The sequence below is a fragment of the Amblyraja radiata genome, chromosome 28, assembly GCF_010909765.2.
Source record: "Amblyraja radiata isolate CabotCenter1 chromosome 28, sAmbRad1.1.pri, whole genome shotgun sequence".
NCBI lineage: Eukaryota > Metazoa > Chordata > Chondrichthyes > Rajiformes > Rajidae > Amblyraja > Amblyraja radiata.
In genome coordinates this window covers 22,709,884-22,953,676 of record NC_045983.1, presented here as the reverse complement: position 1 = coordinate 22,953,676, position 243,793 = coordinate 22,709,884, and the positions used below count along the sequence as shown (strand labels likewise).

Here is a 243,793-nt window from a genome sequence, read left to right as displayed (position 1 = left end):
AAATTTAACATCCACCACAGTGAGTTCACCAACCACCTCCTCACTGTGGTGGAAAGCAAAATCTTAAAGTCTCTGTCTCTTCCCTCTTTGTTCTCCCTCTGCGCCGAGGCGACGGTTCAAACTCCGCGGTCTCACAGTATTCACCGATCTCACTGTTCTCACAGTATTACAACTTACCAGTGTGTCCAACTACATGGTATTATATGGATTTAAAAGCTTTTGAGTAATATATGCCAAATGTGGGTAAATGGGACTAACTTAGATGCGACATCTTGATCGGCATGGATGAGTTAGTCCGAAGTTGTTTCCACGTTGTATGACTCTATTCCAAGCTCATGCTATGAAAACCTGGTGGTGAGAACAACCTCATGACATTGTAACCTTATACCCCAGAGACGCTACCACATAAATTTGAACCATCAGCATGTTAAACAAATAAAATTTATTTTATATTTTGATATCTTCAAGTAATTCTAATCAGGAATGTACAGGTGCACATAAAATAAATAGAAAATAATAGCCAAGGCTTTTAAACTCTCATATTCTTGCCAAAAATTCAATAGCACAACATCCTGTATAATTTATTATAATGTAGATTGTTAATGTCCAATTAATGCCATTGTATGAATAATATTTTGGAAAAGAAATTCAGTTCCGTTCCTCTTTTTCAGCTGTATCATAGGTGATATAGTGTCGCCAAGCATATAACTTAATGCCTGCACATTTGGATGCCTACTTGTTTATGTGACAGAACACATTTTAAATGGTTATAAAAGCCTAGAGGTAATTTTCTGAGGACCATAACTTACAGCAATAAAACTAAGTACTGCCTCTCGCATAACAGATTATGTTTGTCATAAAATTTACTATAAACTATTTCTCACTGGAAAATAATGCAATTTTAGTGCATATGTAGTAATTTGGTGCATAGAAATGTAAATTCTACATTCTTCTGTGGATTAACGCCATCCATTTCCAACATGTGCTTTGTAAGAAAAGTTGCCAGCAATCCCCGTAAGAATGTCCTTCACCTTGGATCTTACACAGCTGTGCAAATTACCTACACTTCTGGGGAAAGAATATATATATGTTTATTAATTTCAGAAGACTTAACAATGTAAACCAGAAAGATGAAAACATAGAGATTATACAGAAACGGTAAATCCATGCTTCCGTTATTCTGACATGAATCCTGACTCTAATTTAGGATTTATCCACTAATCAGGTAACAACCTCAGGAAAATGAAATTTTCTAACCAGTGGCTTCCAATTTAAAAGCACATAAGCCAGCAAAAAATATACAACTTATACTTCTCCAAGGCAACTTTATGTAGCAAAAAACTCCCGGTACTTAACAAGAATCTTTTATGACAAAATATGATATTTAGTCATAAGGAATTGCTCACTGAGGCTTTTCCCTGCTGGTATCAAAGCCATCCACCCAGCAACTGATGCTGTCCTGGACTGGATGTCTACCCTTGACCTACAATTTTAGGCTGTGCACGCCATACGCAAGAAGATAAGGAATTGTTACGCCAGATGACCAAAGGATTGCTCAGTTGTTTAGTGCATGAAAAGAGGAAAGATATAGAAACTGTTTAAGGTGTGAATTCTTGGCTTTAAGGATTATATTAGCTCAAGATGCAGCCACTAACCATAGACAAATTAGAGAGTGATCCAGTGCCCGGAATTAGGAGAATGCAAGTATTATAAAGTGGAACAGATTACAATGGCTACAATGGTGTTAGCTATTTTGAAAAGGATAAAAATGTAAAACTTACCTTAGATCCAATGAAGTTAACGTGAACAGTGAAAAGTTTTCAACCTTGTACCTTTCTTGTGTCAAACTTGATTGCTTTATGGCCTGTCTGCAAGATTTTGTAATGTTGCCCTTTATGTATCGAAAATTGGAACGGAAAGTGAACAAGTTATGCTTAACTTAAAAGGAACCCCTCTAGAAAACTGCATTTGCTTTTGGCCCATGAAGTATGTTAGTTTTGCATACCATAAATTGGATAAAATCCGATTGATGAATATGGGAACACTATTTGCATTACATGGGCCAAATTGAATATAAGATGATTTAGTTCAGGAACTGGAGGAGCAGTTGAAATTAATTTGCCAATTGCCAAGCAGAAAAAATACCTGTCTTGGAATAAAGTCAGGTAGGAGAAAATAAATTAGTTTCAATACAACCTCCCCACCGTAATTAGACACTATTGTCTTTTAATGCAATATGTTTGTTTCACCATTGGTGCCCATTAGAAATGGACAAGCAATAGCTTCTATTGACAGCTTGTTCAATGATACCTCAATAAACAATGTGACCATATAGCTTTAAGTATTTTTTAGCTTGCGGTTAGCAATAAACAAAGCTATTAAAAAGACCTTTGTTTTTGAAAATCTTGCAGGGAAAAAACGTTGTTATTGCAAGTATAAACTTTTCTAGCACCTGACCCCCTTTTCTTCCATTGACACAATTTTTTACTAATGTAATTTTCTATAACACAAGATTTCTTAGATACACAATTGTTGCGTTATAGCAGTACTTGTTGAAAGAAATATAAATCATGGAAAATGTTTACTTGGTTTGTACTTGGGATTCTATTATTAGAAATGATTTCATTAAAATGATGGGAGAACGATTTAAACTGTGCTTCAAAGAGCACAAAAATTTGATAAATAAAATACCGGGAACATTTTTCTTCAGGTGCTGAGTTCAGAAAAGAGGGTACTACTTTAAAAATGAAACTTGGCCATTTAGAAATATTAGGAAAGCAGATGGGATGGTTAATTCTTGTTCCCAGTAAGATTGGGCTTACTGAGACCACTGAAATTCTCCAAAATTAAGGTTGTGTTGGCAAGGTAATAAGGTTTACAGAACAAATGCAGGCAATTATATCTCCGGCACAAATCAGTCATGATTTACAGAATGTTAGAACAGCATCAAAATACTAAATGGCTCATCCAATTGAAGGTTCAATCCGTGCATCACATCATTAACTATACTTGTTATCTGTTTTTATTCCTTCAGCGATGTACATCTCCTAACATTGAAGTTTCAAATGTGACTGCACCAAGAAATATATACTTGCAACCCACCAATTCATGTTTAATGGACAACCTGCACATCGGTAATATCTTTAATGTAGGAAAAGTTTCTAAGGTGTTCAAATAAAATTTGATATCAAATAACACTTTTGGCAGGCAACTAAAAGGTTTGTCAGTGAGGTAGGTTTTAAAGATCAAGAGGTAGAGGAGATTTGAGGGAATCTCAGAGCTTAGAGCACAGAGAACCTAAAGGCAACAGTACCAAAGTGGGATTGTACATGGCTAGGTAAAGTGAAGTGTGTCAAATTAAGTGTAGTCAGGCATAAGTGCAAGACTGAAAGTTTTTGATAAAATAATTAGATATTTTCAACCAGTGGGTTTAAAGGATAAAAGCTCACTGAAACTGCAACTACCTCTGTAAGGTTGTTAGAAGTAATCTGTAACCTGAGACATGTGAAAAGAGAGAGTATAGAAATGATAAAATAATGAATAGCGATACATTGACATTGTAGTTACTGTATAAAATACATGCTAAGCCTTTCCCTTTCAGCAACCAGCTGATGAAAAATAACTGTGTAAAAAGGAACTGCAGATGCTGGTTTACACTGAAAATAGACACAAAGTAACTCAGCGGGTCAGGCAGCATCTCTGGAGAAAAGGATTAGGTGCCATTTCGGGTCGAGACCATCTTCAGACTGAGAGTCAGGGGAGAGGGAAACTAGAGATATGAAACATGAACCTCTTCAAATCTCTAGTATTCCTCTCCCCTAACTCGGTCTGAGGAAGGGTCTCAACCCAAAACGTCACCTAATCCTTTTCTAACATCCAGAGATGCTGCCTGACCCGTTGAGTTACTCCAGCATTTTATGTCTATCTTCGATGTAAAATAACTGTTGCTTTCAAAGTCTATTTTCTGCTGCATCGCAAGCATGGTTATTTTTTTATATATGCAAATGAAATATGAATATAAAAAACTAGCAATATTAAAAGAAACAAGAAAAAATGTTTATAAGGCAAAAGTTGTTAGTTATACACAGGTCAGCCTGAGTATGTAAAGAATAAAAGCACCATTTCAGAACAATTCCTTGCTACTTTACAGACATTACCTGGCCTACTCTATATGCCAGTTTATTTTCATATTTCCAGCATTTGCATTGTTTTATCCCCCTCAAACGTTCACATGATTGCAGCAGTAAAATACCTTGCAGTAATTATAAGAACTCAGTAACTACTGCAACCATGGGTGGATTTATGAGTTGCGGCTAATATGACAGCACCTGCAATCTTGAATTAAAAATTCCTACAGAAACTTAACATTCATTTAATTGCTTCTGAAACTGAACAAGATCACAAATCCTGTAATAGCCATAAGAGTCACTGTCATCTCCATTAGCTTTTGAAGATTCCATCTTCTTTCCATGTTTTCCCTATTTTTGCGATGCTGCTTCCTTCTCAAGCGAAGTAACTGCTCCATCTCCAGTTGTTTTCCATAATGAGCCTTGTAGAACTCATCGAAATTGAACTTTGATTTCCCATCATTTAACGTATCTTCGGAACTTTCAGCCTGTGCTTGTTTTACTGTTGAGACTCGGGGTTTGTTTGAAAGTTTTTTACCAACATGCAAATCTGCAGGAGTCAGAATTCCTCGATCGTACTTTTTCCTGAGGCTCACAGAGCCCAACACTGAATATGCTTCATTGATTTCAGTAAACCTCAATGCTGCCACCTCACTGCCTGCATTTCTATCTGGATGGTAAATGAATGATTGCTTGTAGTAAGCAGACTTGATCTGACTATGTGTAGCATTTGGAGACACTTTCAAAATTTCATAGTATATTGTGCTGTTCCCTCGTGGAAGAGGGACAGCATTATTTTCACCAAAATAACTCTTATCATTCTTATAGTAGCCATACATTCTGCATTGCTGCAATGAATTGATGCTAGAATAACGACGATGAAGATGTTGCCTACCGTCCAGAAGAAACGCACAAGTGTTTGAGCTGAATAACTGCTGAAACATCTGGATCGAAAGACCATTATGGCATTTGTCATTCACCTCCTGAAAAGTCAAAGCATGACAGGACCAACCATTTGCACAATTGGCAAGTCTTATAGTTGTTCGAGTATGACTGAAACTGAGGGTATCAACCAAAGGCCCGCAGTCAGCAGTCATTAGAAATTCCGTTCTTCCACCCATTTCACTTGGCTTCAATGAAGGGCATTCTTTGCTTAGTATCCCAGCTAGGCAAACCGTCGCAGATTTTAGCCGTGTTGGGTAGAAGGGCAACACAGCGAGGATTTCGGAGAGGAATTCCACTTTGCGGCTCCCAGCTTTTGCCGGTCCCCATCTGGCACTGTTTCTGACAGGTAACAGTGGCAGCAACGGCTCCACCTTTGCGGCCATCGCCCTTCTCTGGACACACTGCCCCAGACTCACTGCAAGAGGGCAAGATGAAGGCGCGCCCCCCACACTGCGCGCACCCGAACGGCCAAATGACCTTTGCCGAACAATTGCTGCCGTGGATCCCGGGTTATTCCCCGGACCCCGGCCGCACCTCAGGCTGCTGCTGCCAACGATAACTTTCTTTGTCCGGTCCCCCATGTCCCGGCCACGGTACATCAGTACACTCTGGCCGGCACACACCAGCGCCATCTTGTCCGGCCCACATCAGCGGGGCGGAACCTCATCCCGACTGATACCCGCCTGAATCTACCGCCCATCGAAGACAGCGCCTCATGAACACGTATGTACAGTACTAACAAATGCGCGTGAAAATCTTCACTCAGTTCCGCCCACATTATTCCGATTGACAGCTCAACCGACCAAGAAACAATTGTCAAACTGCACTTAGGCACCAAAATGCTGGAGTAACTCACTCAGCGGGTCAGGCAGCATCTTTGGAGAAAAGGAATAGGTGACGTTTCTTCAGATTGAGTTCCCCGACTAGTTCACTGTCTTTCTGATTAATTTTACTGATTGTATGTCCCGTTGTCACCTTCCCTCAGCTAATAATGAACCATTCTACATCTCCTTAGCATCGTCTGCTTTGATCTGCCGTTTTCACACCTTTCCCGTTCATCTCTCTAGTTTCCCTTTCCCCTGACTCTCACTCTGAAGAAGGGTCTCGACCTGACACGCCACCCATTCCTTCTCTCTGGAGATGCTGCCTGTCCCGCTGAGTTACTTCAGCATTTTGTGTCTATCTTTGGTATAAACCAGCAACTGCAGTTCCTTCCTAAACAATTGTCAAACTGCAGAAACTGGAGCATCTCTGGAGAAAAAGAATAGGCAATGTTTGTGGTCAAGACCCTTCTTCAGACTGAGAGACGGGAAAGGGAAATGAGAGATATAGACGGTGATATAGAGAGATATAGAACCAATGAATGAAAGATAGGCAGAAAAGTAACGATGATCAAGGAAACAGTCCATTGGTGGCTGTGGGCTGGATGTTAACGAGTTAACGCATGCCCAGCAATATCTGCCAGTTTCCAGGGAAATAATCGCAACACCGCATTCCTCCTTATTTCTTTGTATTTCTGCAAAATATTATTTTTACACGGCCATCAGCTCTCCTTTATTTGTTTCTGGCATTGACATACACCAAGGGATAATTCACAGTTGCTAATTAACTTAGTACAGGTACCAGATCTTTGGGATGTCATGCCAACTCCACATAAAACACCCAAGATCAGCAGCAAACTTGCTGGAGCTGTTAAGCAGCAGACATATCTGCTGTACCACTAGACCTTCAGTCCCATCAAGGATATTCTTATTGTCCCACATCGACCTCATTGACAAGGAAGGACATTCTTGCTATTGAGGGAGTGTAGGTTCACAAGGTTAATTCCCAGGATGGCGGGGCTGAGAGAATGGAGCGGCTGGGCTTGTATACTCTGGAATTTAGGATGAGAGGGAATCTTATTGAAACATATAAGATTATTAAGGGCTTGGACACGCTAGAGGCAGGAAACCAAGGGATAATGTTGGGGGAGTCCAGAACCAGAGGCCACAGTTTAAGAATAAGGGATAAGGCACTTAGAACGGAGATGAGGAAAAACTTTTTCACACACAGAGTTGTGAGTCTGTGGAATTTTCTGCCTCAGAGGGCGGTGGAGGCCGGTTCTCTGGATACTTTCAAGAGAGATCTTGATAGGGCTCATAAAGATAGCGGAGTCAGGGGATATGGGGAGAAGGCAGGAATGGAGTACTGATTGTTGATGATTAGCCATGATCACATTGAATGGCCTACTCCTGCACCCATTGTCTATTGTCTCCAGTCAGAACCCAGAGTCTGGATTGAAAGCAAGTCATCTTCGATCCTGAGGGTAGACACAAAAAGCTGGAGTAACTCAGCGGGACAGGCAGCATCTCTGGAGAGAAGGAATGGGTCTGAAGAAGTGTCTCGATCCAAAACGTCACCAATTCCTTTTCTCCAGAGATGCTAGCCTGTCCCGCTGAGTTACTCCAGTTTTTTGTGTCTATCTTTGGTTTAAACCGCCATATGCAGTTTCTTCTTACACATTCGATCCCGGGGAATCACATGTGAACTTTCTCAAACTTACTTGGCAAACTTGTCAGGTTATAAAGATGGAGAATAGACATGCTGATCAATCACCTGATGATTGATTTTGAAGCATCATCATATTTATATTCGTAAATATTTTGCAATACGAAATGTGTTAACATCCCGTATTAAAACATGCGAAATAAAAGCATATTTCCAGCGGTATCTATCATGATAAACATGTTAAAATATTTGGCCAATTGTCTTGTTTAACATTTACTTGATAGATTTTTTTAAATGTGGCTAATCACGTTTTATTAAGTATATGAACAATATTAGCATGATGCTAAGAATTGCAAGAAGTTTCCGACCAACTTTTCCTAATCTCTCCACTATCTGGTTCCCACCTATTTCCATGTTTGTGCAAAGCTTGTGTAAGCCATGTATTAGCGAGCAGTTGTTGCATAAGTATAAACTCGGTGCAAATCAATCAGGCATTTCTTGTAATATGTCAATAACCTTGCGGGAAGGTCGTGATGACGTGTGCCAGCCACGTGCCAGCCCTGCGTCAGGGTGACGCCGAGCGCATGCGCAGAGCGAGGCCGGGAGCGGGACTGGACCGCGCTCGTCAGGAAAGCGAATAAAAAGTTTTTTTTTCGCGAAGAAGATCGCGGATGAAAAAATGTCGGGACGGTCGGTTAGAGCGGAGACTCGCAGCCGGGCCAAAGATGACATCAAAAAGGTTATGGCCGCGATAGAGAAAGTCCGAAAATGGTGAGGAGGTTTCCGATAAATACTTTCTTCTTATTGAAGGGAAAGATGAGGTCGGGCGGGAGCGAGCCAATGTGACAGCGGAAGTGACGGGAGGGCGTGGGTGATTGACGTTTCTCTCGGCCAATTGTAAGGGGTGGCAGGTCTCGGTTCCTCTGGCAACCGCGTCACAGCGCCGACAGGTCAGTGAGGGGGTGGGACTTCCTGTCGCTCTGCAGGGGGTGGGGGGGCGCGTTGGGGATCTACCTGCGGCTCAGTCTGCCCATGTCTACGCGATCTCCCACTTGCTAAACACTTTAACTCCCCCTCCAATTCCCATACTCACCTTTCTGTCCTGGGCCTCCTAAAACTGTCAGGCTGAGGCCCAATGTAAATTGGAGGAGCAGCGCCTCATATTTCGCTTGGGCAGCTTACAACTTCAAGTAGCCCTCTCTCTCCCTGCCTCTCCCATCCTAGTTCTCCGACTAGATTCACTGTCCACCTGATTACATTTTACTGATTGTAAGCCTCGTTTGCATCATCCCCTCAGCTAACAATCAGAAACAGAATCAGAATCACACTTTATACCAAGTCTGTTTTACACCATACGAGGAATTTCATTGGCCAGGTCAGTCATACAATTAAAAGCAACAAATCACTCAAAAACACATTTTAACATGAACATCCACCACAGTGACTCCTACACATTACTCACTGTGATGGAAGGCGAAATAAAGTTCAAGTCCTTCCTTATGTTCTTCCTCGGTCGGGGGCCTCAAGCCCTCCGTTGAAGGGATGGTCTTGACTCCCGTAGCCCTTGGCGTTCAGGCCCTCCGCATCGAGGCGTTCAGCTCCTGCATCGGGGGTATGTCAGCCCCGTGCCGGGCGATCAAACCTCGCGTCAGGGCTGGTCGAGCCTTCCGCAGCGTTGGAGCTCCCGACTAACCTCTCCCGAGACCGCAAGCCCTTGATGGTAAGTCCACAGTGGTCTCGGTGGGAGAGATCCCAGGCAAGGGATCCGCTCCGATGTTAAGTCCGCGCCCTTGGTGGGGCACACGATAGTCCGAGGCGGTTCCCAGCTCCAGCGATGGTAGGCCGCAGAACCCGGAGAATGTGATCCGAAAATTGATCACATCTCCGGGAAGGTAAGAACTTGAAAAAAGTTTCCCCCGATTTCCCCCCATCCCCCATCCTGCCCACATTAAACAAACCGAAGAACATTAAAACCAACTTTTAACAAACTAAAAAATAACAAATAGAAAGAAAAAACGAACAGACTGCCGGCAGGGCTGCCATCTCCCCAGCGCCCCTGGTGGTCAATGAACCATTCTACATTTCCTTGACCATCCTCTGCTTTGCTTGGTCGTTTTCACACCTTACCAGGCACAGAAATCGCTATAAAAACATGGGGGGGGGGGGACACAATTTATCGGCGGCCACGAGCGCATGCGCATGTGCACACACTCACACGCGAGGCTTCGGCCATGGGCCCTGTGGATGGTAATACCGGGAGCTGACCTGGTTGGTGATCGACTCCAAACTCCAGCAACAGCAGCTTTGTCCACCCCGAATCGTGGGGCTTCAATCGTCCCGTTCGCGGGGGCTTCAATATCGGGAGCCTTGACGATCGCCTTGACGCAGCAATCTGGCGGTGGAAGATCCCACGGCCAGCCGAGCCGCGCGGACGGGCCGATTCAAGCTCCTCTTGATGATCTTTGCTCCACCAGGACGTCTCATTCTCCAATCACCGCGCTCTATCCTCAGTCCCCCCCCCCCCCCCCCCCCCCCCCGTGTAATGTGGGCATTCTGTGTAATGGTTGTATTCTGTACAGCGATCAACCTGCAGGAATGTGCTTCTTGACCATTGCATAAGAAGAGATGGTGGTGCATTGCCTCGGCGCACAGTTGAAGTTCTTGGAATGCTTACAAGGTCTTTGGTGGCTGTGAGACATGATGGCATCATAGGATAGAGAATTATAAATTCAAGAGCACCTGATCTTGACTTGTGTTGTTGAGAAGGTTGCCAAACACTTGCAGCGCTGATTTCTCTCCCACATTAACTGCTGAGATGTCTGTGCCAACGTTGTCAGCATTTCATGAGATGTGTTATTCTTGCTTAATCTATGTGGTATCCAGAAAGTGGGCTGTGAGATTATATTGATGGTGACTGCATTCTGTGTTATAGATCATACAACATGGAAACAGGCCCTTTAGCCCACCATCCATGCCAAGCATAAAGCACCTGTTTATCATAAATCCTATGCCAATCCCAGTTTTGTTCTCCATACGTTTTCTTTTTTTTATTTCCGAAAATAAACTTTAGTTAGAATAAAAAATATATACAAAACAAGAACTGTGTAAAAATTCTTCCAACATTCTCAGCCTCTATACATATGTTCATTTGCATTGTATTTGGTAGTGATTACAGAACTATCATTGCACTAGGCACCCTTGCCACACATGTGGCCTCATGGGGTGATATCTCTTCCCACGTTTGAGGGGTGCTTCCACCACACCCTGCCCTCCAATGTGCTGTAGCTGAAGGATCCCAGACTGTGGTCTTCCCCCACAGAGCCGTGGTGTTGCCTGCACCAAGGTTTAGTACATCCCTCAACATATACTCCTGCAGTCTGGAATGGGCCAGTTGGCACCATTCCCTGTTGGACATCTCACTCTGCTGGGAGATCAACAAGTTTTGGGCAGACCAAAGAGCATCTTTCACTGATGATCTTTCAGCAGCCCTTGATATCCAGCTATGAAGGTGGCCCTGGGAACAGTCCCTAATTTAGACTGTTACGGAGCTTTTTGGAATAAACCATGACAAAGACCCTTGCATTTTACTCTAGACTCTCTTTATAAATCCACACTCTGACATTTCGCCAGACAGGCTGGGCAGTCTGCTCAGGGAACCATGCCACAGGATCCATCAAGTCCTTTTCCTGCAGTTTCTGCAGAATGTTCTGTGCTGACCAATGCCTGATAGACTATTTTTAACAATTTCCTTGAGGATCTATCATCAACATGCTCGTAAAAGTTTGCAGTTGTCAATTAAGCTACCAATCTGCATGTCCTTTAGGACATGGAAGGAAACTGGAGCACCTGAGGGATATTCAAATATGTTTTTTCAAATCTTATAGTGATTTTGAATTTTGGGTGGATTATTTTGGATGGTAGTAGGCTTGCAGTGCACGTGGGATTGACCAAGCTTGGGGGCAAATATTTAATTTTCTTTGTATCAGATTGATCATGTTTGATTTTGCAAATAGTAAGTTGGTATAACAGCTTTTTCAATTGTGTTATGTTTGTATTTGGCCCCTTGGTAAAGCAACAGTGTCTAACTACTGTGAATACGTAATGAGCTGAGGTTTACAGGAGCCAGAAATTTACAAGCACTGCTAATTGCTGATCTTCCTTCCGTCACTGATTGATATCAGTACCAAATGGCTGGGGATTTAAAAAAAAATGTTTTACATAGTCATTTAATGTTTTTTATTACATGTGGCAAATTCTATCATTTTGTTTTGGAAATTTATGTTGGGAATTCTGATTTCTTGATGTTATTTTGTATTTATTGTTGCCTAGGTTGGCTTTTTTGCTATTTTGGATTTTTTTCTATGTGGTTTGGAACTTATTGAAATCCAGCATGTATATAAATTGACCACATATACTATAAACTCTAAACTTCCACAGGGAGAAGAAGTGGGTGACAGTCGGTGACACATCACTGCGGATATTTAAATGGGTACCAGTGACTGATCCCAAAGAGGTAGGTGGAGATGAAAAGTCTTCTATTTATATCTCATAGTCATTCATTTAATTGTTGTAAAAATTAAAATATCAAGAGTGTTTAATTGTCATATGTCCAGAAAAATAATAATAATATTCTTACTTGCAGCAGCATAACATATGTAAGAATTGTACTCTGTAAACACCATAATACACATCAAAAAAGTTCAATATGTAAAAACACAAACAATAATAGTGCAAAGATAAGAACAATGTCTCCAAGTCTATGAGGTTGGGAGCTTAGTTGGAGATTGTCGTGTTTAATACCCTTATGGATGTTGGGAAGAAGCCACTCCTGAACCTGAACTTACAGTTTTCTTGCCCCTATACTTTATTCCCAATGGCCGGAGTGAAATGAGAGCGTGGTCAGGGTGGTGTGGGTCTGTGATGATGAGACTTGTGTCTTTCTGAGACAGCGACTCCTGTAGATCCCTTCAATGGTGGGGAAGTCAATACATGTGATGGACTGAGCAGCCAGTGTTCACTATTTTTTGCAATTCTTCGTTCCTGGGCGTTTGAGTTATTGAACCAGACCGTGATCCAACCAGTCAATATGCTCTCTGTATTAAGGCTATGTAATAAACTTTTTTGGACATATCAATTCATTTCCTGCCGGGTTAATTCCACAACACTATTCCTCATACCTTTCTAAAAGTGCCTAGGGGCATCCTTCAGTAAAATCATTGGAAACTTGGCATGAGAGTATCTCTGCTTTCCGACATGGCCTTTTGTTTTTATTCAATTTCCTTCTGCTCTTGGCCTTAATAACTGATCAAAGTCTGATATATTTGCTCTACAGGAATTGAGAAACACTTATCACTATCCTTGACTCCTATTTTTCCATTTCTCTTTTCAAAAGGATGTCCGAGCTCCCCGAATGACTCAGTTGGTAAGTGCACTGGTTAATGTTCATCAGTGTTGTCAATTTGTCTGTACTGTTTTAATTGATATCAGCTTAGATTGCTTAATAGAGTATCTTTCTACATGTCAATAGAAGCGATCACTTGCCAATTTGAATAGGCACCTGCAGTTAAAGTAGCAGCTGTGTTCTCGAGGAACAGTGGTGTCTGATTACTGTACGGAGGCTACATAGACTTTTTTTCCCCCATTAAAAAAATACTGATAAGAAACAACACTGCATCAGTGACCACCCCTTTGTCAACTGTGCATCCTTCCAATCTCTTCGATACTTGTCTTCCACTGCAAGTTCCACTTGTTTCTTTCGGCCACTGGTGATTGTGTCTTCCACCATCCATATCTTGAGATCCTGGAATTCCTTCTCAGGTTCTTGTCTTTTAAAAAGTTTTTACAACCATATTTTAGAAACATGTCTTGGTTTTATATCTCTGTTGAACTTGAAACAATTATTGCTTAAAAATGTTTTTGTTGTGTGATTTGGAAGGGTTTTTTTCTGTATAAAGCCCATACGAATGCAAACTAGAGGAGAAAGTGGTTGTAATTGCTTGAATTTCTTACGTTTTTATTGGGAAGGAATTCTAAAATTTATCTCAACTGTTCCTTTTGTTGAGCTAGTCCAGACACCATTTTTTTGTGCAACATTCGCTGTCTGTATTGCATTTTAACTGAAACAGAATTGTATTCTCACCTCAGAATTCATTCATTTGTGAAGTTAGTTGATAGCACATTAGCAAACAATTTTGGGAACTGATGGCATGTAAAGCTTTGACGCGGTGTGATTGTGGGTGAGGGAGTGCATCAAGACAATGTAAGTATTTGAGTTGGAATCATTTTTATCAACTTTCAAAGCGCCTTCTTTTCACTGAATGCAGTTAAAAAAGCCAAAAAATCATTTGTTGCCAACCTTCCGGGTGAAATGATTGTGATGGGTTTCAATGGAGGGGAAAAGATGAGAGGAATAATAAAGTGCATTGCTCGTGTTTCTTTTCCCTTGTTGCATCCTTTCCGTTTGATTTAGGAGAAACCAAAATCAAAGGGCAATCTTGAATCAAAAGGGACAAAGGGAGATAAAGGCTTCCCATTGCAGCCTGTATCTGACAACAGTTCCTCTCCTATTCTTCTGGAGCTAAATGGTGAGTGCATTTCAAACTTTTTTTTATGGTGCTCTAAGGATTATATGGAGGTAATTTGCTCTACTTGAGGAATGCTAATATTTGAGAAATTGGATTTGTTGTCAGTTGAAGTGGAAATAATATTTTTTTAATAATAATTTGTGCAAAATCATTTTTGATAGCTTTGTATGGACTTGTGTAGTGTGATGCTAGACCTAGTGTAGATATTGGGTATCTTCACCTGAAAGAAACTATTACACCAGTTAAGAATTTTCATGCTCATTCACCCCCACCATATAGTAGCTCAAAAATGTATATTATTAGATGTCCTTTCTTGTCATATGAGATTTGAGCTTTTAATCAGTCTTTGGGTGCTAATGCCAATTGGTGAAGCTATTTCATGTGCTTGCTACGTTGGGGCATTCCCATGTTGTTCTTCCAACATATATAGTACAGGTGCACAACCTTTTATCCGAAAGCCTTGGGACCTGACACTTCTCGGATTTCGGAATTTTTCGGATTTCCGAATGGAAGATTTTTAGCGTAGATTAGGTAGGTAGCGCGGGCGGCTTGAAAAGTCTGGAGCGGCTGCCTCCTCCCCGGAGACCGGGGAATCATTGTAAATCATTACTTAAATGTTAGTCAGTTAGTTTGGAGGGAGAACTGTTGAATTAGCTCGTACAGTGGGACAGCCCCATAACTCAGCAGGACAGGCAGCGTCTCTGGGGAGAAGGAATGGGTGACGTTTTGGGTTGAGACCATTCTTCAGCCTGTGCCGTTCAGATACTCCAGCATTATGTGTTTTCCCTCAATTTAAACCAGCATCTGCAGTTATTTCCAACACATATATAGTAGCTGCAGTGTTACAGGCCTTGTTAAATATGGCGGAATGCAATACACAAGATGCTCTGGTCTCAGTTACTTGAACTTCTTGAGAGTCCACTCTCTTGGAAAGCAAGGCCATGCCATTGCAGTGAAAGATCGAAGCATGAATAACTCTTGCATTGGTAGCACTTTTGCTGCCTGTTTCGGGATCAAAGTGATAGAGACAGAAGCAAGAATTTCATTGTCCTATACAGGGACACATGACAATAAACTCACTTGAACTTGAACTTGAACTTGAGAAGCTTGGAATTAATAGACAATTTGTATAAATAACCAGAAATGTAGGATGAGTGTCTCTGAGCCGGCAGGTGCAATTACCTTTGTTATTAATTTCTAATTAAATTCTCTGTTTTTTGCAACTTTTTGGGACTCAGTAAATCAGTGGAATGACACTGACCTTGGATTGAACCAAAAGGTTTTTTTGTGCCTAACTAGATAATATAAGTGACGTCAAGGCAAACTGCTGTATTTGGTCATGTAGAAGAAACGTTCTGGAGTGCTACAACAGACCAGATTCATCTGCACCATCCTCATTTCCATGACCACCCCTCACAATTAGGAAAAAAATAACTTTGAGTGTCAAATAATGTTGTCTACGTCGCATTAACTTCTGGGCTGCTTACATGTTTACTGCCGATCCATGTTTACGAATGTATCTCTAAATTTTAGTCCCCTTAGTGGAAAGATGAGGTTTCTCACGGTACCATTCAATAAGAACAGAATTCAACAGAGCAAGGCAGGTGCTATTCAACAGAGCAAGGCAGGGTTTTCCCAGTGTCCTGAGATTTCTGTTTTCAGGCTATTGAAGGATATAGTTTGATTGAGAGGAAATAGAATTTGTGTCCCCTCTAAATCCTTACAAAGTTAAATTGTTGGTATTTGCTCTCTAAATCTATGCTGAAATCAGTAGAGCAGCTTGGGCCCATATCCAAGCAGATGTTAGTTCTCCGTGGAGTAGGGTGAGAAACTAGAGAATGATATTGAAGTATTTGTTGTTGAAGCTAATCGGGAAACATTGTATTGTTGGATTGTTTTACTGCCTATGATAATTTCCATTTGATTTTAATGTCTTTCCTTCCTAATTTTTCAGATGAGACTAGTAATCAGAGTTCCCTGTCGGATGCTTACCAGGTAAAAGTGGACAGCAGTACAAATTCGAGCCCAAGCCCAGAGCAAAGTGAGCCTGTCAGCCCAACACTTCTGTCTGATTTTAAAGCAGATGACTCTCAGCCTCCCATGCTTGGGCAGGAAATAATGGAAGGTATGAAGAGCATTAAGAACTATTGTTCTTGTTAATTATAATAAGGATGAACTATCAAACTATTAATTGGGCATTTAGAATGATGAGACACTTTAGAACAGTTGTTTGAGAGTACTAAATTGTGAAGCGCATATATTTGGATAATCCTCTGTTCTAGTACCCTTGGGTGTAAATAGAGCATAAAGATCTCCTGGTGTTCTGATCAATATTGTTCTCTCAGCTGACAAAGGAGTAAATGGGATGTTACTGTTCTTCGTGGCATCTTGCTGTGTGAAAAGAGGCTGCCACAGTTGCCTAATGATTCCCCTCCGCCACCATAGATGAGGCTCACACCAGGGTCTCATCCATACCCCGTAACACTGCTCTCTCTCCCCATCCCCGCACACGCAACAAGGGCAGAGTCCCTCTGGTCCTCACCTTTCACCCCACCAGCCGGCAAATACAACACATAATCCTCCGCCATTTCCGCCACCTCCAACGTGACCCCACCACTCGCCACATCTTCCCATCTCCTCCCATGTCTGCCTTCCGCAAAGACCGCTCCCTCCGCAACTCCCTCGTCAATTCTTCCCTTCCCTCCCGCACCACCCCCTCCCCGGTCACTTTCCGTTGCAACCGCAAGAAATGCAACACCTGTCCCTTCACCTCCCCCTCGACTCCATTCAAGGTCCCAAGCAGTCGTTCCAGGTGCGACAAAGGTTCACCTGTATCTCCTCCAACCTCATCAACTGCATCCGCTGCTCTAGATGTCAGCTGATTTACATCGGTGAGACCAAGCGTAGGTTGGGCGATCGTTTCGCCGAACACCTCCGCTCAGTCCGCAATAACCTACCTGAACTCCCGGTGGCTCAGCACTTCAACTCCCCCCCCCCCCCCAGTCCCAATCCGACCTCTCTGTCCTGGGTCTCCTCCATTGCCAGAGTGAGCAACAGCGGAAATTGGAGGAACAGCACCACATATTCCGTCTGGGGACCTTGCGTCCTTATGGCATTAACATTGAATTCTCCCAATTTGGCTAGCCCTTGCTGTCTCCTCCCCTTCCTTAACCCTCTAGCTGTCTCCTCCCACCCTCCCATCCGCCCGCCCTCGGGCTCCTCCTCCTCCTCCCCTTTTCCTTCTTTCTTCCCCCCCCCACCCCCCATCAGTCTGAAGAAGGGTATCGGCCCGAAACGTCGCCTATTTCCTTCGCTCCATAGATGCTGCTGCACCCGCTGAGTTTCCCCAGCAATTTTGTGTACCTGCCTAATGACTATATTGCCTAATCAATTGTGTGATTTAGTTTAAAGACTGTGCAACCACAAACTGTCGATCTTGTTGTGGAAGGACTGGGTTAGATACTAATAAGATGTATGAACAAGAATGGGGCTCAGTGCAGGTTTAAAAGTACCTTGCCAGAAACAAATGTGTGGGTCACTTATCTCCAGGGTGACCATTTAATCCTGAAAACCATGTAGCTCAGATGAGTTTATTTTATCTTTATAAAATGTCTGGATCAATCATTACCTCAAAAATGAAATGAATCCCATTGAGAGTAACACCAGGAATTGTACTTCACTACCAGTGTATGAACAAAGAAATACAACATTGTGGAGCTCAGTCTTGATTATTCTCGGCAGACTTCACAAAGGAAGCAATGAATTGGTCTGGCCAAATACACAAGTTATGACATGTCCCCGATTCCTCTGTACAGAGTTGAGGTGCACATGGTTTTGGATTGTGCATTCTGCAGACAGATTTTGAGCAGATTGTGGAATGTGCATTTTGCATGCAAAAGTAGAACTCATTGGAATTTACATCCTCTGTCAAAACAAGGATACAGTAATTCTCCAGGCAAGCATAGTTTTTATTTATTAAAATGTTTTCAATTTATTGATGAAATATTAGTAAAAAAGCTACTTTGAAGGCAATTTGCAGTTCTAATTTTGTGTTGTTTTGCTCAAGTTGCACTGTTCCCTTGCTCCTGTTAATGGCTCTACTATTTTATTTTTATGCAGCAAGTGGACAGTGTGGTTAAAACAGTTATAATTTCTTAATTCTCTCTCACAGAACCTTCCCTTCCTTCCTCAGAAGTAGGAGATGATCCCCCAATGCTCACAAAAGAAGAACTGGTTCCATTACAGCCTCAGGTAAGCTAAGAATACACTGTGCATGGGTACACGTGTAGGGAAGGTTCAGCTTGATGCAATTAAAGTGAATATTCATTTGCATTGAGTATCTTTAATTTTGCAGAAAGGCTAAATAATAGTTATGTTTATAATACAAAGTTGTTAATATCATACAGCTGAAGATGAGGTTCATCTTCAGGAACTTCAGGATTATGGAAAGGCAGTACACCCAAGCCTGTTTATGGATGAAGTTTTATTTCCATTTGTGTTTCGATCTGAATTATGATTTTTATATCATATAATTGTAATGTATAAACGATTCCCAAACCCTTTTTGATTTTTTTTCTTCAACTTCTATTTTTGGCAATAGGTTGTGGAAGAGGAGGATGATGAATATTCTGGTGCACCACCACTGAAGAGGGTTTGCACAGGACAGAATGCTGTGACTCAGCCAGTAACTGAGAGCTAACCCAGAATCAAAGCAGGCTTTCCCATGGTACCCTCTGACTTACCATCACTGACTGACTTAAAAGAATGTGATATTTATTTTCTACTTTTAATGAATTGTGATGCATCTGATTTGGGTGTTTGAATTTAAAATGTTTCTTTATTGCAGGATGATGTCCCTTTTGTTATGCAACAGGAATGGCTGTGGTCTGTGGCTCCATTGGGCCTTCCTAGTTGAAGACACTTTTATATTGATAGTGTCAAAAGTAGCACTAATCTAAAGGAAGTGTCCTGCTCACCTCTTAACTGGGTCTAGCACCAGCCTTTTTCTGGGACAAGAGTACCCATTGGAAGAAATAATGGGCCTCTGTATTGACCCTCAACAGGGACTCACTGCAAAGTGGTACAGTACAAAAAGATGGATTGAAGATCCCAGTCTCTGCTCTTCTGGAGTCTCAGCATCAATATGAAAGTGCCTTGACACTGAAGTGCCTCGATATCTTCACCCAATGTTTAAGTGAGCTGACTGAAGAGGAATTTGTGTGCTGTCAATTCTTGATTTTATACATAAATATGCAGTCTTCATCCTCGTTATATCCATGATATAAAGTTAGACTCTCATCTGTATTCAATGAAGTAAAATTGAGTGCAATTTCTAATACAAAAGGGTATTGAAATTGTATATAAACTTTTTTGAAAATCTATATTTCTCATGATTTTACAAAATTTGCTTATGATGCAAAAAGCATTAGAACAAGCTGGTATGGTTACCTTTTGATGTATTAATTTCCATGACATTGAATCAATTTTAAGTACCATTAACCCAGACTTGCATTTTTCTTCAGGGAGAGGCTACAGATGATTTTAGAAAATTATTTTCTTGAAAAGAGAAATTGATCTCCTATATGATCGGGTCAATGTTTATGTCGCTACATATGCTGTGGTGCATGAGATAATGTGTGGCATACTAACGAGAGTTATAACTTTTGCATATGGATCGCTCATGTGGATTAGTATGGCAATTCATTCCCTACATATTTGACCAGCTGTTAGTACTGATTTGCCTACGCTTGCACAGCCAAGGTTGACTCAGTAAGGAGTTGCTACATTAAAGAAGGATTAGAATCCTTAATCACCCATCAACCTTTCCTATCAATACTGATCACATCCTTCAAATCAATTTGTCAGCTATCATTTGCAGCTGATTTTTAAAACAAACTGGTTCCTGATTGAAACAAAATTAGATTGAATCCTTGTTAGGTTTTATAGCAGGCAATACTGCTCCATTAACAAGTTTAGAAAAAAACATGAACAAACTAGCGGATGTGTGGAGATTTCGGAGACATAGCCATGGTTCCAGTGTATTCTACGTAAGCATATCACAGCATTTTGTAATTTTATTTTGAAGATGTCACTGTTTACCATCAGTCATTAGTTGGGTTGTTGCCAATACACAAGTATTTTGCAGAAGCACATTAGGCTCACAATGTAGAATGATAACTTCCGTGTATGTACCAGAGGAATATTTGCATCCATGATCTATCATTGACCCCACAAGAGTCAGTGTCTGAAATTGAGAAAGTTGGTAAAATAAAACTTCAGACTATATTCAATCCTATATGGTTTTCCCTCTATATTTTTTCTAAACAGCTTACTTATTGATTCTTTTAACACCAGAGTGAGAATTTTTTTCCATAAAAACAAAAATGGCTAACAATATTCAATAGGTCGGGCACCATCTGTGGAGAAAGTTACTGAGATACTGAAAGATACATTTTGGATTACTGTCCATCCTGATGAATGCCAATTTTATACCATTATCATGATTCATAGCTCGCCACCTTCCTAATGGAGGCAGCTTCTTTGCATGGTGCTCTTGCCAAACTTTGCTCTTTTCTGACCTTGGGAAATTACATAAAAATAAATGGCCTCATTGGAATTTCCAAAACTTGTGCACGTAAACCTTGACGTGGTGCATGCCGATCACACAGTTAGCAGTGTTTGGTTGTTTATTTTTATTCTGGAATGCTGTTGTACTCATTTTTAATTATTTGTTTTGCATCAACATTCAGTCAACCCATTTGCAAACATCCTTGCATCGTTCCAACTTGGATATGATTTATCATCTTGAGAAAAGTGAATTATTTCCATTTCTGCTGCTAAATTAAACATTGAGTGAGATTATCATTTTATTTTTGGTTAGTCATTGAAAGTTTAAGTAACTCCCTAAGTATCCAGATGTCCATCTATTTTATCTTTTATATTGCTTTAGTACTTTACTTCCCAGTTGCTTCGCTTTGGTGATAAAGTTTCACCTGCCTTTGCATCTTATTCCTAACTTCCCTATTTAAAAAAAAAACTTTATGTCCTCTATTTGTAGTGTGCTTGATTGGTTCATTTTACATTCTTATCTTTTATAAAGTATTAAATATTTTGTGTGAAATGAAAAATATGGATCTTTTAATGTTTTTTTTGTGATTGTCCCATTGGAATCTCAATATTACTTGCTGCTCTAAGTAGCATATCTTTTAACCAATAGGTCATCTTTCAGAATCTATGAAGATGAAAGATTTCCTAATTACAATATAGACACTCATTTTTCATGGAAGTGAAGACAGGACAATGTGAAAAATGTTCATATTTTGTATTTGCTGATAAATGCATAGATATATTTTTGAATACAATGATAAAATAGACAAATCAATTTGTATTGAGTATTTTTCTTTAGTTTGCTTCAGAATGCATGGAAAGTTGCGCAAAGGAGCAGAAACCAGACAGTGTTCCAGAGCATTCAGATTTTGTTCATAAAAATGTTTGAAGGGCAACAATTGATATTGCGTAGAGCATAATGGGTCATTCCTTGTTTGGTGACGCAAATCTCACAATTTGTAACTCAACAATTTAGTTTGAGTAATCTCAGATACCACCTAAAAATGAGGAATTCTAAATGTGTGTATGAATAGCCATGATCATTATTCAAGCAGAGGAACATTGCTTAAAGTCTTTACATGTGCATAACCATGAATTAATTCAGACTCTCCAGATTCTTCAATTGTTTAAATGGGTTTCAAACAAAAAAACATACCATTCTTCAATAGCTTTTCTGCAAATTGTATTTCTGATGTTTTGTACCTCCTAGGTTTACCACACAATGAAGACTCATTTAAATAAGTTCTCACACTTTGTGACATTCCAAAGAAATATGATTTGAATGGCATGTATTAACTCTTGGGTGGATCATGGTATGTAGACAACACTAGTACCATAGAACACGATGCACATGTGAGACATTAGATTCCATTGCACAGCCCAAAATCTAAACAATAGGTTTGCACTTGTTTGGTTTAAGATAATATTTTTCATTGTTTTTTGTTCCTTAAAAAATTTGAAAAGGGTGGCACCATTCTTGGCGATCAATACAGGCACATATGCAGATTTAAAAAAGTATTATTGTATTGAAGCCATTTGCATTGTTCGGGAAAGCACGCATGAAAGTTCAATTCTAATATTTACATGGGCACTCCAGAATGAGTTTTGCTCTTTTACTGCCTTTATTGTGTAAATGATTGTAAAATAAAAATATTGTCAGAAGCATATAACACGAATCACTGGTATGTGCTTATTTGACGAAATGTCATTTGAAAATGCAAACCGTAATGTCAAAAAGTACTTCATACCTCAAAGGTTATGTGTTGCCTTTCAAATTGTAAAACTCAAATTATTAGGGGATTGTTATTCAAAATGCTTGTGAAAATAAAGTGTTGAAATGAATTAAAAGAAACACGTTTTATATATTTTATAGCCATATATTTTATGTTGGCCTTTTTTCATATGGAAAATCACAACAGTGATTTTTTTAAATTTAAATTACAAGTGATTTTTATTTTTTCATGATTTCAATTATTTAATCTAATAATTAAGGTAAAGTTGTGAAACTGGTTACAGCTAATTACAAAACAGAAAAATAGAGGATTTATGTTCTACAGGGATAGGTACTTAATTATCTATTGTAATAGTTTGGTCAGGTGATTGGAGCAGAATTATGCCATTTGGCCCATCAAGTCTACGTCATTCAATCATGGCTGCTCTATTTCTCCCTCTTAACCTCATTCTCCTGCCTTCTCCCCTTAACCCTTGACACCCATACTAATCAAAAACCTATCTATCTGCCTTAAAAATATCCATTGACTTGGCCTCCATAGCCTTCTGCGGCAAAGAATTGTATAGATTCACCATGAAAAAAAATCTTCCTCATTGTGTTTATTCACTTGTCACCTACCCAGAACCAATCTGACATCTGTAGTCATGCCAGTGAGCCATTCTTGGTGATGAGCTTTAAAGTCATCCATCCCAAACTCATTCTGTGCCCTTTATAATTCTGAGTATTTCATCCAATGCTGCTTAACCTGAACGAGCACCAACTCATCAGCTAGTTGAAGACAGAAAGAGGTGTTCTTGCTTGTGTTTAGTTTGAATTCATAGGTTCCATAAGGCTGGGTTTCAATTTTGAGTCAACCACATTGCTCTGTGTTCAGTCACAATATATAAACCACGCAAGGAACAATGTGGTAGTTTTCTTGCTACTGATCATCGTGGTAACATTTGGCTCCACTTCAAGCAATGCTCTAATGAGAAAGTCAGTTGTAGATACTGCATGTTTTATTGGTATTATCAGTCACCTCAAAACCATGTGCCGATGCAAATTTTCCTTGATCCGTGGAACTTCCAAGGATTTGAGAACGGAAAGTTAGTATATTAGTGTATTTAAGACTTTCCACAATTGAAGACCAGTGTTTGATATGGAATCTACTTATAGTTTCTTTTTTTTTTAAATGATTTGGTTGTTCATATTTTGTGATCCCGTTTGCAAAATATTTTTAATGTAGATGAGACTAAGCCAACCCAGTGCCTCCTTGACACTGTTTTTCAAAATGTACTTTCGAATTTTTGATCAATATAATGCAGAATCTTCGTCATTATTTTCCATCAAAAGTCAGATTATTCTGTTTAGTTTAGCAGCCATCAGTTGTGAGTCATTCACAATCTCAAAGCAAAAAAGTTCATTTCGTTCCAGCACCTTTCCCCCCCTAAACTGCAGCCAAAAAATGATTGCAGCAGTTGGAAATGTAAAATTACTAATATTTCCAGCATTTTGTACCCATTCCTAGCGTATGCCCCTCCTCACAGACCCCCTGAAACGGTGAATTACCGAGTAAGTGCAGGAGAGCAAAGATCATAGAGCTCGATGATCTTTGCTGGGGACGGTCTGCTTTTATCTCGGGACGGATCAGGAGTAAACCTCCACAAACACTAGGCAGTTTTGTACAACGCTCAGGAGAGGGACCTCTGCTTGAAGCTACCCAGACACCAGCTGCCCAGCGCCCTCTCGCCCACAGGCCCGGGTTGGGTAGCTGGCGGAGTCGGGCCCGGTCCGTTGCCGGGGGAACCGCTGCATGGCGCCGGACCGGACAGCTGGGCCCCGCCTTCCGTTACCCCGGTAACGGAGCAGCGGGCGGAGCGACGGTCGATGGCGGCCGAATGCAAAAGTGAGGGAGGAGCAGCGATCTACCGCACTCAGGATCCCGTACAAAACCTCCGCATCCGGTAAGAGTACGAGAGGTGCGGTTAAATACTGCGATTGCGTGAGAAAGGAAATGGGATTAATGCAGAGGTTGGGGTGGAGCGGGATTAATGCAGAGGTTGGGGTGGAGCGGGATTAATGCAGAGGTTGGGGTGGAGCGGGATTAATGCAGGGAGTGGGATTAACGCCGGCCGTGAGGAGTTAACTTTGTAAAAAATCTGATGGAGTGGTATTAACGCCGGGAGTGAGGAGTTAAAGAAGGCCATATGATTAATGCAAGAGGTGGGACGGAATGGTATCAACGCCGGCAGTGGGATTAATGCAACGGGGTGGGAGGGAGTTATGCGGGAATGGGGATTAACGAAGGGGGGTGGGGGGGCCTAATGCAAGGAGGGGGATTAATGCAGGGAGTGGGATAATGGTATTAATGCAGAGAGTGGGATTAATGCCAGAAAAGGGACTAACACAAGGGATGAGATTGTGGGGTTAAAGCATAATTAACGCGGGGGGGGGGGGGGGGGGGGGGTGTTGGGACTAGTGGGATTGATGCTGGGAATAGGATTGATGCAAAGAGGTTATCGCAGAGGATAGGATAGAGTGGGATTACACGGGTTATGAGATGAATGCATGCGTTGGAGTGAGGTGGGATTAACCTGGCATTTAGGAATTAACTAGACTAAGTGGGATACGTTGGGTCCCTGTCACACATGAGGCTTGGTCCCCCCATTCAATATTCCACCACTCACCCATAGCCCCCAACTGCACAGGCGCAGCTCATATCCCCTCATCCCTAGCACTCTCTCCCCCTCCTCTTCACCCTCAATCTTCTTTCCCCTCTCCTCCCCTCCCCAAATCAGAATCAATAAGCAATGGCATTTTCCTGAAATGTTGATTCTGTTCTCTCTGAATCTCTCCACAGATTCTGCATTACATCTTTTATGCCTTTTCTGCAATTTAATGTTTTATTTTTGTTTCTAGAATCCACAACATTTGCTTTTATATTGGAGAACAAAATAAATACAGTGTGATGGGGTTGAAATCACTTACCTGGGGTGGGGGGGATTAATAATTGATGCAGTATCTGAGGGAAGAGCAATTTATAATGAGTTTAGCTCTCATTTTACTGGAAAATGTCAGTTCCTTGGCAAACTGCTAGATCTTGCCCATCTGTGAATGCTGACTGATTCCAGCATGTAAACCTCCCAGAATGCTCCGGTGCTTTTCGAGAACATGAACTTGATGATCTGGCAGCACTTGTGCTCTCTAGAATTTGGACTGGAGAATCTGCAATCCAGCTTCAAAAGAGCATCAATAATGCCGGTGCCCAAGAATAGTGACATGACTTGCCTCAATGATTACCGACTGGTGGCACTTGTTGATGAAGTGCCTTGAGATGTTAGTTATGGCCCATATCAACTCCTACCTCAACAAGAACCTGGACCCACTACAATTTGTCTACTGCAACAACAGGTCAACGAAGGATATGATCTCACTGTAAATTACAAAGACCAGATCTGCAGTTTGTGACTTTGGTAGGAAGGTGAAATTTCTAGAATGACGGGAACAAATATCTAAAGGATTTTCCTTCTGCCTCCATTCCCTTTCCATTTTGGCTCCATGATGCCACTTCATAGGGGATGATGGTACGAGATGTATGATTGCTGTTAATTTCTGTTATCAATTTGGATTAATTTGAAGATTAGGTGTTTCATGCATGGAGGCTTTTAAATGTATTTATTTTCTTTCTCTTAAAAAGTATATGGCTTCAGCGGGTCACCCCAACAGCACTCTTCACTCAACATGTTTTGCAACCTGTTCCTTTCTCCAAGCAAAATGCCATCGAAATGTCTACCTTCGATGCCATGACTTCAGAAAACATCACCGGTAAGTTTTATCCTAGCAACATCAGCCCTAAAATGAGTTTCAACATGAGATTATCAATAGGCTACTCCATCCAACATGAAATAAAAACAAAGAATATTGGAAAATTGCTGATTCTACAGAACCTGCACAGAGAAAAAACAGTTAGAGGAAGATAATCAGGTCATGAAAATGGTGTAGATGCAGATAAAGGATAAGTTTGCAGGTGGTTGGCAAGAGGGATTAAACAAAGAGGAATAGTAGGAGGACAAGTAAAGATATAAAAGATAATTTAATGGACATGTAAATCGGAGTAGCAGAAGAAACTGAATTCCGTAAAGGTGTAAATTTCCAATCCAAATATTGCATTATTTGAAATGGCACAAAAGACCACCAGGGGCGCCGGGGAGATGACAGCCCTGCCGGCAGTCTGTTAGTTTTTTCATCTTTTTGTTATATTTAGCGTTTATTAAAAGTTTGTTTTAATGTACTTCGGTTTGTTTTATGTGGGGGAAGGGGATCGGGGGAAACCTTTTTGTCAAGTTCTTACCTTCCCAGAGATGTGATTAATTTTCGGATCACATTCTCCAGGCTCTGCGGCCTACCATCGCTGGAGCTGGAGGCCTCCTCGGACTGTCGTGAGCCCCACCGCGGGGCGTGCACTTAACATCGGAGCGGATCCCTTGCGTGGGATTGCTCCCACCGTGGCCTGCGGACTTACCATCAAGGGCTCGCAGTCTCGGGAGAGGCTAGTCGGGAGCTCCAACGCCGCAGAAGGTTCGACCAACCCCGACGCAAAGTTCGATCGTCCGGCGCTGGGAGCTGACAACCCCCTGATGCAGGAGTCGATTGCCTCAACGCCGCCGGCTACGGGAGTCAAGACCGTCTCGTCAACGGAGGGCTCGAGGCCCCAGACCGAGGAAGAACAAAAGGAAGGACTTGAACTTTATTTCGCCTTCCATCACATTGAGGAATGTGTAGGAGTCACTGTGGTGGATGTTCATGTTAAAATGGGTTTTTGACCTGGCCAGTGAAATTCCTCGTTTGTTGCAAAACATACTTGGCGAATAAAATCTGATTCTAATTCTGAATCTACATTGCTTTTCGTTGGGATGTTGAGGTCAAAGTGACAGTAGGATAGAGAATCCAAATTATAGAAACTCTTGCTGAGGGTTGTGAAAAGAAGGCAAATCTGTATTTGTCTCTTCAGTGAAAACTGCAAGCACAATAGATTAAAAATAAATTCTGCTATCACCAGAAAAGTATACATAGGATCCTTCATTCTGTACATGTATGTGCTGAATTTTTATTCTCCGTGTCTTAAGCAGCTGTATCTTAAATTGTAGTTTATTGTCAATTCTGCAGATGGTTATCGGACAGACGACCAAGAAGAGGTTGAAATAGGCTGGCAAGAGAAGCTATTCAGCCAGGTAACCTCTTTGCCAAACTACCATGAGCCACTGACTAATTTCTGAAGTATCTCCTTAAGGAGAAATAATAATTAAATGCAAAATAACTTTGCAGTACAATCTAATTTTCAAAAACAAATGACCATAACTCTTTTATGGGGAGCAACCAATTCAAATCTTCAGATCCACAAAAATGAGGTGACATAACCCAAATGAACTTAATAACAGTGAAGTAACTTGGCTGGATGAATTGCGCAGTCATGGGACTGCAATGTAGATTTTCCTGTCATTGGTGCCGGTGAAAAGATACTTTATCATTTGCAGATTATTTAGATTTTTGAAGGTAATTATCATGGACTTTTCTGTCCAAAACTGTTTTGTAACCTCCTTGCAATGTACTATGAAAATAGAAATGGATTTGTGTCAGAACCTTTGTATTCTTTATGGCCTTAACATTTGCTTCAACCCCTTTCACTACGAGCACTTTCCCGCCCTCCCCTAAATTTCATCATGTGGTCAGAAAGCAGGATGTGGTAGGATGTCCATAGGAGTGGAATATTGAAGAGGGAGAAGGATTGAAGATCGGAAGAAAACCTAAAATAACTACTGTACTTTTAATTGTAGTTTGAAATTGACCTGTACCAGAATGAACAGTTGTGCCAAAGTCCACTGGACTGTCAATACCGTAATGAGATCCTGCGCCTGGAGGAAACTGAAGAGAAGAAGAATCGCAGAATCTTTACCTACACTGATTTTGACCGCTACACCAGCACTGAAGAGGTACTGAATCGAATTGCTCACTTTGTTTCATTAAAAAAACAAACTAAAAGCTGCTCTTTTAAATGTAGTATTAAGATAACTGGAAAAATAAACTGTATTGGGCCATGTCAAATGCTGCCTGTCCCGCTGAGTTACTCCAGCATTTTGTGTCCTGTCTCTGACTACATTCTACCTCTGTCCAGCCCACTCCCCTGACATCAGTCTGAAGAAGGGTCTCGACCCGAAACGTCACCCATTCCTTCTCCAGAGATGCTGCCTGTCGCTAAATTACTCCAGCATTTTGTGTCTACCTTCAATGATCAATATGCTTATTTTAGCTGTAGGGGAAGATTTAATTGGAGTTTTGAACTTCCTCCACTTAGCAGTCTACATTTGAATACCCACAAATCTGGAGATCTTTAGAGTGAGCTATTTATCTTGTTCAATGATCTTCCTGATGAACTTGCTGCCACATTAATTACTGGAACATGCCATTTATATGGCCTTGAGATTAGATTGTCCTTTCCAATAGTCTTCCATTATGGATCCAGCTAAAAACCAGCATCCCTGAATCGAAGAATAAAACTGACAATATACCATTGACATAGGTAAATGTATCCTTTTTACAGCACTCCAAGATAGTAACCACATCACCAATGGAGATTCCATCCTACCTGACAGAGAGAATGTCACATGTTCGACGCAGGAGGCAGGAACACAGAATTATGTAAGTGGGGTGAGAAGGGAATAAACATATTATATCAACAGGTGTAATCTTGTTATTAAGTTTCATTTGAAAATTCCACCAAACGTGTAGTAGTTTGTCTTGATTTATATTTGCACAACACGTTTCATAAATTGTTTTGAATCTTTACTTGTGTGCTGCTTTATGTTACTGATGAGAATGACAGCTATAGGTGTCCTTTCCATCTCGTTAGAGAAAAGGGATCCCCTAGGCTGGGGCAGAGGCAGCACCTAGTTTTGTATAGTCAGAGTTTCACCCCAAATTTAATGACTTTAAGTTAAATAAAGTGCTTATTAGATCTAGCTACAAAAAACATAGTAAAGTCCAGATCTAGCTAATCAGTGATTAACCTGTTCCTAGCCTGAATCAATATGCAGCCATTACTTACGGATGAGTACCAGAAGGTACAGCTAGAGCGGTGATGGAAATGGGTTTTAGGAACTAGGGGTACTCTAAGGTCCGTGCGGCTGAGGTTGGGAAGGAAGAGGGGGGGAAGAATTTTTTAATGTGCGGTCATACCCATGTAACAGTACAAGAATGCATAACTTGTTTATTGTGTATTTATAATTTAGTTTATTGTGTATTATATGTCATAGCTGCTTTCTTGCATATCCCTCTCTCTCTCTCTCGACGAAAGCAACGATCATAGAGCGGAATAGATAACATTTCGGGTCGAGACCCTTCTTCTGACTGACAGTCAAGGGAAAGAGAAACGGGAGGTATAGGCATATCTTCCATTAATTTGTCCTTAGTACCATCAATATCTATTGTTCCTCTTTCCCCTGACTCAGTCTGAAGAAGGGTCTCGACCCGAAATGTCACCTATTCCACTCTATGATCGTTGCTTTCGTCCGTCTGTCCGCTCATTCGCTCGCCCTTGGATTAAGTAGCGCAGGATAAAGCTGCAAATTCATGCACAGGATGGAAACTGGAAACTGAAAAGTAGGGGAACACCGTCCCCCTGTGTACCCCCCCATTTCCATCACTGAGCTAGAGGTGTCTTATTCGTGATCTTGAGATCCCCAATTTTGAAGAATGAGTTCTCATTCTCAGCACATAAAAGTTTAAAGGGACTTGACAGAGTAGATGTGGAGTTAATTTTTTTTTCCCCTGAAAGACTTGACTAGAACTGGTGATTGGAGTATCAAAATAAGGGGGTGAATATTCAGGACAATGATAGGAAAAAAATGTCTTCATGTAGAGGGCAGTGAATTTTTGAAATTGCTAGGTTTTTCGAGATTAAGAAAATTATCGGAAAGAGCCATCGGAGTAAATGATCAGGATGATCTCGTCAAATGGCCGAGTGGGCAAGACGATTGAATGGCCTGCTCCTGCTTTCATTTCACTATATGCAAACACTCTCAGCCCCAATCCAGGGGATATAATTTATCTAATTAACCCCCCCCCCCCCCCCTCCCCTCTCCTCCCCAACCTATTTCATCAATATACTACAATCCCTATCCTGTAATATAAAAATGAATTTTAAAATTAGTGGCCCGTATTGCACGAAAGGCTATAGTGGAAAGGCTTCATTTACTGTAATTTCCCCCTACAGTCAGTTCAAACCTTGACCCTCCATTTTGAACTGTCCTGCAGCTGAAGGGTCAATTGTCATTTGATTGCATTCCCTGGTTTCTTGGAGAGTGTGCCATCTATTTGGAGCTCATACTCAAGGGCGGCACAGGGGATAGCGGTGGAGTAGCTGACTAACAGCACCAGAGGCCCAGGTTCGATCCTGACTATGGGAGTTGGCTGTACGGAGTTTGTATGTTCTTCCTGTGACCGCGTGGGTTTTCTCCAGGTACTTCGGTTTCCTCCCACACTCTAAAGATGTACAGTTTTGAAGGTGGATTGGCTTCAGTAAACATTGTGCATTGTCCATAGTGTTCAGGATAGTGCTAGTGTACGGGGTGATCACTGGTCAGCGCAGACTCGGTGGGCTGAACAGCCTGTATCCGCGCTGTTAATTCTAAAGTCTAAATCCTAACATAACCCTTCTCTTGTTTCCACCATTGAGATCATGTACGTCAGTGTAGGCCAGGAATTGAACTCGCATAGGATCCAAATCCTTCTTCATATTAAATTTGTAGGGAAGGGAAGATTCCAAGATCACGCCTCATCACCTGGGAGCCGACTGAAGAATTTGTGAGGAGCAACCATGTCCTGAATACACCAGTGCAAACCATGTACATCATGGGAGATCTGGGGCCCTATGGAAAGTAAGTGTGTCCACTCAGAGCTCTGTTGATAAAATTGCTATTTCAATGGTTAATTATGTTCTTTATGTTCAGGCTTGGTCACCGTGGGGATGAGTATATATTGTGTACCATTAAGATGGACAGCAATGGAGTTCTCTCTGTTAAACCAGACTTCAATGATTGTAAAGCAGTCTATAGGCAAGTAACAGATTCAGATCAATGTGTTATATCTCCGATCATCAATGTTGATTTTTCTTACTATTTGGTTTACAACCATCACTGTGATGTATTTTCAACACAATACAATACAATACAATACAATACAATACAATTCAATTTATTGTCATTTGGACCCCTTGAGGTCCAAACGAAATGTCGTTTCTGCAGTCATACATTACAAAACAAAAAGACCCAAGACACAACACAGTTTACACAAACATCCATCACGTCGTTGTGATGGAAGGCAAAAAAAAACTTATCTCTCCACTGCACTCTCCCCCCCATGTCAGAGTCAGAGTCAAAGTCAAAGCCCCCGGCTGGCGATGGCGATTGTCCCGCGGCCATTAAAGCCTCGCCGGGCGATGCAAGGTTAGAGCCCCCGGCGTGCGCCCGCAGAGTCCCGCGGCCACTCCAAGCCGCGCGGGGTGATGGTGTAAGGCCCCGCTCCAGGTGCTCCTCAACCCCGCAACTCGGGCAGGAGAAGTCGCCGTTGCGGAAGCCCCGAAAAGCGGTCACCCAGCAGGGACCCGCGGGCTCCCGGTGCCGCCGTCCGCCAAACCCGCAGTTGCAGCCTCCGAAGCTCCGGAGGTCGGGTGGCAGCAGTGCTCAACCACAGCTCCACCCGCTCCGGACTCGGCCAGCCCCGTGATGGTGAGTAGTCGGCAGCTCCGCAGCTGGAACCCCAGGTCGTTCCTGTTGGAGGCCGCTCCACGTTGCAGCCCCAACGACAACGGAGACCCGACAAAGAAAAGGTCGGGTCTCCCGTGCAGGGGAAAGATTTTAAAGTTACCCCCTCCCCCCCACACCACCCCCACACACACATACCCCAACAAAAATAAATAACAAAAACTACATAAAAACGAGACAAAAAATAATAAAACACAGACGGACTGCAGAGGCCGCTGCTGACGAGAGTCGCGCCGCCCACCGGGACTGTAGGCAATCTCTAGGTCCAGGCCATTTTTGTTCTGTATTTCTCTACCACAGGAAATACAACCTTCTTTGTATCTATCTAGTTGAATCCTGTCAATTTATAATAGTTTTAAATCTGGAATATTAAAGTTTTCTATCCAATCGCTAACCCTGCAGAGCAGCCTACCATGCAGAACCTTGTCAAATTCAATGATCTTTACATTTATCTGGTTATTCCTCTGTAATAGATTGCTTTGGGGTGGAAGATTGCAACCTTCACGTGGTCCTTCCTGTTTCGACGAATGCACAATCAAATAAGATCAAATAGAAAACGTTGTCCTTCAACTTTAGGCTGTGCACGCACTATACGCAACAATAAGATAGATCGCTTTTTACACTCCATAGTACATTTGTCTTCATTGATTGCTAAATCCTAAATTAGCCTATCAACTACCACAATCTGCAAGAGAGCCAGGATATACTCTACAATGGCAGGAATCAAAGTTTATATAGGGTGCACACCAATGAGACTTGAACATAGCAGCACCATTTATCTTTTAGATACTAATTACTATGCTATCCATTTCATGTTTTTATATCACGTTCTTGCTTTCCTCTTCTTTATTTTGCTCTCTGCCCATGCTCGCTCTCCTTCTCTGTCTCCATCTTTCTTCTCTCTCTTTCTCTCTTCTTGTCTCTCTCTCTCTTTGTTCCCTTTCTCCCTTTCCCCCCAAGGTTCATCATATAGGCTGCATTATTTGAAAAGCCCTTTTGATGAAGTTACTCAGTTATACTGAGGATGTGCTTTGTACTGCCATGAACTATAACACTTCATTGGCTTATTTTGCTCTTCTACCTCCTTGCTGTGAGTAGGATTGAGACCGAGGGAGAGAAACGGGATTTATGGTTATACACTGTTCAAAATATATCTTTTGACGTCAAGCCAGAAGAACAGAGCAGGGAGAAAAATCTCTTTAAAGATGTAAGAAAATTTTAATTTTATTACTGTTGATTGTGTTTTCTTCGAACATCTCCCAGACAAGTGGTTTTGGATTGGGATGCTGGGATAGTGTTGAGGGAGTTCCTAGTCAGTACAAAAGATCAGCTGAACAGGTCAGCTGGAAAGCATTATTGTGAACCAAAGCCTTGGCTACACCTATTTGCGTTACTCCAGCGACCACACTTCATTTGTATGCCTAACTTAAAGCAATGGCAGTTGCTTAGTAACAAAAAGTCAGGTACAGCCCTGACCCAGAAAATCATTTTAACAACACATGCACTGTTAACTGTTAAATATCAAGTTGAGAGACCCAAGGAACTGCAGCTGCTGAACTTGAGTAAAATACATAGTGCTGGAGTTACTCAGTGGGTAAGGTGGCATCTCTGGAGGACATGGGTAGGTGACGTTTCGGGTCGTAGCCCTTCTTCAGATTGGTTATAATAAGGGGGAGAAAGTTGGAAGGTAGGTGGGGTAGGACAATATATTTTGGGGCATCTCTGAAATGTGACAAAATGCAATGTCAAGTAAAATTATTTAAATGATCCAGTGATTCATCTTCCTTTAATCCCTCATGAATCCAAAAAAATATATCACCAGAATACATTAGATATATGATAATGTTAAAAAGTTCATATGTTCTAGGAACAGAATTACGCCATTTAGCCCATCAGATCCACTCCGCATTTAATCATGGCAGATCTAACTTTCCCTCTGAATCCCATTCTCCTACCTTCTCCTCATAACCCCTGACATCCTTACTAATCAAGAATCTGTCAATGTTGTAGTAATAATCACCAGCTAGGTTGAACTATTGTACTGCTGCACAACTTAAACAGCAAGTCATATCCCTTGACAGTGAGACAGGTTCTGAGTTACTCCAGCACTTTGTACTCCATGCAAGATTACAGCATCTGCAGCTTCTTGTGTCGACACAATAGATGTAATCCTGATTTAATGCCTTGGTTATGTACAGTGCTCTAATTCATGTTGTATTGGTCACGCAATGAGAACATACCTATGTTATGTAGGCATTGCCTTTTATTTCAATCTGTACAACTCTTGATAATATATTTCATTATCTTTTTCATGAAAGCTCTATAACAGGCACAAAGAGTACCTCACGACTTTGGTTGGAGATGAATTTGCAACTGTAAGTATATATTTTTTCCCTTCCAGATCTCATTGAGAAGGGACAATGTTATATGAAAACATCAGAATCAGATCAGAATCACACTTTATTCGCCAAGTATGTTTTGCAACATAAGAGGAATTTTATTGGCCAGCTCAGTCATACAATTAAAAATAACAGATCACTCAAAAACACATTTTAACATGAACATCCACCACAGTGACTCCTATACATTCCTCACTGTGATGGAAGGTGAAATAAAGTTCAAGTCTCTTCCTTTTGTTCTTCCTCGGTCGGAGGCCTCGAGCCCTCCGTTGATGGGATGATCTTGACTCACGTAGTCGGCGGCGTTTGGGCCCTCCACATCGGGGGGATGTCAGCACCCCCGCACCGAGCGATCGAACCTCGCGTCGGGGCTGGTCGAGCCTTCCGACTAGCGTTGGAGCTCCCGACTAGCCTCACCCAAGACTGCGAGCCCTTGTTGGTAAGTCCATGGTGGTCACGGTGGGAGCGATCCCAGGCAAGGGATCTGCTCCGATGTTAAAGTTCACGCCCCGTGGTAGGGCTCACGACAGTCCTAGGAGGTTTCCAGCTCCATCGATATTAGGCCGCATAGCCCGGAGAATGTGATCCGAAAATTGATCACATCTCCGGGAAAGTAAGAAACTTGAAAAAAAGTTTCCCCCGGTCCCCTCCCCCTCCCCCCACATAAAACATACCAAAGAACATTAAAACAAAACTTTTAGCAAACTAAAAATAACAAAAAGAAGTAAAAAATGAACAGACTGCCGGCAGGGCTGCCATCTCCCCGGCGCCTCTGGTGGTCTTTTATGTTCAATTTGCCTTAATCCAACCAATTGGTTTTGAAAAGGATGCCCATTTTTTTTGCATGTAGCATAAAGTTGACCATTGGACTCGGCTGTGGTATCATCATTTGATGTTGGAGTTAACTCGCATTTCCTGTGAGCATTGTCAGGTTCTTTGCTGCTGTTTCCCTCAACATTTGAATAATAATAATAATAAATACTTTATTGATCCCCTCAGGGAAATTCAGACGTCCAGAAGCCCCCAACCAACAAACCCACAGATTCAAAACGAACGCAGACAGAAAATACATAGAATACAATGTGGACACTACCTGAGAGCAATAAATACTTAAAAAGACCAATAATTAACAATTAAAAATTAAAAATTGCAAAATGCATCCCCCTACAGCCTAGCGGTCCGAATTATAAAATCTAATGGCTGCAGGGGTGAAGGACCAGTTTGACCAGCTTCTTGTTGTTTTTTGCACTAATGCTGTTGCCCCAACAGACAACAGCGTAGAAAATAACACTTGCAACCACAGTGTTAAACATGTGCAGCACATCATTACACACATTGAAGGATTTGAGCCTTCTGAGGAAAAAGAGTCTGCTCTGGCCTTTTTTGTAGAGGGAGTCAGAGTTGACAGACCAGTCCAGTTTGTTATCAAGGTGCACTCCAAGGTATTTATATGTCTGCACCACCTCAATGTCAGCCCCTGCAGCGTTGACCGGCTGAAGGGGAAGCTTGGACCTGCCAAAGTTAACCACCATCTCTTTAGTCTTAGTTGTGTTCAGGATGAGACAGTTCTCTTCACTCCAGGCACAAAAGGCACTGGTCAAGTTCCTGTATTCCTCCTCCTGCCCGTTCCTTACACATGCCACAATCGCTGTATCATCTGAATATTTCTGTACGTGGCATGTGTCAGACTTATAGTTAAAGTCTGCTGTATACAGGGTGAAGAGGAACGGGGCCAGAACCGTTCCCTGTGGGGCTCCAACATTGCACACCACTGTGCCAGAGACACTGTCCCCCAGCTTGACAAACTGTGGTCGACCCGTCAGGTAGTCGTATATCCAGGAGATAAATGTGGAATCCACCCCCATCTTCTTAAGCTTGTCATTCAGAATCAGGGGTTGGATGGTGTTGAACGCACTTGAGAAGTCGAAGAACATAATCCTCACATAGCCACCGGGTTTGTCCTTTTTTCTTCATAATTTAGGTTTCTAATCCTTCAGGGTGGCATTTGCAAATCGGCACAAATCCTTCCAAGCTGATTCTCCCAAGACCCCTGTGTTGTTCCACTTTAACAAAAGACTGGAATATCAAAAAGCTCATGTGACAATTGATCTTTATTTAAAAGATGTTTTTTTTAAAACTATTCAAATGAGCATTTTTCAAGGGGGTCACTGCATGGCAATCATGGCTTGGAGCCATTTTGAGTTTAGTGTCCCTATAGTCTCCCAAGTTGACTTTATAACTGCTGCTCCAGTTAAGATTGGCCAAATTAGCACATCCTAATGTCTATGTATATGGGACTTCCTGGTGTCAATTAATCAGTTTCACAATGGTCATTGATTTCCCCAATGGATCCAGGAGAACTGAGCAGCTGTGGCATAATAATTAAATCATGGCAGATGGAAACGAAGAGTACCCCTGCCTGCGGTAACAAATGTTTAACCTGGAGTTTGAAGTACCCTTTACTTTCTGAAATAATTTATTTAGTACACCAGTCATCTAAAAACATAAAATTTCCATTTAATCTACTTCAAGATAAATTATTAATGATGTTCAGAAAGATGCCATTGACTCTCTGGGGGATTATCCAATCAGAACCACCCCCGTGCTCTCCCTATTTTCTTCAAATTTCCTCCTTTCAAATACTTCTCCAATTCTCACTTAACAATTATTATTAAATCTGCTTCATGTCCATAACTGGATTTTTTTTCAACCTGCTACCTTTTCAATGCTTGCGTCCTCAAGTTACACACATAGAATCATACGGCATGTAAACAGGCCCTTCAACCCGACTTGCCCATTCTGATCAAGATGCCCCATCTACACTCGTCCCACCTGCCTGTGTTTGGGCCATATCCCTCTAAACCTTTCCTATACATGTACCTGCCCAGATGTAGTTTAAATGTTATATATCTCCCGAAAAGTTATTCCTTTTACATCAAACTTCTTTTTAAATACCTTTTCATCAAATCTCCCTTGTCCTTTTCAGCTCTTAACAGGAGTGTTGTCATTTTTTCTCCTTTCTTCACATCAATTCACTTTTATCCATTGATCTTGATGTGACTTCCTTGCTTTTGTAAGTCCCTATGCAAAGCAAAGCATCTTGAATACTTTTTAAAGGTCTCCTCAACTTGTTCTGCCACATATAAAGAAAGATGTATATGAAGTTGAAAGCAGGAACAGGTACTGATTCTGGATGATCAGCCATGATCATATTGAATGGAGGTGCTGGCTCGAAGGGCCGAATGGCCTACTCCAGCACCTATTTTCTATGTTTCTGTTGTTGCAACCCTTTAAACATGCAGTTTTTAATTTTTGTGGTTGGCTTAATTTTTGTATCAGCTGGTAACATATAAATGTCTTATACATAATCACAAATACAAAACACAACACTGGTCGCAAAACCATCCCATAAAGGACATTTATAAAGAACATGATTGAAGTACCCAGTCTGAAGAAGGGTTTCCGCCCGAAACGTCGCCTATTTCCTTCGCTCCATAGATGCTGCTGCACCCGCTGAGTTTCCCCAGCAATTTTGTGTACCTATGATTGAAGTACTCGTCACTTATCTGTGCCCCGCTGCTGTCTACCTTCTTGCCCGTCACCATTTCACGGGCTTCAATTTTGTCAATGTTTTGAGGAAACACTCTTATTGAACAAAGTATAAATGTCAAATTAGTGTTCCTTAGGCTTATATTTTGTGGCATTTCCTGTAACAAAGTATATCATACCATTGCAAGGCCAAATTAGATGTGTTTCCGTATCATTGCCTTGGATACTACTGACCACACAGAAACTATGTAACTTGGTAACAAGGAGCAGAATATACTACCCAACACAGGCTCTACACAATGGACACTTTTGTTTTGTTCACCTGCGCGCGTGATGATGTGCTATGCACTGACCAGACTAGGTTTTTGTTTTAATGCTGGTTAAAGGTGGTATGTGCGGAATGAAAATGCTGCCTGCAGAGCCACCATGTGGTGAACAACCATTTCTGTGCTCTGTGCCTCAAACAAAAAAGATTCCACTCTCACTTGAGAACAGGCACTGGGCATTTCCTCACTGAAATAGAAGTGTTTTTTCTATGCCCCATCTGGGAGTGGCCTTCAGTAGGATGCATCTTGGCTCTCATCAGTACATAGTGGAACTGCGATGGGAGAAATAAGGTTTGCGAGAGGATTTTGGAATGTATTGCAGAAATAAATAAAATAACAGTTATTATTGAATCTTTTTCATGCTCATAATTGGATTTTTCAACCAATTTTATCTTCTCTAATCTCACGGAAAATTGTTCCAAAACAGTGCACAATTGTTCAAATTCTTTGAGGTGTTCCGGTACAACACAGTTACCTCCAAAGAACAAAGTACATTATTGTTGTTGGTCCTAATTGGATATGAGTACCCTCTTGAATCTTCTTCACCATTATTTAGCTGTGGTTGATTTGTGTAATACTTTCACCAATTTGTCAACAATCCATATGTTTTACATTCGTAACCAACACATACGTAACTCATTTGTAAAAGGTCCAATTGTCCCTGGGTTTCAGATACAGATTGTATTACCCATTGTGAGAAGCGATTTCACTATTGAATGAATAATATTTTTTTAGCTTGTGAATCTCGAGCATTTTAAACAGACAGACCACTCCTCAATTTTCATTACAAGTTGCCAGTTTGGGGACTTGAGCTAAACTCTACCTCTATTCTTGTGAAGAACTATCTGAATATAGGAAGCACCTTCCCATCATCTGCCCTCGATGGTCAATGTGGAGATCACTGTCACCACACATTGTATGTTTTTGATCAAATCAACAATAGTTAATAACCGTTGATGTTGGGTGACATGTGATAAATGTATTTATATTGCAAGGAACATTTTCTAAATGCATTTCATCCTTATTTTGCAGCCTCCTCTGGGTTTTCTTCAGCTTTTTGTGAACGGTGAAGTAGGTAAGTCAGATCTGTATCAGATTTGTTTTCTATTTGTTCTCGCTAGCAATAGTTTGATTCTTGAAATGTTCACCCTCACAGGAAAAAGATCAAAGATGATTCTGGTTAGATGTATCAGTTAATTTAATAAAAAATAAGTGTATTATCTGTGATTGGAGAATTTAATGTTCATGAGGTTTTCGTATGCCACCAATTCTGCATTGGAGGAGACCGACAGAAATTCCACTAATTTTAAGGTACACTCCCCTACCCACCATACTCTTTCCCCCCCCCCCCCCCCCCTCCATGTCAGCAGCAGCATGATCTATTGAAAAAGACAGAATAATTACAGACATACAGCACACATACGAGCCCTTCTGCCCAACTTTCCCATGCCGATCAAGATGTCACATCTATACTAGTCCCACCTGCCCACGATTGGCCCACATCGAACTAAACCTTTATCGGACTAAACCTTTCCTATCCATGTATCTGTTGAAATTTATTTTAAATGTTGTTATACTGTAGGTCCTGCCTCAACTACCTCCTCTGCAGTTTGTTTATAATGTATCAAATTAGAGAAAAGCATATCTGAAAATACCTTGCAGTTGAAAAGAATAGTTTGATTGTTGGTGACATTATTCTTCTCATTTTGCTGTGGCCTCCTCCTGGTGTGGAGTCGGACTAATTATTTTTGATATCTGAGAGAATCTGTAACATGCTGCACAACACAGCAATGTGCTCCATCAGCCGCCTGGTCTGGGGGAAAGGAGAAACCCCTGAACCTTGAGCTATTACTGCTCTTGCATGTAGAGAAAGCTGAACCCCTATCTCTTTGAACCCAACTAATTGAGATAGTCTACTTCTGAATACAAACTAGACCTTCAGCATTAAAAAAAACCCAACTGGTTTCTAACTTCACTTTTTCAGGTTTCACTTTTTTCTGAATTAACACACTACAAAATTATACTTTAGAAATTATCCCCCCTTCTCAATTGCACCTACCATTTTTTATGCCATCTGCAAACTTGCAATATATTCCCTGACACTTGTGTCCAGGAATTCCATGGTCTTGACCAAAGCTTTTTCAGACATTGTATATTGTTTGTCTACCAAGCAATCGATCACAGTAGGAAAACAGTTTTTGAATGAATAACACTAATGAATTAATCTGTAAAATGCACCAAGCATGAAGAAAGGTTGTAGTTAATTCCAATATGATGTTAACAACTGGTGTCCTGGAGATCGAGTCTAAAGGATTAGATGACTATAAAAATGTCTGTGTGTGCAACATGACTGTCAACATAGGCTGAATGCCTTGACTATGACTACATTTTTTTAAGTTAAATCAAAACAGCTTACCTAAACAACATGCCAGACCGTTGATCAACATTAATAATCAAAATCTTAGTTTTACAATTTAGGAAGGTGCTCTCATGCACATATTCCGCAAGTTTGATTATTTAGAAAATTCCTCAAATCATAAATTGTTGTAGAATGCACTCCTTCACCTAGTAAGACCCTCTGCCTCCTGTCCTGAGGAGAGGAGGGATAATTACAAGCCAGGATATCCATCCTACCTTTATAATCCCTATAATTAATGCATTTCTTAAAAAGTTCTTGTGTACATTTCTACAAACATACCAGATAGCCACCCAGAACTGGTCTACCTACACTTTGCTATGGGCTAAGTGCAACTCTATACTTATTTTACAAATAATCGTGCTATTCCATTTGAGATGGGTATGCTGAAGTCTGACTACGACGTTTGAAGCGTAGTCACTGATTGCACTTCTCCTATTACCAGGTAATTATAGTTATACAGCACAGAAAAAGGTCCTTAGCCCAGCTTGCATATGCTGACCAACATGTCATGTCCCATATACACTCATGCAACCTGCCCGTGCTTAGCCCATATCCCTCCAAACCTTTCCTATTAATGTACGTGTCCAAATATCTTTTAAATGCCATTATAGTTTCTGTCTCAACTATCTCCTCTGGCAGCTCATTCCATGTACCCATCACACTCTGTGTGAAAGAGTTGCTCCTCACATTCCCATAAAATCTTCCCCCACTCACCTTAAACCTATGTCCTCTGGTTCTTGATTCCCCTACCCAGGGCAAAAGACTCTGTACATTTACCCTAACTATTCCTCTCATGAACTTACATACCTCTATAAGATCCCTCCTCATCCTCCTGTGCTCCTAGGAATAAAGTCCCAGCCTGCTCAGTCTCTCCTTATTGCTCAGGTTCACGAGTCCTGTCAACATCTTGGTAAATCTTCTCTGCACTCTCCAGCATAACAACATCTTTGCTATAGCAGGGTGACCAAAACGGAACACAAAACTCCAAGTGTGGCCTTGCCATCACCTTGTACCACTGTAACATAACATCCCAGCTTCTTTACTCAATACCCTGACTCATGAAGGCCAAGGTGCTGAAAGCCGCCATGACCACATTATCTACCTGCTTTCAAGGAAATGTCTACCTGCATTCCTGGATCCAAGTATTTTCAGACAGAGGGTGGTTTGTGCCCTGTACACACTGCTGGTGGAGGCAATTGCGATAGCAGCATTTAAGAAACCTTTGGATAGGCACGTAGATGTGCAGGGAATGGAGGGATATAGATTGTGTACGGGCAGATAAGCTTGGGCATGTCATCATGTTTGACACATACAGTGTGTGCTGTACTGTTCTATGTACTGATTAACTTTGCCCTGCGTGTGCTCGGTCTATTTGAATACAGTCTATAATCTAGTTTGTCTGTTTCGAGAGATTTGCCTAATGAGTTTGACATGATTTTACTTGTTAATTTTTCAGTGTCGGCTCATGGGTTTGAGTATGACAACCTGTATGTACATTTTCTCCTTGAACTTCCAAACAGTGAGTATGATTGTTGATTGTGAACGTGTTAATGTATATATTTCTAATTTTGACTCAATTATACACGTCTTACTGTACCTTGCTGTTTATCCTTTATTTTAACTCACTCCCTTTCTTCATCTCAGGTAGCATTTGTTAAAACAATGGTTCTTGAGCGGCAGCATGAGTGGAAATTGTCACGGGTCACCAATTTCATGTTGATCCATTAGCATGAGTAAAGGGAGATTCTTGTCAACTACCCTTCTCCTGCCTGTGCACCAACAGATGTAAAGGATAGCCTTTACATGCCTCCTTGATTCTAGTGCAGAAATGAGAGAGCAGTTCAGAAACTGGCAATCTAGTGTTCTGAAGAAGGGTCTCGACTGGAAACGTCACCCATTCCTTTCCACCAGAGATGCTGCCTGTCCCACTGAGTCACTCCAGCTTTTTGTGTCTATCTTCGGTTTAAACCAGCATCTGCTGTTCCTTCTTACAAACTTTATTTCAAGCTCTTTTTTTGCTGCCTGCATTAGCCTTTTAAATTTCCATCATACTCTTAAAATCTTGCATTATCCTTTCTTAACTTTTCTTCAGAATTGTTATTCTGACACATTGTTTCCCTTTGCAGAATTCTGACACTTTGATTTTACCAGTGCACCACCTTGATTTATTTCTCTGTTGTCTTGCTTGGTCTGTTTATATTAACAGATTTACCCTGACATTGTCCATTAAGGAGTGAGATAAATACCAAAGTAATCTATATTTGCTGGTCAGAACACCTTAACTGACAACTGGCACCTTGTAATAATACAGGAAGCCCTTAAAAGAGCTGCCAAGTAGTACGGATTTTCCATATTTTGTACGGAAATGTGATCAGAATACGGATGTACGGATTTGCTTTGTAAAATCAGCCCAACTTCATGTTTCATCTTGCTGCTTAAAAAATGCAAGGACATAAAAAATCATACTGTAACTCTAAAAACTATAGCAGATGAAATCTATTAGTATTTTAAATTTCAAGATCTGGATGATTATTTTTATAAGCTTTGATCTGCCTGTCCCGCTCCAGGGTTAAACAGCACTGTCAGTTTAACGCGTGGGAATTTAAATGAACAGCACTATGGGTTCTAAAAATAGCGCTGCCAGTGCTGTGGGTCACAGACTGTTAGGGGAGGGAGAGAGGGAGAAGGAGGGAGGGAGTGGGAGGGAGGGAATGAGGGAGGGAGAAAAAAAGGAAGGAGAGAGGGAGGAAGAGAGAGGGAGGGTGGGAGGGAAAGAGGGAGGGGGAGGAAGTGAGAGAGAGAGAGAGAGAGGGAGGGAAAGAGGGAGGGAGAAAGGGAGGGTGGGAGGGAGAGGGGGGGAAAGAGAGGAAGGAGGGAAAGAGAGTGAGGGAGGGAGAGGGAGAGGGAGGCTTCCAAAATGGCTTCTACATCATCATCATCATCTGGTGCTAAAAGCAGGAAGCAGCCGTTCAAACAGCAGTATACAAAGAGATGGCACTGAATGCACTGTCAAGTAAGGTGCGTAGAAGACATGTCAATTGGTAGCAAAGTTTTGCATTCTTGTACTCTTATATGGGTATGACCGCTCATAAAAACAACACTTTTTTTCCGCAAAATGGCACCATGTAAAAATTCTGATTTCCTCAGCAAAATACTGATTTTCAGGTACTAGAATACTGAAATGCTCTGACAAAACTTGGCAGCTCTGCCTTAAGCAATGCACTGAACTTGGCCATATATCTTGGAATGGAAAAAACTAGAGATCTTTTGGCTGAGTTCCACCACTGAACTAGGGCTGATTGTTTAGAAGTGGGTTGCTGGGGTGTTTCAGTTGTTTGGATATGTTTGACTTCTCTCCAAGATTAAAATAAACCAATACAAGGTTACATTTTAAAAATGTATAACAACATATATCGATTGAATTGAGAATTCATATCAAAGCATGTAACAGTCTCCAATTAGTGTTAAGTATAGCATCTACTTGGAGGCTGTGCAAACAGTTTACATGGAAACAGGAAGCAAATGTAAGAATGGTAAGGTTTACAAATAATGGAGTGTTGAAAGTTAGGAGTAGGATAAGAAGACATACATAGGATGAGTGGACTTCGTATCTGAGAATAATATAAGAAGTAATCAATCGGAGCAGTAATCAATCTATGGGACCCCAGTGAAGATGGTTTACAGCAATGGTTTCTAGCAATGATTTCTCAACACAAAGATGGGACTGATGGGACTGATGTCTTGGTTGTTTAAAGTTTTGCGTTCTTACAAACATACAGCCTGTGTTTTAAACAATAAACTGTTCCTAGCTATTTGCTGGGGAAGCCTTGGGATGGCAAGGAAGTAAATGGTGGCTAAAGTGCATTTTTTATTTTATCAGCATCGTATATTGTGCCTAGCTATAGATAGAGCATAAAACAATACAGCACACGAACAGGCCCTTCAGCCTCCTATGCCCATGCCAAACATGATATCAATTTAAACTAATCTCCTCAACCTGCACGTGATCCATAGCCCTTCATTCCCTGCATATCCACATGAAATATTTAAATTATTTGGTCTGATATGTACAATATATTACACAACCATATTGCATTTTTTAATATAAAAAAGCAAAATGCTGAAATAAATGATTACGTTTCCTGCTTGAAATAACTGGTGTTTCTACATGTCGGATTGCTTGCCACTTTGTCGGTGCCCTTTATGTGGCGACACTTTGCATACCTTGGGTATGCAAAACAAAGAATCTCACTGTGACATGTCACATGTGATAATAATAACGTTTTCATTCATTCACCACCTTTTGTGGCATGTCATTTGGGGCTAATGTCGATTGAAAGATGTGCATCATCACCATACAGATGCATGGGGCTCGCAGAGTCTAAATAACACCTTCATTTGTTAATGCTTAGATTGGACTTGTCCTCCAAGCCAGCAGTTGTCTGGAGTAACACAGACTTGTGCTACCAAGGTCAATGATCAGGTAAGGAGGCTTTGATAAAGAAAAAATGAAAAAGCTAGAAATACTCAGCAGGTCTTGCTGCATCTGTGGGGAGAGGAACTGAGTTAACAACTTATTGAGGTATTAATGGATGTAACATTCAGTGGTATGGAAAATCTACCAAAGTTTTTCGGGTGCCAGATTATTCGATTTTGTTTTTCCTGTACTGTTAAAAAAAATCAATGAAGATACTTGTATATATTTTATTATCATATAGAGAAGGCAACAACCAATTTTATGCATAATTGGATTGCAATACAATACAATACAAATTTATTGTCATTTGAGCCCCAGTGAGACTCAAACTAAATTTTACTGTATAATCTAGTTTAATGTAATAATTACGCTCTATATATATAGGGTTTGCAGAACCTTCCTGTACTTTCAAATAGTATCTACCATACAACATAGTTTTATATCTCATTCAAAAGATGTTACTGGAATATCATACAAGATTCTGAACTCATGTCTCTGTAGAAGCTTTTGAATTCACAAGGCCAAAGTCAACAATTTAAATGCAGGCACAAGGAACTGCAGATTGTGGTTTGCAAAAAAAGATACAACATTCTGGAGTAACTTAGCTGGTCAGGCAGCATCTCTGGAGGACACGAATACCCTGAAGAAGGGTAATAAACTGAAATGTTCCCCATTCATGTCCTCTAGAAATGTTGAGTTACTCCAACACTTTGTGTCATGTTTTCTAATAACTTAAATGCCTAGGGGGAAAAAAACAACTATCCCTCTACTCCATCAGTCTGAAGTGTCCTGACCCAAAACGTCATCTGTCCGTTTCCCTTCCCAGATGCTGCCTGACCTGCTGAGTTCAGCCTGCAGTAAGTGTTTTGCTGAACCTCTAACACCTGCAGCTCTTGTGTTTGCAACTTAAATGTCTGGTCTGGAAAATGAGTTAATGAAACAAATCAATGCCATCCCTGGAAATTAGAAAATAAGCAAAGTTTCAGATTCCTTTATACTGGTACTTTATATTGGTTACACTGGTACCTTGCTGAGATTGCATTTCCAGGAACAGGAATGCTAAACAGGGCCTGTTTCCACGCTGTATGAGTCAGAGTCATAGGGACTAGTGGAATCAAGGGATATGGGGAGAAGGCAAGCACGGGTTATTGGTTGGGGACGATCAGCCATGATCACTATGAATGGCGGTGCTGGCTCGAAGGGATGAATGGCCTCCTCCTGCACCTATTTTCTATGTTTCTAAATGCTGCCTGATGCACTGCGTTAATCTATAGCATTGGTGTATTTTTTTAAAGTATGATTTTTAGTGTTTTTGCCCAGTTGTAATTGCTGTTATTATTTTAAATAGGAGGATGTAGCCTATTTTTCTCATCCATTCAATTTTGAAATGTCTATAAGAAGTGAAGATCAGCCTGAAGGTGAGTATCCATTTGTAAGCAACAGCATTATCTGCATATTCATAATATAAGCAAGAAGGGGGCATCTTTTTCTTGTTGCATTTTTACTTTGTGTATCTCCCTGGTCACAATCTCTGGGGCAATTACCTTCTGCATGTCTGTGTTCTTCAGTCCCTTGTGAAAAGAAAAGGCTTCCTTTTTTCTCATTGATATGCCAGTGACAATGAGTGTTATTCAAGCATTGTTCTTTGCTTTGGATTTGTAGGTTTTCTGCAATGGCCAATGCTTTATTTTGGGGTGTACTCTTGTGATTTCTGGCAGAGATATCGTATTGAGGGCTATGGCTACATTGACATTCCTGATCGTCCAGGTAAGGAAATGTATTAATCTCCCAAAATTAAAAACTTTGGCAATACTGAAATTAATCAGCAGCTGGTGAGATAACTATGCTGCTAAACGATTAATGCAGAAGTATTAACTGCTAACTATAAGGAAGTTAATTGTCCCCAACATTTTCTGCTTTGTTTCATTAGAAACATTTACTGTTTTATTTACCTATGAGTTATCCCTTCTCGAATAAACTGCTGCCAGAGTACTCCAATCCATGAATACCCAAAGTGCTATTTTATTGTAGGCCTCACAGTCATTCGAAATGTGAATCTGAACAGTGACTCCTATAGGACTACTTGAGGGTTTGGTGAGTGTTATTGCCGAGTTGATTTGGACTTCACATATCATCCATATGCAAAGGGTGTTAAGGCCTTTTTTCTTGCTCCAATTGGGATTGCCACATTGCAAATTAAATCTTGACTTGATTGAAAAATACAGCATGGAAACAGGTCCATCAGCCAACCGAGTCCATATTGACCATCGATCACCTGTCCACTCTAGTTCGATGTTATCATTCCCTGCACACTAAGTGCAAATTACAGAGGCCGCTTAATCGACAAACCTGCACACCTTTGGGATGTGGGAGGAAACTGAAGCACCCAGAGGAAATCCACACAGTCAAAGAGAGAATGTGCAAACTTCACACAGACAGTAGCCGAGGTCAGGATTGAATCCGGCTCACCGGTGCTGTGATGCAGCAGCTCTACCAGCTGTACCACTGTGCTGCTCAAATGACTTCTTCTGGTTAGAATGACCGAGTCGGTACTGGGCATGGATTTTATACCTTTGCTCTCCTCATTACATTGCACTTTCCTATTGTTATCCCCACCTAGAAGATTATATTTCTGTCTGTCTGTCTGCCAGAAATATTTGTAGAGTTATTTCGCAGGCAGGGCTCAAGGAAATCTCAAGTTTCTAAATTTCAACAAGTCCGTGCAGTCACTGGGTCCACATTCTGTGATTCCCACTGTTGAAGACATGATCTTGGAAAGCTACAAGGTATTGTTACAAAATAATAAAGAACAAGACACCAAGTGCTGGAGGAACTAAGTGTCTCTGGAGGGAATGGACAAATGATGCTTTGGGTCGGGACCCTTCTTCAGACTAATGGATTGGGAGGGGAGCGGGGGGGGGGGGGACGCTAGAAAGGAGGTGAAGTTGGGCCACATACTGGCAAATGATAGATAGATGTAAAGCCAGAGTATATGGGTGGAAGGGGACAGGGTGGAGGAAAAAAAGGGGATTGGAGATGAGCGTACAGAGGAGAAGAAACGAGCTAGGTGACTGGGATGGTGGGAGAAATGTGGTTGAACTATGGGTGCGGGGGCTGGAGTGAGGGGGAAGTTGCTGGAGAGGTTATTATAGTCTGATATTTCCCTTTTCATTCCCCCTTCTTTCCCCCCCCCCCCCCCCAACCCTATGCCTCCCTCCGGATTTACATTGTGCTCCTTTTATTTAACACCATTTTGTCTCACTTGACATCTCGAGCCTTTGTCATTTACTCCACCCAACTACCCTTTACCCCTCCCTTACCGTCCTCGACCTATCACTTGCCAGACCTTCCCACATCTCCACCACTCTTTTGCAGCTTTCTACCCTCTACCTCATCAGTTTGAAGAAGGGCCCTGATATCATCAGGACCCCAATACATCATGTTTCTTTTTGTTTAAAAAAAAAATTACTTTATTGTCATTGTAGTGGTGCGTACAACGAAATTCAGATTCACTTGATGTCGGGTTCTCTCATTCCATTTTGCTGTGTTACAATTGAATATAAATTCTAGGTTAGTTCCCAACCTTCTTTCTTCCTGTCCATGTTGCTTTTGTCTAATATACATTTTTGTTTTTGTTTTTTGGTCTAATATAGATTTTAAGGTGTAATATATTCATTGACAGGTAGCTATACGAAAACATGCAAAACATGGAGACCAATCTTGCCTGGAACATTAGCAGAAATGCGGCGATTCTTTGTTGGTGGTGCGCTTGAGCTTGAAGATACGACTTACATCCGGATCCCAAGCACATTCAAGGTAGAAATGTAAATGACTGCAGGGAATGTGAATTTCTCAAGGCATTAAGATACTGGAACTAGATCTGATTCCTAATTCACCAGTTCACCGATTCTCATATTGGTCCTCTATTCCCCAATGTCTAGCTGCTGGTTCTCAGTTTCTCTGCCCAGCAGCTCTACACTCTCATTACTTTCTTTCAAACTGCTTTGCAGTCCACATCTGAGCTTGGTGTGAACTATCCTTGTTTTAGTTTCTGTTTTATTTTGCTTCCAAAAAGGAGACAGTCTGCACAACACTTTGTTTGAAAAGAGTCAACAGAACAATGGGAAGGGAGCAGAATCTTGAAGTAATGGAGAAGTTGAGAATCTTAGTGAGTACAGTGTGGGGGCAGACCCTTCGGACCCCAAATCCATGCCATTGAGATAGCAGTGAACAATTTTTTTATGGATTTTGATTGATAGAAATTGTTCCAATTTGTGAAGGGGTCAAGGACCGGAGAAGACATTTAAAGTGACCTGTGGACCCAAGGTGTTGCAGGAAGAATTGGCTTATGTTTTATAATCTGGAATGTGGTGCCAGAAAGTGTTTGGTGAAAATTTAATTGTGGCATCCACACAGAATTGGGATAGTGAAGGTTTCAAAACAGAACTTAGCAGAGCAATAGGAAGTGGATCCCTCTACAAAGAGCGAGCACCATCTCAATGGCCAAATGGCTGTAACATTCCTGTGTAACCTTTCTGCCGGTGAGATCCACACCTAACACTATTTGTGATTTTTCTTTTTAATTTCCTCTTATCAAATCCTTCTATCAATTAGTGTAAACATGTGCTCTCTGGTTTTTGACAGCTCTGCTTGGAAGTGTGTACTTATTTTTTTCTGATCTGCAAGTGTTAATTAGTACTTCATCCCATTCCTGAATGTTGTGAGATTCTGGATGAGGGCAGTGAATGCCTCAATAATGACTAGGAGCTTGTCTATACAAATATTGCCTGTGTGCTGGAGGATCTTACAGTGATGTTGATTCTGGACTAGAGATAATAGGGGAGAGAGCAATATCCTCAATATGCTAACTTGTGTCACAATTTTTGACTTATCTTTTTTTTGTTGCTTGATACATTTGAAGTGTCTCGTTCTTTCTTTTGCATTAAAATAGCTATATAAAATAAATAGCTTAAGAGGGGAAGGGGAGGAAATGGATTTTAAGATATTGATGTATTGAGAAGATATAGAATGTGAAGGATTGATCTGATTAGGGGGTAGATTGTGATTATGTCCAAAGGATAGGTGAAGTAATTTAATTATTTTCCTTGCAATCAGGGAGAGAGGCTGAGTCGCTTCGGTTTCAGAACGGAAACCATAGGAACTGTGACCTTCAGGCTGCATTGCATGCAACAATGCAGGTGCGTAAACCCATGATTTAACTCTCATATAAGAACTATTAAACAAGGTAAGTGATGTTTATTGCAATGGGAGGTGGTCATAGGAATGACCTGCAAAGCTGCTGACCTAAGTGTACCCAAATGTAGTACACATCAGCTTGGGCAAGTGAATAACCAAGGGGTCATTCAGCAGAATATGGTTAATGAAGCGAGTGGATTGGAGGCAATGGTTATTTGGTGACTGTCGTTGGGAGTGAAGTGGTTCTCCCGTGTCTAAATAAATTAATTATGCAAACTTGATAAAAAAAGGTGGAAGCAAAACGTTTACCTCATCAAAATATTATTTTTTAAGTTTTCTGAACATTTCAGTTAAGTCAGGCACTGAACCTAGCTCATAAGTCAATACAATGGTGCAGCTAGTAAAGTTGATGCCAGAAACCAGGGCTCAAACCTAATCTTGGGTGCTGTCTATGTAGAGTTTGCACGCTCTCAGTGTTGAACATATGAGTTTTCTTGAGGTGCTCCGGTTTCCTCCCCATCACAAAGATGTGTGGTTTTGATTGGTTAATTGGTGACTGTAAATTGCCCTATTGTGCAGTGAATGATAGAATCTGAATAGAGTTGATGACAACGTGGGATGAACATAGGATTGGTATAAATGGATGGTTGAAGGTCGGTGTGGACTCAGTGGGCCAAAGGGCCTGTTTCTGTGCTGTATACTCTATACGGGGGTCATCTGTGTGCTGAGCTATCTCAATTCAGCTGTTACAGACTTTGGGCTTCAGCACACTTGGGTTGATAAAGGTTCAAGTGATCAACTGATGCTTGAGTGTTGAACTGTGCAGAGTAAATCTGTAATTTAAAAAAAACTGCAGATGCTGGAAATCTGAAATAAAAACCTCAACATAGGTAGAAAGAAGAACAGTATTAATGTTTCAGATTAAATACCTTTGCCACCGCCACAAATGTCTTTGACTTGCAACATTAACTCTGTTCCTCTATTGACAGATGCTGCTTACCCTGCTGAGTGTTTTCAAAACCTTTTACCTTCATCCCAGAATTCTATGCATTTATTAAGCAATTCAAGCTGGTGTGATTTAAAATAAAACAACTCACCCACATCAGTGCAGGAGAACTTGTCGTGACAAATGTGAAAGCATGCATGTAGATGCTAATCTTTCATTCTATTCCTGGGTTATTATCAATTACCCTCACCCCCATAGTTTAATGCATCTTGGTAATAACAGGAGATAAAAAAGTAATGTAACAAAGGAATAAATATATAGAGATGCATGTGTATTTAATATTTACTTGTGTAACCATTATTGAAGGTAGTCTGCTGAGGCACCAGATGGTAAACGTGAAACTTGGTTTTTACTTGCCATTTGTGCTGTGGTGTTTCTGTAGGACTTTTCTGGATTCAAGCATGGCAAGAAAGAAATCACAGAACGTTCTGGACCGAATGGGAGGACTTACTCACCAGGCTACCTTTCACTCTGTGCTGGGTAGGTAATAATTCAATTGTAATGTTACTAAAAGATTGCTCATTGACTAGGCTAGAATTGATGGTATTGTTTTATCTGTTTTACTACTTGTACATTGCCAACATTACTAATTTTTCCATTATCTTTGCACGGTGAGCGAATTCTGTGCTCAAAATGCAGAACTTCTGCATGTTACTTATTTTCTTACAGTAAAATACATCAAATATTCTGGGAGTCGAGAGATGGCAATGTGTTGGGAACTGCCTATCCCCTCCTACGTTTTATACTTAAATCCTGGCTCGATTTGATTGAATGTTTAAGAAGGAACTGTAGATGCTGGAAAATCACCCGCTGAGTTTCTCCAGCATTTTTGTCTACCTTCAATTTGATTGAAATTCCTTTCTGTCTATGGACTGTAAGGGGATCTAGTCGAATAGAGTTTGGCCATCCCAAACTCTTATCTGATAATTAATCACCTGAATGATATACTGCATTAATCTGACAATCTTACTGCAAGATTTAAGGATGATCGGTGTGAGAAATGTAATACTTCCTTGAGGCGGACACGTGTGGCAGTTTCCTTCCATTGAACTTATGGGTGCATTATTGTTGCTCCTCAGATGAATGAAAGCAGCTTTTAAGGGTATGTTTTGTCTTTTCTCTGTTCAGCGGCATTTGAGCATTCTCAACATCGCATGCATGAAGCACGAGAGAACCTACCAAAGGATCTGCTGCACACATCTGCTGTTCTGGACGTGTCAAGAATGTAATGAATCAACCCTGGCTGCACTGGCTTGAGGCATCAGAGCCCAGAAATTCAAGTGGTGGAACTTGCTTTGGATATAATTTGATGCTGGAACACCGTTTTGTTTGCTCCCAGTTAAGTCTAAAGTCATTGAGACAGTTTTAGAATCATGACGTCAAGAGTTCTGAACTGGCCAACATCTTTACCATAAAGGGTCATACCTACAAGCTATAGTAAGTAAGGATAAATAGGCTCAGGCTTGATCTTCATTAATCCCTGAAACACTGATATATATATATTGAAGACAATTATTTGTATGGCTTGTCCTGTAACAGACAGACCTGAAGATATTGGGTTGGATTCCCAAACAATGCTGGACGAACTGATGACATTAGCAACATTAATGGCACGACAGGTTATAAAGCAAGTGGGAGAGAAATGAAGTTTGAATGGTTTTCCACCTCCGCCTCGTGCCTCCTGATTGTAGATCCAAGAGCGCTGCATAGAGATGATCCCACGTTTGAATGTTGGAGAAGCACAAGATTAGTTTTGCCTTCTGTCAGTGTCAACCATCAAAGTTCACTCCTGAAGAACAGAAATATGAAAAAGATGACAATTGGCGGATGACACGAGAATAATTTATATTGTCTTTTCCATACAGATTCAATTCTTGCATTATCTTCATTTGGATTGCAGAGAGTTAGAATGGTGGTACAGAATCTTTTTCACACATATGAACTGCAAAAATAGGATTGACTATATAATAAGCAACTGACAGAAATAAACAGCACAATGAAACGTAAATTATTCAGCATAAACTCGGATATTCTGTAACCCGTACAACGCTCAAGTGCTTAATTTGCCAAATGAATCTTTGGACTTTCTGACTCTCCATAGAATAACTGAATTGTAGTTTTCAGGAGAACATAGATTGAATCAGAAATTGGAATCTGTTAAGCATCAGCATAAGTCACCCTCTTTTAATTAAAATAGAGTTTGATTTATTCACACTACATTTTGATGATCCTACTTTTTAATCTGATTGCTTTATGGATTTTTTTCAGTTTAGGTCTGGAGACAGCACTTTGAACTATATAAAAATAAGATGAAGCCACTTGGATTACTTTTCCATCTAGCTTTGCAGATCGGAGAAGTAAGCTACAAAATTAGTTTATTTTGAGTTGGTGACACAAGACATTGCAGATGATGAAATCTTGAGCAAAAAACAAAGTGCTGGAGGAACTCATTTGGTACGGCAGCATCTGTGGAGGAAATGGACCTTTCGGATTGATGCAATAATGGGAAGAAAGCTGGAGAGAGCTGTGAGTGTGGCAAAGCCTATTGAAGGGCCTGTCCCACTTAGGCGATTTTTTAGGCAACTGCTGGCGACTGTCAGCCGCAGCAGGTTGCCGAAAATCCGGCAACTGGACCCCCCCACGACAATGTCTACTACAATCAACAACAATCTACAACAACCTACCACCTAAGTCAGGCTACGGCAAACTACCGACAACCGGCGACCCATTAGGACGTCCACCTACGACCACACAGGCGACAACTGAAGTCAACCTACGTCCACCCGCAACAAGTAACGACCCTGTCGGCGACAACTGAAGACAATTCTGTCGCCAATGGAATTCACCAAAGTCAGCACTGGCGACAACCTGCATCACCTGGTGACAACCTACGACAGCACCTACGTCAGAAGTCAAGCTACGATCATTGGCGTCAACCCACTGTCGCCGACTGTTGCCAAAAATGTTTGAACATGCTGAAAATCCAGCAGCGACCAGAAACACGCTACGACTCTTTGGGCGACTGAGGAGACTATTCACGACCTTACAGGCGACACCCCAGCAACCATGTGGCGACAGCCTAGTCGCCTAAAAAATAGCCTAAGTGGGACAGGCCCTGAAGTGATTAGGAAAATGGTGAAGGGATTGTATGTAGATAATTGCTTGCTAGTTACAAAGACTAGAGGTGAATAAGAGACAAAAAGGTATCTGATAAGAGTGAGGTATAAAAGGCGGAGATATGGATGGGTGGACAGGATGAGAGAAAAGGTGGGTACAAAAGAGAAATACCATAGTCTAAAGAAGGATCCCGACCAAAAATGTTGTCTGTCTATTTCCTCCACAGTTGCTGCCTGACCTACTGAGTTCTCCCAGCACTTTGATTTTTGCTTATTTTGAGTTGACACTTTTGAAAAGCCTAGTCACTTATCCAGAGATGTGTAAAACTGCTATAATTAGTGATTATGCTTTTTATCCGCTCTTCATCTGAAAATGTATCTATATGGTGGTGGCATTGGATGGTGAAATGATTCCTTCACCTTGTTGATAATGAAGTACTCTTGAAAGCCACTTGCAGATCCAAAATGTTTAAGAAAGAACTGCAGATGCTGGAAAAATCAAAGGTAGACATACAGTGGCTTTCAAAAAATTTCATAACCGTTGAACTTTTCCACATTTTGTCACGTTACAACCACAAACGTAAATGTATTTTATTGGGATTTTATGTGATAGACCAACACAAAGTGGTGCATAATTGTGAAGTGGAAGGAAAATTATACATGGTTTTCATAAAATATGACTGAAAAGTCATAAAAAAACTGAAAAGTGTGGCGTGCAAAAGTATTCAGCCCCCCTGAGTCAATACTTTGTAGAACCACCTTTCGCTGCAATTACAGCTGCAAGTCTTTTGGGGTATGTCTCTACCAGCTTTGCACATCTAGAGACTGAAATTTTTGCCCATTCATCTTTGCAAAATAGCTCAAGCTCAGTCAGATTGGATGGAGAGCGTCTGTGAACAGCAATTTTCAAGTCTTGCCAGAGATTCTCAATTGGATTTAGGTCTGGACTTTGACTGGGCCATTCTAACACATGAATATGCTTTGATCTAAACCATTCCATTGTAGCTCTGGCTGTATGTTTAGGGTCGTTGTCCTGCTGGAAGGTGAACCTCCGGCTCAGTCTCAAGTCTTTTGCAGACTCTAACAGGTTTTCTTCCAAGATTGCCCTGTATTTGGCTCCATCCATCTTCCCATCAACTCTGACCAGCTTCCCTGTCCCTGCTGAAGAAAAGCATCCCCACAGCATGATGCTGCCACCACCATGTTTCACAGTGGGGATGGTGTGTTCAGGGTGATGTGCAGTGTTAGTTTTCCGCCACACATAGCGTTTTGCATTTAGGCCAAAAACTTCAATTTTGGTCTCATCTGACCAGAGCACCTTCCTCCACATGTTTGCTGTGTCCCCCACATGGCTTGTGGCAAACTGCAAACGGGACTTCTTATGGCTTTTTTTCAACAATGGCTTTCTTCTTGCCACTCTTCCATAAAGGCCCGATTTGTGGAGTGCACGACTAATAGTTGTCCTGTGGACAGATTCTCCCACCTGAGCTGTGGATCTCTGCAGCTCCTCCAGAGTTACCATGGGCCTCTTGGCTGCTTCTCTGATCAATGCTCTCCTTGCCCGACTTGTCAGTTTAGGTGGACGGCCATGTCTTGGTAGGTTTGCAGTTGTGCCATACTCTTTCCATTTTCGGATGATGGATTGAACAGTGCTCCATGAGATGTTCAAAGCTTGGGATATTTTTTTATAACCTAACCCTGCTTTAAACTTCTCCACAACTTTATCCCTGACCTGTCTGGTGTGTTCCTTGGGCTTCATGATGCTCTTTGTTCACTAATGTTCTTTAACAAACCTCTGAGGCCTTCACAGAACAGCTGTATTTATACTGAGATTAGATTACACACAAGTGGACTCTATTTACTAATTAGGTGACTTCTGAAGGCAATTGGTTGCACTGGATTTTATTTAGGGGTATCAGAGTAAAGGGGGCTGAATACTTTTGACGCCACACTTTTAAGTTTTTATTTGTAAAAAAATTTGAAAACCATGTATCATTTTCCTTCCACCTCACAATTATGCGCCACTTTGTGTTAGTCTATCACATAAAATCCCAATAAAATACATTTACGTTTGTGGTTGTAACGTGACAAAATGTGGAAAAGTTCAAGGGGTATGAATACTTTTGCAAGCCACTGTAAATGCTGGAGAAACTCAGCGGGTGAGGCAGCATCTATGGATTGAAGGAATAGGTGACGTTTTGGATCGAGACCCTTCCTCCCACAGCCTACTGTCTCTGCCTCTTCCTTTCTTCTCCCCCCCCCCCCCCCCCCCACCCCTACATCAGTCTGAGAAAGGGTCTCGAGTCAAAACGTCTCCTATTCCTTCGCTCTATAGATGCTGCCTCACCCGCTGAGTTTCTCCAGCATTTTGGTCTACCTGCACGTCCTAAATAGTAATTCTTATTCCACTGTACCTTAATTGGTACATGTGACAATAAACTGACCTTGAAACCTTGAAAAGATGATGTGTTTATAGAAAGTCAATTGAGAATTGAGAAACAAAAGCAAGTTACAGTGGAATCTAGAAATAAATGGCAGATCAGGCATCATCAGTGGGGAGTAAAACAAAATCAGAATTTTAGTTTTAACTAGACCAAGTGTTGGGTCTGCTCCCCCAACGCAAGATTCCACCACTCACACATAGTCCCCAACTGCGCAGGCGTGGCTTATTTCTCCTCATCCCCCAGCATTCCCTCGTCCTCTTCACCCTCCCTCTTCAATCCCTAGAGAGGGAGGGGGAGCAGAGAGGGAGGGGGAGCAGAGAGGGAGGGGGAGCAGAGAGGGAGGGGGAGCAGAGAGGGATGGGGATAGAGAGGGAGGGTGATAGAGAGGGAGGGGGTAGAGAGGGATGGGGAAGGCTAGAGGGAAAAGGTGGGGAGGAGAGAGGACGGGTAGAGAGAGGGGCAGAGAGGGGGGGGTAGAGGGAGAGTGGGGGGGAGGGAGGGTAGAGAGGGAGAGGGGGTGCTGGAGTGCCCCTCCCTCCTCGGAGTGTTCCATCCTGCCTTGCGAGTCCGAAATGGGTGCGTTTTAGGGGCCGTTTTTTAAATTTAAAGGATTAATATCATCGGAAATGTAGGTGGGAAAGCGACGGGAAGATGTTTATCGCCAGACTGGAAAAATGTGAGTAGGATATTGGAAATTGGGAAGGCTGTGGCCTAGCGTTTGGAAGAAGATAGGAAAAGCAGGTGACACAGATGGCACAAACAATAGGAAGAGTTTTAGTATTATAGAGATGAAAGATAATTGTTCTAAAAACATCTGTTTCTCTCGCCACAGAAATTGCCTGACTTTTTTTTTCTTTTTTAATTTATTAGAAGTACAATCCAGTGGTACCTTTTTTCAGGTGCCAAATATATGTTAACATGATACATTCTCTGTACAACTTCATTTTTTATTTTTTTTAAAGAGAGAAATAAGAAAGAAAGAGATAGTAGAGAGTAGAAAAACCTGTAGTGTGTATAAAAAAAGAGAGAGATAGTGAGGAAGAGAAATAAGAAAGAAGAGAGAGCAAGAGAGAGATTAGCAAATAGACGATAGGAGATGAGTTTTTATATTGTTGATCATCTTTCACCCAGACCTGAAACAATTGATTTTTACGATACTGTTGCACCACATGAATCCAAGAAGTCAATGAATGGAGACCAGCTCGTTAAGAATTGATCTTGTTTATCTATTAGGAGGAGTCTCATTTCTTCAAGGTGTGCTGTGTCCAACATATTTCTAATCCACATTTTGAGCGTTGGTATAGATGTATTTTTCCAAAATTTGAGTATGAGTTTTTTTGCTATTATTAACCCATAATTAAAAAATGAATTTTGGAATATGTTTAATTTGTTCCTGTCTCCCATTACTCCAAATATAATCATTTCAGTATTAGGTTCAGTATAGGAACGATCCTCTTCTCCCCGATAAAATTGAACAACACAATATACAAGAAGAATCCAATTATCCATAATACAATACGAATTTGGAAACAAATAAAATTAACTTTAAAATTAAGAAACCTATCAGTGCAAACACCAGTAGTGAATAATCCGGTATTTAAACCATCTAAAACATACAAACAATGGGAAAGACTGGGAATTAAAAAGGTAGGCGACATGTATGAAATGGGAAATCTGTTATCATTTCAACAATTAAAATTAAAATTTAAACTGAATAAAAACCAATATTTTAAATATCTACAGATATGTGATTTTATGAAGAAATATATACAAAGATTTCAAATTATAATTTTAGATCCACTGGAAGAAGCAATGAATATTAAGGCTGACTCACAAAAATTAATATCATATCTATATAACAGTATTTTAAATAGAAAATTACCATCAACAGAGGCACTTAGAGAAGATTGGGAACAAGAATGAATAATAAAAATCTCTTAAGAAATGTGGGAAAAGTATTTAATATGTATACATAAATGTTCGATTAATGCTAGACACAATTTAATTCAATTCAAAATACTACATAGACTATATTATTCAAAAATTATTCAAAAATTAGGCTGAATAAATTTTACCCAAATATTTCTCCCATCTGTGACAAATGTCTCTCTCAAAATGCCAATATTCTTTTGTTTCTTGTACAAAACGTCACAAATTTTGGTGTGATATTTTTGATATATTCACAAATTTATTGCCTGATTTGCTAAGAATTTCCAAGAATTTATAATTTCCCTCAAATTTTCAGCAACCACAATGTTTTGGTTTTGCATTTCCTGGTTCAGAGGCCGTATGCAGAATTACAGATGTCAGCTCAGCAGAGCCTTTCAAAATATATCTCATACTACAACCCCCTTCAACATCATATGCACCAATATTTAATTACTACTTTTTTACAATTTTTACATCTCAGACTACCATTTACATTATAGTCTGGATATTTAAACTCTGATTCAAAATCTGGGATAGCAGTGTTAAATGGAATAACCTTTTATCAATGTTGTATAAAAGCAATTTATTAGCAGCCAAAAATGCCAATAAATGAATCCAGCAACTCCAGTCCAATTTGATGAATCAATCTTCAGCGTAATCATTTTCACTGGTGATTTTAAGGAACGAATTAAGCAAAGATTTCTTGTTTATACATTTGTTATACACGTCTGGTGAAATGTAAAAGGAATTACAATTATTTTGTAGAAGATGTGGATGGCGAATGCAACAAAAAATTAAAATACAGTTTTGCAAAGAACGATTGCTGCATTGGGTAAGAAATGTTGCCAGAATAAATTATCATGATTAGCAGCTTCACATGGTAGAACGGGATTTCCCAGGAGGAAGAATGCCATGTGAGACGGTAACTAGTCCAAATACAAATTGAGATTTAATTCACCAGAAGGGTACTATTTGATCATATGCTTAATACAATAAGGTTACTAAAGAAGGATCATGCCAGAATAGTAATAGATATATATGATTATAGATTACTAGAGTCGCCATATTCTGGCGCCATTTACAAAAGGACCAGAGTCCAGTCCATGAGCTCAATGAACTGGATGTATTTTAATTTATCGAAAAAATAAAACATAATTTGGTGCATCAGTCAGTAAAACTACTACTGGATAAGAAGAGAAACCAAATGTTTTTTTGCAAAAGGAACTCATTCCTTTAAACCTCATCTCATAAGTTGATTTGACATAGGAAGGATATAAAATTGAATTCCGGTAACGGTATGCTTTACTTACAGATGTTATTAAACTGAATAACTGTATTTGCGGGAATGGGTCCAACAAGACAAAGTGTATAGCCATCTTATCATGACAGCATTAAATGCAAAATGTAAACTTAATGAAATGGAAGAAATTCACTCTTGCCATTTGAATTACTCTTACTGACGAAAAGGTTTTTCATTTTTATGAAATGGGGATGATTATAGTAATAAGAAAAAGAATAGAGGTGAATGACTAAAGAAGCATACAGTGGATTGGATTAAAATATCAATGGACATTCTTCACTGAAATGTGGTCTGTTATTCTTGATGGTAATTGGTACCAGGACTATTAATTAATGATTTGGACGAGTATACAGTTACAAATCTCAAATTGTGGAGTACAGAGGCAAATAGATAAATTATGTGTCTTTGTCCCAAACATTATGGAGGGCACAGTAGTTGGGGAAATATGTACAAAGTTCATTGAAAGACTAAAGCTGGTTGGAAAAAGTAGTGAGGAAATGATGTGGGATCCTGGGTTAACAAGGAAAACAAAGGCAAGGGGGTCATTATATCTTGTTTTAAACTGGTTTGGCCATATATTGTGTATTGTTCAGGGTGCAACAGTTTAGGGAAGATGTGAAAGCTTTGTAGAAAGTTTCGAGGAAAATTACCAACATTATTTCAGGTGTGAGGAACTTTCGTTTTTTGCAGATTGGAGAAATTGAGGTGAAGCTATTTAAAATTGTAAACGATATGGAAAGAAACTGGTTCCGTTAGCAATTGGGTCAAGAAAAAGAATGTGGGTGATTTGGCAAAAGAATAAAGTGACATGAAAACATATTTTGACACAGGACGGTTTGGTCTAGATTGCACTGGTGGGAATAGTAGTGAAGGCAGGGCCAATTGCAATTGTAAAGGAAGTTGGATGAGTATATGAAAAGATAGCATTTGCAGGGCTATCGTGAGAGGGTGGGAAATGGGACACTGGATTGCTCTGGCATCAACCCACTATGGACTTTAGCAGCAAATGGCCTCCAGTGCTGTAACCACTGTATTCTGTTTTCTCAGCAAAGTTTGTTCAGTTGCAAGCTGAACACATAGTAGAAGGGCTTGTGATATATTTCCCCAAGCATATAAAAAAAAGCTCCGGCCATCACCTTTCCTATGAAAGCCTAGTGAATGCCATTTGCTTGTATTATACTTTTTTTCAATGTAATAATCCCATTAATTATAGTACTTTGAGTGGGACATTGCAGTACACTTTAATCTATGATCCTCTTTAGTGCTGCCATGTTTTTTTCCATTTTTTTCCAATGAAGAGTAATTCTGAAACACTCTCAAACATTTCCAATCATTGTAAGATTTGGCACAATTCATGCATTTGCTTCCATTTAACCACAATTTGGAAAGTGTTTTAATTTCATTTCATAAGTAAATTTTACAAAAAGAAATATATATGAGTGATCAATTAAATCACAACAGATTATTTTGTGCTTAACTTCAGAGGTTATGGCATCAGATTAATTATGTAGTTTGGAGATCATGGAAGCTTGATCCATCGTAAACTGTTGGACAATTTATGAATACAGGATTAGTGTTTCTCAAAAGCAAACCTTTCCATTTAAAATTATGCTGCAGTATTTGGATCGAAATATACAGAGCGACCTCCAGGTTAGTAATGCGAGGATCCATCACTCTCTCACTCCATCTGAGAATGAAAATTACACCCATTTCTGGCTCTCCTGTTAACTTCGGCTCTTGCCAATTGCCACAGAAAGTAGAAATTTTGAACTGTCTCCATAATATGTAGGAACATGTTGCAAATATTTCAGTCAAATACATAATTTGCTTGTCGATTTAGATCAATTATGAAAATGTTTGAAGCTGGGATTCTAAGAAGTAATTGCTGTGACATTTTTTATTACAGTTTAAAACTAACTACAGATTTAATATTGAATTGTGCATACATTATTTCAATCTCTCAGATATCCAGATTTATGTGCTGTTTGCTTCTTAATGGTTCTTACATGAAAACCCTCTAATTTTCACAAGATAGTAACAAGTTCCTTCACAAATATGTGAATTTTTCTGGAGGAGGCTTTTGAACTAATTTGATATTCTAGGGTATAGTCAAAGTAATAGATATTCAACTAGCATAGAACATATTGAACCATGGAATACTAGCGATATGGTTCATTAGATGCAAGTATGAAGTTAAAGAGACAAATGGTGTACTGCCCTTTAATGCAATAAGATTGTAGTACAGTAATAAGTCATGATAAGATTATACGTGGCTTTAATGAAATTACATTTGAACTACTGTGTATGGTCAAGAGTCATAGAGTGATGCAGTGTGAAAACAGGCCCATCGGCCCAACTTGCCCACACTGGCCAACATATCCCAGCTACACTAGTCCCACTTGCCTGTGTTTGATCCATATCCCTCCAAACCTGTCGTATCCATGTACCAGTCTAACTGTTTCCTAAATGTTGTGATAGTCTCAGCCTCAACTACCTCTGGCAGCTTATTCCACACACTCACCACCCTTTGTGTGAAAATATTACCCCTCAGATTCCTACTAAATCTTCTCCACTTCACCTTAAACCTATGGTCCTCGATTCACCTACTCTGGGCAAAAGGCTCTGTGCATCTACACGATCTATTCCTCACATGATTTTATACACCTTTATAAGATAACCCCTCATCCTCCTGCACTCCAAGAAATAGAGTCACAGCCTATTTAACCTCTCCTAATAGCTCACACCCTCTAATCATGGCAACATCCTCGTAAATCTTCTCTGTACCCTTTCCAGCATGACAACATCTTTCCTATAACATGGTGCCTAGAACTGAACACAATACTTTAAATGCGGTCTCACCAATGTCTTATACAACTGCAACATGACCTCCCAACTTCTATACTTAATACTCGGACTAATGAAGGCCAAAGTGCCAAAAGCCTTTTTGACCACCTTATCTACCTGAGACTTGACCTTCAAGGCACTCCTAGATTCCTCTGCTCTACAACGTTCCCCAGAGCCCTACCATTCGCAGTGTAGGTCCGGCCCACGTTAGACTTCCCAAAATGCAACACCTCACATTTCTCTGAATTAAATTCCATCAACCATACCTCAGTCCACCGGGCCAATCGATCAAGATCCTGCTGTAATTTTTCACAACCATCTTCACTATCTGCAAAACCACCCACTTTTGTATCATCAGCAAACTTGCTAATCTTGCCATGTATGGTCTCATCCAAATCATTGATGTAGATGACAAACAGTTACGGGCCCAGCACCGAACCCTGAGGTACACCACTAATCACAGGCCTCCAGTCCGAGAAGCAACCTTCCACCATCACCCTCTGCTTCCTTTCCTGAAGCCAATTTTCTATCCATTCAGCTATCTCTCCTTGGATCCGATTCTAACCTTCCAGAGCAGTCTACCATGTGGAACCTTGTTGAATGCCTTACTGAAATCCATGTACACAACATCTACAGCTGCCCTCATCAACCTTTTTGGTCACGTCTTCAGAAAATAATCAGATTTGTGAGACGACCTCTCACGTACAAAACCATGCTGACAATCCATAATCAGCCCTTATTCATCCAAATGCCTGTGTATCTTCTCTCTCTAGTAACTAGATTACTCTCTAGTAACTTTCTGACTACAGATGTTCTCACTGGCCTATAGTTCCCAGCATTTTCCCTGCAGCCCTTCTTGAATAGAGGCACCCTACAGTCTTCCGGCACCTCTCCTATATTTAAAGATGACTCGTAAATTTCAACCAGGGTTCAGGCAATTTCTCTCGTTTCCTACAATGTCCTCTGATATATCTGATCAGGCCCTGGAGATTTGCCTACCTTCATACATGATAGTACCTTCAGCACTTTGACCGTAAAACTAACTGCTCTCAAGACACTTCCATTGACTGCCCCAAGTTCCTCCGTCCTCCTGTCTTTCTCCTCAGTAAATACAAATTAGAAATACTAGTTGAGGATGGTTTAGGCCACCATATCCAGAAAGGATGTATTGTCATTCAGTAAAATTTACTAGATTGATTTGGGGTCTGACAGAATTATCCTATGGAGCTAGGATAATAAGACTAGCCTACACCCAATGGAATTTAAAAGAATGAGATGCAATCACTAATAAATGCATGATTCTGAGAAATAGTTTCCTGGAGCTGGATAATCCTTATTTAAGAATATATGATAACCCCTCCATAATGAAGATCATCCTGATGGCCCATCTTTAAAATAGCCTTCAATTAAATATATTTTCTTAAATAGGACTAAAATTGACGTATCTTAGTATGCATCAGTAAGATTTCTTTATTTTTATACTGTAACTCTGTCCCCCCCCTTCAAACAAGAGCTTGTATTAGTGTCCCCCTATTATGTGTGCATTTTTGTACTGGCTGTCTGTATTTCAAGCCCCCTTCCAAATCCTGTCATGTGGAAGAACTCAAAATGTTTTTCTCAATTTAAATAATGCTCTTCTCTTCTGTTGTACCTTCTAAAACAAACAACTTAAAGTAGTAGAGGTTGAAGGAAAAATATGCCTGAAGGTGTTAAGGGAATGTCTCCAATCACATTTTAAATAGTAACTTATATGAGCACTTGAAGTAACTTGCAGTGCATTCAGAAAGTATTCAGACCCCTTCACTTTTTCCACATTTTGTTGCGTTACAGCCTTATTCTAAAATGGATTATATTCATATTTTTAATCATCAATCTACACACAATACCCATAATAAAAAAAACAAAAACGGGTGTTTAGACATTTTTGCAAAGTAATTAAAAAGAAATAACTGAAATATCAGATTTACATAAGTATTCGGACCCTTTATTCAGTACTTTGTTGAGGAACCTTTGACAGTGAGTACAGCCTCAAGTCTTATTGGGTTTGACGCTGCAACCTTGGCACACCTGTATTTGGTTAATGTCTCCCATTCTTCTCTGCAGATCCTCTCAAGCTCTGTCAGGTTGGATGGGGAGTGTCGATGCACAGCTATTTTCAGGTCCCGCCTGAGAAGTCCGGTCTCTGGCTGGGCCATTCAAGTATAGTCACAGACTTGTCATGAAGCCACTCCTGCGTTGTCTTGGCTGTGTGCTTAGGGTCATTGTCCTGTTGGAAGGTGAAACTCCGGTCCAGTCTGAGGTCCAGAACGCTCTGGAGCAGGTTGTCATCAAGGATCTCTCCGTTCATCTTTCCCTCAATCCTGACTAGTCTCCCAGTTCCTGCCACTGAAAAACATCCCCACAGCATGATGCTGCCACCACCAAGCTTCACCCCAATATTGGCCAGGTGATGAGCGGTGCCTGGTTTCCTCCAGATGTGATGCTTGGCATTCAGGCCAAAGAGTTCAGTATTGGTTTCATCAGACCAGAGAATCTTGTTTCTCATTCCTTTTGACAAACTACAAGCAGGCTGTCATGTGCCTTTTACTGAGGAGTGGCTTCTGTCTGGCCCCTCTACCATAAAGGCCTGATTGGTGTAGTGCTGCAGATATAGTTATCCTTCTGGAAAGTTCTCCCATCACCACAGAGGAACTCTGGAGCTCTGTCAGTGACCATCGAGTTCTTGGTCACCTCCCTGACCAAGGCCCTTCTCCCCCGATTGCTCAATTTGGCCGGGCGGCCAACTGCATGAAGAGTCCTGGTGGTTCCAATGTTCTTCCATTTAAGAACGACAAAGGCCACTGTGCTCTTCGGGACCTGCAATGCTGCAGAAATTGTTTTATACCCTTCCCCAGATCTGTGTCACGACACAATCCTATCGCGGAGGTCTACGGACAATTCCTTCGTCTTCATGGCTTGGTTTTTGTGTTGACATGCACTGTAAATAGACAATAGGTGCAGGAGTAGGCCATTCGGCCCTTTGAGCCAGCACTGCCATACACTGTGATCATGGCTCATCATCCACATTCAGTACCCCGTTCCTGCCTTCTCACCATATATCCTGACCGCTATCAACTGTGGGACCTTATATAGACAGGTGTGTGCCTTTCTAAATCATGTCCAATCAATTTAATTTACCACTGGTGGACCTAAGCTCAATTTTGAGTGTCATAGCAAAGGGTTTGAATACTTATGTGATATTTCAGTTATTTATTTTTAATTACTTTGCAAAAATTTCAAAACACCTGTTTTCGCTTCTTCATTCTGGGGTATTGTGTGGAGATTGATGATTTAAAAAAAAAAAGAATTTTATCCATTTTAAAATAAGGCTGTAAAGTTACAAAATTTACACCCATCCCAAGCATCGGTTTTATTTGTGTTCGACTATTCTATTGTTGAAGAAATTCAGTAAAAGGAGACCATATTTTGGAGAATTGGTCTGATTTATCAGCCAAAACAAGCCTTATTTTTTCTAAATGTAGTGTCTCGGTCATTTCTGTGATCCACATCTTCATTGTGGGAACTGTTATCTTTGCCTGACCTATTATTTGTCGCATCCTTCCATCCTAATAGTATGTTGCATCAGATGCCTGCCACCCTGGCCATTCTACCTTCTGCAGCTCTTTTATCCCTTCTACCTTCCACTGCTTCCCCTTGGTTATCAGACTGGTCAACCAATCACCTCCTGCAGCCACCAGGCTATTAAACACGACAACAAATAAGCTCTGAACTACAATCGACTATTATTATTGCACTATAATTGTCTGTTTATTGAGTATGTGTGTGTATATACACACTGAACTTTTTTTTCTCCCGTTATGTACTGTTTACATATTCTGTTGCGCTGCAAGTAAGAATTTCATTATTCTATTTGGGACGTATGAAATAAAACACACTTGATTCTTCCAGGGGGTGCTGTCATGTACTATTAGCTCCCCCTTATTCACTTATTCTGTTATTGCACTATAGTATGTTGCACCACTTCATTACACCTTTGCATCATTCTGCTATTTTGTATTTGTTGATGTATGTATTGTTTCAATCATCATCATGTATACTTTGTACAGTGACTTTATGTGAACGAGGAATGTCATTGCACCTCATGTATAAACAATAAACAAGTCTGAATCCGAAGATCATTTCAGGGTTTCAAACAATTCACTCGCGCGTTGGTAGTCAACAGAAATGTCGATCTTCCCCAGATCCAGGCAGAAGCTGTAGGATGGAATCTTGAGCAAAACACAAAGTGCTGGAGGAACTCAGCAGGTCAGGCAGCTTCTGTGCGGAGAATGGACAGTCTACGTTTCGTGTCGGGACTCTTCTTCAGACTGGAGCATTGTGAACATCCACTGAAGCGTCCTGCTTTACCCTGAGTCCAACTCCAGGATCCAGTGCGGCCTCGCCGGCCGCTATACATCAAAGATCCTATATCTTTGCTATACATCGCTGTAACCACACTTGCTAATAGGCTAGACGTTGGCCGCTGGCTTCCGAGATCAAAGGAGATGCAGGCATGGCCCATCAAGCCCAGTTCTGGGCACTGATAGACAGACGGAGGAACCAAACAGACCGCAGACTGATGCCATGACTCCCACCCTTCAGTCGCTGCCGTCCAATCCATCCGCCCGCCCTTCGGAATCGCGGAGGCTTCATTCGGTGCGTACATAAACAATCTTTCTTTCTAATTCAAAAAATCAAAACTTGTCGTCCACAGAAGCCACGACATATAATATGCAATATAATGCTATGGTCGATCCAAATCTAAATTGTTTTCTTCCTGTACGTCGCCGCTTAATCGATGGTCCCAACCTTTGACCTTCATCGCAAACCCGCGCTCGAGCCGCAGTTGAGGGTTTGATGGGCAGCGGCTCCACCCAATGAGAGGGCGGGGCGCGTTCATGGTGGGCGACGCGGGTGTCCGGGCGGCCAATGGGAGTGCGGGTGGGCGGGTGCTTCCGGCGGCGGGACGGGCTGCGCGGCGGCGGGAGACGAGCAGCTGCCGGTGTGGAGCGCGGCTGCCGTGGAATCCCGCCATTTTTGAACTCTCCAGTTGAAGCGAGCGACCAGTCTGCGCCCCCCCCCGGGTTGTTTTCATCACCGCAGTCCGGACGGCTGAGATCGGATAGACCCTTGACGCCCGGCCCCCGTCTTCCCCGGAGCCGGTCAGCCAGCCGGCCGGCGCCCACAGAGGACCATGGCGCCGCTGCTGGGCAGGAAGCCATTCCCGCTGGTGAAGCCGCTTACCGACATAACGTCAGAGGAGACCATCTACGTGATCGAGCACAGCGGCGAAGGGTTCAGGAGCAACGAGTATCCTTAAATCTGTTCCTGGCAACACAGGGTGTCGGCGTCGGGGGAAAGACGGCATCCACCTCCCCAGGGACTGTGGGCTCGGGGCAAGCGCCGGCGTTGATGCTTGTCTGCGCCGGGCAGGAGTTCCCACAGCTGTGGCGAAGCGGCCGTGATTGAGGGTCCTGTCATACCGCCTGTCAGTGATGGTGCATCAGCCCCGATCCGTTCTCTGGTCCCGTTCGGTGACAGGACTCTTGTGTTTTTAACTCTGCAATTTCGTCATTGGCGAGAAGCTCGGTCGGGCCAAGCTGGGCCTACTCGCCGATAGCTTTCCACGGAGATCCTAGAGGAGACGGTGTGTCAGGCTTCAATCATGTCGCAAAATTAGTGTGTGGGTGGCATGGAGTTAACTATTGAACTGATTTTAGCGCCGTTCCATTTCTTGCCGTTTGCGAATGTTATCCTTGCTTTTTCTGCTAAGCCAATGATCTTGATCTTTCCAACTTTCTTGCTCCGATATCAAAGATCATTTTGAATTTGTGCTGGAGTAATATACAACACGTAAACTGATAAAATTGCGATTCTGGAAATAAAGAAAATCAAAGCCAATTGCAAGTCATTCAAATCTGAAAACTTGAGGTTTATAATAGCTAATAAGCACAAATGCCTAGAAATATACTGATATGGGATTATTATTTACGTCTCCAGAGAATGCCTAGGAGAGGATTCCTGCTGAGAATTCCTAACACCTGGTGTATCTTTAGGATGTTTGTGGCCTTGTGAAGCAATTTATCTGCAGTATTTTCATATTGGCAACCTTTTCATATATTAAGAGAGTTTCAAAGCAAATGTTCAAGAATGCTATTAAATATTTCTGCAGTTTTTAACTTTGGCAGACTATTCCGAGTCTCTGTCGTTGAACCCTTTGTTGTGAATTTGATAATCTATTTAAATGTCTGCTGGATTTACCAATCCCATTAGTTTCTGAAGTCTTAGTAGCAACATCTCTTTTGTGATTGATCTGCTGGATGTTCAGGCCCTTTCTGATTGTGAAGGCCTTTTCTGATTGTGGACACAGAGTTTTGGAAGAGTAAGTAGAATAGAACTGAAATAAGTTTTTATCTTGTTACCTTACTTAATGTAGACTTTTCCTATTCTTTGTTGTTGAACCCTTTATAGTGAATTTGGTAATTAATTAAGTGAAAAGTTAATTTAGATGCTCTTGCAGCTGGTTACTATGGTTATGCTCAGTTTTTGTCTTCTAAGGGCTTAGGCCATTATAGGCTTTGTGCAATGTGCCCTAGAGAACACATTGTCATTACATAAGTTCAACCATTTATGTAACCTAGTGTAACAAAATCACGGTGACATCTGTTTACATATGCTGTTGTTAAAGATTTTTATGAAGTTTTTTAAATTTGAATACAAGTGTGCCTTCTAGAGATTGAATGGCAATGTGTAAGGACAGCATTGCAATTCTTCTTAAGTTCTGCCTTGTAAAGGCTGAGATAATTCGTATTGATTTCTTGTTCGCAGTTTGAGTTCCAGCATTTCATGTCGGAGATTACGCAGTAATGAATATACTTATGAATAGAATGTTAAGAAAGAACTGCAGATGCTGGTAAAATCAAAGATAGACACAAAATGCTGTAGAAACTCAGCGGGTGAGGCACATCTATGGAGAGAAGGAATTGCCGATGTTTCCAGTTGAGACCCTTCTTCAGACTTTTTAAAAGAGGGTAGAGAACCAATCGGGGGAGTCCAAGAGGTGGGGGTACGTTGGAGACGGGAGAAGGGGTCATCACTGGGTGGCGAGGACTCCTTCCCATTGGAAAAGGCATGGAGATGGAGGCGAAGGAAGAAGAGCTCCACATCGTGGCGGACCCAGAACTCGTTGAGGTGGGGGCGGAGGGGAACATAGGTGAGGCCTCTGCTGAGGACAGACTGTTCCATATCAGAAAGTGGAAGGTCAGGGGGGATGGTGAACACACGACCAGGATCAGGGTTGGGGTCGGAGGAAGGCAGGTGAGTGGAAGGAGGCCGAGGCGATGTCTGTTGGGGGGGATGGTGGGTGTTCAGAGAGGAAGGGGCATGGGGACTATTGTATGGGTGGAGAGTAGCTGGGGGTCTACCTCATGAATAGAATGACAGTTTGACATTTCTGCATTGGAGGAAGGAAATGTTTGCTGTGGTGAACTTATTTTAATTAATCAGTGTTTGTTTACAAATGGTCGTAACATGTTGTTTATCTTTAGATTTCTCACCTGAGATTTTCAGTGGTAGATTTCAGTAAACTATTAGCTCAGTTTGTTTTACAGAACAATAATTATTTTACTTGCGCTTTAATTGAAGCTTGTACCAACTTTGAGACCTCGTCTTTCTGAGCATTGCTATCTATGCTTGTGTGGGTGGCACAGTGGATGGTGCAGGAGGTCTCAAGACAGGAGTGAGGAAACATAGTTTTTTTTTTAAAGGGACATGTTACATGTGATCTTAGAATAAAAGGGAGGTCATTAAACCTGAGGTGAGCAAAAACTTTTTCACCCAGAGAGTTGTGAATTTATGGAATTCCTTGCCACTGAGGGCAGTGGAGGCCAAGTCACTGGATGGATTTAAGAGAGAGTTAGATAAAGCTCTAGGTGGCTAGTGGAGTCAAGGGATATGGGGAGAAGGCAGGCACGTGTTATTGATAGGGGACGATCAGCCATGATCACAATGAATGGCGATCCTGACTCGAAGGGCTGAATGGCCTCCCCCTGCACCTATTTTCTACGTTTCTATGATCAATGAAGGCCCATTCTTGTATTCGTCCAAATTTGAAACTACTAAATGTACAGTTTATTTGCTTCTGGAGATGTGCACAGATGGAATGGGACAGTGGGTTGGATTATATTGAATCTGTTCTGTCACCTGCACTACCTGTTCTGAACAACCATACTGTGCTTCTGTGCTAGGAGGAGTAACTCCATACTTTAAACAGCTTTGGTCATTGGATTCTGAATGCCTGCCCCCCATTAATGCCCTTATGGCTTTTGACACAGTCAGCCTTTAAAGTTGGTTTTAATTATCTTTTGAATGTCAAAGCCAGTTAGAACGTCAAATATATTTAACTAAAGTTAATTCTGCTAATTTATTTTAAAGCTTCATAAAGTAACATATTTAAAAACATTAAATAAAGCTAACCAGTTATTGGCATTTCCCATGTCCTCATAGGGGCTAACAGCTCCATTTAAATAAATGGGGTCCTGTCATCACTGACAATACTGTAAGGCCAGTTTCAACATGGTAATGTTCCACCACCTTGTGTCCAGCAGCAAAATGGGAAGTAATTTGTGCTGGTATTTAACCTCCAGCAAATCACAGACTTGTGTTTCTGTGAAAGCCCGAGACAAGCTGAACAACAATCAAAAGATAGCCGGCACTTCCCTGCAGAACTAGCATGAAGAGTTAAGTGTACACGGACACCTTTTTATCAAAAATGAAATAAACTTTGAAATATCCATGCCTAAAGAATTAGTCCAAACCTTAACAACATAACATATCTTTCAATGGTATTTGAAATAATGTCCTTGAATTTTGGAGAAAGTGACTTTGAATGTTTTGCTTAGTTTATTGTGTCTGGTTCTCCTTCTTGCCATCACTGGTAATGGATAGTACTTGCAGCTTACATGTTGTTTTCCAAATGATCAAAGTGGAATCTGTAGATTCATGTGTTCAGAACTCTAAAATCAATAATTCAATGAAGGACATTTTTATACCTATCTAAAAGCTTTATAAATTAATAGTTGTATTATTTTTTTTATGTGCTGTAGATTATGTCATTGCATCCCTTGCTTCATTGTTGAACTTTACGAAGGTTGATGAAAGTTACGTTGGCACTATCACAGAGCATATTTGGTATATTAACGAGATATATGCCAGTATATCTGGGGAAGTCCAGGACAAGGGGTCACAGCTTAAGGATAAGGGGGAAATCCTTTAAAACCGAGATGAGAAGAACTTTTTTCACACAGAGAGTGGTGAATCTCTGGAACTCCCTGCCACAGAGGGTAGTCGAGGCCAGTTCATTGGCTATATTTAAGAGGGAGTTAGATGTGGCCCTTGTGGCTAAGGGGATCAGAGGGTATGGAGAGAAGGCAGGTACGGGATACTGAGTTGGATGATCAGCCATGATCATATTGAATGGCGGTGCAGGCTCGAAGGGCCGAATGGCCTACTCCTGCACCTAATTTCTATGTTTCTATACTTTAAGAAAAACTATATCTAAAATCACAGCTTTCAAACTTGTATAATTGTTTCAGTATGTCAATTGTTTTGAATAAAATAGTAAAAGTAACCTGGATTTGCGAGTTTAAGGACTACAGCCAACTTGGGTGGGTTGTGCTGCCCAGGTCTCATCTCCCTTTCTTCACACCCAGGCAGATGTTGCAATCTGATGACTGCATGCCTGCAGTTGCTAGGGGTCGAAATGAGCCACAGGAGGTAAGAATCTAAACTATAGGGACATTATTTTTATACTTATTTTTGAAAACAAATAACATTGTGTCATTTCAATGTTGAAGTCAATATTTAAACTCAGTTTAAAAATTAAGTTAACTATAAACTCTCAAACTCTTTGGAGCAAATAAATAAACAAAAAATGAAGATAAAGTAACGCCTTCGCTGTCACTCCCTGTGGTGTATATTTCAGGCCTTTTTGTTCCCCAGCATAGTGCTGGAAATCCTAGCAAGGCTGGCGTGCAATGGGCATAAGAAGTTAGCAGAGCAAACTCAGATTCAGCCTCCTAAATTTTTCTGTATGTCCAAAGTTTCCACATTTGATGTGTTATTATGTATGTTCACTCAGTTTGAAAGCACACAATTCATGGGAAACCTCCAGCCACATCATTCATTCATTGTTGACCGAAACATCATTTGTCATTTATGTGTATTTTATTGTTGCATTTTATTAAATCTCCTATAGCCCTTCAGATTGTCAGAGCATTTCCTAATTTCTAATGTGATTCAATGGGTGGTGATAGTATTAACTAGCTTTTGAGTATCCTCCTCTGTGGGAAGGTTGCTGATGATGCTCATATAATGCCAAACTTTGGTGTTAATGCTACAGCCAACTGTTCAAAAATGTTTTAATGGATGGTGGGGAGCATTTCAAACAACTTCTAGATGTGTGATTTAAGAACATCACAAGTTTGAGTTTGTCACCAGTTCCAGTAAATCTCCTGAAACCCAAATGTCTGCTATTTTGCAAACATCCACATTTTAGGTTTAATTCAAATTTGGATTTGACCGGTTCCAGTTGTTGTCAGTATAATGGGTGCCACTCTTCTGGACACACTTTAATTCTTGTTACAGCACCACTCCACTTGCCTACATTCCTTAATTTTTTTTTGTCATTTCTGCACTGTGTTATTTTGTAAGTTCACCTGAACTACCTGTTCTGAACAGCAAAGTTGCACTGTCGCAGACTTGCTTAAAAACTGCTGTATCTTTATTTTTCCGGTTCTGATAAAAGGTAATTGAATGAAAATGTTTATTACTCACTCCCATATAGTCCAGGATAAGAATATTTAATTTCAGATTTTCAACATTTACTATAGTTAACTTTTGTGTTTGTCTTGTTTCTACCTTTGTGGGTACATATAAACTGGAACACTTTTTTGATTTAATGAGAAGTGAAAGTGACTGGTTAACTTCTAATCTCAAGAGAAGTTTGGATCTTTCATATCCTGTACAATCTTGCCATGTGATTTGATATCTAAGCAGGAAGTGGGAGCAAGGTTAGTTGAGATATTGGTTATTGCACAGATTAGACAAATGTGATGAAAGTGGGATATTTTGCTGTTCCAGTACAATTACTGTTTAAATTCTGCATTTTGGTGATGGTGAAATCTTTATCTGGAGGTCAATTTGCAATTGTCCCGGTAATCTGGTTTATACAGCAAGGGATCTGCTATTTTATATGCCTGGCGGTTGTGAAATAATTGTATTGATTATATTAATGATATAAAAATTGTACATCTGAATGTTTTAATAACAGCAAATTTCAAACCATAAGTTATGTATTTCTTTAGATGTGGTCCTCAGTGTTCTTTGATGCACATTTTGGGACGCACTAAAAGCTTGAATGTTCATGGCTAAGAACCATTTAAGATGATGTTAAGAAACTGGTGAGATTTGTGGTGTACAACTGTCTCAGAATGCACCTATTGTTAATAGTTCAAATCACTGTGCAATGAGCTGTGTTGGAGGCAACTAATTCATAGAATAATGTGGTGTATGTGATCAAGGTTTGTAGTTCGACCCTAAAATCACATCAGTAAAGAACAGCTTTATGTGGGATATTGCCGCAGTGTAAATAAATATGAACAGGAATTTATGTACGGGGTAATTTCCAGTTTTGACACATACAAAATGTTAACCAAATTTGACCTTTTTCCCCCTCTTTTTCTCATTGCTGGATTTTTTTTGATACCCACCTTGCTGCCAAACCAAAATAAATTGTAATTGTTGAAAATTATGTATTGCGTGGTACATCAGCATAATTAAATAGTCCACAGATACCTATGCGCTGATCATGCATAAGATTAGCTGAGGTTCGAAGATGCTTGAAGTGATTGTTTCTTGACTGGAGTCAGTACATTCAAAAATGTAGAAAGAATTGGGAAGATCAAAGGGAGATAAGGGGAAAAAAGCATGTTTATGAATTAAATAGTTTGGTGATGTTACGTAAGGAACAAATTTTCAGAGTGAGAAAGTGCTGTTTGTTAAACATAAATTTACCACTTAATTTTCCTGAGCTCTTAATCAGAGAATATGAAAGTCGTATGTCTAGATACGCTGAGCGAATCTGGACGTGTAAAAGCACAGGCAGCAATCAGCTCACTCACAAGGAGGCCTGGGAGGAGGAGCAAGAAGTAACTGAATTGTAAGTATATCGGAGATGTTTTTACACAAAATACTATTGATGACTGAAATTTGACTCCACCTGTTGCTGCAGTGAGATCTGTTAATCATGGTTACATTAAATAGTGGTTTATTAACTAGTAACATCCTTCTATGAATTGTATATGTTACATTGAAATAATGATAAATGGTAGGCAGGAGTCTATTTTAAATTGGATCAGCGGTCTAAATTGTCTCACAGTTTCTTACATTACCACCATGACTGCACAGGTAAAACGGTAGTTTCTAGATGTGAAGTAACTCTGAATATCCTGAGGTCATGAAACCCATGTAAAACTATTTATGTCGATTATGTGCACCTAATTCATCTATTAGGTGTATTATGGCTAAATCCTAATGTGACAGAGATCCTGTAAAATCAACATTTGGCAATTGGGAGATAAAATTATTGATGATTGAGCATAAGTTTTGACAGCTATTTTGACACAGTGTTGTATGGTACAACTTTTAACATCCTGTCTCCAGTGCCAGACAGGGTAGATGGTTGAAAAACAGAATTTTACCTCTCCTGAACATTCTACTATCATCTGTCATCTTTGTCATTGAAGGGTGAAAGGAAACTGTTTCTGCAGTACAGTATTACTAGGTTTACCTGGAAAAGGCGCTAATTTACAATCCCCTTCACTTAACTTTAGAGTGGTGTCTAATTTTAAGCAGTTTATCCCCTGAAAAGAAGAGATATGGACTCATGCTGTACCTTGGAAACCCCAAATTCTGCAATTCTATACTTTGTTTTACCTGAACTTTTCATGGGTTTTTTAAAACTCAAGTTTGGTGTCAGAAATTTTCAGTTCACCTTATTTCATCTGTTTAAGAAAGAACTGCAGATGCTGGAAAAATCAAAGGTAGCCAAAAGTGCTGGAGAAACTCAGCGGGTGAGGTAGCATCTATGGAGTGAAGGAATAGGTGGCGGTTCGGGTCGAGACCCTTCTTCAGACATTGGGGGAGGGGGGGGGTCGGGAAAAAGAAAAGAAGAGGCGGAGACAGTAGGCTGTGAGAGAGCTGGGAAGGGGAGGGGAAGGAGGGAGAAAGCAAGGGCTACCTGAAATTGGAGGTCAATGTTCATACCGCTGTGGTGTCAACTACCCAACCGAAATATGAGGTGCTGCTCCTCCAATTTACAGCTCGCCTACTGCCTCCGCCTCTTCCTTTCTTTCCCCCGCCCCCCCCCCCCACAAAAGTCTAAAGATGGGTCTCGACCCGAAACTTCGCCTATTCCTTCGGTCCATAGATGCTGCCTCACCCACTGAGTTTCTTATTCCATCTGTTAATTGTTTAGAACCAACTGAATACAAATCATAACACCGTAACACCATAGAAGATAACCCTGCAGATCATTTGAGCCGACATCCATAGCTGCAAGAGCTTTGCTTTAAGGCCCTCTCCCCTATCCTATTCATGCAAACTTACAATTATTTTCCTCTTGGATATTGATCCAATTCCATTTGGAAGCCACAATTGACACTGCATCCACTGCCCAGCCAAGCAATTAATTCTATTAAATATTTACATTTATCCATGCTCCACTTTCTAAAATAGAATGCTATTTGCCTCCTCAAAATAACCCCAAGCCATTCTGTGGGAATGTTGTTATGTTGCTAGATTAACTGCAATATGAGTATCCTTTAATGTATTCATTGCACTAAGATAGAATTGGCTTCTTGAACATTCTTACCATGGGCTGATTTTAAACCAAAAGTTCACAAGGAGGGATCAAAGGCAAAACAATACAATTACTTTTATGAGTAGAAGAAAATCTGGCTGAGGTACTGGAGCTGTGTCCCTAGATTGCCAACTTGAAAGCAATGAGGGAGGAGTTAGCGACGGGTAATGTCAGAGTAGTTAATTCCGGAGGGAAGTAGTTAATTCCGAAAAGTTACTACTTTTTAATCACCAGATACTCTTGCAGTTCCGAAAAGTAAGAATTCTTGCGATCATGGAGAGTAACTAGTTAAGGTGAATAACAATTAATTTAGGAAGGAGAACAATTGACCACATTGTTATTGTCAGTTTAGGAAAGAGTGATGACTGCTTTGGTGAAATGGGATGCAACTTTTTTCAGATTTAAAAAATAAATAAATAGGATACAATATAATAAACAAAATAGAAAATTACATTTGCTACTTTGTCCTAGTAGTGTATAGAGTTTGTACTTTGGGAGCTATAACCAAAGAAGCTTTGGTGAACTTCTGTGATACATTTTATAAATGTTTTTTTGTCCAGGCCATAGTGTGCTGCTTAGGGAAAGAGAAGTTATTATAGATGGTTTGACATTGAAGCTAAATAGCCAGGAGTTGCAGATGTTTAAGCAAGGTGAGGCTTTCTGTCACACCGGCATGCTGGAAAGGCTTGGTATGCGAGTCATTTGGTGCAGTATTCCCAGCTTCTGATCTAATTTTGTGGCTGCGGTATTTGTGTGGCTAGTCTATTTCAAATTCTTGTTAAGTAAACTACCTCGTCCATACTCTCACACTCAGCATATTAAAAGTGGAAAATTTGATAATGTCTTTGAGTTTTAAGGGTTGGAAAATGATTAGAGTCTCTTGTTGAAGATGGTCAATGCTTGGTAATTGGGTGCTAATAATGGTACTTACAGTTTAACGAGCAAACTTTAAAATAAGCTTTGAAGTGATGTTACATATATTAATTAATGTCTCACATGATAATATCTTTAACGTGTTCCATCAATTTGCTGATTGAGAGTAAACTAATAGTAATAGGATGACAATTTTCAATTTTTGTGGGAGAGGTGTTACAGAACCTTGGAGCAGCTTGACAAATGTCAGTCTGGATTGCAGCAATACCTGAAATATTAACTCTCTGTTCCTCTGCACAGATGCTGCCCTATCTGCTGAGTGATTTCAGTCTATTTTAATTTCATGATCAATCCTCTTCTTTACCCCATTAGATGAGCGTGTTTGCAAGCACTTCGGTTGTACCGTTTGCATTGACATTGTTTGCTATTATTTGACAATTATTTCTTGCACATGTTGAACTCTGGAATTAATCCATTCCCCAATCTGCTCAAATTTCTCAAATGTGTTACCTATATTCACAGTCAAAATTTCACAATTCTTTTACCAATGGTCTTTTAACTCTCAGTTTTGTTTAGAGATATAGCGCGGAAACAGGCCCCACGGCCCACCGATTCCGCACCAACCAGCGATCCCCACACATTAACATTATCCTATACACACTAGGGCCAATTTACGCATACACCAAGCCAATTAACCTACATAACTGTACGTCTTTGAAGTGTGGAAGATCTCGGAGAAAATCCACGTGTTCATGGGGAGAAGGTACAAACTCCGTATAGACAGCACCTGTAGTCGGGATCGAATCCGGGTCTCCGGCGCTTCAATCGCTATAAGGCAACAACTCTACCGCCACGTCACCATGGCCGCCTTAATTTGCTCTTGCCTATTATGTTTAATAGTGGCTTTTTGCCGTGTTCTGCTTTGTTACCATAGGCTAAAGGAGGAGTATCCAGTATGGTTTGAAAAACCTGTTTTGGAACTGGTTCATCATAATACGTTGTCCTTGGACAAACTAGTTGACAAAACCTGGATGGAAATTATGACAAAATATGCTATGGGGGAGCAGTGTGAATTTCAGGTTAGTTTTGGAAAACATTTTAGAAATGTGAAAAGTGTTCCCTAAATGACGACGTGTTGCATTTGTATAGTTTAGATTCAATAATCCTAGTGCTTGATATTTGTGCTTTGGTCCTTTAGCTAGAAATGAAAAATCAAAGGAGTAACTAGTAACAAATTGGTTTCTGTGCACAACTGGACATTGGGTGTAACGGAGATACTTCTACATCGGAACTCATGTAGAGCAGCTTCTTGGATGTAAAGCTGTATGTTGCTAGAAATCTATATTTTGGGTAGTTATAGATTTCACAAATCACTATTCAAAATTTTGAGATACTGAATAAGATTTGCTCCCATGGAATTTATGGGCCAGTGGGGGAGTAAATAAATCCAATATGTTTATTTTCAACTCTAATTTATTGATGCAACCTGCAAATCCAGATAACATGGCACAGTGTTGCGGAATATTGGAATGTAAAATATCCCTTCCCTCAGTGGAACTCAGGAGTCACCTGTTGCTCAGGTCTCAGTAGCAATCTTTTCTTTTATGCATAGATGGTATTAATACAGTTTAAAATTGAAAGGTTACCAAAGCTAAATAACTGACCTCTTGCCTGCTAGGTTGGGGAAAGCAAAATCCTTCCAGTCGTGGTGGTAAAGATACATCCTCTGGAGTTGAAACAGGAGTTGTCTTCTGAGAAGAAAACTGAAGGATCCTGCAATTCGCCTTCCAGTGACAAAGAGAACTCCAGTCAAGTGGCACAAGATAACCTTCGTACAGAAGTTTGCGTCAAAGTTGAGAGCAAGAGGGACAACAATATCAGTATGTGCTGCATAATTCTACGATGTATGGCGCAGGGACAGGCACACAGAATTGATGTGAATAATCAGTCTAGCTTTCTGTATTAATGTGAGAATTCCTAGGACATGATTCTGTCTTTCCCGTTGTTTCTTAAATTAACACTTTAAACATGCTCCATTTTATGAGTGATTCAATTCTACGTATGTTCAAGTTGTACGATTTACTCACAACCTGTAATTTTTCTAATGACAACTCAATCTTTGTACCTTATCCTTTCCCCATGCAATGAATATTCTGTTTCAGTTGTTCAAAGCCATAATTTCTCTCTTTTCTTTGCATACAAACATAAGCTGTCACAATGTAATACAAAACTCAAAATGCTGGTGGAATTCAATGGGTCAGTATATGTGGGAGAGAACGGACATAGGACATTTCAGGTTGGCACCCTGCAATCAGTCTGAAGAAGGATCCCAACTTGAAATGTCATCTGTCCATTCCCTCCACAGATACTACCTGCCCCATTTAATTTGTCCAGCGCTTAGTGTTTTGCTTAAGATTCTAGCATCAACTGTCACCACAACTTAATGTTTGGTCATAACATCCTTTATTGGTATAATCCCAAATCAAACTATGACAAATTTTCAAATAGATGCTGGGAAACTTCTTGTGTCAGGCCATTCAATGACTGAGTAGGAGCATTGTAGATCTTGAAAATAGGAAATATGTAAAGTATCTACTATCATGGTCTCTCCATTTTAATAAATATAAATATGGAGTATAAGAGGAGAACTGGTGCTGAATTGCTACGTTGTTAATTGATCGCTCGTTAGATTAAATGTCCAATTTGGGTTACTTGTGGGAATTATGTCATGAAGAGGACACAGAAGGTGTTACTGCATCTACACAAGTGATGTTTATTTTAGAGTTCTCTGGCGGGTCATGGGGGGGAGGAGAGGAGTAAAATATATTTAAGTAAGGATTTGTAATGGGATTTGATCAAAGTGAAACTAGAATGGTAGAGAATTATTACATGAAAAAGTAATGAGATTTGCAGAAGGAAGGTTTATTGTTTTAATTGTAAAATCCAAGGCTTGGGAAAACCACTGAACAGGGAGGTGGGCGAAAGTAAACTCAGATGTTCAAGGACCTTTGCTATTGTAATGGTATTAGTCAATATTATGAGTTAGTGTGGCCTCAACATTTAACGAGTTTCCTCCCAGAAATTGATTTTTTTTAATTTCCCAAAGTCTACCAAATCCATTGAAGGATTAAAAATTAGGTTGTAAGAAGGAATGGTGTTGAGCTTCTTTTAGGCACTTCATGGTGAACTACGGTTTGGTGCTTCTGCTTGATGACATATTTGTTTTTTTGGTCAGTGGAGCAGTTCTATTAGAGCTCTTGGCAGCTGACTGAGCATAGAGAAGAGTTATCATTCCATGTTTATCAACATGGTAGAATTTAACAGATAAGACTGCAATGCCTTTAATGCTTTTGGAGTGTATTTTCTCATTGTGAATCGGCTTATTGCATATAGTAATTGAAGTGTCAGTCTCCTTGTTTGCATTAAGATAGCAGAATTCTAAAATAAATGTGTTTTGCTCATCAGGTGACAGAGCTCGCCGATCACCACGGAAATTACCTACAAGCCTCAAGAAGGAAGAGAGGAAATGGGTTCACCCAAAATTTCTACCGTATAAATATGATGTAAAACTGCTGGAAGAGGACAAAGTAAGAAATAAAACAATCTTTTTAATAGGATTTGTTAGTCTGATCATTCTGTTTATAAAAATAAATGTAGTTATTAAAGATGGTCTCAGAAGATAAAATAGAACTGAGCAAGTAAGTAATCACTGAGCGTTTTGCATAATGCATCTTAGAAATGTGGGGTAAGCTTGCCAATGTTGGGATTATTAATATTAGTGAATGGAATGAATTCCATTCTGACTCCTTGTGCAAACATTGAGCATCTCCTTATCAACTGCAGCAGTTTAAAAACAGCCAAATTACGTGTCTCAAAATTGGATTCTTAGTCTACATTATAAAGGCTCCAATTTTTTTGTCTCAACAAATGGTACGCTATTCAGGAACTTTTCAATAAGAAATACATGTGAACTGTTAATTTATGCCTAAACTGTATTTGAAACTGAACTCATTCTTGTCTCATAGTTTTAAATTTTTTTTTAAATGAAGATTTTAAGGTTTACTGATGTCAAAATATGACTAAGACTATACATAATTGAAGGAGAGGGAAGAAACATAACTGTTTCAAGAAGATATAGATGGCATATGTTGTTGCCAACAGGGACATGAGCATCAATCTGGATAATTTCTGAAAGTACCAAGGGCAAATAGACATCAATAGTTCAATAGTTCTTCATTGTCACGTGTACCCTGAGGTACAGTGAAATTTGATTTTACCATACTGTCGTATCCAAAAAAGCAACAAGATACAAAATTACATAAAAATTAAACATAAACTGCCACCACAGCAGTGTTTAAGAAACCCTGGGCACACAGCAAAAGCGGAGACTCACAGCCATCAGTCCAATGGACGTGCCACACACACGCTCTTTACCGTGATGTGACCAGAGTTGCACCGACCACTTGTCGCTCTCTCTGCAGTCCCTGTCTGCCCGAACTGTCGGAGAGCCGTCCGCACTCGCACCAGACTCCAGGACGCTCATGTGGCGCGACGTTCCCGCAACACAGAGACCACCGCACTAACGTTAATCCCTCCGAGTCCCCGCCAGCGCAGGCAGCATCCATCTTGCTTTTGCAGACCTCGCACTCCTCACCGTGATGGAAGGCGAATAACTTTTACCTTCTTCCTCCTTTTCTCCCGCGGTCGGAGCGATCGAAACATCCGCAGTTGGGGCGATCGAAGCCCCTGCGATCGGGGTGATCGAAGCTCTTGCAGCTGGAGCTCTCGAAGCCGATCTCTAACAATAGGGACTGCCAGTTCCACGATGTTAGGCCGCAGTGCGGATGGAGATAGGACACAGAAAATGTTGCATCTCTGTCAAGGAAAGAGATTAAAACAAGTTTCGCCCCCAACATAATACAAAAACTAAAGATCAACTAAAACATACAAATAAAACAGACTAAAAACTACACAGAAGAAAGGGACAAGACAGGCTGTTGGCGAGGCTGCCTCTCATGGCGCCACCAGGTGGTGAGACATCTTAATTAACAGTAAAGGTTGGTTTGCAAATTGTACCACATCAGGTTGATCCACATGATCCCGTGTTAAACTGCTCCTGGATCCAGAATGCATCAAAAGGTATCATACTATTATTGGGATTGACACAATGCTGGAGTAACTTAGCGGGACAGGCAGCATCTCTGGAGAGAAGGAATGGGTGACGTTGGAATACATCACCCATTCATTCTTTCCAGAGATGCTGCCTGTCCCGCTGAGTTACTCCAGCATTTTGTGTCCACGGTTTAAACGAGCATCTGCAGTTCCTTCTACACATACTATTATTGGGTCCTACTTGTATCTTCCATTTGAACTCGGTGGTATTTGGTTTATAGCCTCTGCAACTTGCGTATTATCCCATCTGTGCTGGGTGTAATTTGTGAAGTCACTCTGTCACTTTTAGTGGCCCTATTCATACATGCTTGGTGGTTGACGGTTCATCTCATTTCGACCACAGATATTTCGTGAGTGTTTGTTTCAGCAGTGCATTTACATACCATTCCTATTTCCCCTTGCACAAGGTGAGCCACTGCCTTGACTGCTGCCGTTCTAATGAAGATATTCGGCAGTGCAAATGGGGAGGTTACGGTGAAGCACTGATGGTCGTGTGCGCCGAGGGGGGGGGGAGACCTGTAGAATGTGATGTTACTGTGTACCTTTACTCATTGATGGTAGTGATCACAGACTAGTGAACTCTGGTCAGTTTAGCCTAGGTAATGACAAGCTAAATATGAAATAAAGAATGTCTATTTGAGTGTTCATTAGGTGTCTTTTCTATTTTAAAATTAAATACGCAATTTTTACTCATGGATTATCTTGGATAAAGGTCAGTGGTTTGTTGCATTTCCCAGTTGACCATCATTGAGATGAGAGCTGGACACTGAGCGTAGAAGTTGCCATGATTGGTACTCAGTCACTTTTTAAATTTGAGAGTCTATGGATTGCTTTCATGAGTTAAGATATTGGTCAGCTGTTATATTCTTCAGCTTATCCCAAGATCGTGAGATTCTGTATCCCACGTGTTTTGACTGAGATGTTTGCTTAGACCCAAGACTCAAAATTCCTCATCTATATAATCTGACTTGGGTTAGTTTACATCCCCAAATTATTTTGAATTTGTCCAAAATGTTTATGCTTCTGTCAATTCTAAGATCTATTCACTCTACTCATCTTTCTGGTGCTCACAATTTGGAAAAAGCAATGTTTAAAATAATGTCCATGTATATTTCTGGCTGGTTGTGTGTCTCTAGTATTTCTTTACTTCATTGTTGGAGTTCAGGTTTTGGGCCCCAAACACTGGAAATCCTTCTCCAAACTGTTTAAATTTCCCCCGCACATCTAAATTTCCCTTAAAGGATTTTGCCAAGCATGTGGTTATCTATGCTAATTCTTCCTTAATGCTTGATGTTAAACTTTATTTGATGTTTTTATGAAGTGTGCCTTAGGTTATTATTACATTAATGATGTCATATAAATGCAAAACAATGCTGTAATAGTGCAACTTAATGCTTAAAATAAACAGTTGAATCTAATAATGCTGAAATGCTTGGTAGCTGAATAAAGCCACATTCTTCATGCTTTACGAATGTGGGAGGAAAACTTGGTCATTGGCACTCAGATACATGCCAATGGAACTAAATATATTGGAATGAATAGAGACAGTGTGCTTGCCCAGCTTTGATAACCAACAGGTGCAATTTTTCACTTTGCATATTCTATAAACCCTCTTGGGTAAACTTTTACAAGTTTTAATAAATTAAATGTTCTTTTTGGCACTCTAGATAATAAGTAATGTTCCAACTGAAAGTCTCATCCGCTCGGAGCGTCCACCAAACAAGGAAATCTTGCGATATTTCATCAGGCATAACTCGATGCGAATGGGGATGGGTGAAAATGCACCCTGGGTGGTCGAAGACAAGCTTGTGGATAAATATTCTCTGCCCAGTAAATTCAGTGACTTCCTGCTCTCTCCATACAAGGTAACAAGCTTTTATTTCTCAGAAACTAAAATGGGTGGGGTTTTTTGCGTGGAATGCTTGTTTATGACAAAAAAATGTTTTTGTTGTGCACATTTTGTTTCGCCCCGCGATTCAGATGTGCAGCAGGCAGATCGAACTAAAGTATGGCTTCTTGTTCTTTCTCAACAAAATACTTGAGCATAGCATATTTCATATCTAATCTTAATTGAGATTTAATATCTACTTTGTGTCTGAATTGTTTTAAGACCCTTCTCCCATCAAAGAAATCAGGTCAGAAAGTTAGCATGCGGGAAGTGTATGTAAGGGGAGTATATGACTAAAATTTTGCCTCAAATTTGGTGTGATCATATGGGATCCTTGTTCTTTAATATGCATAGTTTCCTCCCTTGCTGTCAAAGATGGATCTCTCATCTGTGTCTCCTCTGTGTCTAGTAGTTCTGCTATCAGCATCTGCACTGCCTTCCTATATTCGTTTTTGTGTTCTTTAATTATCCTCTTGGATTTAAAAAAATAGGGTCTTGGACTCTTAAATACTAATTCACTGAATGGACTGAATGCAATGGGTAAGATGTTAAATCAGCCAGATCTCTCTGGACTGTGGTGCTATTAGTGATGAAAATTTGCTAATCACTGCTAACAAAATAAGGAGATATTGTGTGGTTAAAAGACTTTAATTCCTTCATTATGGAAACAGTTTTGTGGTCATTTGACTATAATCTCAGGGGAGATGATGGTGTGACAAATGGCTCAGGAATAGAGCAGTGATTGATTAATGACATTTCCAGTTCCTGTTCGCTGGCACTGGAAAAATGTTACAAGTTGTGATGCGAAACAATACGTGTCTAAGTAAAACAACTTTTGTGTCTTTTTAAATATTGCTACCATTTTGTTGTTTGTTTTGTGAGGAAGACCAGAGAAAAACAGTCCAGGTTTTATGTTGCAAAATCAAATTAGTGTTGCCAGGTTAATATTTGCATAACAAAGCACAAATGTTTGAATTTTATGTTTAAAAACATTAGGCTGGAAATATCTGTGGCCTCCATTGGCTTGGCTGCTTAAAGTGGTTTGTCACTGAATCATACTATGAGTTATCTTCAGTTGGATTGGCAGGAGGGCTGTTGCTATTGGAAACTTCCCCACTTGTTAAGGAGAACAAACTTGTCATGCACAATCTTCTGCATGTTAAAATAACATGTTGAAGCAACATGCATATCCATAATAATTACCTGCTGATCTCGACTTTCACGATGGGTGCTCATTCAGGCGATGGAAGGAATGAAAATTGTGTAAAAAATTAAAATTATAGATTAATTAAAATGGATCTCAACCATAATGCACATTGTGTACATTTATATAAAAAGTATAAATAGCATCCATGCTCCTATTTGCCTTAAACAATTCGGAGTAGAAGTACAGTGCTCTCCATAATGTTTGGGACGAAGACCCATCATTTATTTATTCGTCTCTGTACTCCTCAATTTGAGATTTGTAATACAAAAAAAAATCACATGTGCTTAAAGTGAACATTGTCAGGTTTTAATAAAGGGTATTTTTATACATTTTGGTTTCACCATGTAGAAATTACAGCGGGGTTTATACATAGTCCCCCCCATTTCAGGGCACCATAATGTTTGGGACACAGCAATGTCATGTAAATGAAAGTAGTCATGTTTAGTATTTTGTTGCATATCCTTTGCATGCAATGACTGCTTGAAGTCTGTGATTCATGGACATCACCAGTTGATGGGTGTCTTCTCTGGTGATGCTCTGCCAGGCCTGTATTACAGCCATCTTTAGCTTATGCTTGTTTTGGGTGCTAGTCCCGTTCAGTTTTCTCTTCAGCATATAAAAGGCATGCTCAATTGGGTTCAGATCGGGTGATTGATTTGGCCACTCAAGAACTGACCATTTTTTAGCTTTGAAAAACTCCTTTGTTGCTTTAGCAGTATGTTTGGGATCATTGTCTTGCAGTAGAATGAACCACCGGCCAATGAGTTTTGAGGCATTTGTTTGAATTTGAGCAGATAGGATGTGTCTATACACTTCATATTTCATTATGCTACTACCATCAGCAGTTGTATCATCAATGAAGATAAATGAGCCAGTACCTTCAGCAGCCAAACGTGCCCAGGCCATAACAACCCCACCACCATGTTTCACAGGTCACCAGTGCTCTCTTTCTTCTTAATGATGTTCCAAACAGTTGATTTTGGTAAGCCTAAGGTTTGGCTGATGTCTCTAACAGTTTTATTCTTGTTTCTCAATCTCATAATGGCTTCTTTGACTTTCATTGGCACAACTTTGGTCCTCATGTTGATAAACAACAACAATAATAGTTTCCAAAGGTGATGGAAAGACTGGAGGAAATACTAGCTGTTGAGAGCTCTCTTATACCTGCATTAAGGCAGCATTTAAACACACGTGAGCAATTACAAACACCTGCCAAGCCATATGTCCCAAACATCATGATGCTCTGAAAAGGGGGGGGGGGGGGGGAGGGGGACTATGTATAAACACAGCTGTAATTTCTACATGGTGACACCAAAATGTATAAAAATACCCTTTAATAATATTTGACAACGTGCACTTTAACCACATGTGATTTTTTTCTATTACAAATCTCAAATCGCGGAGTACAGAGGGAAATAAATAAATGACAGGTCTTTGTCCCAAATATTATGGAGGGCACTGTAATAATGTTATCAGTATATATGATGGCGCCATCTTCATCTTATTATGTCGCTAGTTCCGTAATTCACTCCCACACACGTACTTCAGTTGCTGACCTGATAATAAAATATGCGTTTGTTGATGCAATTGTGAAGTCTTTTTTTTCTCTCCTCTAAGCCAGTTCCTCAGAGCTATTAAGAGAACAGAGGTTTTGATTTTATGCTAGTGATTCAAGAGGAGGGTTGCAAAATTATAGGAAATTGAAATGCATGGTTTTAGTTAAGAGCACTTGGGAGTTAATTAAATCTCCAAATTCATCTGCTGAAGGGAATGTTTGTGAGTATGTCTTTCTGTTCTTGAAAATATTTTGAGGTTGGCTTTGTAGTAGTAATAAAATCCCACATCTTTCTTCTGTTGAAAAACTGCTTTGAAGTGCTATGTGTGCCTGGCTGTTTTTTTATGTGCTTCTTGCTTGATTTTTCAATCTCTGCTGACATTTTACCTTCCAGAATGAGCTTAATGAGAATGTTTCTGCGTTTCTGTGTGCGTCAAGTGTTCTGTGTGGGAGGGCTATATTTATCTCCTAACCCAGTCATCTTCATCCCAGCAGTGCTTCTGCTTCATCATTAGTATGGGAGAAAAGGCATTGGAATAGATGGACAGTACATTTTGAAAGTTAAGGATATGGCATATTTTTAGAGTTCCTGCATACGGAGACCAAGATGTTTTTTTGCAAAGGTTGAAGTTGCCTATGCTAAATACGGTATAGAGTTTGAATGGCTCGCATTTGGGGTAAAATTATTGCAAGATTCTCTATGATCAGGAATAACCTTTATGAGTGGCGTGTCAGTTTGTGGAGAAGAAAAGTGTGGGGGGATTTCATTCCTGAATTTAAATAAAATGCTGTCATTGCTTTGGGAAAATGTGGAAATGATGCATAATGATAGTTCTTAAATATCTTAAAAGATTAGAAGCCAGATGATGCACTACAAGGTGTTAACAAAAAAAATATCTAAATTCAGGTCAAGCATTATGGTGACAAGTGGAGGAAGTATTTACATATCATTTTTAATTGTCTGTTAATTTGTAGTGGAATTATACATGAGTCAGGGAATATGTTGTTGTCATGTTTATCTTGCTCTTTTAAAGTTTGAAATAAAGCAGAAAATGCTGACTTGAGTACTACCAGTATTTTCTGTCTTATTTCTCTTTTTCTCTTCTCAGCTTCATAGGCTGCTTTTACATTTTGTGAAAGGTGGAGAGCAAGGCACAAATTATAGGAAATGAAGGCCCGAATAGCTTCAGACCATCTTTGTGGTATGGATTCTAAGAAAGGTAGCCCTTAGCTCTCCTGTCTTCCCTATCTGTTATCTTTTTGCCTTTCATCTGTCTACATTGCTCTTTGCCTTAGTTGTGCTGTCATCCTTAAGGAAAGATGCCAAAATCACTTGGCATAGATTCTGCTTTACTATTGATTTATTGTCCAGCCTCTACTTAATTTCAGGCCATAGAAAGCTAAGTCTAAGAAAATGTCAGATCGTTTAATGCTACCATTCTTCCGTGGGGAAATTAGCCTATTTTTATTGGTAGATGTTTTATTTTGTTCTGAGTTAATTGACCAGACTTGATCCATAACAATGAAGTGATGCATGTTGTCAGTGAATATCAGAAATGTATTACTGGCTATAAATCTCAAATGCTTATTTTTGAACTCTCAAACTTCGGTTCGCATTTGAAAGTATTTGAATTGGATTTGATCAGTGGGGTTAATGATACTTTCATGTCAACTGCTAATTCCCGTGCACAGGGCAGTTTATTATTCCCTAAATATAAGCATTTTGTTGGATTGCAAATAAATTTCTGAAGTAGATTACATTTGGTATTACTCAATCTTGCAGAAGCAGAACATTCATGATCTTTTTAAATTGGTTCTCAAATTCAGGAGGGCCTGACAAAATCTTTGAATATTTAGTTCCGGAAGACATGACCAAATCATGGAACTTTTAGAATTCAGAAGCATTCAAAAACTATTGAAAAACTAACCAAAAATTAAATTGACAAGATAATGAAAGCTTATTTTTCATTTTTCTTGACTTCAAAGAGTTTAGGCTGATTTAATTTGATCTCTTTTTGATAGAATAACCAGCTCATCCTGGAATTGAAACACGTCTTTTTTTTGTTTGGAGACCAAAAAAATAGTCTGGTCTCATTAAAAATAAAATAAGATTGGGGAAAATGTGGGCCAAATTTGGTAAGATTAACCCAAAGCCACAATTGCTTGGCTGGACTTTATGTGGCAAATTCTCAGCAGAATATGCAACACTTGTGAAGAGGGAAATCATTAATGTTTAAAGTCAATGAACTTCCATTAGAGCATTTTCTGTAGATTTTATTAAAGTCCAAGAGGTTCTCTTGTTGAAAGCAAGGGTGGAGGGGAAGAAGAATGGGATTGAAAGAGCATGATTTTAAAAATCCTGGTATAATGGGTGGTTTTAGAGGTAGCCTTGTGACATAATATGGTCCAGCCAATTCTGATAGTATCCAGTGCTCAATTCAGCAATTAAATATCGAACAGTACAGCACAAGAACAAGCCCATTGATCCACAATATAGGTGCCAATCATGATGTTGCATGTAGAGGTAAAGCTGTATCAACAAAAATAGAATACAATGTATATTTTCTGTGATCAGCAAAATGGAAGATATCCGGTTATCTTTTTTAACATGATGTTTTGGGAAAGATGACTTCTTTTTTGATAAATTTTAATGAGTACTGAGCTGATTTGTGTATGATATTGAACCCAGGTTCATGGGAAAAATATGCCTGAGTGATAGTAGTGGTGGTACTCTTGCTGTTCAAATATTCTCACCGTTGACATCTTAAGATAAGTAAGTTTAGCGATACAGCACATAAGCAGGCCCTTTGGTCCACCAAAGCCACATCGGTCACCCATTCACACCATCCCATTTTCTCATCCACTCCCGACACATTAGGAGTAATTTAGAAACCCATTAACCAAATATTCTGCATTTCTTTCGGGATGTGGGAGGAAAACGGAAGAGACTAACGTGGTCACGGGGAATCATGCAAACTGCACGCAGACAGCACTCAAGGTCAGGATTGATCCTGGGTCTCTGGCACTGTGAGGCAGCAACTCTATATCAACTGTGCCACTCTACTGCCCCTGATACGAAAATTGGTGGTGTAGTAGACACTGAAAAAAGTTGTATAAGGATCTAAATTAACTGGGAAAATGGACAAATGAATGTCCGATGGAATTTAAGTACAAAGTGATGTATTTTGAGAAGTTAAACCAGGACATACACAGATAAACCTTGGGGTACAAATACATGGTTCCCTGAAAATGGTGATACAGATAGAGAGGATTGTGAAGAAATTAAATGTCATACTCGTCTTCATTGGTCAGCATTGAATACAAATGTTGGGACATCATGTTACAGTTGTACAAGGCAGTGGTGAGACCACACTTGGATGTATTGTAGGAAGCTCACAATGGTTACCTAAAAAATATGTTGCTAGGACTGGAGTACTTAAGTAGTGAATGGATAGGCTGAGATTGTCTTCCCATGAGAAGTTGAAGGGTGACCTAAAAGATTTATCAAATTTTGAAAGGCTTAGTTAAGGCAAGATGGTCAGTCTTTTCCCCAGAGTATGCAGGTTAGACTAGCTAACATAGATTTAAGTGAGAGAAATATTTAATATGGAGCTGGCAGACAGGTTTCCCACGCACAGGATGGTGGGTGTATGAAATAAGATGCCAGAAGTGGTAGAGACAGCTAAAATTCCAACATTTAAAAAAGAAAGGGACAAACACAGGCAAATGGGTCCAGCTCAAGTAGGCACCGTGGCTGTCCTTGTCAAGTTGGGCCGAAAAGCATGTTTCTGTGCTATATGACTCTCTCAGAGAATGAAGGAATTTGTGGGAGAATTAGATAGTCGTGAAGAGAATATGTTGCCCTGTGTTGAGAATAATGAGATATGTTCTCAATGAACATGATGTTTTCCTTGGCTATGGTGTTTAACAATTATGATAACCGTCTCAAAATTAAGAGCTAGCCATGAAATACATTGATCAGAAGAAACCTTTTGGCAGTGAATTTTGGATCTTGTGATTGTATTGAATAGTGGAGGATGCACAAAGGGAAGAATGGCTGGCTGTTATTTTAACATTGTGCAATTTTCCAGCAATATGTAATTCCACCAATATTTAATTAGCTCACCACACTGAAGTATTTATGACATATTGTGTAATATTTCCAGTTTTGCATCCTTGCTGAAGACTAATGTACTCTTATATCTGTTTCAGTACATGATTCATAACCCTGTTGTGAATTTGGGGAAAAGAAAAAATTCTGGTTTGAATGAGGGAAAACCATCGAAAAAGGCCAGAGGAAATGGGGACCCAAACAAAGAGACAAACAAAAAACGGAAAATTAAAAATAAAGATAAGATTCCCTTAAGTCCACCTTTGAGCCCAACATTATGGGGACATGTACATGTGAAAAAGGCTATGAATGGTACTGAAATGGCATATAGTCCCAAAAGATCTCCAGAACAAGAACTGGAAGAAGTCATGAAGATAGTAACTCCAACCAAGCTGAACACCAATTTCCACATTCCCAAAAAAGGCTCCAATGCTGCCCGAAATTTAAAAAAGCTGCAAATCAAGGATAAAATTAACAAAAAGGAGAGGTCAAAGAATAAGAATAAGTTGGTTAATGGGCAGAAAACCCCAGGGAATAACAAATCTCCAAAAAAGGTTCTGAAAACACCAAAGAGAAAAATGAAGCAGATGACACTTTTTGAGATGGCAAAATCAAGTACTTCCAAGTCAGGAAAGATGCAGAAAGGTGTTGGAGGGGCATCAAGATCTGTGACTAAACCTCAGAAATACTTGCCACTCTTGGCTTTACAATTCCTTCGATATTTCAAAGAAAACAAAGGAAGGGAAGAGAGAAAGGGTGCAGTATCTGCATTTATCACTCGAGTAGCTAAAGTGCTTTCTGCTGAAGATCGTGCACGTTTACCAGACGAAGTCCGAGACCTTGTGCAGAAAAGATATGAGATGTTGGAACATAAGAGAAAGTGGGCATTGATGACCCTGGAAGAGCGAGAAGATTATCACAAGAAAAAACGTGAAGAGCTGAAGGTAAAGATGAAGGAAAAGGCCAAAGAACGGAGAGCAAAGGAAATGAAATTAAAATTGGAGAAACAGAAGAGATTCGAAGATCAGACTCTTACAGGGAAGAGTTTACCTGCGTTAAAGCTAGTTGATACTCCAGAAGGGCTCCCCAACACACTTTTTGGTGATGTTGCTATGGTAGTTGAGTTTCTCAGTTGTTATGCTGGTTTGCTAATGCCTGATGACCAATATCCAATCACAGCAGTTTCCTTGATGGAAGCATTGGCATCTGAAAAGGGAGGATTCCTCTATTTGAACAGAGTACTATTGATCCTCCTTCAAACTTTGCTACAGGATGAAATTGCGGAAGACTACCGAGAACTGGGGATGAAGCTGTCTGAGATCCCCCTCACTTTGCACTCTGCTTCGGAGCTTGTCCGGCTCTGCATGCGAAAGTCTGATGTACAAAATGAAAGTGAGGTGTCAGAAACTAATGAAGACTGTAAAGACTCTGTAGGGTTTGAAGACAATGAAGTTGCAGATGAATTTCTAGATAAGCTGGAAACTGCCGAGTTTTTCGAACTGACTCCAGAAGAGAAAGTGAAGATTTTAACAGCACTCTGCCATCGAATTTTGATGACCTATTCGGTTCAGGATCACATGGAGGATTCACAGCATAAATCTGCAGAGCTTTGGAAAGAGAGGCTAGCCATGCAAAAAGAAGAGAACGACCGGAAAAAGGCTGAAAAGCTGAAGAAAAAGGAAATGGAGGCAAAAAACAGAGAGCCAGAAAATGTAAAAATGAGTGACAAGAAAAAAGAGAAGAGGGAATTTGATAAAAAGCTAGAGGCAGACAAAGGTGTAAATGACTTATTGGTGGATGTCAACGGCAGTGAAGACCTCATTAGTGCCATTAAAAGCAGACGGCAAATGACAATGCAAGCAAAAAAGGAGAAAGAGGAACGGGAAAAGCATGAGAAAGAGAGGATGGAAAAAGAGGTCGAGGGAGAGAAGATTCGCAAACAAAAAGCAGCAGCTGAAAAGGCTTTCCAGGAAGGAATTGCAAAGTCCAAACTTGTCCTACATAGATCACCGATGGGCACAGACCGCAACCATAATAGGTATGTAGTTTCACTGCTGATCAATCATGATCAGAAATCCACACTCCAGTGCTATTTTATTGATACGAAAATACTATATTATTATGTTGATGCAATGTGAGATTTGTCAGTTCAGCAAAATGTTAAATTGGCCATTGATTGGATGGACATTTGCTAAGATGTGCAACCCGACACATTGTATGAGGACCAATTCAACTTCTGGTTTGCAAATTTTTTTGGACGGAAGTCAGTACTGGTGACCTAAAAATATTGTTAAAAAATGTTTTTTTGCAGTTAATTTGAACTTGTTGAACTAGATTGGTTTTCCTCATCATGGACAAATATAGTTTTTCGATCAACTGGGGAAATCTCTTCTGGTTTTTTTCTTCTGTGTATAAAATTGTGCAGTAATTTCTGATGTAATAATGCTTAACTGTGGTGAGATCTTTCTTAATAAATTAAGGACAATTACTTAAAGTTGAAATTTTGCCCGTGAAAATGATTGGATGTGTGATCATGCAGTAACAAAGCCTAACATTCCTTTTGCTGCAGGTTCTGGCTATTTTCTGACCTTGTACCTGGACTGTATGTAGAGAATGGCTGGGTACATGACAGTGTTGATTACAGCTTTACCCTTCCAGAAAAGTATACACGGCATGAAGAAGACCCAGACTCTAAAAGTAAGTCTTCAATCCATACCATTTCATAAGAATCCCACTTTAGCTTAAATACCTATTGTTTATTCAGCAGGCAAAACAATTATTGATAACATGGCAGAATACTTCGTATGGGCAATTCCTGCACTATGGGAGGGATAGGCTCCTAGATTTCCACATCTAGATTTTCTGTAAACCCACAATTTCTCTTTTGAATCCCATGTCCCATAGGCAGGGATTTGTTCCTGTAGATATGCTTTATCTCTCATTAAGCCATTTAAGACAATGACTATGTGATTCACTGCCACTATATAACAGTTGACACCAACAGTAGCCTGTGGTGGACAAGGCTTATGAATTGAGAAAGGGTATAAGAAGTGCCGATATCAGAAAAAGGAATGACATTCGATAATGGGAGTTCATGGTAGAAAGATTGTGTAGAAGTTCAGGTGGGTAAAGGGCTGTGAAAGTGGAGTAAAGTCTAATGGATTGGTTTAAGCGGATGCAGTTTTCCTGCAATGCAGCTGTCAGGGAGAATGCCTCGTGCATGAAGAGCATGGCAGTACTGCCTCTGATGTGTCCATTCACGTGCTCTCGAGATAAGAGGGGGTGTGACAAAGAAAGGACTCAGCTGTGACTGGCATGAATTGGTGGTTTTATAGGCATAGGAGGAAAGAATATTACAAAACTAGTAATTTGAAAAAATGGCATTGGTGGTGTGAACCTCTGGGTGGATTTGGAGTAATGGTATAGGCGAGCAATAGTGAAATTACTGCTTTTATATAGAAGGTAGCAACATCTTCAGCATGTCAATATTCCTGTTGTGTTTAAGAAGGAACTGCAGATGTTGGAAAATCGAAGGATTTTCTGAAATCGAAGCAGTCTGAAGAAGGGTTTCGCCCCGAAAAGTTGCCTATTTCCTTCGCTCCATAGATGCGGTTGCACCCGTTGAGTTTCTCCAGCATTTTTGTGTACCTTCCTGTTGTGTTTGTCTTGTCTGACTTTGTCAGCCCTGTTTATCTGCTTTGAATATTTGTGAAGATTGCTGCGATGAATAGATGGACATTTCCGGTCAAGAGACACAATACATGTTACATTTAAAATTGTTTACCTTTTTGAATTCTATAAATCTATATTTATAGTATTTATTTTTCAGTCTAGTCTCTTATTTCGGAACGGAGATCAAAGTATGATCCTTGTTCTTTGCTTTGGGGAAAGAGAATGAGAGGGAATTGGGGCAAAATGGTGTGTGTGTAATGGTAATCTCATTTTTGACGGTCAAGGGATAGGCAAAGAAAGAAAAGAAAAACATCACACTGTTGTTGTGGGGATGCAAAGACCTTTGTTTTGCATGTTCCAGTGCTGAAGTAACTGACATTGAAATTGCTTTTGGACAGAGGCTTCTATGATTTGTAATAATCGGGGTTAATTATGGATAAACTGGAAATATTTTAGGATGATGCATCTTGTAACGAGTTAATAGTATTAATATTCAAAAATTAAGGTGGATAACGTAATTCATCTTTCAGGCAATGATGACGACAGCATCGCTGAGAGCAGCTATAATGATGGTGGCCACCAGGGGTCCTCCTACGCAGCAGATATTTGCTTTGGAACCACTGTGCCTAAACAAGGACAAAATCTATGGTACATTCAGGTTTTACATTTATTTCGTATTATCAGAAAATTTTAATCTTAAATTCTGTGTTTTCATTTTAAATGAAATGATCACTTTGATCATTTTGAATAAACTTTCCTCTTGTACTCTCCCACACGGATTTATAATTTCTCCGTTGCTGTTAAATTATATCTCATGAGCTGTGCGTTGTTTACTTGCTTAATACATTTTAATTAGCAAACTTTAATTGTATTTTGGTATTCAGTTGCTGCGTTATTTTTCCATCACCTCTGCAATCCTTAAGCCACCCTATCACCTTTCATGAGGTAGGCCTGCATGTCCCAGGCTCTGACTGATTGAGGTGTTTTAAAAATCATATTTGTTGCAGCTTTTTGAGTGCTTTTTTGTTTGATTTTTACAATCTTGTCAGCTTTCTTCTATGGAGTATTCGTCCATTTATTTTAAAGTATTTTTGCACTATTTCTGATGTGTATATGTTTACTCTCCTCCTTTGGAAATAACAGTTAATGGGACTTTGATATATCCATAGGTTTGTGTGTGACACCCAGAAGGAGCTTGATGAACTTATGAACTGCCTTCATCTGCAAGGTGCCAGAGAAAGTGCACTAAAAGAACGACTTGAGAAAAAGTAAGCTGTAGCACATGGAAGTGTAGATGCTGGTTTACAAAAAAACTGTTAGAGTAACTCAGTGGGTCAGAGTCTGTGGAAGGATCCTGACCGAAATGTCGCTTTTCCATGTTCTTCAGAGATGCTTCCTGACCTGCTGAGTTACTCCAGCACATTGTCTTTTTTTGAGAAAAAATGTTCTCTTTAAAGTTCTCAGAAAACAATTTTGTGTTTTTGAAAGAAAGACTTGGTTTCAGCTTAATGATAGAATAAACCTTTGTATTTTATATATTTTACCAGTAAATTGGAAGGTTATTAATTTCCATAAGATGATGGTAATACATTTTTTAATATGATTAGAAGCTAAGGGTCATGCAAATCTGCAAGTTAAAAATGCAGGTGCCTTTAAACAGTTATTTAATATGTTATCCTATTAGAAGCTGTGAACCTTAAAGAACATGGCTGGAGTACTGAGCGAATTATTTGGTCTCTGTCTAAAGGAAGTGGTTGCCTTGGAGGAGATGCATTGTTGACTTACTAGATTGATTCCCAGAACAAGGGAGTTTGAGGAGAGTAAGATTGGCTTTTATAATTGATTTGGACAAAATTCCAAAGGGGATTGATGGGGTATGTATGAAGAAGCTCTTTCTTCTGGCTGGCAAACATAGAGCCAGCCTAGCTTCAGACAGAGAAATGTCTACTCAGAGTTGAAAAACTTTACAATTCTTTACAGTCAAGGTTATCACTAAGGGAATCTGAGGGAATGGGAGCCACACAAGATGGTCTAAGATTAACTAGGAACTCTGAATGGCAGAAGAGACTCGACTGGCTGATGGTCTTCGGTATTCCTTATCATCTGGCAGGTCAATCTGAAACTATCTGAACTATAGCATTTCGGTTAGTTTAGTAACTCCATAGTATGGTAATGGTGTGTTAGCTTGGACTTTTGTGATCAACCCTCTGAAAAGGCATTTGTGACAGACCAGAAGGCAACACGTGCAGGGCAAAAACAGTGAGGAACTATGCCTCAGTTCTGTCGCATTCTTCAAATACAACCTATTTGGTTTTATTGCTTTAATTAAAAATACATGTATATTTTGAAAGATTCTCTGTGATTTCCACGCTCCTGCTGACATCCAGACATCATATGGAGACCGCCGTTGTTTGCTTGAAAGACATGTTATGGTCTAATGATGTAATTGACATTGCAATTTTTAATTATTTTAATTTATAGATATCAAGATATTCTTCATTCACTTCATTTTGCACGGAAACCTAACTTAGGCCTAAAGTCTTGTGATGGCCATCAGGAGCTCCTCAACTATCTCCGAACAGACCTGATTGAGGTGGCAACCCGATTGCAAAAGGGAGGGCTGGGGTACATGGACAAATGTGATGAATTTGAGGAGGGGGTGAGTAACCACATAGACATACGTGTACTCTTCTAGCGGTGTTTGTAGCACCAGCAGCTATTGTATATGGATGTTAGCACACTGTTAAAAATCAATAATTCAACGTCATTTGAAATGTTTCCCAGCAAATTATGACGAATAAAATTGCTGGATCTTTTTCCCGTTTAATGTTGTAACAAATGTTTTCTTTGCTCTACCAAAAAGAAAGAATAAAACTGACTAGTCTCAAGCCATGAATATTCAGGTTTTGAAAACCACAAATGTGTATTTTCATGCCTTGTTAAAAATATTTAATCAGATTTTAAAGTAACTTATTTTTTATTTTTAAATTCAGGTGAATAAGCCCATCAACCTTGTCAAAGTTATTTTTCTTCTCCAAGAATTGTATCTGGAAGAAGTTTCAGCTATTATTCAGGAAGATTGTTGGAATCAAATGCAGAACATTGAATTACTATTAAGACAAATAAACCCTACAAAAAAAGAATGGCTAGCAAAATTTAAATAACCCTGGAACAGATGAAAGTTAATCAATTGACTGGGGCAGGATATTAGCTTCAAAGACAGACAGGGGAATCAATGTGAAGCCAGAAGAGTGGCCAAACTATCAATGGGGTATTTTATCGTACTGAGGATAAGAATGGGATTAACAGAAAACGTAGAAATTCTCAGCAGGTGAGGCAGCTTCTTTAAAGACCGAAACAAGTTAATGTTTCTTGTTAAAGGCATTTGGTAAGTCATAGTCCTGAACCATTAACTCTCTTTTTCTCTTTGCAGATGCTGCCTGACTTGAGAAGTTCAGTAGTTTGAATTTTTATTTTCCGTTTCCAGCATTTGGATTATTTTGCGTTTGTTGGATAAAATGGAGCTTGGATCAAATAACCCCATATTGGAATACTCTGTAGTACCTGTTATAGGGCTTCCCATGAAAATGGTCAAAGGAGATATAGGCAATGGTTAGTCAACTGCCTGTACCTGTTATGATCATTTTCATAAAAAGTTACCTTTGAATTATGCTTTTTGGGTGGGTAGGGAAGGGTGAAGGTGAAGAAAGAAAATGATTGTTTTTATAACGTTTCTGATGTAATAGTAAGGAAGAGCACAGTTAATGCTTATATTTATATCCCCATTGTTTCAAATAACAGTGCCATGTGGATCTATTTCTGAAGCCAGGCAATTGGTAATATTCCTTTGTGGTGGCATCATTTCAGGACCAATTTATTAATCAGAACATTTTCAGAATTTATTAATCAGAACCAGAAAAAAATCTTTATGTCAAGCTATATGGGCAATAATTTCAAATTTGGCTTTGTTGATCTTTTTACACCTCTGGAGAACTACATCACATAATGTTTGTTATCGTGCATTTGAATGATGAGCATTTGAAGTTTGTGCCATTTAAGTAATACTGCTGTTGAGCTAAATTGAGGAGGCAAAAATAATTGCATGTTCCGATTGGTTGCTAATCTTGTATGATTTGCCAGGTGCGCTCGATGGACGATCTGAAGGATTTGGGCGAGTGCGTGATCACACTTCAGGAGTGTGTAATAAAGAAATTTCTGCAAGGATTTATGGCCCCCAAGCAGAAGAAGAAGAAGGCAGGTGAGGAAGCAAAAGTGGAAGAAGTAGATGAGGAAAAGAAGATGGCTGAAGAAGCAAAGGTAAGTTATGAAGTTCAATGGTCCTTTATTGTCACATGTACAATTTAAGGTACAGTGAAATTTGATTTACCATAGTCGTACCAGAAAAAAGCAACAAGACCCACAACTACATAAAAGTTAACATAAACATCCAACACAGCGGCTCCCCCACACTCCTCACTGTGATGCAAGACAATAAACTCTTATCTTCTTTTCTCCTGCGGACGGGGCAGTCAAACTACCCGCAGTCAGGGCGATCGAATCTCCCGCAGTCGGGGTGGTCGAAGCTCCTGCGGCTTGGAGCACCCGGTCGGTCCCTAACCAAAGGACCACGAGCTCCGCGATGTTAAGTCCGCAGGCTCCCGCGGTTGGAGCTCCGAGGTCGATCCCCAGCAAGAGGCTACCAGCTCCTCGATGTTAGGCCACAGCGCGGACGGAGATACGATACGGAAAACAATTGCATCTCTGTCGAGGAAAGAGATTAAAAAAATGTTTTCCCCAACCCCACCCCCCACATAAGACAAAACTAAAGATACATCAAACATACATTTAATAACATATTAAAAACAACAAAGAAAGAAAAGGACGAGACAGACTGATGGCGAGGCTGCCATTGTACAGCTGCCATTGTACGGCGCAAGCTACACTCTTGGTTAAGAAACGGTGGTTGATAGTGTATCAGTCACGCATACTGCTTTGTCGCGGTGGGGTTGAACTTTCTGAGAGTTGTTAAAGTTGTATTTATAGAGGCAAGTGGAGAGTATTTGATCACGCTCCTGACTTCTGCCTATGTAAATGGTAGAAAGGCCCTGGGACTGGGAGTTATACCATTCATCGTAGTATGTCTGGCCTTTCACCTGTTCTTATAGCAGAATATTAATTTAGCTGGTCCAGTTGAGTGTTTGTAATATAGTAAGCCAGTCCCAATCTTGAAATGGCAGAGTGAGAGGTGTGTTTAACGGAGTATTCTCATTAAACTTCTTGTATTTCTCATTTAAATTGCACCAAGAACAATATGCTTGATCTATCTTATTATCTCACATTGTTTCCACTACCACTATTTCATCTTAATTTCAAAATGCTTTCACCACTTCAAGATTAGCCATTGGCGTGTTGTTCAAATAAACAGTTGAAAATATCATATTCTCCACTAAATCACCAAAATTCCAATGAGGCAGAGAGCAGATGAATAGCACAAATAATCTTGACAATTCTGCACACCTATGTTTACTGCAGTTGCACTGCAGCATGCTGAAATGGCCAGCAGGGGTCAATATTAGTTTAACAAAGATAGCATATCATGTCAGTCTCTCCTCTCAGGCAGTCCTTTAGAAAAATAGGTGTAGGAGTAGGCCATCCGGCCCTTCGAGCCAGCACCTCCATTCAATAAGATCATGGCTGATCATCGAAGATCAGTACCCCGTTCCTGCTTTCCCCCCCACATCCCTTGATTCCTTTAGCCCCAAGAACTAAATCTAACTATCGCTTGAAAACATCCAGTAAATTAGCCTCCATTGCCTTCTGTGGCCGATAATTCTACAGATTCAAAACTGGGTGAAAAAATGTTTCCTCATCTCAGTCCTAAATGACCTACCCCTTATTCTTAAACTGTGAGCCCTGGTTCTGGACTCCCCCAACATTGGGAACATTTTTCCTGCATTAGGGCTGTCCAATATAAATAATTTTATATGTTTCTATAAGATCTCCTCTCATCTTTCTAAGTTCCAGAGAATACAAGTCCATTCGACCCATTCTTTCATCATATTGATGATCCCATTCTTTAGGATCAAGTATGACTTGTTTCTACTCTAACCTCAGAATCCACAAAACCAACATGGGAGTCGCAGGCTCTTCCAAAGATGGTCCTGATGTACTGATGGGGTAGTGATGTAGGGTGGGTAAGTGGTTATGCAGGACCTCGTAGTGCACTCCATATGTGGACTGTAGAGTGATCTCAAGATCATCCTAAAGGATATATTTCAATTTTCAGCAGTCATAGGCCAGGTATCGCCAAGATTTTATTTTTTTTTACTCTTTTGCACATCCTTGAATCTCTCTTTCCCTGACACAGCTTGGTGCCTTTTCTGGGAGTCTAGTGTCAGGTATACACAAGACATTGGCTGCTGTTTGTAACCAACTTATAGGGTATCAGTGCTCGGGGCAATACCCTTCTATTAAATTTGGAAGATTTGGCAAAAAGTATGTTGGTGGTATTTATCCAGTGCCTGGTATAACTAAATCAAGCCCCAGGAATTACCACTTTTCATTGAAGTGCATCAGGAAGTTTCTTCCTAAATATCATTGCTAGACAGGGCTACCTTCTCCAATATAAAAGTCTAATACAAGAAAATGTACTTGTGGCAAGAGTATTGTAAACAGAGAGTAATCAGTGGCTAATGTGAACAGTGATATTACATCACTAGTTTTCAATATATCTCCCACAAATATATAGTGCAAGTTACACCATTCACTGACCTGCTAATGCTGCTGCCTTGTGCATTGCATTCACTCTACATGAGTGGGCTAAGCAGGTGAATCTTGAGTCAGTCAAGAGTGCAAAGCACCATCTCCATTTTAAGGAGTCATGAATAATTGACAGGCAATTGCAAATTGCTTCGCAATGTATTTGAGTAAGTTACAGATTTGCCTTTTCAGCTGGAAAGAATCGTTGAATTTGAGTTTCTGGAGGACACTCAGACCTATTTCTCTGGTGACAATTTAATCAGCAGTTCAGTACAACAGGGAGAATGAGAAGGAGGCGTGTAGAGCAGTCAACCTGCCAAATGAGAACGAGGCGCTATTCAGGAAGAGTATTAGGTGAAACATGAGAAAGTAGTCATGCCACTTTTGTTTTGTGCCAGTATGTAGTCTTTAAGCCATCAAGCTAAACCCAGTTTTGTGACGGGAAGACGGCTAATCTTTGTGCAAGTATCCCCTAAACTCAAGCATGAGCAAATGAGTCCACAGCAAGAGTCATGTTGTGTTCTGCAATACCATTAAGCAAATTATTGGCATATTAACACTTCTTCAGCTGTCTTGATTATTCAGACGGTAGAGGCATTTTTGGGATTGGGTGCCTGCAGCTAAAGGTGTTCCACAGGGATTGGTGCAGGGATCTTTTCTGTTTCTATTACATGTGAATAAAGTGGATGTTGGAGGCATGATCAGCAAATTTGCGGATGACACAAAGATTAGCGGCAGTGTGGATGGTAAACTTAGGTTGCTGTGATGTTGGTGAAATGGGCTGAAAAATGGCAGGTAGAGTTTAATCCTGATAAATGTAAACTGATACATTTTGGGAGTACTAATGAGGGAAGGACATACACTATATATGGTAAGATCCTAGAGAGTATTGAGGACGGGGAACTTGGCCTGCAAGACCAAAGATCCTCGAAGGTGATACTGTGCGGGAGGTAATGTGGTTAAGAAGGTATACAGATGCTGGTCTTTGTTAGTTGGGGTATTGAATACAAGAGCAGAAAAGGGGGGGGGGGGATAGAAGGCTGTCAAATGGGATGTAAAACTGGTTGTCTTAGATCAGGCACTTTCAACAATTTCCATTTGGCTCTTGAAGTTCCATCCATGGATTAAAATAGCTTGTTATCTCTTTATTGCATGCTTTTTCTCATTTCAACTTTGATCTTTTGCCCAACCATTTGCCTATCAAAGCTGTGTGTGTCTCCCCCCCCCCCCCCCACCCCCCCCACCTGCATCCACCTATCACTTGCCAGGCATTGTCCTGCCCCCACATCTCTTCCAGCTTTCATCCCCAATTACAATCAGTTAGAAGAAGAGGCTTGACAAAATATTACCCGTCCATGCTCTCCAGTAATGCTTCCTGACTCGCTGAGTCACTCCAGCATTTTGTGTCTTTTTTTTAAACTAGCATTTGTAGTTCCTTGTGTCCACTTGTTAAAGTGACTATTCTCAATGAGTGAACCTGATCACTGAAAGCAGCCTGGTTGCAAAATAATTCCCATTAGACGTGATCCTTGTCGTATTCCTGAAGTCGCCTAAATAATTTACGCAATCTTATTTTCATCCTACACCTTCTCAAAGCCAGGGATGTTAAAGTGATTTGCAATTACCAACTGTTATCGTTATGAGATCAGGTAATACAAAAGAGACTCAAATTGTCCCTGGGAACTTGCAGTCCGGTGTACTTCAGTGGCTATCATTTGAATCCTTTGATGTTACCAACCTACAATCAAACTCCAGTATGTTTTGGTTTAATGTATACCAGGCATTTTTCTGGATAATTATTTTATTTATGGGTAAAACTAGAAGTGATTAATCCACTTGTGTCCAGGTCATTGCACATCAAAAAGCAAATAAAACCTGAACGTAAAATTGATACTGTTTGGCATTACAAAGCTGTAATCTAATTCTAGAATTCTTTAAATCAGACAAATTTCAATACCTTCTGGACCCGTCAATTATTTCTCAGCCTTGTAATCACTTCCATGTCTGCAATTTTTTTTCATGCAATCAAAGCAAAATGTATTACCTTTACACCTAGTTGAGGGAGTGTGTGGGTGCAGTGTTGAGTAGAGTGGGTGCAGCTGTTCAGCTGCTGTTGAATGACAAAATGCCTGTTGAATGGCAGTTCGGTGTGACTGCTCACTGTAATATGAGAAAAATAGACTCTTAAAATGAGTTGTTGCTTTGTTCAAAATTGGCAATAACAATTTTAAAGTTTGCAAAGGATTACTGTGAGCCAGAGAGTGAAGATATTCCTCAGTACTTAACTTAAATTAGATTGCCACTGATTCTTTTGTCTGTTCAGGTTTTGCTTTTATGGTTAATGAGCATAGAAAACATTTGGTTCCTTAGTAACCACATGCACTGAAGTGTGCTCATTTCTGTCTGTATTTGTTAAAACCAAGAGTCTTTGCTTCCGCTCTAATTCATGTTTTCATAGGCTGTCAAAACTTTAAAACGTCTGTCTTATTTGAAGAACGATAAAAAGATTTTTAAGTCATGTTCAACATCTCTTAATTAACTGATGTTTATTACTTTACCCTTTGTTCTTTTTAATCAAACTTAATTGTGTCTATTCATCTTAGATTGTCAGTCAAGGAAAATGATCCTTAATGTTAGTTATCGTGTAATGTTATCAACTAGCATATTGAACTATATATTTCAGTTTGTAAACTGTAATTAACTGAACATTACAGAGCAGATGGGAGATTCAATTCTGCTAACTGACCATTTGGCCTATAAGAAGAGGTACTAAAATTGAACAGTAATTGTTTAGAATATCAGGCTCCTTTGAAATAAGAACAATCCAAACAAGATTAACTGGATTCCAGTTGACTATTGGCTAATTGAGTTTTGTAGAAATGGCTAAGAAGTGAGACATGCTGCTTTGTAAGAGTTGTGTGTTGGCTCTTTTCCAATTCTTTGTTTGCTTCAAGTTAAAGGTGGAAATAATTCCCAGAAGGGATAAGTTTCTACATTGATTATGTCTTCTCTATAGTTTGTAAAAAAGAATATTTTTCAGGCCCAGCACGTTATAAGCATTACAGACACTTGAACTGTGATTTAGCAACCATTCTGTACAAAATAATTACCTTTTGTTGTGCCTAAATGCTTCATTTTCTTTCAAAGTGAACAAAAAATAATGATAAGATGATGGCAGGTGTAAACCATTTATGCTGCTTATTTTCACTTTGGGTGAACATACATAGTAACAGTTAGTACTGGATGCATTTTGTCAGAGCATCCAATCTTTGTATAATGCAAAATAATGAGTGTGAAATATTTCTTTACATTTTAACAAAAGCTTGTCTTTCAATAATTATTGTAAATGTATGTTCTTGAGTGAAAGGCAAGTCAGGTGGGCGTTAGGAAGCTTGGATGATGAGAGAAAGGCTGTGGTCAAGAATAAGAAGGAGGCATAGGGCAGGTATTTGCAGCTGGGATCAAGTCGGAGGATTTTCGGGAAACGAGGGGCACGCTAAAAAAGGGGACAGGAGATTGCTTTGACTAATAATAAGGATAATCCCCAAAAATGTTAAGTACATTAAGGAAAAAAGGGTAACCAAATTGTAATTAATTAATTTACCTACAGGTTGCTTCTGCACTGGAGCTATGGAAAAGTGCTATCAGAGAGGCTCAGACCTTCTCCCGCATGCATGTGTTACTGGGAATGCTGGATGCCTGTATTAAATGGGACATGTCAACTGAAAATGCCAGATGTAAAGTGTGCCGCAAGAAGGGTAAGCACTACAGTCATCAGCTGTCTGATTGTGGGGAAATCTTCAAGTCGTGAATAGTTGTACAAAACAAGTTCGTATTTGAAGAAGGAAACTTAACTTCATGATGCAGTTCAAGACGACCTGCAATTTCTAGTATTTTGACTATTACTCGTTCCTCTCTGGTGTTGATGCTGATATATGGTTTACCATCAGATTTTTATGTGCATGCTGCTCAAAACCCCACTGTTCGTGCACAGTTCAGGACTGCTATTACATTGACTCTACCCATCCCTTCCTACAAAATGTGCTTCAGTATTAAATTCTGCTGCTGCTTGTTTGATTATTTTGTTGGACTATATATGTCCTAATGCACACGATTTACATTATTCTTGCATGTCTGCCAGATCTTCACTTTTGGTATCTATGGAATTTGACTCCTGAGAAATGGCATTACGGTTCATCATTTTCAATTCAGCGTATCTTGCTGCTGGTTGTACCCTAGCTGGCCCTAGCTCCTACTCCATGAGCCTTAATTTTGATAAATAGACATTTATTGCCACTTTGACAAATACTTCCTTAAACAAACTTCTGATGTCTGAATTTTATCTCATTTACTCTGTCCTGGATGTACCTATTTGGTTATTCCCTACCCTTACCTGGTATCAGTATCCCAACCCATAACCACACACATATCTTGTCCAATCTATAACAAACATTTACTGCTCACTGTTCCACCACCCCCACTCAACCCATCCCATACATCAGGGGTCGGCAACCTTGTTCTGCATAGGGACCAGGAGGCATGTCTGAGCGGATGGTGGGCCACATCTATCACCTGTACACATGATCCCACCTTCATCCCGCGCAGGGTGGCAGGCAACAAATCACGTAGATCCCGCCCCTTCGAGGACGCCACCCAGAGCACTGGCGCCTAGTTATGGGCGCTCACGAACATGGCACACCTACGGTCCATTGCATTGGCTCTGTCCTGAAGGTGGTGGTTCATATACTCACACTCACTCGTCCCCGGCGTATTGACAACCACGATCCCGACAGTGATGCCCAGACACAGAAGGTGCGCGACCGAGCCGGCGGCTTTGCGCAGGATGCGGTACAGCCAGAACTCGGCGCTGCTCGGTGGCGCTTGCCGGCTCCGCCATGGCGGCCGCCAGCGCAAGTCTCCTTGCGTCACTGCGCCTGAGCGCCGCGGCCTCGGGCCCGGGGGGGGGAGGGGGTTACCGGAGATGATGGAAGTCTGCGGGCCGGATAATTACTGGGAAATAAATACCCCTGCGGGCCGAATGATTTCGGGTTACGGGCTGCATTCAGCCGGGGGCCGTAAGTTGCTGACCCCTGCCATACATACACATATAAGCACTTGTTCACAAGCATGCTTTTCTCCATAGTTTTAAAGTTGGTTAGTTTGAAGGATGATAATTGTGAAATGTTAACTCTTTCCTTCTATCCATAAATGCTGTCAGCTGCTGAGTGTTCACAATCTTTTTGTATTTTTGTCTTCGATGTTTAGCATCTGCAGTAGTCTGCATTTGTGAACTGGGCCTTTTGTTCTCTGCAAAAATGGACAATCTTTACTTTGTCTACTGTATTTATGTATACCCAGCAAATATATTCTTATTGGAATCCCCAAAATTATGAACAATTATGAAATGTTATTTCAAAATCTTTCATAGTTTTGGGGGATTCCAAGGAGAGTTTATTTAATTATTCTAATGTATCCTAACAGGTTTCAGAAACATTCTATTTAGTCTTTTAAATCTTGCTCAGATTGATCCATCTCCATGACTTAAACTTATATTTGTCATTTTATCTCCCCAGGTGAAGATGACAAGCTGATCCTGTGTGATGAATGTAATAAGGCTTTCCACTTGTTCTGTTTGAGGCCAGCCCTGTATGTAATACCAGATGGAGAGTGGCTCTGTCCGGCCTGCCAACCACCCACAGCTAGGCGAGGAACACGAGATAGGTAAATTCTACAGTCTGCTTACTGTTCCACTTGTCTCATGGAGTCGTACATCACGGAAAGCTCATTCATGTTGTTCACAATGCTGCATCTTAGCTAGTCTCCATTTGGCTCCTCTCCCTTTAAGCTTTTCTATGCATTACCTATCCATGTGTCTCTTATCACCTGTAGTTTTTATTTCATATGAAACCATACATGAAATAGATTCTAGCAGACATAATAGTAGGCTCAGTGAACATAATTGGCCTATTTTCATTGTCTTGAATTTTCTTCAATAATCTGGAGTATTGCGTACACCTGGAGTATTGCGTACAGTTTTGGTCTCCAAATCTGAGGAAGGACATTATTGCCATAGAGGGAGTGCAGAGAAGGTTCACTAGACTGATTCCTGGGATGTCAGGACTGTCTTATGAAGAAAGACTGGATAGACTTGGTTTATACTCTCTAGAATTTAGGAGATTGAGAGGGGATCTTATAGAAACTTATAAAATTCTTAAGGGGTTGGACAGGCTAGATGCAGGAAGATTGCTCCCGATGTTGGGGAAGTCCAGGACAAGGGGTCACAGCTTAAGGATTATGGGGAAATCCTTTAAAACCGAGATGAGAAGAACTTTTTTCACACAGAGTGGTGAATCTCTGGAACTCTCTGTCACAGAGGGTAGTCGAGGCCAGTTCATTGGCTATATTTAAGAGGGAGTTAGATGTGGCTAAGGGGATCAGAGGGTATGGAGAGAAGGCAGGTACGGGATACTGAGTTGGATGATCAGCCATGATCATATTGAATGGCGGTGCAGGCTCGAAGGGCCGAATGGCCTACTCCTGCACCTAATTTCTATGTTTCTAATCAATTGTCACTGGATGTTTTCCTGACAACGAGTCACTTTCATCTAGATCTACTCAAAGGTTGTTCAGCTAAATAAAAGATCTGATGTTCATTGTCTTTCCTCTTCTGCTTGTGCCATTTTCCTTTGTTCTGCCCACATTATAGAGCTACAAAATTGAGTTCCGGAGATCCACATTCAACACGATGTTTGAATCTTAGGCCATTTTGAAAATACAGGTGCCATTGTGCCCAGAATCTATGCTTATCATCAGTCAAACTGAAAATTAAAGGCATTGACACTGAGTGGAACTTGTGTCTTTGTAAAGTTATTTTATTGTATGCCTTTTGACTGCATCTCCACACAGAGTTCAACAATTTCAGATAATATTTTTCAACATTTTTTACTTTGTGTTTTCAGCATTAACTGCAATTTGTCTGTATATTCAAGGAGTGATTCTATTTCTCCCATTGACACCACATACTAAATATAGTTTTCCCTTCTGAATTACACCCTAACATAGAGTACCTCCTTCCCTGTATTCTCTCCACTGTATAATCTATATAACTCCAATCTTTCTTACTCCTAACAGCATGTAATGGACATGAAACTTCTAATTTGATTTCCCTCCACGGATGTTGTTTGATTTGCTGAATGTTTCCAAATTCCATTTTTATTCACCATTTATGAAAGTCACTATAATTTGCATTTGCAATAAAGATTGTAAGCCAAAAGTCATCCTTGCATGTGAATAAAAAAATCTCTCTCAATTACGTCCTTTTAGAAATTATGCTGAAGAGGAAGATGAAGCCAATGAGGAAGAGGAAGAGGAAGTAGAAGAAGAGGAGGAAGAGGAAGAAGAGGAAGAAGACGATGATTATGAGGAGCGAGAAGGGCCTAGACTTAGATGTAAGATGCGTTTCTAAGCAATAATGTTCAACATTTAGTATCTTGTATTATTTTTGATTTATAATTGTCATGTATACAGTGAAAAGCATTGTGTACGCTATTCAGTCAAATGTACTAGGCAATCTCTAGGGCCTAAAGGCTGATAGGTTTCCTGAACTGATAGCTTACATCTTGGGCTCTTCTGGGGAGAAAAAAATGGCTGTTGAATTGGTGCAATTTAACAATGAAGCTTGATTACCACTTTGATTGGATAGAAAATACAATTGGCAGATTTTTATGAAAGGATACAGTTTTTGAAAAAAATTTGTGGGACTCTGGGGATGTAATGAGGGGACTCATGTAATGAGGGGATGCATTTGGATTTCCAAAAACTATTCAATAGGATGTTGCATTCAATGTCAATGCACTAACTAAGAACATACATGGTTATACATTAACATCAATAGAGGTTTGGCTAGCTAACAGAAAGCTGTGGTAAATGGATGATATTCTAACTGGCACACTGAAGCTAGTCAGGTGACACGGGGGTCAGTATTGGAAGTCAATTAGTTACAGTTTATACTAATTCGGGACTGCACTAACCACATTAGCTAGTCAGTTATCGGAACAATCTGGGAAAGAATGGTGATTAAGCAAGTGGATAACATTTGGTCGATGGCATGAGTATAATGTGAAGAAATGTGAGTTTATCCACTTTGGTTGGGAAAGTAGAAAAGCAGAATATTGTTTAAATGGAGAGAGAATACAGAGTAATCTGGTTATTATTAAAGCTAACCATCAAGTAATTAGGAAAGCAAATGGAATGTTCACTTTGTTAGGAAAGGATTGAACATTTCTTGCAACTTCTGAAACTTTAGTGCTTTTGATATATTATTTCTGTGCTTTATTTTTAGAAATATAGAAACATAAAAAAATAGATGCAGCAGTAGGCCTTTCGGCCCTTTGAACCAGCACCGCCATTCAACGTGATCATTCCTGCTTTTTCCCCATACCCCTTGATTCCCTTAGCCCTAAGAGTTAAATCTGACTCTCTTGAAAACATCCAGTGATTTGGCCTCCACTGCCTTCTGCGGCAGAGAATTCCACAGATTCACAACTCTCTGGGTGAAGAAGTTTTTCCTCATCTCAGTCCCAAATGGCCTACCCTTTATTCTTAAACTGTGATGACCCCTGGTTCTGGACTCCCCTACCATCGGGACCATTTTGCCTGCATCTAGCCTGTCCAATCCTTTAAGAATTTGATATGTTTCTATAAGATCCCCTCTCATCCTAAATTTCAGTGAATACAAGCCCAGTCGACCCATTCTTTCATCATATGTCAGTCCCGCCATCCCGGGATTAAACCTGGTGAACCTACGCTGCATTCCCTCAATAGCAATAATGTCCATCCACAAATTAGGAGACCAAAATTGCACACAACTCTCCAGGTGCGGTCTCACCAGGGCCCTGTACAACTGCAGTAGGACCTCCTTGCTCCTAACCTCAAATCTCACAACGAAGGCCAACATGCCATTAGGTTTCTTCACTGCCTGCTGTACCTGCATGCTTACTTTTAGTGACTGATCTACAAGCACACCCAGGTCCCGTTGCACCTCCCCTTTTCCTAATCTGACACCATTCAGATAATAATCTGCCTTCCTGTTCTTGCCACCAAAGTGGATAACCTCACATTTATCCACATTATACTGCAGCTGCCATGCATCTGCCCACTCACCCAACCTATCCAAGTCGCCCTGCAACCTCGTAGCATCCTCATCGCAGTTCACACTGCCGCCCAGCTTTATGTCATCTGCAAACTTGGAGATGTCACATTGAATTCCCTCTTCTAAATCGTTAATATATATTGTAAATAACTGGGGTCCCAGCACCGAGCCTTGCGCACCCCACTAGTCACTGCCGGCCTTTCTGAAAAGGACCCGTTAATTCATACTCTTTGCTTCCTGTCTGCCAACCAGTTCTCGATCCATGTCAATACCCTACCATGTGCTCTACTTTTGCACACTAATCTCTTGTGTGGGACCTTGTCAAAGGCTTGTTGGAAGGCCAGGTACACCCACTGGCTCTCCCTTATCCATTCTACTCGTTACATCCTCAAAAAATTCCAGAAGATTAGTCGAGCATGATTTCCCCTTCATAAATCCATGCTGACTTTGACCGATCCTGTCTCTGCTTTCCATATGCGCTGATATAACATCTTTAACAAATGACTCGAGCATCTTCCCCACTACCGATGTAAGGCTAACTGGTCTATAATTCCCCGTTTTCTGTCTCCCTCCTTTCTTAAAAATTGGCTACCCTCCAGTCCACAGGAACTGATCCAGAGTCGAGAGAACATTGGAAAATGATCACCAATGCATCCATAATTTCTAGGCCACCTCCTTGAGTACTCTGGGATGCAGACCATCATACCCTGGGGATTTATCTGCCTTCAGTCCCAACAGTTTACCTAACACCATTTCCTGACTAATGTGGATTCCCTTCAGTTCCTCCATTCCATTAGATCCTCAGTCCCCTCGTATTTTGGGGGGATTGTTTGTGTCTTCCTTGGTGAAGACAGAACCAAAGTACAGGTTTAACTGTTCTGCCATTTCCTTGTTTCCCATTTGCTCTATGTAAGGTGAGCAGAACAGCTGCCGTGACTTCTGTTCAGAAATGTGGTAGGGGGACTTGAGTTGCATGCCATTCTGTGGGCGCTGTTGCAGCTAATCTTAAACTGTACTAAGATTAATTTTAAATTGTTATTTTACGTATCGGCAAAAATGATAAATGGAGTTGAATAAGAATCATGGAATTAATCAGGAAAGGTTTAGAGATAAAATTAACATTGTGGTATTGAGCTCTTCCAGAATCTTCTGGGTTTAGACCCTATGTTGCACAGCTTCATTCTGAGGCCTTGATAACTCTTGTAACAAGGAAGGGAAAGAACGATCATACTCTCATGTCCTAATTACCTTGTAATCTAAGCGTCGGATTTTGTTCTGTGGAAAGTACTGATTTTCGGTTGTTAGGTTTTCGTAGAAAGACTAACATGAGACCTTGTCGTCAAGAAGAAGGACTAATGTGGGGAGGGTGTCCTTATAAATTGAAACTTGAGGACAGAGCATAATGGGGTGAGAGATGATGGAATGCAGCTTCAAACCAAACAAAAGCTTTGCTGGAATCCACTTGAATGGTGCGCATGAAAGGATCTGTGTGCCAGCAGAGTGATCACACGTGAATCTTGCTCTTTACAGCGAGACCCAAGAAAGTTGCCAAAAAAAAACCAGGCGTTCGGGGCCGTCCTCGGAAACATCCCAAACAGCCGGAGAAGAAACGGTCCCCGCACGGTCAAGGCAGAAATACTCGACGCAAGACATCGCCTGTCAACGGAGTGGACATTGATGAGCTGGTGAGTGCCAAGCTACCAATTTCAGAATTTCAAGTTGTGCAACAAGATAGTTATAAAATGAACAGGTGTTTGTCTGAAAATGCTTTAATGGTGTATTCTGAAATCCAAACTTGAGATAACAGATATTCGATTGCAAGGAGACAGACCATCGTATTTCTAGCTTTCGAGGAATCAATTTGTCAGTCACTGTGACTAATGACTTTCCCATTCTCCATTTGTTGCAATGTTGTTCCAAAACCAACACAAACCATCATTAGGTGTGGCATTTATACAAGTATCATTTAGATATATCATAATTTTATGCAACCAGAAAGCAAGAAATTCACACATTTTTCTTTTCCACATGCATTGTGGAAAAGAAAAATGTGTGAATTTCTTGCTTTCTGGTTGCATAAAATTATGATATATCTAAATGATACTTGTATAAATGCCACACCTAATGATGGTTTGTGTTGGTTTTGGAACAACATTGCAACAAATGGAGAATGGGAAAGTCATTAGTCACAGTGACTGACAAATTGTACAAGCCCCTAAAACATGCCTCCGTAAATCAACACTTCATGTAGTCGTAGCGATTGCCTATTATTATTCCTGGTCATGGATATAACATTTTTAAAACCTAACTTAGGTTTTAGGGTTAGAGATGATAATGCTAAATGCAGCACAGATTTTTTTTTAAAGCATTCCTTCTTTCCCCGTAGCCAAGTAGCTGAGTTGTACAAGCCAGCAAAGACTCCAGCTGATTTTTACTGAGAAATGGTAGAGTTGGCCTGGATTTGGTAGTTATTCCATATTCAGTGGGCAGTTCTCTTTCGGAAGTCTTATGTAAACATAATGTGAGGACAGATGAGGCAGCTGTGGTGACGCTCCTAATCGGATCATGTCCAGTGTAATACAAGCTACATGTTAGCCCAAGAGACACGCAGTGTCATCTGGGCATAAGAGTATCCAATCTCAATACAAATTAAATGGTAAATAACCTGATTTGAGATCAGTAATTTTTTCACAGTCATATAGACCATATTGTCTGTTGGCAGTGATGGCATTTCATATTGAAATTTTTTAAACATAAATAATTGTTGTTGGTAATTCAATCAGAACCAGCTCTGCCTGCATTGCCAAGACTTTGATGCTATATTAATTTCTCAAGCATCAATTGCAATACTTTCTTGAGATGCTTAAAAGCAATGATCAGCAGGAAGACTGCCAAAGATCGAAGATTCCATCAATTTACTATGAAGAGTCCAAATACTGTGAATGAAGGTCTAATGTTCTAATTTATTTGTTTGCTAACTAATGCAAGATCTGGTCGGGAGTGAAATTTTCAAGTAACATTCCTACACATCATTTACTATCCCATCAAAGTGGTAATCAAGCTTCATTATTAAATTGCAGATTTTTATTCAATTGCCGTGACTGCTTGATTATACAGAAAATTGACTTCCTATATTTCGTAGTATTAAAAAATAAAGTGTTAGAATCTGACCTTTTGATTGATAAGAACACTAAATCCTGCCATTTAATATTCTAAATGCCAGTTTAAATCATACCTTTGCAATTGGCTACCAAGAGGCCAATCAGGTCTGGGAAGTAGTTGTTGGGATCTGGAAGTAAGCTTTGGGAGAAGGGAAAATGAAAGTCTAGGAATAGGCCTCAACGCCATCAGGTACGGTGGAAAGTCAAAGATGTTGTACCTTTTCTTGGCCAGACGTACTTAACACACAAATTAAGTGTACTGTATACTTTTTGAGCTTAATCAATAATTAAGTGTTCTTCACAGATCATTCCAATCCCAAACGATTAACATTCAGAGGCAAATAATTTAGAAGTCTCAAGAATTCCTGTCCGTATTCTTCCCTTTAAAAAAAAATATTTCTTCTGATCAGGGTCATGAAATTCTTGTTTTTGAGAAATCATTGCTGGCATTCCAACTATGTTGTCGGGTCTTTTCTTCTCCTACTTTGAGTAGGTCAAGCTGGAGATGCCAGGAAATTATTCTGGTCTCAACTAAGGGAACAAAAAAAAATCAGTGGAAGATTTTTGATAAATATCTCGGCAAAGATGCTCTTGAACCCATACACTTCATGGATTATTGAGAGATGATTCATAGGTCGTTAAGAGGGTTTAAAATAGGACTACATGTATCTGTAGACTGGGGGGTCCAATTAGTATTAGAATCCCAATAATGCAGCCGCAATTCGGGCTGTTTGTACTGCTGACAGTTGTTTCTGGCCTGCTGGGGTTAGAGAGAGTCGTAGCACTCAGTCAGCTGTCCTGTTGTACTCCAGCCAAACAGAAGTGGGGTCGTCTTTCATGGGCAGCAATTATCAGGAGACCAAATAAACAGTATCTACGTACCCGACCTGATAATCCATCCTCATTTGTCACAGACAGATTCAGTAGGATAAACCAATCCAGAGTGTACTAGCATACGTGATCGTGCACACTTGTAAGGGGAAGCATGAGAAAAAAACATGTGGTAAGGATTGCGTGAGATGTGCAAGCTAAATTCTCATACTTTGTTGACTTGAACTATGGTGGAGTATCCAGTATTTTCATAAATGTTCTGTACTGTAGGTTTGGAATAGTACTAATGGTTATAATACTTAGCACTGGTGATGTCAATACAAACATACTGAAGATCAAATATCACTTAAAATACTTTCCTACAACATAGAATCTTTATTGGCTGAAATATCTTCAGTCAGAGGGTGGTGAATTTGTGGAATTCTTTGCCACAGAAGGCTGTGGATGCAAAGTCAGTTGATATATTTAAGGCAGAGACAGATAGATTCTTGATTAGTACGGGTGTCAGAGGTTATGGGGAGAAGGCAGGAGAATGGCATTAGAAGAGAGAGATGATTGAATGGCGCAGTAGACTTGATGGGCCGAATGGGCTAATTCTGGTCATATCACTTATGATCTTATGATCTGTTGTAATACATTTAAGTTTGCATGCTCCTGTGTTTTGATCATTAAGGATTACTTCACAGTCTTGCATTATTCAACCATATAATTTTAAAGTTATGTACTGTCAATGCTGTCAGGTAGAGGGTTGGCAAATATAGAGAATTAATAATATATTGTAAGAGTACGGGAGACTGGTGACTAAAATTGGTATTGGGGGTAGGGTGTTGACATGGATAGAAAATTGGTTTGCAGACCGGAAGCGTGACCGAATGAGTAGGAGTGAACGGGTCCTTTTCAGAATGGCAGGCAGTGGCGAATGGAGTGCCGCAAGGCTCGGTGTTGGGGCCGCAACTGTTTACCATATATATTAATGATTTGGAAGAGGGAATTAGGAGCAACACTAGCAAGTTTGCGTATGACACAAAGCTGGGTGGCAGTGTGAGCTGTGAAGAGGATGTTAGGAGGTTGCAGAGTGACCTGGACAGTTGAGTGAGTGGGCTGATGCGTGGCAGATGCAGTATAATATAGATAAATGTGAAGTTATCCACTTTGGCGGCAGAAATAAGGGGACAGATTATTATCTCAATGGGGTTAGGTTAGGTAAGGGGGAGGTGCAAAGAGACTTGGGCGTCCTTGTACACCGGTCACTGAAAGTTGGCTTACAGGTACAGCAGGCAGTGAAGAAAGCTAATGGAATGTTGGCCTTCATAACAAGAGGATTTCAGTATAGGAGTAAAGAGGTTCTTCTGCATGTGTATAGGGCTCTAGTGAGCCCACATCTGGAGTACTGTGTACAGTTTTGGTCTCCAAATTTGAGGAAGGACATCCTTGTGATTGAGGCAGAGCAGCGTAGGCTCACGAGATTGATCCCTGGGATGGCGGGACTGTCATATGAGGAAAGATCAAAGAGTAGGCTTGTATTCACTGGAGTTTAGAAGGATGAGGGAGGATCTTACAGAAACATATAAAATTTAAAAGGACTGGACAAGCTAGATGCAGGAAAAATGTTCCCAATGTTGGGCGAGTCCAGAACCAGGGGCCACAGTCTTAGAATAAAGGGGAGGTCATTTAAGACTGAGATGAGAAAAAACGTTTTCACCCAGAGAGTCGTGAATTTATGGAATTCCCTGCCATTAGGCAGTGGAGGCCAAGTCACTGGATGGATTTAAGAGCGCGTTAGATCTAGCTCTAGTGGCTAGTGGAGTCAAGGGATATGGGGAGAAGGCAAGCACGGGTTATTGATAGGGGACGATCAGCCATGTTCACAATGAATGGCGGTGCTGGCTCGAAGGGCCGAATGGCCTCCTCCTGCACCTATTTTCTATGTTCTATGTTTCTATGTTATACTACCTCACCTGTGAAACACAGTGGTGGGGGTGTTATTGCCTGGGCATGTATGGCTACTGAAGGAACTGGCTCACTTATCTTCATTGATGATACAACTGCTGAAGGTAGTAGCATAATGAATTCTGAAGTATATAGACACATCCTATCTGCTCAAGTTCAAACAAATGTCTCAAAACTCATTGGCCAGCGGTTCATTCTACAGCAAGCCAATTATCCCAAACATACTGCTAAAGCAACAAAGGAGTTTTTCAAAGCTAAAAAATGGTAAATTCTTGAGTGGCCAAGTCAATCACCAGATCTGAACCTAATTGAGCATGCCTTTATATGCTGAAGAGAAAACTGCAGGGGACTAGCCCCCAAAACAAGCATAAGCTAGAGATGGCTGCATTACAGGCCTGGCAGAGCATCATCAGAGGGAAGACTCCCAGCAACTGGTGATGTCCATGAATCACAGACTTCAAGCAGCCATTGCATGCAAAGGATATGCAACAAAATACTTAACATGACTACTTTCATTTACATGACATTGCTTTGTCCCAAACATGATGGTGCCCTGAAATGGGGAGACTGAGTATAAACACAGCTGTAATTTCCACATGGTGAAACCAAAATTTATTAAAATGTCCTTTATTAGAATCTGACAATGTGTACTTCAACCACATGTAATTTTTTCGATTACAAATCTCAAATTGTGGAGTACAGAGGCAAATAAATAAATGATGGGTCTTTGTCCCAAGCCTTATGGAGGGTACTGTATAGTGAAAAGGTTTGCTATGCACGTAATCCAATCAAGTCAGACAATACTATACATAAATGCAATCAAGTACAACAGGTAGAGCTAGCTAAGTCTAACCAAAAGCTGTCTAATCACCATCATTCACAGCTGGAAATGGCAGGAATGCAAAGCTTTGATTTGATCCATTGGTTGTGGGATCATTCAACTGTTTTATGTGTATTACTTTCATTGTTTGGCATGCAAGCGGTTCTGAGTAGCTTCAACATGTTGGTGCCACATTCTTTGGACATCTAGTATTTTTGTTGGATATTCCTCAGAGATTCCTGCTTGTGTTAAAGTACAATTCTCTAGCTGATGTTCTTTAGCATCTTACGAATGCCATGAGATATGTTTGTTGGTCAAATGTGATGAGTTGATTAGCTTTCTTCATTTGTCTTGCCATAGAGCAATATTTTAGAGTATTATTGAAAACCACAATTTGCTACTGAAGGAGGTCAAGTCAATGGATATTTTTACGGCAGGGATAGATAGATGCTTGATTAGTACGGGTGTTGGGTTATGGACAGAAGACAGGAGAATGGGGTTAGGAGGGAGAGATAGATCAGCCATGATTGAATGGTGGAGTAGACTTGATGGGCTGAATGGCCTAATTCTGCTCCTATTACTTATGGCCTTATGACCAATATGGAAGTATCTTCTTTCTCAGTTACAAATCTACCACAATCCTGTTACTGAAGCTAAATTGGTGGTAAATGTACATTGGGCAATGTCTGAGATTTTTCATTGCTGGGTATGTTGTTGAGAGCATACAATTTCAATGCTGTAGTCCCCAATCTTCCCCACCTCCCAAACCCACTCATCCGGAGATACATGGGTTTGAATCCTTAGCAGTTTAATGCAGTTACCATGAACAACAACACTTCTACTGGGGATATTATCACGTTTCAATTGCTATGTTTTTACTTGCGTAATTAGTATGTTTAATACAATCCTTTTGCCAAAGGACAATTGTTTCAAATTCTGTGTTTGCCTTCATTACCTTCTCTGGTTAATGTTAATTTACCACTAATCTGGATATTTTCAGTAGGAAATATTGGCAGTGGTAAGGCCTTCAACATTGAGCTGCAGTAGCGCTTAACCTCGACACTTGGTGGCATTTAACGGTGCCGCCTGGCCTGGGGAGGCATGGCTTTTAGCGGTCTGCAGACGCGGTAAAGATATTAGTTTCGCTTTGTGGGCTTATGAGCCTGTAAGCTACTCGTGGAGGAGGCCGCTTAGAGGCTGTCTTTGTCTCCTCCGCCATTCAATGTGATCATGGCTGATCACCCCCTGACTCTGCTATTTTTAAGAGCCCTTTCAAGAGAGAGCTAGATAGGGCTTTTAAAAATAGCGGAGCCAGGGGATATGGGGAGAAGGCAGGAATGGGGTACTGATTGTGGATGATCAGCCATTCAATGTGATCATGGCTGATCATCCACAATTAATACCCCGTTCCTGCCTAATCCCCATATCCCCTGACTCCGCTATTTTTAAAAGCCCTATCTAGCTCTCTCTTGAAAGCATCCAGAGAACCTGCCTCCACCGCCCTCTGAGGGAGAGAATTCCACAGACTCGCCACTCTGTGAGAAAAAGTGTTTCCTCGTCTCCGTTCTAAATGGCTTACTCCTTATTCTTAAACTGTGGCCCCTGGTTCTGGACTCCCCCAACTTCGGGAACATGTTTCCTGCCTCTAGTGTGTCCAACCCCTTAACAATCTTATATGTTTCAATGTGATAACCTCTCATCCTTCTAAGCTCCAGAGTGTACAAGCCCAGCTGCTCCATTCTCTCAGCATATGACAGTCCCGCCATCCCGGGAATTAACCTTGTAAACCTACGCTGCACTCCCTCAATAGCAAGAATGTCCTTCCTCAAATTAGGGGACCAAAACTGCACACAATACTCCAGGTGTGGTCTCACTAGGGCTCTGCACAAATGCAGAAGGACCTCTTTGCTCCTATATTCGATTCATCTTGTTATAAAGGCCAACATGTCATTTACTTTCTTCACTGTCTGCTGTACCTGCATGCTTACTTTCATAGACTGATTTACAAGGACCCCCCAGATCCCGTTGTACTTCCCCTTTTCCCAATTGACCATTTCAATTAACGGGTGAACTTCAGTTGGGTGAGATCTTACATGAATCACTAAGTTATTGTGTTTCTGTGAAAAGAACATTTGGCGTAACTATAATTTATGGAGACTAATTCTAGAAGTTTATCTTATACAAGGTGTCTGACTTTTCTCTTGTATTTTATGTTCTTTGGTTACCTTGAATCTTGACTGCCTCAAAGTATACACCTCTTTCTTCAAAGGCTTGTGTGAACTTTAAATCAATTCCAGGCATTAACAAAATTCATTTAGTATTGGCCCTGCTCAGTTTAAACAAATAGATTTTATGCAGTAGTACTGTTTGCAAATGATAACCAGAACATATTTCCCCGACTTCTTCACGGTCTAAGATGCTTTTCTTGACACAGTGCACTTGATGCTTTGAGTTAAACCATTTGAGAATAAATGATGCATTTTGTAGATATACAGTGTGCTGGAGGGAATGAACTTTTAATATAGTGAATGCGATACTAATCAAGTGGGAAGCTATATCTTGGATGGATTCATACATTTTGAGTCTTGTTGGAGCTGCTGTGTCCAGGTGTGTCATGTATTCCATTGCATCCATGACGTCTTTTGCAGATGGGGGAATAGCTTTAGAGTGTCACTTGATTTGCTGGAAATCGGATACCTCGCCTTAAACTATATGATGTGCTCTTGTAGCTACTGTTATTTATTCCTCCAGCAGGTCCAGTTGAGTTTATGGTCTGTGGTGTCCACCATCAGGACCTTGATGGGGGCTTTGGGACTGTTAATGTTGCATGCAGGGGGAACTACTTCAAGTGCTGAGCTGGAGGGAATGGAATTAAATTTGTAATAATAAACAAACATCTTTACTTCTTGAACTCAAGATGGGAGGAGGGTCATTAATGAAGAAACTGAAGATGATTGTGCCTAGAACGTAAACCTGAGGAACTCCTTGCTGTCATATATTGGGGTTAGGATAATTGACTTCTAGTAATGGTAAGAAGATTATCGATGTGTAACTGCGGCTTGATAGTAATGAGGACGGTTTCTGCAATTACTTTGAGAGAAGATCCATCAGGCTATACGTAGACAATAGGATTTTTTTGCAAACGGGGTGCATGGGTGATCTTCTCACGTTGTTGGATAGATGGCAGTGTTGTAATTATATTGGAACAATATGAGTAGAGATAAGGCTAGTTCTGAAGTGCAGGTCTTTCTTTAATGCAGCCAGAACGGTATCTAGTCTTATTCTTTTCCCTGTATTCATTGTTCCCAGCTATTCCTCGCCGTATAGAGCAAATTTGAATTGGCTGAAGAGTCCAATGGTGGGGATCTCAAGAAGGAAGTCCACACTCTTGGTCACAACCCTGGAAGAACGGTGTATGGATATCATGATATGATATGATTTGACTGAAATTCACGCACAAACAATAAATCCTTGCCAGGAGAAAGATGAATCTTGCATTCTGATTAATTTCACTTTTTGCTTGGTAGGAGAGAACGATTCATACACATTTGCCTTTCTAATTACTATTTACTTGTGCTGATAGGTGCGCAAAAGAACAAAATATAGATCACGAAGACTAACCCTGGAGCTGACAAAGTGTGAAGAAATCCTGAATAAATTAATCAGATCCAGATACAGCTGGCCCTTTAGGTAAGTGAATTACACTATGCTACAAGGAAAGATTACTAGTGTAGTAAAAAGGTTATAATCGACAAAGTCAGCAAGGTTTTGCAAAAGAGAATGTAATCACATTTAATGGTTTTGTACATTTTTAAGGTGAAAAAGTGAACCTAAGATGTCTTTGGATTTTCAGGAGACATTTCAGGAAGCATTCAAGAGGTTATTACTGAGAGTATGGTTCATTATATGGGGAAGATACATTAGCATTTTCCAATCGTTTTACAGAACAGAAAAGGTGGGAATATACAGTTAATTTTCAGAATAAGATTAGTTTATCAAATATACAACGGTGCAACAAAATTCCTTATTAACTTGAAGTTCACCAAGTAAACAGTATACATAAAATCATGATAAATATTGCAATTAATTCAATGTGGACCCATAAACCTATACTATAAAACAACAGATTGGTGCAAGATTGTTCTGGAATCTGAAGAATTGCATAAAAATGTAACAGTACAATAACCGAATGACGTTGAGTTAAGAGTACATAGCAGCACCTCTAAAAGGGGGTGTGAAAAGTGATTGGTTTAGAAGTCTGATAGCAATGGGGAAACAGCAGTTCTTATATCTGGATATCTAAGGTTTCAAGCTCCTGTATCTTCTCTCAGAAGGTAGATGGTAAAAAAGGGAATGGCCAGGGTGGTAGATGTCCTTGGTGATGCCGTGACATTGGTCGAGATGAAGGAAGTTATGAGCCAGTGATGGACTGGGCTGCATTCACCCCTCTCTGCATGTTCTGAGCTGAGCAGTTGCCATACCAGACTGGGATGCACCCCATCGCAATACTTTCTGTAGCACATCTGTAGACGTTAAAGATAATTCTTGAGGACATGCCGAATCTTCTCAGATGCCCAAGATAGTGGATACACTGATGCACTTTCTTGATCACCAAGGGACCAAGTTAGGTTGTGGGTGATATGGATGCCAATTAACACGAAGCTGTCAACCATCTCTACATCTGATGAGGGCAGACAAATTATTTTGTTTTGCTGACGTTAAGGGATAGGTTGCTGTCCTGACACTGTGACGAAGGTTCTTAATCTTTTTATTTTACTTTGTCTCATAATAGTTGGTGTTGATTTTGTGGGTGATAGTGAGTAACTAGTGGGTGTTGCAAAGATCTATACCTGGCTAGGATGAGCAGGTTCATATCACAATGTGTCAACTCCTGCAGTTTAACAGGAGTGTTGTCTGTTGTGCAAGTAAAAGCACATGAAAATGAGGCAATTGTTTGTTTCCGCTTTTTCTATATAAAGTTTACTGGGTTTTTTTTTCTCCTTCTTAGAGAGCCTGTGACAATTGAAGAAGCAGAAGATTATTTTGAAATAATCACTAAGCCTTTGGATTTGCAGACTATGCTGAGCAAATGTTCATGCAGCACCTACAGATCTGTAGAAGATTTTCTTGAGGATATAAAGTTGGTGTTTAACAATGCAGAATTGTATAATCAGGAAGGAAGCCAGGTCCTCACCTGTGTAGAAAAATCAGAACGATGCTTTGTTGAGATGTTGCAGAAACACCTCCCTAACTACAACTACAGAAGAGGCAAACCACGAAAGAGCATCCAGAAACGGACAAGGTTGGTGCAAGTTGTGATGGAGGATGTTGAGGAAGAGGATCTGGAAGAGGACGAGTACGTCGACAGTGATGCAGAATCAAGTGAACATTCCATCTCACCACGCAAGCGACGGAAGTGAACTGCAAATAGCCAAGATTTCTAAATGATGGATGTAGTAATTATTTTGGAAACTGCAGACATATTTGTACTTTAAATGTTTACGTTGACTGATTTAAAATACTGGATCAAAAATAAAACTTCAACCGTGGACACTTTCATAGGAATATAAAAAGGTTGAAACCAAAAGCTCTTATAGAATTTTGTACTCTTGTGCAGTTGGATGAATTTGTGAGGCTGAGGGCTAGAAGGTTCCTTGTTTTATTAAAAATGGTTGTGAAATTAAGATCATTGATTATAGCTCTATAGTTCTCATTACATTGACATCATACAGAATGTTTGCATTAATATTTCTGTCCCTTGTTTCAGCTTTCAGCATAGGCTCTTTCATATTTGTTCATCTTTAAGATGGAGGCGACAATACTGAGAATTAGACCTTAAACTGGTCAGTTCTTGGTTCATTCTAAAAATCGTATATTGCTGGAGGAAATGTATACAGGAGTGGCAAGTCCAGCGGATTGAGGGCCAAGGTTCTAATAGGCTGTGCCAAGTGCCACAAACAATGCATTACCAGCATCTCGTTCATCCAGCAGCATTTTTAAGTTTGACCATATATCAAAAAATGTGTAAAATTATCCTGCATTAATCGCAGAACAGTATTGTAAATGCAAGGCTGCTTTCTATTCTAACGAGGTCCTACAACTTGAGTGGAAATCCTGCCCCTGAAAGAAATCTGAAGCCCAGAATTTGAGCTTCATTTAACTTCCAACCATCTTTTGATTTAAGTTCTGTCATTGAATGACTGGTCGAGAAATGGCTATTGCTGTTGAACATGTCTGACCTGGTGAGATATGTTTAATTTTAGGCATTTCCACATCAAGACTGGTGAGTGATCGTTTCTGACCAGCATCTGTGATGACAAATTTGTATTTTAGTCATCTACCCTGAAATCTCTGGTGTAACCAAAGGGTGTTTTAATATGTTGAGTGTCTAGTTATGACAACTAGAGATTATGCTTACCGTACACGCTACAGTTGGTGAAAGCTAACAGCACCCAGTGATAGAACAATAGCGTTCTAAAACATCTAATGCTTGTTTGTTGCCAACAATGTTGCATTTAACAAGTAGGGTCATCTGGTCTTGTGATTACTGACCAAGTGGTTCTCCGGTGATGCAGTGGGATTTTTAAACTGAAGAATTGTAAAATACTCCTTTATGGAGATTTGTACAGTGCATACAGATGTGCAGACCTAACCAGATTAAGACTCTTGCACTTCAAGTTGTCAGGAAAGAAAAATCGCGTGGCACAACTTGAAATCATTTTCATCTGCCCCTTTACTGTAGTCTGTATAAATAACTGATTTTTTATTTGAGTATTTGTGAGCAACAAGACATTCATCTTCCTTTTCACATCACCAGTTTTTATTTCTTGGGAGAAAAAAGCACTGACTAAAATTTTCTTTTTTAAGTGGGTTTTCCCTGCTTCTCATTTGGCGTTTATCACCTTCTCCTGTCACAGTTGTGTAGGTAAGTGATGTAGAATAAAACTGTGGAATTTTGCATTGTATATTTTCCCAAGTGTCTGTGGTAGTTGTTTGAGGAGGGCTATACTTGTATTAAAAAACATTTTTGAAATTTAAAATAAAAGCAATTATGTTTAAAAATTTGAAAGAATGTTGTTTGTTCCTGTAACGTTATACACTTTAGTTCTTGAGCAATTATTTTAATCTTCTTGCAAATGAAACGTAAACCAAAGGAATAGTTAGATCTCAAACTGGGTGTTGAGCAGCCAGGTTGTTGTCTCTGCGTCAATGTCTGCCAGGTCCTGAGCTCCATTTGGTGGGTGGTAGAGCAGGCACCCAGAGATGACATGGTTTGTTCTGCTCCGCATTCACAGGCTGGGCTCTGGCGGAGCCCCCATCTCCACATGCTGGTATTGAAACGCCCAACTCCAGTACGAAGTCTGTTGAGCTTCACCCATGCTCATCTGGGGAGGTCAGACCCTGGACAGCTTTTATCTGGTGAAGAGATGTAGCTGTGTAATGGAGATGAGGTTGCCTTTCACTCCTGTGACCACTTGGTGGCTATCCAGTGTGCTTTTGTCTCAGTTAGCTGGATTGGATTGGATTCCTTTATTGTCATTCAGACATTTGGGTCTGAACGGAATTTCGTTGCCTGCAGTCATACATATAATAATAAATAACAAAACATACAATAAACACAAATTAACATCCACCACAGTGAGTTCACCAGGCACCTCCTCACTGTGATGGAGGCAAAAGTCTTAAAGTCTGTCTCTTCCCTCCTTGTTCTCCCTCTGCGCTGAGGCGATCCAGGCTTCCGTTGTTGTGACCCCGCCGGATGATGGTGAGTAAGTCCCGCGGCTCAACCGAGCTCCGCGAACGGGCCGGTTCAAGCTCCGCGGCCCAGGGTGGTAGAAGCTGCCGAAGATGCCGCCCTCCAGTCCAGCTGACGCAGCTGTAGTTGCGGGAGCTCCGGAAAAACAGGTCACCAACCTGTGACCTGCGAGCTCCCGACGATGTCGTCCACTGGGCCCGCAGCCGAGCCCCGAATTCAAGTCGCCGCCGCCGAAGCTGGGCCACCGCCACTGGCACGCCACCTCGGCTCCGAATTCGGCCAGCCTACCGTTGGTAAGTCCTGGCTGGCTCTGCCTCCGGAGCCTCGAGGTCGGTCGCAGTTGGAGGCCGCCAGCTCCGCCATTAGGCCTCAGCGCAGATGGAGGCAGAGAAGGGGGATAAGATGGATGCTAGAAGTTTTCCATGTGGAGCAAAACGGTGACGGGACTTCAGTCGGGGGTGGCCTCTGCTGTCTGCTAATAGCCTGATGGAGGAGGTGATCTGGGTCCATGTGTGAAAGTTAGTTTCTTAAAAAGCAGATAGCAACAAACGTTGAAGGTAGACCATGGCAATCTTTAATTAAATCGTCAAGACGGGAGTGGCAAAAGATCTACAATGAGCACAAACATTGCTCAGTGCTTCTCAGGCTCCCACAAACAGAACAATGGAGAGTTAGCACAATTATACATTTTTCCTATCAGTAAAACACTCCTACCAAGTCTGAATATGGCATGACAGAAAGATTCTGTAGCCTTTCACAATATAGGAAAGCTGGGTCCAAATCGAGCTCATCCAATAACAAGTTATTACTTATCTCTGAAGCGTCAGCTATTTTTTTTAAATCTTGACTTCTTTATGCCTTGAATAAGCACATGTTATTACTGCAGGCTGCCATCTTAATGTCTTTATTGAAAAGACAACCTGTCCTCCATATTGTGTTCCATATAATTTACAATGTCATTCAGACTTGGCACCAAGCCATTCCTTTGTTCTAGTCCATGCTTTTATACAAGAACGACTACATTTTGGATTTGACTATTAGCTCTTTCATTCCCTCCTTTTTATCAAACGTGATAACATTCACAGTCCTCGGTAGGTACACACAATGGTCGCAAGTATTAGAGCAATGATTAGCTGAACGATAGAGCCATAATGTATCACCAAAGTCCACCAAACCAAAGTTATGGCTACCAGTTCAATAGTACCCCAAAGTCCATCAAACCAATGGTATGGCAACCATTTCTCATTCTCTTCATTGACAACCATCAGCTTGTTTAGGGTCAATGGATCAGGTGCTACCTATAGGCGGTGTAAACCTTACAGCCGATATTGCGGTTGTGCCATAAAGTTCGCACCTGTCTGAGGGTGTTGCCAGTCTCTTCGTAGATCGTTGCATAGGTCGGGTGCTTTCCCCCACCCCCTCTCCCCCCTCTCGTCCTGTGGTGGGGTTCATCACCTTGATCTAGACGCTAGCATATCCGTGGGTTTGGACAGCTTCTCCCAGTAGGTTTGGGTGGCCTGCTTTCACAACCACGTAGAAGCTGCTGCTGGACTGGAAGCCAAAGACAAAGCCAGCGTAGATTGCAGTCTGTGTTGATGTAGAAGATGCCACTGAAGTTGATGGCATTGAACTCCTCAAATCTGTCAGCAAGGCCAGGATCAGAGTTGGCGGTCTGCAGTAACTCCCTGCCCTTGTTGCGCACTACCCAGTTAGGAACGATCTGCATCGTCCCGTTTGGAACTTCCTCAGGTCAGTCTCACTGTTCTCGGGGCACACGGGATGTTGTTGTCAAAGTCGTCCTTGCAGTTGTCTCCTCTGCTGTCACCATCGGCATTGATCTGGTCAGGGTTGGGAACAAAACAGCAATTGTTCTAATCAGAAACGCCATAATTGCCATCCTCATCAATGTCCTGATTGTCATCACAATGATTACCCACCAGGTCTCAGTCATTGTCTTCCTGGATAGGGTTAGGCATAATCTCTTTCAAGAGGTCCAGCTGTTTCAAAATGTTCAGCTTCTCTCTTTCTAGACCCTTGGTCATACGATAGAGCTCAAAATGCTTCAAGGTTGTTGATCAAATGTGGTTTGTCTTTCCGAAATTGTGACCAAAGGCTTTGCACTTCCTCCTGATCTGTAAAGATGTTCTTTCTTCCGTATGGATCAGCTTTACATGGCGCTGCTGGTAGTGATCAATCAGAAACACCTTGATACCTCCTGGGTGGGGCAAGGTCTTTCACGCACCCCTTCATGCTGCTCTTTTATGTGTTTAATAAGTCCGTCAACTCCTCTGTAAACAGCACAGCAACCCTTATACTGACATCGATACACGGTGGGGAAATCTTCCCTTTCCTAGGTTGACTTTGGTTTCCGGCCACCTTTTTGTGCAGATTGTTTCTTCACATCCTTAATATTGCACTTCTTAACTGGTAACTTACTCTTCTTCCAATTTGGTTGAAAAGACTCATCTGAAGAACCATTCTTAACTTTTATTTCCCTGTCATCTTCACTTAATAAATACCTTTCAGAAAGATCACTGGACTCCAATCCATCCACAACATAATTTCTTATAGAACAAGATGCTTCATTGCAGTTAACTTTTTTTCACATTTATACTGGTTGAGTTGCATCTTGTACCTGAACTTTTTCCCAAGAGAACTCTGTATATTCAGGATCTGAGCACAAGAACATATCCTTCTTCAATGGAAATTCCCAGTTGTCCACATCCACTGACCGCGAAGTGGCTCCATTGTATGTACAAGACTGAAAGTCTGCTAACACTGTGACAGGTTGATGCTTCGCAACATTATCACCCTCACCATTTTCAGTCACTGTTCCATTCCGAGGTGAAAGGGTTATTGAACCATCCAGAACTTCCTCCATTGAGCCCTTATTTCTACTGGATGGGCACAGTCCCTCATTCAAAACAACGCTGCGACTTGAATGCATGTCCAGGAAGTAACTGTGGCCCTCTTTTATCAGAGTTCTGAACAGTCCTTCCAATTGTTAGGATTCTGCCCAATTGACCTCTACCCCATTGCAGACATTGGATTTTGTCTTAACTGGGTTCCTGCTTAATTAATGTTTTCAAACTTAGCTGACTTGATTAAATTTCAATATGTTTGTTTTTATCTGAATTCTGGGCCAAAGAATGAACCATGGCCATATGAACATTCAAATTGTGAGCCTTCTCGAACCGCTACTCACATTGGTCACAAGCAAATTCAAGTTCAACTTCTGTCTTGTGCTTGGTCATATGGTATTTCAAGGATGCTCTCTGCCTGCACTGGAAACCACAAACTTCACACTGCAAAGGTTTTACTCCAGTGTGGCTCATTTGTTGAACTGACCATTTGAAAGTCAATCCACATTCATCACAAATGTAGTTTCTTTTCACAAATCAAGTCGTTCTTCCCCCCAAGTTGTCCATCAGCATGTGAAACCAGCATTCTTCTTCCTTATCCATCAATACCAACTGGTTGTCTGGTCCACCCCAACTCAGCTCCTCACTTTGATCCCGGCTGGGATTTACCTCAATCCAGTTCTGTAACTGAGTTGCACTTCAAAATCAAGGCTTTTCAAGTCAACAATTTGGTTGCTCTCCTTCAGCTGCTGTGTGATGGAAGCGAGATGGTCATTTTCAGACTGGGTATTGGTGAGCACATTTCAGGGGTGGAAGATTGCAACCTTCACGTGGTCCGCCCTGTTTCGACTAATGCAATCAACTCGACGTGCACAAACGGAAGATCAAATAGACCAAGTTGTCCAACAACTTTAGGCTGTGCACGCCACATGAAAGACGAAGAAGAAGCACATTTCACATGGCACGACGAGACAGTGCTAGAGTTGCTGCTTGCCTTTGTATCCCTGCGAGTATAGGGAGCTGCTCGACTGGAGTAGGTTGAAGGCACCCAATGATGGTTCGTAAGGTGCTGTTCAGGCTCGTGTCTACCAGGCTAGTATGTCTGCTTCTACTCCATAGGGGTGCACAGTACTCAGCTGGGGCATACACAAGAGCTAAGGCAGAGGTGCGAAGAGTTGATGGACTGGCTCGCCAACTTGTTCCTGCCAGGCGTCAGATGAGGCCGCTACGTGCCATGACCTTGTCGCGGAGACCAGCCAGGTGTTGACGAAATGTAAGTGACCTGTCCAGCTTTATGCAGAGGTAAGTGGGTGTTTGTTGGAAGTCCAAGCTCCTGTTGGTAACGAAGACTGCTAGCTCTCACTTGTTGTTTCTTGTTGTTTAGATGGAATGCTGTTGACACTGTTTTGCCTTCGCTCAGCTTTAGACGCCAATGTCGTAGGTATACTACCTCATGTCTTAATTTAGAGTTACTGATTTGAAATCCGACCTGTCTTCACTGCCTGGTAGGTGTGGATATTGTTTTTATTCCCCCAACTCTCAGAATTTCCTGGCAATATCTTACTCGCTGACAATTTACCTGTCTTCAAATAAATCTCAGTGTAACTTTTCTAGGCTTAGTTTTCTAAGCGATCTGGTTCACTATGTCTGCTCTGTACTCTTATCATTCACTTACTTTTGTCACTCTGTATGCCTGTTTCACTCTCAATTGAGTGTCTTTTGAAAAACCCCACATATTACTTCACCATTCACTGCACTTTTCTTTTTTTGTTAACAAGGTCAATTCCCGGGATGGCGGGACTGTCGTATGCTGAGAGAATGGAGCAGCTGGGCTTGTATACTCTCGAGTTTAAAAGGATGAGAGGAGATCTCATTGAAACATATAAGATTGTTACGGGTTTGGACACGCTCGAGGCAGGAAACATGTTCCCGATGTTGGGGGAGTCCAGAACCAGGGTCCACAGTTTAAGAATAAGGAGTAAGCCATTTAGAGCGGAGATTAGGAAACACTTTTTCTCACAGAGAGTGGTGAGTCTGTGGAATTCTCTGCTTCAGAGGGCAGTGGAGGCAGGTTCTCTGGATGCTTTCAAGAGAGAGCTAGATAGGGCTCTTAAAAATAGCGGAGTCAGGGGATATGGGGAGAAGGCAGGAATGGGGTACTGATTGGGGATGATCAGCCATGATCACATTGAATGGCGGTGCTGGCTCGAAAGGCCGAATGGCCTACTCCTGCACCTATTGTCTATTGTATCTGGCATGCGCAATTAACAGATTGCCCCAAGAGACCATAGTCATGGTCATAGAGCATGGAAACGGGCCCTTCAGCCCAACTAGCCTACGCCGACCAACTTGCCCCATCTACACTCGTCCCACCTGCTTGCGTTTTGCCCATATCTCTCCAAACCTTTTTTATCCATGTACCTGTCGAAATGTTTCTTTAATGTTATGATACCTTCCTCAACTGCCTACTTTTGCAGTCTGTTCCATATACTTACCACCATTTGTGTTAAAAAAAAAAAAAATGTTTCCCCTACTAAATCTTTCCCCCTAACCTTAAATCTATCTCCTCAAGCTCTTAATCCCCTGTATTTACCCTATCTTATCATCTAATGATCTTATACACCTCTATAAGATCACACCTCTTCCTCCTGCCCTCCAACGAATAAAGTCCTAGCCTACTCAGCTGTAATATGACCCCTCAACTTCTATACTCAATACCCTGACTGACGAAGGCCAATGTGCCAAAAGCCTTTATGACCACCCTATTTACCTGTGACGTAATTTTCAAGGAATGTACCTACACTCTAAGATCCTTCTGTTTTACAACACTCCCCAGAACCCTGCCATTCACGGTGAAGGTCCTGCCCTGGTTAGACATCCCAAAATGCAACACCTCGCACTTCTCCATATTAAACTCCATCCACCGTTCCTCTGCCCAAACCGATCAAGATCCTGCTGACATTTTTGACAACCATTTTCACTACCCTACCACCCACTTTAGTGTCCTTTGAGTCACCAGACCATTTTGGTTCTTCCATTCTACTTGTTGTTTACCACCCTTGTTAAATGTCATGCCATTAAATAGATTTCCTGAACACTAGCTTAATGGTAAATAGGATTCTAATAGATAAATACTTGATGGGCATCATGGATGTGATAGATCAAGGAGCCTATTCCTGTGCTGTACGACTACATTGGTCAGAAAGTAATTCATCGGAGATTAAAAGCTAAGAGTTTGTGAAAGGTAGCATGAATTTCAAAATTGAAGGGCAGACCTGGACATTCTTAATTATTTTGTTGTGAATCATGGATATAGAAACATAGAAACATAGAAATTAGGTGCAGGAGTAGGCCATTCGGCCCTTCGAGCCTGCACCGCCATTCAATATGATCATGGCTGATCATCCAACTCAGTATCCCGTACCTGCCTTCTCTCCATACCCTCTGATCCCCTTAGCCACAAGGGCCACATCTAACTCCCTCTTAAATATAGCCAATGAACTGGCCTCAACTACCCTCTGTGGCAGAGAGTTCCAGAGATTCACCACTCTCTGTGTGAAAAAAGTTCTTCTCATCTGGGTTTTAAAGGATTTCCCCCTTATCCTTAAGCTGTGACCCCTTGTCCTGGACTTCCCCAACATCGGGAGCAATCTTTCTGCATCTAGCCTGTCCAACCCCTTAAGAATTTTGTAAGTTTCTATAAGATCCCCTCTCAATCTCCTAAATTCTAGAGAGTATAAACCAAGTCTATCCAGTCTTTCTTCATAAGACAGTCCTGACATCCCAGGAATCAGTCTGGTGAACCTTCTCTGCACTCCCTCTATGGCAATAATGTCCTTCCTCAGATTTGGAGACCAAAACTGTACGCAATACTCCAGGTGTGGTCTCACCAAGACCCTGTACAACTGCAGTAGAACCTCCCTGCTCCTATACTCAAATCCTTTTGCTATGAAAGCTAACATACCATTCGCTTTCTTCACTGCCTGCTGCACCTGCATGCCTACTTTCAATGACTGGTATACCATGACACCCAGGTCTCGCTGCATCTCCCCTTTTCCTAGTCGACCACCATTTAGATAATAGTCTGCTTTCCTGTTTTTGCCACCAAAATGGATAACCTCACATTTATCCACATTATACTGCATCAGCCAAACATTTGCCCACTCACCCAGCCTATCCAAGTCACCTTGCAGTCTCCTAGCATCCTCCTCACAGCTAACCCTGCCCCCCAGCTTAGTGTCATCCGCAAACTTGGAGATATTGCCTTCAATTCCCTCATCCAGATCATTAATATATATTGTAAATAGCTGGGGTCCCAGCACTGAGCCTTGCGGTACCCCACTAGTCACTGCCTGCCATTGTGAAAAGGACCCGTTTACTCCTACTCTTTGCTTCCTGTTTGCCAGCCAGTTCTCTATCCACATCAATACTGAACCCCCAATGCCGTGTGCTTTAAGTTTGTATACTAATCTCTTATGTGGGACCTTGTCGAAAGCCTTCTGGAAGTCCAGATACACCACATCCACTGGTTCTCCCCTATCCACGCTACTAGTTACATCCTCGAAGAATTCTATAAGATTCGTCAGACATGATTTACCTTTTGTAAATCCATGCTGACTTTGTCCAATGATTTCACCATATAACTGGATTAATATTTATAAAGGCCATTAGAGTTGAGATAATAGCAAAACAGACACAGAGCGTGTAAGGGTTAAATATATTCACCCTGGCAAAAGTTGGATATTGGTATAATATTACTGGTCTGTGAAATAGAGCAAAGGGGAAGATAGAGAGCAGAAAATAGTTCCCAGCATAGCAGTGCATTATTTTAAATATATATATCAAATTCCCTTTCATGAAGTCCGTATACACTGCTTTATCAGGCAGTGCATTTCAAATCCCAGCCACTTGTTGCACAGATTTCTGTCATGTTTATGTGCCAAGTGCATCATTTCTTCTGCCTCTGGAAAGGTTTCTATTTATTTTACCTAATCCCTTCAGTTTTAAGCAACTCCCATCAAATCTCTGAGGCCATCTCTAAGGAACCTTAGGAAGCTGCTTCTGTACCTGTAATCCCTCATCCTTGGAATGGTTTCAATAAATCGCTTCTGTCCCCTTAATCTTATTTTACAGATGTATGTCCCCTGAATAGGACATAATACACCTGTCGGGACAAAAAATATATAGTTTTGTTTATATGTGGGTATAATTTGCCACCTGCATTATCCTGACTTTCTTTATAGATTTGTGCATATTCTCCACACCTGTTAGATATAATTTCTTAATCTCTTCAGTACATTGTGCTTACTATAGCGATCTACCACATGCATTTCTATATTAAATTTATTTTGTCATATATTTGGGCATTCCCTGCCTTTTCATAACTACTAGAAGTACATAAGATGGAATGGACCATCTGGCCCTTTTAAGTCTGCCTTGACATTAATCAACCATGTGACCTGATTTCGACATCAGTCCCGTTTGGCAGCACTATCCACATATCCCTGAATTTTCTTGAGGGCAGGAAATCAATCTGCCTGCCTCCAAGTTGATCAGAAATAAGTTGTGCATGACTTTTACGCTATTTACTTATTAGCTTAGTTGGTGATTTTGGTTGAAATAAATGAGTTGGGCTGATGGGCCTGTTGCCTTGCTAGATGACTCTATAACTTGTTTGTTTTGACCTGCAGTCTCAAGCAAAAGATTCGAGGCAAAACCTTCAACTTTGACATTCAGGCAAACCAATATATTTCTGACTTGGGAATGTAACCTCATTGTAATCCATTGGGAGGCTCCCGGGGGTTTTCAAGAAGTGAGGCATAAAGTGCTCTGTCCACTGACACACTGACAGACTACGGGCTGCTGTCCATGCTCTGCCCATTGTAACGTTTAAGCAAATTCCACAGAGAGCATGCAGTGTCCCAGTCCCTTTAGCCCTCATTTCCAATATTTCCTACTGAGGTCTCCATTGCAACAAAAATGTGTTTATCAGCAGAGAGGATTTTGAAGATTGTTTCCTCCTTCTGATGGTTTATGATGTGCCTTTCCTGTGTTTTTTGTTTTCTTAGGGAAATGTTGGTTTGGTGCTGTGTTGATGTTACCCGTGGTCCGGGGACACCCACACGTTTGAGTAACACTCCTGAACATGTTCGATAGCGAGCTGAAACAATACTTAAGGGTATATAACAAAAATAAACAGGAGCCTATCGTTACTGGCATAACAAGTGCTTGGTATTCAGAACTGAAAACAGCAGCCTGAACCTTCTAAGGCTGTAAAATGGCATGATGTCATTCTAACTTCTTTACGCCGTGATAAATGGTATATTATCTATTTGAAAAGCCTGTTTTATTAGCTTATCTTGGCCCTGGATTTGGAACCAGGGATTCACACACCTGTGGCCAGCTGTAAAGTTGTTAGTTAATTGCAGAACAACACCTTGCAGGTTAGGGGATGTTTTTCTGCACTATAATAAAAGTAACTGCACTTCCAAAAACATTTCTCTCTTAGCCCTTTGGATGATCTTAAAAGAAGTGGAGTTCATGCAAGTTATCTTTTATACCAGCTTCATATGCATATGAAGGATATCGAAAACGATGTGAGGATGCACGAGAAGTTTCAAAAGTCTATAAACAACTACAGGTGCACAACCTTTTATCCGAAGATCCAAATAACGAAAACCTCCGAATAGCGGCCATTTTTTCGGTCCTTGAAGAAAGGTCCTTGAAAACGTTCACCGAGGGCGGCCCGCAGAGGTGACAGCGGAACCTCCGGTCGGTCCTCGAAGAAAGGGGAACTAAATCCCCATTCATAAAAGAGAAGGTGAGGGTATATTGCACGGGAGGGTTAATAATTGACAATATGCTGCTGCCTGCCCGCTGAGTTAAAAAGTTCCCACGGTAGACTCACGATACACAGTGCAGATTGTCGCTCCCTTCAGTTTCACCCCACCTACACCCCTCTGCTTCCCGGCCATGTGTGTGACCCCTTCCCTCCCCTCTCCAGCTCCCCGCCCAATGCACCGGCGCGGGGGCTTTGCACTGTCTTCACGTCGGCCGTGCCAGTCACCGGAGACGTCAGGACCAATTGGACACCGACCACCAGGCCCACCGCAAGCACGGAGAACCCAGAGACCCACAGCCAACAGCAACTCCAGCCCAGCCCCACTCCAACTACAGAGGAACCTGGGTTGCGGATGACGGGGCGCAGCTCGGGGCGTCGTAGGGGCCCATCGGGGAGCGGGTTCCTGTTGGTCCTGACGTCTCCGGCCACCTGCCATCCTCCGGGAACTGTACCGCCCTTGCAGGAGAGTGGGGTTGTTTGCATTTGCAGAGGGAGAGGGCAATTCACATAAACATCCATCACAGTGAGTCTCCTCCTCACTATGATGGAAGGCAAAGACTTGTCTCTCCCCTGCTCTCCATTCCTCTCCCGAAGTCGAGGTCAAAGCCCCCGGCGGGCGCTAGCAAGTCCGCGGCCACTCAGCCACGCCGGACGTTGTAAGGCCCCCCTCCAGGTCATTCTCAACCCCGTAATTCGGGCGGGAGAAGTCGCCGCTGCCGGTGCCCCGCAAAACGGTCTCCCATCGGGGACCCGCAGGCTCCCGGTGTCACCATCCACCGGAGTCGGGTCGCAGCAGCTCGCCCCCGCAGCTCTCCACGCTCCGAAGCTGGCTAGCTCCACGGAGGTAGGTCCGTAGGTCCACAGCTCCCACCGCCGCCCACCGACCCCCAGGCCCACTGCAAGCACGGAGATCCCAGAGACCCACAGCCAGCAGCAACTCCAGCCCAGCCCCGCTCCAACTCCAGAGGAACACGTAGGGGCAGAAGCTGATGGTGTGCAATGTACGTCTTGTTCTTGGGGTGGCGGATGAGGGGGCGCAGCTCGGGCTGTGGGCAAACTGCCACTTGTCGCCGTAGCGGCCCATCGGGGAGCGGATTCCTCTGGAGTTGGAGGGGGAGGGGGGTATTGTGCTGTTTGATCGCCCCCTGCTATCCCAGGGACAGGGAGACACAGCGGCTTTTTAGACTGGTGGGCAATCACTTCCAAAGTTCTGCCCACACAGTCAGTACACCTCTACTACACTGCATTTCATATAAACATTTATTCTGCAAGAAAAAACGACATTGAAGACTCAAACTCGCGATCGAGTAACTGCCAGGATCAAGGCGCAAACTCGCGAACTAGCGGATATGAGCCGAGCACTCTACCACTGAGCCAGCCATTAAAATCTACGCAAAAATATTTCCATTCCGAAGACCGACAAATTCTGAATTACGAAAAGTGTCTGGTCCCAAGGCTTTCGGATAAAAGGTTGTGCACCTGTATAACCAAATGTATAAAAAGTAATTGTAACCAGCTTGTGTAACCCCATTATAGAATGAACAATGGAATCATGATTAAGTTGCAATGTAGATCCAAAATGGGAATGGAGAATTTATAGATATAACAATAAGCTTGGAAAAGTGTTTAAAACTAAAGAAGGCTAAAAGGATTCAAAGAAAGTGTTGAAAGTCTTCAGAGAGTCTCAGTTTACAGAGGGTAAAGTATTATGTTTGTTTACACTGAATCAATAACATGGAGCATTAACAAGTTTAGTGCTAAAAGCTGAAAGAATGAGGTCAGAAGAATTTTTTCATGCATATTTCATAGATCACAGAGTGTCAATTCAAGGTGACTTATTTTTGCATGGATTAGATAAAGGCTTGAAGGGAATATTATGAAATGTTGACAGCAAATGGGATTACTATGGCCTGCTCAGATGCCGAGTCTCTCTAAATGATTTAGCACTGTGCTGAGATTCCAACAACATGGTCACTGCTTCTGTTTGAATCAATTCTACATGATATAAACTTGCTGTAAATTGGTTGTGCTTTAAAATTTTGCATGAAGGTATGTGCCTACAGCTTTGTTCTTTTGTTGTTTCCCTCTGTTGCTGGCAGCGACTCGTTCCTCCACAGCAAACTGGGTATATGTCTGAAGAAGGGTTTCGGCCCGAAACGTCGCCTATTTCCTTCGCTCCATAGATGCTGCTGCACCCGCTGAGTTCCTCCTGCAATTTTGTGTACCTTCGATATTCCAGCATCTGCAGTTCCCTTTTGAACTCTTATATCTTGATGGACTCTGTCCTTGACCCAGGACCCCGACCATAGAATATTTTCTGTATTGTTGTTTCTGGTCCAGTTTAGTCTGAAGAAGGGTTTCGGCCCGAAACGTCGCCTATTTCCTTCGCTCCATAGATGCTGTTGCACCCGCTGAGTTTCCCCAGCAATTGTGTGTACCTTCGATATTCCAGCATCTGCAGTTCCCTTTTGAACACTTAGTCTACAGATTAAATTGTTTACCATTTTGACTTTGGCCCACCATACCTTATGATGTTCCATCCAATTCCAGTTGACGTTTCGAGGCCATCAGCCAAACCCAGTTCCAGCAGTGAAATTGGGACAAGCCCCTGAGTCTAAAAAACATTACTTTTCACATGTTTTCCCTGTTTTCATGCTTGGCAGGAGGTGACAGCTTGAGTTGGCATAGTCTGCCATTAGCTTAGGGCATTCATGTTCCCCATATGCATTGACTTGGTTCTCACAGTACCACCCTCCTCCTCTTTGAGAGTTCATAGGCCATAGATTCCCAGGAATAAGTAGAGATGTTAAGAAGGTTTGCATGATGTAGATTGGAAAATCATTTCTGCAGAGAGCACATCTGTAGGTCACATCTGTCTTATGTAAGTGGCACCAGATGAACATTTTCCTAAATTCTGTGGGATAGACTTTACAGAAAACACCCAATCAGAAGCTCAAAGAATCGCCAAATCAGGACCCCAGAGCTACGCAGAGAGGGGCCACAGTTCCCAGTACTCACCTATGTTGGGTTCTCTCAGGGCAGTACTGGCATTTTGATTACCGGACAGCTTTGCCTCACTTCCACAGTGCACAGGAAGGCGAGCTGGACAATTAAATGCTGACGGAGACTCAATCATTAGACACACCTCTATCTGAGCATCCCAGCTTCCACAATACCCCAGCCCAGGGGATGATGAGCAACCCTGCGTAGAAACGTGTGAATGAACCAGATTTCTCCCCACAATTCAGATTCAGATTCAGATTCAGATTCAATTTTAATTGTCATTGTCAGTGTACAGTACAGAGACAACGAAATGCATTTAGCATCTCCCTGGAAGAGCGACATAGCAAATGATTTGAATAAATAATAATAAGTGATAATAAGTGTCCGGGGGGTGGGGGGGTGATTGGCAGTCACCGAGGTACGTTGTTGAGTAGAGTGACAGCCGCCGGGAAGAAGCTGTTCCTGGACCTGCTGGTTTGGCAACGGAGAGACCTGTAGCGCCTCCCGGATGGTAGGAGGGTAAACAGTCCATGGTTGGGGTGAGAGCAGTCCTTCCGCACAATAACAAAGGTTGCTCGAAACAGGAGTCCAAACAAAATCGGAAGACAACCAAAAGTGACCGACGGATCACTGCAGCAGAAGTGCTGAGGAACGGCCTCACTAACCCCAGAGGAGTTACGGGGTGTGGGTGTGGGGGGAGTGAAGGCGCAAACCCAAATATGATCAAACACACCCACACTACAGTTCATGGCAGGTCATGATAGAGCAGGACATTTGGGATCGGAAGAACGGGTGCCACCTCAGAAGACCATGGAAAATGTTGACTCTCGCTGTGAGGACACCACACTTTAGAACACTGCCTCTGCAGAGTGATAACAACACAAGTCGACAACAAGCCTTGGGAGAACTGCAGTCAGTTAGGAGCAGATTAACAATGTCTGTCTTTGTACCCAATTATCTCAACAACATTAGGCCAGAATAAAGCACACGGAGACCGACTGTAACTTAAATCTTCTGCTTTTCTCTTGGTTCCCATTATTCAAGGAGCGAAGTAACATATGAGTCAAATGTAATATCTGCGATGGATGGATTATTCCTTTGATTATCGCACTGTCTGAAGAAGGGTCTCGACCCGAAACGTCACCCATTCCTTCTCTCCAGAGATGCTGCCTGTCTCGCTGAGTTGCTCCAGCATTTTGTGTCTATCATTGGTTTAAACCAGCATCTGCAGTTCCTTCCCACACATTATTCCTTTGATGCTGTCACCACTTTAAGGATTGTTTCATATGACTAAATGCTTCCAGTTTTTCAGTAGTGGAAGGGGTCAGAATAGTCCAAGAGAAGACGAAAGGAGCAAGAAATATGTCTAAGGTACACAAACATGCTGGAGAAACTCAGCGGGTGCAGCAGCATCTATGGAGCGAAGGAAATAGGCAACGTTTCGGCCCGAAACTTTGCCTATTTCCTTTGCTCCATAGATGCTACTGCACCCACTGAGTTTCTCCAGCATTTTTGTGTACCTTCTATTTTCCAGCATCTGCAGTTCCTTCTTAAACACAAGAAATATGTTTGTATTATGAACAAAGTCCTATGTTGATAGTTTAAAATGCCAACCAGCTCCAGTGTGTTGAAGGTGGTGACGCCACCTTCACTGAGAGTGATCGCTCCCCCTGGTCCGCACTGGTGCAGTCACTACTTGACCCAGGATCTCCGCCTCTTCTCAAAGCTTCACTCAGTGAGGGACTGCACCCGTCGCCTAATGAACTCCATGTGAGGCAGCATGTGTTCAGCATTACATGGCAACCGTAATTCCGGAACATTCCCACCAGATCCTCCAGGTGAAGCCAACATTGTCGTAAATCCTGGTTCAGCTCCCTGCCCTGCAGCCCATCCCCCGCCCGCTCTCTTGCTGTTAATGGCTCTACGAGCCCAGTCTGTGTGATTTATTTCTTCAGGTCACTGGCCTCCGGTCTGCTCCTCTAATCATTTCAACACACTGCAGATTTCAAGTGATCAGAACAATGGTGTTTTTCCCAGATACTTGGCGCAGGCGATGGTGGTCTGTAAATCCTGGATGCTGGGTGTGTGTGTGTGTGCGTGTGTGTGTGTGTGTGTGGATGACTCACTCTGTCTGCCAGTGGCCAACTAATGGGTGACGATGAATGTTTCTTTAATGTTCTGTAGATTGGGGACCCCTCCGTACCTTTTGTCTCCAAGGCACCATCTCACTAAGTCCTGAGTCAAACAGACATCAACAGCCAGTCTCTCGTTGTCAGGGGCACAGAGGCATGCTGTGGGCGGGCAAGGGTTGAGCATGGTAATTTTGAAGTGTGGCATTGATAGAAAATAGATATATTTTTAATCAGTGTTTTATAATTAGTGAGGAGAGGTGTCTCTCTATGGACACAGTTTAAAATAAAAGTGCTTGGGCCAATGCCCTCTTAGGGTGGCACAACGGTAGAGCAGCTGCCTTACATGCCACAGACTCAGGTTCGATCCCGACTATGGGTGCTGTCTGTATGGAGTTTGTACGTTCTCCCTGTGATCCCGTGAGTTTTCTCCGGGTGCCCCAGTTTCCTCTCACATTCCAAAGACGTCCAGGTTTGTAGGTTAATCTGCTTCGGTAAAATTGTAATTTGTCCCTAATGTGTAGGAAACTGTTAGTGTACGTGGTGATCACTGGTTAGCGCGGACTAAGTGGGCCGAAGGTCCTGTTTCCGCGCCATATCTCTAAAGTCTAAAGTCAATGCCTGGGTGATCCTTCAGTAAGTGTCTACTTCGGTGTCCCGCTACTCTGATGCCGTATAGACGGAAAATCCGTAATTCTATACCATTTCTCCTTTTACTATAGGGGGGTTGCACGTAAGGTCACTGGGTCATAGGGCTTGACGCACGGAGCCGCTCAATCCATCTGGAGGACATCCGTAACTTCCGGTATATGTTATTAATGCAAGAAACGCGTACTTTCCTACCCGTTAAAAAACGCCAAAATGTTGAATTTTTGCGCTGTAAAAATTGTGGAATTCAGGGTAAGTGTGAGAGACATGTCCCCAACTTCAGAATTCCAAAAGTGAAGCGAAATGAAGGTAAAGAGAAGCGAGAGCTGAAGGGACAACAGCAGCTAAAGTGCTTGGCGAACATTGGCCGTGCAGATATCGGAATTGAAAATATTGGGAATTATCGCGTTTGCTCTGCATTTCATCAACAGTAAAGACATTATTTGTGGTTTTTCTTGATTCCTTTGGTGTCTAAAAAGTCTCAGAAGTGATAAAATCTGGCTGTAAATTTTGCTTCAGAGTCGTTTTCATTTTGTATGTAAAAACCCACTTGAGAACCATGGGCGATTTTAAAATTTTACAGCCAGATTTATCACTTCTGAAACTTTTTAGATGCCAAAGGAATCAAGAAAAAACACAAATAGTGCCTTAGTTGATGAAATGCAGTGAGCAAACGGCCAATGTTCGCCAAGCACTCTGGCTGTTGTTGTCCCTTCAGCTCTCGCTTCTATCTGCCGTAATTTCTCCTCACTTTTGGAATTCTGAAGTAGGCTAAATGTCTCTCACGCTTATCCCGATTTCCATAATTATTTACAGCGCAAAAATGGACAATTTTGGCGGGTTTTAACGGGCCCGCTACGCTGGAAACAATGGTAAGTGCTTACCTGCAGTTCATCGCGTGTACTCCACTTGGCGTAGAGTGGCAACAGTACGGGTCATGGGTCGTGACCCGACTGCCGTGAAACCTCCCTATATCGTTAATAAACATAATCCTGATCAGTAAAGATGAAACCCTAGATGAATAAATTATATTTTAATTGTTTTTCCCGATTTTCGACCCCCCCCCCCCCCCCCGGAAAAGCGCATGTCCCGCTGGTTATTTGTAAAAATTCGCCATATTTATTTGATGGGGGATCTATCTTAAATGAAAATACTCTTAAATGGTAGGTATTCATCACTTAACTATTTTTCACCGTTCAAAATATGCCTCTATTCTTGATAAAATTATAAAACTCACAATTTTTATCGAAAATTTCTTGTCCCGACAATTGGAGTCAGATGCCGTCACGCACCTGTGTTGCGCCAACCCTCACGGGTATAAATGGAATGGACGCGCACTTCTGGTCTTAAAAGACCGCGGTATTCGAAAGGCACTTACCGTGTGAGTTTCTCCTAATTTGCGGGATGAGAAGCGTGTCAAAACTTCGGTTTTTGCAGCAATATTTAAGTGAGTGCCTTTAATCAGCTTCATACCCGAACGCTGTAGAACTAATAGAAAATCAAAAATGTTTGTACTTTTATGATTTGTAGTGTAGATAGGTTCGTGCCATATCGCCAGGCATCGCCTTCCAGCGAGGATGTGCTGGGCTAAAGCTTTGGGCCATCACATCCGTAACGCTCATCTCCGTCACTTAACCCCGGTCACCCAGACCAGGCATGTCCTTCTTTTGTTTATTTGTTTTATAGTTCCATCTCCAGCTCTAACTCCATCTCCATCTCCATCTCTATCTCTATCTCTATCTCCACCTCTATCTCTATCCCTAGCTGCAGCTCTATCTCCATCTCCAACTCCAACTATCTCTATTCCTATCTCTATCATCTCTGGCTAACCATTGTTTAGTCTTTTTTTCTGTATGCGTTACATACATTACTGAAACAAACAGGCCAAGCGACTTGGACCAAATCTAATTTCCATGCAATCATTCTGAATTTCAGTAAGTCTTGTTCATTTAATTCTAGCAAGTTATTAAAGTAAGTTTTCAATTTTCATATATTACAGAATGGCTCGTACACCAGCAGAAGGTGCCAAGAGCTATCGTGACCGTCAGAAGAGTGACCCAGCGCTGAGAGCGCAGTACCTGGAAAAGGAGCAGAATCGCAAGAAAGTGAGCAATGCTCCAGTTGCAGAGAGAAGTGTGCAGGAACAGAGAGAAATAAGAAGTTGGTGTGAAAGTTCGAAGATATATCGTGCTTTTCGCAGTGTCCAGTTTCCAGACAGTCCTCCAGTAACACTAGTGATTCAAATGTTGCAAATCTGCCTCCACCGACTCCCATGGCGACCAGTTGATCAGAGGACCAAAATGAGGCTATAAGCAGGTCAAGAAAGATCGAGCAAAAGCCTACACACAACTAGAGGCCATAAAGAGACAATTACAGGGACAAGAAAGACGGGTGGAGAAGTGGAAGAAGAGATACAACAGGGTGAAAGAACAGTTGCTTGAGAGTGATTCGCCATGCTCGAAAACGAGGAAGCTCCTAAGGCAGAAGATAAGACGAATCACCGCAAGCAACATCATAAGGAAATACAGGATGGTTAAACGCATGTCACCCTGTACTTCAAGACAATTGATATTGAAAATGCTGCTCTAGTGTGTGTTGCTCAGAAGGGTTAGCCGGGATCGCCATGTGTCCTTGCCCTGCTCCATTACCCCTGCAGTGACACCCTCCCACTGATGGGACCAACGTCTGGCTCATTTGCCCAACAGTCCTTTGTATATTGCACTGACAAAATCTTTAAAATCAGTTGCCTCCTTACAGTGCCGGAGACCTGGGTTCGATCTTGACTGTGGGTGCTGTTTATATGGAGTTTGTACTTTCTCTCCGTGACCTGTGTGGGTTTATATTTAGAACCCATAGCGCTGCAGCCGGCAGCTCTTTGTTTAAATTCCTACGCGTTAAACTGACAGTGCTCTGTTTAAACATTTGAGCGCCAAACTGGCAGTGCTGTGTGTATTACCTATACACCCCTTCACGCGCTGGATGCAGAAATTTCCCGAAATTATTCAATTTCCCTAAAATTAATAGCCCTTTAAAATTGCACTTTATCTGCTTATTTATGTGCGTATATATATATATTCAATGGTATATGGTCACACTGATCTGTTCTGTATTTATTTATGCCCATTATATTCTGTTGTGCTGAAGCAAAGCAAGAATTTCATTGTCCTATCTGGGACACATGACAATAAACTCTCTTGAATCTGGACAACCAGAATTTCCCGCATTTCGGGTAATTTCTTTCAAAGTGGAAACACTGAGTTGTACAATAAATCCCACTCATACCAAATGTGTCGGTTGACATGTGAAGACTGGTCACCTGCCTGAGCACAAGAGGAAGGTTTAGTAGAGAATGCTAACAGTGTCCCCCACAGAGAATGTCTGCTTTTTCTCGATTATCTAAGTATGCTCCAGCGAAACTAATGAGCGTTGCTTCTTGGTTGTTATTTAAATTGAATTCTGATCGCAGGTCGTCAGCAGATCTGTCAGCTGCGGTGCAGAGTGGGTGGTCACAAATGTCATGGACTGGTGCCCGGGATCAACTGCACTGGGAAATCTCCAACCTCTCCCTCTGAATCTCTTTCAGCTGCAAGCTGAGAGGATTTGCTACATGGGGGTGGGGGAGCGACAGGAGGTGTCATTCAGGTCCCAGGTGGCAACTGACAACTAGTTCCTGGCTGGAAATAGCAATATCAATTCCTCTACGCATTGTCTGGCTTCTGCCACCTGCAGATCGCCCACTGCTGAAATACACCCGCCTCTCTGCATCTTTAAGGCATTGGAAAGATCTCATGCTGTGAGCCCACAGATAATCGTCACTCGTTGACCTCGGAGGAAGCAGGGGAAATCTACGGCAGTCCCCGCTTTAGATGGCCCCCCACCCCTCACTCCCCAACCTCCAATCCTGCACCACTTTCCCCCGCATACTCATTAAACACAAAAGTAGAACAAACCAAGCTGGGTCCTCAGTAATTGATGGGGGGGGGGGGGGGGGGGGGGGGAAGCTTTTGCAAATCCCCCTCCAATTCTCGGAGGCAATTAAGCAAATTCCAAGATGCAAGGCATCCCTCCACCATTGTAAACTAATCCCCCAGGGTGTAACCGGATGCCTTAAACTGAACATTACCATTCCCTGGGGTATAACCTGCTGCCCTTGAGAATATCAGGAACAGATGGTTATCTGATCTGCTCAAAACACGTGTTAGTTATCCCATTAGATTAGTTACAAAAATATTAGATTTAGGGAGGATTTACACCCCAACACCCACTTTACACTAATGTTAAACTTGTGTAGTGTAACTCCAGAGTTTAGCTTAATCTGACCACAGGGCAAACCCGGTTGATAATGCATTCAATACACTCTTCTCTAGTGGCTGATTCTTTCCTGAGCTTGCATTACCGACAATATCAAATGCAACCCAGCTTATTTATCTTCTTTCAACATAAGAGGCTACTCAGCCCATTGAATCTATGCTGGCTCACAGAGAATTCCCATTGAAAGATGCAGCATGGACACAGATCCTCCGGCCCACCGTGTTCACGCCAACCTATTCATACTAGTTCTGTTATCCCAATTTATCATTCACTTCCTACACACTGGGGAAATTTACGGGGGCTAAGTAACCTTCAAAGCCGCATGTCTTTGGGATGTGGGAGGAAATTTAAGCACCCAGAGGAAACCCGCGCGATCACAGGGAGAACTTGTCCTTCTCATGTGACCTATAATTCTACACTGGGGCCATTTACAGTGGCCAATCTGTCTACAGACCTGTCTTCAGGATGTGGGAACAAACTGGAGCACCTGGAGAAAACTGACAGAGTCACTGGGAGAACATGCAAACTCCACAAGACAGCACCTGTGGTCAGGATTGAACCGAGGTCGTTGGATCTGTGAGGTAGCTTCTCTACCAGCTGTGCCATTGTGCTGCTCTCAGTTTCGGGAGGTATTTTCTCCAGTACAGGAAAGGAGACAGCTCTCACTTCCACCGGTCTCCGTGCTTAGTCTCTTGCTTTACATGGCCCAGGGCAACAATTTCGACAAAGTGCTGGAACCATGACCAAGAGATTTGATGATAATATCCAAGCTGTATGTACGCTTGGCAGAGAGGAAGAAAACAACAGATTGCAGGTAGATATCATCAAGTAGGCGGATACTAAAGTGGCAAATGGAATTCAATCTGAAAAAAATCTGGTGCAACGCGTCTGGGATGGGTTAATAACACTTGGTCAATAACGTGGTAGGATTCTGAGAAATGTAGAACAAGAGAGGGATCCTGGAGACCATCTCCACAAACCATTATCATTGGCAGGGTTGGTAAATAGGTGAACAAAGCTTATGGGGTTCTTGCTCTTATTGACAAACAGCACAAGGCAGGGAGGTCCCTCTGGAACTGTATAAAACACAGAAGATAGATACAAAATGCTGGAGTAACTCAGCGGGACAGGGGGCAGCATCTATGGAGAGAAGGAATGGTTGACGTTTTGGGTCGAGACCCTTCTTCAACATCGGCAGTTCCTTCCTACACTGTATAAAACATTGGTTGTGTACAGCTCTGGTCACTGTACTGCAGGTAAAATGTGATTATCAGATATTTACACAGATCTTGCCCTGGTTAGAAAATGTTATGAACATAAGAGTGTGAAAGGAGATTTAATCCAATAGCACTGAGGGTCTTCAGTGGATGCAATCAGGGAACAGTGTATCTGACTCATGGTCAGCCATGAAGGCAGCATTTCCAAAGACGGGTTGTGTGGACGGCTGGGGTCTGTAAACTGTTTGCAGACTGGCCACCTCTACGGAAGTCCGGTTTCACAATGTGCAGCGGGTTCATTTGGGATGTCAGGCAGAAAAAAAGGATGGGATTGGCTAGGTTCTCCTCTCTGTACACAGCCTGGATCGGGGTGGAGGGTGGTTTGTGGTCAAAGGCAGTGACTTTGTTGGGGAATTCGTAATTCGTGGGTCATTGGAGCGTGGCAGGTAGGACAGAGTGGGGACAGAGGAGTCGCTTTGCGTGTGGAGGGGGTGGGGTTTGTAGCTGCACCAAGCCGTGGTGAGAATTAGCGGTGGATGAGGGCCTCTAGCAATGTGGTGATCATATCTGTTCTCAATGGTGGATCTGTGAAGATACAACAGCCATAGATGTGAATTGTTTGTGCATAAGTTGCAAGGGGAATGATGAATTGTTCAGTGTGACTGCACTGGCGATCTGCATTACTGACCTGCGGACGTAATCGGGAAGGGCTGATGGATCCTGGTGACCGCTGAGTGTACAAGCAGGGAGAGGAATGACCGTGGCCAACTAGCTGAGACGCCCGATACTGATGGGGGAAGTCTGGTAATGCAGCCTTGGCTGGGCTGAGATCCAATGTTGGCAGGGAATCTGAGGACTTGCTCAATGCACCTGACTGGCTCAGTGACATTGCTGGCTGTATGGTCCACATCCTCCTTTGTTCAGGGGCCAAGCACATATATCTTCGGCTGAGCGCGGTTCCCTGTGCCTTTAAACTGCAGGTGGAGGAAACAGTGTGGAGATGGATTCCCCCCAGGCAGATGAAACGTGTGGCTTGTGTGGACTGCAAAATTACCCTGAACAGGACTGTTAATATTGTGGTGTTTCAACCTTGCAAGATTTATGTGTTGAGTTGGAAGGATCGTGACCTGTGCAGAACTGAATGAGGATCCAGGGAGTTGGAGACATGCACAGAATGTTGTACACCTATACTCCTCATAGTTAAGTCCGAAACAATTGTCAGACATGAAGAACTGTCAATGTGCGATGGATGGAAAGCTGCGAAGGTGCCTGAGATGTCCACACAGTCAGGATGATATCCTCAACGCCATTGAGACCAAACGAGAGTAGTTGAAGGTGCGAGGGGAGATGTTCTGCAGGGCCCAGTACCGCAGTACAACGTACAACTGAAATTGAACACGTGTACATTTGGTCAGCCTGATGTTCTCTTCTTTCAACATGGAATCGATAAGAAAGGGCAGAAATCTGACAGAAATAGCGATGTCTGTGATGAAAGCAAGAGAGTCTCTTAATGAGGACACAAAATGCTGGATTAACTCAGCGGGACAGGCAGCATCTCAGGAGAGAAGGAATGGGTGATGTTTCGGGTTGAGACATTTCTTCAGACGACCTGAAAAGTCACCCATTCCTTCTCTCCAGAGATACTGCCTGTCCCGCTGAGTTACTCCAGCATTTTGTGTCTATCTTCGGTGTAAACCAGCACCTGCAGTTCCTTAGGGAGATGCAAAATTGCGACGGAGCTGCTCTCCTTGCTCAGAATAATTCAGTCGGATGTGTTTCTTTCCCCACATTAGCCACCAGATTGAGTCCTCTTCACTTGTGTGGGCATCTACAACACTGCAATACACAATGGCAAAGTGGAACAAAGGTTTTTAGTGATTCTTTCCTCCTGCATTATGACCTGGGGAACCATTACAACCATTGTGTGTTCAACAATGTGTGTGGTCTTTGCCCATGTAATAGAATCTGACCATGAGCTACTGTCCTGCATCTTCGTCCAGTAAGGAAAGTTATGCACTGAATGAAAGAGGTTCTGATCTTCATTTTTTGAATAAATTGGTTTTGGAAGTTTCTTGTTGGCAGATGGACCTTAAACTGCAGCTGGTGATTTTTGGGCCAGACGGCTATTTTATCCACGGTGGCTATGCAACTGAAACAATGAACGTCCTGAGTATTGCGGTTCACTTTGATGTTGAATACGGCAATACGAGTAAGACAATAAAGGACATTCTGATTCTGATTCTGATTCTAACTGCATTGTCACAGCTGCTTTCCAGAGCAGGCAATGGTTATTTCAGAGTCCAGAGTTACCCAGTTCCAGATATTTGATGATTTTATGGTTACAGCTGTAGAAATTGCCAGGGCCACTTGTAATGATGTTCTCTTGAGGGAGATGCATGGGTGATGCATCCAGAAATGCTGCCTGACCTGCTGAGTCACTCCAGCATTTCAGATGTCTATCTTCGGTACCCTGAAGTCAGTTTTTGAGATACATGTGCGCCTTAGAAACTTAACAGCTGATAACGGTTCACATTTCAGGTTGCTTAGTCTGTCATATTCATGGTGTTATACAGCACGGAAACAGGCCCGTCAGACCAACTCATCCATGCCAAGATGTGCATCTGAGCTAGGCTAGTCCCAGGTACTTGTCCAAACAACTTTTAAATATTGCAATTGTACCCACCTCCACAGCTTCTTCTAGCAACCTTTCCCATATCTTCACTAAAAAATGGTCTCACATGTCCCATTTAAATCTTTTCCCTCTTACCTTAAATCTATGCCCTCTAGTGTCAGAATCCCTCACTGCAAGTAAAATACTTTAATCATTCATATTGTCTCTGCCCCTCAGGTCACCCCTCAGCCTCTCACATTCCAGGGAAAAAAGTCCTAACTGATCAAGCCTTTCTTTATACCTCAATCCACCAGTGTTGGAAACATTCTTGTGTATTTTTTCTGTACCCTTCCCAACGTAATGACATCCTTCCCATAGCTATGTAATCAGAACACCACACAGTACTTCAAGTGTGGTCTCAGTCAAGTCAAGAGAATTTATTGAAGGTACACAAAAATGCTGGAGAAACTCAGCGGGTGCAGCAGCATCTATGGAGCGAAGGAAATAGGCAAAGTTTCGGGCCGAAACCCTTCTTCTGAAGCCCGAAACGTTACCTATTTCCTTCGCTCCATAGATGCTGCTGCACCCGCTGAGTTTTTCCAGCATTTCTGTGTACCTTCGATTTTCCAGCATCTGCAGCTCATAGAAACATAGAAACATAGAAATTAGGTGCAGGAGTAGACCATTCGGCCCTTCGAGCCTGCACCGCCATTCAATATGATCATGGCTGATCATCCAACTCAGTATCCCGTACCTGCCTTCTCTCCATACCCTCTGATCCCCTTAGCCACAAGGGCCACATCTAACTCCCTCTTAAATATAGCCAATGAACTGGCCTCGACTACCCTCTGTGGCAGGGAGTTCCAGAGATTCACCACTCTCTGTGTGAAAAAAGTTCTTCTCATCTCGGTTTTAAAGGATTTCCCCCTTATCCTTAAGCTGTGACCCCTTGTCCTGGACTTCCCCAACATCGGGAGCAATCTTCCTGCATCTAGCCTGTCCAACCCCTTAAGAATTTTGTAAGTTTCTATAAGATCCCCTCTCAATCTCCTAAATTCTAGAGAGTATAAACCAAGTCTATCCAGTCTTTCTTCATAAGACAGTCCTGACATCCCAGGAATCAGTCTGGTGAACCTTCTCTGTACTCCCTCTATGGCAATAATGTCCTTCCTCAGATTTGGAGACCAAAACTGTACGCAATACTCCAGGTGTGGTCTCACCAAGACCCTGTACAACTGCAGTAGAACCTCCCTGCTCCTATACTCAAATCCTTTTGCTATGAAAGCTAACATACCATTCGCTTTCTTCACTGCCTGCTGCACCTGCATGCCCACTTTCAATGACTGGTGTACCATGACACCCAGGTCTCGCTGCATCTCCCCTTTTCCTAGTCGGCCACCATTTAGATAATAGTCTGCTTTCCTGTTTTTGCCACCAAAATGGATAACCTCACATTTATCCACATTATACTGCATCTGCCAAACATTTGCCCACTCACCCAACCTATCCAAGTCACCTTGCAGTCTCCTAGCATCCTCCTCACAGCTAACACTGCCCCCCAGCTTAGTGTCATCCGCAAACTTGGAGATATTGCCTTCAATTCCCTCATCCAGATCATTAATATATATTGTAAATAGCTGGGGTCCCAGCACTGAGCCTTGCGGTACCCCACTAGTCACTGCCTGCCATTGTGAAAAGGACCCGTTTACTCCTACTCTTTGCTTCCTGTTTGCCAGCCAGTTCTCTATCCACATCAATACTGAACCCCCAATGCCGTGTGCTTTAAGTTTGTAAACTAATCTCTTATGTGGGACCTTGTCGAAAGCCTTCTGGAAGTCCAGATACACCACATCCACTGGTTCTCCCCTATCCACGCTACTAGTTACATCCTCGAAAAATTCTATAAGATTCGTCAGACATGATTTACCTTTTGTAAATCCATGCTGACTTTGTCCAATGATTTCACCACTTTCCAAATGTGCTGCTATCCCATCTTTAATAACTGACTCTAGCAGTTTCCCCACTACCGATGTTAGACTAACTGGTCTGTAATTCCCCGTTTTCTCTCTCCCTCCCTTCTTAAAAAGTGGGGTTACGTTTGCTACCCGCCAATCCTCAGGAACTACTCCAGAATCTAAAGAGTTTTGAAAGATTATTACTAATGCATCCACTATTTCTGGAGCTACTTCCTTAAGTACTCTGGGATGCAGCCTATCTGGCCCTGGGGATTTATCGGCCTTTAATCCATTTAATTTACCCAACACCACTTCCCGGCTAACCTGGATTTCACTCAATTCCTCCAACTCCTTTGACCCGCGGTCCCCTGCTATTTCCGGCAGATTATTTATGTCTTCCTTAGTGAAGACGGAACCAAAGTAGTTATTCAATTGGTCCGCCATATCCTTGTTCCCCATGATCAACTCACCCGTTTCTGACTGCAAGGGACCTACATTTGTTTTAACTAATCTCTTCCTTTTCACATATCTATAAAAACTTTTGCAGTCAGTTTTTATGTTCCCTGCCAGTTTTCTTTCATAATCTATTTTTCCTTTCCTAATTAAGCCCTTTGTCCTCCTCTGCTGGTCTCTGAATTTCTCCCAGTCCTCCGGTATGCTGCTTTTTCTGGCTAATTTGTACGCATCATCCTTCGCTTTGATACTATCCCTGATTTCCCTTGTTATCCACGGATGCACTACCTTCCCTGATTTATTCTTTTGCCAAACTGGGATGAACAATTTTTGTAGTTCATCCATGCAGTCTTTAAATGTCTTCCATTGCATATCCACCGTCAACCCTTTTAGAATTAATTGCCAGTCAATCTTGGCCAATTCACATCTCATACCCTCAAAGTTACCTTTCTTTAAGTTCAGAACCATTGTTTCTGAATTAACAATGTCACTCTCCATCCTAATGAAGAACTCAACCATATTATGGTCACTCTTGCCCAAGGGGGCACGTACAACAAGACTGCTAACTAACCCTTCCTCATTACTCAATACCCAGTCTAAAATAGCCTGCTCTCTCGTTGGTTCCTCTACATGTTGATTTAGATAACTATCCCGCATACATTCCAAAAAATCCTCTTCCTCAGCACCCCTGCCAATTTGATTCACCCAATCTATATGTAGATTGAAGTCACCCATTATAACGGTTTTGCCTTTGTCGCACGCATTTCTAATTTCCTGTTTGATACCATCTCCAACTTCACTACTACTGTTAGGTGGCCTGTACACAACACCCACCAGCGTTTTCTGCCCCTTACTGTTTCACAGCTCTACCCATACCGATTCCACATCCTGCAAACTAATGTCCTTCCTTTCCATTGCGTTAATCTCCTCTCTAATTAGCAACGCTACCCCACCTCCTTTTCCTTTCTCTCTATCCCTCCTGAATATTGAATATCCCTGGATGTTCAGCTCCCAGCCTTGGTCACCCTGGAGCCATGTCTCCGTGATCCCAACTATATTAATAGCTCCTTCTTAAACTCACCAGCAATGAGCACTCATTCAGCTTATGTTGTTCATGTGCCTGACACCAGACTCCTTTTCATCTCTAGCCATTCTCCACCCATCTGCCCGTCGTAACCTTTCACACCTGTATCCACCCGACACTTTGTTAAAGAAGGAACTGCAGATGCTGGAAAATCGAAGGTACACAAAAATGCTGGAGAAACTCAGCGGGTGCAGCAGCATCTATGGAGCGAAGGAAATAGGTGAAACAGCAGCCCGAAACGTTGCATATCTCCTTCGCTCCATAGATGCTGCTGCACCCGCTGAGTTTCTCCAGCATTTTTGTGTACCTTCCACCCGACACTTGCCAGGCATTGACTCATCCCCACGTCTTTCCCAACTATGTTTACATAATCAGTTTTGCTGCTACAATTAAGAATGCCATTGTTCTATATGGGACATATGACAATAAAATACTCTTGACTCTTGACACTTCACTCTTGAAATGCCAGAAGCAACACCGCAAATTGAGAATAGATACAAAAAGCTGGAGTTACTCAGCGGGACAGGCAGCATCTCTGGAGAGAAGGAATGGGTGACGCTTCGGGCCGAGACCCTTTCTGCAAATTGAGAAGTGGTTTCATGTTCATCAGGGGCTGATAGAGTGAAAACTATGAGAAAATTATCTGGCAAATCTTTTGTATGAGTTTGAAAACTATCCCAGAAACCCAATGTACTGAATGTAATTTGTTAGTAAGAGCTATATAAAGACAGCAACATAAAAGAGCAGGTAGACATTTGGAATTGAATATGATTCTCAGTGGGATACCAACCTCCTGCTAAGTTTGAAGCTTGACTGTTTCGAGAGATGTTTTTTGGAGGGTGGATAATGAATTCATTGGTTGAAATCTAAGCCCTTGTTTATTCTACATCAAAGCAAGTGCCATGAATTGCATGCCTGTTCATATCATACATATTACATAAGACAGCTTATTAGTGCATCTTGTGAAGAATGGAGAGATATCCAAGAGCTGTGAGATTGTGATGCCTCGTTTGCATGAAGTGTTCATTGCCGGGCTCCCAGCCCTGCCCTCGCACAATTAGACCTTGCACAGTGAAGGTGGATTCTGAGCTGCAGGATTGAAGGATTGGGGGTACTATTTGACACATGTGTACCTCCAAAGTTGTGCCTGTGGGTGAGAACAAGAATGGCCTTCACACAGTGAAGGTGCCTTTTTGGCTGATTATTCTGGTGACGTTTCCAAGAATCTTGCAGAAACAAGGACGAGGTCATTAGCCCCTTGGCACACGGCCGATGCAACCTGTCACAGTGGTGTAGGATGGAACTGCAGACGCTGGTTTAAACCGAAGATAGGCACAAGAAACTGGAGTAACTCAGCGGGACAGGCAGCATCTCCGGAGAGAAGAAGTAGGTGACGTTTCGGGTCGAGTCCCTTCTTCAGACACAATGGTCCTTGGCTCCACGAGTTCAATTTCACAACAGAAAACTCACAGGTTAGATACATTTGTGGAAAGATAAATCCTCGGTAGATATTCCAGGGCAGGAGAGCACAATTGAGCTAAGACCATCACATCAATGGCAACACAGTGGCGCAGCTTTCGACACGGGTTCGATCCTGACTACGGGTGCTGTCTGTACAGAGTTTGTACATTCTTCCTGTGACCACGTGGGTCTTCTCCGAGTGCTCTGGTTTCCTCCCACACTACAAAGACGTCCAGGTTTGTAGGTAACTTGGCTTCTGTAAATGGTCAATTTCCCTTGTATGTAGGATAGTGCTAGTGTACTGGGTGATAGTTGGTCGGCATGGCCCCGTGGGGTCCAAAGGGTCTGTTTCCACACTGCATCTCTAAAGTCTAAATCAATGCACCACGAAGCATTGGCCAAACCTTTCAATGCAGATTTCCAGCATTTGCAGCTCATTGATATTTCTTCTATTTCCATTTATTTACAACATTCCAATCTATAGTTCACACTGCTCATAGGACTCACATGCAGCCAAAATCACTTGGACAATTCTTCAGCTAGGCCCAGGATGTGGGAGGTTAGAAGGCTGCAATCCGGCCACTCCCTCTTCTCCCTTCCCCCATCGGGCAATAGGTACAACTCCAGACTCAGGGATGGCTTCTTCCCAGCTGTTATCAGGCAACTGAGTGAACCATTCTAACAACAACAACTAGAGAGCAGTTATGATCTACTATCTATCTCATTGGAGACCTTGGACTATCGTTGACTGGTTTTATCTTGCAGCCAATGTCATTCACATTACTCCCTTCATCATGTACCTGCACACTGTGGATGGCTCGATTGGAATCATGTATTGTCTCTCCGTTCGTGGCTCTTGGTTTCTTGGTCCTCCAAAATATTCCAAATGGAATTTAAACTGGAGGTGGTGAAGGGAGGGCTTAAGCCAGAAAGGGTTATTGGGAAGAAAGAGCTACTTTAAATTTAGTTGCATCTGGTTGGGTAACTATAGTTGGGTGGAGATTATTCCATGCTTTAATTGTACGGGGGAAGAACGAATTGCTGTACACATCTGTCTTTGTAGCTGGGATCACAAATTGGATCGAATGCCCTCGTCTGCTCCTAATTGGTTTGGGTTTGGTGTAGGTCTTGTAGTCTATGTCGAGCTGACCATTTAACATTTTGTAATGGTTAGTATGTACCAGAGGCTTTTCACTGTACCTCGGTACACGTGACAATAGGCTAAACTAAACTCAACTCAGGTATTATCATTGCTAAATGTCAGCTCTCTTTTTCTGAGCAGCTGCTCCACATCTAAAGAAGGCTGTGCTCCCGACAACGGGTTTGTCACAATCACTGTTTATAACGTTCAGAATGGTGTGGGATTTAAAACATTAAGATGGAAGTTTGCTGCTTTGGAGTAAACAACCGGCAGACTGGAGAGATTAGCAGAGATTTACGGATCCGTTTGTTTGTTGCCGAAGTTGAGATGTTGATTTAACATGTCCTACCGACCGACTGTCTGACGGGAAACATCTGCTCAACACCAATTATCGCAGAGGTGAGGACACTTTCCCTGTCACCTGGCCACAATGTTATAGCCCCAGCAAATTACCCTGTTGGAGTTTACAACTATACTGCTGCTGCTGCTCGTGTGGAGAGGAGGGGAGAGGGAAAGGTCTGAGATTTGCTCAGGCAGTCTGCAATTTGGAAGAAGACAAATTATACATGGGTTGGAAACAAGGTTGTTTATAACAGAATGGCTAGATTTTTTTCTGGTTTCTATAGCTGCAAGGACAATGTGCATTTAGGTCAAGCTTCGTTGAATAAAAATGTCCCGTGACATTTCACAGAGGAAAGTACAAAGAATGGGGCTTTAAGAGAGGTGTCTGATTTCTGGCAGAGACCTGGAACTTTAGAGAGAAGGCTTACAAAGGGGGGGGGGGGGGACTCTGCTTGTTTCAGGCAGTGATTTCCAAGGCACTCTACACAGCAGGGGGAGGCCTGGAATTGTTTACAAACCTACTGAGTGCATTTTGTGGGGAGACCCTCTGTACAGTCTGTTTAGGGGGAATTGTGGGCTTCAGTAAGGGGGGTGGGGTGGGGGTGAATGTAGAGTGGAATCTGCCCCAAGTGTCTGTGCAGGGGTAAGAGCAAACCAATTTGTACATGTACAGGGTGGCACGGTGGCGCAGAAGTAGAGTTGCTGCCTTACAGCGCCAGAGTCCTGGGTTCGATCCTGACTGCAGGTGCTGTCTGTATGGAGTTTGTACGTTCTACTCGTGACCTGCGGGGGTTTTCTCCAGGTGCTCCGATTTCCTCCCACACGCCAAAGACGTGCAGGTTTGTAGGCTAATTGACCGGTAAAATTGTAAATTGCCCCCATTATGTGTAGGCTAGTGTTAGTGTGCGGGGATCACTTGATGGGGCGAAGGGCTTTTTTTTCCGCGCTGTATCTCTAAACCAAACCAAACTAAACTAATGCAGGATTTCCTTTGGTCGCAGTGGTTTATCTGGAACTGTGATCTTGTGATAAATTTGGCGTTGTTCGATGCTGACAACCACTAAATAGTTGGCTTCCCTCTCCTCTCCTGACTCGCAATCATTTCAGAATCGGCTTTTCAAATCCGATCCATCTGGGAAAGGCAACCTTGCCTATTGGGAAACGTGACTAGGAGATTACAGGAATGTTAATTGGCTCAAGGTAGGGATTCAATACATTTGGATCAATAATTGAGGGAGGATATGATGGGGGTGTAAGCTGTTTGTTAAAAGTTGTCTGCAGCGATGAGCGTCATGTCGTACGGTACTGGGCTGCTGGCCATGTTGCTCAGGATGAGTGAAGGGCCTGGTACCCTGGAGCTGGATGCTGACAGTGCTGCTGTTGTGCTGTTGGTGGAGCTGCATCAAAAGCACGGAAGTGACTCTGGCCTGGAGGGCAGTTTAATTGTTATGCATTGCCAAGAGCACAGCATAGCTGCCAAGGATAAATTTAAATGTACCTCCTGCAACACAACTAGCTCCAGGCCGATATCACATCTTCTCATTTAAGAGCAGATTATGCTGTGGGAAAGAGCATTGCTTGAGTTGGTCATTTGATTCTCCAGCTGAAACCTGCCCTGTTCCACGTTTGCAAGACGTGTCCCGCTTCCAGTCCAGCGTTCCTCTGCCAAGCCTACTTTCTCTGCTTCGTCATCTGTTTTCGCAAACCTTTCTCCCCTTGTCCCTGCTTGTGGCAGGTCAGAGCAAAGAGGGTGTGTAGGGAAATGGAACAAGGATTATGATGAAGTGACTAAGCATGTACCTGGGCCAGACCTGGGAATCAATGATCACAGCCAATCAACTACTTTTTATTAAGGCATACGTTCAGGGTTCATGAACAGCAGAATTCACACAATGTTAGTAAACTGAGCAGCTTACAGCCCAGTGGTATGAATATTGATTTCCCTCACTTAAGATAGCCCCAGCATTCCCTCTCTCTCTATTCCTCCCACACCCAAATCACACTGGTTTCTCATTTTCACCCCACCTACACCCCACCTACACCCCACCTACACCCCACCTACACCCCACCTACACCCCACCTACACCCCACCTACACCCCACCTACACCCCACCTACACCCCACCTACACCCTACCTACACCCCACCTACACCCTACCTACACCCTACCTACACCCCACCTACACCCCACCTACACCCCACCTACACCCCACCTACACCCTACAATGGCCTGTTTCCTTCATCATCGCTACTTTTTTGCATTTCTTTCATTCATTTCATTCTTTATCTCTCCACATCATCTTCTATATCTCTCGTTTCCCGTATCCCTAAGCAGTCTGAAGAAGGATCTCGACCCGAAACGGCACCCATTCCTCCTCTCCAGAGATGCTGCCTGTCCCGCTGAGTTATTCCAGCGTTTTGTGCCTATAATCTGTTAGTGATGTTAGTTGAGGGTTAATATTGGCCCAATTATTGCAAGCATTATCATTGGACTGAATTGTTGACAGGGCAGAGGGGCCTCGGTTTAATATCTGATTGAAGAGACAATACATCTAACAGAATGACACTCAACCATCAGTGGGATTTGAACCTGCAACCTTTTGACTATAAGACATGATTACTGCCTAGCAGCTTTACAATAGGCACCTTCAACTTGGCTTGGGTTGTTTAGAACTTTAGATGACAGACCATCAAATACCTCAATCCTTTCCCTCAAACTTCGACCTCCATTCCATCACTGGAATCTTCCTTACAATCTAGCACTTTCATCAAGCTTATGGCCCCGTCCCTTAACTTCCCAGTTAGTGAAAGTTATCTTGGACTTCCTTGTATCCATTTCTGACATATTGCATCATGTTTCTTTATAATACAGTCTCTATAAATGCAGGTTATGGTACACAGTTGTTTTAAAAAATACCTTTGGACACCTGAAGATGTTTTTAATATGGTTTTGATCTCTTTGTGAGATAATTTTTAAGATATCTTTGTGTTGGACATAGAAGAAATATGCCGATCAAGGAGAGTCATAGGGTTCAGACAGAGGCCCTTCAGCCCATCAAGTTCTTGCCAACCATCAAGCTCCCACTTACATGAATGTTACACTAATCGTATTTTTCACTCCCCACATTCCCAATAACTGCTCTCAGATTCTACCACTCATCTACAGACTCAGGGTGATTTACAGTAGCTAATTAACCTACCATTCTCACATCTTTGAGACATGGGACATCCCGAATCCCTAGGTCTCTAAAGTATCTATCTCTAAAGATAGACTAAAGTCTAAAGACATAACCAAATCCCATTGAGTAAATCCATAGGGTCACAGGGAGAACATGCAAACTTCGCACAGACAGCAGCAGATGCCAGGATTGAACCTGGGTTATTGAAGTTGTGAGGCAGCGCCTCTATTAGCTGTGCCGCCACAATGCCCAACACACCTTTAAGATTGCTTTACAATGAGACTATGCTTTAAAGTTCATTGTCCTGGCTTCTGTGGTCTCTCCATTTTTGTTGGCATGTCACATAGATTAATCATCTCAGTTGATTATCCAGCATAATTTTATTCCCTGCTGGCTGGCTCCAGTTGCTGGTAAATGTATCTCAGGCTCTATTTCATCTGTCAATACCATCTGCAGCCAAGGCAGGGATTATATCTCAGACCTCTGTGCGGTGTTACTTTGGGCTAAATGTTCAGGTGTACAGTGGGATTAAGGATGTATTATATACTGACATATCTGGAGAGGGTGCTATAATTATTTCTGGAGTGCATTATATTCTCGGTCCTGGAGTGAGTTATTGACGTTACTGTAGACTTTATAGATACAGCGGAGAAACAAGCCTTTCAGCTCACTGTGTCCGCGCCGAACCGTGGTCACCCCGTACACTAACACTATCCTCCATAATATTACAGTTTACCAAAGCCAATTATCCTGCAAATCTGTACGTCTTTGGAGTGTGGGAGGAAACCTGAGCACCCAGAGTAAACCCACACTGTCACAGGGGAAATGTACAAGCTCCGTACAGACAGCATCTCTGGCCAGGATCGAACCTGGGTCTCGGGCGCTGTAAGTCTGCCGCTGCACCACCATGTTGCCTCTGACGTCAAAGAATGGATTATATGGTGGCATATATATCTAGAGTGGTGCAGGCATGGATTATGTGGTCAGATTCAATGTGGGTGTGGACATGGATTAAATGGTCAAAGTGGAGGGGGTTTCAACATGGATTATGAGCTCAAATCTGGAGTGGATATGGACATAGATTATATGGTCAACGTGGAGTGGGTTTGAGTGCCGAAAATACTCGGCCAATTTGACTGTGCCTCTGGAGAGGAATAAACAGACATATCTCCGGAGCTGGTTGTGTGGTGTTATTTCCTCTGTGTGCTGTCGTAGTGATTAACGAGGCTTTGATCTGAAGCTGCTGACAACACCCGGCAGCAGATGAAAGCATTAGCAGCTCGCCACCCTCCTCCGGTGGAGGGGAACTGGCCCAGGCTTTTGTCTCTGTGTTGGAGCACAGAGACAGCCACTCCCCAGGCAGGCTCAGGCTCCTGCTGTTCCACCCTCAATCAGTCAGCTTTTACTAAAGGGGCAGTGCTTCACAATGAAATAATTTGCAAACTAATTTACTTTCATCAGGAAGTGTTGTTTTTTTTCCTGACAACAATGCCATTCGGCAAAACTGACACGATTACAAAGGGTGCTGTGAAGCAAATCATCATAATGTTCAGCAAGTTCTTCCAGGTTTCTAGAGCCGAATGTTTGGCATTTAATCATTGGGAAACCGAAGATTAAAATCTATATATGAATTAATGTTGGAAGGAACTGCAGATGCTGGTTTAAACCGAAGATAGACACAAGAAGTTGGAGTAACTCAGCGGGACTGGCAGCATCTCCGGAGAGAAGAAATGGGTGACGTTTCGGGTCGAGACAAAGGGTCTGGAATATATTACAGGTTTGAATACATTGAAGAGGTTTTTTTTCAAAACCTGCCCATTAAATCAGACCGTGGTCTTGTGTTCACACGGACAACAAATGGCCATCTGCTTTGCTCATTCATTCTCCAACACTCTTACGTATTGTCTTGCTTCTTGAGTCTAGATTCTCACATGCTAAGCCCAAGACAAATTGTCAGGTAGACATTAGATTTGGTCAGAGAGTATTACTGGCTCTGTGGCTACTGCCCTGCTCTAGCATGACTGCCCCAAGCATGACCACAGAGGCAAGATTAGTCCTAGCACAAATCATGTGTTCAGCTCATTCCATTCTAGACAGCGACTGGTGTAAACGATTAAATGTTCCCACATCAGGTTGAACGCTGGCCACTTTTCTAGGCAGGGACACAAGGAACTGCAGATGCTGAAGTCTGAAGAAGGGGCCCGACCCTAAACTTCCCCTATCTACGCCCTTTCTAGGTGGGGTTTGCTTTGGCTTCATGCTGTAGGATGCACGGTTGCCGTGTTGCAATTGATGGAGCCATTGTCAGCCTATAAGTTCTGGATCCTCCTTTGTACTGAAGATCATGCAACATTTTTCTCCAGCATTTTTGTCTACCTTTGATATTTCCAGCATCTGCAGTTCTTTCTTACACATGTAACATAAGGGAGTCAGTTTGCACTTTGCGTCCCATTGGAACCACTTCCCTTTTCTTACTTATCCTATATCCCTGCAAGTTATTCTCTCTAATACGTTCATAAAGTCCTCTTTTGATTCAATTTGCCATTCACCTACACTAAGGGTCAATTTACAATAGGCAATCTGGGCGGCAAGGTGGTCGCAGCAGTAGAGTTGCTACCTTAAGCGCCAGAGACCCGGGTTCGATCCTGACTATGGGTGCTATCTGTACGGAGTTTGAACATGACCATGACCTGGATGGGTTTTCTCCAGGATCTCAGGTTTTCCTTCCACACTCCAAAGACGTACAGGTTTGTAGGCTAATTGGCTTGGTAAGTTGTCCCTAGTGTGTGTAGGATAGTGTTAGTGAGCGGGGATTGCTGGTCGGAGCAGACTCGGTGGGCTTCAGGGCCTATTTCCGCGCTGTATCTCTAAACTAAACTAAACAATCTGCCACTCCCTTGCCTAGTTGCCTAGTTGATCTAGATCCTGTTGCAATCTTAGGTAACCTTCTTCATTGAACGCCATGCCACCAATTTTGAAGTTGTTATAATGAGCAGCAAGAGATCAAATATGGACAGTGATTTGGGCCTGGAGGATAATATCAGCTACATCCGCACTCAACATGTTTCTGCAGCAGAGCAGACACAGGGTGAGGTGTGGAACGGTAGTCCTGGTGTGATATCCTCTCTGGAACGGCAGTCTGAAGCATACAGTGTAAATGGGAAATAGATACAAGTACCATTGAATAAAAACTTCCAGAGCTAGAGAGGAAACATTCAGAGAGCGAGAGAGACAATGGAAATTTAATCCAGATAGAACCACTAGAAAATGCTCAGAGTGAAGGCATCTACCACAGACGGAGTTTTAATTGAGCTGTCGTTGTGCCAGAGGGCTCTTTAAAAGCCCCCATTAATTGGGACCATGAAAGTTGAGCCATCTAATGGCACATCAGTGGAGGAAATGAGCACTTATGGGATAGTGATACAAAGGTTTTGTCTGAATTTAAGGGACAATCAACAGAACAGCCCCCTAATAAAGTAGAAAAGGGCAGTTTTACAAGGGTTACGAAAGGTCTTTGTGTTGTTGGCTTGCACATGCATTCCTGGATGGAGTATTCGAAAAGGACCTCTCCGCAGTCTGAGACGGTGATCATCACTAACAATGATCAACGTTTCTATATATATATATATGTGTGATGGGTGATGGAAAGATGAATGATATATTTGAAAGCGTTAAAACAGGGGAAGATTGTGCATTAAGAGGGTATTAAAATTAAAACTACGATAGAACTTAATCCCAGGAGGGAAATTAATCCACCAATAGTCATAAAAACATAAAATACATGAAACATGAAATTAAAGCGACGAGTGCAAAGGATTGGGGATGTGCTATGATTGGGGGGGGGGGGGGAGGGGAGACAGTCTCAGTCTACTCCATGACAGAAGGGAGAGGAGTTTGATAGCCACAGGGAAGAAGGATCTCCTGTGGCATTCTGTCCAGCATCTTGGTGGAACCAGTCTGTTGCTGAAGGTACTCCTCAGGTTGACCAGCGTGTCATGGGGGAGGTGAGCTGTATCATCCAGGATGCTCCTTAGTTAGTTCTCCAATTCCTCCCATGAATCCAACTCCGGCCCCATGATGGATCCAGCCTTCCTGATGAGTTTGTTCATTCTATTGGAGACTGTTATAGGAGATGCTCATCCATTTTAATAGGAAAAGATATATCATTCGATAATAATCACATTTCAGTTTGAATGTGCAGGAAGGAACTGCAGATGCTGGTTTAAACCATAGACAGACACAAAAAGCTGGAGTAACTCAGTGGGACAGGCAGCATCTCTGGAGAGAAGGAATGGGTGACGTTTTGGGTCGAGACCCTTCTCACCCATTCCTCGTCTCCAGAGATGCTGCCTGTACCACTGAGTTACTCCAGCTTTTTGTGTCTATCCACATTTGAGTTTGACACAGATGGCATGATCTGGCTTAAAGAATTTTTATCTTTGCGGATGTAAAATCAGTCATGTTTCATCTGCTAGTTTTGAGGATTTTCCCTGACATTAAAGCAGAATTTGGAAGGGGCACCATTGCTGACCTCTGGGCATGTTGACTGTCACAGGTCTGACAGATGAGACTTTACTGCAAATGTTCTCTGCCTGCTGGATGGCTGATTACCTTCAACAAGGCCTTAAACAGACCCAAAGGCCCATTCTGCAATTAGCACAGTTCTCCTTCCTGTGCACATAATGTGGTCCATCCTTAATAGTTTCTTTCAACAGTAAACTCAAAGGCTCCTTTATAATTGAGGCTACACAGATTGTCGACTAAATATCTTCCAGATGTGGGATGCTGGTAGTTTGATTGAGACTGTATTAACAAGGCAAACTCTTTTGTGCAGTATACGGGTAGCTCTTCACTCAGGAGAATAAACTATAATTTTAATGCGCTTACACCAACACCCTGCTCCTGGCTGCTCATCATCTAGTAGCAGAAATATAACACAGAACTATAGCCATGGTAGGGAAGGTTTGATAAAGATCTGTAAGAGAAACTGGAGTTAAATATTACAAGACAAGCTGTTCTCATTCCCAGAGGGTGCATTGTCTATCCTCACAGTCTAACGGTAAATGTGCTGTCATCACCTTCACACTGTACATTATCTGGTCTTGACGGGAAAGTGTGTATCTTGCTCCCTCTCCCTCTCCCTCTCCCTCATTTTTCCCTCTCCCTCTCCCTCTCCCTCACCCTCATTTTTCCCTCTCCCTCTCCCTCTCCCTCTCCCTCTCCCTCTCCCTCTCCCTCTCCCTCTCCCTCTCCCTCTCCCTCATTTTTCCCTCTCCCTCTCCCTCTCCCTCTCCCTCTCCCTCTCCCTCTCCCTTCATTTTCCCTCTTCCTTCATTTTCCCTCTTCCCCACGCCTTTATCTCCTCCATCTGTCGCTTCACTCCCTGGATTTTTCCTCTCTGTCTCTGTTTCGCCGATTCCACAACACCATTTTGGAGTTGAGGGTGTGTGTGGTTCAGAAGCAGAACTCCTGTTATCAGCAAGGCAGGTTGAAGGCACCCAAGATGTCACGGAATATCAAAATGCTAGAGTAATTCAACGGCTCAGGCAGCATCTCTGGAGAGAAAGAATGGGTGACGTTTCGGGTCGAGACCCTTCTTCAGCCAGAGATTACATGCAGACTTGGGTGAAAAATAGACGGCCTGTTCCCTGATGCTGGTCTCCAGTTGCTCAATCAATGTGGACAGTCACAGTGGCGCAGCAGTAGAGTTGCTGCCTTACAGCGAATGCAGTGCCGGAGACCCGGGTTCGATCCCGAGTACGGGTGCTGTCGGTATGGAGTTTGTACGTTCTCCCCGTGACCTGCGTGGGTTTTCTCCGAGATCTTTGGTTTCCTCCCACATTCCAAAGACGTACAGGTTTGTAGACTAATTGGCATGGTAAATGTAAAAAAAATTGTGGATTGAAGTGAAAGATATGTGGGCACAAATCACTATTGACAGTACTATGGGTATGTTGAGGGTTTTATCTGCATGTTCAGTTGCACCTGAAGAGCTTGCTATGACAACAACATCAAATTTTGTTCTATTCTGTCAACAAGCCTCAAGAAGCAGGACAATATCAAGCATACGAAGCACAAATTATACGTTATTTTAAAGACCTATGTGTAACATATAATATGTATGCTGTTGTACTGCTGATAAATGATTGTCTGTCTTTAATAAGGTGTTGTGCCGCTATATCTGCCCACGTAGACAATAAATTGGTGCTGAATGTGAGATGTGGTGTTGATTAAGGGTATAGCCTAGTGCTAATCAAGGATGAGGTAACAGATGAAAGGTTTCTCCAGTAAGGTGGTGGTGATGAATACAGTAGTTACAGTGATCTTGTCAATGAAAAGGCTCAGCAATTTTCACTTAATATGGAAGAGGTGGAGCTGTTTCTGAGAGTGGATGATATTGTCAAAGTCTGAGGAAAGGCAGATAGCAGAGAATAGAGAATCATGACTTTGTGAAAAACATAGATTCAGCAATTTTTCAAGTGCCTTTGGTGTCAGGGAACAGAGAAAATGTCTGGTGAGTACATAGAATGGGTAGACACAGGTTGGTGCAATTTTCAGACCATTTTAGATCAGGCACTGAGGGACTCATTGGTGGATCAAAATAAACATTGGGCACAGGCACAGCCCTTACTGGCAGACACTGGGCCAGTCAGCAATGTACTGCTCAGCCATTGCAATTTGACTTTAATGAAATCTCATCTAAAGAAGGTGATGCCTGGGGTAAAATGAGAGCGGTACGGCTAAATGCAAGAAGACCTTGGGAAGAGGAAAGGCACATGTTGGGGCATTGCAGGCTAAAGTGGCTGACAAAGAGATTGCTAATAATTGAGTGATGTTGAGCTAAGGTTATGGTGGACATCATTAACTTAGCCATTGAGTTACCCACCTGACCTAGTCCCATTTGCCTGTGTTTGGAGACACAAGGAACTGCAGATACTGGAATCTTGAGTAAAACACAAAGTGCTGGAGGAACTCAGCAGGTCAAGAAGTATATGTGGAGGAAATGGACTGCTGACATTTTGGGATGGGATCCTTCTTTAGATGATGATTTTTGTGCGGTCAGTTTCAAGGGGTAGGTATGAGGAGGTGCCCGAGAGCCGATGAGCCAAAATGTCACCAGTCCATTCTCTCCACAGATACTGCCTGATCTGCTGAGTTCTTCCAGCAATTTGTGTTACACTTATGGTGAAGTTGTCAAGCAGTGATGGGAAAGGTAATGTAGAGGTGGGATTGTGGTGTGCGTTGGTACTTATTTTTTTGACCTACAGAGAACCTTGAGGGCAATGTTTGAAAGCCAAGTATTCGGTTTGTTCACAGGTTTAGTATGACTCCAGTGGGGAATCGAACTGGCGTCATAGGGCTGGTTGCTTCATCCTGAGCAGGCTATTTCTGATCGCACTCGCTAAACTCTCTTCGCCCTCGTACATAAAACTCTTTTATGTCTATTTTGCTGTGGGCAGCAAGAAGAGCACAGTTGTTAGCTGGTAGTGCTGCTGTCTCACAGTGCTAGAGACCCGGGTTCAATCCTGACCTCGGGTGCTGTCTGTATTAAGTGTGCACCTTTTCCCTGTGACCACGTGGGTCTCCTTGAGTCCTCTGGATTCCCCCCTCTCTCTCCCACATCCCAAAGATATGTGGGTTTGTAGATTAATTGGCCATTGTAAAATTGCCCCTTGGGGTATAAGGAATGGATGAAAACGTGGGATAACATATAACTAGTGTGAACTGGTGATCAATGGTCAGCGTGGACTTGGTGGGCCGAAGGGCCTGTTTCCATGCTGTATCTCTAAAACAAAAATACTCAAACTTTTAAAAAACATTAATAAACTCAAACAAATTATACTTGGGCAAGAAATGTCCACAACTGAAATGTCCATGGCGACAAATCTGTTGAGCAAAGTATTCGCAAGGCACAACGATGTGGAGGACAGCCCTATTGTAAGTCCAGAGTCTCATTTGGATAGTGATTTAGTGAAAATACTGTCCTTGATAGCAGAGAGTTTGGAGGAAGAATCGGGCGGTAATCTCAGGATGATGACTTTGGCATTGTCTGGATACGCAGGTAAGGAGCTGTGCAGGGGTGTTGCAAAGAGGTCAGATGATTGTGCAAGTATTGAGAAAGAATGTGATGGTTGCAGGGATTCATTTTGTTACGGAGTTAGTCAAAGGGCTGGATCAAACTTAAAAAAAAAAAAATTAAAAAAAAAAAAAATTTAGTTGAATGCAATTAAGGGAGCAATGCATTAAAATGCAGAGATAATTCAAGAGCACTGTAGATCCCCTGGAAGAAGTCACTCTTGGACCAGACTGACTCCTGTCAGTTCAATACAGCAGAGCCAAAGTGTGTGGAGCGTTACGGCTGAAGTCTGAGCATTGGACATAACTGAGAGAGGAATAGATGGGGTAGATGTACTTTAAAGTATTTTACCCAGGGGAAGAGAATCAAGAAGCAGAGGACACAGGTTTAAAATGAGAGGGGAAAGATTTAATAGAAACTTGAGGGGCAACTTCATCACCCAGAGGGTGGTGGGTAAATGGAACAAGCTGCCAGAAGAGGTAGTTGAGACAGGTACTATAACAACATTTAAAAGACATCTTGACAGGTGCATGGATAGGAAAGGTTTAGAGGGATATGGACCAAACATGGGCAGGTGGGACTATTGTGGATGGGGCATCTTGGTTGGCATGGGCCAGTTGAGCTACGGTGTTTGTTTCCAAACTGTATGACTCAATGACTCTAATATCGTCTCTATCCTGAACACTAAATGCCTTGGTGCACCCCTGCTGCCCGAAGGCCTCACTGTAGTTTGGCACAGATGTGGTGCAGTGCTGCTTGACATGTGGCTTCAGGCTTGCTTCAACACCTATGCCTCTGAATCTCAGCTCTCATAACTTCCAGTGGGAAATAATGCAAAAGCAATTCTCCACTTTCTGGTTCTGGGTGCTGGTTAAAATTGTGGAGGAAATTGATGAGCCTTGGTGGTTCGTTCTGCTCTCGGGCCAGTCATGGTGGTCTGTGAGAAATTGATGACTTGCACATGGACTCTGGGGTATTTCAGCTAAATTATCTTCTTACTATCTCAGGCTAATATCTCTTTAATTCAAACAGGGTAACTCTTCATGTCCAGAGCAGCCAGTAAGTCAGTACCCCTGCCAGGAAACACACTCAGAAAGAGCCTGTGGAATTTAAATGAACACTTAACTGCAGCGATTCCAACATACTACAACAATAGACAATAATGGATCAGGCTTCACAGGAACTAAAATATACACAAATGATTTTATACCCTCGCAAACCAGTGTACAAAGAAAGTATGCATTCACTCAGACTTAAATAGTTAGAGAAATTCTACACATCCAACCCTTACATTATTCACACACTGATTGATAAATGCATCCTCCTATGCTCAAAATAACAAACTTTGACGTACAATTAAAGCCACCAGCAAACAATCATCACTAACGGAAGCAACACATAATCCTAGTTCCACTCCATTCCAGTCCTCAATCCTGATCCTCAACCTAATTTTGACTGTGACATAATGCCTAATCCAAATTAATTTTAAATTCATTGAGCTTGTACCTGAAATATGTACAGGTGCTGGGCTGGTTCAGCTAAACCAGAATGGGGCAACGGTACTTACACAATGTTGTTCTCCCTAATCTTAGATGTTATTTAACAAATGGGTATTGGTAACAAAACCTGTGCGAAATCACACACGTACCATCTGGGAAGTGCAGCCAGGATGACATTAGGCATGGATAGGTAAAGGATAAAAACACGCTCACATGTACAGGATGGTCACTTTGGACAGTGGCTCAAATGGTAATTAATATCCATAAACAGTATCACAGCGTGTGTAGATCTTATTGTGATCTGATGTGTAGATCAGCATGAGGGATCTTATTGGCCAAAACACCAATTCACGAAACACAGTCTAATCAAGAAATCCGAAAACCATTAAATATCACACAAATAATCAGAATGTGGTCAGAGATTGCTCTACAGTATTAACTTCTGTGACTGAATTCTGGGAAATGAAATGAACTATGACTACGAAAGTGCACATCTGTACATCATTTACCGTTAATTGACAAGTAGTCTAAGGCCACGTTCTTTCTGCTGAAATACTTTATAAAAGCTGAATGCAGTGGGCCTCTAATTGGCTGTGGGTGACCTCCGGCATGGGCTTCCAGTGAACCAGCAACACATAGTCAAATACCAGAGTGACCAGGGGCTGCAACATAACAGGTTACCTGCTACAGTAGCAACCCTCGTGCCTTGGGCTGGGAGTTGGGGAGAGACAGTGGTTGGAGAAAGAATAAGAATCACAGACCAGGAAAATGGTGCTTAAAGTTTGGTGATGCACGGGTGTTTGTGAGAGACTACCCCGTGAGATCAGGTCCGATTCCAATCTGATAAACTACTTGCACGAAAGGTTCACCAGTTCATGAAGGCAGGCTAACACTTTCAATCAGTTAATTTTTGGCGTAACATTACAAATCAATCACACAAGGCAGTGGAGGCCAATTCGCTGGATGTTTTCAACCAATTTAGCTCTTAGGGCTAAGGGAATCAAGGGATATAGGGAGAAAGTTGTAACTGGGTACTGATTTTGGACGATCAGCCATGATCATATTGAAGGGCCGAATGGCCAACTCCTGCACCTATTTTCCATGTTTCTATGTTTCTATCAAGAAACATTTCTGGGGCTTGGCTGTAAACTGCACTTAACACAAAGATATTATTCTGCGATAAAAATAGCTTAGAGATTCTCTTTTGAGCGTTCTCTAATAGATTCCTTGAGGACGAGATACGAGCATCCCTCCTTCACACAGCACCTTATTGATCATCTCTTCATGCCACAAAGGAACTGTGAGCCTTGGCTGGTTGAGGTGATGACAGGTTCCCATCCTTGATACCCATTGATAAATACTGTGGATAGGAGGAGGGTGTGGGAGCTCAGAACAAGGGTTAAGTTTGGAATCAGGCCATTCAAGAAGCACTTCTTCTCAAAAACGAGAACTCCCCTTTCCCAAAATGTATCAGAAACTGCAGGTGCTGGAATCTTGAGCAACAGGCAAAGGTTTGGAGGAACTCAGCAGGTCAATCAGCATTTGTGGAAGGAATCTCCATCCCCACCTCTCTTTTCCAGCTTTCTCACCCCGACTCCATCAGTCGCCAGAAAAGTTCTTACCCTATATGCCAGACCCACTGAGTTCGACCAGCTTTGTGCCAACACAAAGGTAGATTTGTCACCATAATAATAATAATAATGGATGGGATTTATATAGCGCCTTTCTAATATTCAAGGCGCTTTACATCGCATTATTCATTCACTCCTCAGTCACACTCGGTGGTGGTAAGCTACTTCTGTAACCACAGCTGCCCTGGGGCAGACTGACGGAAGCGTGGCTGCCAATCTGCGCCTACGGCCCCTCCGACCACCACCAATCACTCACACCATCACTATTACTTATCAGAACCAGTCTGAAGAGGGTCTCAAACCGAAACGACACCTATTCACAGAGATGTTGCCTGACCTGCTGAGTTACTCCAGCATTTTGTTTCCTTCTTAGATTTATCAGAAATTTCAAAATCAATGACCGGCAAGTCTTGTTGAACCGGGGGAGACACGATTATAGAATCAAAGCTGGTGAGTGCATACAGATCAATCACAGTCTGAAAGTATGGTGGTACAGTACATGTTCATATAGATTGAATCCTTTGGATTTAACCCAACTCAATCAGTTTTGCTTTTCAACAATCAGACAGTTTTTAATGGATATATTATGCAGTGAATACTGATCAACTGGCCGGATTTACTGAACTGCAAAGCTAAAGGCATTTATTTTTGAATACTTTCTCCTTCCATGTAATTCAATATCAACACAAGGCTCAAAACTCAAAATTGTCTCTTCCGGCCAAACAGATTGTGAAGGATTATGTGCCCCAGTGCAAACTTGTCCACCCAGTGGTCAGGAAGATTATGGAAACCACAGCAAATGATTTCCTGCTTTTCTTTTTCACTGCTTGTTCTTTTTGTCTGCGGGATCTGATTTACAAAAACAAAGCAAGAAAAAATATCCAGATCAAAGGAAAGTACGAAATGTACTAACAGAACTAAAAGGCCTTTGAAGTGTAATTCCTATTGAAGCAGTGAAAAACAGCTTGTTAAAAAAAACCTCACCCAGAAGTCGGAGATTCCTCTTTCACTTCAGCTACACACTGAATCAGACCATTCAGCCCACTCATTGCTGGTATTTGTTACCTGCTTCATTTACTACATCTGACCTGATTAGTGGTTGTATTTCTTATCAGGATGGCCTGTGACTTATGCCCCTGTCCCACTTAGGAAACCTGAGCGGAAACCTCTGGAGACTTTGCGCCCCACCTAAGGTTTCCGTGCGGTTCCCGGAGGTTGCAGGTGGTTGCCGTAGGTTGCAGGTAGTGGAAACAGGTAGGGAGACTGACAAAAACCTCCGGGAACCTCACGGAAACCTTGGGTGGGGCGCAAAGTCTCCAGGGGTTTCCGTTCAGGTTTCCTAAGTGGGACAGGGGCATTAGAGAGGAACTCGCTGGTCGTGGTATTCCCGTGCACATCGTTTTGGTGCTAAAGGCTGTGGGCTTGGTGGGTGCTGTCGGATCAACTTAGAATGAGCTGCTTCCATGCATCTTGTAGATGGTACCAATACAGCATTGTTGGAGGATTAGAAGGTCATAAGGTCGTAAGGAATAGGAGTAGAATTTTGCCATTCTTTAAAATCTTCCCAATTCTCTGGCTTCCCACTAATCTGTGCTATGTCATACGCCTTCTCTTTTAGTGTGATACTGTCATTGACTTCTCTTGTAAGCTACGGTTGCCTCATTGGATGCAATGATTAGAGTGGTATCCAGTATCATCAAAGACCCACACCACTCTGGCCATCCTCTCATTTCACTCCTACCATTGGGATGAAGGTACAGGAGACACAAAATGCTGGAGGAACTCAGTGGGTCGGATAGCATTTCTGGAGAACGGGGATGTTTCAGGTTGGTACCTTTCTTCAGATTGTGGTGGAGGTGGGGGGGGGGGGGGGGGGGGGAGAAGGGTAGAAGTGAGGTGGGGGCAGGACAATGTCAGCACATTATAGGTGAATACAGGTGAGGGGGGGGGGTGGGACATTGATTGGCAGATGATTGGACAAAGGGCAGAAATGAAAAGACAAAAAGTGTGAGATAGAGAGATGACAGAAGAGGCTACCCAAGCTGAATATGAGGTGCTGTTACTCCAGTTTACACATGGCCTCAATGGAATAGACCCAGAAAGAAAGTGTGGGTAAGGGAAGGGCAGTAACAAGAGGAGTTAGAATGTGCTTGGGTGGCTTACAACCTAATGGTATGAACAATAAATTCCCCAATTTTAGGTAACTATCCTTCTAATAACCCCCTCCCTCTCCTCCATCATTTCTCCCACTCTTCCCTGTGTCCCACCTGGATATGCATCTATGTTTCCCTTTCCAATTCCCCCCAGCTAGTTGCCTGCAGTGATTCACATTAATCCTCACTGCTAGTTTTATTCCATTGGCATGCTCTATTGTTTATAATTCAATTGTGTGATGCACAAAATCATTCTTCATAGTAGAGCGTTTGCACATACACGTCTTAATTTTAAATGTAGGAGAGTGACCCCAGGATTTCTCTTGATATATGGTTTAATAAACAATAGTTTAGTCAAAGTTTTGTTCTACCTTTATTCCAGAAATCCAACAGCAATTGTAAATCTCACGCAAGTCCGCTATCCTGCCTGCACTGAGTTGGATTTCAGTTGAGTTGTTATCTCTCTTCAGTGTACTTCTCGCGGTGACCAGCGTTCACGGAAGGCCTCCAAAGTCCCCGTGGACACCGCGTGTTCCCTCTCCAGGGACACGTGGGCACAGACGTAGGCCCGGAAAGGGGGCAGGCAGTCAACCCCGGGATGGGATCTCATTTACATAAACTGCCCATCAGCAGTGTTCCACCCCACAATTACATCACAATGGGATCTCATTTACATTAAAAAAAAACTCAATTAAAAAAAACACAGCAGCGTTCCACCATTACATCACAATGGGATTTCATTTACTTTAAAAACATCAACAGCTTCCACCTCACAATGACATCAAGAGGGGTAGAGAGGGGAGAGGGAATAAGGAAGAAGGGAGGGAGTGACTGAGGGTAGGGGAAAGAAGATGGAGGGAGTGGGGGAGGGGAGGAGGAGAGGGGAAAGAATAGGGAGGGCGAAGAGGGGGGAGGAAGTGCTGGGGATGAGGGGGAATGGAGGAGGATAGGGGTAGGAAGAGGGATGGCGAGGCGCACTTGGGGAGACTCGCGTCACAACGGGGATCTCTGGCATCACAACGGGAACCTGTCAGCCACTCCTGCGCAGTTGGGGGCTATGGGTGAGTGGTGGAATATTGCTTTCGGGGACCATCCCTCCCGTGTGACAGGGACCCAACGTCTAGTACCCATTAAACCCCCAAATTCTGTGCTCTAGGTTTGGTATTAAATTCCGTATCCTCAGATCCCTTTAATCTCTAAAAAAATCTGGGGATCTCTGGTTGCAATGCCATCTCTAGTTGAATAGCATACTTTAGTTTTAAGATAGTTTAGTTTAGAGAAACAGTGTAGAATCGGGATCTTCGGCCCACCGAATCCACTCCGACCATCGATCACCCATGCACTAGTTATATGTTATCCCAGTTTTGCAACATACACACTAGGGACAATTTACAGAAGCCGATTAATGTACAAACCTGCATGTCTTTGGAATATGGGAGGAAACCGGAGGACCTGGAGAAAACCCATGTAGTTACAAACTCAGCACAGGCAGCATCCTTAGTCGATGATTGAACCCAGGACTCTGGTGCTGTGAGGCAGCAGCTCTACTGTTGTGCCAATGTGTTTTTTCTGAATGATGCACAATGAATGAGAACTTTGACAACAAGAAGAACACAAAGTTCTGGAGTAAGTCAACGGGTCAGGCAGCGTCTCTGGAGACACTTGGACACCTGGCTGTAGAAACAGAGTTTCGTTTGAGCCTCACTGAGGTTCAAATGACATTGAATAAATATTGTATTGTATATTGTATATTGTATATTGTATAACGTCCCCCTGGGTGACCTTCAGCAGGGTCCACTCCAGAACATAGGGCTAATGGTAGCGATGGTTGTTGAGGAGGGAGTGTAAGGAAGCAGTGGTAAATTTATTTCACAGCGGTCAATGATCACATGCAACTGAAGGTCATGAACAGCCCTTGGTGTTTGCAAAGAGTATTCTGGAGTTAAGCCCTGTGGACAACAGGAAATCTTGTAACCTTGTGCTATTGCATTTTGACTCTAACATATGAAATATAATTTTGAATATTTTTTACTTTGAGTGTGCTTCTGCTGCAAATGCTATTAGATGCATTAGACACAATCTGGGTGCAACACAAGGCATCATTGATAACTTGATTTTATGACCTTTGCGGACTTTATTTATATTTTTATATGTTTAGGCTTTGGATTAAAACAGATTCAGAGTTTCTGCTTACATTTTCACACATTCTTTCCATATCCTGTCTTGGGATTCAGGCACCAGAGGCTGAAGTTTTCACAGAGCTTTGTATTATTTAAAAGTTCTGTTTTTATTTTGCTGATAATTTGAACTATTCCAAAATAAATAGACGGAAAATCTCCCCTAATGTTTACTTTTTTAAATCACAGACCCTGGGTTGCTCAATGTGTAAATGTCTAGCTTCATTTCCATTTAATCAGAGGGTATCATGGATTACCTACTAACAAAAAAACACATTTATTTACGGCTCATTGTTCACAACCCAAGGCATCCCAGGTGCTTAAAAGTTAACAAGATTCTTTCAAGACAGAGGTAAAATTGAGTATTAGACACAGGCCCTTTACATTGACAAGTCAACCATGATATTCAAGGATCCATGTACACTAATCCCATTTCTAGTTTCGACACATCCTCATCATTTCCCCCCAAGGTTCCACCACTCACCTGCACACTAGGGGCAATATACAGTGGCTAATTCATATTTTTGGGATGTGGGAGGAAACAAGAGCATCCAGATGAAACCCTCGAATTCACAGTGAGAACATGCAAAGTCCACATTGCAAGCACCAGGGGTCAGAATTGAATTTAAGAAGATAGACACAACATGCTGGAGTCAGGCAGCATCTTTAGAGTAAAGGAATAAGTGGCGTCACCTATTCTTTCCATATCCTGTCTTGGGATTCAGGCACCAGAGGCTGAAGTTTTCACAGAGCTTTCTCCAGAAATGTTGCCAGACCCATTGAGTTACTCCAGCATTTTGTGTCTATCTTCAGTGTAAACCAATGTCTGCAGTTCCTTCATACACATTGAACGCAGGTTTGCTGGAGCTGTGAGACTGCAGCTTTACTGGCTGCACCACTCTGGTGCTGACTGCTAGTTGATTTGTTCACAATAAAATGCTGGGAATGACAATGAGATGAATTAATGTTTGGCACGGACATTGCGGGCTGAAGGGCTGATTTCTCTGCTGTACTGTTCTATTTTTTTATTGTTCTTACTCTATGGTCTGAGACAATCTGCTTTGGTGATGTTGTAACAGTTCCGCCATCTCTTCAAGATGCTTTCTAAAAGAGCTGTGGTTTGTCCCTCCAGGAACGTATAGTGTGTTGAACTGCATATCACGGCTGCGCTCCCTGTGGCTTGCAAGGTCCGGCCTCTAGCGCCCATTTGCTCAGGCTCAGCAAAGTTTGGATTGGTCTCCCAGTAAGAACCGCATGAAGAAGGAGGAATGCCTGATACTGTTGGAAACCTGGGCAGAACAACAGCAGAATTCTGAAGAGACAGAGACTTCTCAAAAGGGGCTGTGGATGAAGGAGTTATCTCTTTCCATCTCCATGCTGCATCAATGTTAAGTTATAGAAGCCAAGAAAGGGGCAGGAAGAGGAGTGGTTGAGTTTCCTTCGAGATAATTAATTGGCCTTCTTACCACTGCCCTACCATTCCTCTATGTGACCCTAGAGGATGTGACATCAGCAGCAAAGCAGCAAAAATTGCATCGATGCATTGTTACAAGCATTTACTTTGTAGTGGAGATGGAAAAGGGGACGTGTGGCCTTCAGGACTGAAGAGGAGCTTGGAGTGGGAATAGAGCATCAGCTGCCTTTTCTCCTAAAATGGGAAAGGATGAGACAGAAGCAGAAAGGTGAGGGGATGGGAGGGGGGTGAGAGGTGGAGACAAAGGATGGACGGTGATAATGGGGAACAAGAGGCCGCAGATGTTGGAATCTGATAAGTGAGGAAGGTGACAACCTGATGGAGGCTGGGACCAGTGGATGGTGCTGCTGGGGTAGGAGGTTAGGGGGGAGAGAAAGCAACCTATCGGGATGCATCACAGCTTGGTTTGATAACACCTCTCCTCAAGACTGCAGGACGTTGCAGACAGTTATAAATGTAGCCCAGTCCATCACACAAACCAGCCTCTCCCATTAACTCCATCCTGACTTCCTGCTGCCTCAGGAAAGCAGCCGACATAATCAAAGACCTTTCAAATCTGGTCTTTTCCTCTTCTCCCCCTCTCCCGTCGAGCTGAAGATACAAAAGCTTGAAAGCACACACCACTAGATTCAGGAACAGTTTCATCCCTGCTTTTAGCAGACTACTGAATGGTCCTCCCAGAAGCTAGGGTATCATTCCAATCCTCCAGCCTACCACATCGCAGTTCATGCAATTTTTAAAAATCTGAACGTTCTCTGTAATTATGAAGCTAGAATGCTGAAACATTCTGGTATTCTGGTATTTTTCTCTTTACGCTGTGTGTTATACTTGTGTATGACATGATTGTACACAAGTAAAGTACAATATGACTGGATAGTACGTAAAGCTTTTCACCGTAACTCAGTATATGTGACATAATAAACCTATACCAATACCAACCAATGCTGATGGGTAGTTTATAGTAGCTAATTTATCTGCTGACACATCTTGGGGAGGGGAAAATTGAACAACCGGAATTAGATGGAATAGCTTGAAGTCTCACCCCCCCCACCCCCACCCCTTCCCCCACCCCCCTCCCTCCAAGCTCAGGCTTCATCTTCTTTTCGGCCAGGAATCCATAATTTCACGTAGTCACAGGGAGGAGATGCAACCTCAGCACAGACAGCCCCCAAGGACAAGATCACAGGTGGGTCTCCGGAGCTGTGAGGCAGCAGCACTCCCATCTACGCCACTGAGCTGCACTGCCCTGGATTCTCCATCCACACTCTTTTACTCCATCTCTATTACTCCCTCATGCTTCACGTCATCAGTCCAGAAAGAAGTAAAGCTAGCACTCATACAGCTCCCTCCCTCCCTGCACAACCTTTCAATGTAGATGGGTTGGTTAGTTGGTTCGCAGATAACACCAAAAATTGTGGAGTTGCGGACAGTTGCTGCCAGATTCAGGGCCAGTTTCTTCCCAACAGTTATCACGGAACTGAACCATCCTACCGCAACTACTCGGGAGCAGTCCTGACCTACTATCAACCTCATTGGTGACCCTTGGGCTGTCTTTGATCAGATCTTATCTTGCACTAAACGTTGTCCCTTATCATGTATCTGTACACTGTGTACGGCTCGAATGTGATCATGTATTGTCATTCCGCTAGACACAAAATGCTGGAATAACTCAGCGGGTGAGGCAGCATCTCTGGAGAAAAGGAATGGGCGACGTTTCGGGTCGAGACCCTTCTTTCCGATGACTGGTGAGCACGCAACAACAGCATTTCACTGTACCTCGGTACACGTGACAATAAACTTAAACTGAACTGATATCCGTTTTTTGTGATATCTATGATATCATGACTTAGTGGTTGGTACGGTAATATTTGTCTCAACATTTTCGTAGCACACTGGAAAATGCGGAGCACTTCCCATAGCATAGGAGACACCTCTCAGCAAAAGTAGACATTGATAACGAAACTCACTATCACGTTCAGTGTGCCAGCACAGTCTATGTCCAGCTGAGGAAAAGTGTGTTTGAAGGTCAAGACCTGCAGCCAACACAAAACTCACGGACTACCGGACGGCAAATATTCTCAAACCTCCCCACCAACTTGTGAGAGTCTCATGTGATAGCTTATAGGTTGGTAGTGAGCACCTCAAGTCCGTTCATCAGAAGCCCAGCATACACAGCAGGAGTTGCTCACTTTGCAAACCACTTCTACCAGTTACACCAAGCACCTCCTGCCCCACCTGTGGCAAACTCTTTCAGCCCTTCATTAATTAGAGGTGGTGACTCTTACTGAGAGTCACCAATTCGATGACTGATGAACTTAGAAGCAAGTCATTCTCCATCCTGAATGACAAAGATGAAGACCTTTACAGAGAGGGGAAAATATTGAAGAGTTTCTCAAAGAATGTTCTTGGTTTGAATAAAAACATACATTGTCAGTCATCCTTGGCTCAAACCTTCTGCCCTGCTAGTGTCCTACACAACATCCCCCTTTAATTAACATACCTTCCCTGTCTGGCTGGTTCAGGTAGAGATAACGTCTTATTAAAACAGCTTACAGTTTGCCTATTTGACAGCTCATTCCGTGCTTTAGATCCTTGTGGATGTTCAACCACCAGACACTCGGGACATTGTTTCCCCCTTCAGTGCCTGAGGGGCACTATTTAATAACACAGACAGTGCATTCCTCTCCTCCGACCCATTATGAAACAGCCAGAGAATATTAAATAGCACACTTTTCACGATCAGTCAAAAGCTTTCATGTTTGTCCCATCTACCTGGATCAGACAGACGTGTAGAGCTCAAACTTAGGCTTCCTTCACCCTTGTCAGTTTTATGTTGGTAGAACCATTCTGTAGCCTGAGAGCTTAAAGAAGTGACGGCTTTGTAAATCACAGGCACAATTCTCAGGCCACGGCTAAAGTGGTGGAAGTGGTGGAAGTAGTGAGCACAGGGTTTGGCCGGGCAGCTGGCATTGGAGGTGGGCGGGCAAGCGTGTCAGGTATTGATCTTTGCCATGTTGAGTGCTTGTTGACCTTGGGTGGGTTTGATGTGGAGTTGATCCTACACAAGGGCGATAACATCCTAGTCAAATGTTAGCTACCTGTCGTGTTACTTACTCTCGCGGGATAATTGTGCGGGATTCAGCCTTAATTGATCGGAATTGGCCGCGATGCCTGTTATGGCTGAACACTGTCCTTGCCATGCTCTATGCAGGAAAGTTTGAATGCACTTGCCTAATGGACTGCTGACAATTTCCGGGTGGAATTGGGTCAAATTTGTGAAGGATTGAGATGTGTTTTGTGACAATGTAACACAGTGCAGGCCCACGCTGTTAAATACAACAGGCTGTTTGAGCAGCCTCACTCAGCCTGAAACTTGCAGTCATAATTCAGTGTGTGTTAAAACATCCAGTAGTCTCCTTATTTCCCCTCCTTCACTCGCTCGGCTGACTGGCCCTCACATCACACTTGCAGGTTTATAATGTGTCTTTGTAAACCGTTTCAGCCCCCATGAGTCCTTTGAAGACTGCAGCAGTGTTCATGCCCTGAGAAGAAACTTGTATAGTTAAGCAGCGTGGCGTCAGTTACCCAGACTCAATTACTGCCAATGTTTTTACATTTTCTTCTCTCTGTAGGTACTCAGCACCTCGCTTCATTTCTTGGCAATGTGGCTGGGAGAGAAGCAGTCTCCAGGCTCAGCTAAAAACTTGGAAGATATTTCACGTCATTTGCTATTTTTTATCCTTCCGTCCCCCCCCTCCCCCCTTGTGTTGTTGATGTGTGTATTAATATCGAAACTGGTTTCCTGGATAAGTGAATCATTTGATGTGAAATTAAATACGATGGAAGGGAAGACCCCCTACTCTTATAGTCTATGACTTGGGGAATGAAGGAAAGTATACTACATCCTGGGAATGTGAGGTAGATGGACCTTAGTGATGTGGTATATTGACTGGTGATGTGTATATTGGTCAGTGATACTTGGGACACGGGTGGTGATATTAGATTATATTAAATAGATGAATCTTCACATAGTTATTTAATCCTGGATGATGCCAGATATGGGGTTCTTGGTGACTTCAGGTACATAGACCAAGGTGATGGTAGGTATACGGGTCTAAAATATTTGGTATTGATTAGTACTCCTTTATGAATCGTAGAGTGTGAATGACTTTCTTTGGATGTTACTTATACATTATTTCAGCGTGGCAGCATCTAGAGACTGACTCCAGGGAAAAAATACTTGCTTGTGTCTTAGTAAGAGCAAAAAAGAGAAATCTGCTTTGCATAAATTAAGTACATTAATAAATAAAGTACTTTCAAATTATTGACTATCTTCATGTATCTTAGTAAGTTAATGAGAGAGAGAGAGATAGATAGAGAGAGAGAGAGATACTGAGATGGACACACAAAGCTGGAGTTACTCAGCGAGTCAGGCAGCATCTCTGGAGAAAAGGAATACATGCCAGTTCAGGTCGAGACTCTTCTTCAGATACTGACACCTTGGTATCAGATATGCAGACTTTGGTGGTAACAGATTTATGATTTTTGGGTGATGTCAAGCACCTGGTGATGTTATGGTATTTGATCCTTCATGGTATCAGGTGAAGGGAAATCAGATGATGTCAGATGTGCTCATTTTGTCAAAGGCAGGATATTGTGTATGATGCCGTGATATTGACCTTGGTGATGTTCAGTGCATGTGTCTTGAAGATGTTATGTACATTGGTTATGGCGATGTCAGGTATACGGAGATTGATGATGTCATCTATTTATGTTTTGGTAATAGCAGGTAATTGGAATTTGATGATGTCATCTATATAGGTTTGAGTGATGTCAGCCACATGGAGTTTGATATGATATCCACATATATACATGCCAGGTATATGGAACTTGGTGATGACATCTATGTAGGTCATGCTGATATCAGGCGCATTGAGTTTGGTAATACCATCCATGTAATTTTGCTGTTGTCAGATATATGGAATTTGATGATGCCTCTATGTAGGTTTTGGTGATGTCAGCTATACAGAGTTTGATGATGCCATCTATGTAGGTTTTGGTGATGTCAGCTATATGGGGTTTGGTGATGTCATCCATATAGGTTTTGGTGATGTTAGCTATGTGGAGTTTGATGATGCCATCTATGTAGGTCTTGGTGATGTCAGCTATACAGAGTTTGATGATGCCATCTATGTAGGTTTTGGTGATGTCAGCTATACAGTGTTTGATGATGTCATCTCTGTAGGGTTTGGTGATGTCAGCTATACAGAGTTTGACGATGCCATCTCTGTACGTTTTGGTGATGTCAGCTATACAGAGTTTGATGATGTAATCTCTGTCGGGTTTGGTGATGCCAGCTATACAGAGTTTGATGATGTAATCTCTGTCGGTTTTGGTGACTGGCGTATGGAACTTGCTGATGTCATGTATTTACATCCAAGTGTTATCAGAAACTTGGTAAAAACAGGTTTACATGCTTTGTCTTATGCTGTACATGGACCTTGGTACTGGCAGATATATGGGTCTTGATGTTTACTCAGTTAAACAGGGTTACCATAAGCAAAATTGGAAGTCATGACTGGTTGGTCGGGTATCACTGAAACCACAGACCGTGACCTAACTGGGAATATTCCCAGGCTGCCGTTGGCTTTCCACTTTGTGGAGATTTTTTCACTCATTGAGAGAGCATTGTTAAGAGTTTGTAATTCCTTTCAGATGTGAGCATGTCAAGTTCAGTAGCACCTCCGCAGTGAAATAAAATAAATTGAGACATGACTGACAATATTTTGTTTTATTTGCTGTGAGCTCTCATTGTGAGTAGAAACATGTCCTGTGGTGCCATCTATTACTCAAATTACACTCCGTATTCCGGGTTATAATCTCCGGCATAATAAACACATGGAATATTAACTCTGAAGCCACAATAAAATGGAAAACATATGATCTCAGTGGCTCCCACAGAACTGCCTTTGGCAGTAGGGACACAGTGCACTTTATGTATGAGAGGGAGAGTGTGTGTGTGTGAGAGAGGGAGAGAGAGAGAGAGAGAAAGGGAGAGAGGGAGGGAGAGAGGGAGGGAGAGAATGAATGAGAAAAACAGTTTGTGTAAGAGAGGGAGAGAGAGAGAGAGAGGGGGAGAGAGGGAGAGAGGGGGAGAGGGAGAGAGGGAGAGAATGAATGAGAAAAACAGTTTGAGTAAGAGAGGGAGCGAGAGAGAGAAACAAAACAAAAATAGAATAATTGAAGAGACCCAAACACATATACTGCAAATGAAAATAAGGCAACAAAGGCTTATAACTTGGGTATCAAATAAGAGCTCCAGGATCCCATGTTTGTCCAGCCATTGACAGGAAAGCTTAAAAGCCCTATCATGCCAGGGGAGTGGAAACAAGCCAGCCACACATAGAGAGAGACACAGAACCATACACTGTATTCAACTCAACCATCAACCACCCATTTATACTAATCCTACATTAATCCTGTATTTTATTCTCCATTCATTCTCATCAATTTCCTCAGATTCTACTCTCACTTACACACCTGCAGCAACATACAGTGGCCAAATAAACTACAAACCTGCACGCCTTTGGGATGTGGGAGGAAACCAGAGCACCCGGCAAAAACCGATGCGGTCACAGGGTGAAGTAGCAAACTCTGCACAGACAGCACCCGAGGTAAGGATTGAGCCCAAGTCTCTGCCTCTGTGAGGCAGCAGCACTATCAACTGTGCTACTACGCTGCTCTTTAAACTATGTCATTGTTTAAAGAGGAAAATAAGATAGACCGAGTGCAGGCAAGTGGGCATAATGTTAGCACGGAGAAAGCACTGGAAAAATATTCTGAAGGATTGCAAGAGTTAACATTTTAGACGGAAATTAATGAATGAAGAATAGTTATGGAGACAAAAGAAACTGCAGATACTGGAGTCTTGAGGAAAAGCAAAGTGCTGGCGGTTAGGCTGCACCTGTGGAGGGAATGGACAGACGATGTTTTGGGTCAGGACCCTTTTTCAGACTGATGGAGTGGGGGGAGAAAGCTGGTATGAACTCCTGTCCCCATCCCATTTCTCCCACCATCTCCCCAGTCATCCTGCAATGGTTGAATGCTTGAATGTTTTGAGAGATCAGTCCATTTTATGATCTTCCATTATTCTGGAGGTATCCTAAAGAAATGGATACTTCACCAGCTGGCACAGTGGATGGAACAAAAATAGGAACTGCCTATAATTGCTGCTTCAAATAATTGGATCTTGTTGTATAGGAAAGTAAAACTCAATTGCCCACATCCATACCTCAGATCAATGTTTTTTTAATCATGCCTGGATTAATGAGCCCTCAAGGTTGTGTATTTTCATTTAATGAGGAAGGAATTTGTGACAATTGGGAGTGCAGAGAAAACAGAAATGGAAGAAGGGTGTATGTTTTTCATTTAAGTTTTTAAATTGCTTGCTTCCTCCCTTCCTTAGCTGAAAGCCAGTGTTTTCCTTGATCCCAAAGGTCCCACCTCCTGCACTGTTCTGATGCAAGATAGGATTATTCTGGCTATCACTTTCATCTTCCTCCTCTGGGTTATAGTGTCTTTACGGTGGGGCAACAAGTGGCAGTAGTAGTAGACATTTTACCGTGGAGTTTCACAGTATTGCCGAAAGTAGAGCAGCAGCTACCTTTGTGTTCTAACTGCCCTTCTTGAATCCTCTAGTGTCAACAACAGAAACCAATCACCCTACCTTAAGCTGCCCAAGATCAGTTCTGCCAAAGCCAGTCTGGTCCCATGGATCTCATTATATTTGCGCTGCACTTTTTGACCCTGAGTCACATTTGTCTCTAATACACGGGACATTTTGTTTGTTGGATTCAAAAAATAATCGCATCTGCTTCCTGGAGGAGCTGGTAAGCGTTAAAGTAGAGGACAGGGTGAGTAAACCATATGCCAATGAAACTTTGTAAAAATTAAACCTTTCCTAAATTGATTGCCACAAGGGGGTTTCCCAGCTACAATATTCAGCAGTTGAAGCTTGCACCAGAGATAACCCTTCCCATAATTGTTGGCTGCTTTCCAAAGTAAATTGAGAATATAATCAGTTATGAGATCCTTGAGGTTCGAACCTCAGAAGAGACTCAAGGAGATCAGGGATTAGAAAAAGCAGGGGATAAAGATGTGAGCTAGGGATTAGAATGAAGGCGAGGTGGCTATTCAAGAGTGGAGATTAGGGTTGATTGCAACAAAAGCGATTAGAGATGAGATTAGGTCTGAAGAAAGTTTCTTGACCAGAAATGTCTCCCATTCCTTCTCTCAAGAGATGCTTCCTGCCCTGCTGAGTTACCCCAGCTTTTTGTGTCTGTCTTCGATTAGAGATGAGAGGCAAATTAGAGAAATAGAGGCGAAGATTTCTAAAAAGGTGATTGGAGAGGTGGAGAGGTAGAGATTGTGGAGGTCAAGAAACAAAGTAAAGCACAGAGAATGTAAAGGATTAGAGACATTGAGGAAGAGAGGAAGGAGAAGACGATTCTGCAGTGATTGGATACAATAGAAATGAGGGAATAGATGTGTGGTGTAGATCAGAAGGGACAGGTGGGAACTAAAGGGGATCTAAAGAGATAAGAAAATGAATAGTATGGATCTGAGGGGAAAACGGAGGGATTAGGGAGGAGGAACGGTTCAAAGAAGGATGGTTGGGATTAGAGAAGGGAGGGAGAGGTCCGATTTGAGTAGGAACGGTGGGAATTAAGAATGAGAGGAGAGACTGGAGTCGGGTCATACTACAGTGCTGATATAATTGTTATCAACATTGTGCAGTAAATTAAAAAGAAAAGCCTTATTTGACAGAGATAAAACATCCAATTTGTATTAGTTGATGCCTGCCTGCAATATGATTTTTGGGAGTCTGTCACTTGAGATGGTTTTTGCAGTAATATTCATAAGACTGATCACAGTTTGATGGGATGTTGCTCTGAGCTCCTGGCTTCCTTCTCCTGCTGTGCAACGATACCCTGTGGCATGAGTTTGAGAGAAGTGCAAACCTTCTCCTTATCATCTCAGCAATATTTATCCCTCCCACCCAACGTCACTTAAACTAGTCATTGTAAACATTAACAATTCTTGGAGCTTGCTGACGGCAAATATGCTGGCATGTTTGCGAAATTACACCAGGGACTGCGATTGGACGTACATTGGTGTATAAAGTGCTTCAACACTTTCTAAGGTGAGGAATGGCGTGATATAAATCCACCTGCTCCTGGTGTTATATCTTAACCATGCTTTTATCTTTTGGCTTCAGGCCATATCAGCTTTACAGGTCCTCTCCATCTTACAAATGCTTGATTTATGTACAGCCAGTAAATAAGAACAAGCGCTTGGGAAACGGGGGATGGATTAGTTAGCTGCTGTAAGGCTGCAGTCATCTTCTGCTGAGTGGGAGTTTAGATCACGGGCTGGATTTCCAAATTGCGAACCATTCGGGTTACAAACAGCTCACAGGACTGGAACCCTGTTGTAACTTGGGGAGGATGATGATGATGTTAGCGATGACAGCTTTTGTGTCTGTCTTCGGTTCAAACCAGCATCTGCAGTTCTTCCCTACGCATGAATTTAGACAGGGTTTGGCAGGTAGTGGCACCACGGAGGCCCACAGAGCTGAATCTTCCCCTGACATCAGCCCAGGATGGCAACCAGCAGTGGGGGTCTAGGCTTTCTCTTGCTTAATAGTAATGAGTAAAAGATGCAACAACGTTCCAGCAGAGCTTGTGTTGGTTTAGGGCACGCAGGGATCACTGGATGGTCGCTCCTGGCTGTGCGGCTCACTTACCTATTGCTTTATAAACAGAGGCTGTCAGGGGCCTTTTAAGTACGGCACCACCACCCTCCGCTCTTTTTGTTCTTCTAAATACACCAATTTTCCTTTTGGTACTGAAGGCGATGTCAATGATTGAAACATTACTCTGCCTTCAAAGGCAGGCAGTCCTGGTTTCAAGCGAGCTATCAATGTCTTGTGTGCCTAGACCTGATTTGTCTACAGCTTGTGAGATGAGTCCAGTGGAAGGTAGTAATTATCCTCTCAATAGATCCAGACTGACTGATGTCCCTGGGCAGACATGTATTATTTAGGTATGTGCAGTTGATTTGATCTACTAATTCAACACCCAAGGCTAGAACTTAATCATACAGTATGGTTTCACTCTGCCTGTTACCCACAGAGGGAGTAGGTTGGAAAGGCAATTCTAACCCTGACTGAAAAACTATTCTTGAAGCAATTGTTGGCTGCATCAGTAGTGTATATGCCGTGATTTTCCCAGTAGTGAGCTTGTGCAGTTTACCAAAGTCTGTTGCGGAATCCCAGATTAGTTTTAGTTTAGAGCTACAGCATGGAAACCAGGCCCTTTGGCCCACCGAACCCACGCCGACCAACAATTACTCCATACATTAGTTCTACCCTACAGACGAGGGACAATTTACTGTAGCCAATTAACCCACAAACCAGATGGGGGCAGTATGTGGAGGTGGGGGAGGGAGATTAGTCCAAAATGCCCATCCCTACAAGTCCTACTTGTCTGTGTTCGACCAATATCCCTCCACATCTTTCATATCCATGAACCTGTCCAAATGTTTTTTTTATGTTGTTGTTGTAGTGCCTGCCTCAGCCTCTTCCTCAAGCACAGTGATTCCCAACCTGGGGCCATATGGCCCCAAAGCGGCCATGGCAAATTTCAGGGGGGCCACAGAAACATTTTGGGATTTAGGGGGCCACAAGTTCAATGAAGGGGGCCACAGAGCTACCACCCTGTTGCCTCCTAAATTTCAGTTCTAATGGATTTAAATCTATGTAGTTGAAATATTTTTGATGTTTGTGGAATAGAATAAAAGAGAATATATGTGCAATTAATAGACACTGATATTTTTTATGGAAGGTATAATATTGAAGTACTTTTTTTCCGCTAATAATGTCAGGGGGGGGGCCACAGAAAAATTAAAAGATCCCAAGGGGCCATGAGCTAAAAAAGGTTGGGAACCACTGCTCCAGCAGATCATTCCACACACATACCATTCCTTGTGTGAAACATAGTCAAATGTTACAATAAAATTCCGATATTCTGCTGTTGATTATTTCAAAATCCTGATGGTTCGGCTTCTGGTTTAGTGAGGATTGGTTTCAACACGCCCTTGAAACTCACTGGGGACTCTTTTCCATGTTCCCTTGAAAGTCACCAAGGTCCTACTCCCTGCACTCCCTTTAAAATTAGTGGGATCATGTTTCCTGAGCTGGGCAATTCCCTGGGTTCAATGGAAATGATATTGTACTAAAATACAATATCTAAAAAGGTGCGTTAAAAGTATAGGAACAAGGAACTGCAGATGCTGGTTTACAAAAACAGCCTCAAAGTGCCGGAGTAACTGAGTGGGTTAGGTAGCATCCCTGGAGAACATGGACAGGTGATGTTTCGGGTTGGGAGCCTTCTTCAGTTAAACCTCTTCAGTTAAAAGTATGTTGGAGTTTTCTTTGGGAAATAGCATCAAATAATCCAGAAAGTCTATCGGTCCAGCACCACGAAGTTGTGAACATGCTGTGTTGATGGAGTTTACTGTATGTAGCACTTCAAGGCACTTCACAGGGGTACAATCCGCCATGTACTACTACCGAGCCAACGACAGTCTGAAGAAGGGTCTCGACCTGAAACATCACCCATTCCTTCTCTTGAGAGATGCTGCCTGTCCCGCTGAGTTACTCTAGCTTTTTGTGACTATCTTCAGAGAAATGCAAACAGTTTGCAAAAACTCACTCAAAACAATAGGCTTCAAGCAAGTTATTAAGGTAATACAGAGGACCCCTCCCTGAATCAATACTGCCAATGGTAAACGCTGCCACATCAGTGTCTTTGCAGTGTCTGTGCTGGAAGATGATCACTTTGCAAACAGCCCCTTCGCTATTTGTGTTCTGACCTAACTGATTCAATAGTACCATACTGTTTGTGAAATCCCTTATTAAAGGTATTGTAACCCGCATTTTTGGCTAGAATGACTCCAGTCACTCTGGGCTGTAGGAAATAATCGGGCTACATTTGGATTATTTTCTTTAATCACAGGCAATCACAGTAGCAGGTAACTCGACATGCAGTCTCCACATGTCCACCAGAGGACTTTCTGCGCCACACAAAATATGTCCCCAACACAATTGACGATAAGAATCAAAATTAATGTGGGGTGAAGGCAGACTCACCAATATCCCACCCAATAATAATAATAATATAATTAGTAGTCACATAATAATAACTATAGTTATAATATATTGCATTGTATTATTACAAACTTTACAAAAATAAATGCAATACAATAAACCAAGATTACAGTATATCCGCTGTTGCACGTCTCTGTCTATGGTTATTAAAATTTCAATGCACTATAAAAATAAATTGGAAGCTGTATGTTTGCACGGGAACTCTAACCCTGCTTGGAAGGGGGGGGGGGGATCTGTTCCCACTGAATTTGAGAGTTCTTTCTGCTAGCACTGAATGTTGGCAGATATTCATTCACTCGGGGATTGCACCAACACCCAGTCTTGTTAGCACCTAAAGCACACATGGGTTCTGCAGGAGAAGCAGGAAACTCCAACCAGCTCACACATCTGATCGCAGTCTAATGACTTTGTCTGGGAAAAGCAGATGCCTTTATTCCAGGGAAGGACTTGGTGACAACGCACAAGTCAATGTTGACTATGAAGAATGACTTGGAGAACAAATAAAGGAAGGAATGTGGAAAGCAGACAATTGTCCCCACATGAAGTCCTAGCAGAGATACAATAAGGTAAGGTGAATGCAAGGAGGAAGTTTCCTTTGGGTGGGAAATCTAGATCCTGAGGTAACAGTCTCAGAATGTGGGCTAACACCATAAGAAAAAATGTCTTCACTTGGAAGCTGGTAAACCTTCCTTTCCCTTCACAGAGGGCAGTGGAGGGCAAGATGCTGAACATATTAATAGATTTCTGGACACAAGCTTTAAGGGATAGAAACAAAGAACAGTCGATGCTGGCTTACACAGAAGGGCACAAAGTGCAGGAGTAACTGGGTCAGATAGCATCTCTGGTGAACATGGATAGGTGACGTTTTGGGTGGGGTTGCTCCTTCACACTGATTGTGGTGGAGGTTGGGAAGAAAACTGGAAGAGAAGAGGAGCAGGACGAAACCTGAAAAGTAGTAGATAGATAGTACTATTAGGTATGTAGTAGGGGGGAGAGTACAGGAAGTTAACTAAAATTGGAGAATTCAACGTTCATATCGTTTGTTTGCAAGCTACCTAAGCAGAATATGAGGTGCTATTCCCCCAGTTTGCATGTAGCCTTATGGGCCTGTCACACTTAGGCGATTTTTTCGGCGACTGCCGGTGGCTGTCAGAGTCGTAGCAGGTCGCCGAAAAGCCGGCAAATGGACCCCCCCCCCCCCTACGACAATGTCTACAACAATGTCTACAGCAACCTACCACCTAGTCGACATCAAGCTAAGGCAAGCTACCGACAACCGGCGACCCATTCGGACGTCCACCTACGAACACACCTACGACCACACCCACGTCCACCCGTGACAAGCTATGACCTGGTAAGACAATTCAGCCGCTGGTACCTGTTGCCGGTTGACGTAGGTAGTCGCCAATGGAATTCACCGAAGTCAGCACCGATGACAACGCACCTCATCCTGGCAACAATCTACGACAGCATCTATGTCAGAAGAAGTCAAGCTCCGCTCATTGGCATCAAGTCAACTGTTGCTGACTGTCGCCGAAAAGTTTTGAACATTTCAAAATCCAGCGGCGGCCAGAAAAACGCTACGATTCTGTGGGCGACTGAGGAGACAACTCATGATCATACAGGCGACACCCTGGCGACCATGTGGCGACAGCCTAGTCGCCTATAGTAACCTAAAAAATCGCCTAAGTGGGACAGGGGCATTATTCTGGCAATAGAGGCCTAGGACAGAAAAGTCGGCATGGGTCAGTAAACATTAAGGGTAACATGGCAAGAACAGTTATAAGGTGTTGATATTACAGGAGCAGCTACAATAATATATGCTGGCAGAGCAGGAGCTGAATGGCCTATTCCTACTCTTTTCCACGTTTTTGTGCATCTTATAGGATATTAAACTTTCAGCTGAATGAAGGAGATCTCTCCTGGGGAGAAGTGGAAGCCTTATTCCCAAGCCTTACTGCCAGCTTGGGAGAGTGAGTGGAGGATGGGAGTGTGTGTGTGAATGGAGAGCGTTGGACTCTCTGTCCCAGAGGGGGTGAATGGAGAATAGTGACCCAGGAGGGTTCTGCCCCAGCAGGGGTGCCCCGGCAGCACTGGGCCCAGTAATGCTCTGTCTCACCAGGGTGAATGAAAAGCAATGGATGCAGTCGAATTTGAAAACAGAAATTAATTCCCTTTATACTGTGGCTGTGGCTGGTCTGGAGGAATAATAATAATAATAATGGATGGGATTTATATAGCGCCTTTCTAATACTCAAGGCGCTTTACATCGCATTATTCATTCACTCCTCAGTCACACTCGGTGGTGGTAAGCTACTTCTGTAGCCACAGCTGCCCTGGGGCAGACTGACGGAAGAGTGGCTGCCATTCTGCGCCTACGGCCCCTCCGACCACCACCAATCACTCACACACATTCACACACAGGCAAAGGTGGGTGAAGTGCCTTGCCCAAGGACACAACGACAGTATGCACTCCAAGCGGGATTCGAACCGGCCACCTTCCGGTCGCCAGCCGAACACTTAGCCCATTGTGCCATCTGCCGTCCCGAGGAATGAGCAATAGTGGTTGGGGACCGATCCAAATGCCCAGACTGATGTGCACACCACCACCCAGCTCACACTCCAGCTGCTACTGGAAATGCCTGCTCCGCTTTTAACGGGTTAATGGACACCACAAATCATTTCTCAGTGACTATGCTGACACGGGTGCCATTAATCAGGCTTGGGAGCTAACCACAGCCTGCCTGCCGTATGTGCTTGAGCGGGATTGAAGGGGAGCAGGTAGGGCTGGAGTCACAGCTTGTCCTCATTAATGATTCTCAGGGAGATCTGAGGGTGGGGTTCGGGGCTCCTGCCTCTTGAAGGTCGGATTGTGTAAAGCCTCAGAAGTTTATTTGGTGGGAGACAGAAGATCCGTGTAATTCAACTCAATTTTGACTTACCCAAATATGTTATGGTTGAATAGGATTATGGCTTATTCAGGAGCTCTATAGACTGATTGTAAGTTTGATGTATATCAAATAAATGATTGCAGCAGCCTGTGTGTGCCAGTGCATTCATTCACTCTCGGAAGCTGAAGATAAATCCAGTCACTTTTTTTAACTTTTCACTGCTTTCATTCAGTTTTACTTTGTTCTGCCCTGAAAGGCTGTGACATTTGCTTGAATTTGTCTTCAATGCAGCAATTCTATAATTCTGGCTTCTTTCGTATCTCTGATCATCAGCCCTTGTCCCTTCATCTGCTTCTTCTTTAAACCCAAACATCCCTGAGAGAAAGTTCATGGCCCCTCTACATCTTCTTCTTTGGCTGTTTACATTCGTGCCACAAAGCCCCAATCTTTCCCAAGTGGGATGTCCATCCTTCCCTTACACCACTCTTCAGGCTCCCTAAATTCTCCTGATCTTGTGATCCAGTGAACTACTTGCATCAACTCTGCCAAGGAATGGCCTTTGTTTGTGCTGACATGCACAAGGACCATTGTGCACATTGGTAGAGTTAACATAACAATGTTTTTTTGCTGTTGTAAGTGAGGTTCCAATCTTTAAGCACACTACCCTTCCACTGACTCATCTAAAAAAGGTTCTCTTTATGAATGAGTGTAAACCTATATGTTAAGTAATTGAAGGAAGTCATTAAGCCCACACTTGTCCTTTTTCATCGTTAATTGACAAGAACTTAGGAGCAGCACAGTGGGCTAGTGGTAGAGCTCCTGCCTTACAACACCAGAGGCCCGGGTTTGATCCTAACTATGGGTGCTGTCTGTATGGAGTTTGTACTTTCTCCCGGTGACAACATGGCATTTCTCCGGGTTTCCTCCCACACTCCAAAGACGTACAGGTTTGTAGGATAATTGGCTACTGTAAAGTGAAATTGTCCCTAGTGTAGTGGCCATTTGGCTTGTTTTGTGTGTCATTAATGATGGCATGTGTCTTTAAATTTTAGACTGCCGTTATATTGTGGGTGGGATTTATGACGTATTTTAGGGCGTGTTTGGAGCTAAGTTTCTTGCGCAGAAGCTTAGTTTTTAGTTTAGTTTTGGACCAGCATGAGGAATGCATACCCTTTGACCATGCAAAGTGTAACGGAGGCACGAGGAGTTTTCTAACGTTTAATGCAATAAGCTGAAGTTCGATGAAGATTAATATAGTGTACGAGTCGGAAGAAGTTTGGATGTACCTTATTGTTTTTCATCAACAATAAAGAATTTATTAATCAAAAGACTGTGTTTTGAAAATTTATCTGTGAAGAAGCTCTGAAGGTCCCCGACTTAGAGCTTGCATGCGTATGAAGACATTCCCCTTAACCATGTAGTCCATTTAGCGGCTAGAGGGAGTAATCTCTTGAACGATATAAAATTCTGCCGCTACACCTAGTGCAGGATAGTGCTAGTGTACAGGGTGATCGCTGATTGGTGCTGACTCAGTGGGCCGAAGAGCCTGTTTCCACGTAGTATCTCTAAAAATCTAAACATTCCTACAGGACTCCTTGGATCAGGTGTGGCAACCTTGCATTGGTAATCCATGTATAATACTGGTCTGTAATGTAGGAATAGCTCATTCAAAGCACATCCAAACCTAAGCTCAGGAACCCTGGTCCCTGCGTCTCGACATTTCTGCAACAGATGGTGGCAAGAAATCTCAAACCTGCACTATTTCCCTCCTGACATACCTCCTTCCATTTTTACTTTTAATTAGCAGACAGGCGATTTGCTTTAATGTTTCAACAAAGGGAAATCGTATAGTGCTACGTTGTTTGCAAACCACATATTTGCACTAAAATATAGCAACAGTGAAGTCAATTGTGATGGGCGACAAACTTGCATCACTGCAGAAGAACCAGTGGCCACCATACACATGCACAATTTTCCAAAGACCACTACAGACACAAAGGGTTGGTAGTAAATGTGTTTAGGTTAAAAAAAACGATTGCATCCTGCATACAAATGTATGTCATAGCATGCCTTTACTTGTTTTTTCTTTCTTTAAACAAAGCTTTATTTCTTTCATCACGGACTGGCTGATTAATTCACCTCCCAAACACAAAATGAAGCTTTAAAAGTTTTTGAAGTTCACCAGCATTAGTCTCATCTCAACGCAGAGAGCTATTTTTAATAATCCATATACAATTTATCTCATCAGGCATTGAAAATCTCACCTCTTAATTCTCCAGTGCAATTGAATAAACTGAAGTGAAAGTCCAGAAACTAATGAAAAACTTCCCTTCAGAATACCAGCTGACTGGCATTGATTCATCCATTCATCCTGGGATGTGAGGTACACTGTGCATGTGCTATTGCATAGTCCAAATACTTTCCACAGAGCCACCTCAAGGGATAATTAAAGTCCAGGTGTATGAGAAGGGAGGAGATGTTCAAATAAAACATTAGCAGGCATTAAAAAAATCTCCCTGGTAATAAATCTGCAATTTAAAACAAAATGTCATTTTGAATATGTGACGGTTGCCAACATGACCAGGAAATCGTGTTGTTTCATCAAAACATGAACAGCCATAAAGGGGTGAAACTCACCCTGGACTTAATGCAGCCCATGTGATTCTGTGGCTACTGACCAATTAATATTCTGAGTGTGGGAAACCAGAATTTCTTGACTTTATCAATTTGTTTAGCTCAGATTTATAAAATATCCATTTGAGTTTGCATGTTTATTATAAACCTTAAATGTATCTTAAACATAAAAATTATTCCGACATAAATGTGTAATATATTAATTGATTTCTCTATTAATAATTCTCAAAATGCTTTAACTTATCGATTTATTTTTATTAAACTTTTTTGCAATTGATCTTTTATAGCTGAGTTGATGCTCCCAACAAATATTCCTTCATTTCTTAAGCGATTTAAATGCGTGCCTTAACCAACAAAAAAACCCAGAAGCAAAATTATCATTCCCAGGTTTTGCATTGTAAGTTGAAAAGGGATTTTGAGCAAAGGCGTGGGAGAAGAAAGAATAGGCAAGAATTCTTTGTTTGAGTCAAATCCTGTGTCTGTCAGATATGGGCCATGCTCATACGGAATTGACTGGAGCAGAACAGTGTTTTCAGAAGTTTGGCAATGCTTCAGCCTTGTAACAGTCCATTGTGCTTGTACAAAAGCATTGACTGCACGGATTTCAAGGTTGTTAAATACAGGGTAATGGAGAACTAGCAGTCCGTGACAAGCCTGCTGCACAATTAAGCAGTTGGCATTACTTCACCCACTTCAAGCTGGAGATCAATCATCTGTCTCCATCAATTGGATGCAGTTCCCTTGCCCTTGCTCTTGTAATTGTGCAAAACCCCCACCCTCCAGTTTTCCTATTTTTCTCTGGAGCTGATTCTTACAGTACTGTCCAGCCCCTTTTGGTACCTCACCAAAGTTGTTATTCTTAATGTGGGAATGTGGAGTGAACATTGGCAGGCTGCTCTATCACAATAGGCATCACAGCCAAGCGTAGACCTCTTGTTATGCACATGGAAACATGTCGATTTTACATCAGGAATGGCTGGATAACGATCGCTACTTTAAAACTGACTGATATAACCCCTCACCAATAACAAATGTCACCTTCTCTTGGTCAGATGAGACAATTCTTCCCACTTTAGATTTGACTTGAATTCAGTGCACCTGGTAATTAACACAATGGGCTATATTTTATCACCAAATTTAATAATTTTAAAATATACATTCAAATCTATAGTCAAATGTCAATAGTAAAGGTGATGAAGATCACCTTATTGGGTTTTCTTTATAGTAACGTGGAACTAATTATGAACAATATTGTGAGGAAAATACCTGTCAAACGTAAAAATAATGCCTTGATGAGGCATTTAATTGCAGCAGTTGGCCTTTTTGGACTGAGGAATAAACCTACTATTGTCAAATTGTGCATTGAAGATATGTGTTCTGAGTTGAGTATATTGAAGGAATGCATATTGAAAATGTGAATTTTGAATATATATGTATTAAAGAGGGCTGCAACAAAAATGTGTGCATTTAACATGTGTGTATTGAACATATATGTGCATTGACAATGGGTTTTGAAAATGTGTACATTGAAGATGTGCATATTTATGATGCATCTATTGAAGATGTGTTGTATTGAAGAAGTGCATTTTGAAGTTGTGTATATTGAGGATATGTGTTTCAAAGATATGCATTGCAGATGTGTATTTTGAAGATGGATGTACTGAAGATATATAATTTGAGCAATTGATTTGTTAGTGTGTGTATTAACAATTTGCGCATTGAAGAAATATATTTTGAAGATATAGATTAAAGATTGTGTATTGGATAAAGTGTATTCTATGAAAATGTGTACAACGAGGACTCACCCCTGTATTGAAAATGTGCACTTTGGATGTTTATTTAAATGTGCAGGTTGAAGACCTGTATATTGCAGAACATTGAGGATGTGTAAATTTTGTTGTGAAGAACTAGCACGAGGTTTACATAATCAAGATGAATGCATTGAAGTGCATGGGCAAATTATTTGAAACAGTAACCCGTTAGGAAATATCAAAAGCAACAAAGGCTTTCTTTTATCCAGCAGTCTCATTTTCATTCAGTTCTAAAAAAAATAAACTTATTGTTATCCCAGTTTGTTCCTATTAATAAAACGTTACCAACCTAATTACTATGAGCCAATGCTTTTATGGAAATTGAAAGAGTAAAAAGGATAGTGATGAGAGGGAGAGGGAGGGAGAGAGGGAGAAAGAGAAAACATCAGAGTGGGAGACAAAGAAAGGGAGAGGGCTGTGTTGAAACAGGCCTCATTTTGGCCTGTCTGTTCTTAGTCCTACTTCACTGCCTGAATTTGCACATCAAAACCTTGAAGGATAATGCCTGGGGGCAGGCAGATAATAATGAGCTTGCTTGAAAACAAGAGGAAATAAAATAAAGCAGCAATGATCCTTTCAATGGAAGTTCTTTGGATAATTTTCTTTTTTTACTCTGCCAACGTCATTGTCAGGAGTATTATTCTCTTGATTAATTTTGCAACCAGGATAACAAGATGTTATTTTCTTTACTTTTTCCCACTTTCAACGGTCCTTTTTGAATGTCCACGCTTCCCCATCATCCATCACCCTCCCCTCACCCACCCCCACGTTCTCTCCCTGACTCTTCCTGGGATATGGTTGAACCAACGACTCACCCAAACATGATTATGTGTGGTGTGGGGGCTCAATGTGCTACTCTTCCCAAGGAGAGCCAAGCCTGATCCCATTGTCATTTAATTCACTAACCTGCCTCCTCACTGTAGCTCTGTTGATAGCTGTTAATTGAATCCAATTTGCTATGGCCATTCATTCCAAATAAGTACCATGCATTCTGGGTTCTCAAGCATAGATTTACCCAATATAGATCAATCAAACGTCACTTGACTAAAAGGTCAATGTAGGCAAGTAATAAATAATTTATATATATTTTAAAATGCCATTAACTGTTAACCTATTTTAAAATGTTTGATTTATATAACATGTCTTTAGTGTTTTCTGAGTGAATTGTTTTATAAATTTAATTTATAAATGCTTATTACAAAAAAGCTGGCAAGCAGGGCCAACAGGCCCTTAAGAAGACATTTTGGCTTTTGTTGCAAAGAGGTTGGAATTGTAATAGTGAGCTTTTATTGTAATTGTACAGGGTGATGGTGAAGTTTCGCCTGGAATACTGTGAACAGTTTTGGTCTCCTTTCCTAAAAAAAAAATAATAAGATTCATTTCTTTACAAACCGGGTCACTCAATGTATTTAAAGTGGCAGGCTTGGCAGGGCTCTGAGGCCTACTCCTGCTCCTATTTTTGTTTTATTCTTTTATTCCTATTTTAAAAGTAATTGTTAATTTAAGATCATTGGAAGAGTACAGCGTAGGAACAGGTTCTTCAGCCCACAACGTCTGTGCCAAGTTACACTAATCTCCTCTGCTGGCACATGTTCCATATTCCTCCATATCCATGTGCCTATCCATGACAGAGGGTAGTTATAAAAGTCTCTTAAATAACTCTATTGTATCTGCTTCCAAACCACTCCTGGAAGTGTATTCCAAGCACCAACCATTTTGTGTGTAAAAAAAATTGCCCCCACACATCAACTTTAAATTACCTCCCATCTGACCATAAAGCTATGCCCTCACAAACACAGAGCACCTCTACTCACCAACCACCAGCCAGTACAACACCTTTCCATAACTACCCTCTGTCTTCTACAGGTAAGCCAATTCTGAATCCAAACTGCCAAACACTGTGGATCCCATGCATCTTAATCTTCTTGACCAGATTACCATGAGGGACTTTATCAAATACCTTCCTAAAATCCATGTAGACTTCATCCACTGCCCTACCCTCCGTCACTACCTCAAAAAACCCAAACAAGGTTGTCACAGAAAAGGCCATGCTGACTGTCCCTGATTAAGCCATTAGCTTCCAAATGGGAGTAAATCCTATCCAGACGAATCCTCTCCAATAACTTCCCTTCCACTGACATGAGGCTCACCGGCCGATAATTTCCTGGGTTATTTCCACTTCCCTTCTTAAACAAAGCAACAACTCTGGCTACTCTCAAATCCTCTGGTACCTTGCCTATGGCTAGAGAAGATACAAATATCTCTGTCAATGTCTCTGCAATCTCCTCTCGTTCCTCTCTATAACTTGAGGCCCTGGGGATTTATTCACCCTTTCAAGAGCTGCCACCACCACCTCCTAAGGTAGACACAAAAAGCTGGAGTAACTCAACGTGCCAGACAGACTCTCTGGAGAAAAGGAATAGGTGACGTTTTGGGTCGAGGCCCTTCTTCAGACCCACCTCCTCCTCCTTGGTCTCAAACTGGCCAAATATATACCTCACAGTGATTCCACTAACCCCTAATAGTAATTGTGAGAGAATTGTTATATAGTTTGATGTGTATGAAAAATATCTCTGAAATATTTTGAGAGCTGTTAAGGCCAGATGCGACATTCGTATCAAAGACTTTTGGACCGTTTAGGTAGCTGGGATGGTTGGAGGCTTGTTGGAGCTGCTCACCTCTCACCAAGATGAGCCAGTTGAAACAATTCCAAGACCGGATGTGGGCAGTGGGTTGCATGTTTTGCATCGTGGCCTTCAGTGCATCTATGCCATTTGTTCATGGGGCACTGAGCTCCTGCTGCCAAAGTAGAAAAGATTCTGCTGAATTCCCAATTGTGTTTATTGATCATCACTGTACATTTACGCCTCGTTTTTGTATCATTCTTTCTGTTTCCTCATAAAGCCCCTTTCGTTATCGTGGACATATTAATGTATGGTATGATTAATGGATAGCCTGCCGAACAAGCATTTCACTGTATCTCCATACACATGACAATAAAATACCCATTGAATCATTGAACATCTAGCAACATGCCTTTTGTGCTGCATTTTGTCTAGAATCAATACTGCTAGGTTTTAATCACTCAATAAACCAAACAGCTTGTAGGTCTTTCCTGCAATTTTTCTATTTATGTTGGTATTTATGATACATATCAGTATTGTGAACGTTATTCAGTGTTGACTTTTCTGCACATTTAACATTGCTTCTCATGTTTATTCTAGAGCTTTGATTGTTAACCTGGGACACCACTTTGTGCAATTTGTGCATATTCTACTGTTGGATCCTTTTGCTACAACACAACCTTTAGATTGACACATTCTTAGGAATTGAGAATGTGAATGGCCTCTCTTCCTACCAAATTAGACCACCTTAAAATCCAAATTGAAAAACATTTGTTCATCAAACATCTTTTCTGATTATTGTTTATGGCCACAGACATCCTTAAGCATTCTCTCCAGTTTGATGTAACATTATACTGTACTTCGACATTATGCATCCTACTTGAGTCTACAATATATATTTAGTTCACTTAAAATGCTTCAGTTTGGTTTAAAACGACAGAATGTAATACTTTAACTATTGCTCTTTGGCATGCTGTTTGGCCATCACAAATCATCACTGTGTGCCTCTATTGAAAGGAATAACCATTCAAACATCAGAAGCCTGTGACCAGTGTCAGGCCTGCAAACTCCTGGGTTGGTATGAACTGTAGTGTGTGTTGCCAGGCTCCAGTCATGATCTACCCCATGTATTTGCAACATTGTCTATGTGTGGTACTAGCACTTGGAGGTGATGGTTGAACCAGATAGGTCTGTGGCTCGAAGTGCCGAATGGCCTCCTCCTGCACCTTGTTTCTATGTTTCTATGTTTCTATGTGGCATTTAAAGACCTTTGGATAGGCATGTGGATATGGAGGGATATGTGATATGCGCAGGTACATAAGTGATGGTCTTAGCATCATGTTCAACACAGACATTATGGGCCAAAGGGCCTGTTCTTGTGCTAGACGGTTCTATATTTCATTCGGAGATTCGTGACTTTTAAACGTACTTACACTTTGGAAGATGCTGCAGAATTAACGTAGATCCACGCACGATGGAATTGACACAGGGGCCGGTAAAGAATATAGACCATTTGTTTCTATCTTCCTTTCCTTGACTTTGCCAGTTTAACTCCGAAAGGGAGGAAAGACATTGATGACCTATTACTGACCTTGAGCCACGGAGGAAAAGTAATCAACCACAATTCTCACTCATGGAACGATGGAGAACTCTGTAGGAGGCTGCTGATTACTTACTCTCTAAGCCTGCCTGAAGAATGGTCCTTGGCCAAGGCATTGTTCATGGGATATTGATGTTTCTATCAGCATTCTATGGATATTGTTTACTCTAAAACCTTCACATGAAGAATTTAATTGAACTAGTGTGTAAATAACAATAAATTGATTTGAGTCTGAATATCCCCAAGCATGAATCAGCTGGGATATCCCTATCCCCATCATGAGAAGAATAGATCGGGTGGATGCACAGAGTCTTTTGCCCAGAGTATGGGAATTGAGGACCAGAGGACATCGGTTTAAGGTGAAGGGGAAAAGATTTAATAGGAATCTGAAGGGTAACTTTTTCACACAAAGGGTGGGTGTATGGAACAAGCTGCCAGAGGAGGTAGTTGAGGCTGGGACTAGTTTGGAGGGATATTGACCAAGTGGAGGCAGGTGGGACTAGTTTAGCTGGGACATGTTGGCCGGTGTGGGCACGTTGAACAAAAGGGCCTGTTTCCACAATGAATCACTCTATCTCCCATTGATAATCTCAATATGTGTGACTGACTCTGGGAATGCAGGACCAAGGGAGGGACGTTACATTTGACACTCACCGTGCAGCCTACTCCCAGCATCCGCAATCTTGATCAAACTTGCTTGCATTCCCTTCTTCATGGGTTTGATATTTTGAAATTGTCAGTGTTAGGTTTTGCAATTGAGGCCCAATTTGTTTTGAATGCTTGCAAGATCCGACCTTCCTTCTCGAGTCCTTTCCAGTCACACATCTCAAAACATGAGGTCTAACCTTCCAACTTGGGTCTTGGGCCTCAACTTCCTGACCAGACGTTCTGTTCCTGTGGTCTCAGAGCACCTGCATCTTGCGTCTGAACTTTCCCCTTCTTCTGTGCCAATCAATCACCTCCTTAAATACCTCTGACTAGCTTTTACATGGTGACAGGTCACCCACTACAAGGAACATTTGTTTGGGTTGGGCACGGGAGGCGAATAGAATTTATGGTGATCCCTTTCCAAACATAAACCAGAGATCAATTTTAGGAACTGACATCTTACACTAATAATGTTTCATGCAAGATAAAGTCCACTAAAGTTAAATAAATAGTCTGAAGGTCTCCAATGAGGTGGATGGTAGGTCAGAACTTCTCTCCAGTTGGTGATAGGATGGTTCAGTTGTCTAATAACAGCTGGGAAGAAACTGTCCCTGAATCTGGAGTTATGCGTTTTCACACTTCTTACCTGATGGAAGTGGGAGTGACCGGGGTGAACCTCGTCCTCTATTATGCTGGCAAGGCAGCGTGAAGTGTACATGGTGTCAATGTAGGGAGGTTTGTGTCGCTTTGTGTTTTACTCAAGAAATAGGCGTTTGGTGGTTCCTGGAGCTCCTTTGAAATGTTGCAGTACCTTTGCCCCATGGGCCTTTAGTTCTAAATAATGCTTTATAGAGAGGAGTTGTAAGAAAGTAGGTGTGATGTAGGAATATCCAATTCTCCTGTGGACGCTTTATTTCACTTGGGCAGCTTTGAAATGAATGTCTTCTTAGGAAATGTGTGCTCCTACCTTTGGAACAGGCTTCGTTTTCAACCTAATTGAAACAAATCCATGCAAAATCTTTTGTTTTTGTTCAGTGTGTGAAACCAAGGTACCCTCTGTGAAAAAGATCCTTACAAGATCGCGTACGTGCTCCATAGGAGTGGAACATCTTCCGAGTGATGGATTTGCCTGTCTAAATATTTAGCCAAATTGCTGCCTTTTCTCATCTTATCTCAGCTGCCGTGAATCATTTCATTTTAAGCCTGTCCCTCACTGGGGGTCTGGAGAGCGTGATGCAGAAATAAAAAGCTGACAAGGTGTACAAAAAAACCCAAAAATATATATTTGCATTTAAACTATCATAAACATATACAAAAATGATATTCTATTGTTTGTCTTACCATAAATTAATAACTCTACAATCATCAAATGGACAGAGAGAAGTGAACTACAGGCAATTCAATCCATTTGCACAACCTTCACAAGAGGGTTGGCGAGCACAGACAGTGATCATGAAAGTGGAAATAGAGGAGAATACAGTGGCTACAGTCATAAGCCTACACCCATACTCATTCACCCATTCAACCTCTTACAGTCCCTATCTGTCTTCCCGAAATGCAGTCTCTTGAACCATGGGTGAAATGTTGGCTGGTGCCTGAGATTCACCTTCAGGGTACAAGGGGCGAAATTGAGAGAGGGCGTTTAAAAAAAAAAAAAACATTACCGGGCTACTCTTTGATCAGTTCCCCACTGCAGTGCCCTTTTTGTGAGTCAGAACCAATTCAGTGAGTAAGAGCTGTTTCAAGGCTTTCCAAAAACTTCCCAACCGAAGAGGAAATGGAAACAATTTCCCGTTTCACCATATCCGAGTGTCTTGAATTAACATCCCAATCAAAAGGCTGCATGATGGAGAATTACCACATTACTGCTAAATTCAGGTGTACATTTAGGTCTTGGAATGGGATTTCAACCTAAAACATCTGAATTATAATAAAATTTATAATTAATTCTTAGAATGGCAGGAGTAGCAGAGCTAACATTTCCTGTTCCATAAAGCTGTGTGGTGAAAACACTACCCTCAGAACCCCTTTAGAAAAATTATCTTATCTGAACTCGTATAATGGAGCCTTGAAATAAACAGTTTAAAGTCAAAAACCGGCAGCTTTTAAAATGATTTACAGAACATAATCACTGAGAAGGTATTTTACTTGGAGATATTGCTCCTGTATAAAACTTCTTTCCAAACTTGGGAAGCAGGTGAAATTAAATCTACTTAATACTTTTGAAAGAAGGGAAAGCTTTGATGACATTCTTTCTGAACAGAACAGAAAATACTGCTGAAAAGGTATATATATTTTTTGTAGATTCTAATTAAAAGAAATATTACAAATCATGGCTAATTGACCAATTTGCTTCCCTTTAGCTTGAAAGAGTTGACTCATTGGGGTTCAGACCTACAGCATTCTGCTACCGTGTTCTCAAGAACATTGCTCATTGACTGGACAAAGAAAACGCAATAGATTATTTACTTCACTAAACATCGCAGTCTAGTCTGAACATTTCTTCCCCCACGTGGATATGGCACCCAAGAAAAGTAAGCCTTTGGCTCCTCAAAGCATTTCTGTTACATATTATGATCATAGCTGACCTGTGAACCATCTCCATGTATCTCCATCTGCTCCATATCTCTTAACGCTTCCGTTAACAAAGAAATCTTTCACTCTCAAATTTTAATTTAACAGTCATCCCAGCATAAATTCCCACTTGCACAAGATTTCCAAATGTCTTATCAGCTTTTCTACACGGAAGTATCTCCTAAGTTTATTCACAGTCCTAGACAGATACGGCAGGGAAGTAGACACCGGCTCACCAAGTCTGTACTGACCATTAAATACTGATTCCATGTGATCCTCCCCCCATTCCTATTGATTCCTTCTGGTTTCCACCACTCATGTACACAACAGAGGCAACTTACGCTGGGCATTTAACGTACCAACCCGCACGATTTTTGCTGTGAGACATCAGCTCTATCAGTTGCGCCCCTGTGGCACCAAATGGCTCGGTACTAATTTTCCAATTAGTTGCTTTGGACAAGAAATTCCCAATTTTGGTGATCACCACCAACCTTGAAGCCTTTTTATTCACTGCAATATTCATCAAACTAATATTCACTGAACACCAGGAAGGTTTATTCATAAATATTAGTTATCAGCCTTGAAATGTAAATAGAGCAGCTGATCTCAGTAGCACTGATGAAGTAGCAATGATCAAGTGCTGGGTTGTTTAAAGAACAATGTTGATGCCTGCGCTGTTTAGAGCAGTGTAGATATTCTGGGTTGTTAAAAGGGGCAATATTGTGCAGTAGGCTATTAAAGGGGCCAATATTGATATTCTGGATTGTTAACATGCTGGGCTATTTAAAGGGGAAAAATTCATATTTTGAGTTGTTTACTGGGACCATGTTGATGTGTTGGGATTTTTTAAAGAGCCAATAAGCTGTTTTGGGCTATCTAACAGGACGTTTCTCATAACTTTAGGCGGGTGAATGAGACATTAACAATGAAGAGACATTTTAGCCAAGCTGGGAACAGAATCTGAAAGAAAAGCCTTGCGATTTTCTGCAGGGCTGATGCTATAAGGATTTATTTGAACTGTACCTGATGCTAGATCTGGCACAGCCACCACTTCCTTTGATGATAAGAAGGTAAAATATAAAAATATTAATGACCCGTGATACCCACTGTCCCTCTCCAAAGCCCCATCTGAACGCTATGACATCTTGTGAAAGAGCTTTGCTGGGAGGAAACTTTCATCGAGCAGCAGAATGACCCTGACAATAAGATGCATTGACACTGCCACAGACTCTCCCGAGCAATCTGACCACTCCCCCCCCCCCCCCCCCCCCCCCCCCCCCCCCCCCCCGCAGCTCAACTGTTCACCTTCCTCTTTAGCAAAGTGGGGAGGGGCAGGGGTAAGGGTGGGGAGGGGGCAGGAATGCAAAAGCACCACACAAAATAAAATTACAACTAACATACAAAGCATATATACACAAAAGAAAATACAAGACGCAATGAGTCACCTACACAAAGAATAGAAGTAAAGGAGAGGAGTTCCCACCCTTCTCATTTCCTTCATGAGGAATTATATTGCACAATAGGAAACTCAGGGGTTGGAGGATTAGGGTATAATTTAAGGCTGATAATTCCACCACTCTCTTTTACATGGAATGACCCCAGCTAAGCAGATGACATTGGCCATTATGAGCTGCCACTATATCCCCCCTCCCTCACTGTGAGAAGACCTATTAGTTGCGTCTTCACTAAACTCGCCAGCCACTTTAACACCTTACTTTCACCCCTCACCCATGTAACGAAGGCTTCACAATATTCCTTTTGCTCGCAACAGCTGAAATTAATAAACAGCTCAGGCGCCTGAACTTGTTGCAGTGAGACGCTGGTTGGCAGTGAGGAAGTTGCATTTATTAAGAACGGTTACGAACATTTACAAAATTACTAGGTGATAGATGGTGTATGGTTATTTTTTTTAAGCGCTTTTGAAAATGACTAGATAATCATTTTCTCAGCTTCATCTCTCATCAATTCTGCTGCCAGAGCATCGCTCCACGGCAGTCTTTATTTTGCTAAAGTTAGCCACACTCTAGGTCGAACGGCAAGTGAAGGTGAAATATTTGACTGCGAAGGGGAACATGGCTGAACCACCCAGTTCCTTATCTGATGATACTCCCCCAGTGGGCAGCTGGACATCATCAGCAACCGGGTCGCTGGTGTGTTGTATCTCGCTTCAGTCAGGCCAGTAGGGCTCAACTGTGCTGCACTGCTCTTGCTCTGGTTGAGTTCAGCCGTCAGCTCAGAGAGGGCAAACTTAAAACACCTTGCCCGGCCACGCTGGATAGCCCAGTGAAGAGAGATCATTAGCTGGGAAAGAAAAATTAGAAACACCTATCTACAAAAGAACTTCAGTAGTAACTGAACTTGGCTGATATTAAACGAGTCTGCCTTTACCCAGACACTGCAGAAACATTTTAATTTGGCCCATTAGTCTATTGCATTGTTTACCTGACACGTAAGCAGCTGCAAGCTAATTTTATTTTCTGCCCTGACAGGGTTAAAAAAAATGTTTTAAATGAGAGAAACTGAAAAGTGAAAACAGTCCCTTGTGCTGAAATGCGAACGCAAGTTTGAATATTTTTGTTGGAAGAATGAAGTGTTTATATGGAAAGTATTGAATGTAGCGAAAAGAAACATTTTTAAATTGAATATTTTACTTTGGGGCGGGTGTCAGCTGGACTGGAGACCCAAACAAGCCCTGGTAGGGAAATTATAAAGGTTCTCAGGTTAGTTTAGCGTATTGATTTTTCAATCTTTCTGCCCTCTGTGGTACAAATTAACCGTGGGTCTCTCTCTTGGTGTTGATCGCCAGTCTACTGCCACCCCTTCCCACATACTCAACAGGACAAACAGCCATTCCTCATGAGTTATTATCCTGAACAGTGAGTCAGGGTGTTACTGAAACACAAAGGGATATCACATTGGTCCATAGAAACAGTCACACCTCCAGGAGGAGCCAAGTGACTTGCGGTGCGAAGTGGCTTCCACACTCACAGGGGCGCTGAAACCAACTGCAGTCCTTCCCCAATCCTCACACCTGCTGCCCACAACTGACAGCACAGATTAGTAATTAAACCTGGGGCTTCTTGCCTCTCATCAGCTGCTCGCTGTTTTAATCTCCCCAAAAGGAGCCTTCAGTTTATTTGAAGAGAATTCTGCAGCAAAGTACCAGGGATTTGACAAAAATAATTATATATCTTTGGGAATGTGAACAACTATTGTATTTCAGGATTAAAAAATAACATTTAAAATGTGATCAATATTTACTATTTTTGTTACATTTTGACATTATACATGCCAGTAATTCCACTGTGTCGTTTTGGGAAATGAGAATGCACTCAAATGCAAGACTGATTACCTTTTCCCCCTTTCTACAGAGCCGGCACAGTTGAATTCAGTTGAGCTTACCACCACCACAAAAATCCATTTGCAGCCCACAATATATCCAAACTATCCCATCCGTCTCCTCGGAGTTGTGGACAGGTCACTCTTGGCCCACTTGGTTCGTGTGGAGACGTTGGATGGAAAACAGCCAGCATGTCTTTCTGAGCGACTGCTTCCCTCCAGAATGGGAACCTTTACATGGATTTTACAGGAGCCCCACACAAATCCTATAGGTTAGGAGGCATCAGTAATGTGACTAATAGAACTAGTAAACTGTGACCAGGGTGCTGGTCCCCGGGCTCTGTACTGGGCCCACTGCTCTGCTAGTGATTACTTTGCAACCTGGTATTAGTTACACGTGAGTTGGATTGTCCAGGTAAGGGTCTGTTTTGCTCATGTGGACCATGACAGAAGGTGCCTTGTAATGGCAATGGCTAGCCGAACAATTGACCCCACTGCAAGGCTTCCCTCGAGTCCTCACTGACAGCTTTCTGCTGCACAAACTCTGCCAAGTCTGCAGGGTCTTCGAGCTCCAGACCCATATCCCGCTGGTGATCCCCACCACCAACGACATGAAGATCTTCAGCATGAAGACTGCCACCGTCGGCACAGACTCGTCCAAAGTACAGTCCATAGTCCTTCTCCCGGGGTAGACCAGGCAAGGCTGCTCGGAGGCGAGCACTTTCCAATAATCCATGTTCAACCTCTCGTAGAAATAGCAGACAATGACGCAGGTGGCCGGCACGGTGTAAAGTATGGAGAAGACTCCGATCTTCACCATCAGCTTCTCCAGCTTCTCTGTGTTGGTGCCTCCGGTCTTCATGATCCTGCGGATGTGGAAGAGAGCCACGAAGCCGGTTAGAATGAAGGAGGTCCCAATCACCAGGTAACAGGACAAAGGGATGAGCACAAAGCCTGTCAGTGCGTTGACGTCCATGCTGCCCACATAACACAGGCCGGTCAACTCATCGCCTGCCACCTTCCTCATGGTCAGTATGATGATGGTCTTCATGGCTGGCACACCCCAGGCAGCCATGTGGAAGTAGCTGCTGTGAGCCTCGATGGCTTCGTGGCCCCATTTCTTGCCCGCAGCCAGGAACCAGGTTAAGGTCAGGATGACCCACCAGAGCGAGCTGGCCATACCAAAGTAAAACAGGATGAGGAAGACGATGGTGCAACCTGTGCTCTCCAGACCCTCTTGGATGACATAGAGCTCCCCATTCTCTCGGTCGCAAGCGATGTTCTCTGCCCCTGCCACCGAGCGGATGATGAACGCCACCGAGTACACGTTGTAGCACATGGACAAGAAGATGATGGGCCTCTCGGGGTACTGGAAGCGGTGGGGGTCTAGCAGGAAGGTGAGCACCGTGAAGGCCGTGGAGATGAAGCAGAGCGTGGACCACACGGCCATCCAGATGAAAGCAAAGTCTTTGTCCCCCTTGGACCAGTAGACGTCCACGCCCGGGGAGCACTTGGGTGCGCAGGTCAGACTCTTCTCCACGTACTGGAACTTGTCGGGGTTGTCACAGGAGCCGAGCGGAGCCTGGCTTCTCCCATCGGCTGCCCCGGGTGAGCGGGCTCGGGGCGCCACGGGCAGCATGCCGTGCCCCTTCTGGGGGTCTCCGGTGGCGTTCTCGGGGGCTTCCATGCACAGGGCGTTGGGGTCGTTCCTGGTGGGCAGCTTGGTGCAGTCCAGCGACTCGGGCCAGCCAAAGTTGAACTGAGCCATGATGGGGGCGCAGCGCTGGCGCGCCTGCTCGCACATGGGTCTGCAGGCGGGGATGGAGGTGGACACTTGGTCGGTACACATGGGGGCGTAGAGGGAGCACAGGAAGAGCCGGAGGTGAACGTGACAGCCGTACTCGACCAGCGGCGCAAACTCGTGCAGCTTGATGGCGGCTTCCCGCTGGTTCTGGTGGCCCATGTAGTTCGGCATCCTGGTCATGTTGTAGCCGATTCCCAGGCACATGGGGATCTCGATCGCCTCGCATTTGGCTTCCCTGCCTCTCTCGTGTTCGAGCGAGCCGATGGCCCAGCAGGTCCCGAGCATCAGCCACTGGGACAGGGCTGCGAGCGACACCAGGCGCACGGACCGCTCCATTCTCCGGGTGAAGTTTGCCCTGATGCTCACACCCACATATCCTTTTCCCCCCAAGACGGGAGTGCGAAGAAGGCAGGGTACCTGTGCCGACACACTACCGAGCCTCCCGTTTAAATACTTCCTCCAATCCTCTCAAGTCGGGGCTGTCAGACTTTGCAGTGAGCGTTCCCAGCGCCGGGAGAGTTGATCACAATTTACACCGCACAAACCAGGCGGGCGCTTTGATCCAAATCTTCAAAGGCTTGGAAATGAAATGACTTTTTTGTTGTTGTTTAGTAAACACAGGAGCGATTCCGCCGACACCTCGCCAGCTCTGCACTTCGCTGGTCTTTCTCTCTCTGTCTCTGTCTCCACTCTTTGTTGAAGGCAGCAGATGCTGGCGCCAGCTCTGGCTGGCCCGGGAGGTCGCAGGGAGATAGCTGTGCAGGCTGTGGAGGTGGCAAGGAGAAGAGGGGGGAATAAAGGGGGATAGAGTTGATGGACAGCCCCGCTTTGCCCGGCCACCTCTTGTTGCTGCCGAGGCTTTGTAGAAAGTGATCGGAAAGTGATCCTGGCCACAGCACCAGCCCCGGGGAGGTGTGCGGGCGGAGAACACACTGCACCACATTGGCTGGTGCGGCCCTCGCCGCCCCGGTGCCGCCGCGCTATTGCCTGCCACCGCCGCCACTCAAGCGGGGGCAGGGTCGGACTTAAACACGCCTTCACTCACATTCCCAGCCAGGGACTTTGGGTTGCAAAACAGAGGAGCCCTTTTCAATTGATGTCACCCCCTACTGAAGGGCTGAGCCCGGGATCACTATTCACTCCGCTTCTACTTTAGAAATTCACCGATGGCTGAAGTGATTTAAACATTTCGAACATTTTGATAAATGGCCAAGAAACGCGTGTTGATGCGATATTCGTCCTCACGTTCGCCTTGCTAACGAAAACCAACGTTTTCAAAACTCAGCCTGATTTCCCTTGAGGATATTCGGCTACGTTGAAGAGTGGAGCATTAATTGAATTAGTTGTCGCTTTCTTTTCATATTTCACTGTGGACAGAAAACGCGCTTCCTGGGATGTCGGAATTCGCCAGAGTTGTGTGTGTGTTTCAAACTATTTGTCTCTCGCATTAACTAACCTACAATCGCAAAGCCAACGAGTGTGTATATATTTATACAATGGTATATGGACACACTGATCTGTTCTGTATTTATGCCTTCTATATTCTGTTGTGCTGAAGCAAAGCAAGAATTTCATTGTCCTATCAGGGACACATGACAATAAACGCTCTTGAATCTTGAATCAATAAAACAGGTTTCCAACGCAGACATGATATCTCGGTTTCCGCCTCCACCGGAGCTGCCTGACCGCTCCTCTCTTTCCCCAGTCAAATTACACTGCATGGTTGAAATATTTAGCCAAATAATCACAATCCACGATAGATGAATGGATTAATTATTGTCACCTTCTCAATTAAAACAAAATGAGAATGGAGAGAGGGTGGCGCTTTTTTTGTTGGGTGTTTTGTTCAGAATTAAAACCGACTTGACAAGAAAACGAGACGCTACAATAAAACTAGAAGAAGCCCCGAAATTCTGGGCAACAATTTCCTTCCACAAAGAACGAAACACGAGAATGTATCGATGATGGAAATGTTCTCTCCACCAAACTTTCTCCTAGACTATCCCTTTCTCGGGAATAGACAGGGCCCTGAGTGATTAATTTGCCAACAAACATAAACAAATAAAGGCTATGTTAACGTTTCCACTCTGTAAATGTTAATAACTGCTATTTCTAGCATCTGTTTTTATTTTAGAATTTCCCCATTCACAGTTTCCCTTCCATACAGGAGTACCATTATTTAATGTTCTCAACGACACGGTGTTATTTCTGAATTTCAGTCCCACAGTACAGTTTATGTGGAAACAGACTTTTGTTTGTGCTGCTGTTTGTGCAGGCCGGCGGAGCTTTAAAAAAAAAAAACATATATATAAAGAAACGTGTCCATTCTCTCAGAATGGATCGGGTTCCTTTTAAATCTCCTTTGAAATGCTGTCACTGAGGAGACTGTCCTTAAAGAAGCGCCGAAGAATTAAAATGAAGGAGCTGTGAATGCCATTAGCTCGCTTTCCAAAAAGTCTTTTCACCTCAGCGAAGGGCACAACAAGAGGCCGCTGCGGACAATGACAAAAAGGGTGGAACCCCGGGGAGAGTGCGAGAGAAGGAGCCGGGATTTGGGGCAGATCTTTGCACGGCTTCTTCTGTGGCTCTCTCTCTTTCAAAGTGCTTCTGTTCTCTGCCCCTTTCACTCAAACAATGCTCAGTCCTTTCCGAGCTGTGAGTAGGAATACTGAAAACACAAGTTCTCAGCTTGCCGCCCGTCGCCCGTTACTGCCTGGCTTCTCCCTATCTGCCCACGTTTATTAATTCTATCTTTCAACGCATCACACTGTGTTCTGCTCAACTTGCCTTATCTCAACAAAGAAACCCGCCCCTTTTTCATGTCGCGCTTCTTTTTATTTCTGCTTTCTGTGTTTTTTTTCTCTCAGATTTTTTCTCTCCGCTCTCTAACTGTCCTTTCTCTATCCCCCCCCCCCCCCCCCCCCCCCCCCCCCACACTAGTTTTTTTCTTCTGGTTCTCTGCATCATTGCAGTTTTGGCTTTTCCTTCCTGCCGCAGAACTTTGTGGGCAGAAGATTGTCTTAAGATTTCATTAAGGGCACAATACAATTATGTCGATTCTAATGTGTCTATTATTTGCGCAAACGTTTACAGCGTGTGTGACATTGTCGGTGTGCCTCAGACTGTCTTTAATCGAACTTTACTGGCTTTACCTTGCACTAAACGTTATTCCCTTATCATGTTTCTATACATTGTAAATGGCTCGATTGTAACACGTATTGTCTTTCCACTGGCTGGTTAGTACGCAACAACAGCTTGTGACAATAAACTAGACTGAACTCCGTGTGTGTGTCGGACACACTGTGCGCGTGTGTGTGTGACACTGTGTGTGTGCGTGCACCCACTCACGGATCCCATGCATGTACAGATGTACACACCAGAGCAAAGACGGTCGGCATGGACGAAGTGGGCCGAATGGTCTTTTTCCGTGATGTATGAGCCTGTGACTCTACGGTTAAATGAGAGCTTTAAGCGTATGTGCTGTTTGATGGCGGAGCGCTTCGGGGCCCTGAAAACTCACAGGTCAAGATCGCACCTCGTCCTTCCAGTGGCGAATGTGACCGGGCTCGGGGTCACTTCAGCTTTGAGACTCACTACAGTGGAGATTGAGGGGGGATTGAGATTGAGGGGGGAATCTTATAGAAACTTACAAAATTCTTAAGGGGTTGGACAGGCTAGATGCAGGAAGATTGTTCCCGATGTTGGGGAAGTCCAGAACAAGGGGTCGCAGTTTAAGGATAAAGGGGAAATCTTTTAGGACTAAGATGAGAAAAACATTTTTCACATAGAGAGTGGTGAATCTCTGGAATTCTCTGCCACAGAATGTAGTTGAGGCCAGTTCATTGGCTATATTTAAGAGGGAGTTAGATGCGGCCCTTGTGGCTAAAGGGATCAGGGGGCATGGAGAGAAAGCAGGTACAGGATACTGAGTTGGATGATCAGCCATGATCATACTAAATGGCGGTGCAGGCTCGAAGGGCCGAATGGCCTACTCCTGCACCTATTTTCTATGTTTCTATGGAGTAGGGAGATGCAGTTACAAAACTCTCGGGCGAAATGTTCCACTTGCCATCCCAATAACGAGAGTGGACCTTCGCAGCACAACCTAGGCTCGTAAAAGTGAGAAACATGTATTTGTCAGCAGGAGAATGGGACTAGGAGGAGAGCGATAGATCAGCCATAATTAAATTATGTATTCAATTAAGACAACGCCCTTGAGAGGCGGTGGTATCTGACCCCGATGAGTAGTGTAGTTTATTTGACCAACAACTATGAGAATATAACGCCTGGCTGGAGGTCCAGAAAGCTTCTGACAGGATAAGAGGGTTTAACTGCATCGGAGAAGAAAGTAACTACTTTAGTGAATAGAGACACGGGGAACCATTTCTGAAGAAGAGTCCCGACCCGAAGCATCGTCTGGCCATTCCCTCCACAGATGTCACCCTTCTCGCTGAGTTATTCCCGCATTTTGTGTTTTTCTCAAACCACTCACTTGGTTTGGACGGAGCACAACTGGCGGGTGACCCCAGCGGCCCTTCGGCCCTTGCCCCGCGCATGTCGCTGCTGACCCAGGTTCGGTTCCCCAGGGGTCACGGCTCTGCATTCGGCCGCCCGGGATGTTAGATGATGCCAGCTACTTCTAATCTCCCCCCACATTGTTCCGCTGTGTTCCGGCGAAACCCTCTCACCCCCGCCCCCGACATGTCAGTGAAGCGTCAGGAGGGAGAGGTGTGTAGGAAGGAACTCAGTCTGAAGAAGGGTCTCGACCCGAAACGTCGCCTATTCCTTCTCTCTATAGATGCTGCCTCACCCGTTGAGTTCCTCCAGCATTTTTGTCTACCTTCGATTTTTCCAGCATTTGCAGTTTTTTCTTAAACAAGTAACTGCAGATGCTGGTTTACACCGAATATAGACACAGATACCGGAGCGGGACAGGCAACATCTTTGGCGAGAAGGAATGGGTAATGTTTTGGGTCGAGACCCTTCTTCAGACTGAAACGTCACCCATTCCTTCTCTCCAGAGATCCAGCCTGTCTCGCTGGCTCCAGCATTTTGTGTCTATTTTCGGCTGGAGGGAGATGCGGGGAGCAACACAACTCATCGCGACTATCTTTCAGGTTTGGTGCCATCCTGACTCTCGAGCACCAAATAAACACGGGATCCATTCACCCAACAGTTTTACAACGCGGGTAAGGTGATGGCCTTCGCCAGCAGCACGAGGTTTACATTGATTTCTTGATTAGTACCGGTAACTGGGGAGAAGGCAGGAGAATGGGGCTAGGAGGAGAGAGATAGATCAGCCACGATTGAATGGCAGAATAGACTTGATGGGCCGAATGGCCTAATTCTACTATTACTTGTGATCTTATGATTCAGAAAGGTAGACAGAAATGCTGGAGAAACTCAACGAGTGAGGCAGCATCTATGGAGCGAAGGAAATAGCATATCCATGTCCGCGCTGTGCAATGGGAACACAGGCAGGCAGGGCTCCCAGTTCTGACCTGAAACATGAACCGTGTTTCTCTTTCCCCATATACGGCGTGACCTGCAATTCAAACATTTTCTGTGTGTTTTTTGTTTTACTTTCACGAGTTTCGGACACTGCTTCCAACTTTCTCTGCCGCTGTATATTTAAGCAGAAAGGCGTTGCACTGCCCGATTAGCCGCACAGAGCGGCAGCTAGCATTAATATGTTTCGACCGCGAGATAGCAGGTATCCCAGTCAGAGAACTCCACCGCGGGGGAAATGGTGGGGGCTTCTTCATAGATCACTGCTTCATGCAAGTGGCTGGGTTAAGAAGAGGGACATCAGGCGGCGAGACTCACTGTATAAGACATATCAGCACGTGTAAAGGGAGATTTGCTCATCTATCAACAGTACATTTGGAGAAGCAAAAGAGAGGGTGAGAGTGTTTTATTGTCATATGTCCCGCAATGGAATAATGAAATTCTTACTTGCAGCAGAAGCGCAACAGGTTTGTAAACACAGTACCCAATAGACAACACCACAAGCAAACAACAAAAGTTCAATAAATAATTAAAAACCATATAGTGCAAAAGCCAAAACAAAGCCCAAAGTCCCTAGTGCAACCCAGGTAGTCCGTAGTTTAGTTGGAGTTCACTGTGTTCAATAGCCTGATGGTTGTTGGGGAAAAAAGCTGTTCCTGAACCTGGACGTTAGTTATCAGACTCCTATAGCTTCTTCCCGATGGCAGGAGTGAAATGAGAGAGTGGCCAGGGTGGTGTGGGTCATTGACAATGCTGGTTGCCCTTTTGAGACAGCGCCTCTTATAAATCCCCACGTTGATGGGGAGGTCAGTACCCGTGATGTACTGGGCAGTGTTCACCACCAGGACGCAGTGCAGAGCCACACCTTGAAAAAGCCACAGAGCAAAGATTCACAAGCCCACAAGTCATAGGAACAGAATTAGGCCATTCGGCCCGTCGAGTCTACTCTGCCATTCAATCATGACTGATCTATCACACCCCTCTTAAGATCCACATCTCTGCAGCAGGACACAGAGCAGTGATCCACACCTGGGCAGGACACAGAGCAGAGCTGAACATGTGGGCAAGTCACAGTGCAGGACCTCTTTGTGGGGTTGACACAGGAAGGAGCTCCAGTACAGGCAACCACTCTTCCATCAATCAAGACTCTTCCATGGTCTAAGAGAAATGAAATTAAATCGTTATTCCCTCATCATGTATCTATACACTGTAAATTGATTGATTGCAATCATGTATTGTCTTTCTGCTGACTGGTTAGCACACAACAAAAAGCTTTTCACTGTACCTCAGTATACATGATGATAAACTCAACTGAACTGATGATTGGCAGACTATGGTGAAGCATGTAGGCAAGCTACCTCTTTATTTTTGTTCAAATCCCTGCCTGGTCATGGTTTTCCCGTTAATTATTCAGTACAGGATGGCACAGTGGCACAACAGCAGAGATGCTTCCTCACAGCGCCAGTGACCTGGGTTTGGTCCTGACTACATTTGCTGTCTTTATGGAGTTTGTATATTCTCCCTGTGACCATGTGGGCTTTCTCCAGGTGCTCTGGTTTCCTCCCACTCTCCAAAGACTTCCAGCTTTGTAGGTTAATTGTTCAGTAAGTTGTAAAATTGTCCCTAGTGTGTGTAGGTTAGTGTACAGGGCGATTGCTAGTCGGTGTGTGACTCGGTGGGCTGAAGGGTCTGTTTCCGTGCTGTATCTCGAAAGTCTAAAGGACGATATGGAATGCAAAGAACATTACATGTTGTTGATTTCTCCAGAGAAACACAGGGAGTGGGGGATAATTACATGCAGTTTACCTGCAAAGTCAATCTGTCACTTGCTGCAGTGTGGTCACAAACAAGCTTGATTTTCGGAGAAATTGTCCAATCCTCCTTACTCTGGGTGCCACAGTGACACTATGATATGCGGGCGCAAATAAATAACTCTGCCTTAAGCAGACTCAACTATAAATTGGCCATATGGGAAGTGGGTTCAACATATGGTACCCTTGGATGTGAATACTGGGGGAACTGTCAGCAGGAGTGTAACTCCACAGCACAGTGAACAAAAGATTTTGGTTAGAAATTACCACCTGGTGCAGTGTGAAACCACAGAAAAACACCCAGAAAGAATTGCTTGCCTTTCTATTGCCCTGCTCCCTGCCTCATGATACAGTTGTATAGGTGTATCAAAGCAAGGGTCTGAAGGAGGGTCTTAACCCGAGACATCACCTATGCTTTTTTACCAGTGAGGCTGCGTGACCCGCTGAGTTACTCCAACTTTTTGTGTCAATATGTGATATTGTTCTTGGTTATGGTTATGTTGGTTCAGGGTTCAGTATTGGGCAGGTCAGCAGCACTTAAGTTGTACGGTGGAACTAATTATGCCCCATAAGAAGCAGTTTAACATCTGACTTGAGGATGCCACCTCAAATAGCATAGGGTGAAAGAGTCGGCAAGTGCTCAGACCCTTGAATGGGAGCTGGGATCCACAGAAGTAAAGCTTGCCCATGTGTCACAAGTTGGTTTGCCATCTATTTATAGATGGAAAGCACGGCTGGGGCATCAGGCATAGCTGCTGTATCTGACCTCCACCAATCTGAGGTAGTAAGAGGAAAATCGTACAGAATTCCACCTCTTGATCATCCCGAAAGATACCCTTTTGAATTCTCTCCATATATTGAGTTAATAGCAGGTTCAGGGCTTGGCAGAATGGCATTCTCACAAGTAGTTTTCACTGATGTATAAAGTGCAATTGCTTAGATCATAGGGCTGTACATCATAGAAACACGTCCTCCTGCCCCATTGTCACACTTATTTCCATTGATCCTACTAATCCAATATTTATTTACCCCATATGCCCATTGACGCCTTCTTCCCCTTCCCTCCCGTTCCATCTCTCCTGTAGATTCAACCACTCAACTTCATACTAAGGGTAATTTACAGTGGCAAACCAACCCACATGGCTTTGGGATGGGAAAGGTAACCAGGTCCCAAGGGAGAATCCCACAGGATAGCAGGGAGAAGGTGCAAACTCCACAGAGACAGCATCAACAATCAAGACTGGAGTTGCGGGGCAGTATCGCGACATTATGTCATCCGAGGTAGTTTCCAGACCTTTCCCTTGGCTTATGATAACCAGGTACTTGAGCATTCCTGGCAACTTCAATGGAGGAAATTAAAGACTGAGGAGGGATAGAGCAGTTGCCTTTAAGCACCTGCAAATAAGGAGAAGCAAACTGGGTTAGGAGGTGCAAGGGACACCAGGTGAGAGTTCTTCCATTAATGTTCAGCTGCAGTACAGCAAGAAAAAAGTTTATACCTTTTAGATAAGAGTTGATGTGGGACTGTAGCAGGTGGGAATCTCACTATAATAACACCTCCTGTTGCATCAATCATTAATTTTGTTCAATGGAAACATTTTTGAATCAGAAGAATAAAACAGTAAGGTGAAGGTGAATCTGAAGGGCAACCTTTTCACACAAAGGGTGGTGAATGTATGGAACAAGCTGCCAGAGGAGGTAGTTGAGGCTGGGACTATCCCAATGTTTAAAAAACAGGTAGACAGGTACATGGATAGGACAGATTTTGAACAATGTGGACCAAATGCAGGCAAGTGGAACTAGTGAAGCTGGGACATATTGGTCAGGGTGGTCAAGTTGGGCCGAAGGGCCTGTTTCCATACTGAATCATGCTATGACTCCAGGTCATTGCATCGGAGGTCACGGATTGAGGGGGCTGACGGTGAGGGGTTAAGAGAGTGAGAGTTCAGAGGTGAGAGGTCAAGGGGTGAGGGGTCAGAAGTTGAAAGTTGGGCCCGTCTGTATGCGAAGGTCAGTCCGATTCACCTCTACCCCATTGCGGACATTGGAGTGTTTTTTGGGACTTCTCGAAGATTTTGTTTTGTGAGACTGTTACAGAATCAGATTTGAACCTATAGGTACAGCCACAGATGAGTGCAGGTTCAGCACATATCCACAGACCACACACTGGCAGCAATTACTGCACATATTGTCTAAATATAACTGAACCAGTGCAGTTCCTGTGCACACCAACAGAGCTATACATTGAGGCCGCTTCCATACAAAGCACCGCATTCACTCACTGGTGAAATTACTGCAGATATAAATACAGCAGCACATTGATACATCTACTCTAAAATATACCACTACACCTACTGTATAAAGCAGTACAGTTGCAGAGTTAGTGTCATTAACTGTTCAGATACTGCCCATATCAATCAGCTACATACTGAGCTATTGCTGCCCCTATTAATATAGATACACAGTGGTTCAGTTACCACATTTATCAATAAAGTTGCACGCAAGTACAATTAGTGTACTTAACAGTCACCTATTAGAGGGTATATATCAATATAACCACACATTGCCTCCGTTACTGCAATACATATATGGCCACTAATTTTTCCAATTGCTTCTCATATCAACACGGCCACATATTCACTGCACCTATCCATACAGCGACACACTGGTCCCATTACTCATCGTACATTGGTTCACTTCTGCACCTAACCAAACAACCACACACTGCTACAGCCACTTCACAAATCAATACAGCTGCACACGAGTGTAGTTACACTACATATCAAGATATCAACACACTGTCCATTTACTTCACATATCAGTGCAGCACACAGTGGTGCAGTTGCAACCACCCTGTTATTCAGTTACTTCTGTGTACTGGCCTGTTAGTGCATGTAACTACATAGGCTGCTCCTGCACAGAGTAGAGCTGATACTGTTCCTGTGCATATCAATAAACTGCAGTGAGAGCATCTGCATTAGAGAAACACACTCCAATGTGTTTAGTTCGTGCTTATATAACAATAGTCACACACTGATACAGCTGCTGGATATTTCATACTGATGCCAGTTACTGAGCATATTAGTACATTCACACACTGTCCAGTCATCACACAATCTGTAGCAACACAGCCACACATCAGTGCTGTTCTGTGGTATATTTGTACAACCAGCCCGTATTGATGCACAATTGTAATTCACGAGAAAATTTTAGTTTTTTAGTTTTTAGTTTTAGAGATACAGAGCGGAAACCGTCCCCAGAGTCGGCGCCGACCAGCGATTCCCGCACATTAACGCTACCCTAAACACACCAGGGACAATTTACACTTATAACAAGCCAATTAACCTACAAACCTGTACGTCTTTGGAGTGTGGGAGGAAACCGAAGATCTCGGAGAAAACTCACGCCGTCACGGGGAAAACGTACAAACTCCGTACAGACAGCACGTAGTCGGGATCGAACCCGGGTCTCCAGCGCCACAAGCTCAGTAAGGCAACAACTCTACTACAGTGTTATGAGATGGAAGTTGTATATGTATTGATCATGTTGGGACTTGGCTATTGTATAGATTTGGAGAAGGCACAGTTAATAACTAGATTTTAGTGCCCCCAAGTGTTTGCCCGTCACACTACAACAAGGCTGAATGTTGGGCCATAGCGCGAATCTAATAATAGACCAAGAGATATTTAAAGTACTAGAGTCCTTAGAACATAGAACAGTACAGCACAAGAACAGGCTCTTCGGCCCACAATGTTTGTGCTGAACATGATGCGAAGACTATAACTTATTTATCTGAACATAACCCATATCCCTTCATTCCCTGCATGTCCATTTGCCCATCCAAACGTCTTTTAAATGCCACTGATGCATCTGCTTCAACCACCACCCCTGGCAGCGCGTTCCAGGCACCCATCACCCTCTGTGTAAAAGACCTGCCCCGCACATCTCCTTTAAACGTTGTCCCTCTCGCCTTAAAGTAGCACAGTGGCGCAGCAGTAGAGTTGCTGCCTTACTGTGCCAGAGAACCCAGGTTCAACCCTGACTTGGAGTGCTCTCTGTACGGAGCTTGTGCTTTCTCCCTGTGACCCCTTGGGATTTCTCCATGTGCTCCGGTTTCCTCCCATATTCCAAATTTGTGCAGGTTTGTTGGTTAATTGACTTCTGTAAATTGCCCCAAGTGTGATGGATGCAAAACAGGGATAGCATAGAACAAGCGTAGGGGTGATTGTTGGATCTCGTGGACTTAGTGGGCTGAAGGGCCTGGTTCAACACTGTATCTCTAAACTAAATTAAATTAAACTCTGCCTTTTAGTATTAAACTTTTCCATCCTGGGAAAAATATTCTGACTGTCTTCCCTATCTATGCATTTCAGAATTGTATATACTTCTTTCAGATCCTTGTGGCTGGGCTTATCAGCTGACGAAAAGTTATCCTGCCCAAAGCCACATCCCAGTTCTCATTTTGTATCCTTGTATGTCCTGGCCCATCATGCTATCCAAACACTATTGAAATTGGATGTGAGTTGCTGCCTCAAGCATCCTTTCTCACTGGGAGTTTTTGACCCACCTGTCTCTATATGAATTTTTTTAACTTCATCTGCATTCTAATATCTCCAATTATCCTAAATTAACCAGCATTTCAGTCATATACACCTCAAGTAAATATATACTCAATCCCGTACTTTTTTTGTAACAAAATGGTGCTGTTAGGCACGATTAATAAACGTAGGTGTTGCACAGGTGGAAAACAAAATAATGTTTAAATGTTCAGAGGTGCCATTTGACTCTACCGGCGTGTCCGTCGCCAAAAAAATATTGCCCCAGCCTCCCATTTTTCCAAACGATAAGTACTCAGGACTATCCAAACTTGTGGAATTCTTTGCCACAGAAGGCTGTATTGGAAATTTTTAAGGCATAGATAGATAGATTTTTGATTAGTACAGGTGTCAGAGGTTATGGGTAGAAGGCAGGAGAATGAGGTTATGAGGGAGAGATAGGTCAGCCATGAATGAATGGCAGAGTAGACTTTACTCCTTTCACTTATGACCATTCAAACTAATTGTTAATTGCTTGCAATGTCCTTGAAAATCTCTTGCACCCTCTGTGCTGCTACCACAGCCATTCAGTAAGATAATGACCAGAACTGTAGTTCTCCTGTGGCCTGACCAATACTTAATACATTTCTAACATGACCACCTGTCAATAAAGACACATACCCCATATATCTTCTTGAACCACCTTGTCCACCTGTTCTGTGACTTGCAAGAATCTGTGGGCATACACTTCTCCACTATGCTTTGTAAATACAACCATTTTACTTCGGAGTCACGTGAGTGACTACGTGAAGAAGCCCGCCAGGACGCATGCGTGTCATATCGCTACACGCATTGCGAAACGTCAGACGCGGTGGAACGACGTTCCCCCGCAGCGGCAAAGCAGCAACTTGCAGGTAAGAGTTTACTCTGCGGTCTTTTTTGTTTCCATTTCCAACTACAGGTGGGAACATGGACAAAACAAAGAAGACAAGGTCTGCGACAAAGCTGGTGAGGGAAGACCAGCAGCAGCCAGCGGCACTTGGATCACCGATAGTGGGATCAGCTGTGCCCGATGTCGCCTCCGCACCGGCCAGATCCACGCGGCCGGGCGGTAAGGCTAGACAAAAAACAAACAAGGTCGTGGACTCAGAGGAGTCTGACTTTGAACAACCGCGGGCGGCCAGCGACCGTGAGCGCTGGAGCCGGATGGAGCGGTGTGTGGAGCATTTGCTCCAACGTGACAGACTCCGGGAGATGGAGTCGGGTCACAGTGGGCCCTATGATAAACCCACAGCAGCACCTCTTGAAGGGCTGCACAGTGCTTCTACCTCATCAGAGGGGAGCACTGCGGGTCAGTTCTGGGCTGACCTGGAAGAGGGGTCCGCAGAAGGAAAGACAAGTGTGCAAGGGGTGCAAGAAAGAAAGAACCTACTGGACATGGTGTCCAATTTCATACAGCCAGACCAGACTGGTCAAAATCTGGAGCCAAAGCTAGCTGCCAGTATAGACTATATGTCTCTAAACCAGTTACAAGAACAGGCTGTAGTACTGGACACCACATCAAGACACCTGGCACCGGGCAACTACATATCCCTGAATGTTCCAATAGTAAACACCTGTATATGGAAACACATTGGAATAGGAGTCAGAAGAATGGACGTCAAATTACAAAAAGTATTGAAACTCCTAACAGCAGGGATAACAGCATTTGCCCGCACAGTGGCAGCCAAAGACAGCACCCCTACGCACCCACCAGCAGAACAAGAATGACTGGTGGAACGTGTTTCTAGCTTCAGGTTCCTGGGAGTCAACATCTCCGATGATCTCTCTTGGACCCACAATACCTCAACTCTGATCAAGAAGGCTCAGCAGCGTCTCTTCTTCCTGAGGAGACTGAAGAAGGTCCATCTGTCTCCTCAGATCCTGGTGAACTTCTACCGCTGCACCATCGAGAGCATCCTTACCAACTGTATCACAGTATGGTATGGCAACTGCTCTGTCTCCGACCGGAAGGCATTGCAGAGGGTGGTGAAAATTGCCCAACGCATCACCGGTTCCTCGCTCCCCTCCATTGAGTCTGTCCAAAGCAAGCGTTGTCTGCGGAGGGCGCTCAGCATCGCCAAGGACTGCTCTCACCCCAACCATGGACTGTTTACCCTCCTACCATCCGGGAGGCGCTACAGGTCTCTCCGTTGCCGAACCAGCAGGTCCAGGAACAGCTTCTTCCCGGCGGCTGTCACTCTACTCAACAACGTACCTCGGTGACTGCCAATCACCCCCCCCCCCCCCCCCGGACACTTATTATTATTTATTCAAATCATTTGTTATGTCGCTCTTCCAGGGAGATGCTAAATGCATTTCGTTGTCTCTGTACTGTACACTGACAATGACAATTAAAATTGAATCTGAATCTGAATCTGAATCTGGTGAAAGCTCGAAGGCCCGGTACTCAAAACATGAGTCATTTTTAGGCCATGGCCCAGGCCGGCCTTCTTGGAAGATGCGCGGACCTCCAACGCCAACCAAACCACAAATCCAGACACCAGCGCAACAACAGCAGCGAAGAACCTACAAAAAGAAGTAAACCTGCCACTGGTAACTATGGAGGTAGGTGGGTCTGGTTCCCTACAAAATACAGGGAACATGGAGGTTGGTGGGAGATTACACTCTTTTCTGAATGCATGGAGCATGTTAACAACCGATACTTACATCTTAAGCAGTATCCAGGGGTATACAATAGAGTTTATACACAAGTACAGCCCTCCAGTTCAACATATACCGAACCGAATGTTCGTGCTTTCTGATAAACAAAAATCAGATGCGGAAGCTGAACTGGAGCGGCTTTACGTAAAAGGTGTAATTGAGCAAACTCAACACGAACCATTAGAATTCGTGTCCAATATATTTACCAAAAACAAAAAAGATGGTGGTTGTCGCATCATCATACATTTGACAAAATTGAATACATTTGTACAATATATTCACTTCAAAATGGAAACCTTTGTTACTGCTAAACAATTAATTTCCAAAGGTTACTTCATGGCCAGCATCGATTTAAAAGATGCTTACTATTCAGTGCATATACGAGGTGACCACAGATGTTACTTAAAATTCAACTGGATGGGACAACGTTGGCAGTATAAAGCACTGCCAAATGGATTATCATCAGCCCCCAGGCTGTACACAAAAATTTTGAAACCAGCCCAGGCGTTTCTACGGAAACGAAAACACATGGTCATGGCATATTTAGATGACATACTCATTGTAGGCAAAACTTTGGAATTGGCCAAACAAACCGTAACAGCCACAAAACAGTTCTTTGAAAAACTGGGATTTATTATCCATCCAGTTAAATCTAAACTAACGCCTTCCACTACTATGGACTATTTGGGGGTTTCACCATTGACTCAGTTCACATGTCGGTGACTCTGCCTAAGGGAGAGGCTAGAGATTTAATAGAGGCTTGCAATAACCTCATTGACATCAGCAAACCATCCATCAGATTGGTAGCAAAAGTAATTGGCAAAATGGTGGCTGCCTTTCCAGCCACACAATTTGGACCTCTACATTACCAAAACTTACAGAGAGCAAAAATACAAGCACTCAAAATCAATGCAGGTCACTTTGACAGACCTATGAAACTACCAATCAAAGCTAAAATGGAACTAAAATGGTGGATAGATAACATCTGGCTTTGTTCCAATCCAATCATTGTCAGTAACCCTTCCATGTACTACAAACTGATGCCAGTGCACTTGGGTGGGGAGCCACCAATACCATCACCAGCTGTGGAGGTAGATGGACTGCTCAGGAGGCATCATTATTACTCACACTGGGCATAAACTACCTGGAAATGTTGGGTGCATTCCATGGCCTAAAGTCATATTGTACTGGATCATATCACCAGCATGTTAGACTACAGATAGGCAATACCACCGTGGTAGCATACATTAACCACATGGGTAGAAACAAATCGAAATCATGTGACAATCTGGCTAATACAATTTGGCAATGGTGTATCCAGAGAGATATTTGGATATCAGCCACTTACCTACCAGGAAGACTAAATTTAGTGGCAGACACCAGGTCACGCAAATTTAATGAAAAAACCGAATGGATGTTGAATAAAAAAGTATTTGCTGATATTACAGCAAGATATGGAACACCAGATATCGATCTATTCGCATCCAGACTTAACCACCAGTTAGCAAATTATGTTTCATGGGAACCAGACGCTGGGGCAGCGGCGACAGATGCATTTTCGCTGCATTGGGGGAAATTGTTTATTTACGCATTCCCTCCTTTCTGCCTCATCAGTCGGGTATTAAGGAAAATACAACAAGACTCTGCATCTGGTATTTTGGTAGTACCCGATTGGCCTACTCAACCATGGTTCCCAGTGGTACTAAACATGGTATTAGAACCATGTATCACCATCCCACATAGACCAGATTTATTGCTACATCCTGTAACAAGGGATAGCCACCCATGCCATAACCATTTGAACTTATTAATTTGTAGAGTTTAAAAACACCTCTACTACAACTGGGACTGACGGACCGAACAGTGAACATGATCTCGGCGGCCCAAAGACAGTCAACCAAAAAACAGTATCTGGTCTATATCAGGAAGTGGGAGATGCATTGTCACAAAAACAACATCACCCACAGAGACATGAACATCCCGTCTGTTCTGGAATATCTGGCAGGCCTCCACTATGACGAGGGGCTCAGTTACAGTGCCATCAACTGCGCCAGAAGTGCCCTATCGACTTACCTATGGCAGGGGACAGAGCGTTACTCTGTTGGGACTCACCCACTGGTAACAAAACTTATGAGGGGAATTTTTAATAGAAATCCCCCAAGAACCAGGTACTCCCAAATATGGGATGTAAGTATTGTCTTGAAGATGCTCAGGAATTGGTCTCCAGCAACAGCTCTGTCCCTACACAGACTGACATTAAAAACAGTCATGCTAATGGCATTGGTCACGGCACAGAGGGTACAGTCACTGCATAAACTAAGACTGGACAACATGACTTCCTCAACTGAAAATATTACATTTCATATCTATGAATTAGTAAAGCAGAACAGACAGGGATCAGCAGGTCTCAATATACAATTTAGGTCATACCCAACAGATGACCGTCTCTGTATAGTAAGACATTTGTCGTTATACATGGAGAAAACGAAAATCATAAGAGGCAATGAGAAGGCACTTCTGGTCAGCCACAAGCAACCACACAGAAGAGTGATGGTCCAGACCATCTCAAGATGGCTGAAACAGGTGCTAACACAGGCTGGGGTGGATACTAATATTTTAAAATCTCATTCCACCAGGGCTGCAGCTACATCGGCAGCGATACAGTTGGATGTACCAATGGACCAAATCCTCAAGGCAGCAGGATGGTCAGGGGGAAAAAAAACACAAAAAAACATTCCAACTATTTTACAACAAACCAGTAATGAAACCTGGAACTTTTGCTGAAACAATTTAAGTTCTGTAAATTAATTTAAACCCATAAAAAGGGGTTATAATTTTGTGTTAATAAATTTTATGATTTCAATGTCGAATTCATGTCCAAATTATGTTAACACAATTCCTCCTACAGTCATCAAGGCAGACGTGATGCATGGACTCGTTTCCACGGCATGAAATCACAGAGCTTTAAAATCTTCACGTAGTCACTCACGTGACTCCGAAGTAAAATAGTAAGATTAAACGAGAACTTACCAGTTTGAAGTTTGATCTGTATTTTATGAGGAGTTACGATGAGGGATTACGTGCCCTCCGCTCCCACCCTTGATCATATACTCAACTGGTATCTCTTCTCTAATCTTACTATGTTTAGTCATTAAAGTTGTCTGTGATTTCACACCGCTGCTTTGAAGAATGACACGCATGCGTCCTGGCGGGCTTCTTCACGTAATCCCTCATCGTAACTCCTCATAAAATACAGATCAAACTTCAAACTGGTAAGTTCTCGTTTAATCTTACTATTTATCTGCACAACTGTATTTTGTAGGCCTTCTCCAAATCCATTTCCTCAGAGTTCTCCGGGAAGAATTTTATTTGCCACTTTGCTTAAATTGACCAGTCCACTACTTCAGACGTGTCTCTGTACCGTTAATGTAAAAATAAATGGCCTTCTAATTTTTTGTCAAAATGCCATCTCTTGGTGGGATAGTGAGGAAAATAGTACATCTGGGATTTGAGTGAAACAGGACAAGCAACTGGATAAATTATCAACCAGGGTGGCTAAAGGACTGGCAGGCAGGACAGGAATACTTTGTAAATTGGTTGGATAGTTTCCATGTGAAAACAGGTACAAACTAAAATTAGAGGAAAAAATATGATTGATTTACGAAGGCAAAGAAAGGAAGAAATAATATTTACAAAAAAAAGACACATAGCAATTCACAACCTGAAAGAAGGAATGTTGTAATGTTATTAGTAATATAATAATTCTAAATAATTAGTTAAATATAGCAGTTAGTATATTAGTTAATATCATTAGTCCAATATAGTAGTTTGGTCAGAGAGGCCAAAGTTAATAACTAACATGCTGTTCATACTAATTACTAGCCCCAAATATCTATGGCGTGTTTATTTTACGTCTACCACAGAAACACTGCAACTTTAGACCATTGAATACACTTAGTGGTGGGCCAGGCAGTGAAATGGCGCTTTTGTGAACTCAACCACATCCAGCAGCAAACTTTGGATGTTTCGTATTTAACCTGGCATCCGACGCGCTCTGGGAATTGCCATGCCATTTATCCTTAAAGAACAGTGAGCACTATTCGTCTCCTGGTTATTTTGATAGCAAATTCCAGTCCAGTAAGGAACAGGACTGCAAGTGAGGAGCTTTGACCATTTGGTGGATGAAGGTTGGCTGGAAGGTTCTCTCTGTGTTATTTCGAGACCATGCATTTCACTTGCAAGCTGACCAAAAACCCCAGCTGAAGAAAAATGCATGGATTCCTGATGGTAACTTGAAAGCAGCATTGCAGAGTGGGGAGTAGGAACTGGACGATGAGCAGGTGAGGATAATGCTCTCAAGCATCAAAAAGCAACACAAAATGTAATACGAAGGAACTGCAGATGCTGGTTTAAACCAAAGATAGACACAGAATGCTGGAGAAGGGTCTCAACACGAAGCATCTCCGATTCCTTCTCTCCAGAGATGCTGCCTGTCCCGCTGAGTTACTCCAGCATTTTGTGTCTATCTTCGAAAAGCAACAAAAGCTTTTCACTGTACCTCGGTCCATGTGGCAATAAACTAAATTTGAACTCAAAGTAAACACAGGAGAGGATCATGAATACATTTCAGATCCTCCAGTACTTGACTATTCATGACCTAGCAGGGTCAGTATATGGTGTGATTCCATCACACCTTCTCGTGCAGGCATCATTAAAGATTGGTGTATACATTCAGTGATCTCTACAGTATCTTCCAGCTGATGTGACAGTGACAGTCACTGCCGTGCAGCCTTTGGTCTCAACTATGCTGTAAATGGATCTGGAAGAGGAGATAGCTATTGTTGGGTCGTTACAATCAAGTTGACTGCTTTGCTTACGTTACCTGTTGCCAAGTCAGTCAGCTCTATCCAGTGCTCAAAGTCAGGTAAATCACTGCGGCATCAGTCATTTTGCCTTCCTCACTTGTCTTGGTGACGTCTAACCCACTTGTTAATTCATTTCCCAACTTTCCCATTGGACAACTATGAAGAATGCTATGGTCTGCTCTCTCCCCTGCGACCATTTGTGTGAATGAACAAGAGCGAGGCTGATCTGAACGTTGATCTGTACTTGTCGGCCAAGTGACGGCTAAGTCACAAATTCACATTGCTTGCTAAGTCTGCTCAATATATACTGTAGATGTTCCACCACACAATATACAAAGGTGTCAATGAGCAAACCTCTCCCCTTTATTTCAGCTTTATTTCTTAATAAATAAGTGAATAGGGCATCTTATTTTTTACAAAATTCTATGCTGTATGTCAATGCATACTCATGCATTACCTGATGTGGTGCAATGGTCCCTATGAGAGACTCTTGGTTCTTAATCTTTATGGGCTTGTTCATTATTGGTGGCTGAGTCTTTGAGTGGCTAGACTCTAAATACTCTGCCTCTGTTTCATCCTTTAAAATGTACCTACATACATTGTGCGATGGAACCATCTAATAAGCCTAGTTTGGTGTGTGTATTAGTGACACTAGACTGCAATTGAGTTTGGCTTTGACTTCCCCTCGGGATGGAGAGCAAAGTGGAACTCACGGTAGGGACTCACCTTGCCTGGTTCCACATTACTGGGCAATTAACTTGATGCTTCCAGTGGATTGGGAGAGAAGGAGCTGGGAATTGAGTTGGGCAGTTGAATTACTAGCTCAAATATCACAGCATCATGCAGAGACAAAATGTCTGTTGCACCTCTGGGGGTTCTTTGAAGAAACTATCAAATTAGTTCTGTCTTTACTCTTCATTCTTAGAGCTGAAAAACTTGCCCTATCAAGACTATATCCGATTCCCTTGGGAACATTACTATGAAACTACTTCTGCCACCCCTTCAGGCAGTGCAGTCTAGATTGTAACAACTTTCAGCATAAAAAAAAAACGACCTCTTGTTCTGTTGCCAAATCTCCTGAATTTGTGTTCTTTGATTTCTGACTCTCCCACAGGTGGAAATAATTTTACTTTATTCACTCTATCTAAATGGCGTATGAGTTTGAACTCTGTCCTCAGCTTCAGACATCTAAGGAGAACAATCCCTCCCCTTCCATCCCTTCAGGCCTTTCTGCCTGCATCTTAAAACAAACTGTTGTCTGCAAAAGGCTCACAGGAAGTGAAGCTGAGGAAAAGATGGTAAAAGTGGTCAGAAAGAATTTGCTTGAAGTAAGAATTCAATCGGGACGTTTTAGTTCCCAAGAATGAAGGTAAAGGGTCAACGTTCATAGCCAGCTTGGTTTCCAGAAAAACAGCCTCCTTGAAGCCGCATGACAGAATTGTGTTGAAGTCTTCGTGAAATTGGGCGATGCCCGAGAGACACAAAGAACCACTACATCCTCTCACAGCTTTACTTACTCCACACACATCGAGCAAATTGGGCATTGACTGCAGTTTCTGAAAGTGTACACATTGAGATAGATTTCATGGTCCAAGTAGCAGTGCTTAGAAATTAGGGCCTGGAGTTTAGCAGAAATCACATGATCCTCTATTGAAGATAGACACAAAACGCTGGAGTAACTCAGCGGGACAAGCAGAATCCCCGGAGAAAAGTAATAGGTGATGTTTCGGGTTGAGAGCCTTCTTCAGACCCAGATCCTCTTTACGCAGGGATAAAGGGTGGTCTAATTGACACCAGGCAGGGAGAAGATATTTTCGCCATCAAGCCAAACAATCGTCTGGCAAGCTGTGGGAGATGTTACTGGTTAAGCTTCTACAATAACTCTCATGTAATTGGATTTGAAACCAGCCAAAATATGTCACATCATCTCCAGACCCCATCAGTCTGGGAGGCTCGGAATCCAAGTGTAAGATCTACTTAAAAGCCAAAAGACTAATGCCATAAATCATTCCAGATCCATCAAGGGCTTTCGTTCATGTTGCTAATTCTCAGATTCTCCTTTGCTGTGGTGTTTAGATTCATTTTCAATATGGCACGAATCAGGAGATAGCTTGCCATAAACATCATCCTATTTTCTATCCATTGGCCTTGAGGGTAAAATAAATCAGACAGTTTGTGTGAGAGGCTCTTACTTAGAACATAGAACAGTTTTGCACAGGAACAGGCCTTTTGGCCCACAATGCATGTGTTGAACATGATGCCCAGTTGAACTAATCTCCTCTGTCTGTGGTGATTCACATCCCTCCATTCCCTGCACATCTATGTTTCTATCCAAAGGCTTTTTAAATGCCACAGTCATATCAGCTTCTTCCTCCACCCCCGGCAGCAAGTTCTGGGCACCCACCATACTCTGTAAAAAAAAACATTTCCTTTAAACTTTCTCCTTCTGACATTTAAGCTATGACTAGTCTTTGACATTTCCACCCTGGGAGAAAGTTTCTGACTGTCTGGTCTCAACATGCTTCTCATAATGTTTATGTATAACATAAACATATAGTTTATTGGATCTCTCCTCAACCTCTGACACTCCAGAGAAAACAATCTTTGTTTTTCCAACCACCCTTTATGCCTAATACCATCTAATCCAGGCAGGATTCTGATAAGCCTCTATTACATCCTCTCCAAAGCCTCCACATCTTTTCTGTACTGGGGCAACCAGGACTGAACACAATATTCCAAATGCAGCCTAACCAAGGTTTTATAAATCTGCAACATAACTTCTTGATCCCTATACTCAATTCCCCGACTGATGAAGAAACACATACCATATGCCTTACAAACCACCACTGTTCCGCTACGGCTCCTCCCAAATTTGATAATCCTTTGTGCGACATAAATGTCAAAGGGTTTTGTGTTTCTGAACACAAATATTCCACGCCTTGATAAGGATAAAGCTATTGCAAGAGGTAATTTTCAGCAATTCTGTCAATTTTTAGTGCTGAGACTCCTCTCCATCCCTGTGCAGAAGCTGCCATGATTTTACCTCAAATCCCATCTTACCCACAGAGATCACTCTGATCCGCAAAGATCGCTTGTCTGAAGAAGGGTCTCGACCTGAAACGTCACCAATTCCTTCTCTCTGGAGATGCTGCCTGTCCCGCTGTGTTACTCCAGCTTTTTGTGTCTTTGTCTTTGTCTTTCCTTTTCTCCGTGATCTATCGCAGACATTTCAGGGGCTGACCTCGCCGCCAAATGGCGTTGGCTTCACATTGCTGGATTCATGCCCTCAGGGCCATTTTCCAAGCTTAGTTGCCAGCAGGGAATCTTGGCTGCATGTTGCCCCAAATCGGCCGACATCAACTTTTTATGGAGCAAATGGTGTGGCTGAAATGAGTGCTACTGACAGAACCATTCCCCTGACTGGTCATGATCACGTGAAATTACCTATTAAGCAGGTGGCTGCATAGCTGGTGTTTTGCTAAGGAGTTAGTCGTTAATACAAATGATCAGCTAGACACTACACGAGTCGAGAACGGTTGTTGGCACGGTAAGAAAACCTGAACAAATGAGAATCCCATGAGGGACATAATCAAATGCATATTTTTTACTTTTCTTCCATAAACTCCAGGAGTAGTTCATCAGACCCCCCGTCTCCTGTGTGAGAGGTGGAGGGGGCTGCTGTGAATGCAGTACCAGTTTCAGGCTTTCATGCCAATCCAGGCCATCACATCCACTCACACAAGAGTTTTGGATGCAGGCCAACAAGCAAGTGCAAGTGCAGATCAGCTGTTGATTCCACAAACAAAATCTCACAAAACCAGCCTGGTCCACAAGTTGGCCAAAGCCAGACAAGTCATCCATAGGAGACAAGTTGTCTGCTCCTCAAAATGCCCCTGGAGGATGTGCATATCTTCCCACCCATAGGTTTCTGTGCAATGGGCAGGTCCAACTGTTATAGGATATTGAGCTCTGCTGCTGGACAGCACACATGGAGCTGGTGCTCCACAAAACAAGTTTTATTGGGAGGAATTTGTAACTTTGTAAGCGCCCTTTATGGGCGACTATTTGCATACCTCGGGAATGCAAGCAAAGAATTTCACTGTGACTTGTCACATGTGACAATAAAGTATTCAATTTGATTCAATTCAATTCCATTCAACAAAACCCAGCGACGGAGTCCTTTTTCATGGGAAGGTACGCAGCTTTCAGAAGGAAACCAAAGGATCAACCCTTCACCAACCTATCACCATGGGTGAGCATCAACCTCCGGGACCTATCACTTTAATCCCCCATCTCCATGGACTCCTCCCGCTCATCATGTATCCATGAGCTCATCTCAGTGCTCGGTACCTGTCTGCCATGTCTATGGGTTGCTGTCATGTTCCAGTGGCTATTCACTGTGATATCAGTTGTAATACCTTGTATAGGATCAGAGGCCATCAGTGAGCGGGCCACTGAGCTGCCACAAACTGATGTTCGCTGCAAATATTCATGATGGATGCACTTGTATTGGACACAATCAACAAATCGACGTTTATTACCACTTTCTTTAAGTGCTGATTAAAAGTAGGTGTGCTACCAAAGCTAGTGAAAGCTGGCCCATTTGTCACTTTTACTGAGCAGAAAACAAACTGCTGGAGGAACTCAACTGGTCAGAGAATAACTGATGACAATTCGGGTCGGGACCCTTTTCCAGTTTGAAGAAAAGTCCCAACCCGAAATGTTATTTTTCCATTTCCCTCGCAGGTGCTGTCTTACTCCAGCCGTTTGTTCTTTGCCTAAGATTGCAGCATCTGCAATCTGTTGTTTTTTTTTACTGGATTTGCTGGCAATGCTGCCATTATAAAGCCATGATAACTTTAAGGAAAGCAGTGAAAAGCTAACGAACATAGGTGCACACCACCACTTCTGCGCAAAAGAATTAGAGATAAGTTTAAGGATAAAACTCTATGCCATTGGTGGTCGGAGTGTACATCACTGGTCCTAGATACGCCCTCCATGTCGAGATGTATCTGGGCATTATACCCTGACTAATCTCTCTGGTGACTTGAGGTGATCCGAAAGCATGCAAAAAATACGTGTTTGGTCCATATCCAGGAAAAATGGTCCTGATGTTGGGGGAGTCCAGAACCAGGGTCACATTTTAAGAATAAGGGATAGGCCATTAAAGACTGAGATGAGGACAAACGTTTTCACCCAGAGAGTTGTGAATCTGTGGAATTTTCTGCCACAGAAGGCAGTGGAGGCCAATTCACTGGATGTTTTCAAGAGGGAGTTAGATTTAACTCTTAGGGCTAAAGGAATCTAGGGATATGGGGAAAAAATATGGGGGGGTACTGATTTTGGATGATCAGCTATGATCATATTGAGTGGCGGTGCTGTCTCGAAGGGCTTGTTTGTTCTATGTTTTCTACGTTTCCGTATTGTCTCCAGGGGTACTTGGCGAGATGTATAAGATGACACCTGCTCCCACATGCAAACGACTTTGAAATAAATGATCTGACACTACCTAATGAATATGTTCTTAAAAGGATTCTGCTGCAGCATTTTCGACTTTAATGTAAATTGTCCGGAATTAACAAAGACAGACTCTTCTGCATGAGTGTTACTGTTACTGATATATCAACTTTCCTACGTCTAATCCTGGGGTGCTGAATGTTGGAGGTTATCTGTCACTCAACAGTTGACTGTGTCCGTTCCATTTTCACATCAAACGGATCATTATCCTAGTACTGAAGGTGAAACGGAGTAGACAAAGAGGGCAAAACGCAACACATCAAACCCTTCACCTTAGGGCCCAGACTGTTCATATAAATTGTATCCTGAGACAGAAGTCGATTCAGACCACTCTACAGAGATCATAGCTAATCTCTGTATTTTCAAACACATTTGAAAGTCTTTTTAGTACAAACTTAGTTTCATGATTGTGTTTTAAACGTAATTTAAGAGACAAACTGACGATATGAAGGCAAGTGTTAGCAAACAGATCGTTAGAAAGGTTAGCTTTTAGTTTAAGAAGGAACTGCAGATGCTGGAAAATCGAAGGTACACAAAAATGCTGGAGAAACTCAGCGGGTGCAGCAGCATCAATGGAGCGAGGGAAATAGGCAACGTTTCGGATCGAAACGTTGCCTATTTCCTTCGCTCCATAGATGCTGCTGCACCCGCTGAGTTTATCCAGCATTTTTGTGTACCTTAGCTTCTAGTTTAGTTTAGTTTAGACCTACAGCGTGGAAACAGGCCCTTTGCCCCACTGGGTCCGCGCCGACCAGCGATCCCTGCACATTAACAGCGTCCTACACCCACTAGGGACAATGTTTACATTTACCAAGTGACTTAACCTACAAACCTGTACATCTTTGGAGTGTGGGAGGAAACCGAAGATCCCGGAGAAAACCCACGCAGATCACGGGGAGAATGCACAAACTCCGTGCAGACAGCGCCAGTAGTCAGGATCGAACCGGGGTCTCCGGTGCTGCATTCGCTGTAAGGCAGCAACTCTAACGCTGTGCTGCCATGACAAAGTATTTATTTGAACCATTTTGTTCTGGCTCCTGATACACCCTCAGCTAAAAGAAGCCATGTAGATGTGGATGGAAGCTCACAATATACCCATTAGTTACCATTGCCACACTCTTCTTTCATCTGCCCAGTAGACTCTCTCATTGCACTCTACAATCTCAGGTGTTTGTGCTTCATTCAACTGATAATTTTCACGTATACAGTAGTTCATGTTGGCAAGATATTTGATTGTGGAAGCCACTAGAGTTGGCATCGGTAAGATCAATCATATCAATGCTCAGAGACATATTGACACCGATCATATTGCATGGTGTTTGGCTTCAGTGCAGTGTGCCCAGAATTGGTTGCAATAGGTCTGTGTTCAAATGCTGGGGTTTAAATTGCCTCTGCACTGTGTAAGTAAATAAGCATCCTCCAATTAGGTCTAATATTCCCATTGGATGATGCACTCAGGAATAGTCAATGCATGTGTTTAACTTCATGTGTCCTGCAAGTCACAAAATATCTGAACTATGTGATATATGCCAGTAGTTCTGTGTAATTCAGGCTGCTTCATCTACCCTGAATCCTCCAAACGTTCCCTTCTACGACCTTGCTTATGTGTGGACAAAACCACAGTCTGGGAGCCACTATCCTCTGTCCTCTGAACAGCTTGTTAGAACTTGTGGGTTTCTGGAGCTCAGACAAGACTGTGAACATGCTGGCAACATTTTGGCCATGAGATGAAGAAAAGACATTCTTTTGGCAAAATAATTGAAGCTTTAGCCCTCCAATGTATTCAAGAGTGAGTTGGATATAGTTCTTAGGGCTAATGGAATCTAGGGATATGGGGAGAAAGCAGGAACGGGGTACTGATTATGGATGGTCATATTGAATGGCGGCGCTGGCTTGAAGGGCTGAATGGCCAACTCCTGCACCTATTTTCTATGTTTCTATGTTTCTAATATAATAAAAAAAGAAGTTACTACACTACAATCAATTCTTAATGTTCAGCACGTTCTGGAAGTTCTCATTAAATCACATGCTTCATCCATTCATGACAAGCTCTTATAATTTTGTGATAATGTGTGAAGAGTGTAATTACTCCTTCTCTTTGAATCTCAATCATATTTGAACATTCAAAGCAGAGAGGTATTTGGCACAACAACTCTGCCCTTTGGTTTGTTTAATCTGGCGGAGAAATCATGAAATATTCTGTAAAAAAGAGCTGGCATTGGCAGCACAATGCTGTAGGCAGTACCAATCGGCTATGATATTCCTTCTCCGCATTCCTTTCGGACATTTGATTCTCATTAATATGTAGGAAGGAACTGCAGATGCCGGTTTACTCCAAAGATAGACACAATATGCTGGAGTAGCTCAATGGGACAGGCAGCATCCCTGGAGAGAAGGAATAGGTGACATTTTGGATCAAGACCCTTATTCTTATTAATGTTCGGAGTGCTTTTGATGATTTCCACATCCTCCATTATAAGAATAGGTCAGGTCAGCAATGACATTTATTACATTCAGTGTAAAGCTTCTTTTGCACCATCCCTTCAGATGCTCCATGGTCATGGAGAGCATAGGTTAGATACCAAGTATTGCTCATCCAAGATTCCCATGGCAGTAAACAGTAAAGCATTCACTACAAACCACTGACCCAGGTAAGGTACACCAGACGTTACATATCAGGTATATGTAACGACATGTACTGCTTATTTTAAAGCTCCATCAAACACTGCCAAAGCAAGTACAAATTGAACAGCAGCAAGACCGGCTTGTCGCATATTCTATTTGTTAGATGGAAATTATACATCTTCAACTCTATCCCTTTAAGCACTTGCAGGCCTAATGTAGAATAGACCAGCTCCTGGTTAAGGCAGGGTCTAGAGTCTAGACCACCTCATTAATCTCACACAAACACATTAGATGCAGCATAAGGACCCTTCTAAAGTGTCCCAGAAAAGTGCTCCCTACTGAAGCTTTGGATGGGATTGAGGAGGTGGTGCAGATTCAACACAGGGGGAGCTAATGGGATTAATGGGAAATCTCCAATTTGATCTCCGGAACCCATGGCCTTGTCTCACTGCTTTTTTTAAATGCCAAGCCTCTTCTCCAACCATTTCTACAACCCGACTTTCTGCCTCCGTTGGTAGAAGAATCTTCAGATATCTGGGCCCTAAGGTCTCCACATCTTCATTCCTCCATCCCCTGTTTCCTAAAACATATCTCTTTGACTAAACATTGGTCATCAGATCCACCAATCTCCACGTATCATCAAGCTGTTGGATGGTGTCTGGGCTAAATGCTGGTTCCTATGGGATTGAAAGATACGTGTTGCAAATGGAATTGTTCAATGACATATTCCACTTCAATTATATTAGCCAGGAGTTAGGCTGATTGGTATTTGAAAGGAGTTAGGCAGTTGGGGCAATAGGATTATCAGGCAATTGGGGTCTCACAGGGAAGTCAAGAGAATGGGTATTAAAGAGAAAGTCAGGCATCCAGGATAAATAGGGGCAGTGGGGCATTGTAGGGGAATCAGACAGCTGGGAACACAGAGGAGCCAAGCAGGTGAGGCCTGAGAGAGGCTGCTGGATACTGGAAGTGAGTCAAGGTGTGGGTTTCCAGAGGCAACCAGGCCCAGGGTTATTAAATGAGAGGATTTAGGGAAATAATCAAGGAGACAGAGGAAAGGGTAAATCATAACTCTTCCTCAACACAACATGATATATGAAAGGAATTAGGAATTTTTATTTGGGAAATCCAGATTACTGAGGCAAATAATGCTTCTCGCCTTATGTGGTGTTAAACGGGCTCGATTTTCACCACATCCTCACACCATAGCGCATCTGGTATTGATTTGGTTGTCAAAGTATTTGGGAACGATTTTACAATGGAAGCAAATTTTACACATAGTTTAGAAATGGGTGGTTTGCTCATTTGCCAAAACAATCTTTTCACATTTTAATAATTTCATTCATTCAACAAATTAGTAAGTGCTCAGTTATATAACCCTCACTGATGACCTAGCAAAAGACATGCACTAATACGACTAGTAAACAGGGCAAATTAAACAGGCGAATGATGGTAAGTCCTGAAACGTATCCCTCAAGCACATTCTTGTGAAGGATGTGTTAATCTATTTGTATTGATTAAGGAAATTTATTAGAAAGCGTATTCTCCATATTGCAATTATACTGGTGCCTGGTAAGACCTGATCTGAAATATTGTACAGGGCTGGGCTCCTTATGATGAAGCATCACCAAATTGAAATTTCTTCACACAAAGGGTAGCGAATTGCTGTGGTATGATATCCAAACGCATGTTGAATAGTGTAGGGTGCAATTGTGCAAGGCCAGGTGCCTGCACGAGTCAACGTGCCATACACAAGAGTGAACTGTGAAGAATTTTGCATTGCATTCTACGAGAAGTGCAGCAATAGTTGTGTCACATGATAGAGCTTACAGGGCTTTGCCATCGAGTCATAGAGTGTGGAATCAGGCCCTTCAGCACAACTTGCCCACACCGACCAACCTGTCCCACCTATACTAGTCTCTTCTGCCTGTGTTTCGCCCCTATCCCTCTAAACCTGTCCTATCCATGTACCTGCCTAAATGCTTCTTAAACATTGCGATAGTACCTGCCTCAACTACCTCTTCCGGCGACTTGTTCCAAACACCCACCATGCTTTGCTTGAAAAAGTTACCCCTCAGGTTCCTATTAAATCTCCCCCCCCCCCCCCCCCCTCCCCCCCCACCTTAAACCTATGCCCTCTGGTCCTCGATTCTCCTACTCTGGGCAAGAGACTGTGCATCTATCCAATCTATTCCTCTCATAATTTCGTACACTTTGTGCCCTCTGTTTCCTACCAGAGAAATAGTTTCACCAAATCTACCCGTTCAATGCTTTTACTTTACGAATGTTCTTCTCGATCATCCTTAACCTTCCAAACGCAAAGCAATAAACAGCTATTTTATACATCCTGTTCTTTCAATTTTACCCCTGAAGCCTTGGGATAATTCTGGCAAATCTCTGCTACCCTTAAGTGTATGATTATTTATCGAGTTGCATCACCATGCTATATTTGCACACCTATATTTCCCAGCATAAGATCACAGGATAGCGGTAAACAGCATGAACCTAGACCAACTTCATTCCTCCTTAGTCGGAGGTCTTGGTAAAGTCATGCATCCTGCTGTATATTTATATTGTTGTGAAGTTAGACGAGCAAACAGACGTAAAAGCCGGACCTCCCAATTGGAATCATTCATCGATACGTCTGGAGATGTGGTCCTTGGGCACACCATGTTCCACAGTGTTGACGTCTGACCATCGGCTTTCCGTCATGAAGGACCAGGTGATAGATTTTGAAACTGCTAACTTGCATCCTGCCCTGAACTTGCCAATAGCCCGATGCAACTTACCTCCTGCACGAAAATCACTGTGCTATTGGCCCTCGCTAAAACGTAGAAAATTCCAGAAAAAGTTCAACGAGGCAGAAAGCACAATGGCTTCTCTGTTCTGCCAAAGGGATTCCACACTCCCCTTTTTCCTGTTATTACTCTTGAAGGCCCAGTGCTTCCCTTGTTCCAGCTTAAATCTCCACTGAAAACATTTCCCATTGACTGTAGGTTGAACATTCCGTCAATAATAGAGAGTTATAATAAAAGATTAGAAACTTTCCCCCTGAAGTTCTGGTTCACAATCCTGATGTCAAGCCCCTTCAAGAAGAATGGAAAGTTAGTGAGTTCCTAAATATTACAATTATTCCTACAGTTGCCCTTGGCAGAAATGCCTTTTGCTGAATACAATGCCTTTTCATTCCCAGTGTTAGTTTAGCAGTGCGTCCCTTATGTTACTCGGTTCATTCTCCTTCACTGGGTGATCATTGTTCTCTCCAGTTTTAGCTGTGCAACGATATAAGCTGCAAGAACTGTGTAATACGAGCTGGCCATTATCGACCAACCGCAAACTACACATTTAATCCAAGAAGTAAATTGCTTCTAACTTGGAACTACTTGGCACAAAATTCAACTTTATGATTTTCCACCGCCAAAATATTTTCCTGGTAGCCAATCTCTCCACCTTCCGCTCCAGCATTCCTGAACTAATTTCAAGTCAGATTCCTAACCTACAGAAAATGCTTATGGCTGTTGTATTTCTGACAAAGTCATGGCTTATAAATCAGTGTTTTGAACAGGTCAGATAGTGAGATTAGTCTTTTGCTCAGGAAAGAGATGATGGCATTTCCAGCAGTGGACCAGGTGACTAAGTAACATCATTTAGCATTTTCAGAGATGCTGTACATGATAAAAGTATCAATCCCAGCTCAGTGTCACCAGCTCAGCTAATGTTGCTGTCAATGGATTGGTGCCAGGAAGTTCTCCTTCGGATTGATAAGCTCCTCTGTAGTTCCATACAACATCAACGTTGAGGGGATTTCATTTTCATCCTCAACTCGCACTTAGTGACATATGGGTTAGTGTGGCCCTCAGTGCTTCCTCAACAGGGAATGAGACCTGGATAGTCAACAGTAGTTCATAGTTTAGTTTAGTTTAGAGATACAGTGCGGAAACAGGCCCTTCAGCCCAACGAGTCCGCAATGTCCAGCAACCCCTGTACATTAACAATATCTTACACGCACTAGGGACAATTTACATTTTTTTATACCAAGCCAATTAACCTACAAACTTGTAGGAAGGAACTGCAGATACTAGTTTAAACCGAAGATGGACACAAAAAGCTGGAGTAACTCAGCGGGACTGGCAGCATCTCTGGAGAGAAGGAATGGGTGACGTTTCAGGTCGAGACCCTTCTTCAGGGATAAGGGAAACGAGAGATATAGATGGTGATGTGGAGAGATCAAGAACATTGAATGAAAGATATGCAAAAAAAGTAACGATGATGAAGGAAAGAAGCTGTTTGTAGGGTGAAAATTAGAAGCTAGTGTGACTTGGGTGGGGGAGGGATAGAGAGAGAGAGAGAATGCTGGGGCTACCTTAAGTGAGAGAAATCAATATTCATACTACTGGGCTGTAAGCTGCCCAAGCAAAATATGAGATGCTGTTCCTCCAATTTGGGTTTCACTCTGACAATGGAGGAGACCAAGGACACAAAGGTCTGCGTAGGAATGGGAAGGAGAAATAAAGTATCCAGCAACCGGGAGATCAGGTTGGTTCACGCGGGCTGAGTGAAGGTGTTCCGTGAAACGATCGCCCAGTCTGCGTTTGGTTTTGCCAATGTATAAGAGTACACTTCTTGAACAACGGATAGAGTAGATGAGGTGGAGAAGTGCAAGTGAACCTCTGCCTAACCTGAAAGGAATGTCAGGGTCCCTGGACAGAGTCGAAGGAGGAGGTATAGCGATTGGGAATGGGGGATCGAGTCTTTGCAGGAAGCAGGGTGGGAAGAAGTGTAGTCGAGATAGTTGTGGAAGTCAGTGGGTTTGTAATGGACATCAGTCTATAGTCTATTTCTTGTGATGTAGACTGTGAGATCAAGAAAGGGGAGGGAGGTGTTGGAGATGGTCCAGGTAAATTTTAGTGCAGGATGAAAATTGGTGGTGAAGTTGATGAAGTCCATGAGTTCTGCATGGGTGCAGGAGGTAGCACTGATGCAGTCATCAATGTAACGGAGATGGAGTTCGGGGATAGGGCCAGTGTACGCCTGGAACAGGTATTGTTCAACGTACCCTACAAAGAGGCAGGCATAGCTGGGACCCATGCGAGTGCCCATAGCTATGCCCTGGACACCTACAAACTTGTATGTATTTGGAATGTGGGAGGAAACCGAAGATCTTGGACGAAACCCACACGGTCACAGGGAGAAGGTACAAAGTCCGTCCAGACGGCACCCGTAGTTGGTATTGAGCCCGGGTCTCTGGAGCTGTGAGCGCTGTAGGGCAGCAAGTCTACCGCTGTGACATCATGCCGGCCCGGTTTTCCCTCGGATGTGCAGTCCTTCGGGTGATGCTCTGAATAAGATCAGCAAGTAAGCCCCATATTACGAGGTATTCCCAGGCTTGTTGAGTGCTGTCTATTTGTAGAGGAGAAGTCTGAAGAAGGATCTCGACCCGAAACGTCACCCATTCCTTGTCTCCAGAGATGCTGCCTGTCCCGCCGAGTTACTCCAGCATTTTGTGTCTATCTTCGATTTAAACCAGCGACTGCAGTTCTTTCCTGCACATTATAATGCATCGGTTCAACTCCCGTTCCTTTCATTTGCTTTCATAGTATCCCAAGAAAACATAATCGTTGGAGGCAAAATGTATAATTAAAAGTAACTCATTGGAGGCAACCATGAATAGCTGGAATCTTTCACACTGGAGATTTCAACTTTTATACATCTGTCCATGGTTTGTCTGTTCTTATTCTTATGGGGTTGGACAGGCTAGATGCAGGAAGATTGTTCCCGATGTTGGGGAAGTCCAGAACAAGGGGTCACAGCTTAAGGATAAGGGGGAAATCCTTTAGGACCGAGATGAGAATAAACTTTTTCACACAGAGAGTGGTGAATCTCTGGAACTCTCTGCCACAGAGGGTAGTTGAGGCCAGTTCATTGGCTATATTTAAGAGGGAGTTAGATGTGGCCCTTGTGGCTAAAGGGATCAGGGGGTATGGAGAGAAGGCAGGTACGGGATACTGAGTTGGATGATCAGCCATGATCATATTGAATGGTGGTGCAGGCTCGAAGGGCCGAATGGCCTACTCCTGCACCTATTTTCTATGTATCTATGTATCTATGTTCCGGGCTAGGTCTCTCTGTTCTACAATAGTTCATTAGAATAACCTCTGCTAATGTCGCAACTGGATGAGAAGAGAGTTGATGACCATGCTGAATGATTACAGTGAGACTGGGAGCTCACATCTCGAGCTGTCCCTCAGCCAATTCTCATCAGAAGGACAGGGAAATAATATCCCTGTCCTCTGGATGGCCACTATAGTGATTCCTTTGCAGCTTCGATGGTGTGCATAGGCTGTGTGATGCTGATTGATGCTGTGATAAGAACACCAACAGAAGTAAAACTATTACAATAATCTTATTAAAAAGTCTATAATTTTCATCTCAACAGGGTTTCCAGTAAAACAAAGTATCAATGTGTGTACCACGCAGCAAATTGAATTCTCTTGTACTCTTACATTTATATGCATTTTACACATTATGTATATTTCATTAGTACGGGTGTCATGGGTTATGAGGAAAAGGTAGGGGAATGAATGGGGTTGAGAGGGAAAGATAGATCATGGTCAAATTCTGCTCCCAGAACTTATGAACTATGAATAATATAAACAATACACATATTGTTTCCTCTTTTAAAAAAATAAGTAAATCCACGCTAATAATCTTTATACTGTATACATAAAACTGTGCTCCCAACGTGTAGATCAATACACATTTGTAAATTCAGTGGAGTAGGTTCAATCAATCTTTCACATTGTGCACTGGCCTTTTCACTGCAAGCTGCACTTGGCATGTGTAACAGGCATGAGTAATTCTAGTAGACATCTTTGCCATTTGACCTTGTGCATCTCTTGTCTTACATTAAATGCTGCCTCAACGTAATTGTCCTGATGCTTTTGATTACATTGTGTTACGATCCCTGGGGAACAATCTTCTTGTTCCACCGTGTACACTGAACTCTTTACACAAAACAAAATGAGTCCAATAACATGTCAAACACTACAGTATTTATAATTATGCATTAAATTTGGCACACTAATGGATATCGCGAACTCAGCTGCAATAGTGTTTACTGATTGTCCTTAAAGCTCTTCATCCTTGTGGCTCTATCACACTGTCTGGTGTCCTGACTCCCACTCCTCCCCGCAGTGCATCCCTGACCTTTTCTCTTTCCTGCTGTCCTTCGAGGATCTTGTCCAATTCTCCCTTTCTAGATTGCGTTCAAGAATGTCAACTTTGACACAATCTGTCTTGGTTTGTTTTGTCTCATTCAGGCTATGATGTATCGAGCTGACATCAATTAAATGTCGATACCTGCTGCAGCGGCCTTCAGAAGATTTCAGGACTTGAACGCACCTCCACTTTGCAATGCAATCTTCTCTTACAGCATGACACTCGGTCTGTGCACCATTCGGAACATTCAGCAATTCTATAAATCAGTGATTCTTGTGGAACCTGAGCTTGCAAAGTCACTCTGCCTGTGCTGTCTTTTCTAGATCCATTTCTTGAACATTTCTCTGCATCACTGAATGAAGAGCCTGTTGCTTTTTACATGGTATTGATGTGGATGTTACCTTGAGACTTGTTGTTCTCTCCTGCTGTTCTAACATATCACAGACAATATTTTCTGAATTACCT

The 243,793-nt window shown here is 42.3% G+C and overlaps 5 protein-coding genes across 12 annotated transcripts; 3 read left to right on the top strand and 2 right to left on the bottom strand.

Moving 5' to 3' along the window:
* Nucleotides 1-427: 427 nt before the first annotated feature.
* Nucleotides 428-5,529, bottom strand: dnajc30 (DnaJ heat shock protein family (Hsp40) member C30). The gene has a single exon (XM_033046056.1). The coding sequence runs from the start codon at nt 5,453-5,455 to the stop codon at nt 4,373-4,375; it is 1,083 nt and encodes a 360-aa protein (XP_032901947.1). The 5' UTR covers nt 5,456-5,529; the 3' UTR covers nt 428-4,372.
* An 8-nt stretch (nt 5,530-5,537) lies between these two features.
* Nucleotides 5,538-22,601, top strand: bcl7b (BAF chromatin remodeling complex subunit BCL7B). 5 transcript variants are annotated; one of them, XM_033046060.1, is made up of 8 exons: nt 8,125-8,330; nt 11,997-12,072; nt 12,952-12,981; nt 14,029-14,143; nt 16,098-16,268; nt 18,336-18,394; nt 18,744-18,869; nt 18,990-22,601. In XM_033046060.1, exons 1-7 carry the CDS (start codon nt 8,239-8,241, stop codon nt 18,840-18,842), a joined length of 642 nt encoding a protein of 213 aa, XP_032901951.1. In that variant the 5' UTR covers nt 8,125-8,238; the 3' UTR covers nt 18,843-18,869; nt 18,990-22,601. The 5 variants fall into 5 exon arrangements, with proteins under 5 accessions (XP_032901953.1, XP_032901949.1, XP_032901951.1 ...); XM_033046057.1 differs by having other exon boundaries at nt 8,127-8,330; nt 18,315-18,394; nt 18,990-22,412; XM_033046062.1 differs by lacking the exon at nt 8,125-8,330 and adding an exon at nt 5,538-5,795 and having other exon boundaries at nt 18,315-18,394; nt 18,744-22,601.
* Nucleotides 22,602-24,108: 1,507 nt separating this feature from the next.
* On the top strand, nt 24,109-53,867 carry mks1 (MKS transition zone complex subunit 1). 4 transcript variants are annotated; one of them, XR_004416097.1, is made up of 19 exons: nt 24,109-24,424; nt 26,158-26,285; nt 27,627-27,691; nt 28,295-28,450; nt 29,059-29,156; nt 31,265-31,393; nt 31,466-31,570; nt 33,377-33,485; nt 34,597-34,653; nt 39,585-39,627; nt 42,428-42,490; nt 45,384-45,454; nt 46,797-46,866; nt 47,111-47,215; nt 49,131-49,264; nt 50,564-50,646; nt 52,033-52,130; nt 52,779-52,963; nt 53,085-53,867. XR_004416097.1 is itself a non-coding variant. In XM_033046053.1 (18 exons), the coding sequence occupies exons 1-18, from the start codon at nt 24,348-24,350 to the stop codon at nt 52,877-52,879; spliced, it is 1,692 nt and encodes a 563-aa protein (XP_032901944.1). In that variant the 5' UTR covers nt 24,109-24,347; the 3' UTR covers nt 52,880-53,867. The 4 variants fall into 4 exon arrangements, 3 of the variants coding, with proteins under 3 accessions (XP_032901944.1, XP_032901945.1, XP_032901946.1); XM_033046053.1 differs by having other exon boundaries at nt 52,779-53,867; XM_033046054.1 differs by lacking the exon at nt 24,109-24,424 and adding an exon at nt 25,595-26,044 and having other exon boundaries at nt 52,779-53,867.
* Nucleotides 53,868-68,267: 14,400 nt separating this feature from the next.
* On the top strand, nt 68,268-125,459 carry baz1b (bromodomain adjacent to zinc finger domain 1B). Its single transcript, XM_033046051.1, has 18 exons — nt 68,268-68,632; nt 75,423-75,539; nt 79,048-79,192; nt 79,792-79,993; nt 81,579-81,700; nt 84,953-85,150; nt 92,148-94,084; nt 94,616-94,743; nt 96,249-96,366; nt 96,888-96,986; nt 98,200-98,377; nt 99,859-100,035; nt 106,088-106,235; nt 108,051-108,198; nt 109,801-109,925; nt 113,159-113,313; nt 121,974-122,080; nt 123,399-125,459. Exons 1-18 carry the CDS (start codon nt 68,517-68,519, stop codon nt 123,808-123,810), a joined length of 4,632 nt encoding a protein of 1,543 aa, XP_032901942.1. The 5' UTR covers nt 68,268-68,516; the 3' UTR covers nt 123,811-125,459.
* Nucleotides 125,460-202,089: 76,630 nt separating this feature from the next.
* fzd9 (frizzled class receptor 9) lies at nt 202,090-209,533 on the bottom strand. Its single transcript, XM_033046050.1, has one exon. It carries the CDS (start codon nt 208,880-208,882, stop codon nt 207,134-207,136), a length of 1,749 nt encoding a protein of 582 aa, XP_032901941.1. The 5' UTR covers nt 208,883-209,533; the 3' UTR covers nt 202,090-207,133.
* Between the last annotated feature and the right edge of the window lie 34,260 nt (nt 209,534-243,793).

Bases quoted from the DNA above. Each gene is read 5' to 3' on its own strand.
- dnajc30 (XM_033046056.1), bottom strand. From the start codon at position 5,455: ATGGCCGCAAAGGTGGAGCCGTTGCTGCCACTGTTACCTGTCAGAAAC.
- fzd9 (XM_033046050.1), bottom strand. From the start codon at position 208,882: ATGGAGCGGTCCGTGCGCCTGGTGTCGCTCGCAGCCCTGTCCCAGTGG.
- mks1 (XM_033046053.1), top strand. From the start codon at position 24,348: ATGGCGGCCGAATGCAAAAGTGAGGGAGGAGCAGCGATCTACCGCACT. The intron at 29,157-31,264 runs GTAAGTGGGGTG...TTAAATTTGTAG, and splicing joins AGGCAGGAACACAGAATTAT to GGAAGGGAAGATTCCAAGAT. The intron at 50,647-52,032 runs GTGCGTAAACCC...GTGTTTCTGTAG, and splicing joins CATTGCATGCAACAATGCAG to GACTTTTCTGGATTCAAGCA.
- bcl7b (XM_033046057.1), top strand. From the start codon at position 8,239: ATGTCGGGACGGTCGGTTAGAGCGGAGACTCGCAGCCGGGCCAAAGAT. The intron at 8,331-11,996 runs GTGAGGAGGTTT...AAACTTCCACAG, and splicing joins ATAGAGAAAGTCCGAAAATG to GGAGAAGAAGTGGGTGACAG. The intron at 14,144-16,097 runs GTGAGTGCATTT...CTAATTTTTCAG, and splicing joins TATTCTTCTGGAGCTAAATG to ATGAGACTAGTAATCAGAGT.
- baz1b (XM_033046051.1), top strand. From the start codon at position 68,517: ATGGCGCCGCTGCTGGGCAGGAAGCCATTCCCGCTGGTGAAGCCGCTT. The intron at 85,151-92,147 runs GTAACAAGCTTT...TATCTGTTTCAG, and splicing joins TCCTGCTCTCTCCATACAAG to TACATGATTCATAACCCTGT. The intron at 109,926-113,158 runs GTAAGATGCGTT...TGCTCTTTACAG, and splicing joins AGAAGGGCCTAGACTTAGAT to CGAGACCCAAGAAAGTTGCC.